Raw genomic sequence first — 243,793 nt, 5'->3', positions numbered from 1 at the left:
TAAAGCAGCTCTTGCCTGGTGAGGTATGCCCATTGCTAGATGGATCATTTAAATCATGACAAACTTTGCAGTAAATTGATATTCAGAGGTATACTTCACAATAAAAGATATCTTTTCTCCTCGTTGAACAAATCTAACAGAAATTACATATTAGTAACATAAATATTATTGGAAGAACCTATCCAGAACAGCAATACAATCAAAAAATTATACACACATATTAGTATAGTCATCCAGTTATGTCTTTGTTTTAATGATTTTTTTAAACATTTGTATCATCAGACAAAACATTTAGGTCATGAGAAAATATTTATTTCCAACAGCATGGATTTTGAAGTTATTGGAAGAAGGCATGTTCAATGCTATGTATTTTTCTGATGCTGGGAGAGTTGAAACAGTGTGTAGTAGTGCATATATTAACCAGTTACTTCAAGGAAATGGCAAAAAGACATAGTGAAATAGGAAGTGAGTACAAACATTCAAGGCAGTAAAAATGCAGAATACTGACACATGGCTGAAAAATGTACTTTTGTAATGCTCTTTTAGTATCACACAAAACTAGCAACTCACTTTAAAACATTCTTTGTCAGCAACCATACTTGTGACCATATGAAATTATTAAATTTAATACAGTCTTTCAGCTGGAAGAGATAATAAGATCTAACGCTCATATCAAATGCTTGATTTTGTTAGCTTTGTTAATTAAGATAGTTTCAAGGTACTGCACCGGTATCACATATTTTTTTTTTTTTTAATTGACTTGTACAGAAACATGCAAATAGTAATGCATGAGGGTTTCATATATTTGATTATAATTTGATAGACTATTGATAGAGCACACCAAGCTTTTTTTTTTGTTACATTTTATGCTGAACTGTTCCATTTTCACACCTACCAATTGCTATTACAGTTCTCATGGCTTATCATGATAAGCCAGATAGTGGAGCAAGTAAAAATGTCTTTACTTAGAACATATATTAATGAAAAAAAAAATCTCTTATAGATAGATATCTATCTACATATAATTAAGATTACATGGCATTTTTATCAGCATGAAATGTAAAAAAAAAAGTCCCCCAAACATCCTAAAATAGTAGGAAAACACAGTTTACTAGCATAATAAATTCTTATGCCAGTTTTGTAATAAGGCTTCAGTTTTCCTGATGAATGGGACTACATTTTTAAGTAGGTTTCTGTATACATTTTGTTATTATAAGTGTTTTATGTCACAATATATTTTTAATAAAATAAAAACTCTTGTGCTGTAATTAAAGATAGCTAGTTACCATTTAGACAAATACGGCCTTTTAGAGAGTAGGCTGTGTCTAAAGTATAAGAAGTAGAATTAAGGTGCTTCCATATTTTTGCTTTCATTCTTAAAAAGTACCACACATAAACAAAAGCTGCAATAATTGCTTGTGGACATGCTTTTCTTTGGCTTTTACCACATTTTCAATAGCATGTGATCCCCCATTGGTGAATTTTATATTAATTACTTACTTGATTTCATAAAAATTGTATCGTAAAACTTAATGAAACAAAATGTTGGATGTATTTCCTTTGTCACAGCCACACTTTTTCTCTTCCTTTCAGAATTTTGATTTGCATCAAGCAATAACTGCAAGCAACAATAAATTTAAAGCTAGATTTTTGCATGTTGTAAACTGGATAGGACCAGGAGTTACTGACAAAACCAGCTGGTCATGCAAGTTTAGCAAATTGTCTGTATTCCAACGCATTGCCATCTAATCTGTCCTGTTTCCCCTGACACATACTAACACAATGAAGCTGGACAATGGTTGAACAGCAAGTGCATGTGATAGTTCTGGCAAGACTTTTTTTTTTTTTTTTTTTTTTTTTTTTTTTTTTTTTTGATTAAGCACATATTTATCCATGAGGGACTAGAAAAGCAGGGCCTTTTTCTTCAGGTCATTCCGCTTCCAAAGTGCCAGACGATCAAATTCCTCAATGCTCATTTTGAAGACTTCCTGGAACTCTTCAGGGGACAAATGCCTCTTGAAAATGAAAATACAAAAGTATCATTAAGCTCTTCTGTACACAGGCACATTTCTGCCCTTCCTAAGCTTTAAAACACACCACAAAATAATTCATTTGTATTTACATTTAAATTCCCAAATTCTGGAAGAAAACACATCAAAACCAAACCAGCTTACAACAGCTGGGAAGTGAAATTGTTAGCACTAGCAACTTTTGAAAAAACAGATCTTTTCAATATAGTTCCAACTGAGTGGAAGCTACAGTCATCAGGAAAAAGATGTATTTATATATGGTACACGATGACAGAGCACACTGAGACAAATTTAAGCGACTCCTGGACTTTAAAGAAACTAATAACAATGTAATTTCAGAGTTGGATTTGTTTTGCCTTGATCTTTAATGAGAGCTACGGACATCACACTGGTTCATTAATAGCAGCCTTGTAACAAAGGAGAGAGCACACTGCTAAATTCTTAAATCCAGAATGTGATTATCCATGGGGATAGACTTGTACCAGGAGCCCAAGTTGGATAAAGCTTTTTTTAAATGCCAAGAACTATGCTTTTATTTGATGTTTTCATATATGAGACAAACACAAAAAGGGTAGAATAACAATTTTAAGAATTGGAATGAGGTAGAATAATGAATGTATACAAAGTTTGCCTAACAATTACTAGTATACCTGCAGAAAACGCTGAAAAGATAAACGTGTGAATTAGAAATGAAAAGCATACAAAATTCTTTTGATAACTGTGGGCTAACCCTTATTCAAGCATTTTAGTACTATCAATCAAGGTCCTGTTTCCATTGTCTTAAGCATACACCATCTAAAAGGGACAGATTCACTGCAATGAAAATTACAAATTTATTATTTTTTTTTTAACACATCCTCTCATTTTCCACAAGACTTTCCTTGAAACCTTTCTGCTATTATCCAAAATTCTGGCAGGGACCACGCTAACGCGCCCTAATAATGCCACGATGGTTTATCTGACTATGGTGGACATGACCTCACTGGCCCTATCTTACACAGCTAATTTTTTTTGACAAATTTGAAAGCAAAATTTTGATTTCCACTTATTAACATTGAATTTGTCTTTTTAATGTAAATTACACATGGAAAATTAATGAATTTGTTTGCAAAGTATGACTAATTACCTTGAATGGTCATTGTGGGCCCTTATGGTTTCCTAAAAAAGGACAGGCTTTCTATTTTTTTTGCCTTGAGATTCCACATTTTCAAATCAACACTGACTAAGAGTTTGGAAGTGAGCCTTCATTCTTCATTTGACCAATGATAGCAACCCAACATAAGCACTACGCATAGCATGGAACAAATACGCCATGCATATTTGGCAGAGAAGATCCTGTTTCACATGGAAATAAGCAACATCTGACAATGTATTTTAGAAAAAATCTCTCACTGACAGAATTTAATTCTACTGTGTTTGGAAAGAAAAAGAAACTTCAGCCTCCACTAACTTTGTTGTATTTTTCTGGTAACCTAGTGGATAAATTATAGCAAGCTTAACTTATTTTCTCAAAGTAAGGAACATGTCTATGAGCTGTGGGGTTGGGAAAAAAAGTTTGGATGAGCAAAAGGTATCATAGTTTGTTTTATCTTGCTTCTAGACTGTGGGCAACTCTTGAGATGTCAGCTCAAGAGAAATCAGTGACAAACTGTAGTTCATATTCCAAAAGAAAATCAGAAAGCTTGTACCTTGCAGGTAAATCCAGTAAATCCAGTGACCATTATTCAAAACCATAGTAAACTATGATTTTAAAAAGAATAATTGCTCCTTTTTTTTTTTTTTTTTTTTCCTGAATTATGTTATAAGATTTTTTCCTAGGAATTGCTATAGTCTCATCAGATCTATTTCAACACTGAAAGAAAAACTGTACATGCTACATCAGGCCACAGGTCCTTTCTGCAAGGTGCTGAATACTTGCTACAGCTCACTACCTTGCCACCAACCTCAAAAAAAAAGCTCTGCAATTCCTCCTTTCCTCTCCAAGGCAGAACTTTCACATTTATCATTTTGCTCTGCCCTCAGAGTTAATGAGCTTTGAGTCCACATGCATCTATCCAAGCCAATAAAAATTAGATATGCTCTCTACTCCTGCTTATATGCAGATGACATCATTTTCATTCCTTGCATGCACTAATTTTGTAATTCTACTAAAGTTTGGTTTTATACCAGCAACTTTTTTTTTTTTTCCTCATAGAAGTTCTCGGTGCAGCCTGCTCCAAAAGCAGCTGAGAGTTTCCAGTCCAAGAATACCAACTAGTAGCAGAGATAGAGATGGGATGAGCTCTCTTATTTTTACCTCCCGCTCTACTAAGCAGTTACTTTTTGCTTCTAAGTCTCCTCTATATACTGTACCTCATCTCAAGGACTAAGCTACCAGACTGCAATATCAGCAAAGTTTTTTACACTATCAATGCAATACCCACACTCAAACTTAATTCTAGTAGGAAGCAAAATTAATTCTTGTAGAAAGGAAAACTTCCTCTTTGGTTTGAACCCTCTCTGAGGACAGCCATCTATGCCCAGTGTCGCATGATTCCCACTGTTTTTCCTGCATCTCAGAAATTTTCACCATCCCTTTTTTAAGCATCATGGGCTTTGGGACCAACCCTAGCAGTAGCGATGATTACAGTTCTGTCTGCAGATTTTGGAATAACCCTTGATCCCAGAAAGATGTCATCAAACTGGTGACATTTCAGACAAAAACAACAAATATAATCATGGGGTGCAGAGTTTGATTTATGAGGAAAGACTAAAAGGCCTAAGTATGTAAAATTGTAGCCAAGTGATGACTAAGGGAAAATATGGTAAATGTCTACAAATACTTGAAGGGTCTAAACGCCATGGGAATAGGCCAGTGTGGGAAGCTTATGTTCATACTTTTCTTTATGTGTGTGATGTTAAATTTTGTCTGCACTGTTGTTGGACTTTCTTAAACCTTATAGCTTTCAGACCTAAAGCTCTTCCCAAAGGCAGAGAAAATAGACTGCTAAGAAATATTAGACTGATTTTTCTTAGGTATTTGAATATTAATTTGTATTAGCTGAAATGCTCTCATGCAGAAGCATTGCCTTTTCTCATTAGTCAAACAAAAGAAGGGAAATTGAAAATTATTCATAGGGCAGGATATTCATCTTGAGGTATGAGATAAAATACGTATGAGGCCAAGAATGTGATTTCAGATTTGTTTTTTACTTTTTATTTTTATGATTGGATCAGCTTAAAATATCCAGCTATGTTAATGCTGCATAATTGGGTCATTAAATGAAAAGCCCAAGTTATGAGCAGAAGTAATTTTTTTTTTTTTCCTTCCCTAGTGTTGGCCTTGTTTACAAAGGAAGTCTGGGTGTTTTACAGTATGCCAGGAACCACTTCCTAACTCCCTTTGTGACAATTTGGACACATTCAGACAGCTTAATCCAATCTACTTCTCTGCTCTGCTTCAATGGCAAAGTTGTACACTGTGCTGACACTGAGGAGAGGTACACAGGACAAGGCTAAGGCCCCTGTCTGAACACATCCTAACTGGCTGTATTTAGACTAGCTTAGTTTGGAAGCTGTATAGTGATGTTAACATGATGCTGCCTGAAAGCCTTTGTAAAAGATAATGTAAATAACTTAAATATGGTTCTTCACTGAAATGGCTGCTAACCTGGAGCCATTGGAAGGTTGCAACATTCAACATTTTGGATATATTTAAATGTTATCACACTGGAAAAAGACTACTGCATCACATTGTTTCGATAAAATCATATTAATCGGAGCCTTATAAAGTCAGTAGCGTTCAGTCTTTTCTTCTGGACAACATTTTGTGTCAGTTTGCATGGGAAAAGAGAAAAAGACAGTGAGATTCAAGTTCAGCAAAGTGCTATATCTGCAATTCCTCACTTGCATGTTATCTGAAATATGGCACAGTTCTGCCTGAAAAGGGTAACCATGCCTTTGCTGTAATCATGTAGCTAGCTCTCCTAAAACATAGAATTAAATGCAAGAAGAATTTAAATGCAAATGCTTTAATGATATGATATACAGAACTAGAGGGCTGAGCTAAATCTCTCTACTGCTTTGCAACCACTAAAATGGAAAATCCTCATGTTCAACTAAGCATGATCATTAAGATGAGCAGTATAGATATGTGCTCAATTTTAATCTCCCAGAAGAAAAGTAATCAGTTGCACATTCAAATACTTGCTACACTGTGTTAACTCAGAAAGAAGTGACGCTTTTTGCTGTAAATTAACGAGGCTTGTTTCTGTTTTTCTGTGGCACGCTAAAAAGCCACTAATCATTCTACATGTAAATAGAGTTATAATGTTTATTTAATTCAATGAGATTTCTTTTGCACAAGAATAATCGTGCTTTTAATGTAATTCAGAGATCTTCAAAACTAATACTTAGGAACATGGCATTAGTGTGAATAAGTCACAGTAAGGAAAAATTGCAATTAACTTACAGCTGTACCGTAGTAAGCAGGTCATGCTACACAACTGCATTTATTCTGTGTCAGTAATTGGATGGGAGTCCTCAAGTGAAAAGTTGCTGATGTAGGAAATTCAGAGGATATCATACTTCCTCATAAGTCAATACTGAACCAATGAACCAACACAAAGGATGGCAGGAGTTGATGAGTTGAAGACGAGAAAAATCAAAGTCCTAATTCCTAGGGGTTATTTAAAACATCTGGCTTGTTTCTCTTTTTGTTTTTGTTACCTTATGTACATAGGAAACTGCAGCTAAGCATTATATTGCCTTTGCTACTGTGCACTCTGTTGTATAGAATGTAATTTTAAATAGTTGTCCAATTCAATTAATTTTTGTTCAGAGTCCTTGTAATACTTCCAACTTATGCTCCACAAAATCTAGAAGTAAAAGCTAAAGGATCTTTACCAGAGTCTTGAAAATGCAAAATACTCAAAATAAACTTGAATTTATCCAAAAAATTAACCATGGATATGCATTTCTGTAAGTAAACAAATTTTAGTTCTTTAGGGTAATGCAGAGACTGTACTGATGGGATATAATCTTACTTTCTATATTAAAATTTAGGATGTTAGACGTATCTTAACTGAATATATTTGAAATAATAGCCTGTTCCTTTCTCCTTTCTTCCGCTCCTGTCCCCCTCCTGTCCCACGATTCCCTTCTCCCATTTCTCTAGAATTTTGACCAAATGTCACTTTCAGATGCCCAAACATATGTTTTTGGAAAAAAATCTCTTGATGTACTGAATTTTAAATCCTTATTTTGCAGCATCAAGATGAGCACTCCTCTGCATTCTTTCTGTTGCTCTGCAGGGGCTCAGAAGGCTTTTCAGAGGCTTCTTCTAAGTCTACTGCATGGCTCATTACAAAGCTATAATTAGCCATGTGCCATGTTCCCAAGGGAATATTGAATGTTATCCTCATCTACCAAGTAATTAAGCTTCATGCCTAATAAATATTTTAAACTATTAAGTGATTATATGATAGGGGAAAGGAAAGTTAAGAAATGGCAGGAGTTGCCACCTCATGAACTTTAAAAGTATGAAGAGAGAACTGGGGCAACTCCATTTATAAGGGCCTTATATATTTATAAGGTAGGAAGTGCTGCAATTGCAGTTTTGCTAGAACATGGCACTTAGTCACAAAACTGACGAGTTGGGGCACTTTGTGCAATCAAGTGTTTGCAGGAGGTGTATACCCCCTTTTCTTCTCTGCTTCCACATTGCAATGTGGGTCCCCAGGAAGGCTCCCAGAAAGAGCAGTACAACAGACGCAGCAAGAAAGGGAGTCTGAAACCCCTATCACATGCCAATGTAATCCCTAGCATCCATACAATGCTCCTGGATCTGTGAATATATGTCATTTAGTATCTCACAGTATCATGAAACTCCACAGAGAATCTGCATTCCACTGAACAGCACTACTATGGGGTACTTACAGTTCAACCTGTCATGAAAGAATGCATATACAAAATATTCTGTAGTAGTACAGTACATTCAATATTTTCCCTGTTTGAGTAATTATGCAAGAAGCTGAAAAGATCCAAGTATTTCAATCAGTGATATCAATACATTACCTATAAAGTGGTGTAAGAACATCTCTAAGGATAACTTATCCCATCATTCTGTCATTCAACCAAATGAGCTTTTATATACTGCCATTTATGTAAGTAATTGTCTTCAACTTACTGCCGATAAGGATATCATTAAGAAAATGATTCATAAATAAAATTAAAACTATGAATCCATAGTAAATTAAGAAAATATATAGAAGATCTTGAGTTTCAAAAATTTAAGACATGTAAGTGCAGTTTTCTTAGAAGAGGGAGACATAGATGTTTATTAAACTGGAAAATCCAATAAAGTTATTTACTGTGTATTCATGGATACTAGTGCTAACACTTGCTTGGATATTTGTCGCAGACTCACACCTGGGGCTCAGAGGTTTGGTTTCTGCTGATCTGTCTGTGGTCTTTGGGCCTTATCCAAAAAAAGTACACTGAAGTCAACATGAAACTTTCCACATACACTTGCTTTAGGTTCAAAATACCTTGCTCCTAAAGCAGATTTTCCAGTTTTCCTTAATTTGGGCTTTCGTGTATCCACAATACTCATTCTCCACATCTGATCCCTCTTCAGTTCTACACTGGTTCCACTCTGGTAGGAATTAGCTCTATTACATATTATGTCATTTCTAATGTGTGCTTTTGTTTTGCAATGGCTCCTTTCATAAGGACTTTGAAAATTGATAGAGACATCCAGCACTGATCACAACACAAGCATATGCTTAGAATAAGAAACACAACATGAATGTTTTGCAAGTTAAACAGTGTGAAGTTCCACTAAAGTCAGTGAACTGCACTTTTTCATACCAGGTTATGAGCTTCATTGTGAAGTGAACTCAAAATTCAAATTCAGCTCCAAACTACAAACTGCTCTTCCCCATGTTAAAACACTTCATATTTCACTTTTGCCTTGATTTTTCCCATCCAAGCTCTAGAGGAGGTGGCACATACAACATTACTTGTATGAATGACATCTACAAGCTGGGGCTGTTATAAATTCAAACTGAATTACTGGAATCCATTCCTAAAATGGTTGCAGCCCAAATGGCTTGAACCCAGGGCAATTGTTGAATAAAAACTAGTGGAAAAAATCTCATCCTCAAAACAGATCCAGACAAGCAGTTTCAGGAGGAAAAGCATGTTTGAATTAATGTTAGTGCTCTGTTCAAACAAGACCGCACCCATGTTTAAATCTCTGATTTCTGTTTACAAGAGAACAAGGTGGCAGATGAAGGTTTGCTACTTGACATTCCAGAATATTTTTTTCCTTAGTAATTGTTTCAGTTAAGCAAAGAATGAACAGGCTCAAACAAAAGTGGAATAATATATTTTCTACTGTATTGGATGGGCATGAATGAATAATGCTTTTAACTCTGACATTCAAAAGAAAAGGCTAGAGAAACTAAGATGCATCAAGATAAGAAAATCAAAAGAAAAAACTAAATGATGTTTTCTAAATGGACTTCCCAAAAAAGACTCTAACTATGTTGACTTTCAAAACTACCAGCCTGTGACCAGGAAAGAAATATTATCCTCTGTGATAAAAGCAACTTACAGAGAAAAATAAATAAATCTATGTGGTTGTGCATGAGCCATACTCAAAAACAGACAAGCAATATCCAGTGTAAGCTAAAAATATCAAGCACATTCTTTTAGGAGCCCAAGGAATAAACTGTAAAAGGTATTCAAGTGCTTAAAAGTGGCACAAGTATTTTCAGAAGTGTCCATAGGCCTAACTTCTGTTGGAGAAAATACAGACCACATGGAACACTACTCAGAAAAGAGCAGGTAAAGAATGTGCTTATTTATACCATCCAAAGGTGATGTCTTAGCCCCAGAACATCAATATTTAACCCTCTGCATAATAAAATGAACCTTTCGATAAAATGTTCCAAATGCACCAAAGTATTTATTTTTTCAACGCTATTGCAGCAAAAGTAACCTAGAATCCTATTTTGTGATTAGATTACTTTACATTAAGGCCTTGTCTCCACAGAATATATCATGATAAGCAAATTTAGGAGCTATGGAGGTCTTCAGAGTAGGGCTGACTTTAATCACATCACTCAGGGCCTTGTCCAGCTGAATTCTAAATGCTGCCTCAGCCTCATGGGCAACCTCTGTTCCAGGGCTTTACTCTCCCAGTGCGGAGCTTCTTCCTTATATTTAATTGTAACTGGCCTTCCTGCAACTCATAACTGCTGCCTCTCAACCCTTCAGAGCCTACATCTGAAATGGGCATGTTTTCTCTATAACCCCTTTACTACCAAATTGTGCTGATGACTCACGTTCAGCTTATCATCAGGACCCTTCTGCAGAGCTGCTCCCCATCTTATGTTTCTCTATGGTGTTTTTCCATCACAAGAGCCAGAATTCTGGTTTATCTTTGTGGCACTTCATGAGGTCACTGTTGACCCATTCCTCTGTCCTCTCCAGGCCTCTTTGAATGAAAGTGCTGCTCTGTAGAGTATCAACTACTCTCCCTCCAGTCTGTGTTATCTGCAAACATGGTGAGGGTGCAATTCCTTTTCTTCTCCCACATTGTATAATCCAGTCCCGTGTTACTGTTTATATCACCTAAATTAACTTGTTCTTCACCATTTCCCCTTATAACTGCTTGTGGGAATGCTGTTTCATTCACCTAACATTAGAATAAAAAGCAGCGTGGTAAAGAGAAACTTCTTAAAAAATCCTGGGCCAAATCCTTATCTTTTGTAAATTTCTCACATTTCTAAACAGCTTATATCAGAAGATCCAGGCTATTCATTCAAAATCAGAGTGCTGGTAATATATTTAAAAATCAGCATGTCATTTATTATAACTAACTCTCAATGCTGTGTGTATTAGCTCACTGTTGGCATAAGCATCTCCTCTAGGAGCACAAAGAACTGAACTACTTCTGCCTCACTGCTGAGTTAGAACAATCAAACAAAAACATGCCGAGTGTTTCTACGTTTACATATATGTGGTTTTGAAGAAAGAATTCCTATTATTTTAAAGGATTTATTACAAGTTGAGCCCTCCTAATCTCCAGATGCTTCTTAGGCTTAGAAAAATATGCATTTTTAGAAAAAAAAATATTATTTATAAGCCTTGAAACAGATTTCTTATGCAAAAAGTAATCTAAAAAATACTCACAAGGGGAGCAAAGATAGGCAAACACTACCAAACATTAAAACCCCACCCTCCTGCAGTCCTTGACCATTAGCAGAGACTTTCATGGCTGCCTCCCTTAATCTGACTCAAGGAGCTAATACCTTTTATGTGAGTTCACTTTTTGTGATATGAACATTCTCTACAGGAAACTTCCCTTGTAATAAGGAATCAGAGAAGAACAGTGCCTGCTCCATGACATCTATGCTGGATCATTCAAAGTTCATAACAAACACCGCTTCACAAAGAGGAGTTTGCTTCTAGTCAACTTGCAAGGGCTTTTAAAGAAATCTAGCTCATGTAGATTTACTGATCTTACTGTGACTAAGCAGACCAGGAAATCAGAGATACGATGTGTAAGATTTTAACTGCCTTAGGACAAGGCAAGATCACTTTCAAGTTTGACAGTTAATTGAAACCAATGATTCTAACATATCCTTTCACCAACACCACCTCTATCCTCCTGTCCCCACCCATCGCACCTAGGAGCTAGTTCACATTTGCAGCAGTGAGAACAAGGTAAGACTTTAGCCTGAGAAACTGATGGTAATAAAGCTATAATATTAGAACATTGACTCTGAAAGTATTTTCCGAGAGAAACGACTCAACATTTTGGATAATACACAGGCTTAGCAGTGCTATCATCCTCACCACTTCTGCAGGCAAAATACAGCCCCTTCAAGAGTGAATTGGCTTTGCAGGATGAAAACAGAAGCTGGCAGCCCATTCTGCTCGGAGGGAGCACTTGTCTCCTGGAGATTTGTGAGCATCGAATCACACTTTTTAGTGAAAGTGACACATAGCTTAAGAAATGGTTAGAAATCTAACCTTAATGCTTACTTTCAGTATTCACAGTGTTGCCTCCAAAATCTTAAGGATATAAAAAAATGCTAATTGGATCCTCTACTAATGGACTGTGTATATGAATGTGCATGTGTGTCTAATCTCTGCCTGTTCCTGTGAAAACCTATAAACCCACGTACTCTTGGGCTCCCAAAGTCCTGGGTCTTGCCCAACCTTGAAATCCACTGAATGCACAAGTCAGCAACCAAGTTACAATCTTCTTCTGCCACAAGAGGAAATAATGACAAACTGCTTTTCTACCCAAAGCTACTTATTTCTAGCAATCCTTTAACACAAAAGAGTGGGACAGAGAAGAGAAGAAGAGGCTGGCAAGGGAAGGCAACAGTTTAATCCCGTCACTCAACTCTACATATGGTTTGAATGCATAGATGAGCTGCTGTCTCTGTTTTTCCAGTAGTTATAATCCTTTTAAAATGTTGCTAATTTAATTGTTAAAAAACAAAAACACACCTACCAATCCCTAATAAACGTAAGATGGTCTACAAAAGGGTCATTTGCAGACACACATGTTTAACATAGTGCAACAATCAGCAGATCAGTCTGGTCCCCTTATCGCTTTTCTGCTGCAGGTTTGAAGCAGACCTTGTTTATTGTTCTTTTGCAAACCTCTGTGAGATCTTTGAAGTGGTTGTGCTTCTTGAGCCATCAGGCACAGAGCTGCACCTGGGGTGAAGCAGACTGAGCAACTCTAATGTTAAACAAACAGCAGCCGCAGCTGAGGAGAGTGTATGAGTTATTGATAATGGCAGTCGGGACGTGCATGATCCATCCAAAGCAAACTATATGTTGTCTTAAAAAAGCAAGCTGGAGCTGCATTTGGTATTCAGACAAGCCTGATGTCTTTAAACAAAGATGCAATTTTTAAAAATACACAAACATATATATGTGTACATAAAAGAATCCTTTATAAGATGTGTCCAGATGAGTATCCTCCCAACTCCCTGCTCCTTCTTCTGGATTCATTATGCTTTTTATTATGGATCTCATACCTTGCTATATATCAGGCTTAAAACAGAACACTTTTGAGGCTGTCTTATCCTTACAATCAAACCCATACCATTTGTGGGGTAATCAAGCAACAAGCACATTGAACTACTCAAGGAACGTACAGCATTTCCAAAATATACAGTATGTTTAAGAATTCTATATATAATTTTGTTTTTGTTTGCTTTATGATGTTTCTTCATTTCTTATAATGTTATCATGTTAATAATACTATAAATTTATTTAAATATAAAACTTCCCCAAAGTCCAACATTGTTAATCACATATTTATCGTTGAAATTTCTCTTATTAATAATAATTAAAACAAAGGTACAAAAGCTTAATAATTTATTCAGTCCTGTCATTACTCAGGCAAAAAAATTAACTTTGTGAATTTTGCCTGAACATAACTTCAGGATTTGGCCTTTGGAAACAAAGCTCCCCTCTATAATATCTGTATTTCTCCAGCTTACATTACTACTCATTGAGAGAGGTGGGTGCTACTGCAAACTTATAGTACATTCTCATGTGATCATAGACCATACAGCCAAAAGGGGATTCTGAATGAGATAACAGACCTGTAACATAGTTCCATACATTAGAAGGATAATTGGAGCTTTTCTCTTTATTTTGTAATTCTCAGGTTATTCTAGGAGAGTTTTTATATATATAGTCAGATAATGACAGGACAAGGGGGAATGGTTTTAAACTAAAAAAGGAAGGATTTAGATTAGAGGTTAGGAGGAAATTCTTCACTCATTGGAACAACTTGCCCAGAGCTGTGGATGCACCATCCCTGGAGGTGTTCAAGACCGGGTTGGATGAGGCCCTGGGGAACCTGATCTAGTGGGTTGCATCCCTGCCTATGGCAGGGGGTTGGAATTAGATGGTCTTGAAGGTTTCTTCCAAGGCAAACCATTCTATGATTCTGTGATATACTGGTGCTTTCAAATAAAATACTATATATAGTGTTATTTTGCTCTTGTTTCATTGCTGTTACTTAACTTGGGTTTAGGAATACATCAGACAGTAAACAGACAGGACAAAGACTTGCAAAGCCATCAAGCACATATCATTCCTACCTCCAGTCTGGTCCTGTCCACATCCTTAGGCAATTTGACACGAACTCGGTTTGTTACAATAAGGGTTTCATAAGGATAAATCTGTTAAAAAGACAAGAACATATGAACTCCAGCCAAATCTGATTCTGATTTGTGGAAATGACAGTGTGGGGAACTTACTAATATTAATGGTACATACTTGCATCCTTATTTGACAAATATTTCACTGGGACAAAATTAACAAAATAAAATAAATAAAAAAAAAGAAGCACATGTAACCTTGCTAGGAAGTGCTGAATCTGATTGTTCTTCCAGTGTTGGAAAAGCCCTTCTTACCTTGTATTCTGCAAGAGAATGAGAATAGGTTCACAGTTTAGAATTTATAGGCTGCTTTTGAAGTCACCATTATGAACATATAGGTACATTAATAATTTGTTATCCTACTACATTTCTCTTACAGTTTTCAATAGCTGTTGGATAACTGCATGCATTGTAAGCATTTGACCCCAATGGTCTCAATGCCTAAAACACTGAAGCAACAGTCCTTGAAATCAAAGGTTTATTACAGAAACTCCATCTCTTGATACCCTGTGAATATGGCAAAATTGGGAATTTCTCTTTATTAGAGGCTTTTGTGCAGAGTTAAGTCAGACTGTCATCCAAAAGTCCCGCCCATATTGTTCTTTACTGAAAACAGTTAAAATATACGGATTATTACAGGCATGTCATTTTGTGAACATACACAAAAATCATTAAGTTAATACAGTGTTCCAAGATGCCAACACCCTGCTCTTGGACTGACTCCAGTGGAAATAATGACAGCAATTGTTTTATTTTTTGGGGGAGTAGGGTGGGGTGCTCCTGCATCTAAATTAACACAAGAGTATTCTAGCTAGGCCAGTGTTGATAGATATGACTGCAGTATGCTCATCTATTCTCATATACATCAATGATTAAATGCTACTAAGACATCCAGCATGTTTCCATAGAAATATTTCTTTTTATGGTCAAAAAATTAAAATCAAAGATAAGTCTACTTTTCAAACTCTATACTCTCCATTACTCAGACAAATATTTTTATCAACACAGAGGCATGAAGTGTAGCATTGGAGTAAGACTCTTTAAAAAACAAGATTAAGTGTCTTGGAAAAAAACACCCTACTCTTCCCCATCAGAAGATGCATGTTCCTAAATTGCTCATCACTTTTGAAAATTCTAACCCAATTTCCATATTAAGCATACAGTCCACTTAAACTGTAATAAAATAAATTAATGTAATGTAATTCTGCTTTTTGAATGCTGTACATCTTAGCCCTACTGTAGAACCAACAAGAAGCACAATGAACTTTATCTTTTTAACAGATATGGCTCAAGGAGTAATTAGCTTAAGTTTCTTCCTCTCTTTGACATGAGAACACCACTATTAAGCAAAGAGAATCATGGAGGCTGTTGCCATATATTCAGAATACTGGGATAAACTCAACATTGTTAACATCACTTTGTGATGCAGGTGTCAGGCCTTTATATTCAGTCAGATAAAAAGAAGATTCTCTGTGATGAACACGATACTGAGCTAGCTAGCTATCACTATCACATGAACCATGGGAAGATACCAGAATATTAACCCTTCTGGCAAGATGTTAACAAACACCTGCAAAGAAAGAAAACATGAAGCGGAGTGGAAATGCTACTGCAATATACCTTTCATCCCCCAGCTTGCCTCCTGGTCTGTTTCGTATTGGCCCATATTTTCAGGCTAAAAGAGAAGAAAAAATGCAATGTAACAGCAAAATACACCATAAACCAAACTGCACCACTGTGCACAATCAAAATACAGATCCTTATGAGACAGAAAGAGAGCAAAGTTTCATTAGGAATTGACCTAATTGCTCTAAGTGGGTATTCAGAGCACTCACAACACCCATCAATCTACAGGAGCAAAGAAGGAGCTTTGCTTGTAGAAGTGGATGGAGTCTCAATAAGTGTGCATCAAACTCGGAGGTAGTGCAGGTGCAGTGTACTGTCTTCACTGTGAATTTCCATGGACCAGTGAAAGCTAGTGCTTGGGTGTCATCCAGGGAAGCAACTGCACAGTCTTATCAGCCCATCTCACCCCTAAGTCCTGTGGATGTTTTTAAGCTCTGATTCTTAGCAACTTCCAATCAGGTTGAAAGGTGTCAGAAAGCCATCGGCCACTGTCATTTGAAGACCTGGCATGAAGGTAAGCCTCAAATGCCTTCCCCTGCAATGCAGCCTTGTTATGACAGTCATCCCAGGAGACCTGATCACTTATGCTGCACTGAAACCTGTGTGTCTTATTCTGTTTTCTGCTTCACAACTGCAGATGCCACTAAGATCAGGGAGAACTGTCCATATGTGTCATAGCTTTGCTTGATCTATTGTCTTTTTCTTTTCTGGAAAATGCTATGACGATGACAGTTATTACAGGAGAAAGGCATTATTATTATTTTTTTTTCCACTAGCATATACACCATGTGCATATCCAGGCTCAGAACAAACAGCAAGGCTCCTTATTGTTTGTTTTTGTTTTATTGCATTATGCACCAATGGGATAGTTGATTAAAAACAACATACCAAAAAAGCTGGTATGAATCTTCAATCTAAACAGAGCACTTTCATTCTGAGAAGAATTTGATATAAAGGATTTGATCATTTTCAACTTTCCTGAAATTTTCAGAGATGAGGTTGCACCCCTTATATGGGACAAATGCTGCCATCTGCTGCTTTCCTATCACATTACATGACTTAAGCCTGCAAAAGTACAGCAAACACTGCATCTATACTTTCTGATGGCTTTGTTTCCTCAACAGTGCAGAGGCTGTGAGCAAGTTGATCTTTTGCTTGGTCCAGGTTACTGGTAACAGTTATTCTGAAAAGTCAGAAAAAAAGCTATTGACTCTGAAGTGGGGACAGGTTTATCCAAACATTTTCATATTCATAAATCTAATTTCGTCAAGTAGTGTTGCCATTGGTTTCTTTAGAGAGGAATTCAAGCAGTCAGGTAGTTGAAATATCACAGGCACAATTAGTCTTGTAATATTAACTCAAAAGGATGGACAGTAACTACAGAAAAATCAGTTCAGCTGCACTCTTACAATTACTTTCTTGTAGCTCCTTCTAATAACCTATAGTTTAACTAATCACTGGAGAAGTTTAGGCCTGCTTATATACTTATGAAGCTTTCATATCTTTGGAGAAAGGAGGGAATTTGAATGAGGTCTTATCCATATAATTTAGACACAAATCAATCTTTGAAATGCAAGTGTATCTACGTATTCCCAATTTATCACCATTAACCATACTGTGTTTTTACCAAAAAATATGAGACATGAACTGAGAAGTCAAAATATCAAATGCCAGAGAGAGAGAGAGACCACAGTATCAGTGATGGACTTTTCCTGAGGAATTACAAAAAGATACATAATAAAGAATTATTAAGTCTTAATCTGATCATAATTTTGTTATGTATTTTGCTTTCTAGGTTGCTTCCTGCCATTCTCTCTGCCTTGCTTCCTCCTGCCTTATATAATGACTACATGTATATATATACACATACCAAGAAGGAAAAAAAATTAAAAAATAAAGTGGTTTAAGAAACGCAAAGGTTATGGGCTGCTCCACCTTTGCTCTAATATCATTACTTGCCTAATGAAAGGTTTAACCCTTTCAAGTTATACTGTGGTCTGTTAATACATGCAGCTTGTACATTTTGGACCTTGGTTCTGGAAGAAGAATCAAGATTCCCAATGCTCATCCACATGCAATCAAAACGAAAAGACTCAGTCTTACTTCTGCAGGCAGACAAACTGTAACCCTCATAAGATATGAATCTGTCAGGCAGGGCTCATAGCCAAAACACTGTGAAGCATTACTGCTGTGTAGATTTTTAACTAGTTGCCTATTTATGAAACCCTATTACATGGAGAATGCGTTTAAATGTATACCTACCTGATGCAAGCCGTTCCTTCCATAACCAGGTAGAGAAGCAGATTTAGAATATGGAAATCCTATAAAAGACATGATATATATATCATGATAATATTTTTTGTAAAGTCCTTTACAACTTAGTAGAACACAGAAATCAGGACAACAGCCAGAAACAGCAATTGCAAGGTAACTATGTATATTGTATTCATAGGATGAAATATAACTGAGTACTACTCATCTTAGAAGGATTAGTATCTTATCACTTAGGAGCAAACAAACGAACAAAAAAAAAACAGTCATTTTGAGTTCTTTAAAACTTACACTGCTTCAAGTGGAAAAAAACAAAAACAAAAACAAACATAAATGAAAGTATGGCAATGGAAAAAGGAAAATAAGTGAGAGCATAAATACTGAATAGAAAGGTTCTGCATAGATTAAATTCACAAAGTGAGGTTACCATTAACAAAGTAGATCTAATATGGTGAAAAAACTTTTAATATCTAGGCTAATAAGAAAGTTTGGGTGTTCTCTTTGTTGGTAAATGGACAAGAAGTGTTTTAGACTAGTTTTGGTTTATAAAAATAATGCTGCATAGAAGTGGCAAGTTGAATCACTTTAAATTCAACAGAAGATGAAGAAATGTGTCTGTAGTAAACACTACTGATTTCAGTACAAGAAACTGATAAACTGAGGCAAAGAGTTAAGAGAAGTCACTTAGCTCAAAGAACTGAATGTACAAGTGTTCTTTCTGACAAAAATGCTAGCAATTTGTATCCAAAGGGGAATGAAGGAAGGGAATTCAGACCCAATGGATTAATAAGTACCCTAAGGAGATTATTAGGAATAACCACATAGAAAGAAAAAACAAAAGATGGATCAGCAAAGAGCTCACAGTGTGCTGAGATAAAGTGAGAACTGCCAGGAGTCAAACTGAGTTAAACATTGAATATGATATTAAAACAAATAGCAAAAGGTTCTGCAGCTACACAAACAAAAAGAGAACAAGAAAAGAAGAAATGGGATCACTGGGAGTTATGCTGTGTCAGTACGCAAGACGAAACCTAGGTAGGACTCCAAGACTAAAGGATTATTTCACCTCAGCTTTTAGGAACAAATTTAGAGTACGGAGCAATGATAGAAAAAGCTAATACAATAAGGGTATGCAAATGAATCACAATTGTGACAGAAACATAATTCAAAGCACTCTGTACTTAAACAAGGGAACCAATAAGCTCACAAAAGATTAGAAGTCCAATTGCTTACATCATTAGAGAACAGCAATTGCAGTTTTTGTGTTTGAGAAGGGTAAAAGGTAGTCAGGACTTATCAGTTTGCAACAGAAAACGTTAGGAAAGACTAAATAAAAACATAGAAGTAAACAGAAAATCAATTATATTCATGTAGATTTTGATTGGTGTAACATAAAAGTTAGAGACAGCGTCATAGTACCCTGGTAGTTTTCTTTGCTAAGAGAAACAACTTCCACGCAAAATAAATTTTATTGGATCTCATCTAAATGTTCCATATGTTGCCAAAGATGAAATTAAAGCTTCTGGAGAAGATGGAATTTATCAGAGGAATTTTAAGGTCAGTAGGGAAAAAAGGAAATGTGAGAAATAGTAAAAACTGAGCTGTTCTCACTAGAGAGGGAACCGTCAGCATTAACTGGTGTCAAGTTGAAATTCCTTAATATTTTCACTAATAAACTGGACACCAAAAATAGTAATGGGCTAATAAACTTGGCTGTCTACACAGAAGTATAAAGAATTGCCAATATAGAGGAGGATTCCCCAATCATTAACTGGGAAAATCTTAATCATAAAAGTAGTTGAAATGGGATGCAATTTAATAATTCATGGGGAAAATTGTACTTAGGGACTAATAAATATCCCAAACTTCTGCTATTTAAGCTCAGAGCTCATCATTTGGAAACAATGTGGAAGGAGACAGGCATAGTTATACAGCAACAAGGTGACCATTATAAATACACTTATTAACCTAAGTGTAAAAATGACAAAAGTTGGAAATGGCTGTCTTGATACCTTCAAGATATGGAAATAATTGTAGTGACAGGACATCATGGAAGGATGTTCTGTTCAGGTGGGTTAAATTAACTTCACTAGAACAATGGTCTACAGGATAACTGGGGCAATGAAAGCTCATCATATGAAAAATGGCTTTATGAAATTGACTTTTAATTTAGGAAAATGAAGACAAAAGTAAGAGATGTTTTAGAAATAAGATCTAACATCATCGAAGGAGTGGTATAAATTGTGAGCATATAAATTTGTTGGCTACAGAGAAGGTGAGTGGGATTTGTTCTTTTGCCAAATTTGTCAGTTACAAGGGAAAAATACACTAAGGAAGAGATCATGGTTTGAAAACAAACACAATTCATTTTAGTACGTAGAAGCTCAGGAGTTGCCTCCCAGGCTGCCAGGACTGAGCCACATTTACAGGCACAAGCGACATCGTGTGGCTGGCTGGAAAAAACCCAAGAGGTGTATAAAGCTGAAAGAGCTCAGAACATACTAATAAGAAAAGAGCCAGTGACTCCAGCTGGAAAAAACATTTCACTTAGTTTCTGTTTCTCTGTTTCCCATGAACTTATTTGTGAAATTAAAAATGTTTTATTTTGCTTTTTTTTTTTTTAATATAAAAATAACAGCAAAAGCCACCTACTGCTCATTATCACATCCAAATGCAGTTGTACTTTTATAGAAAATTTTCCCAAATTTTCTGGGGTAACTGATCAAGATACAGTAATCAGTCTCTCTAATTAGGCACTATCTGAACATCAGATACTCTCTGCATGGGCACGGATCCTGCTTTTTCCAATACGACATTCACTCTAACCTGGATATTCTGAGGCTGTTTTTCTGCACATCAGGCACACATTAACAGCAGGAGTTACACTCCTTGTTAGATATTTAACTTCATAAATATGTGAAGTTAAAATAATGATTAATGGTAAACAATAAACTATAAAAAACCTACACGTATAGAAACAAGACACATTTATGCAGGTGGATGTAAGGAGATGCTGTCCCTGTCACTTAGTCTTCAACATGGCTGGACACAAGCAAGCTCCACTCCAGATACCTGCCAATTATACAAGCCTCATACATAAGTACTTTGATGTTAGATATATTCTTCTGGGAATGTAGCTAGAGTAATGTGACTAAATATCTTCTAGACCAGAATACCCTTCTTTGGTTTGCTCAGAGGCTAGATGAACGAATGCAGGGCTCTGCACAATGTTTGGACACATTTCCAGAGATTCACAGTCAGATGACTGCTAACCGTTCTATTCTGTATGTAACTGTTTGCACCAAGCCTGTATCTGAAAAGTTTATTTTCTTTGATACTCACTGACTATGCCACAGAGACAGGGCTAAATGTCAGGTTAAAGATCTGGCCAATCTCAACCATAAGTGCAAAAGGGAGAAAAGTTACTGTTTAGGTGTTAATGAATTATAGATGTTAGTAACTGTAAATAATAGATGTTTGGTGTGAGAAGTGATCAGACCTGGGTTTTTCTTGCTCAGGAGTTTCTACAAAACATCTTGTGCACATGTATGCAATGTCTGGTGATGACTAAGGAATCAAATCCCTTCAGGTTAGACTAGTGAGACTGATGACCCAAAATAACCTTTCTTTTTTATCTTGTCACACCCTTGTGACAGGCTTTGTATCATCTGTTTTTCCTCTTTCTTGCATAGCTAAGCCATAATTTTCTTAATAGAAGTTGATGGAGCCAGCTATCACATTACCAAAATGCCCACAAGACTGACATCCTAGCCTTGCTGCCAGACATGCCTCACATTGGATACATTCTTTTGGAAAACTGTTTCCCCAGCTTTTTCACCCCAGATGACCTTCTACTGTTTTATGACATAAAGTGGAGGACACAGGGAGTGAAATGTCCAAGTTATCTGTTAAACGTTTAGTGATCCTTATGCTTTATCATGATATGGAAAAAATGGCTGTACTAATATTCAAAAGACAATTTGTATCAAGGAGTAATTACTACAAGTCAAAAATATGCTTGATACTACTACCCTGTTTTTGTTTTTTGTTTTTTTTTTTTTAATAGGTAGCATATAGATAAGTGCTTTTATGTATTAATGAGGGGCAGGTTTTTGTTGTAAAGAAATTCTCCTCTACAGAGAGATAATACAATTTCATTATACAAGCAATGCTTCTTACGGTATATGAACACTGCAGCCAAGTCTGCAGTGACCATGAAATGGTAGAGTTTAGGATCCTGAGAGCAGCAAGGAGGGAGCACAGCAAGCTTGTTACACTGGACTTTGTGAGAGCAGACTTTACCCTGCAGGGATCTGCTTGGTAGAGTACCATGGGATAAAGTGTGGCCTGCAGGGTGAGGGAGGTGATTCTCCCCCTCTGCTCTGCTCTTGTGAGACCCCACCAGGAGGGGTGTGCCCAAAACATAAGGAGGACATCAACATATTAGAATCAGTCCAGAAGAGGGGCACAAAGATGATGAGAGGGCTGAAGCAGCTCTCCTATGAAGACAGGCTGAGGGTGTTGAGGTTTCTAAGCCTGGAGAAGAGAAGGCTCTGTGGAGACCTCATTGTGGTCTTCAAGTACCTAAGGTGGGCCTACAGAAAAACTAGGGAGGGACTCTTTGTCAGGGAGTGTAGTGATAGGACAAGGGGGAATGAATTTAAACTGAACGAGGGTCAATTTAGATTAGATAATAGGAAGAAATTCTTTACTATGAGGGTGGTGAGGCACTGGCACAGGTTGCCCAGAGAAGCTGTGGATGCCCCATCCCTGAAAGTATTCAAAGCCAGGCTGGACGGGGCTTTGGGCAACCTGGTCTACAGGGATGCGACCCTGCTCATGGCAGAGGGGTTGGAACTAGATGATCTTTAAGGTTCCTTCCAACCCAAACAATTCTATGATTCTTTCATTAATAGAAAACTAAAAATAGTTTCAATATTGAAAACCAAAGGTACCGAATGCTTACAAGCCACATAGCTAAAACAACTGGAAAATATACGTAACTATGACAGGGAAATGAAGCATAAAGCACTAGAGAACAATTTGGACAGGCCTACAGCAGGGCCATCTTCCTTTGTCACACTCCTTCTTGCCCGCTATGACAGCCCCGAGATGCAGTACTCACGGGAGTATGTGGCAGTAGAACCCTCCTGTGTTCTCTGGAAGTTTTCTCTGTCCGTTCCGGGAGTAAGAGACAGGGACCGAGTTTCTGAATCTGGGGAATTAGTTCTGGTGTCCATATCCCCTTTCAGAATAAGCCAACTGGTCTTTAGCTGAAATGAATAAAAAACAATTAAATCAGCCAAGATTTAATATCCAAATGCATGTCCTACTTCACCAGCCTGGGAAGTCTTGCTAACTTGCATGTTTATACTCAGTACAGTCTGTACCAACATTTATCAAATTATAGAAATTGACTATATAACAGGATTCCACATTAGATGTCACAGCTACTGAAAACTTTTAACTTTCATCTGGGCTGAGGATAGTTTCTCTGTTGCATAAGTTGTCCACTATGCCCCACTTTAGAAGATGTGCTATGTCACGTTCTTACAACTGACCTGTTATGACATTTTTCTTGTATGTTAACACACCCTAAGCAAAGGTCCAACAGCCTTAGCTGAATCACCAGTGTATGTATTGAGACTGAGTAAAAATCCACAAACTTATTGTTGCTAATCTTAATATCCTTATTTCTTTCTTTACTGAAAAATGTAAATTCTAAACACTCTGGGTGAGACATTATGCTTAATAAATATTCCTGAAACTGTCTTTTGTAAAGACCTAAAATCAGTAATGCTTATTTCAGTTATATAAAAGAATACCTTTAAACATAACCAGGTTTTATAGAACAGTTCCCTCAAGAAACTCAGGTAAACTACCACCTTTTGTTCTTTCTGGTCATTACCTTCTTACTGTCCTGATCCAAACTTCCATCCTCCCCTTCTGATCTTCTTGATGCTGGAAGATTAAAGTTAATTTTAAAAATTGAAAGAGATTACTTTTTGTTTTCTCTTTTGGCTGTGTTAATGTTCTAAATATTCTCAAAAGGGGAAAAAACAATCCAAAATGAATCTGAAGTTGAGCAGATAATTGGATGCGTAGCACTACGATGTCACAGAACTACTTAACGTTTGGAAAAGATTATGGTAATACTAATTCTGTAGGCATACAGTAAATGTAGAAAAACTAATCCTGATGGATTTTTAAACTATCTTCTAGGAAGAAGCTACTTCTGTGGAATGACAGGTGGTTAAAAAAAATACATCATAACTTAGGGACAGATCTATATAGTCACTGCACCAAAGAGCAAGTCATTTGCAAGCAAATCTCCATTATTCTTTGTTACCATGATCATGAAAGAACATATGTTTATATAGCTATATGGTGGTCTTGCACATTTGTGCCTCCTATGTTCTTCAGAATGTTAGGCAATGACGGCAAACAAGATAGGTACAAATTTAGTATTATCTCTTGATGATACCTGCAAGACCGGCTGTGTCAGTACAAGTGAGAGTGAAGGTAAGGTAAGGTGAGGTAGGTAAGGGCGGGGTGGTCCTGACCTTCACATAGCTACACTCATCATTTCTTAGATAAAGTAAAAGAGGACTCTCAAATTCACAGGGTAACTCTCAATTTTTTAACTATATTGCTCTCTGTAAGAGTTTACTATAAAGAAATATTTATCTCTTGTTATATTATTCTGTAACCCGCCAACTTCCTGAGAAGAAAAAATGAAAACTGAAAGCCTACAAGATAGTCACTGAATAGTTCCCAACCATTAAATATATTTTTCCTGGTATTCTCTACCAGAGTTCTGTATCAGAGACTGATTTGTAACTCAGACAGAATTTTACAGAAATATTTTGTGCCAAACTTCATGCCATTTCAGATTACTTCCAAAAATCTGAATCTTTCTTGCCCTTGTAACACTCTATGTTGTTGTGGGGAGAGGTTTAATGGTATAAAACTGGAGCAGTGCAATGTCTTAGTACAATTTTAAACCCATGAGAGCTTATAACAAGGGAATTGTCTGCAATATCTGAGTACAAGAGCAACAGAAGAATTCCATGCACAACGAGGCACAACGAGAATACAAAAGTTGAGGAGCAGAATAGATTGCTCAGAGACAGAGGTGAAGAGGAGATCAAGTTGCACCCTTAAAAGTGCTGCAACACTCCCAGCTAGCTGGGAACAACTTTGCCCTCTCCAGTTCCCCAGCCAGCATGTTTGCAGAGGATCTGCCCTGCATCTAAACAACACAGTCAAAAGGCCACTACATTATCATTTCAGTGCTCTTCTGTTTCATTTTCTGGTGCCATTACACTGCTTGCATCTAGGCCTTAACTGGTTTTGTCAAGATAATGATACTTGAAAAATTAAAAAATTTTACTTGTCATTTTGGAAATACCCATGTGAAAATATTTCAATGCTTTTTTTTCTATTTTTTTTTTCCTCTCAATATAATTAAACAAAAAAAGACAACATTATGAAAAAACCTCTGTTTTCACAATTAGCTAATGGCATTCTGACCATGGCATTTTTCTGATATGGCAAGCTGTTTCTTTGAGAAAGAAATAGTAGAAATTTGAACATAGCTTGTTGATTCATTATCAATGTGAAAGATGAAAAATTGAAGTGCCTACATTGCAAGAAGTTCTTGGACCTGATTTACTGATATTTTGGGAGCATACCGTAAATCTCCAGTTAGCAAGCTGTTCCAGGTTATATGGATGGATCTCTTTCACACTCAAGAGAAATCCATGCAGAGAATTTGATGCATGTTTGCAAATTGATTTTGTTTCAAGACACTGATGCTTTTAAAGAATAAAATGTATATATATTTTTTTAAAAAAAGTGATATCCAAAGTGTTATTCAGAAATTCCAAACATCACATGCGATCTTCAAAATAGTTAAACACCCAAGTTTTACACAGAGGTCCAGAGGAGTCCAATGAAAATCAAAAGAGGCCTGCAAAGCTTGCCCCTCCCAAGTTCCTGACATTACTGGCAGATAAATCCAGGTGGCCTGAATTTCATCAGTATTGAGCACTAGCTTCTCCATTACAAGGGATACTTGGTTCTGTTGTGAACCCTGATGTGAACTACACCTTTCACTTAGATCAGTGCTAGCATTGCTGCAGAATAAACTTTTTTTTTTTTTAAACTTTGTATTATGTTCAAATGTTGTTGAAATATCAATGCACAAAATAAACAAATAAATAAATAAAGATCATTCAGGCTCCAGCATGCTTTGATTTCTGACCTGATTTCAGACCTCTCAGCCTGACCAGCCTTGTATGAACCATTTTTCCACCAGCTTTTTTTTTTTTTTTTTTTTTTCATTCTGCAGTTAAGTGTTTATAATAGAAACACAGAAGCTGTAGCTATAGCAAATCTGTTGGGCACTGCTGTAACTGAAACCTCCCAAAGACAAATGTTTTGAAAGAGCTTCTTGCACTTTTTGTTTTAAAGAACATTTTTGTGCTTGTTTGTTCAAACTTGGTCTCTTCAGCGAAGGAATGTTCTCTGGCTCCCTTTCAGCATGCATTAGTTCAGTGTCCCTTTAGCTTGAGGAGTTGAATCATCAGTTGCTCATGTGTTCATGCTTTAGTAGAAAGATTTATAGAACTTCTGCTGGGAGTTCTTCCAGAACAAAAGGTAAATGATACTTTTTTTTTTTAAATGCAAGGAAAGTTCATTGATCCATTTTGTTTGTTTTTGAATTATAGTAAATTAAGTTTTGCTTCTCAGCAGAAACACAACTAGCACATATTTTCAACACATCTGCAATCCACACACTTAGAATATCTATAGTATATAAAAGAAAGTTTAAAGTGTAGATCCTTCTTAATGTATAGAGTTTGCTGACTAGATAATTTCACTTTCCACTTCAGTGATTACTAGGAACAACTCCATTAAAGTTAGTGGACATACAGCAGTGCAAAATTGACAAAATCCAGACTTTAACTGCATATCCAACTAACTGAAAACTGATACAAAAAGCCCTGTCCTGAAAGAAAAAAAAAAAAAAAGAAAAAAAAAAGCTGCTCATTATAATCTTCTTTGCAAACCAAAAGTATCAGTAAAATTAAATGACACAGCCAGAATGCAAGAGCCATATCATCAGGTTGTGTATATCACTGAAGCTATGTTGATTTACATCAGAGCAAGTTCTGACACTTATTTTGTAACTTTGCATTTGCTCTTTCCAAACACCACTGTAATATTCAACTTTTTCCTTTGTCAGTATTTTTTTTTGCCCAGCTTTAGTACTTAACACTAATGATTTGTGCATCTAAAGAGAAGAAAGAATTGGACAGCTTGGGCAGCCTCTAAATTTCGTGGATGACACTAAATCAAGCACTACATCAAACAGATATTATCTTTTTCCCTTGGAGGAAGCATTAGTTTGACCAAGATTAGGATAATGTGAGCAGAAAAAGTCTATCTAAAGTGCACTGAAACATCAGCAAGTCTGACTTTGCTCAAAACCAGAGCAACCACAGAGGTTATCTAAATATTAATGATTTGAATGTGCAGTTACTTGAGCATGAAACACTTTAGTTACAGTGAATGTACACAGGGTGTTTCACCCAGCTGGGACATAACATTTGTCAATTTTGTTTCTACTAATACTGTATTGGATACAAACCAGAAGTTTAACCAAAACAGAAGTGTTGTTTTCCATGAAAGGTAGTATAAAAATTTTAACTACGTAAAAATATTATTCTTTTCACTATGCTTATTGAGCATTTTAAAACAGCTAAAGCCTGTTACCACAACGGGAAAGTATTTAAAATGTATTATCCTTATTCTGATCATGAAGACAGTGATAAATCTGCAGTTTCCTAACCTTTCACTCATGGAAAGCTATCAACTATCAGTTAAAGTATGTGAAAACACATATGCATGGTTTTCTCACTCTTGTATGCAAAGTGGGAAGTCACCTCTGTGCAGAAAGTGTTGCAGGAGTTAGTAAGATGGGAGAAGTTGCTCCAACAGAGACCTGTCCTTGCCATTAAGAGTGACATAGATATCTGTATTGCTTTCATCCCCTAAGTGCCTTAGGTATGGTTCGCAGTGTGATGAACATCCACCTCATTCTCTCACATCTTTCCAAGCAGGGGGGTAAATCATGGCTTTTGTTTTAGGGCAGATTCATATCATGCATTTCATTTTTATTTTTGCCTTTTTGCCTTTTGAGTACAGTAGCACCCCACTCATGATTCTTTTAAACAGAAATGTACTTCTGCACTTCTCAGGCATTCTATAACAGCATATGTCTTATATATTTGCTTCCAAAGATTAATAATGGAATTTAGCTCAGAAAAATGAATTCTGAATTACTAAGCCTGTATTATGAACAAAGATAATTGTCAAACATCACTGAGAACCCAAGCAGACACTGACACAAAGAAATTACAGTGATGGTAATAAGCGAAATATACAATAAAAATAATAATGGAAGAATGCAGACCTTACAATCTTGTATTTTTTTTAATATTTACTAGAGTATCAATGCAGATCCTCAGTGGCATAAAGCATCATATATTTCTTTCCATGGTTTGGAAACTCAGACAGCAACCTTGTTGCTGTGTCTATCAAAAGGTTTCCAATCGTATCTTGCCAATGTTATCAGATACTGAATTTGTTCCTAACTGCCATGGTGTGATTACATTAGATACCAATATTATACATCTTGAAGAACTTGCAGATGAGAAGTAGGTATTTCAATTAGGTGTTGGACTCAATGATCCTTGTGGGCCAATTACAGCTCAGGCTATTCTATGATTCTATAATATACACCAGTTAATAATATATATATATATATATATTTCCCTCCAGCAATATAGAAGAGTTATTTACCAAAACTGGATATTCAAAGGCATGGTGTGAAAACAGGAGATCAACTTCCTATGTTTACACATTTTATACCATTATGTAAATATGAAAACTGCTTTTAATATCTGCCCTAAATTACCAATACAAGTAAAAATATCTTTTTTGCAATAGAGAAAAGCAGACTGTACCATGCTGTTTGTAGATAGGAGGTTTCCTATAGATGTTATCTTTTACGCCAGTGTCTGAGGAAGAGGAAAGAGAAAGGAAAGAATAAAAGAGTAAGCAAGCAGTTAAGACTATGCTGCTCTTGTCTCCTCTCAACAACACTAAAATGCAAACACTTGAGCAAAGACTGCTGATTATTTCATCGGTTTGTCATTCAGTGCTTATTACAAGAGAATGCAGCCTTACCCATCAACTTTATTTAAAACAGTGCCTACGCCTACCTAAATAGCATAATCCACTCTTAAGTCCCTAAAAATGTTTTCAGATATCTTGAGTGCTGCATTACCAATTTATATAGACAACAAAGAAACTTCATATACTCGTCACTATTTAAAATAAAATTAATATAATGGTAGAACAGACTACTATAAAACAGTCAAACTTGAAAAGGGACTATTTCTCCATTAATTAAAAGACAGATATATGGTCAGATATAGATGTTTATACTGGAAATGCCTAATATTCTAATATGAAATTCTATAGCTTGTCTACATATTGAAATGTATAGTTGACCTGGCCTTTCAGGAATTTTTGGAAAGCCCCCAAAACCACAGTCCAATGTTCCCATATCGTGTTGTAGAGATGTCAGATGTTACTTAGACCTACCGACCTGAGCAAATACAATTCCTAATTACAGTGTGTTCATAGAAACACTAATCCCAGAAGCTAAACATAATTAAACAAAGTATACCATTGAGCTTAGCAGTCAGTGTGCTTAGCAGTCAAAAGCTAAGCAGTGTGAATATAGATGTAGTATGCTTGTAACTGAATGCGAACTTGAAAACAGCATAGTATGTATGCAAAGACACAGCCTCTGTCAGCTTCATGGAGGCCCAATGTCTTTCACCAGTTTTCGAAGTCTGTATTTATGTGACTCTCTAGTTCAGAAAGTGAATGGATAAAGAAAAAAAGTAAAACAAAAAACCCCTGCAGCTAGGCTTCATAACATTTGCCATCATCTAATGCAAATTTTTATACCTAAGCACACAGTACTAACTCCTTTATTTATGAGACATTTTACAGATTTTCACTCAGTAATTTTCTTCTTTTGAAGCTCTAAATTCACAAATTAATGGGAAAACAAACAAACAAACAACATTTAGAAGAGAATAAACAGGTGTAAGCAATTGAAGATCAAACACTAAGCAGTGAATGCCTACCTGGAATATGGAAATGTCTAGGAGCCTGCTGATAGACAGAAGATGAAGATTTGCTGTCTGAGTACATGGATAAGCTTGGAGTGCTCCGACCACTTTCACTGCCTCCAAGGGGAAGAGCAAAGAAAGCAGATAAAAGAAAAAAATGGAAGGCAAAGTAGAGTATTTCAAGCATAAAAGCTTGTTCAGAATGACTTGTTAATCCAACAGTTTTAAATAACTGGGAAACCATTTTCAACACAGTGAATTGGCTCAATCAACAAACATCTCATCAACAATTAATATCTGATAGATAATATCAGATTAAAATGCAGTCTTGCATCCTCTCTTTGACACTAAAGCTCCTCTTTTAAAAACACCATAATGAACAAAATAAAAGGATGAGTGCATCCACAGTCTTGTAGTATGTTTTGCATAGTTAAGTGAATAACCTATCAATCAAGATTTTGAAAAGTTTAATGCTATGGTTCATAGCCTGCCCTTAAAACTAGTAATAAATTATTCAGTAGTGTTCAAAATATTTCAAAGCAGGACTAGACCAAAAAACAGATGTTACAGTTAAGTCAAATGCTCCTACATGTATCAATTACAAAACTAGATGTTGATTTTTTTTTAAATTGCAAACATTCCTAACAGATAACATGCCACAGCATTTTATATTTATGCAAAGTTGGATTAACAAGTCATAGATCTATAATGCCATAGTCACTTGACAAAATTTGAAGACATATATAACATTGATCAGTATCCATTTTTCCACTTGTTTTGTCAAATACTCATTAAGTACCATTCATTTCCTCTTAGTTTATTTCCGCGAAGCACACTCTATGGCATTATAGTGCAGCTTGGCAAACAAAAAAGTAAAGCTCTACTTTTTTGGGACTTGTAAAATCCAATTAATTTATAACACTTTTAAGCAACTGGAAGCCAAACATGACATTTATTCTAACATAAAAGGGCTGTTAATTTACTGTTATTATTTTAGTGCAGATGGAGCACAAATTTAATGGATAGTAATAATGAAATTATAGCAAGATTTTTTGGGGAAAGGAAATGCAGCAGTTCAGAGCACTAGATCTATTACTGAGTTCTGCCTTCAGGGATTGGAAGTTTTATAACCATAAAACCACTGGATTGCCATAACCATCAAGACTATGCCCACAGAGGGCATATCCACTGAACCCTTGCCAGATCTCTGTTGACTTGATGTATGATCGATGGTCTGTAACCGAACACGGCCTGGACATGCACCACTGAAATCAATAGGGTAGCGCTACTGAGTTCAATGGGAGCAGTAGCAGGCCAGATGAAATCATGATGATACACTAAGTTATCCATTCTAAATTTTGTCTCTGCTATTTTCACATTTGGTGAAAAACTAAAATTGAAAACTATTTGGCTGTTAACACTGCACACTCAAGAACAGTGATTTCCTGTTGGAATAATGCCATGAAGTTGATCTGGAGCAACTCTCTTATGAAGAAAGTCTGAGAGAGCTGGGTCTGCTTCATTCAGAGGCTGGTTAAGCAGTCAAACACGTTGCCCAGAGAAGTTCTGAATGCCCCATCCTTGGAGGTATTCATGGCAGGCTGGATGTGGCTTTGGGCAACCTGGGCCAGTGGGTGGCATCTCTGTACATGAAAGGGGGGATGGAACCAGATGGTCTTTAAGGTCCCTTCCAACCCGAACCATTCCATGATTCTATGAAAATATAACTAGAACAGGTGAGAAATTGAAATTACAACTGTGGGTGGTGATGGCCTATGGTCTTTCCAAAAAGGAAGGGAAGAATTACAGAATTACTAAAAATATGTTACACCACAATCAGTTTGTATTCAAGTTGTCTTCAGACAAGGAACCAGACGGTTATTCAATTTCTTGATTCCCACTTTGCTCTTTGAAGAAAAGCAGTGGTGACAGGTTTTCACTGTGAATTTATTAATTCCTTCTTTCTTTCCTGGTGGCTTCTGAGATACTTGGCCATCCCTACTAAGCAGAAGAAGCCTCAATTTCACTCCAAATTTGAATGCAAAGAGCAGTGGTGGCTACTTACTTAAGTAAATTTCCTGACAACTCCAACAACCTTAAAAATCTTCTAATGTCATTCATCCCAAAGTGATGTGATTGGAATTCCAAAGCGATTGGAATTTATTAATTTAAAAAGAAAAGGAAAGTTTTCAAGTGATTTTCACAGTGTATTTTTTCGTCATTTACTTAAAAATTAGCATGTTATTAAAAGCATACATGTATTAATATATAACCTACATGAAAAAACACTTCAGTGAACCCCAGTGACCCCCAAGTGCTGGCATTATACACCCATAGAGTCATTATTCTGGGATAGGGTGTCAGTAGCATATTCAGGGAGCCAGGAGGAAGCATTAATTAGGATGAATAAACTTGCAAGAAAACAGGAAGCAGGAACAAGTACCAGAAAACAACAAATCTGCAAACTTCTCTGTGTAAGCATCACCTGAAAGGAGCATTTAGCAGAGCCATAACCTCTAATTTGCTTGAAAGGGAAGAATTATGGATGGAATGGGGGAAAAAGTTCTACTAGGAGCCCACTCATTCAAGTTGATGTATATTTAAAATATATTTAATATTCTGCCACTGATTTGGACAAACACAAAAGAATAGTTGCATTTCACATTATGCGTATGAAAATAAGTATTTAATAATAAAGCAAAGTGGAGATATATGTAGGAAGTTCACACGTTGAAACTCCAGACACTCTTTTAATCTAGCCTATAATGAGTCTCTAAAATAAGACTCTGCCAAGAATTTGTCTCTTTCAAGGTTTGCCTTGTAAACACTGAAGAACTTCAAATAAGGTCCCTGAGAAAATAAAACTACTGGACAAAGCAATTTTTCAAACCCTTGGTTTTGTCTTCTGCCACAAGCAGCTGCAGGATGTGATCTGATCTACTGGTCACTGTAGAGTGAAAAACCAGAATCACAAACTCTTCCCTGGATTTTGTTTAACTTGGAAAGAATCTGGAAAAGTTTACTTTGAACTTCAGCATCAACCACAAAACCCTTCTTGTGTCTTTTGGCTGTGGAGAGGATAGGCTGCTCTTTTAACCTTGTGTATTTTTGTAGACAACTGACCAGAGCTCTAACCATGCTCCCTTTTTCATAGTGCTTAAGGGACTGTCAGGAAAAGTGCAATATTGCTTATACCTCCTTCCTTGTTGGCTTTTATCTTATTTGGTAGGATGAGAAATTTGATAACATGTTACATTAAGTGCTGTATAAGTTTCCTGACTTGTGTTTGAACAACAAACAGATACCATTGGCCAAATAAAGATGTCAAAGATTAGCCCTGAAACTGGATCCTTCAACATCTATTGGCACATGGTGCATTAAGCTAGACAAAGTTTTTTGAAGTCTAATTACGAACTCTCTCCAAGTTTTCAAAGCCAAATAAATGGGCTTTGGAAGCTGTGTTCCTACACTAGAAAGGCAAGATGCTTTCCACTGTGTTTCAAGTAAGCATTTTTTCACTGGGGCTTAAGCACTGACTTTATGTTCACTGACTCCATGCTCACTGACTCCATCAACTCAAGAGGAAGAGTTGTACCAAGCGTAGGTACTCTGGAGATCACATACTATGATTCTCAAGGGCATGAACTGTGACGCTTTCTTGATGCAAGACTGTTACAGAATTTATCTTGATGATATTTTGAAGACAAAAATTCTTAAAAAGGGAAGAAAAAAAAAAAAAACAAGTTATTTATCTGCATGACAAAGAGCAGCTCATCCTATTACTCTTCATGGAAGCTAGACTACTTCTACTGGAAGTGTACTGAAGAAAGAAGAGAAACTCGGTTATTTCTGTTGGAAAAATGATGAACCATGTAGCTTTTGGGAAGAACATGATACAAACTCAGTGAAATCAAAAGGAATATTGTGGCAGGTTTTATTTTTTCTTAAGGTAGTAAAAATTCTGTGAGCCAGAAGTTTAAAGAAATATTTTTGTCATGATTGTGGACAGCTAGTTTTACAAAGATTAGTTCTATTATTACTAACCAGTGTATTATTTTCTGGATTTAATCAAAGTTTATTTATTTATTTGTTTATTTTAAAATTAGTTTGATTTCACTTTTTAAAAGTTGAAATGGCAACAATAACCTTGGTCTGGATATGAAGCACAGAGTCCTACAACTCTATTCTTTCCACACTAACCACTTTGAAAATAAAAAAAACAAAAGTACATCAACACCCTCAAAAGACTTATCCAGATAAGGAAAAAATGCAGTCTTCAACTTAGAGAAAAGAATTCACAGAACTTGAAGAGGAAAGGGCAAATCTTTTCACTCCTTTCAGGCTGAGACATTAACTCAGTGTAAAGCAGTGGTTAATCCATACAACCTCTGTAGGGCTCAGAATTACCTATAAAGAAGAATTATAAACATGCTTGCCTGCCTCGTAGGAGTGCTAAAAAGCATTATAAATTACTGCTTGCAAGATATTTTAGCTTCGTGATAAAAAGTGTTGCAGAATTGCAAAATATTATAATTTTGATCACTCTACTAATAAATGTATGGGCAAAAACAGCTGCCACTTAAGGATTTCTTCCTCCAAACATCAGCAATAAGTAATTGCTGCTGCTCTGAGCAACAGCAGGTAGCATTGAACAGAAACTCATTTTAGCAAGAGTGCTGCTAAGCAACTGCAAGCTTTTGAATAAGAGCTTTCTGTGCAATGAAATCAGGCAATGCAGCACAGTGATGAGCTTTTCTTACTCAGTAGATCAGGTTGGATAATATTGTCCAAATTTAGAGGACATAGAAAAAAAATGTTCAGGCAGTGTTTCAGGTGTGTGTCAGCCTTCCATGAATTGCAGGTAGGTGGGTGTGTTTGCGGATGGGGGAAGAAGCTTTGTAGATAGACTTTAAAATGACAATTGGTTTAATCTCATCAGCTTTTTCTTCCAGAATTTTCTCTTAAGGATCACATTTGCAGCACTTAAGTCTGATTCTGTTCCTTTTGTGTTCATGAAATTCATCTGACTTTGAACAGAACTGTTTATGGATACATTAGAGACTAATCAAGATGCATTAGTTATTTTTTCCAAAGGCAATGAGCATCTGCAATTCATTTGAGTTTGTATGTCAGACCTATTTGTAAATCTGGTTCCTGCAGAGGGTCACTTCCTTTTCTGTAAAGGTTACAGTGACAAGAACAGTTTCCCTTTACTGAATCAAACGGTACATAAGAGCTGGGGAACAGGCACTGAAAATGTTTGCCATTCAAATCTCCTCCACACTCTTGTTGTTCCTGGAGAAGACAGAATCAGGGGAAGACACGTGGTAATTGAATATCTTCTCTTTCTTCTGTTTAAGTAGCTAGCTAAAAGAACAGCATTTGCCTGAAAGGCTTACAGGTATTCCTCATTACTGTCTCCTGTCTGCAACATGGAGTTCATTAGCAGTTAATATCCAATGCAAAAAAAAAAATGTAATGGCAAGGAGACTAGTCTCAATTACTCTGTTTCAAAATACATGGCACAAATTATTTGCTAATCAGTGCAACTATATTGATTCAACCAGCTTATCTGGAAAGATTTCTGGTAATGCTGCAAATAATAATAATAATAATCTCTAAATGAAAGTTATAAGGTTAAATGACTGACTGTCTGATGTTGGATCAAACATACAAACTTGTAATACTTATTTAGCAACACCAAATTAGGGCAAACATAAACATAGTATCTTAGAACAAACAGGATTTAAAATTATTTCCCTCTCTCATTTTCATCATAAAATCTATTTCCTCTGAAAAACACTTAACACTCACCGAAAATAAATAAATAAATAAATAAAACAATTCATACCCACTCATTTCTTAAAACTACACAATACGTCAAGAAAGCACTTGCAAAAAATTAAGACAAATTTTATCCAAGTGGAAGCCATGCTTGCACAGACAAAAAAAGTGAAACACATCTGAATAAGTCTACAGTATCACAGCACGGTTTTGCATTCCTGGACCTTACCTTTGAAGAAAGGGATGTAATGATGTCTGAATGTAGATGTAGGGCTTGGGTGTTGGGGCAGGGAGATGCAGCTACTGGTACCAAGACTCTGAGTACCAGCTGGGGGCAACAGAGAGTAAGTGAAAATAAACTATTTAGTTCACTTACTGAAAGCCACAAATTACAATGCCATCCTTTTTTTTTTCAGGAACATTTTCCTCCTGATGCTTAGAAAACATATATTTTATATGTAAGATTTTATCTTTCTCTGGTTATGTATAAAAACATCACGGTGTATGTGGCTGACCATGGACAAAGGATTTCAACAGAGAGTTATTGTATAAAACCTTGATAATGTAATGCATCAGAAAATATTCCAGAAAAGGAACCACAAAAAGCATAGCTGCACTCAGGGAATTTCTGTATATTAAAAAAGCTGCAAGAGGGAATGATATATGCTTATAATGGATCTAATGAAATGAAATGGGGAGTGCCTTGTCTGTGATGATAACTGTTTTACAAGTGGGTCCAGTTCTCACTGTTGTCAGTGCATACTGGTAGGATTTAGTCCACAATGTACCAGGACACTCAAGTGCATGGCTAATTTAAGCACTTGAAGAAACATCCTGGAGTTCTTTCAGCTCTGAAAGTCAGACATGTAATTAAATACTTCGAAAAATATTCTTAGAAGTCACTTTATTTGTTTGCTTTGTTGTAACAACCTCCTGATAACGTATTTGGAGGACGAATAGAGAACTATTAAAAATAACAATTATGATGACTAAACTTTCAGTGAAGCTGTATGACATTAGAATTAATTTGGAATTTCTTTTTTGCTCCTTCCTTTAATATTGTGCAGCTAAGCTTAGGTATGACACAACTGCCAGACCTTCAGAACAGACTAATCTTCCCTATCTCTAATAGATCTTTGATCCTCAATCTCATATTCACTTTACCAAAGACTTTACACAGTACAAATAAAAAATTCCTGTTTCTGTTACCCATACAATTTTTATTTCCACTGGAAAGATTAATAATTCCAATTTTTTTTGTTCTAAACTAGTTTATAATTATAATGCATCCCCAATGAAACTGGTAGACACTGAGAAAACAATAGAAATTTTCTGAATTTCTGTGTTTTCAGTTCAGATGATGAAATGGAGAAAAATTAGAATGAATTTTGAGCAATTTGGTTGATCATTCTAAGGATAAAATTCTGCACAGTGTCCATTTTGTAATGGGCCTTAGTATGAGGCATCCATGTAAAGATCAAAAGACGGTGATCCCTCCTCTTTGTGCACAAGAACATCAATAAACATTGCTGACAGCTTCTCATCTAAAGCAATATGGACTTCAAATCTAGTTGCCTCTTATTAGTGCCTCTAGCTCTTGCACTGTGGTGAGGAGAGCCACCATGGACCTGCAGTACAGAAGGGACACAAAATCACCTGAGCACCCTCTTGGCTTTGTGCACATTCACTGGTACTATGCCAAACCATGAAAGAGCTGTGGATTGAATGTGAGGAAGGATGGGACCAGGATTAAGTCTGTTATATCTTCTGTTTACAGATACATAAAATCAAGCTTTCTAGATGCTTGTTTTCTTTTTCTTAGATGTTTATACCTGAAGAATTTTCTCCTTCCTCCCCATGGGACAATCTGTTCATGATAAACAAAATACTATTATGAACTACGCCTCCACCTAAAACACCTGTCTACTGGAGTCTACCCTGCCTACAACATGAGACAAAGTAGGGGAAAAATCTAGAGAACTAATGGGGATGATTCTCAATTACCTGGTCTGCTGTAATGCTGAGGAGAATGGGATGTTGGAGTGTAGCGACCATAACCCAGTGAGCCGGCAGAGCTAGGACTTGATGTCCTGTACTGTTTGAAAGATCTGTCATCTTGGTCGCCCTGAGAGGAAGACAGAAAATATTTCATTAGGGAAGATAAATCACTTCCAAAGCAGGCAAAATATGCCATTTCACATGTTTCTGTGCTGTGTAGATGGAACTTGATGCTGTTGTAATGCTCCATGCAATCCCAATGAAACAAGGTGGTTTTCAGCTGTAAGCACCTCGACTGCAGTATGACCAAAGGAGCTCTGGAACGGCCAAGTTTCACAGAATGGTCATGTTCACAGGAAAGGCAACACATACATGAATTTAAAATGACAGTATCATTTGACAAGAACATAATACCGTAGAAGTACTGTTTCAGGGCAGTATTATTTGTCAGTCTCTTCCACCTTATGTAAAAGTTTGACATACATGGGGGTAGGTGGAAGATGAGATCAGGTTAGCGTGATAGTACTATGGTCACTTTTTACCCACGTAGATGGCTGTAGAGTATAAGGGTCAAAGACAACACAATATCTCTCGTTGGCTTTACTGCATCACAGAAACTACTGTTATCTGCTATATAAATTGTCCCAGCACACCATACTACAAGCAAAACATGGTCACTATTAGCTAGGTAATCTATAATACATACTCATATAAATAGCATTAGAATTAACACTGCAAAATTGTACAATGTATAACCTATTTCCAAAAAAGCCTTGACTTCAGCTACTTAAAATCATGTATACCCATGCAAAGCCCCTCGCTTTCTATAGCTAGTTAAATTACAGTTGTAATTTGCCCAGTGTCTCAACAGTAAAAACATTCAGTAATGAATTAGATAAGGAAATGACTTTCTGTCAACTAGCTACAAGAGCAAATTCAATTTTCTTGTTTAAGACAAGTGAGAAATGGCTTCAGTTAACTTCAGATTAGAGCAAATCAATGTAACCTAAAGATGCTCCCTTATGGAAAGTGCTATTCCAAAAAGTGCTACCCCCCTCCTATTCCAGTAGGAGTGAGTGAAGAGCATGCCATCCCATAGCAGGTGTTCGCCACTTATCATGAATCCTGGGATATCTTCAGGCATCTGTAATTCCCACTGGATCACTCATCATTTAAACACACTGAAGGTCCTAACTGGCCCCATCGTAATCTTCCAGATTCCTATCAGTACAACTAAATTATATCTGTTCATTCATCTTTAGATTCTTCCTGCCTGCAGTTTCCAATTTGGCTGCTCTGGGACTATCCTTGACACTGGGGATGTACAATGTCATCTCAGTCACCACTTTCTCTCCTCTGGCAGAAGTGTCCTCTGTTCCTTCCACGTCACCCCATACTCAGTGACTGCATTTTCAAAAATATTGAAGATCAGTTTTGCATACTAGTAAATAGCATTGTTGCTTAAATATCCATTTCAAAGTCAGAAATACCTGAGAAAAGGAGAGCAACAACTGGCACCTTCCCAAGCATGCAGCATTATACAGGCATTCTGCCACCAACTCCCCCATGCTCGGTTTGAAATGTTTCTCCATCTATGTAGCTATGTTATTTAATACTCATTCTAACCCCGTCAAAAAGAGTTATGCTGCAGTATAGCCACATCTCTGGAAAATCTTGGGATGGTATTTTAATACCAAATGAGTGTTATCCAATGTTCTTTGAAGTTTTGATTGTATGACACAGTGAACATTTTTTTCTGATAAAACCCTCTCCAAAAAAACTGGTGACAAGTTTGTAGATGATGATACCTAAGCACCTGATCACAGACTCATTAGAGGAAGACTGGAAACAGAAAAGCTGGATAACCTGGGATAACTCGTATGACATAGGTAACAGCAGCACTGACCTCCATACTAGTGCCATGTCTGCAATTTAACAGCATGACAACTAGCTCATTGATAGCTAATTGAAAGGAAATTATTGTAATCTTCCACAACACCAAGAGTTCATGTTGATTATTTCAGACCTTACCTTTTGTGTACTTTTGGTCTCTGTAATGAACAGTCAATCAAGTTCATTAAATCCAACATTAAATAAAACTTGGTTTTATTTTTAATGTATCAAATAAATTATAACCTTTAATGGAAATTTCCAGTTCTTCTCTACTACCAAAATTCTGCAACATAGTTCTCTTTACAGAAAATTGGAATAATGGAGAAATGAGCCAGGACTGTGATATTTAATTGAGTTGATATCTGGGAAGTTATGTGAAATGTTTTTGCTGCCTGTAATAAGGTGAAACAGTGACAGGCTTTTATCATTAATGTACATCAAGATACACTTAGAAGTTCAGGTATGTGCACAATTCAACAGTATATGTGTACAAATAATATAAATAGTTTAACTGGCTGTGGAATAAAAAGAAAAATAATAAATAAATACATAAATAAAAGAGAAAGCCATACCAAGCATTATTTCATATCAACTCATGCTGGCAGCTTTAAATGTTAAAATAAATCCTGTTTCTCAATGGAATTTATTCAGTAGAGCTTGTAGAAGTGACCACAATACAACCTTTATTTTGGAAAGCTGAAACATGGATGACAGTGGACATAGATGAATACAGATGACAATCCAGAAGCAGAGCACATATTCAACACAAGTAACACTGTTAAAAACAAATTATAAAACCCCATGCACTGCAGAGGCAGGAGGCAAACCCCACATTTCAGACGCTGCTGGTTATCAGTATGACCAGGTTTATGCATCACAAAATGGGTCAGAACAGGAGAACAAAGGCACTGGGGATTACCTCAGTAGGTGTTGGAGAGAGCAACTGAGGTGACTGCAAACAGCAACACACAACAAATTAGTGATACAAATTCATGCATGATGTTACTTGTGAGAAGAACTACTCTTAAAACATCACTATCCATGTATAACACATGATATAGTTAAAAAAAAACAACTTTCAGGTAAAATAGAATATTTTTTTTCTTTGTTTTTAAACAACGTAAGAAGGAATAAGTTATAAAACCTTTCACAGACAGCTGTTGTTTATTTCATTACTACAAAATCCTGTGGCCTGGTGAGGCCAGACCTGTACCACAGAGTACTGTTAGTAGAAAACCCACATTTAAAGCAGCTGCCTGAAGCACTACCAAAATCTGGATTATAATTCTGTTGCTCAGAGCTAGCTGCTTTAAGGGAAACAAAAATACTTGTACTATTTTATTTTTAATTAAATGTCATGTAATTCAATTATTTAGTGTTCACTCATTTTCCTTTCAAAATTAGTGAGTTTTAAGCTTGATTATCTGAACACAACTCTACTGAAACTCCTGGAGCTGTACATATAACCAGGATGCTGAAGTTTGAAAATCAGGATTTTTTTTTACCATGCTAAAATCAAGGATGTAAAATATTTAAAGCATCATGAAAATGTGCACGTTGGATTGAGAGTACAGCCCCAAATGCTCTTCCTAGTCTAGGCATCTAGAAACCAGATCTTATTTTTTCTTTTTTAAGATATCACTGAGGTCTTAATGACACAAATAGCTACATCAGCATAGACCTACCTAAGCAAACTTTAATCTAGTGCTACAAACACCGGGGAAAGAACAAATGCAACGTGAAACTCAGTACATGCTTTAAAGCATGTCCATGAATGAAGGCAGAAAACTGGCTGGAAAGTCTGTGTTAAGACAGGTATCTTAATTGTTATTGGTAAGTAATATATCTAGCTTAAAGTAATATATCTAGCTTAAAGCTTGCTCAAATATCTCTGTATGCTAGCAACCATGGCTGAAGGGGACATGCACTCCTGAGCCTCTTTGGAAGCAAGCAAGAAAACAGCTGTTTTGTAGGCAAGTACTGGGCTGCTGGTCCCAAGTGAACCAATGTATCTTCTACTGCCCCAAGTGAAAAGACCTTTTTTTATGATGTGGTCCTTTTTATCTACAAAGGTATTTATCTTCCAAAAAGATCAATGACTCCAGCTGTCCCAATAAACTTTTACCATAGCAGGATAACCACTTAGCTATACACTAAAAGCAGCAATACCCTCTTTGCTTTTTTTTTTTTTTTTTTTTAATTTATTTTATTTATTTTAAGAGTTCAGCTGCAATTGCCTTCTATCCCACTCCTAAAATTTCAGTGCTGAGGTTTCCAAAGTTTGCAGCCACTGAATCCCAGCCAAAAATGGGCTTCCACCAAACCAGTCCGTTTCACTGCACCTCTGAGTGGCTGTCCCACCTGTGGCATCTCCAGATTTTGAGTGAAAACCATGGGGGTCAGATCACACCAGGGGTCCAGACAAAACCTCGTACCTAGCTCAGCCACACAGATACCTACTCTGGCAAAGGACTGAAACTGCAGCAAGTGTCCAAAGATCTGCTGAAAGTGGATGGGAGAAACTCCCTCCAGCAGCAGCATATATTTTTGGTAGGTGAGATGGTTTTATAACCATCTCCTTGACACATGTGCAATGACTGAGTCTTCAGAGGAGCAGGGCAGAAAGTTGCAGCGCATATGCACCTCTGTCAAATCTAGATGTCACCTCTGAAAGGTCAGATGTGAATGGGCAGTTGAGGAAGGACACAAACATTATCAGCACCCACAAATTTTGACATAGAAAGGAAGTGTTTACACTGCATAGGTTCAGGGTGAGACAGCAGCTTCCAGTTTTATGAATTCAGAAACCATTAAATACCATTTAAACTCTTTACCAGATATAACCTTAATTCTTTTAGCACTCATTATAATGGAGCTACTGTGGTTCAGCATTGTATGGGGAGGATTTGGAAGTGAGTCTGCAAGAACTACTATGTACTGCACTTTACCTGAGAGTAGCACTGGAGACTTCAGTGGTACTAATTAAGCATAAAAGGCAATGGTGTTAGCAAGATTGGGGCTATTATAAATAGTACTGCTATTATTTCTAGTATTCATTTCTATCCATCCATTTACACCTATAGAGAAAAAAAGACTTCCATTCTAGACAGCATACACCTAGTATACCTGAGAGCTTTAATTTGCAAAAAGCATCTAAAATTATAAAATAAATTAGAAATTGAAACAAAAGGAAGATATGATTAGGGAAGAAAAACAAACTTGTATGACAGGAGTTATATACAAATATGCTTCACAAAAAAGATAAAAAGGAAGAAGAAAGAATCAGAATTAATAAGATTATGTTAAATTAGATTTCATTACCACAAATTGTCTAACATTAGCTCTGCATATGAATAGATTGAAATGCATGTGTGACATGAGGATGAACTTTAGTAAGGGACAGTTGAAAGAAATTTGTGCATAGCAAAGTGATACCATTGTTGTGCTACCAAAATAACATAGTACACTTAAAAAAAAAATATCATGAAAGACATTTGGCTTTGCTTCTGATTTTTGCATTATAATTAGCAATGGCTCATGTTTCCTACCACATGCATGTAGAACTCGTCTCACAGAAAAACATATTTTAATTACATGTCATCTGTTTAAAAAAATGATCACAGAAAGCAATTCTTTAATTTCCATGAGCTAAAAAGTGAAATGAAAGCCTCACTTGTATTTTTAGAAGGCTAAAATGTGTTGTGGGTGAATGGATGACATGACTCAACTAATTGAAGTTATAAAAGATATGTATTTTTTTAATTCTGCACATTTTAGTGTTCAGCAAATTTTAATGATGCACATTAAAATCTCAAATTTGTATTAAAAAAAAATACCCATGTTTCAGTACCTCCCCGTAACTATGCCTGTCATCGGAAGAGTAACTGATATATGGAGAATAGGAGATCATATCTGGGCGGTCAATGTTATAGATGGCTTTATTTTTAGGAAGAGCAGCCAAATCCCTGTAGTCAAGAATTTCATCTCCAAGCTTTGCCTAAGAAAAGGAGGAAAGAAAGCAGTGAGAATAAGAAAGAATATGATCAGGATACAATCAGAAAAGGACAGATATATATAGATAGAAAAGTCATCATCATAATAATAGGCTTTTTCTTTGTGCAAATATAAGTATCTTATATTTACTACACAACACTAAATATTACTGTTGCTTTCTTATTATATACTGATGCTTTCTCCTTTTCTTTTTCACTCACATTTAGCTAACAGGAGTAGCATGGCACAATTCCAGTTCCCTTGGTAATATCCCGCTTACTAGCTGCACAAAGAGACATGTGGGACAGATATTGAAGTCTTTCTCAAGCAAAACACCCTTCATTTTAAAGTGGTTTTGGTGTGCAGGGTTCCCCTACCACCAGCAGTAGTGAATAATCAAATGTGTATTTCCAACATATACTCTCCAGACGCTGACAAACATTAGTCAAGTCTTTAATTTTTTCCATTCAGCTGTATCCCACAACTTCACCTCCTTTCCTGACTATTTCTAAGTAGTCCTTAATTACAGGTCAAAAACCAGCAGATGATGGATTTGCACTGTGGTGGATTAGTTGGAAAATCACAGATGCCACTTAAATAAAGTTCATATATTTTCAGGAGACTCACACAACCAACAGAAGAAAAAAGCTTGCTCTTTCCCAGCTGTTTCACTCTCCATTCTCCTCTTGCTATCCTTATTCCAAAAGCGTGATTATCAAAAGCCACATTTTCACAGATTATCCTTAGGATAATGGTAACTATCCTTGCAGTAAAACTATATCCAGCATGTATGTACTAGGCTTGTAGATATGATGACAAGCCAGCCACGCTGAGAGGAGAGAAATGGGCAGCAAAATTGTCTAGTTCCTACCTCAGGCTTTACGGAATGATAAGTTCTTTGCTGGCAGCAAAATGATGACTGAATCATGCTTTTCTCTGAGAACTCACTGTTCTCAGTACAATCAGCTGTAAAACTGTAATAATGCTTTCCAAACGCAAAAGATATGAAAGTATCCAAGATTTATGTGTGCAGTGATTATCTCTTTTCTTACTATGAGATAATAAAAGTTCAATAGATTTTTCAGGAAAGTTTTCTTTTAGATTAATTATAAATATAGAAGTTTGGCGTGACAACTTTCATTTATTCTTTTTCCTAAAATAATGTATGAATTGTACATACATTAGCAACATGGAAAGGAAGAAGATTCTTCTTAACTAAGAAAGTGGAATGAAGAGGTGGCAACCTCTAATGCAGGGACAGGTCATTCAAAGATCAGAAGCCTATCTGGCAGGTCTGTTCCAGGAAAAAATTGGGCAGAATTGTAGCTTACAAGGAAGACCAGGGAGGCTGTGATAATTTCTTTTTAAAGGTATCCAGGTTGTGCAGATTAGTCTAGAGAAAACAAAAAAGTTCAAAATTGGGAATATGTGAATTACAGTAATTTTATCCCCTGTCTCTCTGTGTAGAAGTGCAATGTTGGATCCTCCCACAAAACTTCCAAAATATCAACAGTAAAACTTACCTACTTACAAAATTCCTGTCACTCTAAATATCCAAATGTAAGCAAATTTGGCTGAAAAAATGCCTTAGAGATACAGTTGCTTTCTAAACACTCCATTCTGCAAGCATTCAGCCTACATTTTCTATTTTATTTTTACCTACTTTCAAATACTTGAGTGGAATTTAAATATTCTAGAGATGACTCAAATTACAGCTAAGAGGCTTTATTCCGTTTCTTCAATAATCTAGTATTTTGGATTCTGTTAAAAACAAGTTTTAAGTTTAGAGTATCTTTTTCATTTGGACTATGTACTTCTACAATTGTATAACAGCAAATATATTTCTGTACGAAAATATAATGTGATTTATATTCCCAGTATAAGAATGTACAACACATCTTTGTAACCTAAACTAAACCTGGTTAGATATATATTTATCTGGTTAGATATATCTTTGTAGGGATAAAGCTCCTAAATCTCCTTAGAATTTAGCTAAGTGTAAATAAAGACTTCTATTCAAGCTCTATTTAATGGCATGACTTAGAAATTTATTGATTTTATTGATTTTTAAGTGGTATGCAGTGACTCTGAAGCAATGTCTGCACTGGAGTAAATTTCAGTCTGTAAATTTCAGCCCAGTCATCTCTGAAATTAATGAAAAGATGACTGTTAACTTCAAAGGGAATTAGCCTATGCCCTCTCTCAGTGCAAGAAGACGCCACAGTCTATTACCAAGAAAAGAAAAAAATATATATATACAGCTTTAGTAAATGGTCTGCATGAACCACACTCAGGTTTAGTTAAAACATGCTTTCTTAATCTTTCCCTAGCTGACCAGTAAACCACGACCCAGAAGCACATCACCCATGAGATGGTTCAGAACAATCATGTCGCTCAGACTTGATGCTTTTGAAAGAATAAGTACCACAGAATCATGGTTCCTAAGTTTTAACTGTTTCTCAAAATGCTCTTTTGTCAAACACAGTTCTTCAAAGAGTTCAACAGCTGTTAAGGTACAGTTTCAATAATTGTTTTAATTACACAAATGTATGTTATTGCTGAAGGTGCCTGTTGTGCATGTGCTTTACACTCTGCTCTGCCTTCCCTCACCTCTGTTAGCCTTATAAATTTGGTAGACAGCTGGGTCTTTTTCATGGGTTATTTTCTAATAATAATAAAAGCTTTTCCTAGGTTATTTTCTAGCTGAAGATAGTCTCAAATCTGACTGATCATATCTCTGTGTACCAACTAGCACCAAAGAGGAGACAGGAGGACAGGGCTGGAGAGGAACAGGACCATGTGTAAGAAGGGCTTTCCTTTCAGTGGCAGCATAGATTTGGCTAAAACAGTCATGAAAGCACCCAAGACAAATTTTGAGCATATCTGTATGTCATAAAAAACGGATGCAAAAAATAGCCGAAGGATCATTTGGATAACGTAGAAGTCCAAAAACATGTTTTTGATTCTTCTTAGTTTTCTGTTCCTAAAAGCTGAAATTTGATTTAATTGAACTCACAGATTTCTGACAATTAAGCAGTCATATATGATATAGCAAGAACTTGCACACCTCTGGGAAATCTCTTTTTTGTAATTGGCTCATATTTGCTTGAGAACTTTATTCTTTCACAGCCCCAAATGCCTCTAAAGGAGTATATTACAGTAACAAGCATTAGAGTTGTGTGCTAACTTAATGATATCCTTTGAAACAAGCAGAAAAAGAAAATGGCGGTTTGTCCTTGACTGTTAACAGACTATGAAGTACATTTAAAGTGATAATCACAAACACCGAGAAAGAGTACCATCTAATAAAAAAAATATATCATTAAAAGTACATAAATCTTAGAAGAATGCTTATGATTTGTAAAAGCAATGGAGCAGCACATGGCTGAAGAGATGGAGACCATCTGGCCAAAGAAAATGTTTACGTGATAACAGTCTTTTACCACCATGAACTGTCTTCATAGCAGTCTTGGCAATGACATTTTTTTAAGTGTGAATATACCCTGGTATGCAAAAGCATGGAGTTTTACTGGAAGGAGAACTCAGAAGCACTTATGGCCTTTCAGATAAGGGGCAATTCCTACACTAGTAGCTCATATAAAGGGTATATTGCTTTCAAAATTATTTCTATTTGAAGAAAGAAGACAAGTTGGCTTCAAGGCACTGTTTCACTTGTCTCAGTGCAGTAAATAAGAGTCCTTAACTTTAGCATAACAACCTCTTTGACAGTCAATCACATCTCCAGCAATTCCCTATAGTCCTATTCAGTGACAATGACTTACCTGTCTGAGGACAAAGAAATCTTGGAAAGAACAAAGAATAGTCCTGAGAATACTGAAGACCTCACAGAGATGTTTATACAGAAGCCACAATTCTGGATTTTTTTTCACCTGTTGCTTACCAAGTGGTAGCTTTGAGATTTTGTTCATGAACAATATCTACAGCAATTATTACAACTAAGGTACACCTGGTACTGAAAAAAATACTCAGCATAAGCTTTTATCATATTTTTGCAGTTATTTTAAACTCTCTGAGCTTTCCAGAGCTAGCACTTATTAGACCACAAACACATCAAAGGTCCTCTGAGGTTAGGGACTGGAATTTGTTGAGGCCTGAGTCCTGCAATCATATACAAGTGTTTTCATAAGCAATCAGAGGCAGACTCAAAGGCTTGATTTAGATGTGTAGTGTTCAAATCTAAGCTTGTAATCTACCTGTGGGCTGTACTGTTTACTTAAACTTTTGTTTTTAGAAAGTATTGTGGTATTTTGCTTGCTGTGGTACAAAACAGTTCTGGTGGTAATGTAAGTGCTATAAATACACCACAAAAAATAACAAGAAACTGCCAGAAGTCTGTTATGGTAAAGGCAGTATTCAAACATTTTAAATATGAGTAAGTAAATTCCATTTTAGAGGAATCACCAACTATAGTGGTTTGGAGACATTAACTTTACATACATGTTAAACTGTAAGAGGAAGCATGTTTTTTTTTCCACATCTCACAGAATGCATTTCACAGTAAAATACTTACATAGATCACACGGCTTGGGGAACCTGATGTACTTGAAGCAGGTACAGAAATAATACTCTCAGAGGAAGTCCTTGTTTCCTATGGCAGAAGAAGAGATGTGAAACAGAAGAAATAGGGAGACAGGTCAGAGACATTTCTTTTAATTTAATTTTTACCACTTAAAAATGGCATATTATATTTATATTATATTTAGCTAAAAATGTACAAGCACATCAAAAACTTGCAAAAAATGTGCTTAATCCAACTGATAAATTTGAAAATGCAAAATGATTTTACATACAACTTGCTCTCCCCTCTTCCTTTCAGAAGAGAATGGCTTGGGGCATCCCTAGGCTGCCAGGACAGCCTTTGGACACTATCATAGACATTACAGGAGCACTGCATCTGGGGTCACAAGATGATTTGTTTGCAATATTACTTATATTTGCAACTCTATGGTTGTAATGTCAAACCAATTCACGTTGCTACTGGAACGTGTCGTGGTACTGTGTCATTCACTCAGAGCAAACGGCATGACATCCTGCAGAACATCCTGAATCAGATAACCAATAGCTTAGCTTTGCCCTCTCTGATTTTAAGAGATTTGTTTCAATATTCAGCTATTTTTTTCTGTCTTCAATCATTCTGGCATTCAGTGACAGATCATTATTGCTTTTGATAGATTCCTTTATGATGAAAAATATAATTACTGATAAATAACAAAAGGTTGTGAGAAACAATGATACTAACAATGAGTGAATAGATCTGACGTTCTTAATTGAAGTTTAAACAAATCTTACTAAGTTTTATACCCTATTTTTACCCAGATATGTTAATGTATTGTAAAATACTTTTTCCCATCTATGGAGAAAACTGGCCCTGATTGGAAGAAGTACGAATTTTGCCATTTGTTAAGAATGACTGTGATTTCCTATTTCACCAAATGCAGACAATTCTTATCTGGAGGTTACAATTGCTCAAAACCTTTTAGCAGTATTAAGCTGTCAGGTCAAGGTAGCACCCTTCCTACTACTTGTCTTTTCTTGAAATATTTGCTAGCTTTTAGAAGCAATATGTGAATATACCTTATCTCAGAAGTGTCTGTATGGCAGGTACTAACACAACCTGAGGAAATGCCCATATTATTCAATTTGTTGACAGAGAACCATAAAACGAATGTGTAACACAGCAATCTCTTACCAAGTAGAGAAACAATGATCACTTCATAACATAGCATTTACAGATAGGGGCGAAACATTATTTGTAATCATTAAATGTTTTCACATGGAACAGAAAACTCTTTAATTATGAAGTAGCAAGAAAGAATGGCTAAAAGTAAAAATTCTATAAATCATACAAAGATATCTATATATCTATATATTCTTCATCACTTTGATGAACTTTGACTTCTTCTGCCACTACCAGCTTTATCTCTTCTGTTTACTCATACTCCCCAAATTTTTCTTTTTGCTGTCACAATTTTTCACTTCTTCATCCCTTCCACTCCATCTCCAAAGTTTTGTAGTGTGCTGCTACTTACTCTTCCTACCTTTTTTACCTACTTTAGTTACATACTGTGCTTATACTGGTATAAATACATAGAGAGATGACTTTTTAAAAACAATACTCTTCACAGATTGACCAGAAGATTGCTCAACCAGTATATCCTATTCCCAGCTTTACTAGATATGCTGAAAAGTCCCTTACTACTCAATTTGAAAAAGCATCCTTTCTTCTTTCTTGTTTGTTTGTTTGTTTAATTAATGAATATAATGAGGGAAAAAAAAGAACAACAACAACAACAAAAAAAAAAACCAACAAAAAACAGGAAAACCCCAAAGAAAAGGAAAAATGACTAGGCTTGGAAAAATTATCTGAGTTTCATTCTGTTTTTTATTTGTACTTAGGCAAGCCTCCCACTGACTTTCAGATTCAGTTATCTTTCTCTGCTGCGGAAGGGGCAGACTCCCAGCACTCAGGTGAGATGTGTCATGAATGACATGTGTCAGCCTCTACACAATATATTAAATATATTACAAGCATACTTTCTTCTCCTTGGTGGGGTAGAGACCGCCAGTATGAACCCAGTACAATAGTATCCAGTGTTTGTCTTTGAAGGAGACAAAAAAAGGACTACTACGCTTTCAATAAAGTACATTGGGTTTCAGTCCTGCAATTTCAGTTACTCAGTCAGAATAATATCCTTAGGAAGCCTGATAATAGAAGCTGTGTAATGCTATTAGACTGAATCAGCAGCACTCATTAAACTGAAATATTTTGACAATACACTTTTTTTTTTTTTTTTTTAATACTGAAACACTACTTACTTGGTATTCAGAGCCTGCCACAGAATACCAGAGCAATCACTTCCTAACACATGGGTACAAAAACTACAGCCAAGATCCTTCAGGGTAAGGCCCAAAAAAGATCTTTTCAAAACTGTAATTTAGTCAAAGTTGCACTTGCTACCACACCAGATTCGTAAACACTCTTTTTATAGTTGCTGCCTCCTGTTCTGACTTGTCCCATGTGACTTGTGTCCAACCCTTCATGAATCAAAGCAAGGCTTTTTTGAACAGGATACCAAGGATACCACTTGGAGCATCAGAGAAAAGCAGAACTGAAAAGCTCCACAGTTGGCCTCTGCATTAAACGAGATAGCTGCATCTCAGTCCCACCACTTCAGAGAGATCATTTCCCCAGCTACAGATTAATTCTTCATTTCCTAAGGGCAGCTTATTCATCTGCTAACCTTGTAATTATTAAAGTTGCCAGAACAACCCCCTCTTCCCTTTGCACACAGACAGATGCACAAATCATCCAACTTAAGGAGGTACTTCAAGCCAGAGATTAAATTAAGTTGTGGCTGGCTTGCCAACATTCTACAAACAATAAAAAAGAAATTCCAAGGAGAATTGGTACTTTTTTTTTTTTTTGGTAAAAACAAATTAAGTGAAACTCCTCTGATCTTTTAAATGCAGAGCCACATAAAAAGAGAAAAGGTCATGCACTGATTATATCATAATCAGACAAGTTAAAAAATAACTTTATTTCTTTATATTTTCATATTTTTTCCTATTCAGCTTATATATATATATAAAAACTCTTAAGTCAGGATTCTCCTTTAATCACTAGTAAAAGCAGAATAAAAAACATTACTTTAACCAACTAGATTTCTGTCATTAAAGTTTAAAATTCACTAATTTTAATAAAAAATCCAAATCTTTTCCTCTACATCTACTCAAAAAAAAAAAAAAAAAAAAAAGGATAGGGATAAAAATGTAAAAATAAGGTATTTTTACCTTGTTTTTTTCTTCAGCCTTGGCAGCCTGTCTACAAACTGGATGCCAGATGGATGTACCTGGAGAGTAAGTTTAAAGTTTTGCTTAATTCAGTTATCAAATAAGAGGCTTTTATAAAATACAGCATGCTAACTGATTTGACTGCCATCACAACTTTGTGGATAGTTTCAAAGCTAAAAACTGACAACAGCTCAGTATCAGTAAAACTGGCCACATCCATTTTAAAGACTTGGTGCATTTTAGAAAGCTACATGGACTTCAATAAGTGAAATTAACATCAAAACCTGTGTCCTAAGAGGCATTATATGGGATCTCTGGAACTCCTCCAGCCTGACCTCCTGTTCACAGCAAGTCACATTTCAGAAAGCAGCTCAGGGCTGTGCCCAGTTGGGTTCTGACCATCTCCAAGGATGGAGATCCACAGTACTTCTGGACAACATTTTCCACTCTCATGGTAATTTTGTATTTCCTTATACGTACTCAGAATTTCCTGTTCTCTATTCTTGTAATAGGTTGGCCCAGGTCATATTAAGGAGAACCTAGTGATGGAATGGAATGTCACTGTGGCATTTAAAACTAGCTGAAAATCTGGTCTTTTTATTTTTTTTTTTTTTCCTAAATTCTTCATTGTACTGACCTTGCACTATGTGTTTGTGTCATATAAATTAAATATTAAAGAACTTATTTAATTTAGGGGAATATGCACCCTCAAGAAACAGAAAATACACAAATGAATCAATTCTATACTGCATATATGTGTTGAATAGAGGACTACAAACTCCAGAGATGTAAGTCAACAGAAGTGTGAAAAAGAAACTTAATGGTTTTGAATTTGTCAGAAACAAAAAAAAAATCTTTTAAGAGTTCAACATAACATTCAGTACTCATTGTGTTCAATGTTCAGAGGAGTGGAATATGTGTACATATTTAAAATAAAGAATTACATTCAAATTTTAATAGCAAAAAGGAATTGTTATGTTTATGTCAGGCTGACATAGGACAAGACACAAGCTAAAGCATTTCTCCACACATATAAATAATATCAGTGCACTACAAGTTCTTTCTGAGTAACTGGGAAGTTGAGAATTTCTGTTATAAAGGTTTAGTGTTTAGACTGGGTGGAGAGCACCAAGAGGATTTATAGGAAATGCTTTGTTTTCACAGCAGTTTGATAATTTTCCAGCAGATAGTTTGATAGCAGTTTCACCAGTAGATTTTGGAAACAAGATAGAAACAGAAAGTCTATTTCCCAGAAGACAGATGGAGATCATCAGAATTAAATTCACAAGAATAATCCAGATGAACCCAGACTCAAGCAGTAAAAGATTATCTGCAAGTCCAGACTGGATAAATTAAGTTTAATAAGTTACTGAAGTTTTCTAGGGACTGAACCACTAAGAAATGGTTTTATAGCACCTTCAAATTCAATGCTAATTTATGCTCCAATTATGAATGGGTCTGAGCTCACCAACTGAAAGAGTTTGTCTCAAATGCCACATAATTTGATGTAAATCTTCCAAGTGGTTCTAAATAGTAATTAGATCAACTTTTTTGAATTACTTACTCCTGTCTGTGGTCACATGAAATAGGCTAGGGAACTTTTCATATAGAACATAAAGTCATTTCACCCAAAAGTCATCTGCTGGATCTACTGAAGACTCAATTTCTGCTAAGGAACATGCTTAAAGTTCTTAAGGGAACTTTACGTGTGTTTATTAAGAGGACAAAGAACATGTTATAAACCCCTAGGATTTTTTAAATTATCTAACTCATCAGGTCAGGCAGTTCAAATAACTAATCACAGATCTTTCACAAAGTTAACACTTAACAAAGTTAAGTTTTTCATTTAAGTTTCTAATGGAAACTCCTTTTTACATGAAGTAATAAAGTGTATGATAACAAGTTGGTAGGAATGTTTCATGTATCAGGAAATAAAGCGAATAAGATGGGTCTAAGTTAGTAGGACAAGAGCATAGTTTTTTAGCTATTGAACTGTAAATCTGGACAGAAATTAATATCCATCCTTACAACAAACTAAACTTAAAAAGATTCACTGCAAGGCAATTTCAGATGGTTTGAAATCCAGAAACAAATCTGCAGTTTGGTATCTTTTTTTAAAAGTATTGATTTCCCAGGGGATTTTAGCATTGCTAAGCTACTTTGCAATTGGAAAAACCACAGCATTTTCTGGCTCCTGAGAGAAAATGCATGAGCACAGACAAGGATCATTATGTCCTTTAACGAGATAGTTCTTGTTGTAAACCAAAGTGACAATAAAATTGTCATTTTGAATAACATACTAAATTATAATTGGATCTTACTGAGACCACTGTTTCGTTTTAAAGTCAAACTTTTCCAGCTTAAAGAATGATTTCTAAGTACACTTCTAGAAAACTGTGGACAATTGCATAAGTTGTAATGCAATGGGCAAGGATGTGATTTTGGAATAATACACCAACCTTGCAGTTCCCACATCCTACTGAGCTTCTCTTCTCTATTTTGTTTCGAAAACATAGGCCCAGTCAAAAATGCAGGCAAAAGCCTTTATTTTCTCTGGTGACTGACCCTCTATTTAACTGTGTACACAGCTTTTCTCTTTGATCAATTTAGTACAGCCAAAATTTGCTACATCTGAAATGCAGATTTTAGCTTATATCTATGTTTATTATTATTATTATTATTATTATTGAATAAATTACAGACCAAGTCTTTCCTATTACCACTCAAATTCCCTGACAAGAAACACTGAATTTCTTCTGTGCAAGCTCCTGGCTGTCTCCAGTACAGGCACTGTCTGGTATAGGCTTCAGATCCATGGCATCATCATCACCATTCTCAGAGGGTAATCAGGCCTGACTAAGAATTCAGGTAAGGTTCTATACACTTTCTCCTTGTATGTAAATGAACAGTGGGTGCAGAATTGGTGTTACATCTTCAATGGTAGCTTTAGGAAACCTACTGTCCTGCATGTATGTTAACTTTCACGTGGAAGTCATCACTGCAGAAAAGTCACATTTTCTAGTAAATGGAAAGGTTCATAATCTTCACTGTCAAGCACTTCCATCTGCATGAAAAAAAACAACATGCTACTGCTCATTCTTCCTGTGATTGCCACTTGACCTGTGATTCAAATCAAGAGAGAAGTAACAGTGAATAAGAATAAGTAAGTTTTCCTGCTGTTGCTTTTGCTTTTCCTTAGCCTACATATTGCGTTCTCCACTTTCTTTGGTAGCTATGAAGAATATGCACAATACAGCTCAGCCATGTGAGCATGCTGCCTAATGTAACTGGTTTTTTGTTTGTTTGTTTTTGTTGTTGTTGTTTGCTTGCTTGTTTTTTTTTTTGTTTGTTTGTTTGTTTTTTACCTTGAAGATACATTTCTTCTCCTTCTGCAAACATCTGACTGCACCTGACACATCGTGCGCAAGTTGGGTGATAATGTTTTTCTCCCGCCTGTTTGGGAAAAAAAATGTACAATTGAGTAAGTATACTGACCAGTTTTGTAGCTTCATTATGAGAAGGGCTTTCTTCACAATCTAGAATGTGTAATTACAGTAAATTAGTTAATAGAGTTAATTAGTTCAACAGTGTTCTAAAGTCTCAATGCTTATTTTTGATTTTTGGTTACAGACACTTCATAAAATGAAATTGTGGTTTTCCCTAAAATAAATAAATAAATAAAAATAAATAAAAGTTAACATGCACTAGTTAGGTTTGTGACTTTATGAAACAGAAACACTTCAATATAGAGAACACTTTTTCCAGTGAATAATCATACTGTGCACCAAATGCAAGGTAGCTTAGGATTTACCTGCACAAGGCAGGTGGGAGGTCATGGATTGAGCATGGGTTTGCAATTCACTGTATGCTCCTCATAAACTCCCTACACATAAACTCTTAATGCTTATCAAGAACCATCTTGTGCAAGGAATGTTTGTATCTGCTTTGAAAGTAAAGTGTCTTGCAGGTAACAGTTACTGAAGTTGATCCATGAGGGATGTGTGTGGCTGGGCAATAGCACTGTGAGTTCAGAGCTTACACTTCCAGATACTATGCACTAACTTCCTCACACAGAAAAACCAGGAGCTTTGCCAAGTAATCTTTGTAATTTAATACCACTATTTTCATTTATTGGAATGAGAACAGAAAATTGCTTAGAAAAGTTTAGTAGGTCATCAATTTTCATAAGTTTCAATTTCCAGTTATTTTATAACCCCATTAATTTCAACTGTTTCACCACTCACTTCAGTGTGTTTTTCAAGAGGAGACATAGAACAAAAGAAAGAAAAAAGAAAAAAAAAGAAAAAAAAAAAACAGGAACAAGAGATTTATGCAGCACACTTCTTGGTAGCTTGGTAACTTTTTTGCCAAAAAAAAGCTTGGTAGCTTTGTTAACTTTTTGGCCAAAATTCAGTTCTATGGTCAACTGTTGGCAACCTTGTTAGCTCTGGTTCCTGTTGGCAAGGACAGCAGCAACCCAAGGCAATGAGCCAGTATGAGCCAGTGACAAAAATAGCATCCAGGGAGTTGTGCTCTTCCAAGTAAGCAAAGTGGGCAAATGATATCCCTTGCTTTCCCATCTCCCCAAACATACCCCCCATACCATCTTTCAGATGACACTCACAAAACAGAAATAAAAAAATGAACTGTGAAACATTCTCCCTATGTGTATGTGTGTACACATACACATGACAACAGAATGGTTTAGGTTGGAAGAGACCTCTGAAGGTCAACTGGTCTAGCTCCCATGTTTAAGCATGGTCACCAAGAGCAGGTTGCTCAGGCCTGTGTCCAGGTAGCTTTTGAATATCTCCAAACAGGGAGACTCCACAAACTCTGTGGGCACCTCATGCCAGTGCTCGGTCACCTGTACAGTGAATACTTTCTGATGTTTAGAGGGAACATCTTGTGTTCCTGTTTGTGCCCATTGCCTCTTGTCCTAGCATCAGATACCACTAAAAATAGCCTCACTTTGTCCCTACTACACCCTCCTTTCAGGTATACAACCCTCTATGCACAGTTCTCACCCACAACTCATGTGGTCTCTACATATAACAGTTTCCTGTTAGGTTCAACAACCCAAAGCCAGCTCTTGCATATGCTCCAAGCAGCCCTTGCTCTTCAAAACCCCTATGGAAACAAAAGCCAGATCTTGTCCTCTTTGACCCTGCATTATTCAGAATGGCTCATGGTTTTGGGTTTGAGGTCAACGTGGATTCCATTATGAAAAACAACAAACAAACAAACAAACAAACAAAAAAAAAGAAATAAACAAACAAAAAAACACCACAGGAAACCAAGTAATTCTAAAACTGAGTCTGACTCCAACAGAAGTTATCAATGAAGTAAAAATATGCAAATTTAGACTATTGCCTGTTAACCTGGAGGAGGTTGAAAGGGCTACTAGAATTCTGTGTACGTTTAACAAATTACTAGTACTGTCCCACTATCTTCACCATCTAAATATGCTCTCAAAGCACTGTACCTTCTGTTAAGCTAGAAATTTTACACTATTACTACAGAGATGGCTTGTCAATCTTTTTCACTAAATGAATGTCAAAGCCTCCAGAGGTTTTTATGCTGAAGAACATTATGTAGGTCTAGAGGCTATTTTGCCACTTGCTATTTGAAATATGGGAGCATAATTTAGGTTAAAAAGTCTTGTTTCTACTTCATAGAACCACAGAATCATAGAATGGTTTGAGTTGGAAGGGGTCTTAAAGATCATCTAGTTCCAGGCCTCCTGCCATGGGCAGGAACACCTTCCACTAGATCAACTTGATCAAACTTAACCAATGTAAAGTTCATGCACACCTGAAAACTTGTTCCTATTTTTGAAACCATCAACAAGGAAGAGCAACGCATCACATCAGAGTTACCATTTTGAAAACAGCTTTTCTTTTTTATGGTATCATTTGTGCAAACTGCTGAGTGATTTCTGCAACATAAGGAATGGAAGTTGAACACTATTTACTATGTCAACACCTTAAGTTATCATGCCATTAAGTATCAGTATTGGGTTTAAACCTCAGAGGTTTAAAATTGCTTGCATGAATGCTGGTGTTTAACCACAGAAGGGTATTTAACTATCACCAGATGAACTCAAATTTATAATATCAAGCTGGAAAGAAATATAATTTCCCCTGGAAGATTCATATCGCACAAGCATTGCTAATGCAATGTATAGCCTCAATAATTCAATTGCTTTGGCACAGCTGATATAATTCCCAGGCTAACACTACCTAAGGGAGTTCAATTACTACTTTGCTAAAATAAACTGTCAGAATACATTCTCATATAACTTGGATGCATCACAGAATAAAATATATTTCCCTAAATATAACTAGATAACCAAATACATTGTTTTCATTCAATCTGTATAGAAAGTAATACTGACTAGCTGTAGAATGTCACAGAGACCTCTTTTTATGAAAAATACAACAGAAAAATAAGGGAAGAAAGGTGCAGTGATCCATTTGCTGATGCTCACATCTGAATAATTCCAGTTGATTTTGTATAATTACCTATGAATTAAAATAGGACATACTCAAATTTTTCGTATAACTCTTAGTGCTGACACTGTTTTTTGCTTCCCCCTTTATTAAATTTATTATACCCTTCTTCTAACCAAACCACATAACACAAGAATTGCCAGAATCCTTATCACTAAATGTTTAAAACATCACACCATCTTTCTAAATGAGAGGTGATAACTAAACCTGAGGTTACAAACTTCATGCAGGAATTAACTAATAATATTCCTTAATAGGTTTATACAATTAGATTCATTAGATACCATGAATTGCATTTAGACCATGGGACCTGGGTGTGTTGGGTCTGAATGAAAACCATAACCTCATTTGGGTACGTGCCAAAAAGGCTTTCATTGGTGTCCCTCTTCAGGCTATTTCAGATGCTTCATCTCACGGTTGAGCAATTGGTTCCAGCAAAACCCAGAAATTTTATAAGCTTAGGACAGTAACTGTTTTATGTTTTCAATTTAGTTGTATTGATGGCCTTGTTATTTTTTTATTTTCTTGGTTATATTGATATGAGGAAGTTTAATGCAGCTAAAATAATCATATAGTTTCTTCTTTGCACAGCTTGAAAGATCAGTTTGACAGATTGTTGCCCCAGTGTTGCCTGTTTAATAAAATATCTACACACCCACACAGCACAGATGAAGCAACAACAATCTCTGAGAGATCTCTTATTGTTCAAGTGGTAGATTATCATAGAATCATAGAATATCCCCAGTTGGAAGGGACTTCCAAGAATCATTGTGCCCAACTCCAGGCTCTGGCACAGAACCACACAAAACTCAGCCCGAATGTCTGAGAACATTGTCCAAACACTTGAACTCCAGCAGGTACCATAACCACTGCCCTGGGGAGCCAGTGCCCAACCACCCTCTGGGTGAAGAACCTTTCCCTAACAGCCAGCCTGACCCTCCCTTGTCCCAGCTCCATGCCATGCCCTTGGGTCCTGTTGCTGTCCCCAGAGAGCAGAGCTCAGCACCTGCCACTCCACTCCCCTTGTGAGGGAGCTGCAGGCCGCCATGAGGCCTCCCCTCAGCCTGCTCTGCTCTGGGCTGAACAAACCAAGGGGCCTCAGCCTCTCATCATACCCTTCTCCTCTAGACCCTTCACCATCTTTGTAGCCCTCCTTTGGACACTTTCTAACAGTTTTGTGTCTTTATGCAGTGGTGCCCCAAACTTCACATAGTACTTGAGTTGAGGCCGCACCAGCACAAGGCAGAGTGGGACAATCTCTTCCCTCGACTGGCTGGCAGTGCCTGATACACCCCAGGGTATGGTCGGCCCTTCTGGCTGCCAGGGCACACTGCTGATTTATGCTTAACTTACCATCAACCAAAGCTCCCAGATCTGGGGGACTGCTCTCCATCCTCTCATTCCCCAGTCTGTATATATATCAAGGGTTGCCCCTTCCCAGGTGGAGAATCCAGAACTTTCTCTTGTTACTTGTCTTGTCACTTGTCTCTTCATGTGGTTGTTGACTGCCCAGATCTCTAATTTGTCAAGATCTCTCTGCAGGGCTTCTCTACCCTTGAGGGAGTCCACAGCTCCTCCCAATTTAGTATGGTCCACAACTTATTTAATATGCATTTGAGTCCTGCATCCAATCATTTATAAAAACATTGAAGAGAACTGGCCCTAAAATGGAGCCCTGGAAAACCCCATTCGTGACTGGCCACTAGCCTGATGTAACCCTATTTACTGTAACCATTTAACCATTTGAGTCCCTTCTCAGTATCCTACATTTCCTTCAAGACTGCACCTGGTCTTTGCACCCAGGCATTCAGATGTGAAGGAAGTATTATTATGAAGATCAATTTAAAGATTAATTTGCAACTGAGACTTCTTCAAACCAACAATTTAGTTACCAACAATTTAATTTCCTTTCAAGTGGCTATACCAGCTTTCCACAATCACTGAGTCAAAGTGTTGGTGTGCAATTTAAAGATGGAATCAAAACAGTTCTGAAACTCTGAGAAAAAAAAAAAAAAAGTGTTATGAATTACTTCATTCTTCTTAGGTATGAGGGAATACATCCTATGATAATTCACTTCTGTGCAGTGGGAACAATTTTCTGGATGACATCAACATAAGAAATGTTCTCACACTGGATAAAGACCACTAACAACTATCCACACTCTCTACTCGAAGCATGAGGGACACTGCAATTACTGTCTGTCCCACAGCACATCAACAAGAAAACCCAAGTTTCCCTAGGAGCAGGAGTAGAAGTCTCTGAAAAAAAAAAAAAAAAAAAAAAAAAAAAAAGCATAAAGTGTATACAACTGCATTTACTTATTTCCCATACCTTGAGGGACTGAACTAGGAAAAAAAATGAATTTTATGTGATAAGTGTGAATTGCGTAATTTAAAGCACAATTTGAAGACAATAAAGAGAGTAATCCTAGAGCCTGTAGGGAACCGAGAACAGCATGAACATCATGCCTGGAAAACATACGATATAATTTGTACCAGGAAGAACAACCTAAACTACTAAAAGTTGGGTTCTAAATTAGCTGTCATCACTCAGGGAAAAGATATTACATTATCATAGACAGCTCAGTGAAAACCTCTGCAATGGCTGCGATAATTGATGAGGTGGTAAAATATATAAAAGAATGTATGTACAGTAATTGGAACTATCACAATGACATTGCTATTCTGGCCTCTCATGCCATTGTTGGAAGTGTGACAGATGTCACTGTTTTACTGCAGGTGATGAGCAATAGCTGCTTGTGGATTGACACTTGAGGGACTAAACCAGAGTGGCCCAGAGCTCAAAGTGTGAACTAAGTCCCAGAAAGAAGACTCAAGATTTCTGACAACTCACTCTCAAGTGAAGCACAAGTACATACTATCTCACTGAATTATTGATTTAGTAAACTTGTCTGTAAGGGAAGACAGAAAGTAGACTCTATTTTAAAACTAGACTAGTAGAAAAGTAGAAAAGAAGTAGAAAGTAGACTCTATTTTACTCATTATTTAATTAGAAAAATAATTAAACTTGTAACTACTTGGTTGCTGTCCTGATAATGAATTATTCAGTAAAATTCCTCCTTTTAAACAACAACAACAAAATCTATCTCATCATCAAAGTGCACAATAGTATCTCACCTCTTTTACTACTGGGAGTAAAGAGCTCATGTAAGTGGAAAAAAAATGTTAGACTGCAGCAGTCTCATCTACTGAGATAGGTCCGAATCCTGTCATCCTCATACTCTACGATCTTCAAATGAGGTCCTGACTGCACCCTATTCTGGACAAAGACAATGGAAATCAGCCTGCAAAATACAGAACCTGCTGTTATGCTGACACATGTTGTAGTTGTGTGAACCACAAAGTCACCAAAAACTCATATGAAGGATTCTTCATTACAGTCTTTTTCCATGGTACAAATCTACTACAGAGTTGGGTCATCACCAAAAAGACACCTGTTCAAGTAAAGGTAAACAGAGTAAAGCACAAAAATACCAACAAACAACACCTTTGCATCAGGAAGCTTATCTCCATGGATTCATATCAGTAGAACTGGGGAGAAAAGCAACATCATAATACTCAGTAAAGAAGATCATTATCTATTATTTTAAGTTCAGCATTAAGGAGTATCTACCTTCACTGAGAATTTTTACAGAACATGCAAATTAAAAAGCTAAACTCCTTTAATTGATATTTAATTCATCTTGTTTATACTTCCTCGTTCATTCCTAAAATGACTGTTTTTACTGGGGAATTAAACTGTAATGTGAATGAACTTTTTTTTTTTCTCCTCAGGTGGTAGAAATGTACAGGAAACTGATGATGAAATACAGCTATAAAAAGGAACTCCAGATTTTTCATGAAATTCAATTAAATTTTTAAATGAGATACAGCTTTTCAATGTTAATGAACCCAACCAGCCATTGCATTGATTTATGGAGGCAAATTTGTAATTTCTGTAAGTAAATGCAGTTCCCTGACTTTAGCTGTGCTGAATTTCTACTTCCTGCTCCCAGAAATATACTAGTTATTATTTAATTACTGCCCAACCTAACAGCACAGAAGCAGCCCAGAAAATATTCCTACCTAGGTATTCCACCTACCAGGCTGAAATCAGGACTTATTTTATTGCTTATTATTGTCGTTCTGTTTTTATCTCAAGAGTACCGGGGAGAGGGCGCACAGCACCGTACCAAGTGTTGTTCAGCAGTCACACCCTAATACCTCTGCTATTGCATGTGATCATAATGGCACAGTATGTGGACTATACTGTCTCTGTAAACTGGAGTCTATGTTTTTTTTTCAAATAAGTGTGATGATGTTCAGAAAATCAGATAACCACTGCTGCTCGCAGTATATTGCTGTGCTTGGTTGCCAGCTTTAGGAATAACCAGATAAAATCTCCATTCACATTTATAGCAAAGTCAGAGCTTTGCATATTCTACAGATGAACCTGAAACTTTAAACAGTAACAGGTGCATACAGTAATGGTTACATTAGTAAAAAGCTGTCATGTCATCTACTGGGTATGAAGGGAGAGGCAACATTAACAAAGCAGAGATATTCAGCAAAATATCAATTGCTTATATTATACAACAGTGCTGAGGAGAAAAAAAATGTGACAGCCACGAGACAAAAAGAAATGTGGAGGAAAACTCTTACTAATTCTCTTAGTCACAGTGCACCTGACTCACCACTGAGTCACTTCAACAGTGTGCCAAGGCATGTGCACTGTTTTCAATGGGGTTTACACAAGTATAAATGTTGTGTAATGTTTTGAAAGAATTCTTCTCCTTTTATTCTCCTTATTGGATTCATTTATCTTCCCATTAGATGCCAATAAACAGTCATTTGAATTGTTCAGCACATACATCTGCAGCATTACTTACAGCTCTAGCACTCTCACATGTATGACTATTTCATATTGTCTTGGTTCTGGCTCATCCCCCTGTACTTTGCAGAGCCTTGAGAATTCCCACCCACATTTGAGTCATTTTTACTGCCTCCCACATACGTTTTATTCTTCCAGGTATAAAATGCAGAATTGAATGTACCAACAGGGACATATATCTCAGAATCATAGTAACTTACTATATACTGGATGTTCTAAAGTATAAGTTCCTAATGCTTGGGTGTGTGTGGGGGGGTGGTTAATAATAATAAAAATAAATACTAAAGGGAATAATTAAGAAAAAGAATAGAAAGAGCTAAACACTGTTATAACTCTAATCTCACTCTGTGACACCAGCAAACAAGTTCTGACTCAGGAGCGGTTTCATCTCTGCCGCAGTCAAGCAAAAGCTGAGAAAGGCCAACAGAACTTGGTATATGATCTTGTGAACCAAAAAGGTCAACCATGCCTAAAAATCACTAATTTTTCACTCAGTTGCTTTTGTTATGCAATGAGTGATCTTTTGTCTTTTTCTACTTAGCTTTGCATTTTTTTCTTGCCACCCACTGAGACTGGAAGAGCCTTCTGTTTTCCATTTGCTCAACAACCTCCTTCATTTCTTTTCAACTTTCCTCTCCCACTCCTTCAAATCCACTTATGGGCCAAGACAAGCTGCAGCTGGCTCTCACTTCTGCCATCCCTTGATAGGGGAGAGAGAGCAAAGAAGGAGAAAGATGACTTGCAGACATATTCCCCTTCCTTTTCAACTTTGCAGCTGTGGATTTCGCCCACCCATTTCAGACAGGAAGAATGAAGCCGCAACCAACACTGAACAGCCCTGGAGAGGCAGGATGATTTACCAAATGAAGCCAGCACAGCTCTTCTCATGTCGGTTGTGGTGATCGAGGACGCAAGGATGCAAACTTCTGAGGACAGAAGCTGTCTCTCATTATGTGCCTGAATAAGGGCTGATATTTTGGATCCCCAGATTTAGCTGTGACCAGAAATGCTACTGTCATCTACAGAATTGACATTAATAGTACTTCCTGGGAGTAGGAAGGTGTTGCTTTAATACTTAGAAATACAAGAAGTAAGTCACATAGGCAGCTCTCCTGCTAATAGCAGATACGTGGAACCATTGTCACATGGGCCAGAGCATACTGGAGATGCTTTATCAACACAGGCACTTGTCACTAAGTACACTTATTGCTACACCACTGTCATGGTTACAGGATAGAGCTGGAGGGAGGCTGCGTGCTGGTGGCTGGATCGTGGCTGTGTTACAGAGCACAGCAGAGAAGCCGTCTAGCCAACCACAGTGTGCCCGAGGCATGAATCAGAAGAGAAACAGCAATGAGAGAAATTATGCAAAGTAATATGATGAGGAACTGAAGGTGTCCAAAAAGTGCAACGTTTCACACTGTCAAAATATTCAAATGCTGGCAAATAGTGATAGATAATAATGTATCACCACAGCAACACAGTGCTCAGAAGGGCATTGTAACTGGCATAGTGCATGCTGCTTGTATCTTAGGTACAGGGTAAATACAGAAGCCACTGCTTTGATGCAAAACAATCTTAATTGATTGAGATATTCAAAACTAATTAATAATCTAATGTAATTAATTAATTATGGCAGTTTCAATGAACTGATACTACATTTTTGCATAATGAAAAGCAGTGGACATCGCTCACCTACCTTTCAGGAGTCTAACCATGAGCCCAGAGTCTAATTACACACTAGACCTCTATCACACACAAACCCACACAGGCAAAACTGCACAGCAATGCTATCAGGGACCATTTCCATGCATACAACAGGAATTCTTACAATAAAAGAAAGCACACAATTGAAAAAAAAAATCTACTGTAATAAGTTTTACCTCTGTATCAACCAATTTCCCTCATATTTTGAGCTTCTCATTTGTGTTATTCAGAAATAGTTTGCAGAATCTATTACTTTGGTAAAAAATTAAAAATATAGCAGGCTTAAGCTGTTGAGAAATGCCACTGCTTGCACTTACTCAAGAACCCCAAAAAAATGACTTATGGGGTAAAATTCTGCAACCAGTTCCTTCTAATATGTACTAGTTTTTCTTGACATCTAAAGAGCTGTGAGTTTTGAACAGTTTGGATAATAACTATAGATAAGAGTAGCTCTTTATCTCCTTTTGGAGGGAAGAGGCTGTTGAAAAAGGGAAAGGATGAGGGTGGGAGACAGATTAGTTGAATGAACCTAAAGCATTGTAATTGGGCTACAGAAAAGACTAAAAACTAAGCTTAAAAATGTTTGCATTGCTATTTATATGCTTGTTGGTAATATTTTAATGATGTCTGTTTCAAAGCAAAAAGCCCAGGTCAGCTCACCCAGTTGAGTTCAGATACAATGCACCGATGATTAACCTGCCTTTGCAAACCAGCAGCTCCCGACAAATGCAAGTGGCACTGAAACAGAGACAGTTCTCAAACTGCAAAACGACTTGCATCTTAGCAAACACTAGTCATTGAAAGTGCTAGTTAATGTTTCCTACCTTTGATGGTTTCCTTTGGCAAGAGCTAATGCTGATTTATTTAGATGTATCTTTTCCAACAGTTTTCCATCTTCTCTCGTGATGGAGAAAACCGGCATGCAGAGCAATTTCTAAGTGAGGATCAGTATAGACACTTAGATCCTTTTGCTGCTCTGACAACCTTCTCGAGGCTGTCCATGCTACAGGAAATATTTTGTTCAAATAGACGGAGTCACATTTATTACGTGCTTCAGTATTAATGCTTGTATTATAAGCTGCTGAAGTACCTTTCACACATCACTAGGTTTTGTTGTTAGTGAAACAGCAGGGGAACAGACATTTCAGAATGAACCATTATTCCACACTGCAGGCAGAAATTCATACACCCTGCTGTAAAGAATTAGTCTCGTCTCTCTGCTATACTGAGACTTCTGCAAAGGGAAAGGCAATTGATTTACAAAGTGGATGGGGATGCGAATAAAAACCAGCTCAACCCTAGGGGAAAGAGAAAAGCAAACTACAAAGAAAAATACTCATGTTTTAATTAATATGCCACTGAGGTATAATTGCCATTTAATTGACATGTACGTAACTGGCATTTCTAGTCTCAGTCCTGTCTAGTGCCTACTGCATTTCTTACCTCATTTTAAAGCACCATACAGTTATGATTAATAGATTTAAAAAATATATTAATTATATTTTCTAGATATTTAAGCAAACAACAAAATGTTAACCCTCTCTTCCCCATATACTGACTTCCATGCTGCCGTATCAGACAGCATTTAGACCCATCTTTATGTTTAGCAAATGATATGGCCATTATCACCAGTTCGTGTAGGATACATTTACACCACAGCCATGTAGCTGTAAATCAGGGGACAGTTGTAGAAAAAAGTCTATTCAAGAGGTGAAAATATCCCTCAGCACTTACAGTAGCAATTAGGTTAATTAGGTTGCATGGAAATAAGTCCCAAAAGACCTTTCCAAAATCATACACTCCAACATTTTACACTGTCAACTTTTATTCACATCAAATGTAAAACACCAGCTAGCAGTGACAGAGAATCATCTTGTTCATCAGCTACCACTACAGTTGGTCATGGAGGAGCTCAGCCTGGCCATAACTGCTGCAGTTGCCTATCTAAGCAAGAACACCTTATTTCCTCACAGTCTAAAATGAGTTTGCCATCAAAACATCACCAGGAGATTAAGTTTGGATATTAAGTTTTCTCTAGCAACCTAGGAAATCATTTGCTGAAACAGCAGATGAAGAGAAACATCCCCCAAGTTATATCTTACTATAGGCTGTCAGTGGTAACAAAGCCACTGGAAAAAAAATAACAAAATACAAACACCACATTCAGTCTGAGATGTTCCAGGGAAGTGACTTTCTTTAGAAACAGTGAAAAAGAGTTACTATTACAAGGTAGCGGTGAGAGGTCATCTGGAGTAAAATGTCCATCCATGCTGAGAGATTGTGATTCCAGCTGGCAGTGGGCACTGAGAAAGTCTACCAACATCACAACATGAGCTTGGAGCTTCTTTTACCAGCTGAGGATAATTTGGCTTGTTCATTTTAGCAAATGAAAGTTGGTAGGAACTAAGACTGTTCTCTATAAATTTCCCTTAGACTTCATCAATTAAAAGGAAGAAGATCAAAAAAGCTAAAAATCAATCTTTATCAGAAGAATTAGCAACTGTAGACTGACCACATACAAATAGAAAAGTGCTGGAATTGAGATAAAGTTTCTAATTATTACAGGTTAAAGAAACCCAGCCACAATTCCCAGAAGAGGACCAGAAGTTGCTGGCTGCCACACAGTACTTCTACACACTGCATCAGCCTTCCAAGCCTCTGCACAGGTTGTCCTGTGGGAAGGACTGGGATGAAGGGAACCCACCTCTGTTCCCTCTGAGCAAAACACAACAAGGAGATCGATAAAAGTTCACTAAATAAATGGAAAGCATTCTTTGGACAGAAAAGAGTTTGTACCAGCATTCGGATTATCTTGTGAAATATAGTATATTTTCATAACAAAACAATTACACTTATTTTGTCTATTTTTGTATGTCTATTAGCACAAGTTGAGACTTTAATTAATAAGTAACTACTTGTGATATTAAAAAGAGATAAAAAATGTTTTTAGTGCCAAATGAAGAGGAATAGATTGCAACACAACAAAATGGAAATGAATGGTTATAAAAAATCAAAAGCTTATTATTTTAAAATGTGTTTATTTTCTGTGCTACTGCTTGATGTCCATTGTTGCTAGATGGAGAACAGAGCTGCAGCATAGACACGTGATAGCTATAGCACAAAGAATAAAGTCTTCTTTTCCCTAAAGTCTTGCAGATACACTGCATTAAGTCAAACTATAAAGCAAACTCCAGCCACCTCTTCCTGTCCATTTTAGATGGGAGGTTTATCAATATATATATTCAGAGGAGAAAGTAGGACAGGGCTGATGTTGTGTTAAACAGTGCCCTTTAGGCTTTCATGAGCAAACCAAACCTTATCCATACAATCACTGGTGAGAAGGGCTTTTGTAAAAAGAACAGAAAAATTGTTTCTATTTAAAGCAATAGAATAATTTGTGGTCTCCATAAATCATTTGCTTGTCCCCTTTTGTGTCTTTTTCAGTACAAGTTCCCTGGGAGGCTGAGGGCAAGACAAGGTGGACTAAAGAGGAAGAAAGCCAAGAAAGGAATTATAAACAGCTATCCTATGTTTAAGCCTATTTGCTCCATGGAATGGATCTGGCCCTCAGAAAATGGGCTGAAGGAGGAATTTAAATAACTAAATCATCATTGTATTTGGCTGCCAACCTACAAAAACAGCCATATTTTTAATAAGTTATCGGTAATTCACACTAGTTGACTCTCCCTTCCTCTTCTGCTGAATAAACATTTAAAATGAGCAAGTGTTGGGAAGGGAGACAGTATTATAAAATCTGGACACAGAATAATTGTGGAAGCAGCTGTCCTCCTGACATTATCACAGAAATCAGAGATGGAAAAAATCCTATTAGGTCATATAGTCCCACCCTTTGTCATTGCAGGATTGTTCCCTAACGTAGATTTTCCAATGCCTTGTCCAATCTAGTTTTAATATGATCTAAATGATAGCTTCCAGCAGCTCTCCTGGGGGACTATTCCCCTGGCTAAAAAGTATCACTATTAAGATTTCTTCCTCTCTTTAACAGTAATTTGCCCTACTATTTCTGTGTATCTCTAGATTATATTCAAGACCACAAAAAAAAATACTGAAGTACTGAAAAATGTTTCAAGATTCCACACAATTCTATCTAAAACCTCAAAATATGACAAGCAGCCACAGCTACTTTTTTTTCTATCCTCCTGACCAGAAGGTACACAAATGTCCCAACAAACTGGCCAGTGACAAACACGCCCTGAGTTTGATACCAGACAGACTGAAGAGATCAGCCCCAACTTCAAGCCTTTTGAATAAATCTGTCTGCTACAGGCAAACAACAAATGACAACTGTGGTAGCAATGGACGTAGTCTCCATGTTTTTCAAATTTGTTTGCCTAAGTCACAACTTTTAGTCTCTCTTACTCATGAAATAAGGTGTGCATACTACCTCCTTATCTGGCTGTTCTCCACCGCTGACACAAGAACTCAATGGGAATTTTCTGAGATCCCTCAGAGAGGTCCAAAGGCTGGTGGAAATCACAGGTCCGTAGAGGGCTGAGAGTCAAATCAGGGAGAGGCACCAGCATGATCAGTCCAGCCAGTGGACTGATCACCATGTAGGTATTACACTATCTGTCATCTCTTGCCCATGTAAATGTGGTGGAAATGTAAAGGAAAAACACTAGAGATATTTAAGAGGAAATGACCAGGTTTGGGAGAGTTGAAGATGCACAGCTGGAATTATCATGGCAGCAAAATACTAGGACACAGCACAGTCCAGTTTCCAGACTGTTATAACAAATCTCCAGTTACTGAATATCAATGTACCCATTCTAATCCATTGCCTACTTAATACTAAGTTCATCCTAGCTTTCCTATTTGAAAGTGACACTGTCTGATGCTACTGTGCTTTTACAGATTGCAAAAGTCCTTTTTCCTACATATCTGCTCCCTCTTTTTAGAAGTGTTTTCAGAATCAGAGTTGATATTTTCATCCACACTTAAATGCTATAGACTTCAATCAAAGTCGCTCCCAACCTGCACAAGTAGCAAAATAGTATCAATGCTACAGCTTTCTCACAAGAGCCACATTACAGGGGGTAGGCAGGAAGGACAGGGGAAAGGAGGTAATGCATGCACTAACCAAAAGTCAATGAATCAGTGATGGTAAAACTCGTACAACACCTTTAAAGAATTATCTTTTCTCAAGTTTATTATGGTCCATCTGCAACAAAAACAAGGAATTCTTGTGCTGCTCAATACACTCTCACCAAGTAATTACAAGAAACTGATAGAGGTGTATATGCCCACAGACTTCACAAAGCAAACTGAGCTCTGTTACTACACAGGCCACATTGTACCACACGTTATTGTTTAACCAAACAGTGGGTAAAATTCTACCAAATAAAAAGAATATTTTTGTACAGATGTTATTAGAAGTCTATTTTCTGAGATGTCTATAAAACATTTGACAATAATAATTTGAAATATTTCCCATGCACTAATCCCAGTAACACATTATGCCAACTAGTACAGACTCATTGTTTCCTTCCACTTGCCTCTCAATTCCTTCCACAGCTATTACTGTCTACCATTTGAATAATTAAGTCTGTATGACTAGCAGCTATTTCTCTGGCAGATGTCCATTGGGACTTCTCCAGGTTCTCTGAGCTGATGAAAAGAAGGAAGCAGAGATCTGGGGAACCTCTTACTAATTCCAGTACTGCTAAGGCTTAACAAGATGCAGAGAAAAGGCAGATCCAAAAAGTGGATAAAGGATAACATTGATTGGATCACCACACACTTGGATCCAGGGCGAAATTCTATTTGAATCAAATAAATTTATTAACTTCTAACCTTTGGTCACGTACGTGGAAACCTCTTTTGGATAAAGCATAAACATGCACTTAGAACAAACAGTCTCCTTGCTCAAAACAAACAAACAAACAAAACCTCCCAACAACCAACCCTGAAATGTAGCTCATTTCTGGGTGCAAAAATAAATTTTATAAATTTTGCTCAAAAATAAAAATAATTCCAGTTTTTCAGCATCTTCACTGTAAATCTGGGGAATGTCAAGCTGAATCAAAGAGCAGAGTTTACAAAGGAATTTCACATAAGTATAAAAATGTGTCTGATAACCCATTCACATCCTACTTCTTCTACCTGGATGTTCTTCAGTACCACAAACATCTATTTAGGATGTGTATTATCAAATCATTAAAAGATGAAACAGGAAACAATTACAGAAGTAATTCCTACTATTTCATAAAAACAAACAAACAAAAAAACATTAAACCATTGAATTAACACTCATTTGTGAGCATAAGAATATGTGGAAAAGAGCAAGTCTCTTTGCATACTTTGAGATTTGTTCAAAGGACAGATTCTCCTTACCTCGAGCACTCTTCCTGTGATATACTTTTCACAATTGTCACATCTGATACCAAACTTTGCATGATAGTCTGTTTCACAATATGGAATGCCATCTCTAGGGAAGAAGGACAGGCAACACAGAGCTTTACATAGGCTTACAGGTATTCTGGAGGATTATACAGCTAAAATATGTTAACAATTACAATTTAAAAGTATGAATAATACAAATGGGAGTCTTAGCTGTTTTTTCCTAAAAAGTTGGAATCAAGGAACTCGGTCTACTTCACTGAAATTAACCCATCTGTTAATTCTGCATTTATATCACAATTTTTCAAAATTTTGCATTTAGATCACTAAACAGTGGAATGAAAAATAACTGCTTTAGAAGAAACTGGAGACTGTTCTCTTGCGTGAAGTGCAAATTAAACATAGTTAAATCTGTTTGGTGCATTGCTGCATAATATGCTAAAAGAGGCAACGATAAGGTGGATTTATTAGCAGAGGCACAGTTTTATTGGACTTTTTCCAGGAGAAAAATAAGTATTAATTTTATAGCATATCAACTGGAATGGACTAACCTATAAGTTATCACAATAATTGATATTATTGTGATAATATCAATTATCTGTTGAAGAAAGGATGTTTTTTTCTATTCAGTTTTGTTTTGAATTTAGCTTTCTTTTAAAGAGAGGATTTCACAGTAGCTATATATTTAAAACATTTTTTTTCTTAACAAATAGAAAAAAAAAAACAAACAAAACCAAACAAAATGTACCAAAATACAGCAGAATAATGTAGGATTTGAGATAATGCAAAACCATGTTTAGGAACACCCTTTTTTAAAGTATTGTTTTCTTGGTCTCTGGTTCATGCTCCAAAATTAACTTGTATTAATCTAAACCCAGAAAATTGTTGAAAGCCAGTGGGATATTGGCTGTGAAATCCCATAATCCCATTACCTATGAATCTCTGGGTGCTGGTGGTTGTTAGCTGTTTAGGAAAATTTCATCATATCAACACACTTCTCCAAAGGAGAAATTAATCCCAGTTGTGTTGGCCAGTGAAAGCCCTGTATCTCATCAGACTGATACGAGTGCTGACATGAGACTTTGTCTGTGTCTGTGTTTTGTGCTGACTCTCACTGCTGTCATCAAATTCAGTCCAAGTCTGATGGCATGAGGGTCTGGAGTAGTGCAAAAAAGTCTGATACATGCCTCTTTAATGAACATTTAGAGAATTTTTTTGCTTATGTGAAACACATGGAAACATTATTCACATTACAGCACTGCATAGAGCAAAAGCTAACAGAAAATTAAGGGCATATCTGCACAGCTTTAAAGCATACTCCACCTTTAGTATAATTGCTTTTAGTATAATTGCTTTTTTTTTTTTTTTTTTTTACCAATACCAGGTAAATGGACAAATTCTACTTCTACTTGTTTTTCTTTGCTTTTAACATAGATAGATTGTGAATATTTAATACCTCTAAAACCATTGATAAACACAAAGTAAAGGATATACAACACTGAATTAATCATTTGCTATCATTGTACTGCTGAAAACAAGGGAAAATGCTTTGAGCTCCCCCACTCAACTTACTTGCTGATGTACTCTGCATTCAGTAGCTTGCCACATGTATTGCACTTAAAACAGCCCAAATGCCAGTGTTTGTCCAAGGCAACCAATGACTGCCCATTTTTTATTTCTGAACCACAGCCTCCACAATCTGCAAGAGAAAAATCCAATATGAGTGCATCACATGCTTTACATGCACAAGCAACGATACACATCACTGCAGTACATGAATCCACTGCTGTCCTAGTAACAGCTTGTGCATTCTCTAAAGCTTGCTACTGTGGTCCTGTTGTAATATCCTAGATGACAACAAATCATTCAACAAACAACCCTACTAACTTAGGTTTCCTAATAACTTTGGTTTTATTGCAATTTCTTTACAATCTGTTTAAAAAAATATGTAAAAAGGAAATGTTGCTGATTGAAAGTATAGAAAATCAGTCCTAAATAAATAAATAAAGACCTAAAAGTTACAAGACTAAAACAAATAACTGATTCTTTTTACAAGACTTTATTCCAGGTCTGACAGTTGGCTAATGTTTCAAAATACTTTTTGCAACTTTGGAAAAAAAGTAAGCTGAAATTCTGATGTGCAATTTCTGCAACCACGAAAAGTATACCAAAACGTAAGAGGCATTAGAAATTCCTGAATCATAGTGACATTGGATATGCAACATGCGAAAGTGATGGCTGGCTGTAAAGACATTAGTTATAGAAACTCACTTATATAAAGCTCCAAAAAGTTCTAAGAAAACTTAAAAGCAAACCATGCTGTAACTGGATAATATAGCCTAAGCTAAATCGATTAAACAGGCTGCATGTGAAGTACTGCTTTACTGCCCAGGAACAGTAATTGAAGATAAGACTTTTGTATTTATTTATGTATTTATTTATTTTTAAGAAAAAAAAAAAGATGGATGCTTTTGATTGATACTGATTCTAGTATCAACAACAGAGTAATCTTTCTGATTTGTATGATCTAATCTGAAAATATATATATTTTTGGAGGAATTCTTCATATATACCAACAGTTTGCTAGAGAAAAGACAAAACCTGAATGACACATTAAAGAGTCAGTTAAAGATGCCAGAGGAGAAAAAAGAAACCATCTTACATGGAAGAGAAAGATACACAAAAGCATTAAAAAAAAACAACAACCACCACCACCACCACCAACAAAGATTTATCTAGTTATTAAGAAAGTGCTCCAAACATAGGATCTCATTAAAAGATTTAAACAGTGCTCTTAAAAACTTTGTGATTTAAGATTCTATTTAGTTGATTACATGACCCTAATGAGACACTCTGTTAGTGCAGTTGTAAATGTTTAATTTCTGAGCACAAAACAATAAAGGATAGTTCTTATTTTCCTTTAGTGGATTTGGAATGGTTTAAGGGAGTTATATCATGTCTCTTTAATATCACTCTGTAGAACACCAATATGTGGAAACGAGACCAGCATAAAAGTGTGTGCAGAACAGATCAGAACATTTGAATTTTTGCTAATAAAAGAGAACATTTGGGTGTGTGCTTACATTTAGTCCCACAAGACAATAAAAAATTCAGTATCTATATTTAAACTGCAATCAGAAATTTGTTTGTGATCTCCCATGCACCAGGGGTTTATCTGATAATCAATTTAATCTCTCTAGTTGAAAGCTTATTTCGCAAACTTAATACAACAGTGTGTTGAGATGTCATTTGCCTTTCATATTGCTTAAGCTTGGGTGTGCAGAAATGCAGCATTCTGGGGATGCTGTTTTCTTTGTTAAGTTCCAGATAAGTAAAAACAAATATTGTGGTTGCTATGCCAACACTGCCTATTGATGTGATGCCCTTGTCTTCCTGTCTTGGGTGTAGCATCCTTTGGTGACTCACCTAATCTCAACCAATAACTCTGCAGAACACACCAATTTGTTGCTACCTATTGATATTTTTCTCCAAGTACTCTTTCAGCATCATCACTGCCACAAGGGGTTTTCACAGATAGTGTTTTATAAACTCAGTAACAGAGGTAGGTAGGCATGTATATAATCATAAGAAATTCTGGGTCTCGGGCAAAAAGAGAGGTAGGTAGGCATGTATATAATCATAAGAAATTCTGGGGCTCGGGCAAAAAGCAAGTATTTCACATTCTTCATTTATTCTAAATGTAATGTATAGAAGAGTTCAAAACTAAACGGCGAAGACAAAAACAGAGGATGTGGTCAGAGGGGGCTGTCATGCTGGGAGATCAGTAAGTCCTAAGACATCTCCTCAAAGCATTCTTAAGCTCAATTCAGAGATAAATAGACTAACAAATAGCATACATAGCACATATCAGGGATTCAGAGGCAAGAGTAAAACCATGTTAACAGTCGTTCAACACATATTACTCAGTCCTTTACTCGGCTTGCTTGAGGACACATGTTTTTGTGCACTACTGTTCTTTCATAAAAAGAATTGTTTGTTTAAAACATGAAGTTCTTTTCCAAGAAGACTGTTATTAAAACAGGAAGATACTAATGCTATTTATTGCATTATGTAATACATAGAGTAGCTCCAGACAACCATTCTGGACTTTCAATTTTGCACTTCAACCATGATGTCATTGACACTGAGTTGTCTTTGTCACTGCTTGTTTATTCCTGAAATGCTGGCTCTAGCCTAAGGGTTAGCAAGTGATTGAAAAACAGATGTTATTAAATATTTCTCTTTTACATATTGCATTATTTTCTGAATATTGTCCAAGTTCGTTCTTATTCTTTTAGCTATTTGGTTAATTTCCTGTATATCATCATTTGCCAGACTTATGTATCCAGCTACTTATACACAAACACACTTACATGCATTTGTGTCTGCAGTGTTTCCCCTTAATCCCTCAAAGCTCTATTTCCCACACCATTGCAAACCAATTTCCTGAGGCCCTTGAGCTTTGCAGCTTCTGGGTGCTGCATGTCACCTTGAAATCAGAAGATGTTGCCCTGCAGCAGCACTGCAAGAAACTGGGGCACTGGAGTAAGAAAAAGACAAGAATGGACATAGCGTGGCAGATATTAAAGATATTATTGAACCACAGCTCTTACCCAATTCCACTGAAACCTGTAGAAAGATTTTCTCATTTTCTAATGAGACTTAAGTCAGACCTGTATTTGAGGTTTAAATACTTGCATGTGTCTGAGGTTTTATTTGGAGAAAAGCCAAACTTTTGTTTTCAAAGGTCCTGTTTTGCCATAAAGACGTGCTTCCAGGACTCATTCTCTTTGAGGCATGGGGTTTGCAAAGGGTCTGCAGGTAAGGAGCTGTAGTAGCTGTGCACTGGGGAGGCATGGTGAAGGCAACTAGGTGAACTGGGGAAATACAACACAGGAAGCAGTCTCTGTGACATGTGTGTGTGGACAAAGAAAGAATTTAAGTACATTAAAGGATTCTGTATCATAGATAATCAAATGAACTTCTTCTGTCAGTAATCAACCAGGCAAATAATTTCCATTAAAGTCAAAGGCAGTTTTCCCATAAGAAAAAGAGACAGGCAATTAAAGGCCATATAGTATGGGTCTGCACATTCAGCCAGACAAAACGGATTAGATTCAAGGCTGAGGATGATCTGTCTCCAGAATAAGTGACAAGGGAAAGCACCTAAAAGAGACACGTATTGCCTCCTCTAAAGAGAATAGCAGTAGCAAGAAAGGAGTCAGCATAGAGTCTCACACTGCATTTACACAGCAGCTTTTGCTGACAAACAGAAAAAACGAGATGGTGAAAATTTCTGTAAAGGGAGAGCTGTGGGGAAAAAAACGAGATGGTGAAAATTTCTATAAAGGGAGAGCTGTGGGGAAAAAAATGGTGGGGAAAAAAAGGGGCGGGGGAGGGAGATTTCTCCCTAAAGCGAGCTGGATTCTTTACATACAAAGATAAGCAATCTAGGTGTTTTTTCCTCAGTCATACTAAATTCAGCTTGATGTGATAGTCATTAAAAATATTTCTGTATTCATCATTTAATTAAATTGCTGTTGCTGTTTGATTACTCTTTTTGTGTGGTAGCTGCTCATGAACGAATGGGCACAGTGACAGAATTCAGAGCAGCAATGCTAATCTATGAAACCTCAGTTCAGCTGCAAAAAATGTGCTATGAAACAATCATACTTCTCTGTAGTGTATGTATCTTCTAATAGAAGTCCCCTTGATTACATTGCATACTTTAACCCTTCCTGTGCAGTATTTAGACATGCAACTGTGCCACTGATATTTCTAAATCAATCCTGGAAAACATACAAATGACTAAATCTCATGTTGGATTTTATTTTAGCTGGAGTTGGATTAAACTCTCAAAAATATTAACATTTATATTACGCCTTCTTTCAAATATTTTGATTTACTCCAGTTTTAAACTAATGTTCTGAGAGGTTCTGTGTATTATTAAGTCTACATTGGCACCATTTGTGTTTCATTTTAAAAATCAGACTTTCTCAGAAAATTGCCATGTATTTCTTCATACGACTACACTGGATTTGTTGACAGCTTTTATGCAGTGTAGTAGTAAAAACTCCAGTTACAGATTTTAGTGTAAAATTTGTTCTTTAAGCATGTGCAGGCTAGAAAGTAACAACAGAAAACAGCACAACTCCCCACTTACTTCGCAAGTTCTGTACTGGGAAGGAGCCAGTACTGCTGGAAGGGGGCAGGGAACATTTCTGGCAGATGCACTCTTTCCCATTAAAAGTTACCCGGTCACCTGCGGGAAAAGGCAGCCTAAAACAGAGGAAACAAAAGCATATGGGTTACATTCTCACACCTTTATTGAAATGAAATGTCCTTCCGTAAAGGTACTGCCTATTACTCTACTTGATTTTTCTCTACTTGTCCATTTCTCATTCCCCATTTCTCAGACACTTGTAGGCTAAAGTATCAAAGGGACATTTGCAAATGCTGATGTTACAGCTACTTATATCAAGAGATACAAAAAGACACCGAGCACTCAAGTCCAAATTCTTGCATATATAAGAAATGTAGTATCAGCAATGGTTGGTCATTAACAGGATCAGCTATGGAATGAAAATAAAATTGGAATTACAGGGAGCAAGTACCAGCAAATGCAGCTGTTAAGAAAATGATGCCTGAGGGTGATGATTTTATTCCTTAAAGATGACAGCATTTGTCCTCCCAACTTGGATCATATAAAAGTCCTTCACTTAATCCATTTATACAGAAAGCAAATATTAGTGGACTCTCATTGGAGAAAACACATCCTTCTTATAAAAACAGAAGCATATACATCACTTGTTTATTCTATCCAAGAATAGCTCTCCTTACACTTAATTAAAACTTTCCTTTTTATCAGTGTCCTTAAAACAACAAGCTTTCTGCCATGAGCTTTCTTGTCCATGTACAGAAACACAAAGTTTTTTTCTCTTTATAAGAGGACCAGATGGACAAATCACTGTATAATTCAGCAAAGGATGGTAGGGTTTAGAAGCACATTTCACTTTACTCAAAGCTCAACTAAATCCCAAGTGAGCTATCAAAATATGGCTTAAGTAGGGCATAAAAATAAGGCAGACCTTCTGCCTCCTTATGAAATGTATCTGACCAGATTAATTCATTAACATTTAATTAAAAATCTGCATGACATTCCCCCACAGAAGCTATCAGATTTATACTAAAGAAGAGATTGTCTTTGCTACAAGACACACAGATACTTCTTGGTATGTACGAACATTATTTTGCTCTCTAAACTGTCTGAGAGTAGCTTATTTTACATTTGCGTTGCATCTAAATGAAAAAATTAAGTACTTCAAAAGAGAACAAAAGCTATGCTATCCTTTGTAAATATGGTTACTAAAATACATTTAAAACCAGCTAGATAACTGTTCAGCAATGTCATCCATTTTGGACCATGGGCAACACTTAAAAAAATATGAGGACACACACAGTTTAATTACCGTTATATCTTTGAAAAGCTGGTAATAGATTTTGCTTGTCATCTGTTGATGACTTAATACTCCAAATATTTGCTTCCTTCTTTCTTACTTACATTAAGCTAAGGAATAATATTTTATGGAAATAGCCTTTCAAATTGTCTTGCTCTTCTATACAACTAAATAGTCCATGTGTGATTCTGATAGAGTCCCAAAACCATGCTAGTACAGATAAGGGAGTGCTACATTTCCACCTGTTCAATAGAATATTTTCTATGATTGATTTTACTCCATAAACTGATGAGAAGAAGAAAACACTGCCACCAGTATAGCAGGCAGAGTGTGATGGAGCCAAACTACTTCAGTGAGCAGTGAGTCTGTCCCATCTTGCAGCAATGCAACAACAGCAAGCTCCTGTGTTACATATATAAAATGTTCTTTATGGGTCAATGTTATTATTCACAATGGATTTTTATATTGCTTGAAGGCACAAAGCCTTCTAATATCTAGAATAAAAGAGTTTCATGAACATCACAGAACTGTTGAGGTTGGAATGGACCTCTGGAGGTCATCTGGTCCAAAGCAGAATTCAAATGAACATAGAGTGATTTGAATAAAAATTACCCCTGATTACCCCAAAATGTCTCAACAGTGGAGTGATATAATTCAAGTGCTCTACTAGCTTTCTACTGCCAATGTGAAAGACACCATTTAATCATATGTTCATTTTAATAAGATATTACAAAACCAAGTCTAAAACCAAGCACTATTCATTCACTTTGAAAGGCACAAGGCAAGGAACTTCAACTGTTCCAGGACTGAGACCAGAGCTCGTAATAAACCTCCTACATGTTTTTAGGAAGAAATTTCACTTTGATTAGCAGATCCACGTAGATTTACCAGGACCACTGGTAATCTGCTGTAAATTAAAACCCCACAGAAAAGTAACTTGTTCCACAGATACAATCATGCAACTACACTGTCAAACAATTACCCCAATACCTTTTGTTCTTACGAATGTTTGAATTCCCTGGGCAGGATGTTACCAACCATTATGGTTTGCCATATTCTGTAATGGGAATAAGGCTGGGAATCAGCTAATGAGCCAATTGGACTATCATGTGAGGTCTCAATAAAACAAAACTCTTTGCAGTATTTATAGTCCTAGGGATAATGATGGCATGGAAGCCATGAATAACTTACATCTTTGAAGAAGTATAGCTACTACTAAGCATTCTTGTATCTATTACATTAGGAGAAGTATTCGGAGGGAAAAGTTGATTTTTTATTTTTTTTTTAATTTGCTTGACAATAATCCAGCTGAACATAGAAGCCATCTGAAACAGATGCACCAAACCTGAAGTAAAGCAGAAGCAGGGACCAATCACTTTAAACTAATTCATCTACGGCAATCTGAAAGCAAATGCAATTAAAGCTAGAAGAGACTAATAGAATAACTGACCTCCTATGGCACAAAGACACAGATGGTAGATAACACCCACAAAATATGCCAATGCTCACATGTACCACAACAAGCCACAGAGTCTAGTTCAGGGGGAAGGTGTGGGGGGCTTTATTATCCCATTTGCTTTATTTTCTGAAAGTTTAGTAACCATGCCCTTTCATTCAGAGGGGAAAGGGCAATAAATTTACTTCTGTATTAAGTTTTCCACGTTTGCAAGATACCTTGCTCTATAAAAGTTGGGAAATCCTCCTTGGAGGTTATCCCCCCAAAGGCAGATTTGTATGTCTTGCTGCTTCAGCGTGGGCAGTAGGGCCTGACCAGCAACTGTCTAGTTTTCTAAACTCATAATTAAATGGTGGCATTTGCTCCACTATCTCATTCACTGGGAATCCAAAATTCATACACCATACACTTGAGAGCATTTTTGTAACATCTGACCTCTCCATTTCACAAGCAGCCCCACTCCAGGATTTCAATGCCAGTACAAGTGAAGGCACAACAGAAGGTGATAACAGACAGTTAACAAGGTTTCAGTTTCTGAGATCTTTAACTTGTGAGCAGGACTATATATAGCATTGTAGGTTAAGAGCAGCATATCTGCCTTTGAATATAATGACATGTCACAACCAGCTACTCCCTGAACATTGCTAGGTATGGGTTTTAATTAGCTACACATCCCTTTAAAAAATATTCAGTGTGATTTTCACAGTTGGTTAATCTATTTTTAAGATGTGAATTAAGAGTATCTTTAAAGCAGTTCTCTGAAGTGTCTTGTAAGCTACATATTTTATGACTTATGTCCCCGTGAATTTTGTTTTATCCACCTGCATACAATATTTGTAAAGTTGGTGATGACTGGAGATGACCAAAAAAATTATATTGTAAAACATCAAAACACCACCAGCCTAACCCAGGGTAACTGTGTGCTGACACTTAAAGGTCTGGCCTTTGTCTTGTACATGCACTCAGCCTATGCAGCTGAGGGCAAGTCATTCAAACATTCTGGGCCAAATAGAAGATGTTCATTTTTTCCAGAGCAGACTGATGGCTTTCTGTTCTTTAAGTTGCTGATCTGACTGCATGGTTGAACAGTCAATTAAATTTGATATAAGAAAACTAACAGAAGCATATGATCAGGAACGTAGGGAGAGCAAAGCTATGCGTTTCAGTAGCAGCCTGCAGTTACACTGGGTCAGTGTAATGCCAGAATGTAACCTGAGGACCTACAGGATCATATTGTGCTCTAATTTGTACCTGGTACATTCACATTCCTCAAGGTTGCTCCAGAGGGATGAATTTGACCCAGGATGCTAAAGTTGATGAGACAAAGTGAACATTACTTGCATCTATTGTCTTCATGAAGTTCAACAAGGGCAAAAGCTAAGCTGCACCTGGGGAAGAACAATCCTATGCATCGGTACATGCTGTGGGTTCATCAGCTGGGAAGCAGCTTAAAAAGATTTTGCATAAAAAGATGTGTCAGTCTTGGTGGACATTGTATTGAATATGAGTCAGCAGCAAAGTCCTTGCAGCAAAGAATGTCATCCACATCCTGGGCTGCATTAGTGCAGTCAGCAGGATGAGGGAAGTGATCTTTCCTTCTGTTCATCACCTGAGAGACTGAATCTGAAGTCGTGCACCCAGTTTTGGTCTCCTCAGGACAAGACAGACATTGATATACTGGAAGCAGGTCAGTGGAGGTGGCTAGGCCTAGAGCTGGAGCACAGGATGCACATGGAGAGGCTGAAATAGATGGAATAGTTCAGCCTTAAAATGCTCAGGGGAGATCTTACTGCTGTCTAAAACTACCTGATAGTGTGTATACGAAGCTGGAGTCAGACTCTTCTCAGAGGTACAGAGTGGAAGGACATGAGGCAGCAGACATAAGCCAGAACATGGGAAATGCCAACTCAGTATAAGGTTGAAAAAATCATACCCTGAGTGTGTTCAAACACTACAACAGGCTATCCAGAGACTGTGGAATCTCAATTTTTGGACATACTTAAAATGTGACTGGACAATGGCCTCAGCACCCTGACCAATCTGGACCAGCTTTGAGCCAGGGTCTGGACCACAGGACCTCCATAGGTCCCTTCCATGAGCCTAGGCTATTGGTACACTCCATGCATGAATCTGAAGTGCAGGTCAATAAGAGTCCTTTGTCCAGGAAGCACGTTATATTGATAAATGCATTTGTTTTACAATCAAAATCCCAAGAAGAACACTCAGTCTGATTTCAAAGATTTCGTGTCAACATCCAGATGAAGAAGTCTGCTTTATGAGATGCTTTATTAAATACCCAGTGCTGCTTAAGTGGGAACAAACTCTTCCAAATTTCAGCAGCATTAAAAAAGTGAGTAATTAAAAAGGTTTAGCATATTCAAAGAGTGACATAATTGCTACCTTCCAGAATGAACTGAATTAACTTCTAATTTTCAGTATTGTCTTAATTTCTTAAGTCATACATATACAAAAGCCAATAAATTCTTACTAGAAATAGCAGCGTTATATAGGACTATAAAGAAACACATTTTTTCTTCAAAAAAGTTTTCAGTTTTCTGAATTTTTATATTCAACTGCTTGGATACAGTTAGTTATGTTCTTGAAGATAACAGAAATATAAATGGATTGAGAGAAGTTTTAGAAACAGATTTGGCACAAGCCCCTTGAAGAGTAAATAACTGTACCTCTTACCTCTACCCATATCATTCACCTCTGGGCACGTATTCTACTTCTGCCAATACATTGTTTCAACAGAAAACTTTCTAAATTCAGATGAAACACAGAACTTGGATAGTCAAATTCTGTAAAGCAAACATGAAGCTGTGTGGACATTAATCCAAAACTGTCATGCTAATTTATCACACACCTAAGTGTCAAATTGTTCCCTATTCATCTTTTACGTGTCACACACACACACACAAAAAAATGTTTAACTAATTATAAGAATTGTGAAAGTTTAGGGATGATGATTACATACACTCATCCAACTGGGTGAATAAATAACTCCTATCCCAAACTTATTTAATTATATTAACCCACATTACCAAAACCTAGACTGATGCCCTATGCACACATAGCATGTCAGTATCACTGAAATCCAACACAGTGTCTATGTATAGTTTAACCATATATCTTAAATATGATTAATATATCTATATAACTTATTATCACATTAAGATTTCTCATGAAAATTCCATTTTAAAAAGTATTTTTTTTATCATCACAGGTAATGATTTCCTATTGCTTTTTGAACACTATTTCCTGGCCTTCCACATTGTACACAAGCTGCTCCTGTCAGCCATGATGGTCTCTGATCACCATATAAGAATTATGAGACCAATGTTAATAAAACTCAGCTCCTCTTGATAGAGATAGCCTTAATTATCTCCCTCTTTTTATTTCGCTTTTACAGATATGAGACCTTTCAGAGGAGATGTCTCTGGCAGCCCTCAGAAGGACACAGCCACTTCCAGTTAATGAAAATGTAAGAACAGGACTGCTTACCCCCTTCCTGGGAGTTCAGAGTAAGAAGTTAATCTGCAATGTTTTTCAATCTACATTGTCATTCTAGGCTTTCCTGGTTTTAGGCAATATCATCACAATACATGACAGCGGCAAATAGTTACACTCAGCATTTGGAGAAGGAGCTAAGCCCTCAAACTATGCCAGCAGAGCAAACATGCAAATCAAACCTGAATTTTTTTAGGATCAATGCATATTGGACACTAGGTTATGTTGTATTTTTAACAGTCAGTTTTTCTCATTGATAATGAATTTTTTCACTTCAGATTTTGGCAGCTGAGGGAACAAGAACATCCAAGTCCCAATGGATGCCTCAGGGAAGATTTGGGTTTCTGACACAAGCTTTTTCACAGAGCAGTGCAGCAGCTTATCAACACAGTGCAGATGGCAAGAGGGAATACAGCACTTTTGTGTGACACTGGGTCACATGGCATTCAAAAGTAGTAATGTCAATAGCTCCAGAAACTGATCGGAGCTATGTTATTTGCATTTTCCCCACTGCTCCAGCTAGCTGTGTGTACATTACATTTTCTCACTGATTTTACCATCTGAAGCCAGACACACTTCCTACCAGTTTCTGTTCAAATCAAGAGATTCTGTGAAAACAAGAAAAAAAAAAAAAGAGTTGCTAGTGTCACTGGTTTACTACTCAATGCAGCAACAGTTTCTTCACCAGCTACAGAAATGTAGGTTACAAAAGTACAAAAGTGCTCATTTAGTCCTTAACAATCCTGCAATATGCTTAAGACCCTTCTCATAAGCACCAAGTGCCTTCTGCTGTCAATGTTTTCTTTTGCAGCTGAAGTTGGTAAGAACCATGCTTGGTTTCCATTAGAGCAGGAAGGGCAGCCACCACTGTTCTAGAAGTCAGACTTCCAAGAAAGAGCCCACATTAAAGTCCAGCTGCAATAGGCAATGTCAGACACAATTTGTGTGATCAGCCAGCTGCCTGAGATGGTGTGCTTTTGGTCCATTATTTAACGTTTCTGCCCATCTGTAATGAATAAGGACACAAATGGTACTCCAGACCCTTTCCTCTAAAGAAAAGGCCAAGGAAATGTGCTTTGCAATTTTGTACCCCTAATCAAATGTCTCTGGGGCTTCCCACGCTCCCCCCCTCCCTTTTTTTTTTTTAATTTAATGATTTATTTTTATTTATTTAATGAAAAACACACACACATACAAAACATAACCTAACTGTATGTCAGCTTAAACCACATGTATTTACAGTCTACCCACCTGAATTTTGCTGAGGATACCACTCAATAAAATAAATGCTGATGATGTTTAGATCAGACACTATTTCCCATAAAAAGCATGAATTACGTTTGGCTTACAAAGACTAGCATAATTGAAGCAAGGCTGATTTAAAGCAGTTAAGAACCTTGTCTGGTGTTTTTAATATAAACAGATGATAGTATTCTTCTGTTGATCTACACCACAAGTCAGTGTTACAACCCCCCTAGGAGGCACAAATTGAATCCTGCAAGTCAGCTGGACGTTAGTCGGCTCTGATGAAGACAATATGAATTTGTGTGTCCTTCTAAGGAAAGCAACAGAAGCATATCTGTGTCTTTCTAATGAAGGTTTAGACAGCAGCAATTAGAAACTTTATCAGTACAACAGCTTTTAATCCAATAATTTAGTTACACATGAAAGTTAGGGAACATCTCTGATTTTTATTTTTTTTTATATGAAATAATATTGTATCAGAAACTTTATGTTTAAAATTGTAACCTAGGTTTGGCATGTCTTCACTACCTGTGATATTTGTAGCATTTTCCTGTGAGTATCTTCTCTGTATTGCAATTCAGCTCACCTGAATTGTTACAGAATCACAGAATTTCTAGGTTGGAAGAGACCTCAGGATCATCGAGTCCAACCTCTAACCTAACACTAACAGTTCCCACTAAACCATATCCCTAAGCTCTACATCTAAACGTCTTTTAAAGATTTCCAGGGATGGTGACTCCACCACCTCCCTGGGCAGCCTGTTCCAGTGTCTAACAAAACACTTAGGTACTTAACTAATTTAGTCATATGGAAGCTTGTTCTGAATTTCCAGGGAAAGGAGACAAATTGTACCACAAAGCTCCCTACTATCAGCTGAAGGACTGACTAAATACAGCAAGAGGTTAGTTTAGCAACAGCCTGACTGAAACCTGTGTGATTTAACAAGTTTCAAAGTACAGTAACACACAGGCACATAAATTAGGCCCCAGTGCTAAGCCCTAGTCATGTGGCTGAGGATGTCACCACACTTAGCAGGAAAGTAGAATTGATGTGTTTTTATTCTCCTCTTAGCTGAAGAAGTACCTCACTTTACAAGAAGGTACTACTGCTAAGAACGGTACCAAGAATTACCTGTGCTGCTTTGCAGATGAGCTGTAATACTGACAAGCTGCAGGTAGAGCATATGCAGTCAGCTAACTCATGAGTGTCACAAATAACCATGTAAATCATTCTACCTTCTATTAAATATACACATATATTTAGACTTATTTGTTATCTTCACTCCTCATGTTTGTTTAAACTATACAAAAGGAAAAATCTCCTGCTAATCATGGCAAAACCTGAACAGACATAATTTAATCTAACAAAGGCCTGTCAGTCTTGGAGACTTCCCCTTAATGTGGCTATTTAATTATTTCTGCAATTGATATATTCAGGCTACACAGACATCCTGCCACAAAGCATGGCTGTTCTGGAATTTGAAGCAAGTCCTGTTTCTGTATGAGCACAGGAGGATGTCAGAGCTGCACAATTATCTGGACGTGGCATGGCATCTATAATGTGATGCCTGAGTGCCCCGTTACTCACAGCAACAAAGCCTGTGCTTTCTCTTTGAATGTGGGATTTTATCAGGAAATTATCCCAGTGAACTCCACCAGGCTGCTCAGGGAGGGGACAACCTGTATGCTGTGTCACTTGTCACCTACGCGCTCCTGTGGGAGAATCTTGGTGAAATCCAACACATACCTCAGTGTCTGTGAGACTGGGACCTTTCTGTCCTATTTTAAATGACTACTGTAGTTTCTGGGAAGCAGCACTGTGATATTTCAATTTAAGTCTATTCGTACTGTATACATTTGGCTTGCCTCAGACTCAGTCAATGGTTTCTGAATCCTGTGTAACTTCAGTCAACAGAATACAAAAGACACCAGAGAAATAAGACAACATTTGGGGGAAAATGATTGACTGTAGATGCAGTGGCAGTTTCTGAAGTACCTTGAAAGCCTCATATATAAAATACCATAAAATAGAGAAAGCATTAAAAATCAAATGATGTACTCGCAATTTGGATTTTTTAAAAATCTGTTATTTTTAAGGCATAGATAATAGAAAACAGATTTTATATATCTATATCTATATATATACACATACATGTTACAAGTTTGAATGCCTGGCATTGGTCCTTCAAAATCTATTTTTTAAATGAAATACAACTTGAGAGAACACATACCTGCACACAGCACACACAAAACAGTCTGGGTGATATGTTTTGCCCAGTGCTGAGACCACTTCTCCCTCAATGAACTCATCGCAACTGAAGCACCGTGTACCATAGAGTCTCTGGTAGTCCAAAGTACAGATGTAGTCTCCCTGTCTCACAAAAAATCCTCCTTGAGCCAGGTCACATCCACAAGCTGCAGGAAGAAAAAAAAAAAAAGGCAGACTCAGAAGGCTGAAAAAGGAAAGCTCTCTTTTTAAGATGATGTTGATCAGTAGGGTTCCTTGTGGAGTATTTTAGCAGTTCAATACATGGGCTTATGGTCACAGAACAGTTTGGCATCTGAAAAGCACTGCTTTTGTAGTAAATTACATCAGTGATGCATTTTGTACACCAATACTTCAGATTTATTCCTTGTAAAAATACTAACATCAGTGCAGATGCTGCTACTACAGAGTTAAGTTTTTAATAGTCAGGTACAGGGCTGGCATAAACAACACTCAAAATTATATTTAATAGGTTAAAGAAAATGCATAAAGGATGTAAACCTTCATAATCCAAAGCACCTATGTTACAATTAAATGTCTCTGATTTTACTCTACAATTGCTTGATATTCCTCATGGACACAAAAGTGGATAAAATACTTCTCCCCCTAAACACGGGGTTTGGTGTGCATGGCAACTGCTGTAAACTTCTGTTACAAAATCTTTTAAAATAGATCTTAGGTTTACCTGATAAACATCACACACCAAGCATGAATAGAAGAGATCTCCAGAACCATCTGCTCCTGGCAAAAGTAGAGTTTTTAATCCTATCTGTTGATCTATAGTTTTAAAGCTGAAGCTGTTGGAAAGGGTTAAAGTAGATTAACCAAATATTTGTGAGAGTTTTCAAGAGGCTTTCTATATTGCACCAGGTCTTGTGCTAGGCTGGCATTTTGAGATTATAAAATAGGAAAAGAGAGAGACAACAGACTCTCTCTCTCTCTTCTGTGTGGCTGAAGTCACACAGAAGTAGACAGAGATGCAGGAGATGATCTTCATCCATACTGACCCGGATCCTTGAAAACCTATCAAACTGATTTACAACACCTGAAATTGAAAATGGTGATTCTGCACTGCACTTCTCTTATTCTGAGTCACAGCATAATACATGTTACTACGGTCTTCTGCTCCTGGGGATGTGCACGTTGGGAAGTGCTTCCAGCAGCAAACCGTGCTTACAGTCAAATGAGTCTGAGATGTGTAGCAGAGCAGACTGTGACAGTGTCACTACATGGATGCAGCATGCAGATGAGTGGAAATGTTGCTTATCACATTTTGGTTCCTTGTACTACATGCCACAAAGATGTTCAGTGCCTCTGTCCCAAAACTGTGGGAGTACTTAAATGTCAAAAATGTTCCCAAGTAAGATTCCTGCTTAGGTACCAGAGTCCACAGACAATGTTATTTAAAAGTAAAGCTCCCTTTTCACACCAAGATCTGATCGCATCATGGCCAAAATCAGACGTTTTGTAGATAAACAGTGAGAAATGAGTCCAGTAAGCATGCTTGAGGCACAGAGTAACAGAGTAACATACCCACAACACAGAAAATCCTAGAAAGCACAGGATACTGTTGTTTTCATTCAAAACCAAATCCAGTCATGTTTTTTTTTTTTTAATCTATTATTTATTTATTTATTTATTATTTATTTTTTATCATTGTGCTTAATTGCTAGAGACTGTGGCACAAGAAGCCTGGACTCAAGGACCTCTTTAAAGCCTGAGTGGGCATCTAAATTTCATTCTTCCTCCCTGGAGATGTCCCTAACCGCTACATGACAGAAAACAACAATCATGCTGAAAACGTATCAGTATATGAATAAGAACCAAAGAACCTGGGTTAATTAACCTTCTTAATTAACCTTTCTTTGGCTTATAGACCAAAATAATACCAGTTATATTGTATTATATAACAACAACAACAATAGGTTAGATGATTCATATTGCAGTAGTTCGTGTGCCTTACTTCACAGGCTTAAGATGTATGCATTAACATTTTTCTTCCTCACCATTAGCCTTTGGTCTAATTTTTAGTAATGACACACTTTTTGCACAAACTCTTCACAAGTCTTGCTAAGTGTTACAGGTTTCTTTGTTGATGTATTTTGCCCAGATATGTACTGGTGTGACAAAAACACAAATCAGCTATGGATTTAAGATGAGGATGAGCAGCACGCTGAGATGACATTAATGATGTGATAGCTCTAAATTGTATTAGATAGTGATTAAGCTTGCTGAGTGGGTCATAAATAAAGAAAATTAAAGGACATAATTATGTTTTTGAAAGGAGCAGGGAGAGGTTGCTTCCCTATTGACTACTTCTTTATGCCAGCAGTGGCATATCTTTCTACAGTGCAACTGGAAAAAGCCACCAAGAACTGTTTTGGGCAAGATTATATCATAAGATTACTAGTTACTATAGCCATCTGAACTATGAAGACAAGATTTCAGCATAAACAGAGATGCTTTGGCAAAAAGTAAAGACAGATTTTATACAAAATAGTAAAAAATGCACAATGAAGAAGCAGCTGTCTGGAGAATGAGGTGGATGTTTGTAACGCTCCACAAAGCTTTAACTGCCCGTTGCACCTTCACCCTCACCAGGTGAGCAGCACCCCTCAGGCCTCTACCGCAGCCACTCACAGACCAAGCTTGGCAGGAGATGCAGGACAGGAACCGACTTACACATTTTTGCCTGCACCATCCAAAAGCAACTTGGAGCTTGGCTTCCAAAACAAGGAGATAATGAGGAGATTGTTATGTACTCATAAATCATCTGTCACTACTCTGTCTTGCACTCTTACCATTACTAACCTGCTACTCACTTGTTTGTGCAGAAAACACAAACAAACCAATGTTTTCCTTGCTGACATGGGTCCACAGAGGCTCTGTCATGACAGCCCTGCCACTACCATTGGATGGGACTTTGTCTCACCCTGAAACTATTTGCCTTTCCTATCACTGCCACAGAGGTTAAAATTACCTTGGCATGTTGGGTATTACTCCACATCCCTTTGCACTAATGCAAAGGAGAGGATCATGATAGTAAGGGGGGCTGGATGCCTTGAGATGTGGAGCAGGGATTTATTTTCAGGACACAAAGTGAAATGTCTTCCATGCAAACATGAACAACAAAAATCCTTTCTGAGTGGCAGAAGGAAAGAAAAAACTTGCAAATACTGGCAATCAGGGAACTACAAGTCATTAATGCTTTAGATGCACTGTGCCAAGTAGGTCCCACAGAGCTAGTGAGTATTGGAGGCACTATACCTTGTGAGACCTCATCTAGCACATAGGGTATAAATTGCTCAGTTATTTTCACAAAAGACTGATTCACACCAGAGCAGGTGTAAGGATGGCTATCAGGATGACATGAAAAAAAGAAAGCCTATTTTAAGAGAAAGGCAGAACTTAGCTTGTTTAGCCTACCAAAGCAAAATCTAGCAAAACCCTAGAAAACAACTAATATCTAAACATAAAATCAAGGTTGAAACAGATTGAGTTTAAAGAAAACATTAAGAGGTATTTACACCCAGTGAGAATGTTGCCACAAGAACAAGGGAGGAAATTAATAGAAGTGTTTCTAACCATCACAGTAAAGTGGTTTTGGAACAGCAAACCAGTAAGTATGGAAGAAAAAAAAAAAAAGAAAGGAAAAAAGGCCTCAGATCTCTTCAGCTTTGGTATTAAGTCTGAGCAATATTAAAAAGGGATTATGAGGTGTGATTGATTGAAATGTTAGCTTAAAGAGACTATTTTTAAGGGTAAGAAATATCACAGAATAATAAAAAGCATGAAGTGTGAGATGAGTTAGGAGGTAATTATAAATACATGTTTATAAATCTATATATATTAAATATTTGGGGGATTGTGTACCTTATTATATATTATATCCAATATATTCATGGAATACACATATCAACATTTTAAAATACATTCCTTTCATTTAATGCTTTTTCTTAATTAAGCAGATGCATCTGTCGCCCTCCATAAATCAGCACTTAATGAATGTTATAATATAAGAAAAACCTGAACAGCTTTATTCAACTGTTCCCCAATAATGACAAAATGTCAAGTTCTTGAATGCTATGCTTACAATGGAAAGTGCATAGGAAGGGATAATACTAGTTTCTGTGTAATACAGTAGTAGAAATACACTGACATAAATAGGTTATAGCAAAAATTTATTTGGAACGAATTAGATCTGTAACAAATTGAATTGCCACTACTGGCCAAGATACGTATTTTTCTTTGGAGATTTGATAACCTCTTCCACTCAGCAAGGCTATTACCTCATCAGTGCACATCAGTGCAACTAATGATTCAGTTTATTACACTAACATTTTTATGGAAGAGTATTATAACTTCCTCGAATATTTGTTTTATAAACTCAGCTGTTTTTATGTCAGTAAAAACACAGCTTGCGAAGATTCCATCTGAAGCAATCTTACAGGTGCCATACTAAAGATTTATTATTTTTTTTTTTTTTAATTTTTGCTTTTAGATGAAAAAAGGCTTTTCAGGCAAAAACATCAGGTACGTTTTAAGATACGTTGTAAGATAAATCACAGAAAAAAAGCTGGGAGGAAAATTTTTCAAACAGGCTTAGCCATCACACAGCAGTTTTCTTTCTGTACCAATAACATCACTTTTAATATTTTTTTTCAGTGTCTTATCATTCTAAGAAATTTAAAGTAATTTTTAATAGATATTTATTGATGCCACATTTGTCCCCCTAATCTCAATTCTTGACAATGGTCATCAGTACTTCTAGGAGTTTCCTCTAAACTGATTAGCTATAAGCAGAACAGCTATGCAAGAGAGTCTATTTATATATATATATATATTATATATATATATATATATATTATATATATATAATTTTTATTTATTTATTTATTTTTACACAGAAAACTAAGCAGAATGAGCTTTTGGCCCTTCCTTTGTATCTTTCCTTAATATCTTATTCTAGCACGTGTCCATGACAGACACCACTTATGTGACAGTGGACAGAGGTGCTACTCTCTGCAAAATCAATATTTATTCATGAATGGGGAAAAATGTAGCTCATGAGTGACTTTGGGGCACAGGACAGAGTCACCGTGGTTATGCCCTCCTGCTCACCCCCTGATCCAGCAGCGTGGGTGAAGTTCCACAACCCTCCTCTGCTCCTGGCACATTGCTCCCCCACCCACTATGCTCTGCCACCTATAGCCCAAGCCATGAGCCCTCACATCGAGCCTGCGCTCTTTGAACCATTTGATATGTTTTAACTTGATACCCAGCTGAGCAGAGGACAATACTGGGAATCCGGTTAAATGCTGGCTTGAATATTAAAAGAAGTCCCAGTTTACAGCTGAGAGGAGGAGATCTGAAAAACAGACCCACTGTCTCTACCTTAGGTGAGATGCTGCCCCCTTTCCTACTGAAGATGTGGGCAGAGACACACTGCCCAGCTGAGATGGTCCTGCACACCTGCAGAAACAAGTAATCAGGGAAAGGAAACCTGAAGAATGCCTGGGGAGCACGTCTGGAGGCATTCACCAGACCTCACTCTTCTAGGATAGGAAATCAGCGTTATGTCACAGATCCACTCCTACCCAACACTTGTCACCCGAAATGAATATCTGGAGGTAGGGTTATTTAAAACCTAGAAACAGCTTCCCACTACTACCGAAGTTCTTCTTACTGAAACAAGGAAAACATTGCAAATATAGCACTTGTGATAATAAAGAGACAGTGACACTGAGAAACTAAGCTGCTTGTCTTGGCACTACCCTGCACAGCCAGTCAATGCCCCACACTGAATGGCTTTAGGAGCGATTTTCAAGCAGTGAATAGACAAGTGTTTGTGTCCTCCTATGGTATATGGCAGCAAACCAGTACCAGCATGGCGGGGGGCTCGAGAGGAAGGCAGCTGCACTGTTTCTGAACAGGGTACCTCAGGATGGTTTCTCCCTCAGCTTGGTATTTCCACTCATGGAGATGATTTCCAGTTACCTGACACCAAAATACCTCCTATGGATATGAGGGGTTCCTCTACTTACTAGAAAAAGGTGATTTTTTTCCCCAGCCTGGTCTCTGTAACAGCACCTGGAGTACCGTCATTTATGCCATGTGATTTCACAGTCTAACTCCATAATTTTTTATGGGTGGTTCATCACATAAGGCCTACAGCCTATAAAGATAAATAATAGCAATTAATTAGGGAACTTTAAGCACACTGCTAGTCCTGTTATTCCATCAGTATTCCATTTGCACTGTACGAATATAGAACAGTCCTCTATTTTCCTTGCTTTCAAATGAAACTAGTGAAAGAAGATTAATTTTTTGGCTGTGTGCAGGGCCTGAAAATCAGCTGTGTCATGAGAGGCTCAGAGGATGCTGCAGTTGCTGTGCTACAGCAGGCTGTAACAGTAAAATGTGCTGGTCCTCTTGTCATCCAGGCAGTACTGTTTTGCTTTCAGCCTGCCAAACAAGCAAGCATTTTGCTTATCAACCTGAAAATGCATGTATGAAGTTTTTTTGTTGTTGTTTTTTGTTTTTTAAATTGTTCCCTCTCCCATTTGTTCCCTGATGCAAGCAACTAGGCATGAAAACAAGATAGGAGAGAGATGCATAGTCCCTGAAAACAAAAAGAAGAAAAACACAACCATAATGTTACAGGCTAAACAAAGAAAAAAATATCTGCTTTCCCAACAGCTAAATGGAAATTTTCTTCCTCAGCACTGTAGTTTTAGTCTGCTTCTAGCATTTCCTTCCATCTCTGAGGTGGATCCTGGTGGCCAACTAAGATCTCAAGAATAAAATGCTAAGTATACTGCTAACATAGTTCTCTTCCAGCAGAAATATACCACTGATGCAGTCTGGGACCTCATTCTCCAAAAGCCCATTATTATTTCTGGAGCATTTCTCATGGCCACTATGCCCATGAGAAACAACAGCAAGCACCTGGCAAGCTTCGACTGCTACAATTTTAACTTAACTTCAAATTAATTGCAAGTCAGTTTGAAGTGGTCTAAACCAGTTTCCAGAAGATAACTGTCTGTACTGCTCTTTCTGCTCTGTGTTTTGGTGCTGATGGGTCCTGGTAAATTTCTCACAGAAGTTTTGGAGAAGTCTTCTGCCTCATAATATCTGAAATACCTGTAATCTCATCTCATTTTCTTACAGCCTGTTGCAAACAAAAGGAGCATGCAGCATCAGAAAAGGTGTGCTGGACCCTTCCTCAGCTTCCAAACAGGAACACACAAGCAGGCAGCTCTAGCAGGGTGCAACCAGAACAGCTTTCTGGAGCAGATAAGACACAGAGAACTGTGGGAATATACCTTATCCATCTTGCAACATTTCACCTTACACATGTAGCACTGATAACAGTCTAGCTCTCAAGCTAGACTGGCTATTGTACATACTTTAGTGCAGGAACACTAGAGATTCTGAGTGATCTTACCAGACTGATGAAATATTAAAGACTCAGTTGCCTTAATTAAAATGAAGAGTTTGGGGAGCTTTTTGTGCATTATGTAACTTGACTCCTATAATTTATTGGAACTACATATCTAATAATGTTTGCATTAGTACATGTCCATTCTTCATTTTCCTCTTGTAATGCAGAATTTCCCAATAGCTTAAAAACAGCATAACGGCCCTGCAAAAGCTCTCACATAATGTTACTATATATGTGGCTCTTCCTAGATACCACAACTTCCCAAAAATCAAGAAAAAATGTCTGTATTGATTTATTATTTTAAGGAATCAATCTGATTATTTTTAATTTACAAGCAAGCTGGAGAAACTTAAGAAACAGAATAATGTGTTTTCAGCCACTGTCAACCTTCTAACACCTTTGACATTTCCAACAAAATACTGCTGTCATTTGCCAGACTACTTAAGATATTGTGTCTCTCTTAAAAAATAAAATAAAAACATGTAAAGCGAAAACATTAAATATTTTCTATTTTTTTGTAATGATGCTTTGGGTGCCAATTACAGGTTTGCAAATTAAATAGTGTTTCATCTGACTACATACCGATATGGCAGATGGTCTGGTGTTAATGAGTTGCAGAAAGCGGGAGGTGCAATAACAGTACTGTGGCAGTGATGAATTTAATGCAACAGCTCTGGGTCTCTGTGCAGACCTCACATCACCTTGGCACACTGAAATGCCCAGCGTGGTGTCTGTATCCTTGTTGTACCTCCATGTGAAAGGGCATGGTATACAATCCCCCTCCACAGAGGCAACTTTGCACTGACTTCTTTTGCGTGGGTAAAAACTTCACCCAAAGAAGAGAACTTCAGCAATTGAAAAGAATTACAGGCTTTTCATAGAGGTGACACTATCTAATGTGGGCTGAAGTTATGTATGCTCAAAATTGCCTTATTTGAATAATAACTTTACTGCCTGCAAAGTTTATGTTTCCATCTAACATTTCATTTAATGAACATCAAGCATCATTTTAAAATGCATTCAGTTCTGTCTTATGCACATGGCTGTATGTGTGGTTTGGATCATCCCCCAGAAGTTTCAGCAATAACTTCTTTAAAAATCGGATCCATGTTTTCAACAAGCACTTCACCTTCAAGTATAACCGCTCCATCTTTGGACTAGAAGGATGGGATTAAGGCTAAAAGTAAGGCAATGGAAGGCCTAAAGAAAAAATGTATTAGTAAGAAAATATTGGGTGGTATCCTAGGTGTAAAGACTAGAGTGTGCAGGTACAGTGTTACTATGCCCTGAAAAAACTAAGGCCCCACACACTGTGTCTTTAAATGAAATCAATCAAGTGGGAAACCAGAAATAACAAAAGCATGGATTCCTGTGTTTGATGGTTAGATAAGCTCTATTTAAATATTAGTAAATATTCCTTTTCCAGTACTTGCAACCATGATACTTGTAACTCTGTCCCTTTCACCAAATTTTACTAATGTTATGTAAATTAATGAATGATACTTTAAAAAAAATCATCATGCAGATGAAAACTATGCCTCGAAGCAAAGCTTTCACTACAGCATTGATGTGGTTGTTATACCACCAGGACTTGAGGGGTTTCAATATGTTGGATATTAGGAAGAACTTCTTTACCAAAAGGGTTGTTAGGCATTGGAATGGACTGCTTAGGGAAGTGGTTGAGTCACCATCCCTGGAGGTCTTTAAAAGACGTTTAGATGTAGAGCTTAGTGATATTGTCCTTAGTGGAGGACTTGTTAATGTTAGGTCAGAGGTTGGACTAGGTGATCTTGGAGGTCTCTTCCAACTTAGGTGATTCTGTGATTAACTTACCTTTTTTTTTTTTTTTAATACTTAATAAAAACAAGCTTTAATTATTAAGTTGCTTTTAGAAAGCTAGTGATTAGTGATTTCTAGCATTTAAAAATCTCAAACCTCAACACAACCACTGGCCACTGCAGTAGATCATTTATATATTGGCAGAAGTGATTTTTTTCAGTGATAGAAAATGTAAAGTTAGCATGACATTCCTAAATCAGCCCTACACCAACCGTACCGTCAAAGAAAAACTTTGTCATTATTGTGTCAAAAGTGTTTTTTTTTCCCCTATTATACTGAGTTAGTGTGAGATTGCAAGATCCTAAAGGACTTCGGAAGTGATGGGCATGTTGCTCAGAGTGCCTGATGAACAAGAGCCACCACGTTTCAACCCAGTGCCTGAGATACCACACATGCCACCAACCCCCACTGCTTTGCCAAAAGCTGGGACTCAGAAATCTTACGAGTGAGTTTCCCGTAAATGACTCCCATTCTGAAATGTGAAACCCCTTAGCTATGTGCAGATACCAGTCCCTCAGATCACACAGCATGGCTTTTAACGTGCTTATTTATATCCTAGCAGATGTATTTGATCTAACAAACAAATCACTCCTACTACCAAGTTACTTTACTTTTTTAAACTTTTCACCAAAACTTCTGTCTTAGCCCTTCCTATTAAACACAGCTTCACAACAAATGGAATAAATCCAGGCTGCACCGTATATTCTAATAAAAAAAGCATGCATGTAAGGGCCTTAAAATTGGTCTAAAAATCCAGTCCAGGGCTCTTTCACAATTCCCAGGAAGTTGTAATGCTGCAAGATAAACATTGAACCACCTACTTAACTCCAGCTGAAGATTAGAAATGTTCTACCAGGTTAATTAAACTAATAGATCAAAATATGTGGGGAAAAAAAATGTACTTCAACCTGTCAGCTGTGCTGCCATGGAAGACTGCATATTCTGCATCCATAACAAGACAGCAATCCAGGGAATCCTGATTAGGGGTCAAGCAACATAACCTATGGATACATACATAGTGAAGCTTATATAGCACAATGGTCATTTTTTTTTTTTTTTCTCTTTTCAGACCAAACCAGTTCATCTTAAATATGAACCATCTTGTATAAAGAACAGTTTTGCAGGATTTTCCCATTTAACTAGGGTGAAGGCTAGAGAAATTTTGCATGTAAATAGATTTGCAAACTTGCTATGGATTTTCCATTATTAAGTCTGCTAGAGTATATAAAATATTATATATAGAGAGAGTATATAAAATACTGTAAAGTATGTTTTCTGGTTTTATATGAAACAATAGTAATCATATTACCCATACCCTTAGAAATGCTGGGCTTTGATTCAGACTTCCTTATTTCCTGAATACTGTATTTGCCACAGGCTACTGCTACCTTGTAAATGACAGGATGCTATTACACCACAAAAGAAATACTTGAGAAACATCTAAGAACAAGATGATTTCTATCTTTATGTAGGGCCAAAAAGGTTATTCAGGATAATATAATCACAGCACCTACATCTCTCCTATCTGCAATTTTACATTTGTCTGTGCCTCTCAGGGCTGTTGTAAATTATGCTGTTGTAAATGAGCTCCAGGTGAGTATTTACCTAGCACAGTATGCAGTATGAGAAGCAGTCCTGACAGACACCCTCAGAATGAACTAGACATTGCAATTAGTTTCAGTTTTATTGTCTGAATTGTCAATATTTTATCACCTCTTCTCATTTTCCTTGTTGCTTTACATTACAAAAGAAGGAAATAATATTAGAATTTGCAAGTAAGGGAACCAAATATTTTGAAGTCTAATTAATAAAATGTTTACCTTATATTTCAAAGGCATTTTCTTCAATTGTAACTGCACTTTTATTAAACCTGATTAAAGTGGGAGATATTTTAAAGACTAAGTAAAATTTTGAAGTGGGGCTCAATGGCTACAGCTTTTTACTAGCAGATTAGTTGCGCACTTTAACAGTAAATAATACATACAAATAGATATAAGCATTTCTTATCGTGCATATTTACCTCCATAGATCTTATTAAACTTTGATATTAGACAAAAATAGCAGGTGTTCACAGTATTTCCATTACATTTTTTTAACCTGTATGTGTACCTCACATTCTTGAATAAGAACAAGAATCTTGAATAATAACAACAATCATTTCAAGAACAGGAAGCATTTGATAACTTTTCTCAGAATTCTTTAGAAGCATTATTGGGGGAATTCAGGAAGAACTGGATGGGAATGAGTGACTTTATACTAACCTTCCTTAGATTTGCATGGTTGTATCAATTATTTTAAAGGTAAACAGCACCTACATACATGCCATTACCATTCTGAGCATTTCTGAAACTCATAGCCCGCATAGGAATAATCAGATGGCAATACAACAATATATAAAACTATCTTTCTACCCTAAAAAAATGAAACACCTAAATGTCTATACTACTCTGTCTACTAAACCTCACATTTTATCCAAAACTCCAACTCTGATAAGTGGTTTCACATTTCATACATATTCAAAAAGTACACACAACTTCTTTGAGTGTAATATCACTTCTGACATATCAAGTCATTTAAACATACTTCCAATAACTCTAGACACCTCTCAAGACATTGTCATTTGTACTTCTTCATGATCTCTTAGTTTGCGGTCTTCATCCTATTACATCTATACATGTGAAGAAACAATTTTCTGCAGTCTTGAAAGGATCTTAAGCTTAAGGTTGTCTGATGACAGCCATGAGATGGTTTAATATGGAGGCAGTCAACCTAAGGACGCAGGCAGCACACAGCTCTGCCAGCCCACACCCAGGATTAGCTGTCCTGGGACTGTTCTGCTGCTGCACTGGATGGACATCTCCTCTTGAGATGCTATCTTTGGTGGATGAGGCAAAAGGGGGAAAACTGCATCACCGAGTACCATCAAAATAAATGCACTGCAGGGAGGAGTCAACTGTAATGTAAATATATTCTCAGGGTAGTCACCCTGCCCATGCACAAGAGTCTAGTGGCATGACAGAGAAGGGTTCAGAAAAGGGGTTGTGACACGAATCTCTCCTCCAAGCCTAAAGGGAGGTAAGTGGTTAACTGACCAAGAGAACTGAGAAACACTTTTTGCTAACTCCTAACATATTAACTACATTTTACCATCCACTGATCTAAGCACATGATTAAAAACCCAAATCACATTTGTCTAACCTAGTTTTCTTTTCCCATTACATTAGCTGGTGAAATGTATGTTCAGTTCTCTGTTCTATTTCTAATCTCATCTCACATAACAGTGTGGTAAATCCACATTGGAAAGAAACTTACTGTTCATAAGTGACATATAAAACACCAGAAACAAAATAAAAGCAGATATCAGAGATAGGTCTGCTAATTGATGGAAATGAAAAGTAACAAAAATAATTTTGGCATTTAAATGAGGAAAAAAAAACCTAATTTAAAAAATCATACGTAAATTTAGTATTTAGCAAAATTACTAATACCATGAATCAGTGTAACCATGATTGATAAGTGTAACTTATACCATCTCTCCTGTGCTAATTGGGAGTCTGATGTGTGGCTGACAGAAGCTGCCCTACTTCTTGCTTGTTAATATAGAGGGGTGGGTTTTTTTTTCTCAGTTTATCCAAGACGTGCCTGAAATGAACATACAACTACTTATCTCTATGAGGCAGGTAGGAGAGGTAGGAGTAACGTACTTCCTAATCCAGGAAGGTTTCAGTGAAAGGATCAGAGAAAGTTTCAGAATCAGCTTGCTGCATTTGTGGGTGACAGCCTGCAAAAGAATGTGCTCTGTGAAATGAACACATGGATGTATTGTATGGTCCCTTTCCATAGGATTTGTCAGTTTGTTTTCTCACAGCAGATCTGTATAAAAGAGGACTTGACTTCATCAAGACAATTAAATGGAGGACAAACCAATATGTTTTGAGACTTCAGGAAGGAAGCAACTCCTGAATAATAAATTAGCCGCTCTCCTACCAAGTAAGGTCTTAAAAACTAATTTGATGATAAAGTTAGCCAAAAGAACAGGTGACTTTAAAAAAGAAAGGAATGAGTATGGGTTGTGTGCTGCTTCAAACACCATTCTGATTCTGAATAGGCAACCCAAATATTTTTCCTATTTAGGATAGCACATTATGCTTACTTTTCTGCTGTGTAATTTTGCAACAAATGCAATTACTGAGCTGCACATTTAATACTATCTATCTTACTCATTAAAGTCTGACTCAGGTATTGAATACGACATATGGGATTTATAAAAATATCACTGTACCTGACAGATAATGACAGTTTTCTTTCTGATTATTTCCTCAAGAGTCTTTTCCTCAAATTTTAAACAGCATTAAAGAAGCATTCAATTTATTATTGAAATGCACACATTGCCTGGTAGACAGGTGCAGTGCAGGAATTACTAAACCTTGACCTAGCAGTAACCACCTCTGTTACATTGGCAAGTCCACTTTTTTTTTTTTTTTTTTTCCTCATGCTTCTCCTATCTTCATCCCTCTAGATTGTTTCTACCCTGAGAAGTTAGATTTTCTTGGAAACAATCACATCAACAGAGCTGGGACCATGTTCTTAATTCTAGGTGGTGCTATAGGCATGGATAAATGTAATTTTAAGTACTAAGTGATGTACTATCCAGTAAATGTAAGTTAACATTTTATTCATTTGTACACCAAATTAGATCTTTGCAACTTCCAGGTAATCTTTCAAACAACTGTGTACCTACAGAATGTTTGTCTGTCACTTAATTCCCTGTTTCTTTCCAAGACTCTTGTATTTCTGTCATCCACAGTAGGTTAATATTAGATCCCTTCCAGGTGCCTATCTGGAGCAAACCAAGTAGCTCTCTCGCCAAAACAGAAAAGCACGGACAGTCACAGTAGTCCTCAAACATCACACTGTGACACAAGACAGTCTGAACAAACAAGGCAATGGCTCGCACTATGGCATGCATTGGAAAGCTGGAAGAGAGATAACCTTGGAGTTTCTCCATAAATATTAGTTTTCTCCTGACCCCATACTATGCTTCACTACCAGTTCCCCCAACCTGCTCTTCTTCGGGTCCCAACTCCATAGTAAAATTCATGGGTTTATATCCATTCAAAACACACTCCACTTTTAGGATTTAGGATGTTTACACTCTTACAGTAAGCAGTTGTACAGTTTACAATAAATCCTCTCAGGCATGGATTGCATTGTAAATTATTTTTATGAAGTTTCCAATACCGTGAAGTCACATGTCCTATGTTAATGCACTCTTCATAGTAACAACTGTCACAAACACTTACCTTTGCAAACAAAGCACTTAATATGGAAATATTTGTTCTGAACTCTCAAAACTTCTCCTTTGCATGGGTTTCCACAGGTATTGCAGAGAATTGCAGTACTTGATGGCTTCTCCAGTTGGCTATGTACAGCCTGGGGTTGCGAAACTGCAAGGTAAAACCAAAGGTAGAACATTTTAAATGCCATTGGATGCATAACTGCAATAAAGCCATCTTCTGTAAGGTCTACAAATCATGACAATTAACACTTGGGACGAAGCATGTCATGTGGATAGAACAGTTTTAACTTGTACATGTATAATTGGCCAGCACAGGAGAAAATATTCTCTGAATGAGCTGGGACTTTTCTTGTTTCATAACTTGCAAATCTCATGACTTCAAACATCTCAAACATAAATGTAAATTGCTTACAGAAGAAAAAATCCACATGATGAAGTCTTGTGTGCCACTGCCTGAATTTCAAAAAATTCTTTTTCGCATGTTATTTTCAGGTACCCAAAAACTGCAGATGAAATCCATTATTTTTATACAAAATACCTTCAATGGGATTTAATAACTATTACACTGTGAGCTACTCATATTTACAATTAAAGATAATTACCTTTTTAATTGATTTTAAGGCAGAAATACATTTCTGTAGATACTTTGAGTTTATACTTTGAAATATTAACATGTCTGTAAAGACGTATATCTGATCATTAAATAATCATTTTGTAAGAAAACTGATTTCAAGAGATTAGGCTTATTTAGGTTAGTAAAAGATTAAGTGAATTAAAAATTTGCTGCCATCTTGTGATGTAAATTAGAAATTGCATTTATTAGACTTGATATAACCATATAAATTGACATTACAATATATTATGCAGAACAGGTGAGATATGACCTTATTCTTTCGATTCAGCATAATTATATGCATATTTTCAGCATATATGCATGACTTTTATATTGCCCTGTATTAAGTAAGAGTCTAGAGAGTAAACATCATGACAGTTATTATATTGGGGCTGTACTATAATTCGAAAGATGTCCTTTTTTCATAGCTGAAGGAAAATTAGTAACAGAATAATTTATTGCAGTAAATTACGTAATTCATGACATTCTTCCTTAATATGGCATGTTTATTCCATGTTTGGATTGCTTATTTCAAAGTGACTTAATTTTTAAAAAATTGACTTCAAAATAAACTTAACAACATTGTGCAAATTCTCATTGGCAAATGCATTAAGTATGAATGGGAATAAAACATGTTTCCCTTTCAGGGTTTAGTGAGGGAATAATGTCACTGCTGCACAACCCTTTTCTTCCATTAACAACAACAACAAACAAACAAACAAACCCACAACCATTACTACCAACAAAAAACACATAATGAAATAACTTTTTCTGTGAAACTGCTGCAACATGATTAATAAAATTATAAAAGGCTGAGTTAAATTCAGATTGGTCAAGACCTTTAATTTCTATTTCTACTGCAATATCAGAGTTGTAACATCAGAAAGATGTATGACAGAAATATGTATGATAGAAATAAATAAATAAATAACTAAATAAATAAACGTAATAATAAAAAGATGGAAAAACAACCACAACACAGAATTGATTTAATTATAACCAAAACCTGAAAGCCCACAGTGACATCTGTATCTTCACATAGGTAGGGAAGATACAGAGAGGCTATGACAGTACTGCCATATAAATATATATGATAACAAATTACACCAAAATCTGGAAGAGAGTCTCATTCAGTTTTCTAATGTCTGCCCTTGCTGCAATTCCTCCTCCATTCTCACCCTCATTGCCGCCACTAGATACCTAAAAGCCCTTTCCATGTCCACCAAGTCAGTAGTTCACTGAGATGCTGAACCTCCCACTCAGTCTTCCAGGGGAAGTTTCTGGAAGTTTTGCCCAAAGTGACACACAATACTCCCATAAACAGAAGTTTTTGTTTTGTTTTGTTTGCTCATTTTGTTTTTGTCTTAGTACATGCATGGGATTGAGCTTCCTGTAGCATTATTCAGCAGCCATTGGTATTCTGTCTTGTCTGCTAAAATTACCCATTCTCTGACTGTCAAAAAGTCTTGTTCAAAGCAATGTGATTTTTGGAGCTATTACTGAAGACCTGGTTATAATTAAGTACATATCCAATAAAAACAACACAGTGCAAAAAGCAATTACAAGTTTATAGAAAGGCAGATACTCAAACTTACACAAACAGTGCACACAGTTCATGCTAATGTGAGCCTTACTCCTCCAAAGAAAACAGAGGAAACTGAACTTTGCAGTGTTTAACTTTTGACATGACAATTTCTCTTTACTGCAACCTGCCCAAAACTACCCACCCTGAAACAAGTGAAGTACCAGCCCTGTAAGAAACTGAAACAACATGTTTTCTTGAGCACAGTACTAGCTTATAACTGTGGAGGAAAGAAGCTTCTCTCTCCAAAGTTATTAACAGAAGCATCAAATTTGTAGCATTTAATTCATGAAATACTAGATTTAAAAATAGCTGACTAGCCAGAACTTATTGGCCTAAAAGAAGATGCCGGAGGTGCCTAACACACTACCAGAGAGTCCTGCAGCACCCTTCCAGGACAGACTAACTGATCTTCACTGCAGCCAAAATACTCTTATCTTTTCAGAGAAAACTATATTTTTCTTCTTCAAAACACAAAAAATATTCTGACTATGCATATACAGAATTGACCACTTCAACCTTTTCCCCTTGTTTTTTCATGTCAAGTGATGATTTTTATAACCTCTGCTTCCTAGCTAATCAGGAATCACAGAACCATGGAATGGTTTGGGTTGTAAGGGACCTTAAAGCCCCATCCAGCCTGGCCCTGAGCACTTCCAGGGATGGGGCATCCACAGCTTCTCTGGGCAACCTGTTCCAGTGCCCCACCACCCTCATAGTAAAGAATTTCTTTATATCTAATCTAAATCTCCCCTCTTTTAGTTAAAAACATTACCCCTTTCCCTATTGCTTTTCTGTAGTCCCCCTTTAGGGAAGGGGGAAATTATGCATAACTTCTTATCAAGGTATAGAATTAAACAAACAAACACACCAACCTTGGATATAAAATAAATAATAAGAAAAAAAACATGGAGTATTTCTTTTGGAATTCTACGAAACTTGAAGTAACATAAATCATATTTAAAATATGCATGTTAGATGAATAATTATGTTGCTCTCCTCTCATTTCAGACCTAAACTAATCAATATTTCACACAAAACCCAAGAAGGGATACAGTGCCTTTGGGCTCTTTATAAAACCGTTCTTTTGAAGAACAGTTTCAAATACTTTCTTCTAGCACAACAAAATGATGTAATTAATAGTATATTTGTTTACATTTGAAGATTTAAAAATATATTGTGCTTTATGTTAAAATAACAATGATTGACATAATTTTGAGAATATTAGCCGACATAAAATTTTAGCTTGTGTATGACTCAATGTGTATTGAATCATTTTAAAATAAATATGTTCAAGTGGTAATTTTCATTCTTCTTCTTTTATGCCTTTCTGTATCAAAATCAGTCTTCAATGCAGAAGTTACAATGAACATATTTAATGAGTGAAATAGTGAATTACTGATGGAACGTAATGATCTGAGACTACTTACCTGATCACAATTGAATAGGGAGCTCATTAAAAACTAAACAATTACATTATACCTTGGTTTGCAGAATGTAATCAAACTAGAAATTTCTTTCTTAAAATTGAATGATTCCTTCTGACTGGAAATACAAGTGCCTGGTTTTCCAAAATTTGCCTCCTCCCAGTTTGGCAGCATTCTACTTTGGCAAAAGTTTGATTTTTTTAAACACAACAACAAAAAATAATAATATAAAAAAAAATACAATAAGATAACTTTCTCAGATAGATTTACTTCTTTTCTGTTTGCTCTAGACATACACACTTCCTACAAGCACTAGGGGAAGAGAGGTTAATTATATCACACATTATTAAAGCTGCTTTACAAACCTTACTGCAATTGTAAAATCATGTTTTCAATGTGCTTATGTCTTTGCCAAACTACACCCATTTATACTGACATTCTTCACATTTGGTGTTCTCAATCTCATGTCTTTACAGGGAAGTTCAGACAAACTGCTTAATCTTTTTATAAAGGTGAAAAATAGCATAGGATAAAATATACTAAATTTCAATGTTAAAAAGAAAGAATAGCACCTTGGAAGTACTTTGGAGTGAAGGCTGACGAGGAGGTGGATTTCCTACAGGTACACAGTTTTGCAAAAATCCACAGACATGTGGTCCAAAAAACCCCAATTCTTAGAACAAACCCGTCTCATTCAGCATTGCTAGACTAACTAGGATGTAGCAACAATGGGGGCTGAAGAAGAAATTTGGCTGAGACAAAAGTGTTTTGGAAGTAGCTCAAAGGAAACTGTGGTGGCAGAAAAGGAGAAGAATTGGGAATCCCTGATCATGCTCTGCTCTAAAGCCTGGAATGGAGAGTTCAAATCCTTGGCAAAAGATCTTATCTAGGACTAGTCCACGCAGAGAATGACAAACCACTTTGCTATCACGTTGTCTTTTAACCAAATGACAGAAATCCTCTAAGTGGATTACAAACACTATGAAGAAACATATGGCCAGAAACTGCATAATTTGACATAGTCTAATGCTTTTTCCAGTTTTGTGCTTTTATTTTAACTTACATAAGGACCCACAGAAGCCATTACTGAGTATAGAAACAAAGTACTGAAAAGTGAAGATGAGTCACGCTTAAGAATATACATTCAGTCTCAGATCAGACCTCATATATGAAGCTTAATAATAAAGACTTCCACCTGTTTTGACCACTGTATGGACACAAATAAGTCCACACATCCCATTTACTCCATATTATTTGACACTGTTCTAAAAAAAAAAAAAAAAAAAAAAAGTTTTTTTAGACTTCCTACTCTTGGTCACTATAGAAGCATGAAATAACAAAGGACCAAATTACACAATTTAACCATTGGTTTGGCAGGCGCTTTCTGTTCTGTGATACAGATATTTTCAAGAGTGTTGTGAAAGAAACAATAAAGCGCAGTTTGAATTGATAGACAACACTGATGTGAATAAATACTTTATTCCTAAAGAACAGTTTCTGCAGTCCCAACAATTACCTCTCAATCAATGGAAAGTGCTGATTCTTCAGCAAGCTTCTCTGATGGATACTGTAGAACCAGAACCTAAAGTCAAAATTAAAAGGAAAACCAGAGAAACGGGAGGGGTTTGTTGGGATGTGGAGGTGGTTCCCCTCTCCTGTTCTTTTTGTGTCAGTTGTGGGTTGTGTTTTGGTTTTGTTTTGTTTTTTGTTGGTTGTGCTTTGTTTGTTTGATTGTTTTTATTTTCTGTTCTTGAAGTTGGGTTCAAAAGGGACAACCCTTTCATTTCAGGCTCATGTAAATGCACTATCATTTGTCTTCAAATCACAGCCCGTCATCAGAAGAAAAAATACATGTGTTTCTCCTCAAAAACTATCAGCACTAATAGCTCATCTGTAAATTCAGCAGGAACATTCCTACTTCACAACCCATTATATTCATTTCATGAGACAGAAACATTTTGCTTAAGCAAAAAAAACACACCTTGTAATATCTAGAATAACATATAAAATTACCAATATCAGCTGTTTGGTTCATAAAGAGATCCGGCAAAGCCAAAGGCCACATTCCAACTCCAAACTAAAACCACACGTTATCATTCTGAAAATGACTATTGTTCTGCACAACTGGATTAAGAGAAAGTTATCTCAGCAGTGTTGACACTGAACCTTGTCATGTCTACAGCTAGAGATGATTCCTGAAAATCAAAATAAACAAATAGGATACACAAATACCATTTACTTATTAAGTATTTTGGACACAGGACAGAAGTATTGATTGCTGAAACCCTGTATTTTGCAACCTGGGGAGGGTGTGGTTCAGGACAGCCTGGAGGGGAATTAAATTTGCAATCTTCTCTGAGGAAGATTAGAGGAGAATCAGATGAGAATTAGAGACCAAAGCTCAAGTTGTTATTTTGCCAAACATTTCTGGTGTTGCTTCAATCAAAACACTCAAGAGCTGGACTCAAACCACCAGATGAAAGCAAAGGAAACAAATATTGAAGTGCCCGTAAAAGTCCTTTTAGGCATTACTTGTGGTTTTAGGTGTCTAAAGCTGGCCTCTGCTGCCTCCCTGCTTTGTGTTTGCATGTAAAATGCAGTGACTAGGAGCACCTCCAATGCTGGCATGTGCGCAGGGATAATAAGTAATACTATAATAAGTAAGTAATATGGTAATACACATGGTGTTTGAAGAACTAGTTGGGCGTGAGCTAAAAATTTCCCTTAGACAAGGGGTTTTATTTTACTATTTTTTTTTTCCCCCTAAGAACTTGTGATTCATTAAGGAGCTCTGTGGGGGCGTAAGATCTCAATGGTCCTGCAACAGCATGTTAAATATCCCATGGCAGCCTGTTCTAACATATTTCTCACTGGTTTATGTTAAAACCTTTTTTCAGGATAATGCATTTGTGCACTTCGCGGTGCCTTTTCATTATCATGCAATACCTTTTCCTTTCATGCATCACAACAAAACACAGTTAACAGGGAGAAAAGGAAAGCTAAAGTGTTGCCTTGTATTTCCACATCATGTAGCCCCTTGAGAACTCCAGCGGGCCATGCAGAGGGCTGAGCTGTGCCCACCCAGTAAGCACAAGCGAGCTGCCCTCCCAAACAGGGCTTTGCAGCACCAGCTGCCTGCGGTTGCTCCTGCAGAAATGCTCACAGCTTCTCCCAGCACCTCTGTTGTAGACTCCTACTGCTATTACTGCTCCTCTCTTTAGTTTATATTCTGTAAGACAAGCAGTTCAGCAAATTCAGTAAATCTTTATGTGATAGGCCTCTATTTAATTAAATTTACTAACGTGGTCCAAAAAGACAAAATACCACAATTTGAGAATCATGTTCCTTTTTGAATCACAAGCCTGTTTCTACTGTTTATAAACAGCTTGTACAGTGCCTTTCCTTTGGCACAGGGGAGAGGACTGCATGCTTTTTCCAGCACTTCCTATGGATCAAAATCAAATCAAAAATCTATAGCTGATACAGGATAGCAGGCAGTTAACATAAAGACTGAAACAACCTGTGATTTTTTGGCTAATTTCAGAGTTTATGGCACTAGAGATGAACGAGAAGCGTTACCCAGCAGAATACAAAGCAATACAAACACACACAAGACATGCAATACAGCACAAGCACTCAGCACACAAGAGCTCCAAATCTCACCATATGCTCAGTGCAAAATTTGTGTCACATAAACATGCCTAGCACAAGCTAACCTCCTGCCTTCATCATTGTAATAAAATATTTACTGAATCCAAGTACACTTAGGAAGAAATCTCTGCTGAATTTTAGAAACTGTTAGTGCAGCAATATAAAGGCTATTTTTGCATGGCTTCTAGCGAGACTGCAATGAGAAAGAATATAGCAGCAGCTCTGCAATATATCTACATGAAGCTAACGGTATTTTTTCATTATAATATAATGAAGTCTAAAGTCATTTAATATTAAATAATAATAGGGAAATTTAAAAATTGATCTGTCAACTAATAAGCGCTAGTATAATCATAGCTTCATAATCTTCACTGATGTAATTAAGTTATCTGAAACAATTTGAAGTAAATGTTTAACCATCTTTCTCTACTCTACAGAATTTTCACTTAACTCCCAAACAAACATTCTTGTGACAATACCAGCGATTAAGTTCCCACGGTTCTGGATGAAAACCAAGTCATTTCAGGTCTGTGCTCCCAAAAACGTGGAGTCATCCCACCATACCTGTATCTTCCGGCATTCTTGCATTAATCCAGCTCTACTGGGACATGGACGTAGGAAATGCCACCACGCTTTCCTGAGCCCTGCTCACAGCGAGGAGCAGCCGGCGGTGGGACGAGCGGGCGCTGCGGCAGCGCGCTGTCATGAGAGTGGCTCCAGCACAACTGCGGCCAGGGCTCAGATGACTCCTGCAGCACCCACGCACAGGCGGGAGGCGAGCCAAAACCTCGCTGGCATGTAAAAATAGCGCCCTGCAGAAGGCTCAATGTTCACATGTCCGCAGGGCGTCCAACGGTGGGCCACTGCTGGCAGGGACATGGAAGGACTGGGGATGCCACCTCCTATAGGCACTGAAAGGCAGCACCAGAAAAAAAAAAAGGCTTGAAGAAGAAAAAACTTCAAACTGGCTGGCCAAAAATTAAAAATACAGGCAGCTGACAAATTAAATATATGGTATCTGCCACATGTGAAGAAACCCCTCTAGCCATACCCTCAATACAGGCTGTCCCGCTCCCTGTCCCTGTGCACAGGAGGGCACAGCACTGATTTCAGAAGATGCTCAGAGCTCACTTCTCTCCAAAAAGCAGTCACGGAGATAACTGGCAGCCCAAAATCGCTCCCCTGATTGTTCATATGGAGCTGGACTGTTCATCACTGGAATAACAGTGATGTGTTGAGCTATTTAAAGCAATACTTGCTTGCCCAGCTCTTATGTGAATATGTTACAATCTGTAGCTCTTGCTTTGGACTAACTTTGTGTGAAGGCAGTAAGGTGGCCTGTATATTCAAAAAGGGGACTGATGGCATGGGGAATAACCTGGCTAAACCTGAGCTAAAGTGCTGGGACAGGAATAGGACTGCATCTGCCTTTAACATGAAGATTTTATTTTTTCCTGCAGTCTCCAAAGCCACCAAAACACTCTCCCCTCCTCCCTTGTTCACCATCCTCTATCCTGTCATTGCCTGCTTGGTTACAAAGCTGCTAAGAAACAGTTTCTTCTCTCTTTCAACAAACAGAAACCGGTCAGGGGTGTAACTGTGAAAATATCTCCTCAGTGTCTGATGCTGCTGTGGGAGGGCTGGGAAACCAACACATATTATGCAGCACTGTACACAAGAGTTACAGCAAGTTCACAGTGCCATGCAGATTGAAGAATATTTTGCACCAAATCATATTAAAATCTTAGCTGCAGGTACGTTTAAGGGTGATTCTCCATCAACATCTATAGTTGATGCTTAATCTTTTCAGAAAAAGTTCAATTCCTTCCAATTTCCATCAAAAACTAAAGCTATCATTTAAAGCTTATTTGTGCAGAATAAGGTGGAAATTTAAAGAAGGCTCAGTGAAGCTCTTACAAATTTCTCTAAGTTCTTACTAGCTCACTACGGATGGATTGTTATAAACACTACATAGAAAGAGGTAGGTGGAGGCTTTTTTTTCCCCAAAAACCAAAAGCATCAAAGCGTCATAAGCATCAAGATGCAATTACGATCAAATTTGAAAATATTTCATGATGATAAGCCAGAATCAGCTGACTGTTTTTGATCTTACAGACTTGACTATCAACTAAAGCTGAAATTAGTAGTAACTCCAGCACTTAGTAGTAACTCCACCACTTTTGCAGAATGTTGCCCTTTAGTTTATTACTTACACAAAATATCTTCACAACAGATGTGAAATAAAACATTGTTTTGTTTGTCAAGTACTGACTATGGGGAATGGAAGAAGCTTGTCTATAAGGACAATTGAGGAGCTTGGACTTCAGAGATCCCTGTGGTGTCCCTGGGCCATGCCTGACATGGTCCATAACTTTACAGAGCCCCTGGCAGACACAGCCTGGGACTCAGACAGCAAGCTTTAAGATCTCAGCTCCTGAGCCCAAATTCTGCACAATGAAACCATAAGCTCACATGCACCACAAGCTGCAGACACAAGGTGTGATATCTGAAATCAAGTAAGTTTAAAGCCATGAATTCACTTTTAACAGTATATGTCCTATCTTACAGGAGCTGACTTTTGGCATTAAAACCTTATGACAGTACTTTATTTCATTCAATACTTTTGTGCTGTCTGTGCTTGGCCAGATCCTTCCCCACAGTCTTTTGGATCCCCACCAGACATCCTGGCTGAGCACTCCAGACACTGGCAGGATTTGGCCTCTGTAGTTTTTCCCAGAGGCTGCTTCAGCTTGGCAGAGAGGCAGGAAGCACTTTGCTAAATAGCACCACTCAGAAGAAAGGTAAATTAATAGACAGGAAACGTGGAAGAGCTTTCCTTCTAATACAGCCTTTCCCTCCACTTCCCAGACAATTTCCTTTTCAAGACTAAATGCTGTATCATCTATATTTTGACAATCATGACACAGCTGAATACTGTACTAATTTGTATTTACAATTCCGCTTGTAAACTTTGAGCCTCCCCTACGGTCTCACAACTTGGCTACAGCAGAGGAAAACTCATAGATGAATAGGTTTTTGATAGTGTTACAGTGAAACTCCAGCACTTGGCTTGATGGACACAAACTAGCAGACTATTGTCCCTCATTTATTGTGGTTTACTGACAAGATGAGGCAATGGCAAAAGACAACTGATGGCAGCACAAGCAGGACAGCTCACATACCGACTGCTGACACTCCTGCTGCAAATGAGCCATAAAACATTACAGGTTTAAACCTATTTCTCAACTCAATGCAAGCCTGTAACTCCTCTATAATAATGTTAGTAATAATACACCACCCTTATTATAGAAAAAGATGAGGCCCTTGGCTCTTCTTGAAACTTCAAGTTCTGGTAGCCAGGGCACTGCCTTCACAGCATCCCTCACCATCTTTCTGCTTTGGATTTTGTTTAACCAAGGTTACATCACTGAGGTCAATGTCTCTGCTGATGGCAGCCAGACAGCTTAGCAACAAATTCAGGCCACGCTGAAATGGATTAGCAAGCTGCAAACTCTCTAGAGCCAATGGTGCCATTGGTTTTAAATGGCTTTTTTTTTTTTTTTTTTAGAAAAAAAAAAGCTTTCAGATCTATTCCTGATTAATTCACTTTTTTCTATATTCATTTCACTCTTCCCACTACAAGTGAGTGGCAATAGTATGGAGAGAGTATACAGTCTAACACTGCTCCCGCTCTCCCATGATCAGAGCACCTTTCTAGACCCATTTGAGCTTTTTTTTTTTTCATAGCCTGTCTTAGAAAATGTTTAGAAAAAATATTTACTTTATAAAACAAAAATATTTATTTTTCTAAATATGGAAAAATGCAGTTGTTCTTCACTTTTTTTTTTTTTTTTAAAAAAAAAGAACTTTTATCTAATTGAGAATTTAAAGAAAAAAATCAGAGCTAGCAGCTGAGATTCAGGAATTTTGCAATATACAACACACACATGCCTGCTTGCACACAATTCCCATTCTGCTTGAGGTCTGCATGTCCATGAACTATTTGCCTCTTACTAAGTTTCTAACCAACAGTGTATATGCTTTTAAAAGCACATGGAAATTACAGAGCTCACTCTCACTAGATATTAAAAAGAATTACTTTTTATACACAACCTGTAATTGATGAATTTTACTTTGAGTACACTGGAAATTACAAGAAATATTTCACAGATTGTTCACAGCATGCTTTAAATTATCTTTCCTCCTAGGTCACAAAAAGTGGCTGCAGTGCTACTTGGGATAGCGTTTATTTGGATTTTCCATTGAGGATAGAATGATCACAAACAAACAAGCAAGCAAAAGAAGTGAGTACATCCCTGTATATAAATACAGAGATTTTGGCAATGCTTGATCACTAGGACAAAAATAATGAAACAGATTTCCTTTTAATTATCATCATCTGTCAGTTGAAGTAATCTGTAGTGGTTGTGTTTAAAGTTGGCACTACTGCCGAATGATTCTTGCCCTCAAGCACTTATGATCTAAACAAAGACGACAAACATATGGTGGAAGCGAAAATAAACAATAAAGGGTAAAGGTTTAACAAGATAAAGTAGGATAAATGGTACATCCACAACTAAACCCATAGCCTTTGACTTTCTGCCCATTCTTTCTTGGTGTTACCAAGCACAGCTCCCGTTCCTGCTGGAAATGGACTTGCAGCACCACCCAACTGCACCCACTGGGACCAGATATACCCTGCCAAAAATGTCCTGTACAGAAGTAGTCCAAATTCTAACTTCTCTTCTGACTATCAAACACTTCAATCCTCAAGTGAGAGAAAACATCTGCACAGTAATGAAATATACATGGATGTGTCTAATTGAAACACACACACAAGCAAGTCTGAGAAAAAGAACAATTTGTGGTTTCTTGTAGTGCAAGGCATCAAATTATAAGATACTGAAAATGCTGCATATTTATAAAGCAGAAAATATTCAAATGTGAGATAAGGCTGAGAATTCACTCTGAGCTTTGCATATAGAATTGCACGTAGCTGTGCTTGCTCCAGAGGTAACTGGGTCATGAATCCCTTCCTGCTCCCTGCTATCTCTTGGGAATAAAGAGCTTCCTTCAGCCCTGAAACTGGTGATGACAGCCCTTGTCTGCTGGCCAGCCCATTGAATGAATGAAACCACAGCTTCTCCCACTGCTGGCTTCCTTCTCACATGGGTCCCTCTACAGCAGACCTAGATAAGACTGAAGCACGTGATGTCCCCTTTTACTGTCCCGACTACAACATAAGCACCAGCCTCCAGATTTATCTGGAAAAAACATACTAATACATACAAAATGGTGCACAGAGGTCAAATATACAGCCTACAATGCCTTTAGTGAAGCTTTCATAACAGCAAAAATACTATACAAAGAGGTGCAAGAAAATTCTTAAGAGAACTAGGGGAAAAAAAAATCCCTGTCTCATAATGAGGTCACAGCATGCCAGCACATCCAGAAAGTGGTTTGCTAAGTGACACAGGTCAGAGGGTAAATGGATACGCTCTGGTTAGCAGCAAAGTGACAGTGAAAGCCGCAGAGATGCCACCACGTACCTCACATCTTACAAATAGACCTGAAGCACAGGGAATTTGCTGACCTTGCGAAACTGATAGGGATGGCCAGTGAAAACGAAGCAGATGTCAGAAAAGACAAGACATGCTTAAGTAGAGGTCATAGGCTGACGTGCTATTTAGAGCAGAAAAACCGCCATGTAATATGGGTAAGGCAAAGAATGAACAAAAGGTATTCGTTACTAAAAGGTCCCACTACAAGGGACTAATGAGAGGGAGGATTTGAGAGAGAGGGAGGGAAACTTAAACCCTCTGCTGAATAGCTGGTACTAAATGAGGAACACAATCAGGAGAATGGGATGTGTTGTGTTAAGGGAAGGTATCCCAGCAGCAATAAAATGGTACTGTAACAAGAACTGTCAAGATAAAACCCTGAATCCGAGCTCGGCACTTTATGGGAGGGAAACGGCAGCAGCAGATGAGACAATAAATGGCAGTCAACATGTCCAAAATTCTCCCTAGAAGGCTTGGAAGTTAGAAGAGCTAATTTATGTCCTTTAATACAGCAGGAACTATACTACACGGAATTGTGACATTTAGAGGATTGTGAACAGTGCAAGAAAGATGACAGGCCCTTTGAATATGCCAGGATCATTTGGGGGTATTTCTTCTGGGAGTAAATGAATGCATAGAGCAGGTTTTTAAGGTTGGATTTTCTGTGTGGGCTGATGTTTCACATGCATACAAAGGGAGAAAGAGATCACTAAATGTTATTTTATCATTGTTTTACACACAAAAATACCATTTACATTGTCTGGATTTTTAATCAATGGAAATTTCCAGTGCTTAAATAGAGAATAAACCGAACTATTAGCTAAGTAATTACATAGACTTAAAGGGTCTTCATTGCTTTGCTCTCTTCTGGAAAGTTACACAGCCATTTCCATAATTTTGCAGACATAAGCTGTCTGTTGTATAGGATCATCAAATAATAGTATAGGTTGACTGCTCTCCTTGTCCCCTGCATGTGCACCCAACTCCTAGCACTTTAAACCCACAGTGACCAAGCCAGAAAACAATTTTCTGCCTGCTTTCCAAATCCCATCTTCTATAAAACAATGTAGCTGCAAAACAGCAGGGCAGATCCAAAGCCTGCTTGAATACATTAATTTTGGTTGATGGTCACTGAGGAATTTGCCAACAGTATGGGTTGTTGTTTAGAAAGCAAAGATAAAAAATAAGTCATCACTGGAAATCTAATACTGTTGGACTTTACCCTGCTCCCAGTGATGCCCACCAGTGAAACAGCTATTGATTCAGTTGGAAGACTTTAAACAGCATTAATTTCTCATCTCAGTTCAACTAAGTTTTGATCTCAGCATTTTACTTATCACTACCAGAAAGTTCAGCATTTTCCCTATTCGCCTAAGGTTACAATGTCTCATCAGCAGCATTTGAAAGGAAATCATCTCTGAGCTGACTTTAATACCAAGAAACAAAGCAAAAAGATTTTTTTTCTTGGAGTGCTTTAAATTTACTGATATTCTTTATTGTTCGGTGCCAGCGTAAGTAGTTCCAAAACTAATAGCTGCCTCTTTTTTAAAGAATCAATTAAAAAACCCTGGACTCATTACCAGTGTATCAGCGTGAACCTGAGATAAATGCTCAAAACACTTTAAAATTACATGCTGATTTATCATAAGAGGAAGCTCACAGAAAGCTGTGAAACTACTGAATATGTGTAACCTCGAGATAATGTAAAGGGTTGTTGATATGAGTGTCCTGCTGAAGGCAGGTGTTGTTGGACAGATTAAGCCTCACACAGGCTGCAGCTGATGGGCAGTAAAGGAGGTGCTGGAACTGCATCTTCTCTGCAGCTCCCTGGCTGCCCCATGGTCACTTCCAGTACCTCCACTGGTTACTGGAGCCATACTCTTTCCCATCTTCAGGATATCAAACCATAGAGAAGATGCTGTAGATCAGAACCTGCTGTTTTGTTGCTGGTTCCCACCCTCCAGTTGGCAGTACTGACCAGACTATGGCCCTGCTCAGCATCCTCCCACCTCATTTTCACGGTGATATTTGCTCTCAGCTGTGTTGTTGAGCAGAGGAAGGGAACAAGCAAATTCCCTGGCTAGGAAATGAGCAAGTGTTTGGAACCAGGAAAAAACAGTTTAGAACAAATTTCCATGGCTCATTTCTCTTTCCATTCCCTGGTACAAACAGAGTAACAACAACCATGCCTACTTGTTATAGCAACACCAAAAAGCCAAAGCAAAATAAAATAACATAAAACCCAGTAATGTATCTTGCTAGTTAAGCCACAATGAATTACCCTCAACCATTGATTACTCTATAAGGTACTCACTTTCCATTAATGTTATATGAAATGGAGTTTCTAAAAGGATTACAAACAATAATTTAAGGACCTTTCCAAAGGTTCTTTCTTTTTTATGTATTATTCTGTTGAATATAAAAATGTCTTGAATAATTCATGCTGCAATATAAAACTGAACTCCTCCTGGCTTTATTCACTATGCTTAATTTGGCATTAAGATGGGATTAGCCACTGTTTTATTGCAATCATACAGTTACTTCAAATTATTATAATGATTATTATAGGTATTGACATTACTGAAGTGTTGGAGCTCAAGTCACACCACTTTAAACAGGTGCAAATTAGTTAACATTGGTGAAGTTGTCACAGCATGAAACCTCTTCGATTCACTTACATATGAGTCAAATTGTGCTTCATCCCCAAAAGATACATCAGCACACTGCCTCTATTTTCACATTTGGGCTACACAATTTCTGTAATCGCTTCTCTTCCAAAACTGCATCCATAAGAGAAATGCGTTACATTCACACAAACACAACCCCTGAGCCTAGAGCCACTGTGCTACTTCTTGCACAGCTCTGCAACCAACATTTTTACTGCCTCCAGACACTTTTTTTAGCTGCTTACAACAGTCTTTGAGCACACAAGATCGAGTTTTTGGTTTGCTTACTTTGCAACATGCCAGCTTATACTGTTAGTGGATTCATGTAAAACCAAATACATGTATTTTGGTCAGGAGCTTTATACAAACCTGTCATGGAAAGAAGGGGAAAAAGAAATATCACCTAAAAAAAAAGTGTCTATTTGTTGGAAAGGTATTGCACAGCACTTTTTCCAGGTAAGATACAGAAATGCAACTCATTGAAGGACAGATGAAAACGCTATACCAAATCCTGTGCCAGAAGACTCCTCTAATTTTACTAGGGTTGAAACCTGGAAAAATTACATTCCCCATTTCAGGGGAACAACAGCAAGATGTACGCAGTGTGTTGGCAGGAGATGCTGGAGCCTCTATGCCTCTTCCAGCCCCTGTGCCCAGGTTGCTCTGCACAGAGGCCTCTGTTTTGAAGAGGAGCATGAACTTGGTGCTGCAGCCTGGTTCCAGCCCTGGGGCAGGGTGAGGCTGTGGGGAGCACCACCAGGTGCTGCCTGTGTCAGAGTGTCCAGAGGGCTGGAAAAGAAGGAAAAAATGCAGCCCTGTGTGATGAAAAGTGGGATTCAGACACTGATTTCAGTTCATCAAGGGGAAAACTGTAAGTTATGGTTGGACGACAGCACCGAAGAGTATTTTTCAATTCAAAATAAAAGTAAGCAGAGGAAAATACTTTAAAGAATTTTTAAAGAACTTTCTTAATCTAAATGCGCTATTAGTTTCACTGTGACTGAATCTGGTAAATCCTCTCATTGCAGGCAACAAATATGAGGAACCTAAGACTGTAGCCAAGGCCTGGCCTTGACCAGCTGTTTTTCCAAGAGCATTAGGAAAAACCTTTATTTTCCTCTGTGTCAAGAGACCCCCTTCTTTCCACCCCTAAGCCAAGAGTTTCTGCCAAGCAGAGGCTGATGCCCCACTACCCATTCCACCGGCTGCAGCTCCTGGCAGATGTAGGTCACACCGATGGGAAGGAACTGTGGAGCTTGATCTGCCTGCAGTCTGCTCCAATTGCCAATAATCCCACAGAATCTGGTCTTTAATGACAACATACTAAGACGATGATTATGTGGGATGCAAGTAGCTATTCCTTGACCTATAGCCTGCTAAAATGAGACTCAGTCTGTCTGGCTTTCCTTGCCACTGCCAGTCTGTGACACTGTTGCTTGATGTTTGGCCAACTGGTATTTTGTAGAAGCTGGATAAATGATGCTTGGCTAAGCCTGGTGGACCATGGGAGGCAGGGGAGCAGGAGGAGGCTGGCCTGCCTTATTGTCTTGCAGGACTGCAAAACACAGGAGCTCTTTTTCCTCTTCCCCATTGTGGACCACATGCCAAAGGAGCATCAGGCACAATCCAGCCCTGCTCTACTCCCCCGGTATCACACAAAAATAATGGTTTTAATAAGAGAGCAGTCCAACTTCAGTTTAATATACTACACAGAAAAAGCAAGCAATCCATGCTACCACAGTACATTTCTAGTGTTTATTTCAGAAACAGAATATAAGCAAAGATAATTCTCCTCCCAGTCCAAACAGTCATAAAGTAAGTGATGACTCAGAGGGTAAATACCAATTCTATGGCATCCCAGTCCTCTCTATCATTTAGAGTGACAGCCCTGCTCCCACTGAATAAAAAAGACAATTCTGCTTTGTAATGAATGAAATAAACATTTGCGCCAGTATGACTAGTTTTTCTGCACTGCTGAACACTATCAGTATCTGTATTTCAAAACCTCTGTGTTTTAACAGCAACTCTCTAGAAACAGGCCTGAAGTTCAAAAAGTTATTTTGCTTTTCTTAGTACTTCCTTAAAGCATGGATATGAACACAGCACTAAGTAAGCTACCTAAGAAAAACATAAAGTTAATCTGATCAAGCTAGAAGAAGCCAATATCAATTTCATATTCAAAGCATGATATCCAACACTGTGGAAAGACTGATGAGGTCCTCAGGGTATGAAAAATGATAGGATGTGATTGAATTATCTCAGCAATACAATTTCTTATAAAAGAGCTAGGAAAAAAAAAAAAAAAAGAAAGAAAAAAAGACACAGTGATGCCTAACATGTTAAATAAGCAAAGAACTAGGAGCAATTCCTTAATCCAATCCAATCCTTACTTTTCTAATAAATTTAGCTACAACTGTCATTGCTGCTGTGCAAAATGAGACATTTGCTGGAAGTACCTGTCTGCTCATTAACCACCTCACTCATCCCAGCCAGTGACACATAAGGTGCCAAAAGCACAAAACCCTAAATTAGTAATCATGACTAGCAGAAGCCCTTAATTTGAGCTAACTTGAAGACTCGGTCATTCTAACAACATCTTTCATACTGTCAGTCACATATCAGTCCCATCTCTTTAAGCTACTCAACTAGTAATACCTTTCTGTCTCAGTAAGAGTTGGAAATTCCTGTGCTATCTCAATTTCTTCCTGCACTGAGTTGAAAAGCATGGTCTGAATTTCAGTCTGGAAGATGGGAATGACATGCACTTATGCCCCAAGCCATACAGCTTAATGACCCACATCATGTCACAGTTTCACCACCTAGCACCACACTGACAAATGAAGGCAGAGGTTTTAACGCTATGGATTGTGCCACTGATTTCATAATGACAATGTTTTTAGACAGTTTTATATTTTCAAAGCACTGTGAGGAAGAGTAACATTTCAAACTGCAATTGTAGTCATTAAAGGAATGAGTTTTCAGCTTTTCACTCTGCAAAAACACAAGCTTTATACAAATAGACAAATAAGGTCAAATTTCTGTCTTCCCTTGTCTGATGGGATAGACATCATCTCACCTACCTCCAAGCATCCATTAAAGTCATTAAAGTCATTAAATATATATATATATATATATATATATATATGTATACAATTACTTTAAACAAATACCATTGTTTCTGGAGGCTGATAACACCTCAGTACAATGTTTTCAATCCATTATTTCACCAATGCACTGCACCATTTTCTTCCTTTTTGTGCTATTTTTCTCCTTCGAGTACCTCTTGATAATTAGGAACTTTTAATCATTAATTATCCTAGTTATTGGCTGAGTCTTTTTCTGGTTTCTTTCTTTGTTTTTCCTCTGCAAACATGAATTCATTAATTGTCTTTCATATTTTTGGATGCTCATACTAACAGAGTGCATACTACCATGAGCATCAATGAATATGAAAAATATTAGTGCAATATTTCAGTGGTATTGAAGTCGGCTGAAATACTCCTGTATATTTCATTCATGGATATATATTCATGGATACCTATCTTGATGGGTTTGGCAGGTCAAACTATCAACTCTTCAGAGGCAAGTTCATAATTACTTTTTATCTCTATATTATGCCAGCTTTTGTTTGCTGAAACAATACTGCCAAGAGCAATGCAAGTTTAATCAGAAAAAAAATTAGCAATTTCCACACAAAGACCACTGTGCAATATGTTACAACATGCAAATGTATTTTATTCAAAACAGAAGTATCATAATGGTTTAAGCATTACTCTTGGATGGGAATTAACAATATGTACCATTGTATAACAAACACGAAACATCTTTAACCTCTTAACTTTAAAATTAGGCAACGGGGAATAAAAGGAACTCTTTCTGAATAAATATTCCCCAAATGCTACAAATTCTTATTTCCAGATCATGACTGTGCAAGTTCAGGATATATTAAATACATGTGTAAACTGTCTCTTTAACATAGACTCTTAAGAAAACTTTACAGATAAATGGAAAAGAATGATTTTTCAGTGAAAAGGAAACTTGTCCTTTTTAGAGTAAGGTTTGTAAAAACAATAGGAAACCTCTACATATAAGTACCTAGTAAATTCATGCAAACACAGGCATTGCCCATAAGTAAAAAAAAAAAAAAGAAAAGAAAAAAAAGAAAAAAATTACTCAAAATTACTCATCTCCCTGGGAACAGAAGAGCCACAGGTACTCTGAAATGGGGAAATACATGAAATCAGCATTTCTGATGGAGGAGATTGCCTCCTGTTTTTTGGCCCTACCACTCTCAACAAAAATGGTCTTTTTTCACATTATTTTCTTATTTTTTTTTTCCAAGGAATACATGCACCCATTGTCAATTCTTCTTCCTAAAAATATATTTATTCCAAAAGAATAAAAAGCGCCCTAAATGCTAGTTTACAGTATTGCTCCTATTTTTTTTCCTCAAATGGTATCATTTGATGATTGACATCTATCACTTTACAATCCTTCGAGTTTTTGATAAAACAGTCTTGGTCAAGATCCTGTATTGGAAGTTTTCTATAAATATAGTAACAATTATATTTTTATTAGTAAATTTGCCGTTCAGTATGGCATTCAAGAGAAAGTAGCCTAATCCCTGCACCTGTATTCAAGAATATTTTCTGTTCTGCTTTACAAATGGCTTCTTTTAAGCTCCCACTTTGCTTTCTTTGCAGTTGCAGGTCAAATCCACCACCTAAGTCATGCAATCAGTTCTAGCTTGGTTATCCCTATACTGATGTAATCAACACTTAGTTGCCAATTGATTGAGCTGATTTCAGTTGTGAGTTCCACTTCGTGAAGGGGAAGGATACAGGAAAATGACTCCAAATCCTTTCTTTGCTCTCTAGACATGTGACCAATGTGCCGTGCCCTTCACTACAGCAGTATGATAGCAGCCCCCGAGGGATCCTCTGGCAGACTGACACTGCTGTGTATTTATCATTTCCACGTATGGTCTGATAACAATTATTAGAAATTTTTAGAAATTTAGAAAATTATTAGAAATTTAAAAGACAGAAAATAATTCTAATCAAGCTGAAGTTGACTATTTTTCATTCATAGTCTATGTTTCTTTTTAAAGCAGTGAGATTATGTTTTTGTACATTTGCACAGAGGCAGAATTATAACGACTCCTTTAAAATGCATTCTTCTACTTACACAGAAAGATTTAATTATTTTACTTAAAAACAATCCAAACCCTTTTAAACACTCATATCTACTCAAAGACTTTAATGACTATGTGCTAATCCTAAATTCAGTTATGCATCAATCCATTTATTAGCTGCATGATGAAGCATGGCCATTGCTGGAAAATATAATAAAATATATATTGCTCTTTTAAAACTGATTTTGGTCTCATCTTTAAAACAGCTCCTTGTCTACAATATATTTTACAATCATTCTACAGATGGTTTTATATTAATGAGTTTCTACCTCTCCTCAATAGATATTCAGGAATTCACAATATGCTTTCCATTCAGTGCACAAGAAAATAATGATCTCAAGATTCAACTTTAAAATCAATACACTATCTTAAAATTGGCCTAGCTGTAGTAACGGCATACTAAATTAAAAATTAAAAGCTGCGTATTCTATTATGCAGAAAATCTACAGAATATTTGAAATGTATTGTTTTTATTCTTGGGTCAGCTGTGTAAGAGATTAGATCTTTTAATTATCTGTTGCAGAATGGAAAAGTTAAGTCTTGAATCCATTTAGCTGTTCAGTTTATGACCTGGAGAATTAAATCTGACCCTTTATAAAGTGCATCACATACACTGACACATGGCTACAGTTATAAAACAGACACATAACTCTTAGCTGAGATACCATTATGCTAAAGAAGAACTTAAGTTTCCATTGAAAGTTTTTCTTTTATTTTTGGAAGCACTGCATGAGAGTCCCAGAAGCATTAACTTACTCTTCTGCTCTAGCTTTAAATAAAAATTTAATCACACTGAAGTCAAGTTTAGCACACCCACACACTACATTTAGAACCACAGAATAATGTAGGTTGGGAGGCACCTCTGGAGGTCATTGAGTCCTGCTTACCCCTCAGCATGGATCCCACTCAGTCAGGTTCCCAGGGCCTTGTCTGGTTCTGATCTGACAGAAGGATGGAAGGACACCACTTCCCTGAAAAACCTGCTCCAGTGCTTTTCCACCTCCCCTGGGATTTTTTTCCCCCTTATATCTAATCAGAAGTTTCAATGTTTCACTGCTGCCTCTTGTTCTTTTGCCATGCATCTCTGAGAAGCAGATCTCAGAAGCAGAAGTTCCACCATCTTTTCAGTCCACCAGGTGGAAGTCGAAGACAGCGATGTAAACATCCTCTCAGCCTCCCCTTGGAGCCTGCCTCCACAGCCCCTCCTCATACACCCAGACCCCAGCTGCCCATGGACCTGTTACTCTTTGTGCCGGGGCAGGACTCTGCATGACACCCTGACCTGACAGCAAAACAGACCTGTCTAAAATCACTCTCTAGCATGAACATCACCATAAATGCACGAGGACTCTTTTCAGCAAGGTGATAACAATTAGGCTCCCAAATTCATATTCAGGATCTACGGAAAAAGCGGCATGGCATTTGGTGCTGCTGAACACCTTTAACTTGCAGAATCTTTGTCCATCTAGATTTTTACAAGGCCATCTTCAATCATAATGTTATACTACACAACACAAGTAGTAAAGCCAAACTTTTCTCTCTAGATCTGCCATAAGGAATTTGGGATATCCTGGCAGGGGGTCAACATTTCTCATCTGAACTTGTAGTTTTAGACCACTGGATTCTATTAGAACAGAATCTACTTTTAGGCAGTCATATAAGTGACTAAATGAATGACATTTATTTTTCTTCTGTTGTTGTTGTTTTAAGATATAAATGTCAAAATGAATTTCTTATCCCATAGTGCTGTCAGTCACAATGAATATGTATTTCCATTTATACTTCTTGCCTTCAGACTTGCAGCTGTCTGGCTCTAGGATAGACCCAGAGAGAGTTCAGGAGGAATTTCATTTCAATCCTACAAATAAAATATTAGACTCAAAATGACCTTGGAAATGCCATCATCAAAAAGTCACAGTTAAGTGGAGGAGCAATGCCATCTTTTAAAATCTATGCTTATACCATACATACAAAGAAATGAATCTGGTTTACAATATTAAACATTTAACACTGCACTTTGCAGGGCCAGACATTAGAAAAGTTCTAGCAATTTTATAGCAGTAAACACTGATCCCAGTGAACCACATGTTCTACAGGGCACAATCTTAGGCACAGGTATTACTGTACATGTATCCAGCATCAAGACTCTGCATGCTGCACAGCTCCCTTGCAGTTCAAATGCTAGGCAAAGTGATTAGCACTGCTTATCTAACTGCTTGTTGAAATTTGGCTGACTCTTCCACTTTGGGAGCTTTGGGATTGCAATATAAGAAGCATTGTTAAGTCTCACTATTTTATCACAGCCTTGAAATACGTGATGTTTTAAACTAAGTGCCATCACTGTGAGACTAGTCATTATGCAGAAATCTACAGGCTGAGGGAATTGGAGTTGTTCAGTCTGGAGAAGAAAAGGCTCTGGGGAGACCTTAGCAGCCCTCCAGTACCTAAAGGGGCCTACTGAAAAGCTGGGGAGGGACTCTTTGTCAGGAGGTGTAGTGGTAGGACAAGGAGTAATGGCTTTAAAATAAAAGAGGGGAGATTTAGATTAGATGTTAGGAAGAAATTCTTTACTCAGAGGGTGGTAAGGCACTGGAACAGGTTGCCCAGAGGAGTGATAGATATCCCATTCCTGGAAATGTTCAAGGCCAGCCTGGATACAGCTTTGAGCAACCTGGTCTAGTGGGAGGTGTCCCTGCCCATGGCAGGGGGTTGGAACTGAATGGTCTTTAAGGTCCTTTCTAACCCAAACCATTTTGTGATTTATTAATTTATTTTTAATTATTATAATCTGTTTGTAACTGTTCTAGTTGCAGAAGAAGGTTGCAACTTTTTTTATCATTTTAAGTCTCCTCATGCCATTCCCATATGAGCAATACAAATTCCTAATGGCAAAAAAAAAAAAAAAAAAAAAAAAGAAACGGTGCTCCAACTTGTCTTTTACGTTTCAAATACAGACGTTATTGCTCGCAATTTCTCCCCTAATTTCCCTGCATGTGTACATGCCCTACTTGATAGCTACATCTCAGGGGTAAGCGTAAGGTTTTCACTTCTGTTTGTACGGTACAAGATTATGTATATCATGTTTATCTGGTAAACTGACGATACTAAAATTATTAAAGAAATTGTATAAAACTCCTTAAAGTCCTAGAGATACAGTAGAATACCTTGCTTTGGAGCAAGATTGACAGTCTCATGAGTGTTGTCCTAATGATGCCTACCCAGGGTGTTGGGAAGAGCAAAGTAACTCGGAGAAGTATTATGGGGAAAAAAAAAAAAAAAAGGAAAAAAAAAAAGAAAGAAATCCTCCCACAGCTCATTATATTTATATTCCTCATTGCTAGTGGCCTAGAACTTTACACAGCAGAAACACCAGAAACAGCCCATTAAAGCCACTCACCAATTCTAGCGCTGTGGCAGGAGGAGAAATAGGACGGCAGGGACATGCCTGATACTGAACATCTGCAAGCCCAGTTGGGATGAAGGGGCTGCAAGCATCTCACCAGTGTGACTGGAGTCAAAGGACCCAAAACTGGCCTCACCACTTCCAGCATTAAATCCTGAGCTGCTGGATCTGTCTGTGCAGCTTTTGCCACAATACATAATTTTCCAGCCCGTAGGCAACTGACAGAGCAGATGTTACCAAAATGACTTAATGCATTAAGCTGCTGTTTGTTTAATTCTGATGTGGAAAATGTGTCGTCCTCCAAATAGTTTAGTATGTTAACGTAACAGTGCAGTCACCTACAGCAATCTTCCATAATTTTATTCTATACCTATTTGGTTATTAATTTTATTCTAAATAATAATCAAAACCTTCTGTTTTCTTGCATCATACCTGTGCTTTTTAACATGCTCCTAACTTCCCATATAGTTTCTGAAAGCTGAATAAACAAAACTATTATCTGAAAAGAACATTTAAATATTTAATGTCCTAACGTATTTTATCTATAATTTGTTTGCATTAAATGACATAAACATCTGCAAACTTCCAGAATAAAGTAACCAGTTAATAACTTGCAACACAGTACTTCACAGATGAGGGATTTAGGGAGTTCAACTGTAAGGGAAAACAGTTTAGGATCTATATCTGCACAAGGAAGATGACCAAAGCTATATTTGGAGTGGTCTGTGAGTAACATGAAAAATCTTTTCCAAGAATGTTGATTCAAATAAAAAGATTTTAGAAATTTTAAAGTCAACACAAGGGATAGTTTTTAATAATTATATCAAAAGAGTTTTGTTTTTATATTTATATACTTTCTTATGCTTCAATAGGACAAGTGACAAAAAGCATATCTAGTCTTTAAAGTTATTAATCTCAAAAAAATCCATTTTAGAATCAATTTTGGAATAACTCTAAAAACATGACAAGCACTACAAATGAAGAACGCCAAGCTGTAAACAAGAACAGCACCCATTTCAAAACAAAGGCACAATAAAATGCATACTAAATTTAACTCATTTGTGGATTTGCATCTGAGGTTGTGAAGCCTTCTTAGCTCAAAGCATGTAAAATTAATCCTCTTGCATGTAGCTGCACTCCTTTGATAAGTCAGCATCCCCAGCATTAGCACTTATGCTTTCTTGAGAGTCTCTGGTAGTGCATAAGATACTTTTAACTTGCCAGCACCTTATTCTGATGTTCTGCCACAGCACATTTTGACAGCTATTCCTTACGGGGACTGTAGGCTTCAAGACTGGCAGTTGTTTCATCTGTGGCTTTGAGAGAACAGCTCTGAAAATAAGCTTCAAGAAATTTCTTAGACTACAAATTTGAACAAACTTTTGAGTACACCTTTCAAAACACAGCTTTTGAAACTTCTGTTGTTTGAAGTCCAGTTGAAGTCCATCATTTGTATGGTATTGGGGATTTCCAGCAAAGTAATACTTGTCTGTGTTTTGCTTTACATCAATTCCAATCAACTGGTTGTTGTCAAATAATGACTCCTCACCAACTAGACTGCAATGACCCAGATACCTGTTAGATCAAGGTATAACCATTGTGAGCCACATCTGGAACAAAGGCCAAGCACATAAATGGGCTTCAAACACAGAAAGCTGAAGTGAGTTTCAGTTCTTCATTGGATATAAGGAAGAAATTTTTCAGGATGAGGGTGGTGAGGCACTGGAACAGGGTGCCCAGAGAAGCTGTGGATGCCCCATCCCTGGAGATGTTCAAGGCCAAGGCTGGGTGAACAATCTGGTATTGTGGGAGGTGTCACTGACTATGACAGGGGAGTTGGAACTGGGTGATCTTTAAGGTCCCTTCCAACCAAAACCATTCCATGATTCTATAACCACGCTGTGCTGGTACTGCACCAGTCTCCAGGGACAACATCTGGTGTGACCTTGTGCATTCCTAGTCTCATTTGAATGGTTCTCCTTATTCATGTGATGCTCTTTGCTCTACAAATATGTGGTATCAGTGGTTATACTCTTCTGGAACCATGACAAATTTACCCAGTAAACAAGTCTGACTCAGTGCAAGCCCTCAGGACTGCCATAATCTCCACCCCAGTAACTAAGCTTTCAGCTTACCGGGGATACAAAAGCTTAGAGGCATTATCAGTCTGAATCAAAAATATTTTCCAAATTACCTATTGTATTAATGTGACCGTGACTGATGGAAGTTGCAGGAATTGGCTCTTATTTCAGTTGGACTACAAAAACGTTCAGCCATCTGACACCCTCCAACAGAGCCCTGGCTTCTCTCCATTCTTACTGCTGACCTGCCTTGATGTCTGCGCCCTGCTCCCACTGCTGCACACAGCAGGCCACTGATCCCAGTGCCCAGCTTCCCTACCCAGCTGGGAAACGGTGATGGGCAGAGAGAAGAGCAGGGGCTTTTCCTTATTTCTACATGTATCTACAACATTGGCCTTCAGCGCTAGGGAAATATTAGCTTAACCCTGCCCCTAGAGCAAAGAGCGGCATGTTATCTCTCTGACACGTTACGTCACCTTTAAACAGCTTGAAACAACTGGCAAGTGACAGTGGCAGCTGCTGGCAGGGGTCTGCTGGGACAAGCGTGCTCTGGGCTGCAGATTCCTTGGTGGGGCTGCACGACTGCAGCCTGTGTGCCAGTACATGCAGCCCTTGCGTGTTGCATAAAAATAAGAATGTTACCCAGGGTTAGCTTTTTGTATCTTCGTCTGTTTGATTTAAATCTTTTACATGAACAACCATGTCTGATGGGCGACATCAGTTGCAATCCTGATTGCTTTGTGGAATGGAGTCTCATGGATACTAGCCAGATGGAAACAAAGCTCAAGGAGGGGAACATCCAGGCTGCCCAGTGCACAGAATCAGCAGCAGGAAATCAGCTTTGTTGTTATTTATTTATTTATTTTTGCAAGTCAAATTCTTCCCTTTCTCTTTCCCTTCTTTAGCTGTTGGACAACCGAAGGACCAGATTTTATTTTTCAAAACTTGGTGGAAGGTGACAAGAGTTCATTTTCCTTTCTTACTTCTTCATCCAAACGTCAGCCACTTGTATCAATGCTAAAACCAACCCCAAATATATCAAGTTTTATACTTATGAAGCCAGTGACCTAATGGATGCAACATTTAACTCATACTTTGGTATTCCTAATTCTTTTCCCCTTGATCAATCCTACAAAAGACAACTCACAAATCTGTCCTCAGCTCCCCTAGGTGTACAAGTGAATTAAGAAGTCATTAATTCTCTTGTGAGAGCTTTGTAGCAAATTGATGAACAGTACTAGCAAAAAGCTAAACATATTTGTAAAAATACACAACTCCAACAGTACCACAATGACATTCTACCAAAAGGAAACCCTAAAATCAGAGAGCATAAATGTAAAGAGTGATCCATGCTAACAAAAATGGAAGGAATTCTTGCCAAATAGAGGAGAAATTTCCTAAGTAGATGAAGTTACTTTTCAGTTTGGGACTAAAAATAGTATGGCTGTTTATGCAGTACACAGAGACAGAACCTCCTCCCCAAAGTTTACAAGCTAAATAAACTGCAGTCAGATGAAGTATAGGAAAAAATATTAACAACAATAATTACCCTCTTAATTGCATTATTTGTGTGTAGAAGAGCTTTCCATTTTCTTATTGCGTTAGCAATTTCTTTAGGGCATAACATTTTAGGATGCTTACACTGGAATATGCAACAACAACAACAAAGTCTGAAGTGATAAAAAGAAGCTTCAAACGCCAACATGGAGATGCAACATTATGTCAGACACAGCAGTTTTGAAGAGATCACAGCCTAGAGACAGGATGAAGTGAAACACGTAGGACGACCAATTTGTAGGTTAGTACCACCGGACTCTCCTGGACACATAGCTCTTCCTGTCCATCAGAAGTCCTCGCTCCCTACTGCTCAAGTGCTATACATAGCTGTCAAGCTGAAATGTCAAATAGCCTGTGACCAATATAGGACCTTCGGTAACTGTTAATTCTTCACAGTCCAATAATGTCAATGCAGTGATAATACTTTCCATACCACTGTTTTTTTCCACACCATAATTACCAAAATTTCCCTTGCAAATTCCTAGGAGTTTCCTGTTAACCTGCAGCCCTTTGCCTTCCAGCATGCCCAGAGCACTGGAACCACCACCTGACTTCCAGAACCACATCAAGAAACCTCAGGGTAGGCAGCTTTCTTTATCATGTCAAGGTTTGCTGTTTACCAACTGCAAAGGGCTCTCTAAGTGACACTGGATGCATAACTTAAAATACATTCACAGGTTCACTTCAAGAAAACAGGTTCAGCTACAGAAAACAAGAAATGAAATGTTTCTAAAAATATGAAAGGGAACAGTACTTTCTAAGCACAAGAGTGACTAGTACAGAAAAAGACTATCAGGAGAAGCAGTAGGTTTGTTATCTTTTGTTGTCTATAGGGAAGACAGGTCTGTTTTTTCTAACTCGGTTAAGGAATATGCAAGTGCAAACAACCAGTTATTCTGAGAAGTAGTAGAAGATTAGATGATTAAGCAACCGAACTTGACCTGTAACCTACACAATACCATAAAAATAGCTCAAACGAATAACTAGAGTTAAATAGAAAGTCAACCTAAATTCCAGATCTGAAATTGGTAAACTGTTTTGATGTCTACAGTGCAAACAGCTATACTGGGATCATCCATCCCTAATTGAACAGATCACCACAACAGTCTTAGGAAACATGTGCAAAATCAAAATCAGAGCTGAAGCTGAGAATGCCTCCTATATATAGCATTCCTATATATTTCCAAAAATATTAAGTACCTTTGTATGCATAAAGACTCTGAGAAGCTGCCTTGTTCTAATTTGTAATGGGTGAATCAAGCACGTATCCAACCAACGTTATGGCAGCTTCTGACAGCTCTAGCTTAACAGCCAGGCTTTTTCTGCCAACTTCAATTTGCAGCAAGTGCTATGTATTGCCTTCTAAAATAGCCATGACTATGGCATGCTTCTAGATCTATGCAGACCTTATGTGCTTCAGAGACAGCATGCAGAAAGCCCAGCTGAGCATTTCTGCAGAGCTGGCAGCATCACTCTAATGTTAGTCTCATATTCTTTTCAGGACACAGACCATGTTGTTCCCATGGAAAAATCAACGCTGACCTTGAAAAAAGCTCAGGCATATCACAAATTAAAATTTTAGCTCTAAGGAAAAAAAATGAATTTGAAATGAGTGACTACCACTATCGCGGTTTTCCTGAAAAAAAAAAATAATAGTGTACTATAATGTTCACTCTGGGAAGATTAACTCTGAGTTTAGAAATAATGGGAGTTATGGGTCCTCAGCACAACCTAGCTTTCACTCTTAGCTCAATCCAAATTAATAAATAATACAGACAAAATCAAATCTACAGCAGTATAACTGTTTTTCAGAATAGCTCTATTAAGATACAAATGTATACTTGAAGTTTATCGTTACACTGCCTTTCTGCAGAGAAAGAAATTTAGGCCAGGATATTGAAAAAGAGCTAAAATCAGGTATTTGTATGAAACATCGCTTTATGTTCATCCTGGTCTTGCACAATTTTCAAGATACTATTATCAGCCACTGCTAACCACACTGGGTGATGGATGCTGCTGGTCTCAGTGTGTTGGGCCACACAGGCACTTGATCTGGTGTAGGCATCATTGCAATGTTTGCTTAAATAACAGCAATGAATGTGACATACAGCAAAATGAAGTGCTAATGCTTACAGTCTAATGGCCTGTAAAGACATACATGTAGCTGATGGCACATTAAGACAGTCTCTGAGATGTTAGCTTAGTTCCATATCATGAGAAGCTGCATTTATTAAAAATGTTAACATTTTTACCTTGATTCTTTAGTTAGTCATGAAAAGAAATGCCCCAGTGGCAGAGCGAAGAAGCACTCTGCAGCTCTCAGTGATCTCAGCCACAAGCGCTATCATTTCTCGAAATCCCAGCATGGATGGAGAAGCCAGATGTTCACACCATGCTTGGTGTCTGTCACCCCTTGGCTCTGCAGTTGTGCTAGCATAGCCCATGGGAGTGGGCCTGCATCTTCTGGGTGACAGTTCAACAGGTTTGTGGTCCATAAAAACACTTTCTCCACAGGGCCTGGTGCAGGAGAACTTACAAATGCTCCTACACAAAGCTGAAGCTAGAAGTAGTAGTTTTTTTCCTCCAATTTCATGAGATAGGAATGAGCCACCAAAGCCTAGGAGGATCACTGATCAGTAAATAAGCAAGGCATTCAAGATAAATCTACCTGTAGGTCTCTGTAGCAGAGAGATCCTCAGAAAATTTGGGATTGGATAGGACACCCAGAGGTCCAACACACTGCAGGTCTATACTCAAAGTTAGGTCAGGTTGCTCAGACTTTTGCAAAATAGATTTTTAAAAACCCAGAGGCTGAACGTTTTACAGCCATCCTGGGAAAAACTCTTCCAGATTTCAGGCACTCCCATTCCTGTTTTTCTTCTCCTTACAGCCAGCACAAATTTCCCTTGCTCTAACTCCTTGCTGTCACCTCATGCCCTTTCTGCACATACCTGTGAGGGGAGCTTGGCTCCATCTTCCCTACAGCCACTCACCAGGTGTTTCCAGCTGAAGAGAGCAGTGAGATTCCCCCTTGTGCAGGATTTGTTAACCACGCGGGTGGGAACTCTGTACCCAAAGGCACACTGAGCCATGGACAGGCTCCAGATGGCACACAAACCCACTCTGGCCTGTCACCACTACTACATACCCACAACCTGTGCTCAGGTGCAGTGCTGGTCTGCTCCCCAGGCAAAGGCAGAGTGCATTATTTTCGGGTTGGCTCTGCTTTATTTAGCCTGAGTAGGGCAGGAACCGGTGAGCACACTGGAACTCAGGCCACAAGCAGAAACCCTAAAATTGGCACCCGGAGCCCGACTTGCAGCCAGGTTAGCACATAGCAGAATGGATGGCATATGCGCGAGTCACAGGGGCAAGGTGTTGGAGGCGCTGCCAGACGTTTGCTCCAGATCGCCGCCATACAGACATACGAAGGCCCAGCTGTTCCAGATTGCCTTGTACTCCATTTATGTGAATTGGCTGCAAATCCTACTCCATTCCTGCCTTCCTGTCAGCAAGGCCAGTTTCTGTCTGTAGGTCTCTGTGCCCTACACAATTATATACATACAACCTTAAAGATTAGGTCCTCTGTATCTGTGTTATATCTAAAATTGTGATCAAGAGATTGTTTTAACACTGCTGGTATTGCAAAGCCAAAAGAAACACGGGAGCAAGGCAAACTCTACAAGACTATCAAAAGCAAACTTGTCGGCTGAACTCTATTAAAACCCCTCACTGTTCTGTTACAAGGCAAAGCAGAGAAATAACTTGCAGATCCAAAATAAGTTTGCAACTCTGAGAGCACAACAGGAAAGGAAAAGGGACCTAGAGAATCTGTAAACTGGGCAAAGTAAACACAAGTAACTGAGATGAAAACAAAGATGAAACTGTAAAAATATTTTTCATGACTTCTAGATCATTCACATAATTTTAAACTGCAATACTGCAACAATCTATGATTTATAAATGCACCTCAGTGAACTCTCTTGACAAAAGTAGAAATAAATCAAGCAAAAACTGGCCTCTGATCAAGAACTCTCTGAATTAACCACCTCATGTTCATTTAGTCCCATTTAGCATAGCTTAGAGAAGACCCCAGTATTTACTTAAACAATTAGTAAAGTGCCTTATTTATTACCTCTGAGGCTTGTTGCCACCTGTGAATCCACAAGTCACACACCTGCAAGGGGAAGGAGCTCTAATGACCTATTTTCTGAAGTTGCCAAAGCTCTTGTATGACACACTCAAGCATAACAGGTTCTTTGACTTCTTCTGCATATGATATGTATCAAACTTTAACTCCTCCCTCTTGCCCAAGGATTTTACCCTATAAACAGACATAGGGATTTGATTTTACTTTCTTGTCCTTTGAAACAGGCTTGAAGGAACGCAAGTACAGTATGCTTACTGCTCCACATTTACACTATATTCAGTTATTTCATTCCATAAACCAGCAGGGGCCAGAATTTTTTTTTAACACCTATATTTATTTTTGTCTCCCAAATAAGAATTTGGCAAGAGGGAAGAGGAAAAACACAGGACAATCACATTTCATCCTCTCTTGATGCATCAGAGACTGACCAATGCTAGATACGTAAAAACAAAGGAGATATTTGAAAACTTTCAAGGACTGCTGTGTTTGTGATCAGTTACCATAGAGTAATAACTGAGGTGCCACGCTTTCTTCTCCTATCTATCATGAGGAGCAATTGTGGTCTGTTATGCTTAACAGTGACAATACTGCTAATTCAAAAAGTAATAGTTACTAAATAGCAAAAAAAAAAAAATAAATACATATTATGGGAACATTAAAGTCTGTCTTTTAAAAACATCTTTAGTGATATCTTACTATTCAGGAAGGTTTATTTTTATTTTTCATGGCTAATTGCAGTGACGCTTTAATTTCCTTCACTACAGATCAAGCAACTTGTACTATACTATCAGGAAAAATCTCCAAACTGAAAGTATTGATCAATATAGCTAATGCCACTAGAACTGTTTTTACAGAGAAAAGGAGAAAATATGTTCCTAAAGCAGACAGAACTATTCACTGAATGGAGCTTATATTCCTCTCAGATTTCTTTTCTAGAACAGAAAAATAAATAACTGTCCTTCCTGCAAAACAAGACTCCATCTAGATTTCAGAGCACGAGCATCAGCTAACCAGCTGTGAAAAAAAACCCTTCAACATTTCAGACGGTAACAGCTCAAGGCCCTGACACACTGCTAATAGATCTTGACACAGGGAATCATCTAAATTCGGAAATATTTGCCTGAAGGATATATTTAAGGATGCAGACAATGAGCCAGCAAATTGTCTGATAATCTCTGAGGCCCCTCTGTTGCCGTGTCTGACGCTGGCCTGCTGGAGGGATGAATGAAGAAGGCACAGTAGTGTTGCTGGTCATTCCCGCTCCTATCCCAGCAGTCATCCCTGCCCTGCGAAAGCCCTAAGCAGAATGCTCTACTTCCACCCAAATATGCTTCATTCACTGTTATGATCCCTTTGTTTGAAAATTCAGGGTATGAAGGTGATTTAATGGCACCAGCAAGCCCCCAGCAGGACTGGAAAACACTGCTCTGAGCTTTAAGTCAGGAGGGACAGCCTGGATTTGGGGGTCTGTAGAGGGTAGAAGGTGAATGGTTTGTCAAAATCAGCAAAACTACGATCGGGGTTTCCTCACTTTGAATATTGGCAAGCCCATGTCACAGAATGAGGAAAAAGAGGGGAAAAGTTACCTCAACAGCCACACTTTAATTGGTTTTTCAATTATTTATCTCTTTACATTTCTTGGCCCTCTGTTTCTATCATAAAGTTGAATATTGGGCATTAAGTATGTAAGCCCTGTACAGCAAAACCAACAGTGCTTTACTACCGTGCTGAAGTGGCAGCCAGCTGTGGCCAGAAGAGCAGACACACAGGGTGTTCAGTGCTGCAGACACCATGACAAAGACGGGCAGGTTGGCAAGAAGCAGACTCACTCATGGAGCAAAATGTCTGGGTGTTTTAAAGGAGAACAAGCTACCTTTCCCATCTGAGCAGAGCTCGGGTAGCACAGAAAGGCCTGCAGCAGGCAGGATGTCCTGCAGTCAGAAGTTACCGGCTGATGAAGCTATCACCTGATAATCTCTTCTGACCAATTTCACCCTCTTGTAGCAGTGCTGTATATTCTTACCATCAAAGAACATGATGCTGCAAAGAATAATCTCCAACAACAACAACAACAACAAAAATTAAGGAAGCCTAAGATACTGCTTCCTACTTTTTTACAATCCAAATATATGTGTGTGTATGTATATATATATATATATATACATATATATATATATATATATATATATATACACACTCCACGCAATTCAATTTTAGAGCAAGAATTACCATCAGCAATTACATGCCATTGTATACTTTCTCAGGGAGATCGTACCATGGCTAAAATGGCAAGGACATGAAGTAGCTCTAATTCTGTTTAATTACTAAACCTGGAGGACTGCACATTATTATCTTCACACATACATATTTCATTAGTTGGAGAACTCCAAAGCAAGGCGACCTCTTGATGCTCCCATCAAGTAACTTAATGCTCTCTGCTACCAGTGCTCAAAACGAAGGGATGAAAGTAAAACAGGAAAATATACTTGTCTGAAACAAACAGGCTATTGTCTCTGGGGAGGGTTCCTGTTGGCCTATTTACATGTGAACTTTGAAAAGGAGTTAAGCATCTCCCCGGCAGGGCAGGAACCAGTGTGACCAGCCTGTGCAGCCTCTTTTGTAACCAGTGCCACTATGGCCATGCGCCATTTGGGTTGTGAACCTCTGTCAGCAGGTCTCTGATCCACACAACCAAATTTTCCCTCTAATGTAACAGTTTAGAAACTAAAGAGCCAAGCGAATTTGTGTCATGACATTTAATTTAATCTAATCTGAGATAATTCACCTAGTATGTAATTAGCTCTGTGATTCTTCTTGCACTTAAATAATCAACACCATGTTACCCTATTTCTGGGAACTGATGGAAACCTAGTTTTCTCAATTTCAAATTTTTAACCTACTTTGTTCTTTTTGCTATGATTTCAAGACAGCAAAGAACTGGGATATCAGGCTGATAACCATATTATAAATTATTAAAAGTACACTCAGAATCCTGAATACACAGCCATTTCATGCAACTCTCCTAGGTATATAGGGGTTGTGAATGAGCCTTTGCTTAGAAATGTTTTCAGACAAGGTCAGAGGTAAGTATATGGAATTCAGCTGAGGATAATCATGTGTGGGAAAATCTAATTATGCTATAAATACTAATACATTTGAGTTGTTTTCCTATGCCACATGATCATATGTTTTCTAGATGTAAAACTATACCATGAGTCTGTAGTTCATTAATACAGAATGACATTTCAGAGAACTATACAGCCACTTTAAATGGTATTATCTGCACCTATGTATCATAAACTAAATCACATTACCAAATGTACCCATTTGTACATCTAAACAGCAAGGCAGCATGACAGGGATCCAGGCAGGGATCCCAATGATGTGGCACATCAGCACAAGACACACAGACTGAGCAAAGGCTTCTGGAGTAGCAAGTAGAGATCCACAAAGGTTGACTCCATCTCATGAGGATGGATCACCAAACACGGCAGCAATGCCTTAAACCTTATGTGGCAGTGATTTTGATGCCACATTTCAGCCTGGTTTTCTTGGCAGAGACAGAAACATCCTTCTGCTACAACACCACCACTGAGCTTTGAATTACAGCCTTTCCAGAGCAATTTTGGTGGAAATCTTTTGTAAGCAGTAATTTTACTCAAGTGAGTTGTGGCATTAAATTTGCTGTACGATAGTTGCACTACTGATGTTAACAGAAATTTTCCATTGCTTTTGCAGAGTAGAGGTGGGCTCCCCACATTTAATTTGATAATCAATTTAATCATATAAATTGATTGCAAATTTTTTACATAGTCCACACAGACATGGTAAATCCAAATCTGGAAACATCAAAGCTGAAGTGATACTTAAAAACAATGCTCCTAAAACTGCCAGTTGTGATTTCAAATGAGAGCTAAGGACTCTCAGGGGTTTTTCCACCCTTTTTCCTACGATGTTATTTTTATCTTGGCACTGTTCGTTAGTTCTCTTTCATTTACGCTGTATTTGGTGCAATTACACAGATAGAATTGTGTCAAGTCTCATCTATACTAGACTGTTATCCACAAACTTTTCTTCTGTGTTTCTGACTTTACAATCTATCAAATTTGTGTTTAAAACATTCTCAGGATGCAACTCTGGAATTTTCTACTCCCTCTCTCAGCCTCAGCTCTACTGCTACAGAATTTAAATGCTTCACAGTGCTGCATATTCTTCTGTTGGAGATTACAGATGGGGAACAGGATAGGATTCTGTGCTTGACTTTAATCATCTCCAATGCAGATGTCACCATCTGCGTTAACCATCTAGATTCCTTTAGAGACAGAAGAAAGGCTTGGGATTTCCAGTACCCCTGAACACGCTCTCGTTCTGCTCCCACCTGCCCCAGCCTGGGCACTTGGCAGGCTGGAAGTGCGCCTTCCACGCACAGACCACACGGGAGCACAGCTGATAGGCATATGTGGAAATCGCTACGCTTTCAATAGAGGAAATGCAAAGCTCCGTTTTTATCTGAAGCCTCCGGCAGGTGTTTGACCCCGGGTCTCTCACTGCTCTAACAAGGAGCCTGTCTTCCTCTTTGTTTGCGTTAGGCTCTCATTTGGCTCGCTGCGAGGATGTGGTGTGATTAAGCGTGTTGACATACAGAGTCACCACGTAATTGTAGCTATTCAACGTCTCCCTGTTGTTGTGGCAGAGGGTATATTTAGCAGCTACAGTTATGCTCAGAAATGAAATATACAATCAGCTCTGAAAGCCTCCCCCTTTCCCTATGCACAACCCTGGGTTTGTCTTAAAGACTGTAATATTGTGCGATCAGCTGAGCTCTGAAGCAATCACCCGCCAGTGCCACCCAATGCAGACGAATGCTGAATCGCTGGAAAACACAATTCCAAGCCCGTTCACAAATCCTGCATGTATCACGGGGGGAAGGAGGGGGGGGGGGAAGAGGGAATAATAAAAAAATACTTTTGTATTTCCCTGGGCAACTGGATCTCCTGGGTGGAAATCGTAGCTGGTGTTGCGATGAAACCTGCGTGGTTTTCACCTCCCCTGCCAGCACGCAACCTCAGCCGGGAGCAGAGGCCGAGCTTTCAACCCCAATATTTCAACCCCAAACCTGTCTGATGAGCTGCGGGCTTCTTCCCTGCGGGATGCCGGGTGGGGAAGGGGGGCAGCAGGTTCCTGCCCCACGCTCGGCGGGGTACCGGGGGCGCCGGCTGCCGAGCCCACCCCGCGGGGCTCCCTGCGGTGTGCGGGCGGGGCTCCGAGCTCTCCTCGGAGATGCACATACATACAATAATAGTGTATATATATATATATATATATATATATATATATATGTAAAAATACAGAAATCTTTACGGTCCGCAATTTCCAGCTGCCCCCCCACCCCGCAAAAAAATACACCGCGACAACGTCCCCCTCCCGATAGCTGGCTCGGTGCATATGTAGGGGTACGGGGGGGTCCTCCCGCTGCCTCCTACCTGTGCCGGTGCTCATGTCGCGCAGGAGGGGCCGCCACCGTCGCCACCGCTGCCGCCCGTCCCCGCCGCCCGTCCCCACGGCCCCGCGGGCGGCCCCGGCCCCATCCCCGCCCGCCGCCGCGCTCCGCCCCTGCCGCAGGTGCCCAGCACCCCGGCCACCCCAGCGGGCACCTTGGGGTTTTCGGCAGCTCCGTGCCTCCTCCAGGGGGTTACATCTCTCTCCAGGGCTGCGGGGACCCCCCCCGGTTCTCCCCCAGCCGCATCCCGCTCGCACCTTTTTCCCCGGCAGCTCCCCTTCCTCCGCATTTTCCTGCCGGTGCTCGGCTGGTGAGGTCGCCGACGTTTGTACAAAGCGGGTCGCTGCACAGGTGCTTTAGCATGTCCCCGGAACGGCCAGGGACGGAGGATGAGGATGTCTGAGCTCTTCCTCAGCTCGGCCCGGGCTCCAGGCAGCGCTGCACCGCAGAAGACGTTTGGCAGCAAGTGTGGTTATTGAGGAGAGGAAGGGAGTGCTGGCTGGAGCAGGGGAACCTCACTGATCCTTCATTTGTGAAATTAGAAAGACTCACAGTGTTTTGTGAAAGCCAGCCTGTCCAGTATTCCATCTATCTAACAAATCATTGCTATAATTCTGATAGAAATAATGTGTGCTTTTTTAATTATTATTTTAATAAAACAGCACCCAAACTTCCATTTTAAGAAACCCAGCAAGATCCAGATGCAGTTACATAAGCACATCATGTTGCACAGCTCCTCTGATGCTGCGTGCAGGGCAGCTTGGCATAACACTACCAGCGTGAGGAAGCAGGAGCGTGCAGAGAACTCCTGCTCTGCACTCAAATGATGCAAATTCTGGAGATAATTGCTGCCACTGGGAAGAGTATGGACCTGCACTCAGGCATCACAGGGATATGGGATCAGACAATCCAAGCTGGTGCCCCACTGCTGACAGCCAGCAGCAATGGATATTTGCAGAGCGGACTTGCTGAGCCAAATGAGTTTTCTGCATGTTTAAGAACCTTCCATGCATTTTCTTCCATTACCTTGCCCAACTGTTTTATTTTATTTTTTTATTTTTTGTTTTGTTTTGTTTTTCAGTCTATGCACACTTCAAGCAACCGCAGTACCCTGCTTGAGACATTTCACAGCTGAACTATGGGTGCTGCGAAGAACCACCTGCTTTTGTTTTGAACCTGCTATTTGCTATCTTTATTCAATGCCTACTCACTCTTGTAGTGGAAGAGAGAGCAAACATATTGTTCCCTATTCACTTTCTCTGTGTCACTCATGAATCTGTCCTATCAGATTCCACCCTTCACTCCTACTCTGCTTAGTCATTCCTTGAAGCTCATGACTTGTAACTTCAGTAGCATGCTGCTATCCCTTTCTGTCATTTGCAGAATGCATCTTTAATTGTTCAATAGCGTGTTTTGCTAACTGCCTTTATTGCCATTTTTCCATCCAGCAACCTTCTGCCACCCATTTGCCAATGAAAGCTTTCTTGCACTGCCCAGTTGTGCTAAAGCGTGGCAGAGGAGTTGCAGTTGGCCTTGTAGAACTTCACTAGGTTGCAGACTGTACAAGAATATCCATGTGTTTATGTCTGTTACATATCAGAGTAGCAGAAATTTGTAGAGCATCTCAATTGTGGCAATGCAGCAGCATCCATCTTGTCTTTGTTCTGCATTCATGTTAATAAGATCTGGCTTCCAGCATCACCGCAATTTGTATAACAGTTTAATCACGAAATATCTTTGCATATAATAGCTATCATGAGTTCAAGGCATTCTTTGAGTGATGCTAGTAAGCCTGTGGCTATGCAGAAGTGTTGCTTTGAAAGCAAAATTAGACATAACTTGCTGTGTTGAAGGTGGTGGATGTGCAATCAATACTGGGTGTAACAAGAGGGAACTGCTTTAGGCTTTCAGGCTGCTAAAGTTGGACCCTTCTGCTGGGCAGCAGTGCAGAAGGAGACTGAACACTAAAGCCGTTGCTTATTCATTTCAGAGAAAACCCCAGGTCTATGAGTGGATTCTTGAAGTTCTATCAGTCATGGAAACAACCAAAAGGCCCAGTTACTACCCAAATGCTCAGAATGGTTTGCTGAGCACATGGCACAAACGTGCTTTAGGAAATGCTGTAAGAAACAGATTTTGGAGTTCAAAATTCTCCTTGTTTAAGACAACAGCACCTGCCACAAGCTTAATTAGGGGTCCCTGTGACCCAGTGCATAACTCATATGCTGCCACTCGGTAGGACCTCACCACTCCAACCAAGAGACCATGAAGCAATCCCTGCTTTTGTGGACTATCATCCAAAACAGCCTCATCCAGGACACAGAGGGCAAGAGAAAACTCTGCCTGAATGACCTTTTGAAGTAGTTTAATGCTAGTAGTTTTAAAACCATCCAGAAAGAGTTGTCAAGAAGGTTAACGTTAAACAATTTACACCGAGCATTTTGTCTCGTAGACAAAACAGCTGAGATCCTTCAGGACAATGATACACCCTGAGAATGATCACACAGTCATCAAGGCACTGCAAGATTCAGTCTCATGTTACCAATTAAAATTTCGGGCTAATAGGCAATGCTGACAATCATTGTGACAATCATCTCCTGACAGTGTTTGTGAAAGTGATCAGCTTGTCCAGCCACTGCAAAAAAGGCTGAAAAGTCACAGAACCACAGAATCATCTAGGTTGGAAGAGACCCCCAAGATCAGTCTCCAAAATATCAGCATTTTGAACCACTTCTGTCGTTACTGGAAATTGAACTGGCATTTGACAGTCCTGATAGTCTGGCTTCCACCAAACCCTCAGTGTTATCCTGGGAGAGATTAAAAAACTCTGTGCAAGGCAAAAAACTTTACTTTTATAGTATATGAATGTTTTCTAACATTTCTTCACTAATGTTATTCAGGGATATTGGACTAGACAATTTTACAGGTCCCTTCCAATGTAAACCATTCCATGATTCTAAGAACTTACATTGCATTTTACTGTACCTGGGTATTTAAACTGTGTGTTTCTTACTTATATTCATACATCTTCTATTACATTAGTTCTATTGGAATAAAAATCTTTGCTTTCTGTTGAATTGCTAACCACCCCAAATATCAGAAATGAATCCATGACAAATAAAAGAATACATCCCACATTTCATTTTCTCTGCTTCCAGAAAACAGATGGATATAGTCAGGTTCTTACTGCCAGGCAAGTTCTGTGATATTGTGGTGTGCTTGACTTGAAATTATGTATGGCTTCATGTAAAGGAAAAAGGAGTGAACACTTTAAATATAAAATAGAACAATCAATATAGCATATGTTCATGAATGGATACTAGCGTTACACTTGACAATGTTTATGTTCTTGTTCTTGTGTATGCCTCTGTATCTTAAGTACACTGCAGATTTATGGACTGACAAAATATACATTCTCGCAGAAGCTGCCCCATATTTTTTTTTCTGTATATTTAAGTGAAGTTAAGAACATTGCTTATATTTCTCTTTCTTCACTTTTTCTTTTTTATTTTTCTTAAAATTCAGAGTGTTCAATGGGTGTTGTATTCAATTAATAATACTAGCATTTTAAAATTCAGTTTCTCAGTAAGGATGCCATACAATATTTTTATTCAGAATTTTTATTGGGCAAGTCCAGTTGAAGCAAACAAAAAAAGACTTTTTTTTTTTTTGTTTGTTTGTTTGTTTGTTTTTCCCAACAATGGGGAAGCCATAGGCTCCTCAGTGCAATAAAATCAATAAAATTATTACTTTTAGTTAATCGTTTGTCTGCAAAGTTTTTTTAGGTCATTGCCAGTATAGTAAGAAAGGGGTCATATTTTAAAAGCATCCCAATGATGGAAGGTCAATCTACAGGAACTTGCTGCTCTGCATGTGGAATGAAAAAACACTCCCTTGTGAAAAACCATTCACCCAGCCAGATATTAGAAGTGATTTACATTCTTGTCCACAATATAGGAGATCACAATTTCAAATACCTGATGAAGGATAAGAAGTTGGCCCTTGGCTTCACGTTCAAAGCGGAGATAGTACCACAGGATATTCAGGGTAACCTAGAGCAAAACTTTAAAAAAAAATAAAAATTAGTCAGTTTGTGGCAGTTATACTATTAGTTGCACAAATTCCTATTAAAATGACCTAAACTTATCATAAACAAATCAGAAAAAAATAATCTACTGTGCATCTCTGTATTTTTTACCATTGAAGTCTATGAGGTAGTCCTGAAAACTGAGCTTAATCTGCCAAGAAACTTTGGCATTTCTTTACTTTGTCAACTTAAATCTAATAATTAGGATCGTGTTTACTCCAAGTTGCTGTCTTTTGACAACTATTAGATCTCCTGTAAGATGAAAAGTGATCTTGCAATCCATACTAATTTATTTTGAAGAGCTTATGTTTTAAATGACAAGTTGTCCCTCAATTTCGTTCCAGAAATTTCTAATTTTCCTATTACTCCCAGTTCGAGTTATGGCTTGTTCAACATTCAGGCTACTATATTCAGGCTACTACATCAGGGAATTGCTGGTTCTGGGACAGCTGCCAAAATGGGCCAGGCTTGTGTTTGCAATGTGTTGGTGCCTGTGACACTGGGTACTTCTCCACCATGTTCCTGGGTTTGTCGTGTGTTGCTTTGGCATTGATAGTAAACAAGATGTAAGTCAAGTCTGAAGTCTACAAAGAATAACAGGCCGAGAGATCTTAAAATGACATTCAGGATATGAAAATAAATTGCCAGCTATTTACTAAGCCAGAGGTACACATGTTTATAACTAATGAATTAGTGTGGAGAAGCTGTAATGAAATAACAACAGAGCACTATATGGAGATGTCTGTATTGCAATACCAAGATGTCTGTAACAACTTTTATGTACAGCTCCTCTTACACCGTGGGCAGAATATAAATATTACATCAGCAGTTTCAACTTAGGCATCAATTACCCATTACAAACCTAAATGCATTATGATCAGTAGGTCAAATACAACTTCAAGGCAAACTTTGAAAACAGAAAGAATGGAATAACATCAAAGGGAACAGTGGCTGAGGATGAAAGAATTCTCTGTTACAATGAGACAATCAGGGACTGTTCTCTCATGTCAGCAGTCAGCTTTTGGAAAGTTGGTCAGAACAAATAAATTTTAATATTGGAGACTTCTGCATATGACAGGAAGTCTAGCAGGTAATGCTATATAATTTATATCCAAGAATGACAACCACAGAAGTTATAGAAATGAGTTGTGCAGAAATATAAATACAAAAAATGATTTGGGGAAGAGCCAAGATAAGGCGTGAATAATATAAAAGTCACAACTACACGTGCAAAAACATTGGCAAAAATTTAACTTGAATTTGAGAACAGCAGATGAAGCTTTCAAGGATTCCAGTGCAATGTTACACAGTTTATGTAGCTAGTGAAACCAGTACCCCTGTCTGTAAATTTGTAAATAATGTGCTTTCTGTAGTAAACAAGCTTGAACTCTAATACTATCCCCTTTGTGCCTGTTGCAGAGAGGTTAGCACTTATTAAGCACAGTGTGATCTCTTGCAGATGTGACTCCTTGGAAAATTACCGCTTTTGTGAAGCTGCAACTTCTCACTTCAAGTAGCTGATATTATAGCCCACTGTCCCTGAGTCAGTTTAACTCTGTACTCTGCAGAACAAGGTGATATATGCGGATTTGCTGTTGCTTGTCCCGCATTGCATCTCTAACACTGTTGTAATCTAAAAAAAAAATACTGTACTGTGTTAGCAGAACTTAGACTCTTACTAGGTGACAAAATTTTCACGTAGCACCATCTGCGAACAAGGCCTTGCCTGAGATTCATGACAGTTTATAGAAGCTTTTGCCTCACTCTGCCAGGGAATATACCTGGTTTGGAAAGCATCAGACCCCAGGAAAATGCAGCTGTGACTAAACAGTTCTGTGGATGTCCTCAACTGCATTAAAGCTGTCTCTTGCTTTCCAGGCTTAACGATACCAGTCAAAGGCCCTAGTTTTTATGTAATGGCTTGGGCCAAGCCTACCTAAAAGAAAAGTTAAAGGTGGCTGAGGCTTGTGGATAATGTATGCAGAGAAGTCACCTAGAAAATAAGGAATAAATGATTATTTATTTTTTTTATTTTTACTTCTCCAAAATGGATCAAAATGGTGAAAAATGGATCATTACTGAATATAATGTATAGACATAAGACATACTGTGCATTTAATGCAGTGTACCCAGCAAGTGACAAGGCTAGTTATAATTTTTCTTTTTAGTTGCATGCCCTTAAATGTAGTAAAAATATCTTTATAGCATGTCCCCTCCCCAGTCACACCTTCACATAATTACAGTTTCTGTTGGCACTAACAGAAATAAAAATAAAGCACCTCCAGTCTCAAAACTAAAAGCTTTAAATTTGTGTAAATTGTATTTCACGTAATCAAAAGTTCATAAATGGAATTGTAAGATGGTTCAAAAGCTGAAATTCAAATAGGAAGCATTTTGAGTTCCAGTGATTTTCAGATCCTTATTGAAAAATCCTCCACTGTGCCTCTGATATTCTTTATTAAATAGAAAATCTTTCCACATATCTCACAAGACTGATGATTTCACTGTATCTTTTAACTATTTTATTCTTTTTCTAAGAAATATTGCATGAAGCATGCCAAGGCTGGACACTTAAGTAGCAGAAAGTGTTGGGCTCGTTATGTTTATTGCCATCATTTCATATTCTTAGTCTTGGTGTCTTTAGACAACCGTTCAATAGAGATACATAAAAGAGGAAAGGTGCTCCTAGGAGAAGCTGAGATCTAGTAGCTACAGACGGAACTGCAAACACTGGACGCTTGAACACACGAGCCCTTCTTCAGGTCTCAACTAGAGGGCAGCAGTAATTTGGAAAAATCCCTGTTTTCTCGGCTAGTTTTATACGAGTGCAGGAATTTATGGTCATTTGTTAAAGTCAAAGCTATCAATATAAGATTTTCTATCTTGTAGACATTTCAGGGACTGGAGGCATTAATCCCAAAATATAAGAAAATAATATTTTACTCTATATTTATCAAAAGTAAAATCCTTATATGGCACACCTACCACCAGTATTCATTTCATCGATCACGGAAGCTACCTACACTAACTTTGTGTGGCACAAAGATGACATGATGATAAATCACAATTTTATGATAATTTCTAATCTGGTGGCTATATATTGTTTTGATCCTCCAGGTATTCCTTCAGGCATATCCTTTCACAGAGCATCAGCAGAGACAAAAGCAAACCTTTTTTCTACTGAGTCTAAATTGAAATATATATTTATATATAGCAGTTTCCTCCACTTTGGATGCCTAAGTCAAAATTTCCTTCCTCAATACCAAAATTAGCTTATGAAATATCTGTATTCCATATATATTCAGGTTCCAATAAGTACAGTTCCTTCACACTGTATTTTCCAGCACTAATCCTAACAGACTGCTGAAATTTCAGTACTGCAGATTTCAGTGTATAGTAGAAGTCATGGCCTCCTACTCCAGTCTGGTTTTAATTCCTCAAAATAAACATGTTCAGATATACTGAAATAGTTTTCTGTTTTAAAAACTAGATGGAAAACTGACAATATAAATAAGAAACTTGCTCAGCAAAAAAGAAGAAATTTCTTCAAAGGAAAAGAAGCATTACATTCATTTGAGCAGAGTAGATAACATATTATCATATTAGCTTTCCTTGGAAATCCACAGGAAGGTTACAAATTTGTCCTTAAGAATAAACTCTTATTTCTCCCTGAAAACTTTAAGCAGCTGGATAAGTCAACCTTTAATGAAAAAAATTAATTCACCTGGTTATGAAAGGAAGTGCTCATTTTCCTTTAAGTTGCCCAGAATGCTTTAAAAGGTGTCTCTTTAGGTTATGGAGGGGTGGTGGTGGCAATTAAAGTATAAATTGAACTAAGTTTAGATAATTCTATTTCACCTTCCTCTTTTTAATAGCTGTATGTTTGTGGAAGAGCAGTACTATTGCCTCTATGTCAAAATACATTTCCTAAATTCTTAAGGCTTTTTTTCTGCTTTTTAGAGACCTGAATTTCTAGGTGGTTTGTTAATTGCAGTGGCTAAGGAAAGATATATGGAATCCAATTTTGTTTAACAGCTTTAATAATAAAATAGAGAAAGCTTGTTCCCTGTACTGGAGCTTGTGAATACAAACCCTGACTGCTTTTGGTTTGGGGGTCATGAAGAAGTATAAGCTGTCTGTGGTATGTGTGAATCCAAAGTGTGTACCTGATTATGGGAGGTTGTTAAGGCTGTGGCTCAGAAAATAAATCTTGGTGATACAGAAGGAAGGAAACAATAAATCTTCTGAGTGGTAAGTGTGAAATACTATTTTTTATTGTGAGATGATGAAACTATTCTAGAAGGTTTCTTTTTCTCTAATACGTGAGAGACCTGAAATCTGTGTCATGGCTGAAACAGAACAGGGAGTCCTATCATGACCTTCTTGCCTGCCTGGACTGGGATACGAGCCCAAATGTTTTCACTGGTATGAGCTTGTTGACTTTTTGGTCCGTGGCCAAAAATGTCCTCAAGCAGCTAACAGTGGTTCTCAGGAGCTGCTAAACTTAGGAGGAAGTTTTGTCAGGAGTGTACCATGTTGTGGTTTGTTGAGGGATAACGAGCTTAATAGAAACTATTATTAATGTGTGATAATTGTAAGTAAACTTAGCTGTTATTTAGTGCACTAGGTAAATAGCTAAGGAACAGTGTTGAAGCAGTGTAACAGCTGGATGTTTTGACTCAGCATTTTCCTGCAGACTACAAGGCGACGGCATTTCCTTACAGATGGATGGGAGTATATTTTTCTTTTCATGTTTTCTGTTTTTCCTTTCTAACCTAGCCTGTGGAGCTGGGGTGGTGTTTTTTCCAAGACCTGGGGGAAGTAAAGCTATCTGGGTTCCAACCAGGCAGGGGAAAAGATGACAGGACTCTGGGAGAAAACACTTTAACTCTTTACCTAACTGTATGTGCAGTCACTGTGGCGAGATAACACGCTAATCAAAAGGAAACATATGGCTAAACCTATTTATAAGGAAGTTTTATGCAGCTGTAATATTGAAACATTGACACAAGGTGCACATTAGTAAGCCTGTTAAAAATATATATAATTATTTAGGCAAGTTTCTTAAATAAAAGGTTGCTACTGTAGGCTCACATTCCGAGCTGTACAGATTTTACATCTGTGTGCTCAATTGGTATTTCTCTTAAATTGACAGTTCAGATTGTATTGCATTGCTTTTGTTTGTTTTGTAAATATATCTCAACTGCTGGATGAAATAAAACAAAGAGAATAATTCAGCCAAAAAAGCAGCAACTTGCATGACTTCAAGTTTGTCATGCCAGCTGAAGTGATGAATGTTAATTTGAGCAAAACATTAAACAGAAGAGGATCTTTCATTATAGGATTCAACAAGGGTAAATAGGCTTTGTAACACTTAGTGGGCTTGAGACAAAAGATTATCTGGCAGGAATTTAGTAAACAGGTAGAAAGACCCCTTCTTGCCTAAATCTGTTATTTGCTGCAAGTTAATAAGGGTTCCAAATAAGTTACATTTCAATGCGCTTAAGCATTAAAGTTGGTCCTTTTGGTAGCAGGCTAAAATATGCTTTCATAGGTATATCTCTAACTGTGATGGAAGAGTAGTTAGAATAGAAGGTGTAGCCTGGCCTGAATATTAAAATGTGTTGTTTTTCCTAATGCAAGCTGCTCTAATGAAAAGCTGCTGGACAAATATGCAGCTGCAGAAGGGCAGACAAACAGGATAATGAAAAACAATGACAGAGAGAGACAATTAGAGGAAGTTTCTTGTTTCAACACGCAATGTCCTCCTGGCAGCTTCTTTTAATGATTCTGAAAAGCTCAGGGACAACCACACGTAAACAGGCTGTCAAGTCTGCTTGTAATCTTTATAGTTAAACAAGATGGATTCTGAAGCCTGCTCTTTCACATAAGGAAACCTGAGCAGGTGGCACAACTCACACATAGCAAATTTTTGTGATTAAAATGTAGTCCAGTGGATGTGATTACTAATACGGAAACCACCCTGCTAACTTTGTCTTCTTCCTGTTTGCTACAGTATATTGGTCTCTAGAGTTATTTGATGGGAGCAGCTGTTCACAACTTCAGTAATGCTGAATAAAATCTGTGATGTGGATTGGTACTCTTTTAAAAAGACAAGAGAGCATTGCCCTGAGGTTGAAAACTTTGTTTTCTTGCTTCCACTTAAACTACATGGAAGTAGACATCCCCATGAAACTAAACATGGCATGATGAAATGCACTTTGGAGTAAAATCATAGAGGACAGCTGAAGAAGGTACTGAAAAGGAAGTTAAGGAACTGTGAGTTGGGCTGATATTTTGTAACTTGGTTCCTTAAGCAAGATATGTCTCTCCTGATTTCACTTCTCTAAAACAATTGTTTGTACTTTTTGAGATTTTAGGGACACACGAATCAATGGTATGTGTGTATGGATTCTGCAGTGACTGGGGCATAGAAACAGAAGATTGAAGGTTGGTAATCATGGAGGAAAATAGGTTTATATTTATCTTTCTCAAGACTATTTTAGGTTCACATGGGGAGGGGGGGTGTGGAAGGAATACCAGCAAAGATCTGAGCTTATAATGTGATGAAAGGTTATCCTTTAGTATACAAACAAAATAAATGTGCTAAACAGATTTAGACATTTATAAAAGTTATAGAAAATTAGTTGTTTGTAAAATGGTGATATAAATATGGTATTTCATACTGTGGGCACAGCTAATTTATAAATTAAAACTGAAGTGGCACTAGAACACAGCTTTGTGTACTGTGTCATGGAGCAATATCAAATAGATTCCAATGGGAGAGAAGCCCAGTGGGATGGTTGGTTAGGTGTGATTTATACACTCACTTGAAAAGAATTCAAAATTTATAGTATCTTGAAGGATGGAGTGTTCCCAAACATACTGTGGGAACGGATTGGCTAATCTGCTTGAAGTAGTATTTACAATTCATGTTAATATAGTATGACTGGCTGAAGTAAGGTAAACAAGAGTGTGATTTGCAATTAATCACTACTTTATAAAATCAAGAAGCAACTTAAATGTGCATTGTGATTTTGCTGTCTGGGGATGTCTGAGATGCCAGATGTATGGACTTTGGGGCAGATGCCCTCTCTGTTCTATTCTCATTTAGTGCCTGCTGCAATGCTGAGGACAGCCCACACTACTGGCATTTAAGGGTACATAGTGCTTACCAGCAAGGTGGCTGTGTGTGGAATATTCACTGTTTGGGCAGAAAGAGAAGATAAAAACAAAGTCATCTTCATCTTATTGCAGAGGACAAAAAGCCAACAAATTTGAAGTGGGATGGATTCTTATTCCTTTGCCTTTATGGGTCATTTCTTTAGGCTGTGGCATCTGAATCATTGATAAAGTCTTGTGTATGTATTCCTTAACTTCCAAAACTTATTTAATGCTATGTGGCTGCAGATTGCATGATTGAGCTGCAAAGCCCTACACTTCACAATTTAAAACCAACTGGATCAGAGTGAGTTCACTGTCAAATAATTCTTCACGAGGCTTTCTGTAGCCATAATGATAGCAAGAAATCTAATTCTGTGATCAAAAGCAAAGGGGAAACGAAGCCTGGTGCTTCATCTGAAGGTCTATTTGTTACTTTGACTGAACATGCTTACTTAGCACAATGGCCTGGATATGTCCCATGAAACCTTTTAGTAGCTAATACAAAATGACAAAATGAATTATTGCTTTGAAAAGCAGGAATAAATGAATTCCAGCACATTTGATACATTTCTGCTTTGTATACTAAACTTCAGTAGCTCAACTCCTTGCTTGTGAATGTTTTTTTCCCCTAAAAAAAGCTTTTCAATTAACAGTATCAGTTAATAGACAACTTATTGTACATACCACATCCCGGCCTGGCTGTGCAATCAACAGGAAAGATAAGAAGGTCAAACAGGAAGAGCTGTGCTGGAGTCAGTTCTGACCAGAGCGGAGGAAGGCACAGATCTGCCTGCTGTTTACTGGCATGTTGCAGCAAGTCCTACGTGGAAAAGGTAGGAAATCAGTGCTCTGTGTCTGTACCTCCGCCTCTCACCATTATTTAGGTACTTGTGGTCTAGCATCTGACTCCAGGTTTATCGTTAGCATGTTAGAATTGCAGCCAGTTAAGGGGGACAACTTTAGTAGTTTAATACTTTTATGTACCAATAATGTACTGGAAAATGTGTGAATGCGATCTGTTGTGGTTTGAGAAGCTGTTCTGGGCAGTGTTGTGTGAGTTATTCTGTGACAAGAGCATTCCTCCTACTTCATTCTGCTGTGTTAGCTGCCAGAGGCCAAACTGTCAGATCTAACACATAAAACGAAGTGTTGAGATTCACAGATACCTTTTATAGTTTTCTAGTGGTGATCTGATTTTCTTTTGAAGCACCCATAAAACTTGTGTATTTTTAACCAGCTATGCAATCCTAGATTTGAGTCTACAAATCTCAGTGTCAAAACTTGGAAGATTTGAACTTATTGTGCATTCAAAGCTAAACTCCGAGTGGAAAGAATATTTCAGTGCTACAAAGGTATGAAGAAAATTGAATCATGAGGGGTTTAAAACTTCTGAAGAAATCTATCGCACCTTTCAGATTTGAGGCTGGGTCTTCTTTTGTTTGTAGACTAAACATGAGAAATAATACTGCTTGCAACATAGCTTACTAAGAATTGATAACTAACCTAGTTACTTCACTGAAGTAACTTCAGTGATAAAGGAGTCTGTCTTACATTTTTGGAGAGTGCTCAGATGTCTAAATCCATGTAACTTGATTACAGATTTGCTTTACATTTCTGTGTAATACATAGTAGGACTGAAGGAAAAAAACTCACTGTTTTAATTTTTGCTTATGTAGTACATAGTATGGATTATTATTTTTTTTAATTCATGCCCACGACTGACTTACATGAGGACCAAGGCTGTGATTTATTCTAAGTACAAAGTTTGTAATAGTCTTTGTAGTAAGATGTTTCTAGCCTAATAGAGAAGATGCGAAGCAAACGTGAGTTGAGAGAAACGTGGAAGAAAGAATAAGAAAACAATCTAGCATCAGTTTGGGAAAACCATTTAGTTTAACTTTGGATCTGACCATTTGAATGGTCTTGATCTTGTGCAGACTGCAGAGCACAAGATCAAGAATACAGGCAAATGTGCTTCAAATGAAGGTGTAACACAGGGTTTGTTAGTAGCCTTTCTTGGTTTGGAGCCCCTGAGGAATGCAACACACCACAAGATGAGTAAAAATTTGGGGGCTACCAGTGCTCTGTCTTGGGTACAGAAGAGGCTGGAGACTTAAATATAGAAGAGTTGCCCATGTTCCAGGAGGGGCGCAAGTGAGCTGAGATGAGGAGGGAAAGAAAGTAGCAGTTGCTCATTTGCCTTAAAGATAGGAATTAATGCACAAAAGGAGCAATCACAGCAACATTCCCAATATGTACGAATTATCCCCTTGGATAAACTAATTGAACTATACATTTACTTCTGGACTCTATTTCTCCAGCATCTCTATAGCACTCCTGCATGACTACAAATAATCTGTCTCTATTCCCATCTCTGTAAAACTAAAAGAATTACATTTGCCAATGGTAACTTGAATCTAGGGGTTAATAAATTGTCCTAAGCCTCCCAGAGGGAAAATAAGTGAAAGAGAAATATTGTGTTGCATGCAGTTTTTTGGCAACTAGTTAAAATACAACCTATTTTATATACTGGACACCTTTCTCAGACTTAAAAATACACTTTTAAAGATATAGACAGAACCTGTTCAGCATATGTTATTAGTTTTCTTTTTCAACCCTCTTTAATTGGAAGAAATGAATTGAAGTGAAAATTAATGTTCCTATCATCCACAACTCTGTTTTTTGGTGTTGTTTTAAGAGGAGGAAAAAAAAACCTCCACCTTCATAGTCAGGGTAGTGGAAAATATCAAGCTATGTGTTTTTTCTTCTGTATCTGTGTTTTGAAAACAGATACAGGCACTCAATGAAAAGGAAGCAGCAACAGAGGGAAATCGCACACCTCTTGTGTGCGTGCCTTTTGAACAGAGGTTGGTTTCAAAAAATGGGAAGATCACTGGCTTTTTTGGACAGCATCCTACACCAAATATTAATTTCTTGGTTGATCCTCAAAGTACATGAGATGTAAGTAAAATGTTTTGTCAGTGCACACAAATACAGAACTAGCTTTAAAAGACAAAGTTTGTCATCAAGATATTAGAACAAATCTTTACTCCACTTCTTCATTATCTTGTAACTGTTGCTATCACTGAATAGCTAGTTTCTAGTAAATACAGTATTAGAAGTTGGGATTATATGTTTATGAAATATTTGAGTGATTCAAGCACTGAAGGTTAATATTTATTAAATCTTATAGTAGTTAAAAGTTTTCCTCTGCTTCGGTGCTTCTGAATCTGTTTTAATGTGTATTGGAACTATTTGATAATAGATGAGAAAACACCAAGCATAATAAAGATGCTGACATACCTTAGCATTGTTTTTATGTTACAGTTTTGCTCCTTGGGGTACCTGATATTCAAAGGTGAACAGTAAAAGAACAGACGTGATGCAAAATTCAGTGAAAGATTTGTCACTTGGGTTGAAACTTGTATCCCTTGAGATGTCTTTAGATGTGTGTTTTTGTTTTTTTTTTGTTTGTTTGTTTTTAAAAAAAGGCATTCTGAAGTGCCTAGGTAGACAAGGTGCCTACCTGCAGGGAAATGATTTACAGTCTTGTTCTCAGTGCCTCAGTGCTTGTATATAGCTACATAGGCTAACACTTTAAGGTAAACATTAAAGATGGGAAAGAAAACTGCAGAGCTGAGCATGGCTGTCAAAGATTTTTGAGATCTTAATTTTAATTCTGTGTATTTTGGAAAAGAGAAAATATTGAGAATTTATCACTTTTACTTTTATTTCCCCCATCCAGATTTGTTCCTTGCCTTAGGCTCTTAGATACTATGGCTTCTTAAATAGATCATATTTATCTTGACTCATTCTAAGTCCCACTTGTTCTTGTTTTTGCAGCACCATGCTCTATAGGTTCGTTCATAATCCTGTTTATATATGTTACCCTTACCAACAGGCAGGCACTCATGCAGAAGATAGGAAGATTTAATCTATATCTGTTCTCTACCTCAACTGAATTCTAAGAATACAAGTTCCATTATGGTTTTTGGTAAAACTTTTAAAGGAAGATATTTCTGTTTGTAATAGCAGATGATGGAAAATATTAAGATTCTGAATATTGAATTTCACTTCTGGAATTAAGGATAATCTGATCTAAAAATAAGAACTGGCTATGAGATTCATAGAACAGTATATTTTAAACTACATATGGAATTTAGTTATCCTTAATATCACAGTATTTCTTCATGAGACACCACACATAGAAGACAGATACAGAAGTGTTTAATTCATAAGTGTGGAAAAAATACATATGATCATGGTACAAGGAATGGTGTTAGCTACTGCCATTACTCTAAGGAATAGACCAGCTATATAAATGGATAAGCATATCTCTAGTAATGTGAGTTCAGGCTCTGCAAGCCTGCATTTTTAATTATTTATAATTAGATCATAAGGACAGATACAAAGTTTTACAGGAGAGTTAGAGAAAGTGAGATCAGAAGTAAGAACTGCAACGTTACCTAGATATATTAGTAGAAATACTCTTAGGACAAATTACTAAGATACATTGAGTTTTGAGTTTTTGTCTGTGTTTTGTAAGTGTATATAAGATATAACTTCATGGTGAGAACCACAGAGCTACAGCACAGTCTTCTGAAAATCGGCCTTGCCACTCTGACAGGCACTTAAAAAAAAAATAAATAAATAGTGAAAGGGGACAACAAAAATATTAAAACAATGTTCATCCTAATCTCTTTATACTTCATCAATTTATGTGGTTTAATTCTCTCAGTTGATGATACTACCTGCACGTATACCTTGTTAATTTGTTATCATTGTGTAACATTCTTCTGTCTATACATATTTTACTGTTTATTCAAGTGCTCTGTGGGCTAAAGTTCTCATGACTGCAAAACAGTATGGAGGTTGTGCAAACAGATTGCTGCCTTGTCCTGTGTATCTGCCCACTACGGCAGGCAGCGAGGGGCTGGTGCCACTGGTCACGATGGCCATCAGTTTGCTTAGGTTATGGGACCTATGACATGAGGCTTGTTACGGAGCAAAGTGCTGGAAAGTGTGTATGCGAAAGGGCAAGCTGGAACAACGTGCTTTAAGATTCCCCATTTCATAGTGAACAGATGTGGTGGTTTTACTCAGGTGGGCAGCTGAGCCTCACCACAACCACTCTCTCATTCCCCCTCCTCAAAGGGAAAGGGGGAGAAAATACGATGAAGAGGGCTCAAGGGTTGAGGTAAGGGCAGGGAGATGACTCAACAATTACCATAATGAGCAAAACAGACTCCATGTAGGGAGATTAGAGAAATTTATTGCTTATTACTAGCTGTGGTGGCTTTACTCAGGTGGGCAGCCAAGCTCCACCACAACCACTCTCTCACTCCCCCTCTCCTCAAAGAGGAAGGGGGAGAAAATACAACACAGAGAACTCGAGGTTTGAGATGAGAAAGGTTTAATTAAAGGGAAAGGGGAGAAAAACAAACCACAGAAACAGTAAGTCCGCGTGGAAGCACAGAGAGAAGGGAACAAATTATTCTCTACTTCCCATCAACAAGTGATGTTCAGCCATGTTGTGGGAAGCAGGGCCTCAAAATGCATAGTGGTTGTTCAGGAGGAACAGCCCCCTCCCCCACGAGAGCCCCCCTTTTTATTGCTGAGTGTGACATCAGGTGTGGAATATCCCTTTGGTTGGTTTAGGTCAGCTGCCCTGGCGATGTCCCCTCCCCATCACTTGCCCACCCGCAGCCTGCTGGCTCTTGAGGGCTTGGAAGGAGACCTGATGCTGTGCCAGCACTATGCAGCAGCAGACACAACACTGGAGTGATATCAGTGCTGTTCCAGCTACAAGTACAGTGCTGTGCTCTGCATGGGCTGCTGCAGGGAAAAGGTGACTCCAGCTCAGACAGACCCAACACATTAACAAGCTAGAGAAGTAAGAAACAAGGAAAACAAACTTAAAAACACCTTCCCCCCATCCACCCTCTTCTACACCTTCTCCCCCTGAGCAGAGTAGGGGAGCAGTGAGTGGGGGATGCAGTCAGTCTATAGCACTTCATCTCCACCCCTCCTGCCCACATAAACCCACTACAATAGAGAAGAGAGATTTTCAGACAAGTCTGAAGACAGATCATAAAGGGACACTAGGGTTACTGGGCACTAGTCTGAGGCTTTGGAAGAGCAAAAGCAATCTTTCATCTACAGCTTCATTTTTAACCAATTTCTTCTGGAAAAGAAGCAGCAGAGGAAATTTCACAAAGATTACAAGTTTGATATACTTACAGTGATAGTAGCTTGTTAATGAGCATGGCTGGAGTAAGCACAGAGGAATTTGGGTTCAAGTCCGAGTGACAGAACTAAGGGAAAAATCTATCCTGTGGCTTTATGGAACCAATTAAAGAGGCCTGTGAGAACCCACTGAGGAAGTGGGTCTAAATATCAGTGGGACGTGCTGGCTACATGAGCTGCATCCTTTGCAGATGCACTGGAGATGATGTCTGTTCCACTTTTTACACAGAATCATAGAATCGTTCAGTTGGAAAAGACCTTGAAGATTGTTTAGTCCAACCTTTAAAACTGGCTTTTGAAACTGAACTAGCTTGTCTTGAAGATCCCATTTCATGGGTACATCTCAAGTTGGCAACCTGTAAAGGGAGCAATGAAGCTTGCAACTACTCGTGCTCTACTTCTATTTCTATTGCTTTTTCCTGATGTTCATGCCAGTAACAGTATTGCTGCCAACAGCCTCAAGCTTCAGTGGATCTCTGCTGCTTTACTGCAAAGACATATTTGGATGCTTTTATACCAGTCTTCCAGCACTGGGGGTTCCTCCAGAGGATTCATTCTTTAACTGGATTTATAAAACTTTGCCTGCTTGTTGCAATTAAGCATGCAGTACCAGTTCCATCCTTGTCACCTTCAGAAAATGTTTTCCCCTGCATTGCCTATGTTAATACTAATGATGCAATACCTTGGAGGCTCTGCCTTAGAGCTGGCCAGGAACAAATAATTAGCAGTGGACACAAATATGTTTCACTTCAGGCCTTGGAGTGTTGCTATTAGTCAAATCTACTGAGTGCTTTGTCACTAAAGCAGCAATGACACCTGACTGCAGGAGCTTTTTCTGGGATGAGTTTGGGTGTTATGTACCAGTTCTGTCTGAAAGAAGTCTAAAGCAGAAGTCAGACAGTGACAAGCAGTGTTTTCAAAAGGGAAATTACAAACACTAGTGAATTTCAGATACCCTGTCCCCAAAAGTATGTAGTAAACTTGATTTCCTCTTTGTTCGAGATGTGCACTGAGGGAGAGTGAGGTGTTCATTGGGTAAAGTGCCTTGCCCAGGACTAGGGTTAAGGTATGACAATGAGGATGTTTCGTCACTGTTTCCAGCGTAGTTTCTGGAGAAGTTTCTAGAGTATTTCAGATTGCTCACACATGGAACTTGGATATCTTTCATAGAGTGTATCCCATAGAGTGGGGAAGCACTCCTTTCTTCTTCCCACCCCTATTTGTATCTTCAGATTCAAGCATCAGCAGAATAGCTCTGAGTGCTTTCCCTGCCAGCTGCTGTGTTTCCAACAGCTTCTTCCCTTCCTGTCACGTTGTACAGCTGATCACAGGTCGATTGTCCCTGTGACAAAGCAACAACATCTTAGTGTTGTCATAGTAATTGCTTTTTCTCCATTATGTTCCTTTCTTTATTCTCTTTTCTGTCCTCCATGACTTGGGTCTCCAATCCTGGTGGGTTGTGAAATAATACTTTAACGTTACAATTAAATACTTTAACATACAATTAAAAATAACTCCCACAGAAGAGGGACAGCTCTTGCATATGTGTGTGTATTCTGAGATTTTTTTTAAATACATAATTTTATTTTATTTTTCTCTCAGATCATTGATACATGTAATGTTAATCATGTCACTGTGAGGCACTGCAAATGATGGCAAGTTTGGCAGCAGGAGGTGGCATGTCTGTGCCCAGCTCTGATGGCACCATGGAGGAGGGAACCCCTGCTCCTACTTCAGAGGGAAAGCAAGGCAGTAACTTGGAAAGGAATGAAACAGAGCAGGGTATGTGCGTGCCTAGCTGGGAATGTGAGTCAGCCAGTGCTGCCATGAGCACTGCCAGGGATGGAGGCAAGACAGACACGCTGCAAGAACGAATGGGTAAGACCTCTATCAATACATTCTGATCACTTTGCTCTTGACTTACCTTTGCATTTAATTTTATTATTGTTGTTGTTGTTGTTGTTGGGTTTTTTGATTGTTTGGAGGAAATGGTAAACGAGTGTTGTTTTTTTTGGTTGTTGTTGTTTTTTGTTTGTTTTTTAACAAAAACAATGCTTGCAGTGTGCTAGCAGAGAGATGTTGTTTTTCCACTGAGATTTTTTCTGACCTACATCTACAGTACAAGGCAAACAGCTGTATTTCCTCCGTAGCAATGCTGCATAGGTTGGCAAACTAAATGATCTACATAGAAACTCTATGTTAGTTAAAATTAGCTGAGATGAAAATTATCAGAATCCAACGTTACCTGCTGGGTATTAACATCTCAGCAAATACCTTTCAAGAAAAATCTCTATCTGATACTATCGAAATAACAGTAATGCCTATTTCACATACCAGAAACATCTATTAATTAATTGCCCTTATTGACTACTGGGTAATAATAAAATTTATAATATGTTGTTAGAGTTTTGACAGTTATCTTGTACTTCTGGCTGAGCAGGGAAACCAGAGGAACTCCAGGGGTCCCTTCCAATCTCAAGCATTTCTGTGATTCTGATTCTATGACACCACCTACTCTCCTGCGAAATCCAAAGTGCTTGGGAACTGCAATTTCTAATGCTAGTATAGTAATAATTATCCTTAAAGATGATGCTTTTACTGCATACTGTTTTATTTCTGAAGTAGGAAAATTCTGTGCTTCTGTATTCCTAGTTGGTCTTGTGCCGTTGTTCATGTAATATCAACAAAAGCACTGAAAGGGAAGATATTTCCACATCCTACTATATTGCAACCATTTTCTTAAGACATTTTCCACTGCTCTCCTTTTAAGATACATGAAAATTACATCAGATTTTTTCTTTTAAAAAAGAAAGACATTTTCCTACCACTTTCAGTCTCAGAAATATCAAGCCTTGGCTTCATTGATTTTTGCTCAGGGAACCTTGAGAAAACAGAACTCGCTTGGGCGTGTGTTTTCTAGCATGAAAACCTACCATTTCCAAAAGGACTAGAAGAAATATAAGTCAAAAAAAAATTTTTTTTTTTGGTGTTACTTTTTTAAAACTTCAGTTCACTCTTATTTTTTACATTATCCCTCTCCCAAGTGTTAAATTTGTAACAATTATAAAGAGAAGGATTATTGCTCCCCGTGTATGCATTGGTATGTGTCATTGATACTATTTGCAATTTATACTACTGAAACTTCTGTGGAGGCCACTTTTTAGTATAGGTGTAAGTGAAGAGACAATGGTGTCTGACTTTTGATCCCTCCCAAATGGGACTTCACTTTTCCTTTTCATCAATTTTCTATTGATGGAGAATTCCATCTTAAAGCTTCACATTAAGATAAAATCAAGATTTAACTTTCTCCCTGGTAGGAGAAAAATGATCTTCAGATACTTTTCATATTTTTGGAGAATTATAAAGCAGAAAGGGGAAAAATATTTATTTTGTTCTAGTACTTCTCAAGAGCATCAAATGAAAGTGATTATTTATGTGGACATTGAAAATGCACTTAACTGCTCATTTGTTTATCATAATAGATTATCCACAAAATGGAAAATGCACAAATGTCAGTTCAAGGACCCTTCCCAGTCAAGCTGAGAATTTTCCAACTGGTAAGAATGCCTTTATATCATGCAATCACGCAATGCTTTCTCATTTCTTTTTCAAATAGAGACAGCTACAACAACAGCATTTGCAGTTGTCATTCCTCTAATTTTATGACATGCTTCATGGCATCTATGAAGTGCCTAACTTCTATATATGATTTGTTGACAATTTCTCATAAAAAAAAAGTAATTTATTAACTGCAATAAAACCTAGAAACTATTTATGGACTATACTGGAATGGCTAATAAAAACAAGAGAAGCAAATGAAAACTTCACTGTTTTATGTACGGGTTTCAGTTCTTCAAATGTTTTATTTCTAAGTTTGCAGCCCTTCCAAGTCTCAAAATTTAACATGCTGTATTTTTAAGAAAGCTGGAGTTGAGTTCTTCAGGAAACACAACAGGCTTCTTTTGGGGTGGACTCCTAGCCCCCTCTGTGAATTGAGGGTGTCATCACATTTTTTTCATATGGAAAATGAAAAATAACAGACTGGTTGATATCAAAAGATTTGTCTCTTAAAGGAAATTTGTGAATTCCTCATCATTCTGGAGTTTCTACTCCCTTCCTTCAAGCAAACTAGGTGCTCTTATACCAACAGATAATTGACTCCTCTGATAATTTGGTAGATGTTGATATCTGAGAAATATCTGTGCTTGATGTCCTCTGTAGTCTGTGTAGCTTCAGTATTTGCATGAAGCATATAGACAGACTTAACTCACTGAATGTAAAGCAGACCCTGAACCCAGTCTCCTGGACTCTGCTCTAGAGATAAAGAAATTGGAAACAACACTGGGATATCTTCTGGCATATGGTGGTTTGTACGGAAATTATTCATGCTTGCCTCACCCATATAGAATTTGGGTTTTTAATTAACGGTATGGATCAGGGCAGACAGGAAGATTACCACAGGTGCAATTGGGTTTTGGACTATGTTTCATTCCGATAAGCCATTACTATTTGTTCTCTTGGCAGAAGCACACATATTTTAGTCCGTTCAGTTCAACGCATTTATTATTTCAGTCTTATTAACTCATATAAGACTTAAATCATGTTTATAGAGTTAAATATTTAACTTGAAGGTAATTTGATTATGCAAAATAATTTAAGCAAACTTTTTAAAAATAAGTCTTTTCTTGTGCTTGTATCTGTCATGGCTTCGAATAAAATGAAAAGATCAACAACACTTACCTGAAAGTGATCTGAGTAACACTCAAAGGCTTTAGTTTGTGTTTTGTGCTTTACAGTTGACTGTATGACCACAGCTATACAGAGGTCTTGTAATTCAGTAACACTGCTTTGCATCTCTGAGAAACCCTTACTGACATTAAAGTAATGGCTAATTCAGGTTCAAGTCAGTCATAAAATTCCAGAAACAGAAAGCACTCCAGAAACGGATTAAGATGCAACACTTTAGAATGTGAAAGTATCTATTTTACTGGATTAAGAGGTGAATCTCAGAGGAGCTGGAATATTTTAGAATGCGCAACAACCCTAGTTATTGGTGGAAGCATGACCTATATACATGCTTGCAATCGGAATTCTTCCTGAGTGGGTATTATTGGCTTATGTGCCTATCAAAGTATCTGAAACCTTATGAATATGATTTACTGTTACTGAGTTAAATTAACAGATGAGACATGAAGAATGAAAGCAACTTTATTGAAAATCCTCTTTATCTGAGAAGAGCTAGCAACAACTATACCCCTAGCTGTTGTAAAAGCTTCTCATTTGCTACTTTAAGGTCTGAGCATAGGTATCCAGATTCTTTCACATGTGATAAGGAAATCATGTAAGTGAGTCTTCAGTTTGGCCATTTATCTTGGTTTATACTGCTCAACTAGCTTAGCTGAGAAAGAGCTTTTCCCATATTCAATTTATAGAAGCCTTCTGAAGTAGTGGGGATGATGTGTCATCTAACCATGAATTTAAGATTAGCATTGAGCATTGTTGTAACACACTGAACTATGGTTGTCTTTTCCTGAGATGCCATTATCTAATATGTTTTCTTTGACTTTTAAAATATGCACAGGATATTTGGAAATCTGGGCATGTTCTCAATGCCTGCAGAGCTGTCTGATTTGATAAATTACCAATCTGCTTGATTTTCCTTCTTCTACATCCCCAAGCATGATAGTTTCAGAAATTTTCTTCAGACTATCAAATCCTTTGTATAGCTGAATCCTATTTTATAATACCAAGAGAAATCTCGTGTCTTATGCTAGATCATTATTCCTACTGGATAATAAAAATGAAGAAAATATCCCATGTGTGAAGCAGCCCAATTTTCTGTGTGTCTGTCTCTGAAACTGTAAAAACATTTCTTAATGTAGATTCTCTGCTTTTGAGGGGTTTTCTGGCTCTACAAAGCTGATTCTTCATCACCAAACTTGTAGCACTATAAATGGATATCCTTCTCCAGATATCTCCTTGAAGTTAACAATGGTAAGGCGCAAGAGTGGATGTCCTGATCCCAGACTCCAAAGACACCTCAGAGAACAGCTCCGTCTTCTGGAAAATGACAGCAGGGAGGTCATGGCAGTTTTCAGTGTAAGTCAATTGTTTTGGAATTGAGAGGTTTATTTGTTCAGAGAACACAGCTCTATGCTACTGAACTCATCAGGGAGATGCTTGGGTTCCAATCCCATCTGCATGCTGCATCCTTGAATTTGAATGACCAGAGTTTCCTCCTGGTTCACAAAATGATCTACAGACCTGAGAAATATCAAACCATTGAAAGAGATAGCAACACCAAATTCACGCCAAATAAACCCAGCTAAATAAGTTACTTAAGAATTCTAATTAAAATATCTTCTGCTTTGATTTACATCACAGGAAACTGTCTTTTGTGTGATTTATTAATTTGCCCTCATTGTGGCTTTTCAGTTTCCAGTTGCTTATAGTCATTTGGCATGTAAGTTACCTAGAAAATCCACTGCAAAGCCCAAGTGGAAGTCTAAAGAATAGTATAAATATTCAACTTCCTAGGGCTAGATAGCTATAGGTTTAAATTGCACACAAGAGCATTAAACATTTTTTATTACTGTCTTTAATTTGTTAGTATATAGGAAACCTGTTCTGTACAACCACTGAGGTTTGCTAGAAATACAACTTAAAATCTTCCTTTTACTCTTGATGAAAAAAGCAGGATAATACCATTTGACCTTTGGCATCCTTTTTCTGTTTTAGCCTCCTTCACTAGCAAGCCAAACACTGAAATCTTAATTAGTTATGACTTTATGACTGTGCTGGATGTATGTGTTCCTACATGATTTTCCTTTCATGTGTTATGAACCCTCCATCACCAGCCCGCTGATTTTGTGACTGTGAAAACAGCCTGTACTCCTGCTGCTCTGCTCTAACTTTTGTTTAGGAGGAGATGGAGGAAGAGACGGGTGATGAGGAAAAGGAAAAGAGCATGCAAATAGGCTAGATTCGTGGCCTTATTAGAAACAGACTAGGAAAAGAACTTTGAAGGAAACAAGATTTATAATGATAAATTTCCTTAGAATGTTGTTTTGATATTCATCAGTGCATAAAGCCCCTGAGGCTCAGATATTTTAGCATGTGTTGGCAATTTATTAATAGATTTCAGGCTCTTGTTAATATTTAATCTGGTGAAGAAAGGAGTATGCACAAGATCAAAGCAGTGATGAGGCATGCCTGTTGGAAGAGGCTTAAACTGGACTTTTATTTTCAAAAAGGAATTACTATTTTAATGTGTTCATGTGTGAATTAAAAATATAGAAATTAATTAATTCAAAGAACTTTTAAAATTGAGACATAAGTTATAAACTGTGGATCAAGTTCTGTCTTGCTTAGATTACAGAAAATGTTTGAGGGATAAATTCTTGTAAATTTAAAATCAATTTCTAGATCTGTCTTGAGATTACGTGGCAAGGGCTCAGTAGAAGGGGGTTGACCTCTGTGAATGGAGCCCAGCGCTGCCCCATGTAAGCTCCAGCTGGCTCCAAAAGGGACCTTCTGCTGGTCAGAGCTGAGCCATGAGTGGTGGTGGTTGGGCCTCTGGGAGAGAAGATTGAAGAACAGGAAAAAAAAAATGTTGTGACACAGCAGCTAGGAGAGAGAAGAGAGATCCAGCCTTGCAGACCCCAAGGTCAGTGCAGAAGGAGGGCAGGAGGTGCTCCAGGCATGCAGCAGAAGTTCCCCTGTTACCTGAGGAGAGGGCCCTGGTGGAGCAGGCTGTCCCCCCGCAACCGATGGGTCCCACATGGAGCAGATCTCCACGCTGCAGCCCATGGAGAGCCCCCGCAGGAGCAGGCCCCGGGCCGGAGCTGCAGCCCATGGAGAGGAGCCCATGCAGGAGCAGGGGTCTGTGGGGAGCTGCCACCCACCCATGGGGGACCCGTGCTGGAGCAGTTTGCTCCTGGGGGATGGATGGACCCCGTGGTACAGAGCCATGTGAGATCCTTGGAAAGGATCACTACAGGCCTTCCTGGCTTTCACACTCCATATAGTGAATATTGGCCACTATACAGACAGGTCTGAAATTCCACTTTTAATTCCAGTGTGGTTAATTTACAAAGAAATTGTTAGTATAACTGGTAAGAATAAATTGGATTAAAATTTGTTTGGCTATATGTTATAGATATGTGTTAAAGAAGAGGTATCTAATATAGGCAAAATCCTGGATGATTTTTTTTTTTGCACTTCTTAGTACATAGTGTTTTAGGATAAGTGTTAACTAGTGAGAAATTTTGCTTGAACCTGGCAAAATTGTAATTAAAATATTGTTTTTTATTTTTTTTAGGAGCTCTCTGCTAGATTGCTCTCAATTCACAGTGATCAAGATCTAATAGTGGTAACATTTAAAACTTTTGAAGAAATATGGAAGTTTCTAACTTATCACTCACTGGGTAAAGCTCTTTTACCATACGGCAGTACAATATGCTTTTTTTTATTCCTCTGCATATAATTTCCGATTGACTGGGAATATGTTGAATGTGATCTTGACGTTTTCAATGTGATAACTCCTAAAAGCAGTAAATAACGTGCTTGACCATAGTACTGGTGATAGGGCTGGAGAGACATCCGCCACCTCCAGGAGAACCTGCATTTGTACCAAAGCAGGTAACAGCTATCAATACTGGATGGTGTTTAGTCTAAATACCCCAGCATCCGATCATGCTTTCTTTACAAACACTTTATTCTGATCCAAGTGTTTGTGCTGTATTGTCTAATCCATGCTGCTACTTAAATACTTTCACAGCTTATTCTGCTCACCGTAGATATGGAGAACTTATAATTCTTTTCTTGCACCAGGCTCAGACCTAAGTGAAGACTTCTAACTCACGCTTCCCCTCAGTGTTGATTTTTTTAGGAAAAAACACCCTAATTCCTTTAATCCTTCTTCACAAAGTGTATTTTCTAGAACTCTGATCATGTTCCCCACTGGACTCCTCTAGTTGGCCCACATCTTTCCTGAGTAGTAATGAGCAAACTGGACCAAGTTGGTAAGGCTTCAGATGAAGTATCAAGTAAAACAGATTTGCATGCTTTGGTCCTGTTTCTAAATCTGAGCATACATTTTGTAGCAGTGTGGTGCTGTTGATTTGAGTTCCATTTTTAATAACCTATAACTTCACAGGTCTTTTCTGAAGAATAGTGTTTGAATCAGATTTTGTCTTTTAATTTTGTTCATTTGATTATATTTTTCTTATGTGTATGGAGAACCTTGTGTGCACTACTACATTGAGTTTGTCTGTTTTCATCAGACATTTAATATTACTTTTATTTTTTGTTGTTATTTATTTGTTATTTTGTATTTTAAGACATTCCTTAGTGAAATAGAGAAAATACCGCATGAAGTTCAATAAGAGCAAGTGCCGGGTCCTGCACCTGGGACAGGGAAATCCTGGCTGCACGTACAGACTGGGCGATGAGACGCTGGAGAGCAGCCTAGAAGAGAGGGATCTGGGGGTCGTGGCAGACAACAAGTTGAATATGAGCCGGCAGTGTGCCCTGGCAGCCAGGAGGGCCAACCGTGTCCTGGGGTGCATCAAGCACGGCATCGCTAGTAGGTCAAGGGAGGTGATTGTCCCGCTCTACTCTGCGCTGGTGCGGCCTCACCTCGAGTACTGTGTGCAGTTCTGGGCACCACAGTATAAAAAGGACATGAAACTTGGAGAGTGTCCAGAGGAGGGCTACGAAGATGGTGAAAGGCCTGGAGGGGAAGACGTACGAGGAACGGCTGAGGGCACTGGGCCTGTTCAGCCTGGAGAAGAGGAGGCTGAGGGGAGACCTCATCGCAGTCTACAACTTCCTCGTAAGGGGGTGTCGAGAGGCAGGAGACCTTTTCTCCATTAACACCAGCGACAGGACCCGCGGGAATGGAGTTAAGCTGAGGCAGGGGAAGTTTAGGCTGGACATCAGGAAGGGGTTCTTCACAGAGAGAGTGGTTGCACACTGGAACAGGCTCCCCAGGGAAGTGGTCACTGCACCGAGCCTGACTGAATTTAAGAAGAGATTGGACTGTGCACTTAGTCACATGGTCTGAACTTGGGTAGACCTGTGCGGTGTCAAGAGTTGGACTTGATGATCCTTAAGGGTCCCTTCCAACTCAGGATATTCTATGATTCTATGATACCTTTCTTATCCAAATTCACAGAGAAAGCACAAAAAGATGAAGCTTCTTATGTGAGACTGGCTGAAAGGAAATCAATTAGCATCTTCCAAACTGCAGAGTAGCACCTTGATCACTGATCTGTCCACCCCTTCCTCTCCACTGTAACTGCATACTCAAAGGATCAACTAATGTTCTAATCTTGGTCCCTGAAGTAATAATCTACCATCTATAACATACTATACACTACTACCATACTATACCATACTACACCAACTCAGATGTTCCTGTAACCATGATACGGCTTTGAAAGCTGTAAATCCTAATGTAAGGAGTCCCAGTTTCCAAAATAAAGCACTGTCTTGTGGATTACTTAACTCTAATGTGCAGTATCATCACTGTCTCAAAGAAACTTCAGGAATTTGATACCCAGGCACAGTATCTACTTAAATCGACATAGCTGATATAGGCAACAGAAGTTTATGAAGAGATTATTTCTAGTCACCTGTTATTACAGGATGCGAAGAAGCTGTTATGCAAAGCTTGCTAGTGAAAACCTTTGAAATACAGCTAAATCACGTGGAACCCTTGTAATGTGAGGACACGGTCTGCTTTTTCAGCAATGTTAGAGGCAAAGAACTTCTGTACCTTTGAGGTGTAGCTTGTGATAGCTAAGCACCAAAAGTTGCTGTAATGCATGTGACTTAATGGATGTAATTTTGCTTGGTAACAATGGGTTAAATAACAACACTATGGGTTAAGCAATAATGGAGCTATCAGAATGCATACCTCAGTTTAAGATTTTCTAAAAGTTATTTTCTTTAAAATATAGTAACACTGCAAAGAAAACATTTTTTTTTTTTTCTCTCATAGGTTTTATAAATCATTGCATGGAGAACTTATTCCTAGATCAGTCCTTCTGGCTCTGTTCTCAAGAGGAGGAAGAAACAGGCATTGAAGTGTGTGTAAACGAAAAATCATTGAAGATGATGTACAGAAGTCTACTAGTACAAGAAGGTAAGGAAGACTGTATGCACTAAGGTTAAATTTAGAGAAGTGCCTTTCTTTAAAGCTGTTTCTTAAAATCCTTAAAAGTAAATCTTAAGATCTACTCAAATACTTAGTTAAGTTGAAATTTATATCTGTTAAATCAAAGTGTACCAAAAAGAGAAGAGAAAGGAGCAGCTCAGAAAGAGTTCAGTAGAACCAAAGGGGGATTAGATAAATTCAAATGCAACTGCTCCACAAATGGATACCAAGAGGATTAGGTAGGGGTGTGCGTTCCAACTTGGTTAATATTACTGCAGATCCTGGAGTTGTAAAAGGGATTACAAATAGTTGCCAGGCTTATGTGCTTCTCTTAAACAGTATCATCTGCTGCCACTGTCAGAGACAGAATGCTGGACTAGCTAGCTCGTTGACCAATGCAATAGGAATGTTTCTTGTGTTCTGCAGGGAATATAGACACACATATACAGGTAATCTGCTGCAAAATAATGCAGAAGAGGGTTCTACACTTCACAGAACGTCATTTTACTGATATAGAAACTAGACAAAAATGTATGAAAATCTGATAAATAATGAGAACGATAATTTGAGATTTCACAATTATTTTCTATCTCTAATTGGACGTTACAGATGCTCTTGAAGAGAATTTTAAAGCTTGTATGGCATTAAAAAATTACATAAAATGGCATCTGCTACACTGCATTCTTTTTAGGGGCATTTTTTGTTTTACATCCTGACAATCTGGTAACAAAGATAACAGCTACAGACTGCGAAACGAACACTTATTTTGAGACTGCAGCTTTTACTGAAGATGTAACAGATGGATCTGTGGATGGTGACATGACCATGCTGTCTAACATTTCTCTGGAGCCACTGATCCCTTTTCATCAGTAGGTACCTGACCCTAACTACCTCTTTTACATGTATATGCATCTGTTTCATGCGTATGTATCTGATTAGAGAAAGGTCCATCTAAATGGTGGTTTCTTATGGAACATCCATCTTCTATTAACACTGAGAACAAATGCTCTATTTCCTTCCATACCAAGTAATTGAAATTAATTCCAATGCCTGAAATGCAGCTTTTGAAGAAGATGGTTTACCATCTTGTAAATTAGATACTGCTTTTTTTTTTTTTTCCTGAATATGAAATATAAGCTCTTAGTATTTCTAAAATCATTTAAATTGACAATTCTCATCTTTCAGGATGCTTGGAAATATGGATGGTAACAGGTGGGATGCTTGGAAATGTGATGAGGACAAGACAGCAGTGTTGTTACTCAATGTTATTAGCAGAAGCCATCCGCAGTTATAATGCAGTTTCTTTCAAGTTCATATCCAATCTCGTAATTGCTAGAAAGCTGAAATTTTATCAGTGGGCTTAATCTACTCCCTATTTTAGGAATAATCAAAAATTATTAATTCTTGGTGTTCTCAGTAGTTCAAAAGCTGTAATTTTTCCGTGGATCTTGGGCAGGGAGAATTAGCAGGGCTTTTTCTGCTAGGTTGCTAGAGGAACTGAGGTAACATTTCTTTCAGTGCAAACATTGCTCAAAATATAGCTGTATCTGAAGTTTAGTCAGTGTTGAAATTGAAAGATACTTGTTGGGAGCGGTACATCTTTTTGGTTTTAAATGCATTTAAAACCAAAACTGTTACTGTCACAAGATTTAATAAAGTGTTTAATGCGCTAACTACAATTTCTTTTTCTACTTAAAGATGGTTTCTTAAGGTGTATTCTGATCCTGTTGATTTTACATACAAAACTGAATGTAAATCCATCGGGCAAGTTGGTAAGAAATTCCATTCAAATCTCAACATGTGAAAAACAAAACAAAACAAACTTATTCTATGATTTCACTAGGACAGACTCTGAAGGGTTCAATATTTCTTTTTATTGTATTAGGATGAGAAAACAGCTTTTAAAATTGCATTGCTGTAAAATTAGTGAAAGCATAAATCTCTGCCTATGACAAAGAGGTTTTACAAAATAAATGGCTAGACGTATCTAATTTGAGTTAAACTCTTAGGCTTGTCTCCTTTTTTTTGTCTCCTATATGTTGTGTTAAGTAGATATAAAAAGTAATTAATTTGATGCCTCTGTAGATTTGATGATAAACTTTAAATAGGTATACACACTGATGTAATTTTTGTGGATCTTTCACATGTGTATTGATTTAGCTAATGCTGACAGAAAAATAACACTCATACAGACGGGCTCAGGTTAGAGAGTAAACATGGCTTATTTTCTACCATACGTGTCAGTTTCAATACTGTATGGACTGGTATATAACTGCTTATTTACTTAATAAAGATTTTATAAATTGGTTCAAATGCTTGTGCTGTGGCCTGGCAGCACAAAAGACAGAAACGAGGGACTTAAAGCAATTCCTTTTTGTCACTTTTTTCAGATTTTTGAAAAGGTTTTAGATTTTGCTTTCTAGTGGCTGGGAAATGACTAGTATAGATTTTAATGCCGTTATTTACAGTTTTAATTGCTCAAACCAAACTGATTCCATACAGATGTTTTGAATCTTGTTGCATTGGTTGTACAACTCAGGTTGTACAGGGTTCCAGAAAAATATTCCAGGGTTCCAGGAATATTTTTCCTAAATACATTTCTCTGCTGAGTTGCTAGTCTACTAAATGTATTGTTAAACTACTGTATCTGCAAATAATATTTATCTCTATTACACAGCAACAGGATCCTGTCTAGCTGTGATGAATTATGAAAGTACCGTGCCTGAAGAGATTAGTTTCCAGGAAGGAGATGAAATTGAGATCCTTGGTTACCTCGTTGAATGCATGGAATGGTTTGTTGGAAGACATCTACTTACTGGCCAAATAGGTTTTGTAAAGACGAATTCTGTTAAACTGGACTTACCTGGAAATACGTAGGTGTTACGTATTTAACTTGGAAACCAAAAGAGGCTTAGGAAGAGTCTCTTGAGCTTTAAAATACTGAACTTTAAACTTAAGTTTGCAGTTTTTTGGTTTGGTTTTGTGTGTTCTGTTGATAAAAATTGCCATAGTGTGTATCAGTCAGAACTAACACAGATAAATATGAAATAAGCTTAGATATTGGGAAGCAATATCACATTGTACCTGAGTTTCTTACTGGGAAAAGGGGTTGCTGTGGTTGCCTATATCTGGTTCAGTGTCTATTCTTTGGATCATCTGATCCTAGAATTTTTACTGTTTCAGAAGATTCAATTTTTACTGGTGTCAGGATCTTTATTAAAGTATCCAACTTCTGATTTTGCTACTACCATCACCATAGGCCTTAACTTGCTTCATATGAGGTTCATTTATGAATAATTGTTTATAGTGCAAGAAGAAACCTGTAAAAATGTGTATTTCAGAATGCATTGGCGCCATGTAAATAGGTTGCTCTTATGTCTGTATTGCATGCATGCTGAAATGAGGAGTTCTTAGATGTTGCTTATAGTTTCATTTGATATGTAACATTGAGCTTAGAACATCAATACCATAATGTCCTTAAATATTTGTGTTTTTAATAAATTCTCTCATAAAATGCTATACAGTGATATAGATTGACAAAATGGTAGAAATGATACGGCAGAAACTGTTAGCTTGCAAGCATCATTAGGTATCATTAGTTTGTGTATACGGTTGTAAATATGATGACTGATACTAATTTTGAACACAACAGGACCTGTAATGTGAAGCCTGTATTGGTTTCTCTTAACAAGTTCAAACTTAGTGAGGCATTCAAATTTCATTGAGCTTCTCAAGCCAAATCTGCTTTGAGACACCTTCTAAGTTGCTTATTTCTTTGTTAGAGTACAAGACCTGGATTTCCTTAAAGCAGAAGAGCTGTCTTGTTTTTCAAAAGAAAAACAATTAGAAGAAGTGGTACATTTGTTGAAGCAAACCTCAATCACAGATGTTTGCTCTGTGTATAGAATAGGTAAGTACAAGTTTTACTTCTTTTTGCTGCCTAAGATGAATGTGTTTTTCGTATATCCTTGTCATAAGTGAGTTTTTTTTCTATTTTAATGATATTCTAGACTTTGTAGCTACTTTGAAATATATTGGTATTCAGTTTGATCACAGATACATCGTTTAGATAATCTTTGCTATTTTCCTGCTGATGCAAAACTTCTCCCAACAGAGCATTTAGAAATCCACTTTTGTCCATTTTTGAGTGAATTAAACATCAGGACTTTCAAATACTGCTATTGAACTGAACAGATCATTAAGCATTCAAACATCAGAGTGCTGCATTAGAAAAAACTAAATGTTATCTGCTTTGCATTTTTGTTATGAAATGTGGCATAATAATTATTGACAGGTAATGTAAACACACACCTCTTCATGTTTCATTTAACTATCAAAGGCATAGCAAAATCTATTAATACAAAGAAATAATTTACTTGTAGCTACATCATCTCTAATACAGCTGTTCTCTCTTGAAGTGTTTATGCTTCATTTGAAGTCATTGGGGCAATCGGGGTTTCCTCTCTAGAGACTTCGTCTAAGGTAGTCAATATAATTAATTGTCTTGCTAAACTGACCAGGAGCACCAATTTCTTATGCCACCACAGGCTGTGCAAGACAATGAAAATAATCAGTATGGCAACTAGCATATCCTGAGAAATATCTTCTACATAAAAAAGTAATTCTTTTATGTTCTACAGATGTGCTATGTTAGACATTTAAATATAGATCTTTGGGTCAGATTTAGGAAATTAATCTTTTCTAAATTTACAAGGAACATCCAATTTTTCTACCCTATGGAACTGGAAAAAAAAAAAAAGTTGTAAGATACCATACCTAACATGACTTTTTCTTTCTTACAGACCAGTTAGAAGAACAGGAATTTCAGAAAACTCATGAATGTGGTAATAAATATGCATACAAATTTTTATTTATTAAAATATTTGTATTTATTAAAACTAATGTAGCTTCTAATCTTTTTGCTTTTGTCTTTCTGATGTCTTTTCACAATCTGACTTTCTCTCATTGCTTCTCTACCTTATCATTAGGTTTTGCTGTAAGATGTATCTTTCACAAGTATCAGATGCCTTTCTCAGACATTGCTATCCTATTGCAAAGTACGACTTATTTTACTGATTTGACCACACATTATTTTGTTTAAGAAGTCAAAGTACTTTTTATGGGACACCTGGCAAGTGCCCAATTTGAATTTTAGTAGATCTTCAGTCTGCTAGAAAACATCCCATAAATATATTCCCTAAAGGAGTTACTTTGAGAATGCAGAATTATTTCCCGCTGGAATTTAGCTACTAAACTGTTACTGCCATTACTTCCATTGTACTAACATTTTTCTAAATATTGATTTTATGTTTATGGTTCTGCTGAACACTTTCATAAATGGAGTTCTAAGGAAACAGCTCTTCAAATTTGCAAGGTCAATAAACTCCTGTTGATACACTCAGCTGTAAGCTTTACACTGACTATGAATGTAACCTGATAACAGTGGGAGAACTGAAAAATGATAGCATGTCTGTCTTGTTTGTGTTTATAATATATTCAGTAGTGATAGCTCTAGAAGAATTTAGATCAGTGACCACAATGACAACCACAAACTTTGTAATTCTAGAAAAGATGATCTGCACCAGCAGAGAAGCGGGGTTGGTATCTGACAACGGAATCTTATTACACCTGTTATACAGGCATGGCTGTCCACGTGGAGATAATGTGGGCAAGAGTACAGTACTTTCACAGGCGCCCACTTCAGACTTTAACAACACAAATAGCTCCATCTCACCATCCCTGGCTAATCTACCTTAGTTTTCTAGCAGAATTTGGGCTTACCCTTACTCAACTCAAATGCTCAAATTTATGGTTCCTTCAAACCTTAAATCTATCCCATATCCATGCCCAGACCTTAGGCCCTTTATTCAGTCTCCACTATAGACCCTGTTTTTTTCCAGATTCTGGTGGTCTCCAGCTTATCAGGTAGTCTGAATTGTAATTCCTTGGTAGTACTTACTCTTGCTTTCATATACACTCAAAGTGTACTTTGAGTATACACTCAAACACAAAAAAAGTTTGTATTAGTTAAATAGGATGGAACAGACTTTGGTGATCAGGAACAGGTGAGATAATTGTAATAATCAGAAGTGTGCTTAGGTGTGGCAAGTCCTTTTATCCCCATTCTTCCATTTCCCATGTTTGTTCCTCCCTGACCCATCTTGTTCTCTTCTCCCCACCTTTGGTTTGTCTCCTAAACATATTGTTCAGAAAGCAGTATGTTTATATAGTGTTTCCTAACAACATCCTCTACTGATAAATGTTTCTGTTGGTCTGAAAGATCGTTGTGTACACGCACACATGAAACTTTGACCTGTGAATTATTTTTGATTTGCAGAAATTCCATGTTCACACTCTAACATGGTATACAGTAGCAAGAATGGCAAGATAGAAGAATTCTTAAAGAACTTCAAGAATTTGGAGGTCACACGGGCAGAAGGGCCAGCTACTGAAGGAAAGGATTCTGCCAGGTCTCCAAATCAGGAAATCTTTCCTCCACCTGCAGGACCTTGCTTCTACATCTATCAAGATGATGGTCAAGCATCTGATGTCTTTGAGTCATTGCTACTCTTCTTAAATACGGAAGAGTATGAGAGAGATTTCAAAAACCTGTATGATTTCTCTTATCCGTTTATTAATAGCATGTTTTATGGCTTTTCAGAAGAAGATGAACTGGTTAGCTTTTTTAGCATAGCAAGGGAGTTAGCAAAGAAAGCAGGTATGTCCTGGGCACTAGCGAGGCTATGCTTTCTACTAGGCAGGCTAAGTTTTAAAAAAGTGAAGTTTTCTCAAGCACGGGTTTATTTTGAAGAAGCATTGGGGGCAGTAACTGGAGGGTTTAGTGATTTGTACTTCGTAATTGCTCTTTACACAAATCTAGCAGTCATCTACTTGACACAGAAGAACAAAGAAAAATGTGCTCATATTTTTGACAAGGCTGCATCTCTTCTCATGGGAATTCCCAACTACATATGCAGTGCTGACCTTGAGTCAGATATTCTGAAGTATGCTCTGAAGAGGACAATTTTGAGCCAGAAAAAACATGCAGAGGCAAGGGCATGCTTTCTACTGGCAAAACACTACACTGCACGCAAACAGCATGAAGAGGCACTGCCCTTCTTAGAAAGGCTGCAATTGTTGCTTAATGATTTGGGTTTACAAAACAACTTATCCAACAACTGTTACTTCAAACTAGCAGAGTCCTACAATGAGAAGTGTTTGCCACACATTGTGTTAAGTTGCATAAAAGTCTCCGCTTCCCAGAGCTCAAGTACTTTAATGGATTCCTTGAAAAGGATTGATTTAGTCATCAAAAATGCTCCGAAGCTCTATGGCTTGAGAAAACTCAGACAAATACTTCCAGCCCAAATTGCACCTTACCTGATACAAGCTCTTTCCTCTGCATTTACAAATGAGCGACAAGGACTGTGCAGCACCATCTATCTCAGCTTAGCAAAACTGTACAGCCACCACAAACAGTATGGAAAAGCCATTGTTTACATGATGAAAGCACTGGACTCTGATACATCTGTGAAGCCAGAGGAAACTATTAACTATTTGGTTTCGCTTGCTTGGTTATACATTCTTTACAGGCAATATGATGTGGCAGTAACCATTTTAAATACTGTTGTAGACTCCTCACAGAGCAATCCTCAACAACTAGGTGTTGCTTATAATATGCTTGCTATTGCTTTGAAAAGAACAAACAACACAAAGGAAGCTGCTGAAAGCTGTTATAAAGCTCTACAGCTTTCTGAAGAGGCAAATATGACCCATAACCAAGCTATAGCTCTGGCTAATTTTGGGGCGCTCTGCCTGCATGCAGCAGCCAATAAGCTGGCAGAACATTATTATATCAAGGCAGTGAAGCTATTCTCCAAACTTTCAAGCATGGACTGTGGCCAAGAGTTTATCCAAGTCCTCCTTCAACTGGGATGTTACTACGTTAGTGGAAGGCAGAGAGAAAAGGGAAGGTTTTATTATGAATGGGCATTTTTAGTTGCAATGGAGACAAGTCATCTGGAAAGTAAGTTTTTTTTGTTTGTTTTTCTCTTGAAGTTATGAAATGTACCCTGTTTGGAAATGTTTGTTATATGGACGTATATTTTTTTCTTTAACATTTTATGTTTAGTTATGTGACATCTGTGATGAAAATCACCACCATTCCGTAATGGTGGAGAATATAAATACTTCTTTATTTGTACTTCTGGTACTTCTCAGGCCAGAAATGATGGAGAAGTTGTAAGCATTACGAAACAATTAAGTTACTAGAAAGTCTAGAGACTTCTTTCGTCAATACTATGTATAATGTCGATGTTCAATAATATTTATAATAACTATGATATTATTGGCTGTACAAACATCACAAGACTCAAATATAAATGTGAAAACAATGGGTACTCTGGATTAATTTTGCATAAAATAGCTGGATTTAGAAGAACCATGCTATATTTATGTTTGCTGATTTAGGCAGTTTATGCAGGTAAGGTGACTGTTTTATCACTTTTTCCAGAAACCAAGTTTTAAATAACCTCTAGCCTTGCTTAATTTTGTTGAGGGTGAAGAAGCTTGTGGTGGAATCTTCTTGTCATGACTTCTATATTATTCACTGACTGCTGAGCTTATGAAACAGTAGGAATGAACTATTTTAAAACTAATTTAACTTTCATTTTAAAATAGAAATTCATGGCAGTATTTCATATCTATTCCCCTAGGTCAGCTTCAAGCAATTAAACTGCTGTGTCAGTTCTACAGTACGGTTGTTCCCAATGAGGCTCAGTGTGTCATCTACAATGAATATCAACTATCTTTAGCTAGAAAGATGTCCAATAAAGTTCTGGAGGGACAAATTTTGGAAACCATTAGTCAGCTCTACTTGTCTTTAGGAACAGAAAGGTAAGACATGCTGAATGACTTTTCTTTTATCCTGATTTTAACTCTTCTGTCATGCTAAAGGATCTCAATTTTTGCAGCAGTTGACTGTGACTGATTTTTTTCCCTCTGCTTTGCCAACACACTTTATTATAATTGAAGTGGGTCCAGTGATAGTGAAGACTTCTGATTTGCTTTTTTAAGTAACTATCATCTCTCAAGGGAGACAAGATGTTCAACAGGGATTAGCACCACTTCAAGAGCCAAAGTATTTTTAAAATGTAAGTAAATGGTTTTAAAAAATTGTATGCTATGCAACACTTGACTGCGACATCACAAGGATTCTTGCTGGTAGGTGACTTGTTTGCGATAAATTTTCCATGACAAATTTTCCATTGGAAATTGAATGGAATATTCCAAGTGAGATATCAGATTGTCTCTATGTAAGTGTTTCTCTTTGAGGAAATGTTTTTCAAAATTTATATAATCAGAAAACCTATGTGCAGTACTGCACAGTGTCAGTCTACAGAATTTTCTACCCTGTTATTGTTCTTATAATACCATTTTTTTGTTTATCATTAAAGAAAATAAAGACTGCACAGCTCCATAGTAATTAACAGGTGCTTGAGAAACTTAAGGGGTTCTCATAACAACAACAGCAGAAGTGTTTCTGTCTGAATTTTTTCTTACTGTATCTCACTTGGGGAGTCAGTTTAGATTCAGATGTCTTTAAGCGTACCTCAGTATAGGAAAAAATATGCTCAGTTGTGGGGAGAGAGTAGATGCTTATTTTAGCTTAAAGTGGCTGAAGTTCAAGCATCTAATTTTTCTAATATGCCATCTAATTCATTCTGCTTTAACTGCTTCCATTTGCTGTAAAAACAACTGTGCACTTCATGGTATATTTTAATATGTTTGTGCCTTGTGCTTGGAGGAAAATGCATCTGGTCATGGTGATGCAAATCTACCATAGGACAGATAGAAAAGGATTTAATAAAGAAATCTGGGGCTTCTGTGGCTGATATCAAGCACTGCAAGCAGCAACCAGTGCTGCCCAGTGACCTCATAATTTATGTTCCCCCCCCATCCCACTCCAGAATTTTGTACAAGGGTGGATTAGTCTGAACTGTACATAAATCAAAGGCCTAGATGATATTTAGAAAAACAAAATTACAAACTATTTATTTCTGAGGCTTGTAGGAAAAAGAAGCAAGTAATAGAAGAGATGAAGGTGAGGAAAAATTTTTTCCACCTGTCACTAGCATGAGGTAGGGGAAAAAACATCTAAATAAAACTAAATAAATCACTCTGAAATAACATCATGTGATAACAATCTAACAGAAAACAGATTTGAACCAATACTCTTTTACATTAATATAACACTTCTCTAATTATAATGAAAAACGTTCACAATTCTCAAGAGCCATTCAGTGATAAGCAGTTTTCCCCCATTTCAGGGCTTACAGATCAGCTCTGGAATATACCAAAAGAAGCCTTGGAATATTTATAGATCTCCAGAAAAAAGAGAAGGAAGCATACGCTTGGCTACGGGCAGGAAAGATATATTATGTTCTGAGGCAGAATGAGCTTGTGGATCTTTATATTCAGGTATGTTGTCAAGACAAGCATGCATATGTCATCAACATGGTGCAGGTGGCATGGTAAGAGAGTAAATAAGTAATAACAATCCCAGAGATTTTGATAACTGATGTTCTGAATGCATAGTAACACCATTCATGTAATAAGCTGAAAGTCTGAGCATCTTCCTATGGTGTTCCATTTTATCCTGTTGCTAGACTCTGGAAAGATGTTGTGCCATGACCTTTACTGCCTGCTTTCTTGCAAACTTTGTGTTCTGTGCATCTCTTCATCCTATTACATAATTGTCTACCAGCTGTGCAGCACCACAGCAATTGAATTGTTTATGTGTGCTACATGCTGGTGGATAGCATAATTAGTGTAGTGTGCTGGCTTGTAGGCCAGATCCTCAGGAAAACAGAGCAGCTTCTTCAGCAAGCATTCCCAGAACATCTAAAGCATTCCTTCCATGTCTGTGCACAGTGTGGCACAGGGCCAGCTGGAGCTGCTGCTGCGTTTGCAGCACTCAGGCTGGTGACTTGCACAGCTTGGACCCCCTGCAACTGAGCAGGATCTGCTACTGCTTCTATTTCTGTGCTAACAGACTGAACAATGACCTGAAACTGGGATCCAGGCATTGACTGCTGCAACTGGATCATCCAGAGTCTTTTTTGGAGCTGCACTGCAGCGTAGACCTGTCTTTTAATCATCTGTGCAGCGTCTAGCCAATCACTTAAGTATCTGGGGAATTAATTTTTGTAAAGAGCTTTTGTAAAGAGTGTAAAAACCCTCCCCATCATAAGGGAGGGTGCTGCCTTGCAGCGATATATACAGAATTTGACATAGCAAGATCTGAGTCTTGGTTGGTGTATGAGTGGTACCAAAAAAGGATAGTGAAATAAAATATTCTGGCATCTATTTTTGTTTTGAAAAAAATGTGCAAAGAAGCAGGAAAACATAAGGAACAAATTCACGTTTCAAATGTGCTGAGACATGTTGTTGGGCTAATTTAATGAATTTTTCTGTTAGCTTTTTGAATGTATGCCAGTAAGACTGAATAAATGCATCTACCGGAAGGAACTGTGCTATAGACATATTATTTCTTCTTCTTTTACTAAATGGTTTTATCTTATAGTTTACAAGCCTGTCATTCACCTGGTAGTGCAAAACGTAAATAAGCATGTGAGATGGTTTTCTCTGTTACACTTTCTTCAAGAGGAAGGGTGGGTCAGGGACATGTATGTACATGTATGTTCCATAATGTGTATGTATGGAATCTGATATTTAGAACACAGTACCTTTGCATGAGGAAAATCTTAAAATAGGAGTCTCCCCACTAGAAGGTTGACTAAAATTCTAGTAATTTGTGCAAGTCATCACAACTCAACTTGTATGTAAAGCACAACTTCCAAAACTGTTGAACAATAGTCCTTAGGTGCCTAAAGCCAAAACAGGCTGAAAAGGGGCACTGCCTTTGAGCCAAAGTAGAGAGTTGCACTTGTATTATTTTGATGCAACTTGAAAACCAAAACAAGATTCATCCTGCTTTGTGTGCAAGTCCTCTTTCCCATTACTGCTTATCCAATCAGTAACTGAGTATCCTGATATCACTTATTTTCTTTGGGGTGGGTGTATGCTTCCTCTCATGAAGCATTTTTTGCTAACGTGGCATACATTTAGTTAGAACAGCCAGGATAGTAGAGCAGCATTTATTTGCAGAATTCACAGGCTTTTAAATCTGTGCTGTTAGCTATATCTAACTCCCAATCACTTATTTCTATGATAAACTTGATTTCAATTAAATTTAGTGTTGCAGTTATCGAGAACAGTGTTTTTTTTTTTTCCCCCTGTTGTTCTGCTTTGCGCTGACAAAGTTAGTAGAATATTATTGACAGAGAAAGGGAGACCATAACTCTGTATGTGCCCTGGTTCCTATATTCTTTTTTCAGTATCTACCACTGGCCTACTCAAAAAGAGCGTACCAAAAAAAGACGAAGTATGGTCTCATGAAGTATAGTTTTTCCTGTATTATAATAAGAAGAGGGAGCATAACAAGATCATTTTTTTCAATTGATAGTATTTGTATATTTTTTTTAAATCAAGATGTAACGAATATTTTTTTTCTTTCTTTTCCCTCATTCCTTGTTTTCAGGTTGCTCAGGATGCTGCTCTCCATACAGGAGATCCTAATTTAGCAATGGAATTGTTTGAAGCTGCTGGAGACATATTTTTCAATGGTACATGGGAGAAGGAGAAAGCAGTGACTTTCTACAAGGTTTTGTGTATTTTTATTTCTTTATACAGCATCAATAGTTACATGCCCTCCCTCTGTCGCAGACTTCTACAAATCTTGAACCTCTCAGCAAACAAGATTATAGCCTATTGTAACTGAGTACTTCATGCCATCCTATTAGTAGATTTCACCTGTTGCAACTCTTCTTCTGGGTTTAAGAAGTGATATATTCAAAGAGCAAAGGAAAACAAGACATTGCTTGACATGATGTAAATGGAAGTTTTTCAGTGCACATCTTGTGGTCCATAAATACCTAACTTGTTCTTGTGCATTTCAGGACAGGGCTCTTCCACTTGCTGTTGAGATTGGCAACAAAAACACAGAACTCAGATTATATAATAAACTGGTGGAATTGCTGGTGAATCTGAAGGTTTATGAGGAAAGTCTGGAATATGCAAAAGCATCTCTTATGCTTAGCGTAAATTTAGGTAAGACCAGTTTCAATTACAGTTGGATATGACTGATATCTCCAATTTAAGACAAGAATCTAAAAATAAGATGTTTTTGTCCTTCAAATTGTCAGATTTCCTGACAGGAATTCCTAACAATACTCTCCTTGCTATTTTTGCCTCTGTTCAAGAAAGAACAATGTTATTGCTGCCTCTTCAAGCTCTAAATCCATATGGAAAATGTACAGCACAGAATTAAGTGTGGGATCCCACGCCCAAATTTAATGTGTTTTCTTACAACCAAGCTGCAATATTGATCAATACCTTTGTGCCAAGGTGCTTATGAGTATCATGTGCTCTATTCAGATTTGCTTGTAGCCTTGCTGGTGAACAGATCTAAGAAAAAGTAATTAAAAACAATAAGGCTAGATTCTGAAGTGATTTTCTTCATTTTTGAGAACTGTTCAACTGATTAGGAATGCTCCTGTCCCTCTGTACATGCACAGACAGATCATTTTGATCAGTCATCTTTTTTCATATAAATTCTAATGTAAAGTTTTCACTAGGAGGGTTAAGGGAGTTTGTAATCCCATTATCTATTACCCTTTTGAAAACTTCCAAAATAATCTATGTTCTTTGTAAATGTGCACAGTGTGTGATACATGAAAGGTATGAATGCAGTTATTTTAGAAAATCCCAGAGACAGTCAAATCCGACAGTCAAAAAAAATCAGTAATTCTTTGGGATATTTAAGGAAAAAGTCAGGTTTTGCCATGTATTGCTTGGCCATGTATCAAAACAAAAATATTTTTGATCAACAAAACATTGCATAGAAATAAACTTAAAAAAAATATATATTATAGATATATTCTGGTCTGAAAGAATTTGACTTTTGTTTCTTTGGTTTTATCCTGATTTGTACGTTATCTCATTAGGAAATCAGCTAAATGAACGAATAGCTTATCATCGTCTGGCTGCCATCCATCATCATTTGGGTCACTGTGAACTAGCTGAACACTTTTATTTAAAGGCCTTGTCCCTCTGTTCCTCTCCCCTGGAGTTTGAGGAGGAAACATTGTATTATGTCAAGGTGTACTTGAACTTAGGAGACATAATATTCTATGATCTTAAGGTAAGAATTTCTGAAAACTGCTGTGGAAAATGATTACACTTAGTAATGTTTCTTCACATCATTTTGCTAAATTTTTATGCATTTAGAATGTAAATAATAAGGTGGGAGAAGATCTGAAACTATATTTTTCTGGTTTGTTACCTAACAAACTGAGCTTGGATGTCCTCTTAGACAGCTGTACTGGAGAAGGAACTACTATTTTTATTTTTTTTTTAATTTCAGGATCCCTTTGATGCAGCAGGCTATTATCATTTGGCACTCGCTGCTGCCATGGATTTGGGCAATAAAAAAGCTCAATTGAAGATTTACACAAGACTTGCAATAATCTATCATAACTTTCTTGTGGATCGGGAAATGTCTCTCTTCTTCTATCAAAAGGCAAGAACCTTTGCAACAGAGCTGAATGTTAGAAGAATAAATCTAGCTCCTGATCAGTGTTATAAGAGTTTATAAACAACTTTGAAACAATGCAGTCTAGCAATTACAGAAGTAGTTAGAGAAATATTACACAGGTTTGGCAGGAGCATGCAGAATGCTCCTGTCTCATACTGTTCAGTGTCTCACACTGCATGTGCTGTGAGCAGGAGTTCAGCATCCCAAGATAAATTACCTGTTTTCAAGACAGTGGACTGCATTTTATCATCTAAGATGATAAAACATCTTGCACTTGTTATCTGAGGATCAGACCATGAACTAAAACCAAAACCCATCAGCCTTTATTATTTTTTAATATTATTTTTTTCTTTGCTATCTTTTTTTTGCCTAGCTGCATATTAGAAAATGATCAATGTATACATGTGATGAAAAGTATTTAATAAAGCATTATAGAGAAATAACACTCCGTACAAACTGGCTTTCTTTGTATGACCTAGTTCTTGTTTGACCTACCTCTATTTAATTGTAATTGATGCCAAAGAAGTATTTGCACACGCATGTTAGATGCAGTATTTGAGAACTGGTTTGATCCAGTTCCCTAGCAATCACCCCTCATTTCCCAACAAACTAACCTACTGCAGAACTCAGAGCTTCTAATTATCTCTAAAATTCTGATGTTGTATGTTGTAAAAACTAACCAGTGCTCAGAAATGAAGTCTCTGGTAATATGCATGTTGTTCCATGGATTTCATTTGTCATGTGAAGGCTCTCTTTCTCTCTTTTCAAAGACATTTTTAATTGACCTTTTTCAGAATTGTCAATGTTGTTTGCAATGACTTACTACAGCATTTCCTGCCATTTTACATATATTTACATTATGTTCAGAAAAATGCATTCTTTCATGTTAGTTGCAAAAATACTAGGTTGTTAATTTTGGTAGTTCTAAATCTTTATGCCTCAAAACATTTGCATACTAAAGCTTTATGAGAAATGACATTGTAGACTGTATATACTGAAGGTGTATATCTACAAAAAAAGTCTGTTAAAGTTTCAATTAAAACATTCAGAGAAAATTTGAAATCATGCCTGTTCATTCTCTATAACAATTTTATATAGAAACTTAGTTTGCTATATTCTTAAAAGACTTTTAGAAAGAATGGAAGCTTCAATGGAAGATGTGCACACAGACTCAATAGCCAGCAGGGGGTGGGGATGGGGGTCGGCTACCTATTGTTTTTATTATCAAACCTGGGGGAAGTGAAAGATGCAAGAAACAACTTATTTTCTGGTTTGTGTAGCTATGTATTCTCATTGCTTTGGTTCTTTGCCCAATAATCTTTTTTCTTTCCTAAAACTGTCATTCACAGCAGACTCTGAAACTTTACATATATGCAATTGGGCATTTGACTTTTGCCATCTTCCTGACCTTGTGAATTCTTCATTCATTTGTTGACTTCCTCCAGTAAAGGAATAGAGTATACTTGTAAATATATGTCACTCACCAAATATAGTTCAAAATTTTGCTTTTAAAAAAGAAAAAGCATTAAGTTGAACAATGAATCAGACCCCTGCGTGTGTACTGCTGAAAGCAATTCCACTCATTTTTTCTGAACACTTGCAATCAGACTTGAAACAAGCATTAAAGCTGTAAGTTTTAATGTTCAGGTAGCTTGGGATCTTACACTAAAGGCATAAACACATTCAGTCTGGTGTCATACTGTCTCAATAAGCATTGGAAATATGTCCTCTTCCTTGCCTTGACCTGAAAGCTCAACAGAAATCTTGTATTATCTCCATAGAGCTGGGAAAATTGTGGATGTAACTCTCTGTAAAATAGCTTACTTTTCAGTGCTTGGCAGTCTACTCTCCATTTCATTTGGCTTTCAGTCTAGATAAATTTATAACCTCTCTCTGGTTCTGATTGCTGTAAGCACAGGCAGTCTCCTTATATTCTGAGAGGGGAATGTGTTTCCAAACCTGTAATTCAATTCTTCTTATAAGACCTATCTTCTTTCTTGCATTGCTACTTCATTTTTTTTTTTTTTTGCCCTGATTCTACAGGACTTTTGCTTTCACAGCAATCCAGTAGTTCATTACTAATTCACCTTTTAATGTTAAATTGTGCTTGTGTCTAGCACACCACTTCTTGGGCGCTGACTTCAAGCCAGATGAACAGAATGAAAACTTTAGCCATCTTTTGAAAAGGCAGTACCTGAATTCTCTCTCCTTGCTCTGCAAAAAAATGTGTTTTCCTACTCCATGTGGTTAAAGTGATCTGTAGGTATGGAACTTCAAAGAGCTGCATTTCTATTAGATGTCTGGCATTTAGAAAGTACAACATAATTTCATGATTTTCTTGTAACAAATGCAATGCACTTGAGCAACGAAGTTTGAATTTACAAATTCTGGGAGGAACTAAATCTGGACTAAAGGATTTTGCTATTTAGTTGTGTTCCCTTTCCTGTGTTCTTACCAGGAATGGTAAGATTCATCTTCCCTTCAGGAAGACACCTGTTAGGTGGCTGTGGTCCTCTTAGCATCAGAGAATGGTCAGCAGGCTACAAAGCAGAATTCTATAGGTGGGTGAGATGAATCTCTCCTGGCATGCTCTCTGGTGCAAGTCTATATAATGTCTCAAATAATCAGACTTACACTCTGTTTTGCCACAGCTATTATGTAAATGATCAATTTTGGCTAGGTGACTGGCAGAACATTCTTCAAGCTTAATGAAGCAAAAAGGCAGAACAGCATGGAATCTGGATGCCTATTAGATAGGGATTAAAAAACATACCTCTGCAGAGGATACCTGTTAGAAAAGCCAACAAGGAAGAGCATGTTTGGTTCCTAAATGAAAAAAAACAAAACAAAACAAAACAAAAAAAGCACAGAAAGCAAATGCAGATTCAGTGGGCTTACACTCAATGCTAGTTATATAGCCAGACAGCAGAAAAAGTTTGATACTCTTTTAATGAGCCAAAAAGCCCTGCTGGGCTGTTAAAAGCTCTGCAGGCTACTGGCACACCAGGTATTTCTGCTTGAAATGAAAAAATAACAAGCTTCTATTTCCAGGAAACTATGAAATGGTGCCTGTGAGCAGCTACATACCTAGAACCTTGTCAAAGATAGGCATACAACTGTGGTGTTTTCTCATCCAGGTACAGATGTCAAGTGTCATCCCTTCATTTTGAAAATGGGACTAGGGAGGACATCATACTACGATCATTGTACAGAATACTTAATTACTAGGAAAGGGTCTCCCTGACACACACACAGGCTTTGGTCTGGTCCTTCTCTCCATCTCTTCTAGTTAGATAAAAAGATGTGCCAAATTCTTCATGCCCTCTGGGTCTGTGTGAAAAGGGAGCTCGACCTTGTCCTCTCAGGAATTCACCTTGGAGTGAAGGAAGGTTGAGCTTCACCACCTATGTTCTGAAGGACTTGCATTTAACACCTCTGTATAACATACACTCTCTGGATTAGAAACTAGCACGCAGAATTCCTGGATGTTGGGCATCTTATTTATTTAATTAATTTTATTAGAGTAAGAGTATCATTTTTTGTTTTGTTTGTTTTTGTTTTGTTTTGTTGCAATTTTGGCCTCTTCAGAGAAGTTACACCTGCTTCATGCTGGTTTTAGCAGGACCTAAACCATTCAATAACACTTTAGTTTTTCCAGAACCAAAAGTCACGGCTAGCCTAAAAAAGCTGTAGCCACGTGGTGGCACTCTCTAGCTTTAAATAAGTGGTCTCCAGTCCTGGAGGCTAAGGAAAGAATTCAGAAACCTGAAAATATAGCACATGGTTCCTCCTTTACTCTTTCTTTCCAAGCAAAAGCTAACACCCTGTAAAACCAAACCAAACAAAACCCTTCAAAAATGAGGCCTAAGGTCCTTTCTACGGACTCTTCTGGTAAAGCCCCTTTACCAAAGCAAGGGAAACACTGATCTTCCCCAGATAAGCATCTGTGTATTCTTACACAAAGGAAACATACTCCAGGAAAGCAACAGAGCACATGCAACAAATAAAAAGAGTTGTAGATAATTTTAAATTACTTTGAAATATTGACAGTTCTTGTAACTGACTTGTCCACAGCCAACCTAGATAAAGTTGTCAGCTCTCAGGTATTTCATGTTTTTATTTGGTACTCAGAAAACTGGGGTGCAAATATAGAATACTGCAATAGAAGAGAAACTTAGAAAATTATACCAGAGGCAGGCACACACTGCAAACTGATGGTGTTACTTTAAAATGATCAGCTTCTGACAGCTACCTGTTTTGTTAAGATAAATGCCATCGGAATTCCTTTGTATGAGCCTGGTGCTATAGTATTCTGGGCAGTGATATTCAAAATAGTTAACAGATGGAGATCAGGCAAACCACTTTTTTGGGGGAAAATATACTAAAGCTATCAGCAGATTTGGTAGCAGTTTTGGACATATAAATTGCTCTCCTGGTATTAATGTCTGCTGATGTGCAAAGGAGATGTTGCCCTAAATATTTTACTTTTAATGCTGTTCTGATTTCTTTTTGTTATTTCAGATGGTGAAGGGAAGAAAGAAAATAATGAATTTCTCAGAAGATATTCCTCCAGCCAGCACTTTGATCACTAAGTGGGCAGGTTAAGTTTCCCTTGCAATGCACTGACATACTAAATGGATTGAATCTTTGCATAAGAAAATAAATTAAAAAAAAAAAAAAAAAAAAAAAAAACTAGATTAGTCTGACTTATATTATTTTAGAGAGTTATGTGCTGGGAAACTCTTGAAAATTTTCAGCAGGTGTTTTTCCTGATGTGGCAGATGTACAAAATCTGCTCTCAAAGTATTCCTTCTTTGCCAAGTCAACAGAAGGGAATTTCACCATTGCAAGGAATTTAATTTTTTGGAAGTTTTGATGAGTATGATTAATGAAGCATTTCTGCTTCTTTAAAAATAACATGGCTCCCTTCTGAATGTTTTCTGAACTATATCTAACACTACTGGCTGTTTGTTAAACATAAAAAAGAAAAAAAAAAAGTGTTATATGAGTTACATTATAAACTGTGGGAAAAGAGAAACTTCATAGGAGCCAATCCATTTGCAAAGCAGGAAAGAACTTTACCAAAAATTACTGACCATCATACACCTGCTTATTTTCTGCTTGAAATGCAGATACATTTCCTTGTGCCTGCCTTTACTAGTATAGGCCATGTGTGTGAGACACAACACACCTGTTTCTTTCTCTCCCTTAAGAAGGAATATCTAACACAGTATAACTGGGCATTTTGTGTAATATCAAAAAGCAACAGCATATGGGCATTAGGACATAGAAAGAAACTCCCAAGAAGTGACCTTGACCCATAATATCATTACCTTTTCCTGGAGTTCTTGTACATTTTGGCCTTTTGACATGAATACTCACAGAGAGAGGAGATGTGTTTTTATGGAAACTGGGGGCTTAGATCTTGTGATGTAAATCACAAATAAATTTCTTCACTTTCCCATAATTTATTTTCACCAATTCCTATCTATTTAATAACATGCAAAAACTTTCAATAGAGCTACACTGTTATTTTTCAGTGCCAATGCAGGGAAGTATCCATATTTGCTTGAAATTCTGAAGTAAATTCTAATTATTTTTTAGTTTACTTTCTTTCTACGAGTATCTTCAGTCATGAATGACATATGATTTTTTGAGGCAATTTGATCCTCAACGCATAATAGAAGTATGGAGCATCACTGTAAAATATGGTTCTTTTTTTTTTTTTTTTTCCTGTTTTCAAAATTTTCAAAGTTGCTGTTAGTATCAACTATGTAGAAACAACTATATTGTAAAGAATCAGGATAGTAAAACAAATACATCCCCTCTACATATTGCATGTGAGAAAGCATTACTTCTTGCATTCATAACTCTTGACATACTTGCATTTAGTTGCCTGGTAGCCTAAAACTGCTATGCTGCAAGTTTCTTTAAACCTTAAACCTTTGCCTCATATTGGTCAAGATTTACTTGGTATAGAGTCTCAGTTAACATTTGTGCTCTCTCATACTAATGAATTGAACTCAAGAAAAAACACTTGTAAATTGCTGACTAAGTAACTCAAAAATGATTTTCTTTTATGCTCTGCTGTAGGTCTGTCAATTACACATTACATAAAAAATGTTGTTCCTGTTTTTCCTGCATACCATAGATAGCAATAGTCTCACATGCAAACATATAGTTGAGTAAATGTTATTCACCATAAAGTAATGATAATTAGATTACTCGAATATTATTTTGTTATCTCAGAGAGCAATCACTCTAAGTTTCTCACTTTATTTTACTTATTGATAACTATACGATTGCTAGAATCTCAAAAGACTTGTGATTACAAGAAGCTTCAGGAAAACTGAGCTGCATGTCAATAAGTACCTTAGCCTGAAATTCTGTCTTTTATTAACAGATTTTGACAGATTTGTTTCCAACATGTTTTTTCTTCTTTCTCAGATATGTGGAATTTTTGGATAGAATCACCTGCTAGATTATTAGTTTCCTTTCTTTGTCTGCCAGTAGATCAATGTGTATGAATTTCTGTCTGGGATTTTCTGGGTCACTGAATCACAATTTCTTATTAAAGCAGAGAAAAGTTGTCCATGTTGCACCTTTTGTCAATTATATTTGCTCTATTGTTTTCCATTTTTAGCCACCATCTTTACTTGTTTTTAGGTCTGCCAGACTTTTCATCGCCATTGCTGAATCCTGGGTGTCTGCCACATACCAGTTAATGCTGGAAACAAATCATTCCTATTTCTAAGAATGAGTCTGGAAAAAAATACGCTAATTGGTCAATGTTTATTTTAAAATGAGTGAAGTCTGGTTACCTGTTTTCTACAATGGTTTACCGACCAGGAGCAGGGATTTAGCAGCAAAGTGGGATTGCTTTAGGAATGGACTTTCTCACATCTAAAAGTATTCCTATCAAAAGCTTTTAAAAAAATTACAACTTATGTAGTAAGGACATTTTGACATGTGCTACCAAAATTTAGTGCTTACTGAGAGAGCTTAAGCTACTCGTATCTTGGGCAATTGAGAATTTGCCATGTGTAAATGATGTTTCAAGCTGTTAAAAGCGTAAAGGAAATAAAGCTAGGAGCCTTGCAACAGATACTAAGAGACTAGTTTTTAGAAGTATGAGGAAAGCTTATCCTCTGGCCAAAATGAGAAAGAATTTGGGAGGAAAATGTTTGACCATGCTGCCAAAGGGTGTATCATGGGAGTAAACACTGCATAAACAACCCTAAACATGCATAAACAACATCAGTTAGTGGATTTTCTGAGTACTTAACAATGTTTAATAATTACATTTATAGACTGCAGGTATCCCATATCAATTTTTATTTGTTAGTAAAGGATTATTGCCTATTATTCCCCTTCTACTCTATGTTACTTTTGAAGTAGCAGATACCAAGATTGAACAGAATGGGAGCCACTTTTGAAGATGCTCACATCCAGTCTCCCACAATTACAGCAATTATATATTAAAACCTTCAGAATTCCTTGGTGCCTTTTATTAGACAGACCAAAATGCATCATTTTTAAATGGCAAGAGGTAAAACTTAAAGCAGTGTACTGAATATGTTTCTCTGTGGTCTTTGTAGCAGGCAAACATCTTCAGTTTTGCAAGCTCCATGTTTAGCTCTTCTGAACTTCCCTTTTAAATCTGTACCTGAGTTACCCAAATGCATTTGCTCTGCTTTTCTGAATTCTCTCCTTTTTTTTTTTCTTTTTTTTTGTTTAGTAAATTTTGATCTCTTACCCTTGTATAAAAATACACTGGATATGGTTTATAACAAGCAAAATCTAATATAAACTTAGATTGAGCATTTAGAAATATTTAGATTGCTGCCTTTGGACCTCCACATGCACAATTTAAGGTTTTATTTTACTCAGTTGCTGAGATGTGGATTTTGATTTGGACAATAGGCCACTTTCTCAGTTCACATAAATCAGTTAAGCTCCATTAAAATAAAACTCCAGTTCTGGGTTAAATTAACAATTTGAGATTTGGCTAAAGGTCCGTATCTAACATGACATTCCCTTGCCACAGGAGATTATAACAAAATGCTGAGGTTCTGCATAAAGGTCCAAGTCAAAGAGACTCCTGGAAACAGCGAGTGTATGTGGGCTGAGACACTTGATCTTCCTCCCATCCGATAGCTGCTGAGCAGCTCTGTTGTGTGGCTCTTTTCCCGTGTGAGAGTCTAGAGGAGTGGGTTGTGTGGGCATGGATGCACTGGAGAGACTTCCTCAGCATTGTGTCTGCACTAAACCACGTGGAACACGGCTCCACAGGATGCCAAAGATTTGGCATATTGCTGCAAATCCTCCTCCTTGGTTGTCCTATCCATGACCTCTCACTCCCTTTACTGTTGTACAAAGTGTGAGAGGTTCTACTGGAAAGAGGGCTACAGAGTAGGCCACATTTTGCAGGATTTGGTTTGTAAGACCCACTAGGGTCTCATTCTGAAGAAGGTTATGAGTGCATGCTCTGAAACCATTCTCTCTTTCCATTTTATTCAAGATCTTACAGAAATTTTTCTTTCTATCTGCTGAAAAAAAGAATGTGTAACCCTTCATTGACTTATTAATATTTTTGTAATTAGTCTTCTCCCATTCCACATTTTGTAAGTCACGATACTGTCTGCTCTGTTTACATTTTGGTTAAACTTATGCTTGGACAATTTGACTGTAGTACAATTAAAGAAAAAAAAAAAAAAAAAGCTTGGATTCTTTGCTACTTCATTTGTTATATTATGCAGAAACTTTGCATACAGTTTGTCAATGACTAACTGATAGACTATCAATAAGAGTATAAAATTATCCTGCATTTAATTCTGAATATCAGTAACACAGGAAATTGTAAAATTGACTCTTCAGTTCTCCTGAATTAATTTTTAAGGGAAACTGTGAATGCTTTTAATTTCTCAAAATTGCTATCAAGGCATATTTTTGTTTATGTTTTTGTAATTTTAGAAATTTTAACTTAAAGCTGAAATTGTTTAATATAAAGTTTCAGATTAAGCAAGCACATGTATTCTCAATGTCACTCAGCTAGTTTAAAATAGTCTTAGGAGCATCTAACAGAATATGTGTCTAGTCTGGTGTTTTATTAAAGCAACAATGTGTGTGGGATAATCAGCAGTGTTTTTCCATTGTGGTCAAAGTACTTTGGAGAATTCAAACATAAGAAAAACAGTCTCAGGACACTTGGAGATCCTCACTTTTTTCATTTTTGTCTAATACAGTTTCACTGCATTGCTTCTATTGGCTTTATTTCTTCTCAACAATGAAAATCAAACAGAACTGTCTAGAATAAGTTATTCAAATGGTTCCTTTCAGACTTAAAAAGTTTAAATTCGTGAACTAGACAAGCACAAGAGAGCAACGTATCTTTAATACCTTGATCGCTTCTTCAAAAGTATTATAATTTTTTCTCATGGTATTGATGAGCTAGGCCAGAGCAAGTAAAGAACAAAACCATTAAAACCACTATCTGCACTGGCAGTCATGTAGTTTAAGTGAAGAGGCTTAAATTATTAACTGAAGAAAATTCAGGCCACTAAGGTTCAAGCATTCATTAGCTATATTTCCCAGTGAAGTCTTTGGTGAAAACTATGTGTACAAAAAAAGACATAACAAGGTAGAAGATGGCAGAACCAGGAATTGGGATAACCTGATTATTTTCAAGGTCTTAGATACTTCTTTTCTCATATTCCAGCTCAGAAATTTTTCATGTTTCTATTTTTTTTGCAAACATACAACTCATTTTAAGATTTTTAGCACTATTTTTATTTTGCTTAAAGTGACATCCAGGTTGAATGGGGCTTTGAGCGACATGGTCTAGTGGAAGGTGTCCCTTCCCATGGCAATGGGATTGAAATTAGATGATCTTCAAGGTCCCCTCCAACCCAAACCATTCTATGACTGCAAAATATATTTTCATAAAGAAGAGGACCGGATCACTATAGAAGAAGATATATGAAAACCAAGATAGCTGTTACACCTCATGGGATAAAGTAACAGAGTTATGACCCTTGAGTTCCCAAGATCTACAGGTTCAGTCAGCCATGTGTAAGCATCTCAGATATGGAAGCAACCTTGGCCAATGTCTGAATGCTCAGTTGCTGTACCTCATACTACAGGGTGTGGTAGTATATCAGTGTTGAAAATCATCTATGTCCTGAGGCAATACTTTTGAATAAATAGTGGGAAACAAAGTGGATTAAGTTTTAGAAAACATCTGAAAATATCCTGAAGCTATTTTTCTTCCTTCTGAATGCTCAGTCCTTTAAGGGGAGGTGGCTCTTCTTTGCTAGGTGGAGTCAAGTATCATTTTTCATTTAGTCCATACATTACCATACATTAAAATCCTGTTCATTCCCTAACTTCATCTTTCATGAATAAAAACAAACTAATAAAACTCCCTGGAAGAACTCACTGTGCAAATAAACTATTTCACTATTACAGAGGCTTATATCATCACTTAGAAATAAGTGTATGTACTTATAATTGAACTTATTAAAATAAAAGATCTTGTTACAGATTTACTTCACACACCCTTTTCCAAAGAACATACAAATTTGTTTCACTCCCAAGAGGCTGCTCTTGGGCAGACTTTTTTTATTATTATAAGGATGCCAGTACAAAAACACAAATTCTCTACAATTTGGATTTGATAACTTTGCAATTCCTAGATTACTGTTGTCCTTACACTTTGTAAAATCTGTAGCACTAATCTAGGTACCCACTTTTCCTCTGAACCCCAAAGGCTTCACAAGTAGGTTTTATAAAAACATGACATGTTATAAGCCACCGGTGTGAGACTGCAGCTGGCAGTATAGATACCAAAATAATGGTAAATTATCTTAGAGCTCACATGACAAAAAGTTTGCTGGCACAGCTATGTTATCTAATGGGACAGTGTATGAAGGTGAAATCATAAATGCCAGAACTATGTATAACAGTTTCACACCATACATTCTCCTGTAAAAGAATATGGGATATTGTCTCAACATTTCCATGACCTGAACATGTGATTTGAAATTGAAAATTAGATATTGGGACATCACACTTTATAAATGAAAGGGATTTCAAACAGGGCCCTGCATAGCAAAATTTGGGGACCTGTTTAAATGATTTGAAGAAATCTGGATGTCTATAATTTGCTGAAGATGGAAAACAGGAAAGAGTAAAATGCACTGTTGAGGGTGGTAATGCAAAAATGGCAAACTTCAAATCAGTGGATGTGTCACAGACAACAAAGGAAATTACTTTCTGTCCAGTGAGACCTTGGACGAAGAACTCTATCTAGTTTAGGCACAACACAACACATGAAAGATGTTGACAAATTAGAGTACAAAGAGGAACAATAAGACTGATAGAAAGTTTAGAAAATATGAACTTTGAAGACGGGTTGAAGGAGCTATGTTTGTTTAGTCTAGAGCAGGCTGAGGGTAGATATAACAGTCTTCACAATGCCTTTTGTAAAGAAGATAGCTCTTCTCATCTGCAAGGGAAAGAAAAATAAGATTTATATTGTGTATTTTCATAATAGTAGGGTAATGAAGCACCAGAATCTGTTATGGAAGGAGAATCTCCTTCACTGCAGCTTTTTAAAAACATTAGATAAATATCTTTTGCTATATGGTATCCTAATTATGTTCATTTCTGCCTCTGTGCACCAGGGCTTCACTGTGTTCTTGGTGATCCCTTGAACTTGCATGCTTTCAAGATTTCATTTGACATAATAGAATGGTGTAAGCTATGAAGGGATGAAAAGACATCCATCTGTAAATGTCACAGAGCAAAGTGGATATAAACCAAGGGAGATGGTGATTCAGACTCTTTCATGTCTAGCACTCCAACCACTAAGTAAAAGGGCATTATATGATTTGGTTGTGTTCTGTTGGGACAAACCATGCTTAGATCACTGGAGCGAGAGGTAGGGGAAACCTGTTTTCTGACAATTTTGTAAGAGTACAGCTGCTTCTTTGGCACTGTCAGTGCTGATGTGTATGTGACCAGTGCCAAAACCGTAAGCGTACATGGGATTTAATCAGGCTGAAGTGTTGAGAAGAGATTTTGAATGGCGGCTATACCAAAACACAGGATAGATGCTTAGTAAGGAATCCCATATCCTACAGTGACTGAATGGGCTTTGGTCTACCCAAGCTAAACAATATAAAATCTTTTTGGAAGATTTAGCTTTTTCATTGTATTATTACTGCGATTTTGCTGAGCTCAGACAAGCCTAGTGCTTCTGAATGAAATGAGATATGACAGCAGAAGAGACAGACACTATTTCCTTATCTGCACAAGCACAGTATGAACCACAGTGGCAATACTACTGCTAAAAGATTTTTCTCAGTTTTGAGAGAGGATAGTTTAGTCTTCAGCCTGAAGCAGAAACAATTACTTACAGAGACTGATGATTCTGATAAGGATGTCTGTCCACTAGGAAGTGAGATTGAAAGGAGTGCAGGCTAACAAACGGTTGTCACTAACATCTCAGACAGAATTTAAATCCAATATTTAGAAAAGAAATCTAACATCCACTGCCTGTTACTGGTCTGTTCAGCAATTCATTTCCTTTCTAAAACAATTTTTATAAGCAGAATTGTGTTATACACACAGTTTTATTTCAACAGAAGTAACGCTCTAATTTTAACTGAAAAATGCAACTACTTCCTGACTTTTACAGTACTTTTCATGAAGAATCAGATTCAACAGTGAGTCAAACATGACACAAGCTCATCCGGTAATCTTTCTTGTTACGTATTTCTGCTGGCTCACATCTCTTTTCCATCTGTCAGACCTCAATGACAATAATTCAAAATGCTAAAGTATGGGCTACATGGATGAATGAGTATGTCAGATACTAGACACCTGACATCAAAGCTCTGGCCCTCCAAACTCCTGCTTATGACCTGCATAAAGCATTCTGAAGTCCATAAATGCTTATGATTTTGGCCATTACATTCTATTGACTAGATATTCTTCTTGTGATACAACTATAGCTACTGTATCACAGGAAGCTCAAAACTTCTCTATCATTTAAGTTCCTTCTCTATCATTTAAGCATGCTAACAAGACATTCTTTGGCTTATTTTGTTTGACATCTCAATCAAGAAAACAGCTTCAAACTTTCTTAATAAGTCATTATTTCCAAAAAGAATAGCTGAAAGATGTTTCTCATCCTAAACATGAGGCACTGGTACTTTTGGGGAAGAACCGGTAGAAAATGGGGCAACTATGCCCCCAGTAGACCAATAAGACTGTGAAATCACATGGAATCTCTGTGGCTTAATGGTTTGGGTACTCCTTTAGCATAAACTTATAGGCACCACTGCTAAATATCTGTACTTATCCTAAAGTCCCAGATAAATATATGTGGGCTTTGCAGTTCCAGAAGAAGGTTCTTATTGGAAGAAAAGTCTTGTTTTGGAAGAGGAAGGACACCACTAAAACAGTGGGGTAATTACCCTATTCCTCCCTTTGCTGTGTCTCAGCTGCATTAAAACTACAATGACCCCAGTGCTGTAAACTTCCATTACACCTCCAACTGGCGTTGTTGATTTACCTAGATTGGCCTTTCAGCTTTGGATACTGTGGTTTGATGCTGATGAAAACTCAAGCAAACACTCTAAACACTGAATGATGACTGCTTTTTTCAGTGGTTGTGGTATTACACCAGTAACACTGTGAAGTTTACAAAGATTAAATCAACCATTCCATAGTATCAAATCCATAATAGGAGCAATACATTGTCTATATCAAAATATACATCCAAAAATCTAGACTAGTGACAGCTTTCTTGTGTTTAATTGGTAGAGTTCATGCTACTGTACTAATTTTACCAGCTGAGAGATTTGTTGTCATTGAGTTTGGTGTCCTATTTCAGGTATAAACCAAGAAATATACCCTAGAAATATACCCATTTTTAGCCACTGAGTTTATCACCTTCATTGCCAAAGAAAATATTTTCAAAACTGAAAAACACACAGGCTTTATTTTCATACTTGTTAAAAAAATTTCCATTGCTTACACAAACACAAACACACCCGTGAGCACAAATCCTCAGTGAGGTAATGGCAAAGCTAGGAAGCAAGTCTGCAAGAACTGAGACCTGCTTATGTGGATAAAAACATATGAAATTTACAGGCTGGTGGCTGGCTGCTATCTTTCACAGGTGCTGGACATAATTTAGCAATATATATATATTAATTACTGCATTCAGTTTTTATTTTGGTTGCTTTTATTCACCATATATGCCTATCAGAAGCCTTTGATCTTAACTACAATCTTCTAATTACTCTTACTAAGCTCCTTTAATTCTAATGGATATCCATATTTGTGCCTGACAGTAGGAAAACAAAAGAGAACACTGTGGCTATGGTTTGCAACCATCATATTTGTCCTTATGTGACATAAAGGAAAATGTGGTCCTGGTTCTGTTAGTAAGAATAGACTGTCTACTACTATAAGCACTATTTCCAAATCATTTTTGATCAAAAAAATTACTGTCTTCTTAGTGAAAAGGGTAAATGTATAAAATATTGGGGAAATAGAGTATTTAGTATTATTTTCAGTTTTAGAGATGTGCAGCTTTTTGCCTTAAAATAGAACTAGTGACTTAATGAGGGCAGAGGAGTGAAGAGTGGGAAACTCCTTTCTTTACCCTTCTGTTTTCACTGAAAATTTACTCTTTTCCATTAAGTTCTAACCTGATAATCTTACAATTCCAAAGGTACCCTCAGACAAAATGGCTATTACCCTGTCTAGAAAAGGAGATGGTTTAAAGAAGATTTTGCCTGCGTGTTTCATAAGAATGGATTTCTGAGAATGACTTAATGGAAAAATTCTGTGGACTTAGGAGCCATTTTGAGTTACAAAATGATACCAGTACTGATTATATTTGTCCATGGAAAATGTTGACCTACGTCATGAGGCCTAAAGCAAGGCAAAACAAAACACACCTTCTTTAACAGAGAACTAGGAAGCTGGTTGTGAGAATAAGAGCTTAAGTAATTGAGTTTCTACCCACTCACATAAACAGCTTTTGGGATCTCTACCAATATTACCTAGATTAGACACCACACAGAAGAGGAATCTCTGAAGCCTGCAAAGAGAACCAAAAATTGCACTTAAAAGGTATTAAAATAAATTCCATGACATGGACGTTTATGTACTTTTGGCTCTGCCCCAAAAATTGGCCCTGTAGAAATAAGACCACAATTTCCTTCTCTAAACAGCTATAACCCAATAGCAAATGTGACATAATTATTAAGAATTAGAAACAACAGCTAATGAGAGATGTACACCACAGGAAAAAGTCACGGCATACTGAAGCTTCTAAGAAAGTCAGAGAGCCACTAGTGAGAACTTGTAAGGAACATATTAAAAAGCACCAACAAACAAACAAAATAAATGACCATCATAGATGCCACGGCATGGACCAGAGAAATCAGTATTTCACAGAAGCTACAGAAATTCAGAGCTTAATTTTGTCCTTCCATTCAATAGGCTGGGCACCTTTCACTTAGGCTATTCCAAAGGTGGCCTTTTCCATGAGCATTTTGCGAAGGCAGACACATGCAGTCATTTTCCCTGAGATCTCAAGAATGATATCCTGAAAATGCTTGCTGTGATTAAAGACATTATCTCTACAGTTCCATGGGAAAGTAAATGGTTAGGAAATTGGGAGACAAAAGCTGTATTGCCACTTATATGTATCTGGTTGGTTTTGTGTCTACAGGAAAACAATACATTTTGACTTAGGAATATGTTGAATAAAAGGTAACACAGTCCTGAACCTAGCATACAGTGCTTTATCTGCCTCAGAGAAAATAATTTTTTTTTAAATTAAGAACATTGGTGGTAAGTTTAGGATAGTGTAATTTGAAAATTATTTTTAGGATAACCTCTGGCTTTCTATGAAATCTATAATGATAGCACTAGACTAAAGGATTGTGAGCCTAATATGAATAAACAGAGAGCACATTAAAGAACAGCTGATTAAGCAAACACGAGATCTATTTAAAACTACATATACAATCAAAAACTGGCAGCAATTTATCTGTCTATAGCATGTCAGATAATTTCTAGGTTAAAACCAAAATGAAGGACCAGAATTCCTATGACAGCAAAATTCTTCATTATACTCCACTGTAACATAGTAATTTTTGGAATTATTATTGCATAGAGTAAATATTCTCCTATCTATCAGGGTTTCAAACTCATCAGTGAAGAGGCCTGTTTCAATGCCAAATAGAAGTAATGGAAAAACTAGGAGTGCCGTCAGTGAGAATTGAAAAAGTCCTTGGAGAAGGAAGTCTGTTGTGAATAAGGTTCCTTCCTTATGGTATGGGTTTCCTTCGACAAATGCATATGTCCACAGATAAAACTGTTTTTATAAGCAATGTTAACTGCTGTGGGCCTTAGTGAAGCAGACAAACTGAAGTCCTACATTACACGCTTTGCTCTGTGGCAAAAGTATAAGTACTACATGTAAAGTATTGGACTCAAAATTGCTTGCTCAGGGCCTTTTTGTAACATTCTTGAAAGAAATGGTGAGAAGAGAGACAATAAATATTTAGAACTTAAATGTGTCATTTGAATATCAAAGTAGGATACCAGGGAGAAAGTTGGAACAGATAATGTAAATCTTGCCAGTGTTTTCTACAGGAAAGATACCAGAACTGTTCAAGGTCATTAATTTCATATACATATACTGAAATAATTTTAGGTTCATTCTTTCCAAAATTATGCTTTCTTCAATCCCACAATACAACTGGTATTATCAGTTTGGTACTGAAGCAGTAGAATGGAATTGATGACACAGTAGGAGCCTTGTCTAAACCAAATGAGTCCACGTAATCAATTTTTTTAGCTAACACAGATTTTCCTGCCTCTCTGGTAATCCTTGCTATTCAGGCTATGTTCCTTTCTTAAGGAAAGAGATATTCCTTACACATTAAAAAAGGAAAAAAAAGAAAACCAACAAAACATAAAATGACTAATGCTTCTTTAAGCTTATAGTGGTTCTAAGCAGTAACTTAAATGAGAGGCTATTAGTTCATCTGTGACTGAAAACCAAAACCAGATGGATTATCTTGTTAGAGTTCTCACAAAATATAACTATGAGTTATAGTCATGGTTGGGAATGCATTTATTTTTCAGTTGCCTTCTTTTAAGCTTTTCATTCAGCTGTTTCATTACACTAGGCTTTTAGAAAATTGTTGCATTTAATCTCTTCTAAAAAGTCTTATTGAGTAAAACGAAAGAACAGATGTTATTTTCATATGTAAAATATGTAGCTAAATGATGAAACAAGTTTGCTAGAGACAATTCATAAACCCTATGTGTTCTACCACTCTCTTCTGTCAAAGAGAAGCCAAATTTGAAATATAGTTAAAACAAAAAGAGATATTAATTTTATGTTAAATCCACATTCTTCTTTTTGAGTTTTTGCATGAATTTAGGACTTATGAATGAATATAACAGTGGCTGCTGCTCATTGGTCTCTGTGTATACACAAACATGCTTAGCAAAACAAATGCACCAAATGAATTTAGCATGAAGATACCAACAGTGTGAATTTTAAGGGGCACTAACGGGAAAGGGGCAGTTAGATGTCCTGCTTTGTCAGGACAGTATAATTTGACACATCCTAAGGAACACAATTTTACATACATATGGAAGCTTTAACTGGAAAATTGTATTAATTTCAACTCATGATACACTTCGGTGCATTATAACAAGCTTCTGCATGGAGAGTACTGGCAGAAGTGTGCTTTTGAGTCCCCCTCCTGTTCAGACTGGAAAGGCCTCCATTTCTGTCAGGAAGGGAGTGGATTTATCAGGTCATTTGGCAAGTTTTAAGACTCCTCTAGCTCCTCTCAAACCTCTTTCATAGAATCATAGAATCATTAAGATTGGAAAAGACCTCCAAGATCATCTGCTCCAACCATTCCCCTACCACCAATGTCAGCCACTAAACCATGTCCCTAAGCACCACGTCCAACCTTTCCTTAAGTGTCCCCAGGGATGGTGACTCCACCACCTCCTTGGGCAACCTGTTCCAATGCCCGACTGCTTTTTCTGAGAAGAAATGTCTCCTCATTTCCAACCTAAACCTCCCCTGGTGCAACTTGAGGCCATTCCCTCTAGTCCTATCGTTAGTTATCTGTGAGAAGAAAATGAATCTGATAAGCAATATGGATATTCAGTCTCTGGCACAAATTCATGAAAAGCTACATCAGGCTTTGTCATATGAACATCTTTCCAATACACAATATGTCTCAACCACAGTGGAAGAAATATCAGCTACTAGGGTAATTAGGGTAGTTGCCATGCCTGTTTGGCCTTTGCTATTGGTTTGCATACTGATGCTAACAACTAGTGTCCAGCTACAGAACTCTGCAGCTAGCAAGCTGAATCAAACCTAATTTTTCTCGTTATTATAAAACCTGAGTCTTGGATGCACAACTAGTGTGAACTTCATTGTTTTCTGGCGGGATGTCAATATGTATCTACAGGACTGAGATACCAAACAGCTATTAGATGAGAATAAGTTTTGATTCTGACAAGCTTCACTTCTACTTAAAAAGGAATAATGATAGTTATGAGGACTCCCAGCTATTATAGATAGTTGAGCCAATTCCCATCAAAACACATGGAAAGACTGCCAGTGTCTTGTGAAAGGTGACCTAAATCCTTTTGAAGTTCTCAACTGAAACAAGACGTAATGCATATTTTTCCTATCAGCTAAACTCAAGGACTGAATTCAGCTGTCTAAATATTCTCCAGAGGGTCATGCTGCCATCCAGAGGGACCTTGACAGGCTGGAGAGGTGGGCTGACAAAAATCTCATGATATTCAACAAAGCAAAATACAAAGTCCTGCACTATTATCAAATCTACACAAAAGCTTAGACTGCAGGTATCTAAAGCTGTTAAATCCCACCTGAGCAATGCCAACATGATCCTATGTGAACAACTCTTTCAGAACAGGAGAAAAAAACAAAATGTTTAGTTCATAAGTAAGTTCTTTCTCAAAAGAACAGTTGAAGAAACTTCCATTTTATTTATTTCAAAGCTTAGAGATGAGCTAGTGTTAATAATATCTTCCACCCAAGACAAAATTAAAGCCACAGAAATCAGGTGGTCATAGAATGTAAGCAACAAGGGAGTCTGAGGAAATGACAATACAGAGAAATCACAGAGGGAATGAGAAACTATAAGCTGCGATCATGTACAGCAGGATTAAAGTCATGTATGATACTGCAGAAAAACTTCCAGCACTGAAGGTCACTGAAAGTTTTGTCTAATCCTTAAATAGGCAGACACATTTGATCAAATCCATTGAACCTTATACTCCATTGACTATACTGATAAAAAGAACTAAATGTTCTGCTCTTCTGTAACTCCCACAATGGTAAAAACAGCTAAAGAGTCTTTGGTTTATGGCTGACCACTGACACTGTGCTCAAGTTTTCATTTCTCTGCCAGTGCCTCCAGACTGCAATGTAAGGATTTTCTCTCCTCAGGGAACTCTCATGGTTCTCCAGTTCATATAATTTTCTGAATGTCCACCAAAATAACTAAAGCCGTGTCAGTTTAAGCATAGAATCACCTATCTAGGAGGGAGCTGACAGATTCAAAAGACAAACTTTTAATAGGATATCTAAGTTCCCTGTAAATTTTGTCTTTTGACTAGCTAACTCAGTCTGATCTTTCTTGTTGTGCCTTGAAAGCTGTATCTGCATTGTGGAACTTGTACATAGTCTGCCAGATTTTAGCCTGCCTGCATAATAATGAGTGTAGTTATCAGCTGTTTGTTTAGAGGTTTCTTAAATTGTAAGGCATTTTCTTCAAGTCAGCCACTATACAAATTCAAGTTATGATCTTTCCAGATCATGCAAAGCAATGCAGGCTCAGAGTGGCTAAAATCCATATGGAAGCTGGGATCTCAGAACTGCCAGGTGCTGCAGTAAAACAGTGGTTGTGATTCAGAAGATAGCATCTTCTGAATGATGCAGGGTTGTGATTCTCGACAGGTTCAGCATCGAACTACTACCCGGTGTGCTTCAAAGAGGCCCTGTTCTGTTGTGAAAGATAAACCGGACTCTTGGTGACTTGTAGTCAATTAAAGATCTCATGGAACTTTTTGCAGGGAGGAAAGATGTTAACCTTTGTATCCTGGCCAAATTAAATGGTATTAATAAAGTCAAGTCCCCAACATTTTGGGTCTGGTTGTGCATTCCTCACTCATAGCTGGGTGCCAGGATCTCTCCTGGTATCCTTTGAATTCAAATGAGTTCCACGAACTTAAAGCTGCATAGGATTTGGCCCTAGAAGCAGTTCCCTTTCAGATCTGCTGTCATCTGTGCATTGGGAAATTCACCAGAAGCAGATGATTTTTTGTCTTGTTTTGGTTTTGATGCTGTCAGGTGGATGGGAGTTATTTGAACTCCAATGGAAGAAGTGGAAATAAAAAAGCAAGCTAAATCCCAATTGACTGCATCCATAAGCAGATGTTTTTAGAAAACTGCAATTAATAAGCCTGTACCAGAAAGCATCAATTACAATAGGAAAACAGATTGTTGGCACTTAGTATATTCCAAGAAAATAGCACTATAAACAAGGAAAAAAGAAAACATTTTATGTTAGTGCTTCTAAATCATATTTACTTGCTAAATATTAATACCAGATGAGTTCTCATTTGTTGATCACATTTCAAAGTGATAAAGGCTTTCACCTCTCACCTCTCTCTTTTTTTTTTTTTTCCTGTGAAACATTGCAAGATGTGGATTACTCAAAAGGGAAAGACAGGGAAGATAGGTTGGTTTATATATGAACAAGCAAAACTTGAAAATATCTTGAGTATGAAACGTAGGGACAAATACAGTCACAATTCAATGGATTGATGGAGCACACAATAGGCAGACTTGACTGACTACTGTGGCAAAGTAACACTCGCACTAAGTGTTTGAGATACCAGTGTGAATATACACTGAAAACTCAACTTGTCCCTAAGCTGACATATACCTTTAGGAATATTTTTTTTCATTATTGTGTGGAATATTTTGCCATTCAAAAAACTTTTCAGCCTGCTATGAAACACTATACTATGAGATCATTACACAGAATTCTTGGGAAATTTAACTATAGATTGAAAAGGGACTGATCTATCTTCAACAAATAACGTAATTTATTTGAGTGTTCATCACAACTAAATCAGGGATATATAAGGTAAGTCACCTCTTTAAATGTGGGGAAAGAAGAGGGGGAGGAGATGGGGTAAGGAGGAAGATTCTTCAAGAAGCCAGATGAAAAGACAAAGGTGAGGTTAAAGAAAGTAGTTCTGCTGAGGCAACCTCTCAAGAACTTGGGGAAGTGAAAGTAGCTGTGATTAGATAGTGATTAGATAAGGAGTCAAGAGAAGTTGGTGTGGAAGAGGTGAAAAGAAGTTATGTCTCTGGAGACAAGATTAGGAATAAAAAGTGTGAATTTAAAGTCAGGAGAACAAGTGTATAATGAGAGGCCAGCAGTAGGAAAGGGTAGAGTAGTGTGCCTGGGGGAGTTAGTTAGAGGGAGCTGAGGGAGTCACACTGCAAAGTGGCAGCATTCTGCTCCAACAGCAAATACCTCTGAAATCCCATGTGGGAACAGTCTAAAATATTTCCCTTAACCCATGATGTTGCCTATAAATGAAATAAAGCCATTACTGCTTTAAGTTACTCTGTGATACATGGTATATGTAGTGCTCCCAAACATGGATCTTGCTGTAGACTACCATTTACTAGGATTTTGCAGAATGGAATTCTAATTCTTCAGTCTATTTAAAACAAACAAACAAAAACAAAAACAAAATTAAAACATTGTCTTGCTCCCTCCTACACATGCATAAAAAACATTAATACACTGGAATTTTATATCATAGGTTTATTTTAGGTAAGGTCTTACAGAAAGGGGCAGTAGGGAGACACCCATTTGTTAAAAAACTTGTCTCTGAAGGACACTTATTTGCTAGTGTTAGGCTACTGAGCACAAACATTGTGTACTGGCATAAGCGTAAGTATTCGGAAGACTTTGCCACTCTTGTCCCACTGAGCTGAATATCCTAAACGCTAGACTATAGAAGCTGTCTGCCATCTGGACTTATGCATTTTTATGGTCAGAAAAAATGGTGGGAGCTCTCAAAGACAATTGCCAATAGCTTGTCTAAAAATACAGTAGGAGATGCAGGCCAAAATCCATTCCAGATGAGAATGGTCAAGAATTCTGCCTCTTGCTTCTTGGATGAGTTCTCTGAGCAGTATATTGCTATATAAAACATGAATACCAATCCTTGTCCTCCAGTGGTCCTTCTGAAGAGGAGCAGGCAAACATGTCCGAAGAGAACACTCAGGTGTCCAAGCACAGGAGCAAATTTACTCCTCAGTCTGTTTCACTGCAGTAATTGCCAGCCAGCAACATCACGCTTGGCCTATTCCTAAAATTTTCAGCTACCTCATCATGAGGAGTTCATCTCATCTGTGTTCCCCATGCCTTTGTGGCACAGTGTAATGCCAAGGACCACCTTTACAGACTTAGAAAGCTGAACCTACTAACAAAGGATTTGTGGATTACTGTCATAAAGAACTGTATGAAGGACTCGGAGACTGAGTGAACACAAAGTTTTGTGACTCCTTGAGGAACAGAATGGCAGCTCAATGGAGATAAATTCATACGTTTGCGACCTGGCTGTTTCATTGCTGTTGTCCCTGAATAACAAGACACTGGCATATCCAAAAAAGAACCTGCTCTTCCAGCTGAGGCTCATCCCGCCACAAACATTTGCAGACAAAAGCTTCACGAGTCTGTGCACTGCTAAAAATGGAATTTTTGAATCCTTTTTTAATCTTGCAACAATGAACACCACATTATTTAATTTTCTTCTCAGATTTGATTTCAACTGCAAATACTGATATATTCATCTTGTTTTCTTCCATATGTAGTCACTGTTCTGACAACTCTGAAATGCAGCTGCACTATGACAAGTAAGGGATGAGAAAACAGGCATGCATGACTCTTTGACTAGTAAAATTTTCCAAAGACTGGGCCAGAAGCACACAGAAGTCCGGGGGATAGCACTAAATATGCATTCCCTTGGGTTTCTTGGAGTGGAGAGAAAGCAAGCATCTCTTCTTCCCTCCCCCTCCCCATCCTCCCCAATCAAAAAGACCCTTCGTTTTCAGCACTTCTCCAAATATATTTTGTGCACTGCAGTAATAAGATTCATTAATTTCATTAGGCAAGTAATTTCATTAGGTAATTATCTAACTTGGAGTGCCCTTCTTTTCTCTGGTCATCATCAAATATCTTTAACAGATTAGTCTACCTGGTTAAAGCACGTTGATAAAAATATTTGGTTGAGAATACCAATTAAAACATTTTTTTCATCAAGAAAATCTGTGGGAGATGTCAAGCACAGGGAAGATCTTGGCCTTGAATGGAAGAGGACTGTGAAGCAGACGTGAAAGAGCCCATCTCTGCCTTTCAGTGTGGCTCGGTAATGATGCACAGAATTTCAACAGGCAGCCATGCAGAGGGGGTGGCAAGCAGAAAGCCTTGTCAGGACTGCTAGTGAGTTTTCGCAGATAACCATGCATGGAGATGAACCAGAGATATGTGATTAATGAGCTGGAATAACACGATCTTGATGAGTATTGCAGTTTGTGCTACAGTGTTTCTTCCCACTGCACACATCTGTCACAAACAGGCTCATGAAATCATTTGCTGTTTGCTTTATCTGCAGAGACATTCTTTGTGTGCTGACATCATATAAATCGTGCCAGGGTAAGCAAATAAAACCCTATGGCAAACAGCTTCATCTAACAGTGACACCTGTCTTCCTAACTTGCTTGGGCCAACTATTTCACAGGGCTAAGCTGACAAAAATGCTCACAGATCAGGTATGACAGTCTAACAACCGTCTCTTTGCAGTCCAGCCCTTTTGCTCAGAGTTAGGCTGGTGCACATTGTTGGAGACTTCCAATTTGAAGAGTTGCAGAGGTGGAAGGAGTGGAAGGATGTATGTGAGCAAACTGCTGGTCCCAAATCGGTGCTATCTAGGGTGGGCAAGTGTCAGTTCAGCCTTGTCCTATTCTTCTCCAAGGATCTGTTGTAAGGCACAATAAATGAGAGGACACCATCCCTCTGGACTGATCTAGTAATACCACACTTACGATCTTCTCTTCTTGAATCACTGTTCCCCATCGTTTCGGCCCCCATACCATGGCTTTTGAGTTTTGCTAGTGGCTCTCTTTAGCTGTCATTCAGCCTTCACAGGAAAAAGTCAGGCACCACTCTAATTTTCCTCAGATGTTGACTTAGCCTTTAATTCCCCATAAGTACTTCTACTTATCTTCTAGGACTCTAAAGCTTCCAACTCTCATAATTTTACTGCAAATCTTGAAAATGTGGTGTTTCTCTTAAAACATTAACTCCTGCAGTAACTTGAGAGTCTCCATTCCATAATAAAACACTTTTTCCAGCCCTCACTTGATGGAGAGAAGCTCAAAAACATAACTTCTAGTCTTATAAAAAGAAACAGAGTAAAAATTATTAATTTTCAAATTCATAATTAGAAAAGGGTCAGGAGTTTGGGAATTTGATGTTGGCAGTACTCCTAAACCCACCTTTCCTCATCAATCTTCCTTTGGACTGATTAATGAGATAAATTTGATGAGAAAAGCAGCCAGTTATATTGTGGCTTTTTGTGTACCCTAAGCAGGAAATATTCTTATGGCAAATATAATATTTCCCAAGTGAGATTGAACCATTTGTCCATTCATGGATTAAGTAGAATAAAGATTTATTCATTAATTTAAACTACTTACCTTGATTTCTATAATTTATTCTAAATTTGTTTCTGTAATTAATTCTATAATTCTGTTTCAGTCTTCCAACCCTCATCCCTCTTGGCACCCATTTTGCAGACCCTCTCACAGAAGGATTGGCTGATATCCAGTGACATCGACACCATCCTGCTACAATGCCAAGTCACCATAAAAAGATCCATAAAATCTGCAGGCCCCTGAATCTTGTTACACTGTCAGGGAGGAAAAAAAGCAGTCACAGAAAACGGGATGGTATCAACAAGAAAAATTAGGGAAGAGAAGGGAAGGCAAAAGGAAATTAATTTTGTGATGCTTTAGATAATATTCATAGCTCTATATCTAGTAACTAGTGATGCCAATAACAATAGCCACACAGAGAGTAAGTTCAATTAAGACATAGAATTGGCATATTTAAAACATAAACTCATTTACAGGAAGCCTTTTCTTGCTGAATAGAATTTCATATAATACACTTGCTATACCTCTCTTTACAGTGCATCCTCCTTTTGGCAAGATTCTCTAATCTTGCCAATCTTTCAAGGAGATAATACATGCCATCTGGAGGAAATGTTTCTCTTTCCCCCACAGTCCCATCTGTTATTTATTTCTCTTTGATCTCTCCCACCCCCAGCATTTTATCCTATGATCATCCCTAGACCTCAAACTCTCTTGAATGTGCTCGTTCACATAGCTGTACAACCATTTTCACTTTCAATCTCAATGTATTTCTATTTAGGTTTTGCCTTGTGGTTTTATCACACGACTGAAACTACTACCCTACAATAGTCTTAACTGATTTTTTTTTTTTATTCTCCAATTCTAACCTCTTTCTTCCTTTCTTCTTGAACCTCTGAGTCAGCTTCCTAATTTCTTTGTAGGGCTTCAGCTATCTGATTCTATACTCTTTAATATGGCAGATTGTATGCATTAACATCAAAAACTCAGAAAAAAAAAGTAAGAAGGCAATTCAACATTCTACCTAGTAAAGGCAGGGTCAGTTCTTTATAAAGAAGTTCTCAACGTCAGCTATCTAAGCTTTCTTATACAAAAGGTCTTAAAAAAATGGACATTCTACATCTCCACAAAAGTCAGTTCCAGTGCTTTGCTACCTTTTTATTTTAAAAGTTCTTCCTAATATCAGTCATAAACTCCTAGCAGCATTTTGAGCTTTTTTCCTGTCTTACACCAATGAACATGGAGAACAGCTTGTTACTCTCATCTTTCAGCAACCTTTTACATATTTAAAGACTCTTATCATGTCCCCTTTTTGTCTTCTTTTGTTTAGACTAAACAATTTCAGTTCTTTCAAGCTTAGCTTGTAAGACATATTTTAGATCCCTAATGATTTTAAAGTTCTGGAGTTGTTCTCCAACTGATTTCCCCCCCACACCCCCTCTTTTTTTCTTTTTTTTTTTTAAAGTGGGAGATGCAAAACTGGCAGAGAATTCCAACTGAGACCTTATAATCAGTGAGGAAAAGAGAAAGATTTCTTTTGTTGTTGTTTTTAGTAAGAGGTACGAAGGATCTATGTATTTCAGTACGGTGGAGAGGTTTGATGGCTTTGATGTTTTTCACCCTCCATCATGTAGACTGATGGCCTCTCGTAAACTTGAAAACTTTTATGGAGAACTGTATTTAGCCTGTCATTCCCTGTTTTATAAATGGGTTGCTCATTACTTGTGCCAAACTGTAGTACTTTGCCCTTGTCATTATTGTATTGCATCATATTTATGGAGAACAATGCCTCCAATTTGCAAAAAAAAACAAAACAAACAAACAACAAAAAAAACACAACATTTTATGTGTCAATTTTTCTATTCTTTTATCTTATGGTCAACTGTAGATTTAATATGAATAGTGCTGGACTCAGGCTATGCCCCCATGGAAACCCTTGACACTACATCCCAGGTAGATAATGAAGGAAGGATGACTTTTTGGACAACAGAATTACCAGAAATTATACAGCATGAATTTTCACACGATTTAAATTTCACTATTGGCTTACAAAAATAGTATAATAAAACACAGTATCAAAAATATGAATGTATTTATTTAGGTACATTTATGACATCTACAGCTTTTATCCTCTCTACAATTCTATTTTTCAATTATAGAAGAAATCTGATTGGTGAGACATGATATGTTCTTAATTATAATGACTGTTGTATACCACTTTATTGTCTTCTGGAGGTTTACAAGCTCACTTTATTTTCACTCTACTGTGAACAGCACTTCTAAGCTGCTTCTGACAGTTCATTAAGTGCTTCCTAAGGTGAATTTTATTGGGCCTAGATGAATAGAAAACATCTAAAAGCGACTCTGTAATTTCTACTCAAATTCATTCCTCTTTCTTTAACACACATCAGCAGGATTTTGCAGGACACATGCATTCATAGAAACACATCAGATGGGATGAAGTTCGAAGCATTTTCTCAGCAGTGAAGCAGAACACAGAAAAACAAAACTCCATTTATATTTGTGTGTTTTCCTCCAATCCACTCTAGCTGTTTATTAGAAGAATAAGGCATTTCTGTGACTCATGATCATTTCCATTCGACTGCTGGTTCCACAAATTCAAATCACACACACAAATCTATGAACTAGAGGAGACTGTGGTGCGGTTCTGGCTATGTGTCTTGTCTGAAGAACCCACAAAAGCGTGGTTTGAATTGAAGAAGATTTCTTTTTCTTTCAGATAGCCCCACACATGCTAAACTGATAGCAGTTGGTGTCACAGGATCTCTCTTTGGCGAGCTAATAGGAGGCAAGGCAGCAGCATTTTTAGAGAACTGCAAACTCACGTATTCTGCTGAGCAGTGCCTTTGCCATCAGTCTGCCTTGTCCTCCTAACCCCTCTCAGCTGCTAACTGAGCTTGCTTGTTGCATCTTCAAACCTGGTGCAATGTCTCTTACACTCTTTACAGAGTGGCAGAGTGGCACAACCAGATGGCCCTGTTCAAAAGGCTCTTCACACAACCCCTGGGCCCGACTAATGGAAGTCCCTATAGGAGGGTGTATGTGAAAAAGTCTGCATGTGACAACAGGTTTCATATTTGTTTTCATTTTGCTTCTGCAAAAAACAAGGCTTCTAACACCTTATATAAGAAAAATGAATCTTCCAGGACAAATTAAAAAAATAACCACAACACAAAAAAAAACACCAAATTCAAGTCCTTGCTATTGACCGGAAAGATCAGATAATTGAGTCTGAGTTTTCTACATTTCAGAAGAAAATCTCCAAATTTTCTTTCTTGGATATCCTGGAGCGGAAAGACAAAAGGGTCTTTTCTTTCCCTTTTTCATTCTCCATCCTTATCTCTTCAAACATATGCTTTGACCAGATCTACCTGTTTTCTTATACATACTGTCACACATCAAACAGCTCTTCCAAACACAAGTTTTCTTCATCTGGATACCCTTCATTTTTGTGAATCGGTGTTTTCTAACAGAAGTGACTTCTTTTTTTGCCCTAGACATCTCCTCAAATACACACCTACCTTTTCATTGCAGATCTTACATTTAATGATTAAAGTTTGAGATGGAATTCCCTCTCCTAGAGTTAGAAAAAGACTTATTAAGACTGTGAAAGAATTTAAAGTGTATGATTTTTAGGCCAGTTCTGCTATTAACGGTCTGAATTTCCTCCCCTTAAGCATACCAACACAAACTGTTCTTTTGGCTAGAAATATTGAAGAACAGAGCAGGCTGTGGCATTTCCTTCAAATAATCCCATGTCTGTGCCAAAAGCCTACCTTTTTTTCTCTTGCACCAAGTGCAATGAGTTCAGACTAGCTGTCTCTCGTGTTAAAGGAGAACAAGCAATCGATTTTTTAATTTGCTTTCAGGATACTTTGCAAAAGAATTGCTTGAATGCGTGATTTGGACTCATCAACACTTCCAAACATTATTTATTGGCATCAGTTTGAGCAGAACATAGAGAAGAAAAATGATGCTATGATTTTTAACTGCTGTTAGGGGATGGAAGAAAGAGAAAGAGATTGTCCTTAAAAGTATATTTCTAAGACACAGCTTGTCTGGCTGATGAAGGCAGCCGAGAAAGTTCTCGCTTTGTTTGAATTGATGTGTTTGTGGAAGTCTTATTTTTTTCCCCCACCCCTATTTTTCTCCTGCAATGTCCAGTCTTGAAAACAAACTGACAGATGTTCCATTGGATCAGCTTGTGAGACTTGCAATGTCAGGAGTGCAAACAGACTTTAGCTGTTTAGTTCGGGAAATGAAATGTGGACAATCTGATAAACAAACAGTGCTTATTACCCGAGCTTAAAGTGTGCTTTGGATTTCTTTTCAAAATACTAAAAGGAACTGAGAATGAATATTAAACATGTGCTACTAATTTAGAGACCTAAATGGAGAGGTCAGAGTGGTCTTCAAATTACACAATTTGTATAGCGAGGTTATAATATAAGTGAATGTTTCTAAACTCTAACCATGTTAAGGAAACAGTAACAACAAATTTTAATGATATAGAAATTCACTCCAAAGAAGCTTCTAAGACTTAGGTATATGCAGAGATGAATTAGAATAATCGGATTTAGGAGAGTGTGTGGATTAGAATATGCTCTGATTTAAAATGAGAAAAAGAGGCAGACAGACAAACAGATGTTTAAATTAGCTGATACTTAACTATCCAGTTTGGGTTGGGACAAGCCAGAGTAGAAAATATTCTTATACTCAAGCCATTCAGTGTGCATTTAAATGCTTACTGGGTCATGCATTTAGAATTTGCCAACAACTAAATGGCACTTTCTTTACCAGCAGCATATAGATCCCTATTGCAGCGCTCTGATGAGGCATTATATCACTATTAATTCTGTGCAGTGTCACATGCTCTCTTACTTTGCAGCCATGACTATGAGGACTACACAGCACAGAAGACATCAGTATCCATGTCTCCGATACATATCCCAGGCTCCTGGATCATAGGAGTCTGGAACATAGGAGCCTAGGAACATATATATACCTGTCCTGCATATACACCAGGAGGGGAAAATAAACTGGCAAAATAGCACAGTTAATGACATAGAAAGCCAGCAGGGATTATTTTCCTAATCTGAGAAAAGGAATAAGAGGTTTTAGAATGCAGTAGGTAAATTTTGGAGCGAACTCATGGTGTTCTCTTAAGGGCAAGGCAACTACATGCTTTCTTGATCTTTGGGGTTTGCATGAAACCACAATTTGGCCCTTAAGGGAGAGGACCCTTTGAGTCATCAGTAATGTTTCCTTCATTGCTTTGGATTTGTCTTGAGGCACCTCCCTTCCAGCTATGCAGTAAGCATCATTTTCACCAGACGGAAGTGATTCAGAACCCATGAAACAGTCATTTTTCCAAGTGATGGAGAACTCTTACTGAATGAATTATCATTTGAATAGGTTTTAATACCACTTTTGACTTTTTGCATGAATTAAAATTCAAGTGAAAGGCATTCAACAAGTAGTACTGAGCCATGAAACCTCTTACTCACTTTTCCAAAGAAGAGCACCCAGTACTTGACATAATATTTTTGTTATTATTATTTATTTTTTCTAGCCTTGCTCTCTGTGTCACTCTTTTTGAGGGAGAATAATAATTTTTGAAAGATGAAAAAAAAATAGTAGCAGAGACTTAAATATCACTTAGTGTTCTTGTTTTGTCTCCTATAATAAACAGGAGCCTAACACATACCCCTCAAAATATAACTAATGTTTAGCCTTAACAGTAGAAGCTTCTCTAAGAAACTGCATCTGTTTTATTTTGGCTATGACAACAGGCAAGAGAAAATACCTTTCAGATTTATTTTCATTCTAAGTTAATAATATGCAAACCAATAAGACATTTACATAAGATTCTGTGAATCTCTTTACACTCATCCAAGATCACAAGCACATCAGCTGAGTTTGCTCTATTTCTCTGTCTGAATTTGTCCTGTATTTCCTATATGTTGTCTGAAGTCTCCAAGAATGACTACAGAAAGAGGCAACCAACAGGAATGTCAATACAGCTATGAAAGATTCCGTAGCCTAACAGCAATAGCTTACAGACTGCTATTTGTAATTTGAAACATTTTCTTCAACCTCTTCCTTGTAACTGTCATCATAAATAATGAAAATATTCATGTTTCTTACACACAGAGCCCTTGTTTCCTTCTGATCTATGTTTCAGACCTAACACTTTTAATTTTATGAGTCTCCTGCCTCCTTAAAGGGCAAGTTTGTATCAAAACATAGACATTTTTCATATTTTATGTACTGCTTTATAAGAAAAAGTAAATCTTACCTTTTCAAAAAAAAATGACAAGATGTGTTCTACAACAAAGCTTTACAGTTTTCCCGCTCTGCTCTGCTCTGGTGCAATCTCACCTAGAGTACTATGTGCAGTTCTGGGCACCACAGTACACAAAGGATGTGAAACTGCCGGAGAGTGTCCAGAGGAGGGCTATGAAGATGGTGAAGGGCCTGGATGGAAAGCCATACAAGGAGCAGCTGAAGTCACTTGGTCTGTTCTGCCTCGAAAAGAGGAGGCTGAAGGGAGACCTCATCACGGTCTACAGCTTCCTCATGAGGGGGAGTGAAGGGGCAGGTGACAATCTATTCTCTTCAGTCACCAGTGACAGGACCTTGGGGAATGGTGTCAAGCTGCGGCAGGGGAGGTTCAGGATGGATATCAAGAAGAGGTTCTTCACTGAGAGGGTTGTTACGCACTGGAACAGGCTCCCCAAGGTTGTAGTCACGGCACAAAGCCTGATTGAGTTTAAGAAGTGTTTGGACTGTACACTTAGTCATATGGTCTGAATTCCTGGGTAGACCTGTGTGGTGCCAGGAGTTGGACTCAATGATCCTTATGGGTCCCTTCCAACTTGGGATATTCTATGATTCTATGAGTTTTCTTATCACAAGTCACTTAATGTCTTTAGCTATCACATTTAACATTTTTTTTTTTTCCCTGTAAGTTGGACTGCAGCTGTCTGGAGAATCCAGTCTTGAACCACTTCTGTCCGTATAACACAGGAAACAACAAAACACTAACTGTGGCTGGGGATTCTAGAGTCTGCCTACTGCATTCAAGGTCCTTAATTGGAAGACAGCAACAGCATTTCTCCCTCGGTATGACCCTATAGCCACACGCAGATGATCAATAAACTGTAGTCATCTATTGCTGACTTACACGTGGTTCATGGGATCCCATCAGGAGATGTCCAAGGCACAGCCTTGCAGGGTTCAGTATGCTGTATCCCCAACATGAAGAGTGAACTGCAGCTAGAAGTGAAGAGTCTGTCATACCCAGTGAGTAGGGCTTGCTTATCATGCTCCGTGTGGTTTTTAGATGACTTATGTTGGAAGTTTTTCTGCTTAAGTTAGGGTAAGGTTTCTAGCAGCTATAGGTAAATTAAGTAATTTGAAAGCTGCAACTAGCTACATGAGAGCATGTGTTTTGTTGGTAAGGATAGTGCACATCAATAAGTTTTACTCTGTCTATTACGAAAACTGTGTCAGCGGCTAGTTAACACAGCTTGGCAGGTACTCTCCCAAATGAGAATGATTCTGAACACTTTGTAGTAAAGGATAGCTGAAAAAAGAAAACAATCACCCAAGGATTAGGCCTTCGGCAATACTTCCCGTTAATATTACATTCTACAGAAGCTACCAAATCTTCTGTTGAGGTAAGTTACAATGGAGAGCCCCACAGATGCCCTTCGTTGGGGGAAGGTGTCCTGGACAACTTGCCATCACGCCATACAAGTGATCATCTGGCGGAACATCCAGCCGTGTCCCTCTCTGCTGCAGACGGGGATTCACATCCAACTACTACTGTGTTTGCCATCAAGGCAGGGGCCAAACCCCAACCACCCTTTTGTGGCAGTGGGGACAAGTTCTTATTAACGCTGCCAGCGTTAACGTCGAGCGTGAGGGGAGACACAATGGCTGGCTTCCTACCCCCTGCTCTTCAGGGGGCACAACCTCAGGTGTACTCTCACACAGACAGACACCCACTTTCCCTCGACCTCCTGCCGCCTGAGGCTCGCTACAGCCGGGCTCCCCCTCACCCTTTCCCCCCTTTTGGTCGGTGATTTCCCAGCAGGAGAGCAGCATGGGCCAAACTGAGGGGAGCGAGCCTTCCCCGCTCCGCCCGCCCGCCCGCCGGGAGCCGTCCCTCCCCGGCCGGGGTGGGGCCTGGCGGTCACCGAGCTCCGGCGGCTGCCGCTGGAGGCGGCGGCGGCCCGGGGCACGTCCCCCATAAAACCCCCCTTGCTCCTCTCGGTCCTGCTTGTCCTCACTGCTTTCCCCGGCCACCTTGCGCGGCGGCTTGGCCATGGCTGGGCGCCTCAGCGCTGCCAGCTAGTGCCGGGGAGCAGCTGGGCGCCGCGCCTCGCACGGACGGAGCTGGTCTTCATCCCACAGCCTCCTCCTCCTCTCCGCTTTTCGCTCCTCCTCGGGGGAATCAAGACTTTCCCACCCGTGTGTGCACCAAGCCTGACTTTCCCTTCCCTCGCTGCACCACGACTGCACTTTTTCCCTCTCTCCTCCTCCTCCTTTTTCCTTCCCCTCGGGCCGGGCAGGCTCGCACCCCTTCTCCGCCGCCGAGGATGCGGGTGTCGCTGCTCAGCCCCTTGCTCCTGCTCTCCCTCGGCTGCAGCCGAGGCTCCGCCGAGCTCCCGGCGGCCCGAGCCAAGTGCCCGACCCGCTGCGATGTCTCCAAGTGCCCGAGCCCCAGCTGCCCCAGCGGCTACGTCCCCGACCGCTGCAACTGCTGCCTCATCTGCGCCGCGGGCGAGGGGGACTCGTGTGGCCGCAAGGAGGATCCCCCCTGCGGGGACAGCCTGGACTGCCGCTACCCCATGGGCAAGCGCTTCGCCAAGGGGGTCTGCCAGTGCAAGCTCAGCGCCCAGGTGTGTGGCAGCGACGGCCGCACCTACGACAACGTCTGCCAGCTGAAGGCGGTGAGCCGCAAGGCACTGCAGCACGGCCTGCCCGCTGTCGCCCAGGTCCAGAAGGGAGCCTGTGAATCGGGTAGGAGCATGGCGGGGTCTGCCTGGGGTGGGTGGTGTGGGGAGTGTTGCTTGACAGGCCATAATGAGGGGCTGGGGGCTGCAGGAGGGCTTCGAGGCTCCCCAGGGGCAAGGCGGCTCGTCCTGCTGTCAGCATTCACTGTGGTGTGGTGTAGGGGTTTTTCGGTGCTCAGGTCCTCTCAGAAGGGATCAGATCCCCTTCCTCTATCCTCTGGATGGGCTTAGAGCATTAGGAAGGTTGCCCTGTGGCAGCATGGCCACAGGCACCTCAATGCTGTGCATGCTGCTGAGCATGAGACAAGCACGGTTTCTCGTGTGGCAGTGACCACAGGCGTTAGGCAATCAGGTCAGTCACCCCTTTTCAAGGCACGCTGTCCATGCTACAAGCTTGCTCTGATATTGCCAGCATCATGTTTACTTCATAGGCTTGGTGCTCATTATTGATGCTTCTCAATGGCATTGCCTCTGTGAGCTGTGCTGCAAAACCATGGTGCCATGTCCTGCACAGAGTGCAGAGCTGGAAATGACTCTGCTCTGGGATTGTCCCTGCGAATGTTATCAGAGGTTGCTTTGATTCACCTGACAGGTATCCTGGCAAGAAAGTGCCTGCTAAAGTAGTGTATCTCAGACAGTGCAAAAAAAAAGCACCAGGTAGTACATAAAACATCTAAACATAGTTTCTTGTCTCTTTTATTTTCTTCTCACAAGATGTTTTACAGCTGGAGTCTTACGGAGTTTAAAGGGGAAAGGATGCCTGTAAACCTTCCTTGTGGTTTAAAATGATGACAGTCACGATATCAAGCAGTCTTCTGTTTTGCAATAACATACCAAGGCCTTTGCTTGACCTAGGATATTGTAATAATCAGCAGTAACTTCAGGCTATAACATCAGAAAGCTTAGTAATCACCTATGTTGGAGTTCTGTTTTGTTTTTTGTTACTAAATTTGGTCACTTTATGTAAGGGTTAACATTGCTAGTTTCTTTTTCCATACTTCCTTGTATGTTATTTTTAAGGGTGTGCTTCTACTAGCTTTCTAATACCATTCCTAGAAAGAAAATTCATATGAATAGTGGTGTTTTAAGTCATGTATTAGGGCATCCATTATGTCAGGTGAACCACCAACCGTTAGCAAACATAGATAGCAAACTTTCTAAAAGCTATTGGGAGGAGTTAGAGGGAAAAGGGCAAGCGTTGCTGGCCTTTTGAAACCTTTCTGTGAATAGGAGGGCTTTCATATATCCCACTTTCCAGAGAAAGCAAAGGGAGGCAGAAAGAGGAAGGGGGTAAAATGATATTCCTGAAGTTACTTCTTGGCTTGTCAGAGCCAAAAACTGCGCCACTGCTAGTTGGAGCTGTGATAATCAGTCTCTCCAGTGTTTAGCAATCAGAAACTTCTGTTTGTCTGTTCATTTTCTCACAAGCATCCGTTAGCTTTAGTACTCCTAATATTTGGTTGGAACTGTTCCACTCAAAATAACAAGAATGTTTAACCAGAATGGGTGAGCTAGCCTGCATCTTAGGCTTACAGAGTACTTGGGGTTTGGTACACATGACATTTTCTTTAAGGAATCCTCCTGAGTCTACTGTTTAATAGGCTTAGGAATTCAGAGCAGTAAGGTAGAGGTATGATTTTTTTTTTTTTCCAAGCAACTATTTTAGTGTTCACTTTATTTTGGCTTTATTTTTTGTCCCAGTAAACCACAGCTTAGATGAAGCATCTGGTTCTCTGTGAAGTTTTAATTTTTTTATTCAATTCTACAGCTGCACAAACTGAAGCTCAAAGAAACCAAGTGTCTTGCCCAAGGTCAAACTGAGTTGGTGGTTGAGCCAGGAATAGAACTCAATTATGTTCTGTGTGTTTTTTTTTTTCTTTTTTTTTTTTTTTTAACAATAACATGCAATGGCTGTAATGAGAGGCTTTAGAAGAAAATCGACAGTTTAAAACTGCTGTTGAGTTTTCTCTATTTTCCCTGTTCATGAAAGCAATCTGGCCTCAGATGACTCAGAGGTTGGAGACCTAAACTAGTTACAAAGTAAATCCAATTTTACTTAACCATACATACATTAAAACAATCTTAGATAATGGTAGCCTTACATAGCATGACTTAGGTTGTTTTCAGAACATGCAATGACTTGGAGAGCAGCTCTTGAAACTTCTGCTTCTGCCCATTTCTAGTTTCTTACCTTGATGCTAAATTAGATGCTGGTTCTGATAAACCAAGGTAAGCTAAAAAAATTTAGCCGTAGTTTCATGGTGACAGAAATCTGGTGAATGAATGCATTAAAAAAGGAGTAGTAGGTGCAGAAAGGGAGAAAGGTGTCTAGAATGGCAAAGCAAGTGATATTTCCAAAGCTTACAAACCTTAAATTTTGTTTTTTCCTTATTAAGGACCTGTATTAGCTTGAAGAACACCATGCTACATTGAGAGTTTTAGATGCAGGGAACTGCAAGGTGGTGGGCACTGCATGGAGATGCAGGAACTCTATTATGGGTTTTCTTCAGTCTGCCTGTGTGCTGAAATGGTTATTCATGCAATCAGCCTTATGCATCTGAGCAAACCCATGAACTTACTGAAGACACCAATGGAAATTGTATGCAGAACTTATGGACATATTTGAACTATATACTACATATAATTGTGTGTTTGTTTTTTCCTTGTTCAACACAAGGTACCTTATGATATGGTAGCCTTCTGAAACAGCTAGCTTTTACCTGCCTTTTGTCACGTTCTGTCACAAAGACAAAGCAGTATATGCTAGTGTGTAAGTAATGGTATAAACATTGATGGAAGACAACCTCTGTAGTCAAAGACCCATTCTTACAGAGCTCTGTTTACCACTGTAGCAAATGGAAGTTTTAATGTCACATATCAGTCTATTAAAGGGTCAAACTCCTCACGCAAAGTGTTCATTAGGTCACCTGCGATTTATTGCCAAATTATGTCAGATTTTTTTTCTTGCACAGAGGGTTGTTTATCAGCTCTCAATACAACATGCTCAGTACAGTTAATAAGTCTCTGCAATGTTATTTTGCTAATGGTTTCTTGGAAGGCAGGTCATATGTCAAACAATTTGGGTTTTCTCTCCTAGGATGCAGAAGCAAAGGGGAAAAAAAAAGGAATTTGAAAAATAAAGGTGTTGTTTCATCAGTGCAACAAGGAAAAAAAAATAGAAAATATTTGAGGAAATAAATTCAATAAATTCCAGGTAACAAGACCCATTGGCCTTAATACTGATCTTTTACAGGGTTCTGCCTGAGAAAGTCTGCCCTCTGCATTGTGAATTGAAGTCATAACTGAAGTCACTGTCAGAAAGCAGTCATGATATAAAACATTACCCATGCCAGTCAAATCTTTGCAAGCGAGGAGTCTAGAAGTTTCACTCCTGAAAAGAAACACTTGAAAATACAGTTAAAGTTTGAGCAGGGTCATTGCACACAGTTCTGCCTAGGGCATTTGGAGTGTGTAAGAGTGTAACCTTGAAGATGCAGAGGAATAACTGAGGACATCATTACTTGCATTTCTGAAAAACTGGCCCAGTAAGAGATACTGAGGTCTCCTAATGGTATTATTGTCATCAGAACTTTACACCTGCCTCCAGCTGTATTTAGGGAAATGCATTGCAGGGTATTAGCTGGAAATAAACTCTAGTCACATTCCTTTACTGATTGTTTTCTTTATGTCTGAGTTTGGGTTTAGTTCCTGCAGGTGAGGATGAACATAGTACAATGTTTGGTATATATTCAGAGTGTAGCACTTCACTGTTTTCATAAAAGATATTTGTCAGGAAAGAGATGTTCTCGTGTCTCATCATGAGAGTCACTTGGGAAGAAGGAATAACAAGCCTCTGAAGTCAGTGATGAGGTGGTTAGGTGTCTGTGCAGGAAGGCATGTGCCAATCATTGTCTGGCTGTTGTGACTGCTGTACTGCACAAGAAAGCCACTTTGGTGTTGGTTCACCAAATTGTTTTCATCTGTGCAGAGTAGACATCCACTGTATAAGCAAGTTGCCTGAACCATAAAGTGGCATTAAACCCACCAAGGCTTTATGGTCAGTGCACAGCTATGCAACTTGATCTTAATGCTGAATTCATCAGAAAAGCTGCCCATGAACCTATGTTTCCAGCAGATGTTTCTGTTTTTTAAGCAGAGACATTATAATCTTTTATTTGTCTTTCATTTCTTGCCATGAAAGCGTAGTAGGGACAGTGTTTATCCCTGGTGATCTGATCTGCCAGGTTGCAGTCCTCCCTTAGACATAATAATTTTGCTGAACATACAGATCCTTTCTGACGCTGGTTTTAGAAGGGTAATGGCAGAACAGCCTCAAAAGAATGGGTTTCCCAGGCTCACAAATTCCTAATGAATATAAATTTGTGGATTTTGATAAAATGTATTGTCTTTAAGAAGGCGTTGAATACAATTTGGTTTGATTCCACAGGGAACAAGTTGGCAGATATTCAGAAATTTTCAGTCTTCTGCAACTGTAAACAGTTCAAGTTTTATTGTCTTCAGTGGGATAATGACAATTTATTTCTACTAATTATTTTTTTTTCAGTTCTTTTCGTACTAGCTAACTCCACAAATTTGTTGGAGTTGTTCCTGATTTACAGCAGTGCTAATGTGATTGGAGGGGGTCTATTGCCTCTGCAAGAAAATAGATATAAAGCTATTAAATAAACTCATAAGCTGTAGATAATGCTACTATCCAAATCTTCAGCTGATAATAATGGGCTCTTACCTGATGGTCACTTAGGTTTAGCCAATTGGATGTAAATCCATAGTAGTTGGAGCCCATAGAGCTGGAGCGCAAGATCAAATTTAACAGACTAGACTGAACATCTTTAACTTCAGTTCATACACTTATACCCAAATCTGGAATTTGAATTCTCCATGAGAGGTGCCTGAAAGCTTATCAAGATTATCAAGATTTAATGACTTGATTTAAATGGTCGGGTGATACTTCAGATCTGCTGAATCTGGTTGATTTGTGGGTATGGATTGGAAAAAAAATCTAGCTATTTTGATTAAGAAAGATGCAGAGAGCTAAAGACTTTGACAATATAAGTTTGTTTTTGTTTCAGGTACAACCTGCTCACAACACTTTTCATGTCTTGGCTGTTCTGCAGAGAGTTACTTGCATCATATTACACCTTCTTGCCAAGATAAATTAGCTTTGACTGATGAGATGATCTTGAACATGCAGCAATAACATGGAGAAGAATGGATGCTATTAAGAGAAAATATGCAGCAAATCTCATTAGGTCAATAGGTCAAAAACCCTGAAGCTGCTGTAAACGTGGAGCTTTTACATTCTCAGTCCAGCAGAGGTCTGAGAGCTGCATGAAACTGAGAGACAGCAAGAATGTCTGGTGGGGGAGAGGAAGGAATAAGATGTGATTAGTTTTATGTTTTAGTAAGAACAGTAGCTAGTCCTTACCACCTAATGCAAATTAAAGGATAGATTGTAGGTCTGACATAAAACCCTGATTCTATTACTCCAGCTGTGACACTTCTTTGAGGACAACCTTATACAGCTTAGGCAATGCTGTATATTCATTCCCCCTTCTGTTTCTCAGGCTGCAATACCTGCCTTTTAAAGTAGATTGAAAACTTCTGATGAAAATCAGTGGCTTAACAACTGTGCAACACGCTGTTATTGATTAGTAATAACCAACATAAATTCCCTTAAATCAGTCTATACATCTGAGACCAAGTATTAGTTGCCAGTTACTTCTTCCTGGTCCACAGTTTGAGCTTCTTTGGATGCCGTCTAATGTGGCTAAAGCTTCTTGTCACTCCCAGCTTGCAGAAAATGATTCAAGAAAAGTCAGTTTCTATGCAGGCATCTCAAGATTGGCAGTATTTAGCCCCCACCAGAAACTAACAGCTCATCTCTCATCAGGCCAGGAGATCTTCAGCTAGACTTTGAAGAAAAAGTTTGCTATTCTTGATCCTCCTTTGTTTGAAATTTCCCCTTCCTCCAAGGAAGGCAGGTTTGGATTCACCTTCAGGTCTGAGTGTTCATGTTTTCTGACCCCAGCACCAAGGTTCTGGACTTTACTCGGACTTGAGAAATGCTTTCAGTACACTGTGGAAAAACGAGATTTGCTTCAGTTTTACTCCTCTTTTACTGCATGGTATTTTCTTCCACTCTTTCAATATTTACATTAATCCACTGTCTCGTTCAGATTTTATCTTTCTGCTTACCCCAAATTGTACCTGGAAAGCCACTGCCACCCATGATGATTGCGTGGTGGTGGGTCAGGAGTGGTGTGAAGATGAGTTCTTTGGCAGGCTTCCTCCTCTGCTTTTGGCAGAGTGCAGTGCTGTGACAGTTTGGCACGAGTGGAACAGTTCAGCACTCAATAGATACAAAGCATTGTAGTTGCCCTGACTCACATAGTACATCACTTCACTGATGTACACCAACTGAAAAAAGCTTTTCACAATGCTTTACCCCCCACTTTTCTGATAGCTCATCAGCTGAGGGTCTAGCCAACTGATTTTCATAGATGTGTAGCCATTTCTATTATAATAAATGTGATGATAATGTTATATCCTGTCAGTGTACACTGCTGTGTGTGCAACCATTTAAAGTCATGTTAGTAGACTTCAAAGGATATACTGCGTAATCTGGCAAGCTGCTTCAGCTGTAGCTGAAGGTAAGATCAATCTTCAGTGCCCCAGAAAGCAAAATAAATAAGTGTATTGTGCTTACATGTGTCTGACCTCTGCAATTCCTGTTTGCAGTGTTTCTTTTAAACCAAATACTGAAAGAAGTATATTCAATTGGATGGAAGGATTTTGCAGAGTGCGTGAGAATGTACATAGAAATAATAGGCTGAATCTGCTCCTGCCAAGTTGTTCCGTCTGTTTATACCGTACCATATAAATTTAGCTTGTAAATGTAAGCATGGTTTCTTTACCCTCAAAAGTAAATCCCATGTCCAGTAACAGGAAAAAGAACTCATGGACTTCTATGGAGAAATGCCTAATTGTGTTGATCTGGTTTCTTTAATGCTTTCTTCCTTCATACTGGTGGTGTGTCAGTTCCAAAGTTCCCTTCTTTGCTACAAGTCTCTAGATATTGTGGTAATGAAAAGAGTCTCACTTTCTGACTTTGTAGGTCCTTTAACACTTTATTGTGAAAGAATTCTGAAAGACTATGTGAACTATGACAGCTAGTTAATTAATCTTAGGAATTAATTCAAAGAATAGGTTAGATCAGTGAGATGTCTTTTTTTTTTTGTAAATAGGTTAAACTCCATGGTGCTGTAGTCTCATAACTCATAAACAACTTGAATACAAAGGTTTCGTGGTCAGTAATACATATGTAGATATGGATTGGTGAAAGTGACCTTTAAATTAAGAACTATGCAGCATACCAAAATGCGCGAGATCTCTTTATCAAACTTCTCTCCTTCTTTTCTGTGTATCTTTCCTTTTTGGGTGATTCCCCAGGCCCCCTTTCCTTTTAAAGACTTGGGTAAAGGGCATCTGAAGAAAGAAGTGTATACTTCAGAAAGACAGAATCTTTATCTGTACCCATTACTATGTTATGTCATCTAGAAATAAGCAAATCTAGTACTCCTGAAGACCAGGTGTTGACTTGGAGTACAAGACCTACTACTGTGAGGTCATTCTTCAGTAGGAGCTTCAGCTTAGAGCAAATCATGGTGGCACAAAGCATTGCTTCTGATGATCTGATGTCATTTAGAAATTAGAATGTAGAGCCTCTCCTTCATCTCACCTACTTAGCAAAAAGGGTATTGTCTTATTAACATATCCAATTCTTTCTGCTAGTATAGGTCACCTACAGTCCAGCAGCCCAAGATATAAATTCAACTTCATAGCGGATGTGGTGGAAAAGATTGCACCTGCAGTTGTGCACATTGAACTTTTCCTCAGGTAATTCTTTTAATTCTTTGGTATGTAATTGCATTGTTTAATGAAGGTCTAAAGATTTTCCTTTTTCTCTGTTTGCAACCAAGTTAAATGGTGTGCTAACTTGTGAGTTCTTGACATTCACAAAAGAATCTGAAACATTACAGACAACTCATTTATTCAGAGAAGGAAGATACAAAGATTGTGAAATTGAGGTATCACATGAATAATACAATTCCCATTATGTGTTTTGCTCCTGTTTAGTAGATCTACTATATTGGTTTTAGAGTCTTTAAAGTACTTTACATAAAAAATAAGTCTATTTCATCTTTGGATGTCTCTTCAGCCTTAACTAAGATGTGCTGCTTATTAAATTATGTTTAATATCTCCAGAATTAAAAAAAAAAAAAAAGTCCAGAAATAAGCTGAAAAAACATAGCACCTTGGTGTTCATTCCACTTTCAGTGAGACATAACGTCAGCTGGTTTTATTTTGTCAGGGAGAACACTAAGAGCCCTGTTGACCATCTCTATCTAACCTATCTAAACACATGAATGATTTCTGTTGGGGAAAAATGATCTAAATTTGCTGACCAAGACATACCGATATTCAGTGTTACTCAAGCTGAGGAGCCAGGTTTGATGTTGAGTATTCAAGCCAACCAGCTGTCAGAACAAGTTACTGCAAATATTACAGATGTTCCATTACCTGAATATCTCTCTACCCAGGAGATATTTTTACAGGCTTTTTTATTATGCAAAATCAAGATAATCAAATTTTCTGAGACCTTGCTTTTTGCACATAGTCTTACTGGTCTTATGAGAACATTAAAATTGAATGTGTTTAAGATCTTTGCATTCTATATGTAGTCAAGATTGTTTGTTCTTTCCCTATAAGTAAATGTTTGTCCAGCAGCCTGCTGGGTGCTAATTGTAGCACTGCCTTCTGCCTGGGATTGACTCCAATTCTTTACTGCTGAATAGCCCAGAATTTTCAAACAATTTCCTAATACGGATCACATCTTGGAAGAAGGAAGAATTTGTGGACCTTTTCTCATCTTCTGCAGCATTTTCCGTTCCCCTAACAAATTTAAGGTCATAACGTCAATTGTTCACAGAGAAAAGTCACAGTACTCTAAACAGTTTATAAAGTCTTAACTGTCTATATTGCAACAAATGTCATTCTCCACCAAATCTTACCCACTGTTAGTGTTTTTCATTTCTTTTGTCTTTTGTGTTCCTAGTCCTTTCAGTCTCCAGACATATTTTTTCCTGTCTTTCTACACTTGTGCTTCATGATTCCCTGAGAAGTCATCTCTTCCTTTGCTCCTCTGTCCAGCTGCAAGGTTCCTCTTTGTCCCTGGTCAGCTTTTTCCCATTAGAGGATCAGTCCATTTGTCAGCCTTACTATTTTCTGTCATCATTTTCTTCCCATATGGAAGCAGCAATTAGTGGGTCAGATGGGCTTCTTCTCCTTCCATTTTTGTCACCTAGCCTCTCTGCAAGGAAACCTATAGGATTAGAAACCAAAGGAAAAGGACCATGCCAGCTATCCAAAAAGCTCAGTTTCTATCTCCCTGGCTGACTACAATCAGTCTGCAAGAGATGCTTTCTCCATCAATGTATTTTTTGTTTGTTTGTTTTGTGGGGTTGTTGTTTGTTTTGGTAAGGGTTATAACATCCGTGATCAAATGCTTTGTTATTGGCTGAAAGATGGTGAATGATTTCTGACATAATCATCTCTACATTATGTTTCCCTTATGAATTACAATTACTTGCTTCTTGCACAGGCACCCCCTCTTCGGTCGAAATGTCCCACTTTCCAGTGGATCAGGGTTTATTATGTCTGATTCTGGTTTAATTGTGACTAATGCCCACGTGGTGTCAAGTACCAACGCTATATCAGGGAGACAACAGTTGAAAGTGCAGCTACAGAATGGAGACACCTATGAAGCAACTATCAGAGACATTGACAAAAAATCTGACATTGCAACAATAAAGATTCACCCTAAGGTGAGTAGCATAAAGACCTTGATGAATTAATTTGGTAACTTTATCTCAATTTCATTTAGTGCAGACATATTGACTGGCGTATATGCTTAGGGATTCCTTGGGAACATATCTGGAGACAACAATGTACTAAACAAACATTTTCTATTGGCCTGAAAAAAATTTCCTACCTTAGAATTAAATTACCTTGTCTTCTGTACTAGAAACTGCTTTTTTTTTTTTCCCCCAGCCACACCACCACCAAAAAGGTGGTGTGGCTGGGGGAAATATAGTTCAGCTAGTATGTGGCCAGATTCTGCTGTCCTTACCTGAAGACACAGGACATCTTAGTTAATCATTCTAGCTTAGTGCCAGTACATGCTCTGGCAGGTAATGCAGGGGGAGTGGCAGGCTGATCTACAGCTGGTTTGTATGCTGTTTCCAGGAGGAGGAGGTAAAAATCTGCTGGAAAATGGGGAAATCTGGTTCAGAATCTTGTTAACATTTTTCTGGAATTACTGCTGCTAGCAGTTTGTTTCTGAAGACAGTTTAAGGCAGTAATGCCATGCTGTATACTAGTGGTATCTGATGTAAGTTTTGGGCATATGCTAGTGAGTTACATTAATGTAATGGAAAGTATGTGTTCCGAAGTACATGCTAGTTTATCTTTCTAAGCAAGTTACTATCAATATAAACTAATGGCTGTTTCTTTCTGTGTTTTATTTAAGAAAAAATTGCCAGTATTGTTACTGGGTCATTCTGCTGATCTGAGACCAGGAGAATTTGTGGTGGCAATTGGAAGCCCTTTTGCCTTACAGAACACTGTGACAACAGGTATTGTCAGCACTGCTCAGCGAGATGGCAAAGAACTTGGCTTGCGGGACTCTGATATGGATTACATTCAGACAGATGCTATTATCAATGTAAGTACTAGGTATAAGAGAAACTGGGCTTCACAGTCCTGGGACTTTTAAATCCCTCCCTTTTTAACAGATAAATCCACCAAATGAACTCTGTGTTTGAAATCAGTGATAGGCACTTATTTTTATAAGACTACGCAGTATCTGTTAGTTGCACTCAGGCATTAATGTCATAAAAGGGATGTTAAATAAAACGGACCTCTCTGAGTTTGTCCATGAAGATGTTACATATGACAGACCCATCTCACTCTGTAGATCTCGTGCAGTAAGACATGATTATATAGACCCACAGTAAATCAACACATTTCTCTCTGTGCTTGTTCAGCTGGTCTGGCCCAGCATACTGTAGAATAGAGCCAAAGTTTCTTTCATCTCCATCCATTAGAACCAGATGGAGCAGTCAAGTTGATAGCATCTGCTTGAATTTAATGTGAGAACACCAAGGTAGGAACTTAAGGAAAAGGTTTTTTTTTCTGTTGTTTTTCTTTAAAGAGACATGGGGGGAGGGAGGGTGTCTTCCTGTTTTGTTTTCCCTTTGAGCATCACATAATTCAAATAAGAGTCTAGATGTAAAAGAAATTAAACTTTGAAATACTGTACAGAGTTAAAGCCCCCTAGTGTTGCCTGTTGTATAGAAAAACATGAAAATAATACTCCTTCAGAGCTTCAGCTTGGAGAGATCCAAAGTGCTTTAGTGAAGTCCTTGGGTGTGTATATAACTCGTAGTGATTCTAAAATGAGCACTGCACGCATATCTGAGGTTTTACAGCTTAAATCTGTTATACATTAAAAGAAAAATACTTTCAGCATTTATTTGCTGGACCTTGATACCAAATTTCACATAAACACTAAGCATTATGACTCATTTACACATGCAAAGCTCCTGACAAATATGTATCATCACAGAGCTATTGAGAGAAATTTTATGAAAAAAACAAGGTTAACTACACTTTTGTGCTAAGATATGACATAAAAATTAACTTTTTGAAAAAGGCTTTGTACGATTCAGAAGCTGAAGGTCCTAAGACATGTAATTAGAATTAGTTTCTTCAGTTGTAAAAAGAAGATAGGAAAACTTATGCAAAATGGTTTACTTGGAAGCACACACTGAATTGGTGGCAGAGGCAAAATTAGAACATGGGATTCTTGACTTCACGCCTGTGCGCATTCCTCAAGATCAGACTGCTTCCTTGCATATAGTTAGGCATTCATTGCACTCAAAAGCTAGCGGACAAGTTTACACAAGGATAACAGTACATCAGATAATACTAGAGCAAATGGAATACTGATAGTAGAGTAGGTAAGGAAAATGACAACGTGTAAGTTGCCATCGGAGACCACAAAACATGAAGATAGTCCCTGGCATAGGGATGCTGTGTACTTAGCTAATGCACTAGTTTTCTCCTGAGAATGGGAGGAGTTTGAGTGCTGGTCTAGTCAGAGCATTCCTGTGGCTTAGCCAAGATGTTACTGTAGGAATGTGCATGCAGCTGCCTTCTGAGAAATGCTAGGACAGCAGGAGCGGGAGAAAACAGGACCGTAAGTTCCTAAATGGAGCTATATTGCATGTGCTAAAGTTCTTTCACTGAGCAGATCCTTCAAGCAGAGGACAAGTGGATCAAAGATGGTAGGCTGAGCAAGTCTGAAAAATGTCTCAGTTCTTTTGAGTCAGTGAGACCAAAAAAAAGTAAGCGTGTAACCTCTGATCACTGAAAAGATACATTGTAAGAAACTGATCTCTTTGTTTAAACGTGAACTTTGAAGCTTATTTTAAAACGTTAATGTCTGTTTTACTGTTCTGAGAATCTATAAGGTTTGCTCAGTGCTATCTAAGTGTAAACAGTTTATATGGCTCACGTTGCTGTCATGCATCACTTAGCTTTTGTTTATTTTGAGTGGTAAGTTGCTGCTTTTGGCTGTTCAGTAGACCTACTTGAAAAGTCTGGCCTTGCTCAAAAATGAACTTGTTGAGCCAACATGAAGATGGACAAGGAAATTCTCCAACTCCCACTTCCTGTAGTCCTGTTGGATGTTTCCTTTGAAGGACATTAGGTATTAGGTCATTCCAGATTGTTCAGAGCTGCTATATGCTCTCCCTAGAGGGGAGTGCATCTCTGTGGCTAAATCAGTCCTTATGTAGAACCTACCTCATAGGTGATTAAACTTGCAAAGCACTGTGTTCTCTTCCAGTGGAGAATGAGAGACTGACAGTGCTACAAACCAAAGTGATGAATAAAACTACTTAAAAATGGTGCATATGTTGAATGTACCTCCTTGAAATATAACTGTAACCAGCAATTACTTATTTCAAAACCTTGTTCTAACAGTATTTAGAATAATTGAAATACCCATTTTGAATTAGCGATTTAGTGATTCTTTTTTAAATTTAAGGCAGAACTATTTTGAGTTTTAAATTGCTGCTCCTAGCTTAATGCTTGTTATTGAAAAGAAAAAAATAATAATAATCATCATAAGAGGTGTGAGCAGGTAGTGTAAAACCTACTTGCAATACTGATCACAGAAGATTACATCCTTCAAGAAATGCCTTGTTCTCTTTCAATTGCTTACAAACAAAATACTACTTGAAATACAATCTTCGTTTCCTACAGTGGAGCACATATTTATTGTTCCCTTATGTCATTTTTACAGTATGGCAACTCTGGAGGACCTCTAGTTAATCTGGTAAGTCCAGGCGACTTGTTTTTTTTAAGAACTAGTTTGAAATAAGTTGGAGAATATTTCTTTGTAAAGGTTCCTAGACTATACCATCTTCCAGCCATCCAGCCTAATGGTGGGCAGATAACCTGAAGCTAATACAAGCAACACCAATTGAGCTTCAGTTCATACATCTTTGAGAAACATTCCATTGTTGGGTACAGGAAATTATACACAGCAATGAGGAAAATGGGTTCTGGTAGGAGCAGTTATTTTCTTTCATGCTCTGAAACCTGGGGTACAAGGCAAAGACGGGACTTGCTCAATCTACACAACTGCTTTTACAATAGATTACTTAAAACCAACACTGATTTTGTAGGTCAGTGAATTCTGGCTGTAAGGATAGTTGTGACTCTGCTGCCTGCTTGGCAGAGAGGAAATCTTGATGAGTGGTGGGAGGTACCTTGGATGAACAAACTGTACTGTAATCTCTCTGGCCATCACAGTTAAATGTGAGAGGGATTGTGAATCAGAGCCCAGATCCTCCCTTAGAAGTAATGTTTATTTCTTGAGTGATTACAACACTCTACAATCACTTACACCAGACTTTAAAATGAAAGGCTAGGTTGTGAGCTGAATCCTGTCACTTAGGAGCACATTAATTGAGTGCTGTCTCCCAACAGGATGGTGAAGTGATTGGAATTAACACCTTGAAGGTTACAGCTGGAATTTCCTTTGCTATTCCATCAGACCGCATCACTCAGTTCCTTACAGAGTCACTTGACAAACAAAATAAAGGTAAGGTCTGCAAGATACAGTGATGATGTTATCTTCCAGTTATTATCCTAACCTGAAGTTTGGGCGAAATGCGAAAAGGCACAGGTCTTAGATCCTATTGCTGAAAGAAGTAGCATTATTTTACCATATGGAACACCTTGAACTTGAAAATAGAAGACTTCTTCATAGAAGAGAGAGCGTTGCTTTAATATTAACAGCCCCACAGAGTAGATGTTACCTGTGAAAATCTGGGAAAAAGGAGCTCTGTGGTCACAAATGAGTCATGACAGTCTCAAACGATCTTGAGACCAGATGGTGACTCAGCAAGTCTTCTCCTCTTTCACATTGTCCAAGCAAAAAGGAGATTAAGATGTACTGTGGACAGTAAGGAGCAAACTCATAAAACATTTATCCAACAATGGTTTGTAGTGTGCACATTATCTGTGGTTGATCTTTCTTTTGTCCTGGTCATCTATATCTGTGCTACGTAACTGAATATTGTGATAGATCCTCAGACCCACCGGGAAGAACAACTACGTGCTAGTTCACAGGAGAGGAAAAAAATATCTCAGAACCAAAGAACATATACTTCTAAATATATCAGCGACTGCAGTGCTCTGGGGTTTTCATATGTGCCTCATGTCTAACACTGTACTAGTAGGTGTCATAGTATGTGTTACACAGCCAAAGTTGATCTAGCAATACTTCATCCAGGCCAAACCTTCTTTTCTCTCGTTTGCCAACTTATCTGTCCACACCCTACTCATCTTGCTTCATGACTGCTGGCTGTTGCTTTTCTTGAATCTTTTTGATTTTAATCTCATCCTCCTCAGTTCATCCAGTTTCTGATGCCAGAACTGCTTCCCTGCACTGCTGTCTTCTGTGTTCTGTCAGACACTTTTAATTCAGAAACTTCCCTTAGAGAATTCAAAGTTATGCATCTGCCTATATATTTGAGACCATCACTATTCTGACTGGGTTTCCTTCATTCAAGCTTTTCTACTTTCCCCAAATCAGGTTGCTTCCCTTGTTGATTTGGAAAAAATTGTCGAAAATAGTTACTAACTATGTACTGAAAAGTGCATTTCAAAGTAGCTGTCATAATTTTACTTCAGTCAACAAGTCAAAAAAAAAAAGTTTCTTTACTCAGTTTACCAACTGTTCCATTTCTGTTGCCTTCTGACAGCAGCCGCCTATATTGTTGGTGATGCTGCCCTGCAGAATCAAACTGCTTGCTCCAAGACAAGGCAGAGTGATGGTGTACCCTGCAGACTATTGAGGCTGAAAGCCTACCACCTGCCAGCAAATTCTTTGTCACTGTGTATGGAAGGTGAAGGCTGGATATGCCACCACTGAAACAAGTCCTCTTGTTTCCTTAGGCACCCTCAGGCACCTTTGCTTCTCCAAAGTGGTGAACCTGCTAGGCACAGCTAGAGGACCTAGATGGTGCTGTCTATGGACCCCTAAAAAAATATAGTGAAAGATTTAAGCTTAGATGTCATGTGACACTCATTATTTTTGATCCTTCTATTTACCCTGTGATGAAAGAAAAAGGATTCACACTAACTCTTAACATCAGCAAGCTTCACTGTCTGACATATGCTCTTGGCACAGGCAATTTTTACAATTTGTTTATTTCTTACTTATTGAAGGATCTTGTACTTTCACTTCATGCATTTAGAGCCCTTGATGCACAGAGGAGGAAAACTTCTAGCAGATATTTTCATAATGTCTGAAATTTAGTTTGCATTTTTTAGGCATTTGGTAATAGTTTTAATTTTTGTTTTATAGACATTATTTCTTGTCATAAAGAATTTATGTAAGCAGGATTTTTGGGATGTTTTTATCATGCTTTATTTTGCTCCAGTTACATTTCAGTAGTTTCAGTGGGATCCACCCTTATGGTACAATTAGGTCATAGAAATAAGTTTAAGGGTATTACCATCTTGCTGTAAATATCATATTGCCTGAAGATGATAAAATTCCCAGCGGAAACATCTCTTTCTTCAGAATCTTTTCAGATTCACTTTGGCCTATAGGAGATACTCAGGGTATTATTAAATAAGTCTGATTTGAGTCTTTTAAATCTCAGTTGATCAGTTAACTGCCAGTTTCATGTAGAAGGCATAAATTCTCGAAGTCTCATCCGTTATATACCTGGAAATAAACAAATATATAGTCTACCTAAGTACGGGGCAGAGGGGAAGTAGAAGAGAATGGCATTTGAATGAATTATCTAAACATTCTTTGTTACCAAATATATTGTATGGTCGATCCAAAATAATTTCTAATGTATTTTTACCAAAAACATACCGTGCTTTGTACAGATCATGCTTACTGCTTGAAAGGTCTGGAACTTTGCTAATTTTGAATTCAAGTCATAATGTCAACCTACTTCCATAGTTACAAATTCATAAACTGGTGCATGAAATTAAGTGTTTCCATCTATGTCTCAATTTTAACCATGTGTTGTGTTTTTACATGTGGAAATCAGTCTATATATTTTGGCATCCACTGATTTATTATATATTTCTTATTTTTTACTTCAGTGCCTTTTGCTAGTGTCCAATAGGAATTTCTTCCTACTGAATTAATTAAGCTCTGCAGTTTATATTGAAGATACACTACACATAATTCAGCATTATAGTTTGGAGTTATATTTCCTGATTTTTTTTGACTGTGAAATATCTTTTGTAAATGCTTTCAGGACTGCTCATGCAACCTGCAAGATGATGTAAGTGTAGAAGTCGGAATTTTGTTTGCCATTTGAATAAAGAGTGCAGGTTTCGTTCCTACAGTCACATCTTGGTGATATCCTGGACCCACTGATATTAACTGCTCATGTGACAGATGTTCATGTCCATGAAGAGTCTGAGTGACTGACTCCTTAATTTAAATTTATTGGTTATTTTTGTCAGTTTATAAACATTTCTGTCTTCAGCCTGTTTATCGAGCTGGTTTGTATATCTATATACAATCTATATAGACTGTATATCTATATACAATCTATGTATATTGTTATAAGCATCAATTAAAAACAGTTTAATAGTAAAATAAATACTTTCCTTACTGTGCAACAGAAAGCTCCTTAAATAATGAACTGAATCTAGATACTTGATGTCAGCTGCTTGTCACTTTCTGTTAACACAAAACAGATTTAATTTTAAGCTGATGGCTAAGGCTGGTTTACTTGACTTTGTACCACTAGAATCAGTGTTCAAGCTGACCAGGTGTTCACAAAAACTAAGTGTGATTTGAATCTCTCCTTCTGCCATGCTCTGCTAAAACTCGACGCCGCAGTGATTTCACAATTGTTCAAACTGACTGTTGTAATATATTAACCTTCTTTTAACCTGTGCTGGGACTTAACCCTGGTGATGTGCTTATTAAATGTATGACCTCCCTTTATTCCAGTTCTCTCAGTTATTTTTCTTCTGCCTCATGATTGCACAAATTGACAAAATGATAGGTTTTGAGTCTTTTTATTTGCAGAGGAAATATATGACAAGTAGTTCCAGGTGCTGCATACTGTTTTGCCAATGTGACTCAATCCTGACCCATCACAAGGCCCCTTGGGATGATAAGACAGTACAACTGGTTGTCTGTGCCCATTCAGTCTCTGTTGATATTTCCAAAAAAAAAAAAAAAAAAAAGACAATTTTACTTGTTGTTCATGAAAACTTAGTGTAAGACTTTTGACTTGGCTTAAATTGGATGGACTTGTGCAAAACAAGAGGCTTGAAGCTTTCTTACCTAACACGTTCTGGTTTACAAAATGACAGTGATTGGGAAGGGGAGGAATCTAGATTCTGCAGCTTAAATAACTTATGCCTCATAGCTTATTGTTGGTATTCTGCATTGCACAGGCAATGACTGACAGCAAAGTGTTCAATACAGGTCTAAGGAAGTCTAAGGATGACAATTTCATCACTTAACTGTCCACATTGCAGAAAAGGGGGAGGGGAATTGTTTGTCAGGTATCGGAGTTACCATGTTTGTTTATTTATTTATTTTATAGTGGACATTTAAGTATTTGTATATGCTGTATATGCTTGTGAAGCACTGTGAGTGTGCTAGTTCATGGCTGTGCCCAAGGCTTATGAGACTTCAGTTTTGAGTAATAGGACATCTTTGTGATACTTACACAAAGCTGATTGTGATCTCATTAGTTTCACTAATACAATAAAATACATGAGACAGAACATTTCAGGGAAAAGCAGAGATGACGGTTACAGATATGACTGTCCAGAGTGTCATAAATTCCATGTTTTAGTACTCAACATTTTCACTGACATTAATGGGAATATTGGACATGCTTAATATTTAGGACTAATTCTTTTACTTGGGACTATTTTTCTTGGAAAGAATAAGAGTTAGAGGAGGCTAACTCTTTTTTCCTCACATGAGAATATAGAGAAGCTCAAAGAAATTGTGGAGTAGTTATGCTGGAACAAGCAAGGGGAAATATTGTTTCATACCGGAGATAACTAACTACTGAAGCACTCACTTCAGGAAGTCATCAGACTGCATTTGTTCACAAAACAGCTGTGCAATATCATGACTGCTAAAAGGCAAATACAGAAATTTGGTGCTGTTCCTGAAGGAGTGAATTTGTACCATTCAAAAATCTGTAGAGTCCTGGGTAAGGTCTATGGTGTCATTTTGTTATTTTTTTTAACTTTTCATTCTTTGGAGTAGAACTCATGAACCTTTCAGTTGTGTCTTTATAAGGCTGTCTTTTCTCTGAAAGGTGGAAATTTTCCTTTCTTAAATCCCATTTCTACAATTTTAATGAGGATACTATATGATTAAATTGTTTTGACCAGTTTCAGGTGAAATGGTAGTTGGTTATGAAATCTATTTACTGAAGTAGTATGATACTAAATCACTGAATTTTTCCTAAATTTCCTGAAGGAAAACTCTTAGAAAGCATAAATGAGTTTCTCTCATACTTGCTGGCAGAGAGCAGGATTGTCATTCCATATACCAAGGTTAAGCGAAAGAAAAGATGACCTCAGCGTAGATGTGTATGACTCGTTTTTAGATTTATGATACTTCCTGTTTTAATTGACAAGTACTTTAGGGGAAAAAATAGTTATTTTTTGCAGTATTTGTCTGAATTTCTTCAATATTTTTTATGTTATTTTCAGATAGCAAGAAGCGTTTCATTGGCATCCGAATGCTGACAATAACACCTGCGTAAGTATCTTGGAAAGGTAATCTATGACTGTGCATAGCATGTGTGGCAAGATACGTCCAGTTGTGGTTCAGAACTTCACCATTCAGCTTTTGCCATAAGTCTCCAGAGAATTGAGAAGTGTGTGGATTACACAATTAGCTTCTTGGAAGTCTGTTAACAATTTAATTGTATTGGTGAAATGTGTGTTCTCAGACTTGAAAAAGCTGTCTGGTAAATACTGATAATGGTAAATGACTTATTGGAAGCTGAGGGAAATTAGGGAGGGCTTGAATACTTCCTTTCCTTCTTGACAAGGTTGTCTGGAGTGACACCAGGTTATTTAAACAAGCTGCTGCATTCAGGTGACTCTGAGTGCCAGTAGCAGATTAGCTGCCTGAAGGTTTGTTGATGTATTTTTCAGTGCCAGTAGAGGCTATATGATATGAGATTTTATGTCTAACCACTAACTGGGAAGAAAGTAGTTGCTAAAATTCAAAACTATGCTTACATGTTAACAAAAGCAGGATATGGACACTTTCCTCCGTTGTTTTTTTTGTTTTTTTTTTTTTACTTTTTTCTTTCTCGTACTGCTTTGTGTCTTGCTGTTATTCGGACATATCCTGGGATTACAAATGAGGGTTCTTACACTTTTGTTCTTTCTCAGCAGTAGGCACGTTTCCAAAGTGGCAGTAGACTAAAAAATTAAACAAGACAATTTCCAGCTGGGGTTGTAGTAAAGCCATCTTTATTTATTGAGTTACACTCTTGCAATCCTCCCCAAAGAGTCAGATCCTCAGCTGGAACAAATCAGTGGAATGGCATTAACATCACTGGACTGCCACCAATAAAGAGGAACTCAGAATGTTTCTCTGTGTAGCTATGACATGAACACAATGTGAGATTTTACTGGCTTTGAGGTGTCTAATGAACCAGTGTAAGATGTCTCCAGGCCTATTTTCAGGAAAAGGCTATTTTACCACATGTGTTTGCTTTAGTCATGTAATTATGTTAGCTTCCTTAATAAAAAATAAAACAAAGTGAAGCTCTGTGCAGCCATTTCGGCTTTCTTTCAATCTGAGGGTTTTCATGGCTGACAGCAGAGAAATCCATCATTAATTAAAAATTCTCTGTTTCTGGAAGTGGGTTTTAACCCACACAGTACACAAAGCTGAAGCATCTCAGAAATTAGAGGATGTTTTTAATGCCTCTATTTTGCAGCTGGTTCCTGTCTTCTTTCTTTAAAAAGACAAGCACAACCCATTTTATATGTGAGAAAATTTGAGGAAGATGAAGTTTCCCTGGAAAACTCACAGTTCTAATCTCCTACATGATGACTGAAGTTGTCAAAAGCTATGTTGTTCTATGAATTTAGACTATCTTGTAAAATGTAAAAACGCAAAAACATTAGCAAATTTCTGCATCATTGCCCGTGTTAGCTCTTTCGGGCAGAAATGTCTTTTGCCTCTGTAGTGCATAGGACACAGTGCTACTATTTCTGTGCTGCATTCATTTTTAGTCACAAACATTTGAAAATAAATAAATTTGAGGTTATATATGAATTTTTGAGTGCTGCTGCTTTTGTAGTGGATTCAAATGCTATATAATTGTGTTCTTTTTAGCTTGGTGGAAGAATTGAAACACAATAATGCTGATTTTCCTGATGTCAGAAGTGGAATTTATGTACACGAGGTTGTTCCAAACTCACCTTCTCATAGGTATGTAGAGCACACTATTCTCTTCACCATAAACAAATTTCCAAATAGATATTAGTAGGTAGTATTCCTATTCATATTCAAGTACATCATTATAGCAGTCTTGATTTCTGTTTAACCAATTTAATATAGTGCCTGTGGGTTTAAAAAAAAAATGTGCTAAGATTCTACTGCAATGAAATATTTTGATATCAGAACTATTCTAAATGACACCAGGCAGCATTGAATAGTGTGCAAATTTAAATAACACCGTACATTTAATGAACCAAATTTGTGTTTGAAAAGTATGTTGAATATTTATAAATAGAAACTTGGACTTAGTTTAAACAGGAAACATGATAGCACTCACATAAGATACTGTCTGAACTATTGTCTGAGACAATGCTTTATCTTAGAGGAAAAGACTATTTTACAGAAAAGCTGGAAAATAAATAGCATTTCTATAAATTATTTCAGGAATGATTAAAAAGATGCAAAAGCCAATAAAAGTGGCTATTGTGGCAAGAGAAAAATAATTTGCCTATTGTTCAGTTGGTACACAACTGCTTTTCTTGAAATTTTGACAGTGTTTGATTTGCAATGCCTGACACTCTAGAGATAAAAACATATTCTTGTAAACGGATGGAGTAAGGGAGTCTTGGCTAAAAGTCTTTTCTATTTCTCCTCTGCTGTAGTTTTGATGAAGACAAAGAAAACTATACTACTTTAGCTGTTTTCTGTTTTAGAAGAAAATCCTCAATGAAATATTGTAAGATTAACTGCATTTAGCAGTACTACAGTTTATTCTGTTCCAGTCAGAAGGGTGAAATTCCCTTTCAGTGGAAACTAAAACACACAGAAATTCATTACATCAGCCATAGAGGTGGTGAGTTTTGGTACTTCTCTACACAGAAAGCAAGGCATACTTATTGTGTTTCTTCTGTCTTTGCAGAGGAGGGATCCAAGATGGAGATATTATTGTTAAAGTCAATGGGCGTCCTTTGATGACTTCCAGTGACCTGCAAGAGGCTGTGATGAATGAATCACCTCTACTACTTGAAGTCCGAAGAGGAAATGATGACTTGTTATTTAACATTGAGCCTGAAATTGTCATGTAAATAGAATTGAGGAAGCTCCCACCATAATTAAACTCACTTATTCTGGAACACTAGATACCTCCTTTACAGCTACAGTAATTATACTTCCTGTTGACTAATGACAAGGTGGACTAACTTAATTGCCTGAACCATTTCTGTACATAGTAGCTAGAATAAATTCAATTATGTCACATATTGCAGGTTTGACTTTCAAAGCAATTTAAGACACAGGTTCTGGGGTTGGGGAGGAGGAAAGTAAGTTTTGGGTAGCCAATGGAAACGGGGCCTACTTCCAGTTTGAGGAGATTTCAGAGCAGGTTTAATTCTTTGTTCTGAAAGATGAAAATACAACTGGAAGCTAGAAAACACACCAAAGGGGTAAATTATTCTTAAATTACAGTCATAGCTGCAGCAGAACCAAGCTATTGCAATTGAGCTTTTTTTATATATAACTTTTTCAATGTGAAACTACTATTGGCAAAGCTTGTATTTGTTCTTAGTGCTTGTATGCTACATGTCAATGCAGGTAGATTAAATCTGTAAATATCGAAAGGAACAAAAATGGTATCAGGCTATAGAGTGTTACACCTAGGTCATGCGATTTTGGAATATAGTAAATGATTCTTATAGAATTAATGCCTTATATAAATCAAAACAATGTGCTGAACAAAGTTAAGTTTGAGAAAGTGCACAGTTTTTTTTAAAAATTGATACAGATTAGTTTTGCATTTTACTGGTAAGCTTTGCTGTAAAATTGTTATACTACTTTTGGCTTGTACTGTGTAAGTTTCTACTGTAAGGAGATTAAAGTTTACACAAATAAAGTGTTGGTGTAAACCTCTTTTTAAACAAGTGTTTTCTACCTTCCCTATTCTATCAGACTGGAATAGACTCTCTCAAGCCAAAATTTTCTTGCGGAAAATTGGGCCCTGATGCTCTGAAACCCCTTTGCGACCCTATGGTATAATTATTCAGCCCGTATTTAGGCTATGTTTAGAAATGCTTTGTACACAAGTCATTTATTTACACTATTTTTTTCCCATATTTATGAATCATGCTTTGATGTAATTTAGAGACTATCTAGCTGGGTTCCTGTTATGCTCTATTCTGCAAATATGTGACAAGAAGCAGAATGGAAGCACTATTAAGCACCAGCTAGAGCGTGTGAGATATATGTGTAATAAATACAGCACAGAAATTGCTGAAAGCTAAATCATGATCTCATGTTGAGGTTTAGGATACTTATCTTCTTTCTTAGTGAATATTGCTACCATTACCAAAGAGGGACAGCAAGTTTTTATCTGGAGCATTTTATACATCTAGCTGTGGTTTCTAGACTTCTGTCTAGATTACTTGTGCCTTTAAGACATTTTTTAATCATTTTTTAATCATTTAATTTTAATCATTTTAATAATTTTTAATCATTTTTTAATTTTAAAATCCTTGGGGCAACTAGAAGCTCCTCTTTAGGTAGCCGTCAACTCTAGACATGTGGGCTATACCAACTAACTTGTGACAAGTCTTGTGCCTTTGTGTTTGTATGATGGCAAGCATGTGGAAAAGAGAAGTCTTCTTGTTACACACTGGCTATCTGTGACTGCGACTATACAGTTGAAAAATGGGTCATATTAATCCTGAAAGTGAATGTGTTTTTTCTTCCTTGTCATTATTGCCTATGTCTTTGGTAATGGCATGACACCCATGTTGTCACTAAAATGTGAGCTGTTGACCCTGTCAACAAATGTGTCTTTGTTATATCTGTAGAGTATTCACTGTTCAGGGGGATTAACTACGTTCCCATGAGTTACAAAATTTGCATCTAAGCTCGCAAAAAACATAAGTATGATGAATTTAAGATAACTGTGGCATGTAGAAGGATACTGTCACAGCTAAATTCAAGCCTATACATAAGTGTGTACCATGTTAGGACTACCATATTCTAGTTCATGAAGGATGTTGGACTGTTTGTATCCACTTATTAATATTAGACAAGTTTAAATATTTCCAACAGTTATTAATTTTTCAAATTTTTGATCGAGTATGTGGTAAGATCAACTGAGTGATTAGCCATTTCTGTGGTGCTTCTTGTAACAGAAGCCTTATGGCTTCCTGATAAAAAAACAATGATTTTGAAATAAATTTCTTACAACTCTTGTTACAATAATACTGAACAGAGTCTGAAAGTGACAGAGCAATGTTAACATTTAAGCAGTGCACTCTATAGAGTGCCTTGGCCTTTCAGTCATCACACTACAGAGGAGAGGCACTACTCATCTAAAACTCTTGTGTTCCACCAACACTTCCCGTTTTTCAAAGCTCTGTCTGAAAATCTTGTGGAGCTTACACATCCAACAGTCTCAAGTGCCTTTGTATTGGGGGGGATTTTACTCTGATGAAATAAGTGTCAGATGTGGTTCTCTTAAGGAGAAAAAAAAAAAAGTCATTTCCTTTGGACACAATAGTGTCTGTGTCACTTCAGCTGTTGTGTGACCCTTTACTGCTGAGATATGAGAGCCTATTTTATTAATTGCCACTTGTTCCCTGAATTGCTCTGTCATAAGACAGAGTCAGCATCTACTGATGGCAGCAGTTAACGCTGGATCTATAATACAGCCTTATTATCTTTCTTTGTTTCTGGGCTAAGACCTTTGGAGTAAAAAATGGCAGTTGGTGTCTCTTTACAAAAAGAAATGTTCAGGCAACTTTTCTGCAGTATGCAATTACCGCCTGTCTCTCGTTTAAAAAAAAAAAAAAAAAAAAGTTAAATAAGTTACAGAAGCCTGAGCTCAATGTTTCAAAGAAACTGTCAGCTACAGCTTTTCCTAGTCAAGTTTTAACTAGAAAGATGAAAATTTTGGTGTTAATTTGTCCAACAAGCCTTTTATTACCACAAAGATTTCTAAAGCCAATTCATTGTTTCTGCAAGGCCCAATGAGCAAAAGTAAGGAAGTAGAGAGATCAGTAATCACAGAATAACAGAATTGTAGGGGTTGGAAGGGACGTCCAGATATCGCTGGGTCCAACCCCCCTGCCAAAGCAGGTTCCCTAGAGCAGGTTGCCAAGGTAGGTATCCAGATGGGCCTTGAATATCTCCAGAGAAGGAGACTCCACAACCTCCCTGGGCAGCCTGTTCCAGTGCTCCGTCACCCTCACCGTGAAGAAGTTCTTTTGAATGTTGGTTCCTCTGCTCCATTTTGTGGCCATTGCCCCTTGTCCTATCCCCACAGATCACTGAAAAGAGGTAGGCCAACTCCCTCTGTCTCCCACATTTCAGGTATTTATAAACATTGATAAGATCCCCTTTCACTCTTCTTTTCTCAAGACTAAACAGACACAGGTTTCATAGCCTTTCCTCATGGGGAGATGTTCCAGGCCCTGTACCATTTCTGTGGTCCTCTGCTGGACTCTTCCCTGTCCTTTTTTGTACCGGGGAGCCCAGAACTGGACACGGTACTCCAGGTGAGGCCTGACCAGGGCAGAGTAGAGGGGGAGGATCACCTCCCTTGACCTGCTGGCCACGCTCTTTTTTATGCACACCAGGATCCCATTAGCCCTCTTGGCCACAAGGGCACACTGCTGGCTCATGACCAACCTGTCATCCACCAGGACCCCCAGGTCCTTCTCCTCAGCGCTCCTCTCCAGCAGGTCATCCCCCAGCCTGTACTGATACATGCAGTTATTCCCTCCCAGGTGCAGGACTCTACATTTGCTCTTATTCAATCTCATTTTGTTTCTTCCTGCCCAGCTCTCTAGCCTGTCCAGGTCTTGCTGAATGGCAGCACAGCCTTCTGGCATGTCGGCCACTCCTCCCAGCTTTGTGTCATCAGTGTACTTGCTGAGGGTGAACACTATTCCCTCATCAAGGTCGTCGATGAAGATGTTGAACAAGACCGGACCCAGCACCGACCCCTGGGGAACACCGCTAGTCACTGATCTCCAGCCAGACTATGTACCACTGATCACCACCCTCTGAGCTTGGCCAGTCAGCCAGTTCTCAACCTGCCTTACTGTCCACGCATCTATCCCACACTTTCTCAGTTTTGCTAGCAGGATGTCATGGGAGACAGTATCAAAAGCCTTGCTGAAAGGCAATCTGAAGGACACGAGCGTTTTGGGAAGTTTCTATGCTGCAGCCCAGCAAGGCCTACAAAGCACAGCACTGTAGCAGGCTAACCCCTGACTTCAAGCTCCCTCTCACCCACCCTGCTTACCTGTGGCTGCTGTGGGACTGAGGAAGTTAAAGACAACTTTCCAGGTTCAGTGTACATTAGAAGGCAGGAATGGGATGGTATCATGCATAAAACAGCGTTAGTAAATGGCAATGGTGGCTGTTACAAAGTATGCATGAAGTAGACAACAAGAAGAGGAAAGAGCATGAAATAAGAAAAAAAATAGTCCCTGACAAAAGTCCAAAGACAAAAAATCTTTTATATAATTATATAGGCATGACACTGGGCCAAGACTACTGTACAGCTGCCTCAACTAGGTATTTGAAGATCTCTCTCTGCAGGGTTGGCATCTTATTATCATCTCGGTAACCTCATAGCAGTTTGGTTCAAGGGAGAGGTAACATCCCTAAACATGCACAATTCTTCCTGAGAGGAACGGGTGATAGAGAGAGAGACTGCAGTCAGTGGGGCACACACCTTCTCACTTTTCCTAAGCCCCATCCTCAGCAACAGCTCCTGTGGCTGACGTTTTCTGCCTATTTTCTCCTCCACTATGCAAGTGCCCCGTTGCACTTGTACTTCTGATATCAGTTCAAAAATATGACGTCAATGGAGAGACAGGCTTTTTCTATTTGCAAGCAATGAAAAACAAGGGAGTGCCTTTTGCTTACAGAGGATTCTGTAGCTCTGTGAAGGAACTGACATGAAATGAGGTGCATGAGTTGCAGCTGGCTGCAGTTAAAAGGCAGGCAAGGTGATCTGCAGTCTGTAGCTATACACCACAATGCAGTTGTACCTGCTGCAGCTCCAGGAATTTTGGCCTCTGGGGATCTGAAAAATCTTGAAAAGGTTGCAGAAATATGAGCTACTGAGGAGCTTCAGTGGTCACAAAGGAAAATCAGTGCATGGCAGCTCTTCTGCAGAGCCTGTCCCTTGCTTGCTGTTCTGTGTTTGTTCTACACAACCACAGACAGCCAGCAGTCCCTCCTTTCTATGTATCTTTTTTGACTGCTCCTGAACTGGCTTCTCTCTGCAAAGCTCTTCTGCATGG

General features: G+C 37.8%; 3 protein-coding genes across 24 annotated transcripts; 2 read left to right on the top strand and 1 right to left on the bottom strand.

Moving 5' to 3' along the window:
- Window positions 1–232: 232 nt before the first annotated feature.
- On the bottom strand, window positions 233–139,580 carry ABLIM2 (actin binding LIM protein family member 2). Of its 14 annotated transcripts, none has more exons than XM_068679801.1 (22): window positions 139,435–139,580; window positions 101,797–101,940; window positions 87,176–87,359; window positions 77,441–77,556; window positions 72,850–72,976; window positions 71,272–71,365; window positions 55,173–55,260; window positions 51,808–51,866; window positions 48,527–48,604; window positions 43,853–43,999; window positions 40,922–40,954; window positions 38,116–38,236; window positions 36,341–36,439; window positions 30,343–30,444; window positions 29,146–29,199; window positions 24,021–24,073; window positions 23,238–23,385; window positions 18,104–18,162; window positions 15,836–15,890; window positions 14,414–14,478; window positions 14,156–14,236; window positions 233–2,015 (listed from the first exon to the last, which is right to left on the bottom strand). In XM_068679801.1, exons 1-22 carry the CDS (start codon window positions 139,538–139,540, stop codon window positions 1,902–1,904), a joined length of 2,127 nt encoding a protein of 708 aa, XP_068535902.1. In that variant the 5' UTR covers window positions 139,541–139,580; the 3' UTR covers window positions 233–1,901. The 14 variants fall into 14 exon arrangements, with proteins under 14 accessions (XP_068535902.1, XP_068535906.1, XP_068535905.1 ...); XM_068679805.1 differs by lacking the exon at window positions 139,435–139,580 and adding an exon at window positions 139,161–139,291; XM_068679804.1 differs by lacking the exon at window positions 139,435–139,580 and adding an exon at window positions 109,630–109,770.
- On the top strand, window positions 99,483–183,556 carry SH3TC1 (SH3 domain and tetratricopeptide repeats 1). Of its 9 annotated transcripts, none has more exons than XM_068679792.1 (20): window positions 147,085–147,515; window positions 149,645–149,714; window positions 151,082–151,261; window positions 158,277–158,552; window positions 160,157–160,231; window positions 162,646–162,773; window positions 164,995–165,100; window positions 167,680–167,823; window positions 168,527–168,704; window positions 169,534–169,607; window positions 170,513–170,708; window positions 171,618–171,745; window positions 172,638–172,679; window positions 174,173–175,861; window positions 176,550–176,730; window positions 178,164–178,314; window positions 180,437–180,559; window positions 180,855–181,005; window positions 181,902–182,098; window positions 182,321–183,556. In XM_068679792.1, the coding sequence occupies exons 4-20, from the start codon at window positions 158,324–158,326 to the stop codon at window positions 182,549–182,551; spliced, it is 4,023 nt and encodes a 1,340-aa protein (XP_068535893.1). In that variant the 5' UTR covers window positions 147,085–147,515; window positions 149,645–149,714; window positions 151,082–151,261; window positions 158,277–158,323; the 3' UTR covers window positions 182,552–183,556. The 9 variants fall into 9 exon arrangements, with proteins under 9 accessions (XP_068535897.1, XP_068535896.1, XP_068535893.1 ...); XM_068679791.1 differs by having other exon boundaries at window positions 149,638–149,714; XM_068679793.1 differs by lacking the exon at window positions 147,085–147,515 and adding an exon at window positions 149,315–149,543.
- A 31,984-nt stretch (window positions 183,557–215,540) lies between these two features.
- Window positions 215,541–239,397, top strand: HTRA3 (HtrA serine peptidase 3). The gene is made up of 9 exons (XM_068679790.1): window positions 215,541–216,380; window positions 224,191–224,290; window positions 226,056–226,278; window positions 226,983–227,177; window positions 229,824–229,856; window positions 230,513–230,627; window positions 235,757–235,805; window positions 237,405–237,500; window positions 238,429–239,397. The coding sequence occupies exons 1-9, from the start codon at window positions 215,957–215,959 to the stop codon at window positions 238,592–238,594; spliced, it is 1,401 nt and encodes a 466-aa protein (XP_068535891.1). The 5' UTR covers window positions 215,541–215,956; the 3' UTR covers window positions 238,595–239,397.
- The last annotated feature ends 4,396 nt before the right edge of the window (window positions 239,398–243,793 follow it).

Source organism: Anas acuta, chromosome 4 (genome assembly GCF_963932015.1).
Source record: "Anas acuta chromosome 4, bAnaAcu1.1, whole genome shotgun sequence".
Taxonomy (NCBI): Eukaryota; Metazoa; Chordata; class Aves; order Anseriformes; family Anatidae; genus Anas; species Anas acuta.
This window is presented reverse-complemented; position numbering and strand designations above follow the sequence as displayed.

Coding starts and splice junctions, on each gene's coding strand:
- ABLIM2 (XM_068679801.1), bottom strand. CDS start 139,540: ATGCTAAAGCACCTGTGCAGCGACCCGCTTTGTACAAACGTCGGCGAC. Junction 44,000..48,526: donor CCCCAAGCCGTGTGATCTAT/GTAAGTATTTTA, acceptor TCCTTTTCTTAG/GCAAAGCTTGGAGATGAAAT. Junction 14,479..15,835: donor GGCAAGCTGGGGGATGAAAG/GTATATTGCAGT, acceptor ATTCTCTTGCAG/AATACAAGGTAAGAAGGGCT.
- SH3TC1 (XM_068679796.1), top strand. CDS start 158,324: ATGATGGCAAGTTTGGCAGCAGGAGGTGGCATGTCTGTGCCCAGCTCT. Junction 170,709..171,617: donor CTGGACTTACCTGGAAATAC/GTAGGTGTTACG, acceptor TTTCTTTGTTAG/AGTACAAGACCTGGATTTCC. Junction 171,746..172,637: donor TTGCTCTGTGTATAGAATAG/GTAAGTACAAGT, acceptor TCTTTCTTACAG/ACCAGTTAGAAGAACAGGAA.
- HTRA3 (XM_068679790.1), top strand. CDS start 215,957: ATGCGGGTGTCGCTGCTCAGCCCCTTGCTCCTGCTCTCCCTCGGCTGC. Junction 226,279..226,982: donor CAATAAAGATTCACCCTAAG/GTGAGTAGCATA, acceptor GTTTTATTTAAG/AAAAAATTGCCAGTATTGTT. Junction 237,501..238,428: donor CCAAACTCACCTTCTCATAG/GTATGTAGAGCA, acceptor CTGTCTTTGCAG/AGGAGGGATCCAAGATGGAG.